The sequence below is a fragment of the Tasmannia lanceolata genome, unplaced genomic scaffold (genome assembly GCF_043159265.1).
Source record: "Tasmannia lanceolata isolate RefF3 unplaced genomic scaffold, GAP_Taslan_0.1 ptg000025l, whole genome shotgun sequence".
Taxonomy (NCBI): Eukaryota; Viridiplantae; Streptophyta; class Magnoliopsida; order Canellales; family Winteraceae; genus Tasmannia; species Tasmannia lanceolata.
In genome coordinates, this window is record NW_027518702.1 from 8912096 (window position 1) to 9163241 (window position 251146).

General features: G+C 38.8%; 10 protein-coding genes, 1 long non-coding RNA gene and 2 pseudogenes across 24 annotated transcripts; 8 read left to right on the forward strand and 5 right to left on the reverse strand.

Moving 5' to 3' along the window:
* The first annotated feature begins 10767 nt into the window (after positions 1-10767).
* Positions 10768-12776, forward strand: LOC143857954 (protein PHYTOCHROME KINASE SUBSTRATE 1-like). The gene has a single exon (XM_077368521.1). It carries the CDS (start codon positions 11318-11320, stop codon positions 12188-12190), a length of 873 nt encoding a protein of 290 aa, XP_077224636.1. The 5' UTR covers positions 10768-11317; the 3' UTR covers positions 12191-12776.
* An 8698-nt stretch (positions 12777-21474) lies between these two features.
* Positions 21475-29874, reverse strand: LOC143857895 (sphinganine C4-monooxygenase 1-like). The gene is made up of 2 exons (XM_077368429.1): positions 29120-29874; positions 21475-22332 (listed from the first exon to the last, which is right to left on the reverse strand). The coding sequence occupies exons 1-2, from the start codon at positions 29339-29341 to the stop codon at positions 21790-21792; spliced, it is 765 nt and encodes a 254-aa protein (XP_077224544.1). The 5' UTR covers positions 29342-29874; the 3' UTR covers positions 21475-21789.
* A 19641-nt stretch (positions 29875-49515) lies between these two features.
* LOC143858330 (uncharacterized) lies at positions 49516-52163 on the forward strand. Its single transcript, XR_013238913.1, has 3 exons — positions 49516-49605; positions 50431-50506; positions 51568-52163. It is a non-coding gene; the product is annotated as an uncharacterized LOC143858330 (long non-coding RNA).
* A 3399-nt stretch (positions 52164-55562) lies between these two features.
* Positions 55563-55937, reverse strand: LOC143857622 (14 kDa proline-rich protein DC2.15 pseudogene; annotated as a pseudogene).
* A 2141-nt stretch (positions 55938-58078) lies between these two features.
* Positions 58079-66173, reverse strand: LOC143858050 (origin of replication complex subunit 6-like). The gene is made up of 10 exons (XM_077368643.1): positions 65909-66173; positions 65731-65777; positions 65143-65247; positions 64975-65055; positions 62965-63076; positions 62802-62864; positions 62632-62719; positions 62359-62450; positions 58504-58600; positions 58079-58426 (listed from the first exon to the last, which is right to left on the reverse strand). Exons 1-10 carry the CDS (start codon positions 66026-66028, stop codon positions 58347-58349), a joined length of 885 nt encoding a protein of 294 aa, XP_077224758.1. The 5' UTR covers positions 66029-66173; the 3' UTR covers positions 58079-58346.
* Positions 66174-70751: 4578 nt separating this feature from the next.
* Positions 70752-81317, forward strand: LOC143857911 (NAP1-related protein 2-like). Its single transcript, XM_077368443.1, has 10 exons — positions 70752-70995; positions 75618-75740; positions 75879-75929; positions 76200-76271; positions 76395-76508; positions 76604-76665; positions 79854-79914; positions 80198-80254; positions 80364-80411; positions 80984-81317. Exons 1-10 carry the CDS (start codon positions 70876-70878, stop codon positions 81056-81058), a joined length of 783 nt encoding a protein of 260 aa, XP_077224558.1. The 5' UTR covers positions 70752-70875; the 3' UTR covers positions 81059-81317.
* Positions 81318-90250: 8933 nt separating this feature from the next.
* Positions 90251-127852, reverse strand: LOC143858006 (uncharacterized). 12 transcript variants are annotated; one of them, XM_077368589.1, is made up of 7 exons: positions 122937-123168; positions 122754-122828; positions 91360-91436; positions 91154-91213; positions 90784-90843; positions 90624-90695; positions 90251-90521 (listed from the first exon to the last, which is right to left on the reverse strand). In XM_077368589.1, exons 1-7 carry the CDS (start codon positions 123073-123075, stop codon positions 90456-90458), a joined length of 549 nt encoding a protein of 182 aa, XP_077224704.1. In that variant the 5' UTR covers positions 123076-123168; the 3' UTR covers positions 90251-90455. The 12 variants fall into 12 exon arrangements, 2 of the variants coding, with proteins under 2 accessions (XP_077224704.1, XP_077224703.1); XR_013238835.1 differs by lacking the exons at positions 122754-122828; positions 122937-123168 and adding exons at positions 90978-91053; positions 127619-127852 and having other exon boundaries at positions 90624-90843; positions 91154-91206; XR_013238831.1 differs by lacking the exons at positions 122754-122828; positions 122937-123168 and adding exons at positions 90978-91053; positions 127619-127852 and having other exon boundaries at positions 90624-90843.
* Positions 125084-126782, forward strand: LOC143857623 (protein FAR1-RELATED SEQUENCE 5-like; annotated as a pseudogene).
* A 1526-nt stretch (positions 127853-129378) lies between the features above and the next one.
* LOC143857903 (Amidase family protein) lies at positions 129379-149515 on the forward strand. Its single transcript, XM_077368437.1, has 11 exons — positions 129379-129937; positions 136732-136855; positions 138351-138662; positions 139143-139322; positions 139496-139590; positions 139702-139777; positions 140251-140328; positions 140439-140532; positions 141507-141556; positions 146686-146799; positions 149109-149515. The coding sequence occupies exons 1-11, from the start codon at positions 129474-129476 to the stop codon at positions 149199-149201; spliced, it is 1680 nt and encodes a 559-aa protein (XP_077224552.1). The 5' UTR covers positions 129379-129473; the 3' UTR covers positions 149202-149515.
* A 5484-nt stretch (positions 149516-154999) lies between these two features.
* Positions 155000-161330, forward strand: LOC143857624 (transcription elongation factor B polypeptide). The gene is made up of 11 exons (XM_077368074.1): positions 155000-155085; positions 155311-155356; positions 158307-158338; positions 158427-158580; positions 159255-159392; positions 159552-159630; positions 160292-160363; positions 160459-160534; positions 160712-160780; positions 160881-161002; positions 161100-161330. Exons 1-10 carry the CDS (start codon positions 155000-155002, stop codon positions 160969-160971), a joined length of 843 nt encoding a protein of 280 aa, XP_077224189.1. The 3' UTR covers positions 160972-161002; positions 161100-161330.
* Positions 161331-164675: 3345 nt separating this feature from the next.
* LOC143857737 (transmembrane protein (DUF616)) lies at positions 164676-183478 on the forward strand. 2 transcript variants are annotated; one of them, XM_077368197.1, is made up of 10 exons: positions 164688-164833; positions 168720-168920; positions 169045-169289; positions 169834-169896; positions 176193-176548; positions 178513-178724; positions 181798-182054; positions 182152-182330; positions 182970-183125; positions 183216-183478. In XM_077368197.1, the coding sequence occupies exons 3-9, from the start codon at positions 169100-169102 to the stop codon at positions 183042-183044; spliced, it is 1332 nt and encodes a 443-aa protein (XP_077224312.1). In that variant the 5' UTR covers positions 164688-164833; positions 168720-168920; positions 169045-169099; the 3' UTR covers positions 183045-183125; positions 183216-183478. The 2 variants fall into 2 exon arrangements, with proteins under 2 accessions (XP_077224311.1, XP_077224312.1); XM_077368196.1 differs by lacking the exon at positions 168720-168920 and having other exon boundaries at positions 164676-164833.
* A 1378-nt stretch (positions 183479-184856) lies between these two features.
* On the forward strand, positions 184857-197224 carry LOC143857739 (Haloacid dehalogenase-like hydrolase (HAD) superfamily protein). Its single transcript, XM_077368198.1, has 9 exons — positions 184857-185015; positions 185813-185926; positions 191068-191150; positions 192417-192500; positions 192920-192995; positions 193113-193185; positions 194170-194243; positions 196145-196238; positions 196949-197224. Exons 1-9 carry the CDS (start codon positions 184916-184918, stop codon positions 197028-197030), a joined length of 780 nt encoding a protein of 259 aa, XP_077224313.1. The 5' UTR covers positions 184857-184915; the 3' UTR covers positions 197031-197224.
* Positions 197225-199907: 2683 nt separating this feature from the next.
* Positions 199908-224377, reverse strand: LOC143857776 (cullin-3A-like). 2 transcript variants are annotated; one of them, XR_013238762.1, is made up of 3 exons: positions 223814-224377; positions 200200-202309; positions 199908-200132 (listed from the first exon to the last, which is right to left on the reverse strand). XR_013238762.1 is itself a non-coding variant. In XM_077368259.1 (2 exons), exons 1-2 carry the CDS (start codon positions 223972-223974, stop codon positions 200263-200265), a joined length of 2208 nt encoding a protein of 735 aa, XP_077224374.1. In that variant the 5' UTR covers positions 223975-224377; the 3' UTR covers positions 199908-200262. The 2 variants fall into 2 exon arrangements, 1 of the variants encoding a protein (XP_077224374.1); XM_077368259.1 differs by having other exon boundaries at positions 199908-202309.
* Positions 224378-251146: the final 26769 nt, after the last annotated feature.

Genomic DNA, 251146 nt, shown 5'->3' on the forward strand with positions numbered 1-251146 from the left:
GTTTCGGAGTGCGTTTAGTTTCTCACCTAAATTTTGAAATTTCTAGGGCTGAAATTTCGGAAAAATATTAAATAATAAACAAAATAATATTAAATAATGAACAAAATCCAACTTTTTTGGTGAAATTCCTTAAATTTTGGTCAAAAGAACGTAAGGTTTCGGGTATTACTGATTTCGAATTCGTTATTAACCAAAATCCGAGATTTCGAATTTCGGATTTTGGTGGAAATTTAAAACCATGGTTATGTGGTAGACTTTTAACACTTTTTTTTACGTCAATTCACGATAAAGGGGTGCTGATTATCCTACAGGTGGTGCAAATTTATCATCTCCCTTGAATTAAACAACGGTTCATTAGGGAAGTGATATATTTGTCTCCTCGTTTTCGATGGACCAGCCTCCTCTAGTGTACTTATGGCTACACTTTTATACTACAAGCGGGTGGCCCAAGTAAGAAATTGAGCCGAATATAGCATCTCCCTTTTGCGTGGGCCCGAGAATTGTAATACGCAGCGAGAGAGAGAGTGAGAGGGGTGTCACAATCAAATGAGGGGAGTGTGGAAATAACCACTCACATTTGTTTCTATTCCCCTCGTGCTGGGAGAAGGAAACAACCGCTTATATCGTTTTCATCGGAACAGAGAAAGCTTTTGTAGTACTTTCTGTGTGGGCCCCAATCGTAATTTTATGTGCGCTGATGGGTTCCGTAAATGGACGACGATAAATTCGCACCCCTGTAGGATAATTCGCACCCCTTGAACGTCAAATGGTCAAACAGCGTTAAAATCTACCACATACCCTTCTTTTTTGGGAAATGATTCGCACTCCATGTAGGATAATCCGCACCGCTGATGACGTGAATTGTGAAAACTTTAGCGCTTTTTGACGCCAATTCAGGGTACAGTGGTGCGAATTATCCGCCAGAGGCTGCGAATATATCATCTCCGTACGTAATTGAGTTCTTTAAAATTCAACGGCTGAGAATTAGGATGATGGTCCGGTTAACTAACACGTGCCTAAAGTGTAAGTTAGCGCGGTTAGCTGTCCACGTGACGGATGACCAAAATTTGAGGAATATTCTTCTGGCCAAAATACAAAGATTCTTGTTAGCCTCTAATACAAGGATTCTTGTTAGCCTTTAATACAAGGAAAAATTGCCGTTGGGGGACGAAATGGGGATTATCAAGTCTCTAAAAGAGGGTTATCAACCCTCTAAATGGAGTTATAAACTCTAAAAACGGGGTTATCAACCCCTCCTTGACAAATTTTTCATAGGTGTGTCCCCTGTCGGCAATTCTCGTATTTTGATGTCCCCCATTGGCAATTTTTCCTTAATACAAAGGAGAGAGCCTCTGTGGTTTTGAAAATGATATTTCCACCCCTAGCATTTTCATGCCCTTGGGGTGTCAATAGACCGTCTATGGACTGTGACAATACATTGGATCATCCGGATCCAAACTTTAAAGGACAAGACCCAGACATGTTACCATGATTTTAAATTTCATCCAGAAAATTTCAGTCAAGACCGAAACCGAAACGTACCAAAGTTCGGTCGAAATTTCGGAATTTTCGTCAATTTCGGCAAATTTGAAAAAAAATTATTAATTTTTTATTCCTTTCCCAATTTTCAGCTGAAATTTCAAACCATGGTTACCAGGACCCTTGGACACATTTCGGGACTCTATTATAGGATCCGAAATTACTATCAATCAGATCGAGACAACTAACAAAAGCCTGTGTACAGTCCTAGTTCCGATTTTATCGTACTATTTTAGAAAAGGGAAATGATTTCAACACAACCAAGTTTTGATATATCTACCTATCTTGTCTTCTAGTATTTAAAGAGCTTTCAAAAGGTATTATGGTTCCCAAAAAACTCTCACAAGCAAATTAAAAAAGAACAGACAAGCTAGAACGTGCCCATAATAGAATGTTGGTGTGTTAATATCATTTTCCTTTACAAAAATGTCCTCTAATTTTTTTTTTTATAACTTTAAGTGTTATTTTAAGGGGGCGAGCCTTGGCGCAACAGTAAGTTTGCTCTATTGTGACATGGTGGTCACGGGTTCAAGTCAAGGAAACAGCCTCTCTGCAAAGCAGGGGTAAGGCTGCGTACATCTAGCTCTCCCCAGGCCCCGCAATGGCGGGAGCCTTGTGCACTGGGCCGCCCTTTTTTTTTAAGTGTTATTTTAGGGGTATTTTTGTAAAAATAAATTAACGGTTCATATTTTAGAAGGTTCTCCAGTTGTTATTTAATCAGAAATTTCAGCAATCCCTCCAGTAGTTGAATTTGTATTGTTGCCCCTTCACACATCACCTGATGATGAATAGGGCTGGCAATTTCACCCGAAAAAGAGGGGATCCGCCCCGCCCCGTCCCGTTTGGGGTGGGGATTCCCCGATTTGATAGGGGAAGGGGAAGGGGAATTTAAAAATTCCCCGATGCGGGGAGGGGAAGGGGAAGGGATGTAGTTGTCCCCTCCCCGCCCTGCTCGCCCCATTAATCAATGCTATTTTTTGTATATTTTTAAGTGTTTTTTTTTTAGGAAAACTACTAGAAACTCTGTGGATCGGCTACAAGATTCTCCCAAACATAAACTTAGCTTGTCTTTTCGTTTTAATTAGCTTCTGAGAGCATTTTGGGAACTATAATAACCTTTTGACAGATGTTGAAATAATAAAGACAAGCTGAGTGTATCCCATTATCAAAAAATCGTAGTGCCAACATCGGTGGCGAAAATAAAATAATAAATTGCATTTTTATTTTGGTTAGGGACTTAGGGTTTCCTTAATTCCTTCCCACGATAGAAACATTGCTCAGGTTAGGGACACAGTTCACTTTTTGCATTTTGGTGATTCCCAAGCCTTTGAACATTGCTCAGGCATCTATTTGGGTTTATAACGCCTGTTGGTTCGACTGCTGCGAGGACACTCAAGAGTCAAGTCAGTATTTCAAGGGATTTTGCTATCTTCTGAAAAGTAAGAAATATATCTCCTTCGTCTACAAGTATGTTAGTTTATAACATTTTTATATATTGAAATTGCATCAAGTTGATTAGGGACACCCATCATCAGTGTATCAATGACTAAAGAGGGGGTGATGTTGGAGTGGGGCGGGGCGGGGATTTTGTCCCCGAAGGATGTGGGGAGGGGAAGGGGAGGGGGGAAATCCCCCCCAAAGGGGAAGGGGTAGGGGACCCCAACATCCGGCCCCGACCCGCCCCGTTGCCAGCCCTAATGATGAAGCTCCTTATAGCCCATTTTGTTGTGCAGATGTCTTGTATTTTGGCATTATTTAGTAACTTAATGCACTAATGTGTGCGGTGAACACGCATTCGTTTAATTTTTTGTTTTGCACTAAAGGGAATTTTGGTAATTTTCTTGATGTAATGATATTGATATACAGGCCACATATTAGGGTTATAGGTTGTGAGGTTTTCTTTAAGTTTTCTTGGCCGAGAAGGAGATTTTTGTAACCCTAAACCGAAATAGTAAAACTCTTCTCAAGTGGATACCAGCACATTTAAGTGTTCTTGCATTGTGTAATTGTGTTTCTCACATCTTTTCATGACGTTTGTAGCACATCGTGCTTGATCCTATTTGAGAAGATATTGCTCGTTTTTCTACACATTTAAACATACCTTCTTAAAATTGAATGTTCCTCTTCCATCCTTTCCATATCCCTTATGCACTCTCCGTGCTCCTTGAGTTGAAATCCCGGCCGTTGAGACGGGTCTCAGTTTCTCTCCCTCTCTGCTCCCCTAGCAAGATAGCAGTGCTTGCGCATGGTTGGGATATGTTGTTGCCCTCTTGGGATTGCATTCTACAAAAGGATAAACTTAGGCGTGCTATTGAACTTTGCGATGCAAATATCAATCCTCAATAGATTTCAACTACTCATTTATAATGATAATTTGGTTAAAATGTTTAATCTTCTAAAACATATTTATGATGAGTACCTAGAGCTGTTTATCTTAAAATTCATAAGAATATCTATTTAGTAGCTAAAATACCCATAATATAACTCCTACATCTTTTTTCCAAAAAATTTGTTCTTCTATTTTTTATAGGAACTTCAATAATCTTTAGAGAGTGACTAGACAAGTTTGCAAGTCACATAAGAGCTAACAATGGAAAAAAAAAAAAAGGGCCCGTATGGATGCCGAGAAGATTTTGATTTGGAATTCTCACATTTGCAGCCCTTTTTGCGTTGACATTTGGATCCCAATAAATTCCTTGAATTTCCAATTCAGCGACTGACAGTGAAAAAAATCAGATTTCCAAATAAGCTGTGGAAACAAGAAATTGGAAATCCACAGATCTGGCAGTTTCCTTCACCCTCTTTGCTCCCCAACCTCTCCCCTGCAGCAGGAATTACCCCCTTCCCTCTCTGTCTCACTCAACATGAGCTGGCAGATCTATTCATTTTGTACTGAAAACTCAATTCCAAATCCAAATACAAAATTTGAGGTATCCAAAGAGACCCTAAATGAATTACATAAATAACTTAAATCCAGTTGAGGTGGTTGTTCTCTCCTGAAAAAGAGAGGCCGTGAAATGCGATTTGTAAAAATATCTTGACACTCTGATTTTTTAATATTGAAAGCACAAAGACTAAAATTAGGGGTGCTAATCAGGTCGAGTTTTAGGAATTCGGATTGAGCTTTTACAATAAAAATGGATCGGGTTCAGACTGATTCCAATTTATTTTTTCACAAAAGAGATAAAGCCGACTCGACCAAAGTTGCACCCCTAACCAAAAGTAGGAGAAAATTACCAAAAAAACCAATAGCCTAGTTTATCATCAAGAAACCACCTAAATTTCATATAATTATTAAAAGGGATTTTTGCCCATTAGTCCTTGCTTTGCGAAATATATGTTATACAATCCTTTAAATTTTCATATTCTCCAAATAGTCATGCTTTTAGAAAGTAATTGCCACAACATCTCTAAAACAAACGTTAATTTGATATGTTAATAATTTGATATGTTAAATTTTTTTTAAACAACTACAAAGAATCAATTTTGTACTCGCAATCGGTCTGAAAAATCTTACACAAATAGGGCCTTAATTTTGAGCCCGATAATCAGTTTTGGACTCTAAATCGGAGTGACGTGGCAACATCCCCATGTTGCATACATCTCTTGGCTGCAAAGGATGAGTGCAAGTGGAAGACGACTCCTCAACGCTTGCAATTAAGGGTGATGACTCCTGCAGAAGATAGACCTTCATATCTTAATTTTTGCCAGTAGTTGAGTCCGAGTGGGTATTTGAGTTCTATTTGTGTAGGAATAGGAGTATAGGTGTTATTCTCAGCCGTAAGGATAGATCTACAGCTGAGAAGGAGTCTTGTTTAGGGTAAAATTTACATTCTATTTATACCTAAGTGCAAGGGTTGTTGCACGACTGATTTTATTTTTCTTTGAAATCTAAGGAAGAACGTGTTTTCTTCTTAGTTTATTTGTGTTCTTCGTGGATTCGAAGGCTTTATTGAACAAAGGTCGACTGCGTTCAACCCCTGTCTTGTTCTTCGCACTTCCGGCTATGCGACGGAGATTTTATATGGTGCCTGATTAGGTGCAAGAGCCACCACTCTTGATATTTGATCCAACAGCAGAGGCTGCTGTTGGATCAAATATCAAGGGCAGCTCCCCCTTACACGAGGCATCATATAATTTGCACATAGCACATGTTGCTTTCTTTGAAGAGATGCATCTGTTGACGAACATGCGTTTGATTGTCTATTTAAAGACAACTAAACAAGAGGACAAAGTGCTCCAAAAAAATATTTGTTGTCGTTGCAAGTCCCAGGATTTTTCTAACTAGGTCTCCAACTGGGGTCAATTTTAAGAATTTGGGTTGAGCTTTTACCATAAAATCGGATCAAATTTGAGTTGATTGCAATCCATTTATCAGAGAAAGCTCAAACCAACCTGGCCCAAGTTTCACCCCCTACTTCCGACCGATCATTTTAAGATCCAACATAGAGGGAGGCCTTATCCATGAACAAAAGGCCCGTGCTTGTACTTTTGCCTGTTAAACTATTTGAAAGGAAGACCATGCACACTGTATATGACAACTGATTCTAGCATTGGGGCCTCGTCTTGAAGTGTATCATCAAGGTTATTAACCGTTGTCTAGAGAACCGTTAAATAAATGTTCTTTTTTTTTTGTAAGATCGACAAACAAACAATTCTAGGTCAAGGACTGATATGTTATCCCCAAAGGGTGCCAGTGGGTCGAGCTTTAATTTTAGCTTTATAAGTTTTAATCGGGTCGGTTTGGGTCCAACAATAATCTTTCTCTTCACATGACACTCAATTCTTATGTTTCTTCACTTCTCATGTGGTCTACCCTAATTGTAAGCAAAGTACACCTTTGCTATCTTGTCTAAGAGAAGATTCTCATAGGATATGGATGTAAATCCACCGTAGAAGATGATGAATGCAGTGAGAATAAAACGCAGATCGAAACGAAGATGAGGAGAGAGCTTCGATCGATTCCAATAACTGATCAATTGGGCTACAGTGGAAGAGGGTTTTTGAAAGGGTTCTCTTCTCATATATAACTCCCTAGTGGCCTTGTCCATGTTCATCACTCGTTTCAATCCAACAACTAAAAACACATATTTACTACATAGATTAACTTATATCTTTCACCCTGCCACTGTATCACCTACTTCCATATCCTCAGGTGAGATCTACCTAACAATGTGCTCATACCAAGTTACCAACTGACATGGCGGAACATCAATATCATTCATCCCATCAATGTACATGCTCATGCATGCAGCGTATTGTTGCATAACTTCAGAAAACAAGGTAGCTGACATGGAATCCACTGAACTTACGTGTACAACAGTTGGTTTTCCATCTCTCAACGAACCCCTAATATATGTTATCAGATCTGTTGTGGCAACCAAACACTTGATCCATCAAGGTTTTTTTTTTTTGTGGGTGTGAAATGGAACTTGATCCATCAAGTATAAGTGTTGAGTTTTGAATCCCTTTATTTTGTGAGTTGTCTATTTGGGTTGGGACCAAGACCATGTGCGTTCTCCTTGTGATGTTCTACAAGATCAATTGTCTTAATTAAACGTGCATATCACTAATGCTCCCTTATTGGGGGAATGATATATGAACCCAATAAGGGGGCATTAGTGATATGCACCTCCTTTACTCCCTGGGTCACCCCCTTGTAGTGTAAAAAAAGTAATGAATATATCACTACCCCGCCCCTTATTGGCCCCAAAAATTGTCTTTTATCATTGATGTAGAACTAGAAGTGACTTCTTTTTGAGTAATCGTTATCTCTATTTTTAAATAATGATCCATTTTGGTTGTATTCAACGGCCCTATGTGTTCTTATTAGACATCGAACTCAATGAACACACGAGAGAGAGAAAGAGAGAGAGAGAGAGAGAGAGAGCAATCTTTCTCTAATATGAAGGGCCTTGGTCAGAAGGTATATTAAACTTAGAACTGGGTTTTTTTATTGCGTCCTATAAAGTAGGGGAAATGATATCAGCACAACCATGTTTTGATATTTTCACTAACACATCTTGCATGTCCTTTAATCTAAGTATTTAAAGAGCTGTCGAAAGGTTATTATATTTCCCAAAAAGCTCTCCAGCGACCCAATTAAAAAAGAAAAGACAAGCTGGGTGTGTGCAAATATTAAAACATAGTTGTGCTGATATCATTTCCCTAAAGTAGAAGAGAGGGGCATCCCTTTATATATAGTATGGATACTAGAATTTCTTGCCCATACGATGCATGTGTAAATTGGTGGGCTCCACCCCATCAAATTATGAGGTAAAAATGATGGGTCCTACCCTATGCATGTGTTTGGGTAAAGATTGTGGGACCCACCCCATCAAAACCTGAGGTGTAAAATTTTGGGCCCTATCCCATGCATGGGTTTGGGTAGAGATGGTGGGAGCCACTGTTTTGATGGTGTAAAATGGTGGACCCCACCGTATGCATGGTTTGTGTGGATATGTTGTGCTCCACCCATGCTATGCATGGTGCAAATGGTGGTTCCCACGCCATCAATACATGAGGTGTAAAATGGTGGCCCACCTGCTATGCATGAGGTGTAAAAAATTTCATGAGAAGTAATCAGTAATGTTTCCTGAAAAAAATATAAGGTCTAAGAGGTTTGCAATTTTCCTTGAAGATAGAGAAGATATTTTATTTTGAAAAATAATTTCCATGGAAAACAAGTTATATAAAATGATAGAAAATTTATTTTCTCTAAAAAAAAATTATAATAAAAATTTCCATGTTAAAAAATTTTCCATAAAATTTTTCAAGGAAAAAAAATAAACTACAACTGACATGAAGTATATATTATAGGAGGAATGTTAAACAGAAGGGCGGTCTTGCAAAAAACTAGCTACAATGGGTGCCCAATTGAGCCATCTCACCAGGTGCATAAGGTGTGCGTACTCGGTCGAGTAGATAAGCTTATCTACTCGGTCGGGTTAAAAACAGTGGGGGCCCACATTTTTGGGGTGATCCGAACCATTCATTTGAAAGGCCCTTACCTAGATAGGGTGTCCACAAAAAATCAGCCCCATAGGATCATCTTAACCCATCCAACAGTGGAGGGGAAAATTGGCAGATTTGTGGAGAAACTGTGTTTATCCATTTTTCCCCATTTTTCCCTCCACTGTTACATAGGTTAGGATGATCCTATGGGGCTGATTTTTTGTGGACACCCTATCTAGGTAAGGGCCTTTCAAATGAATGGTTTGGATCACCCCAAAAATGTGGGCCCCCACTGTTTTTAACCCGACCGAGTAGATAAGCTTATCTACTCGACCGAGTACGCACACCTTTCTCGTGCATTTATTATATTTATTTAATTTTATAATTTTCCATGGGATTATAAAAGGGACTTATGGGAGATGGTCTAATGGGGGCGCCTTTGTAGCAGGTTTTTGCAAGGGCACCCTTTCAGTTTATCATTCCTCAAATAATAGATTGATAAGACAAAAACATATACTAGTGTAAACATGCACACAGAGAGCCTGTATTGCCACATTTGGAAGTAGGATTTCTCTGTATTAATGTCTTATGAAAGTACATATTTTGGCTTTTACGGATTGTAGAGAATGTTTGATTAGTAAAGATCAATTCAGATCGCCTTGGAGATGGTTAGTGATCAATAAGTTTTGAGCTAGGAATACAATAATGGGTTAATAATGGGTCCCCTCCAACTCTATGGCTGAATTCATTCAGAGTTGGGCCTGGACTCCTTGGAAAAGGAAAGGCAGAACGCTGTGGAAGATGTGTCTCCTGGCCTCATGGTGGTTCTTGTGGAAAGAGAGGAATGCTCGTATCTTTGAAGGGAAGGCTAGATCTCCCTATTGGATTTATATTCAGTTGATAGCTGCGATCATATTCTGCGCTCGAAGCCTTCCTCTGTTTCGTTTTGTTTCAGCTTTCGACCTCTGGGAAGGATGGTCAATCATATGCTTGGAATCGGCTACCAAAGTGAAAATCCTCCCCTCCTGGATTCCTCCTCCTCCGGGGTCCCTGAAACTTAACTTTGACGGATCGTCTATCGGCAATCCAGGAATGGTAGGAGTATGGGGGTTATGTAAAAACCACAAAGGGGAAGTCCTCTGGGCCTACTCGGGGCCTATCGGAGTGGCAGACTCAAACGAGGCAGAGGTCCGAGCCGTTCATAGCGGGCTTCTCTCGATGCCTCGTCTAGAGTGCGACAAAATTATCGTCGAAGGGGATTCCTTAAATGTTATTCGCTGGCTTTCGGGTAACGCTTCTCCCCCTTGGCGATTTTTGCCTCTCTTAGAGGAAATAGAGGACAGAGCTAAGGGCTCCTCAATAGTTTTTCGCCATGTCAGGAGATCAGCCAATGCGGAAGCAGACACCCTTGCCAAGAAAGGAGTCTTTCGGGCCGCATTTGAGTGCTTTGACTATCTACCTCCTTGAATTATTGTACTGCTATCTTTGTATTATCTTTGTTCCTTCAGGACCACCTCGGTTCTGTTTATATATATATATATATATATATATATATTCTGTTGCCCTTTTCAAAAAAAAAATAATGGGTTAATAATATGTGTAGGCCCTAAGATAGGCCCATAAGGTATAAGTGGGCATATTTGAGGAACAAGAGTCCGTAATGGTTGGACTCAGGGATTTTCTTTGATCATATTTATCTCCATTGGAATACACTTGATGTCATCATAGGGGAGAGTAGAAGAACAACCTCGATCGTTCGTTCGTTCTTCGTTTTGTAGACGTAAAATTACTTATTTAATTTTCATATGCTTATGGTTTGATCACACAAAACAGTTTCAAAGATCATACCAAACGTAATAATATTTCGTTGGAGAGATTTCTGTTGTTGCAAGCAATGTTGTTGCGGGTTTACATCGGATTTCACGGGACGCAAGAAATGAATGAAAATGTTTTTCCATGGAATAATGGTTTATCAAGTGGTGGGAGAGGTTGAGAAGTGGCAGTCAATTACTCCGAAAGCTTAAGCTGTTAAAGTTGGTGTTATTTAATCATTTATATTTCAACACACCCTTCATCATTGGGATAACTAATATTCCATGGAAACCAAATCCAATGCTGCCAAACATGGGCATGGCCTTAGGGTCTAGGTTTTGAATTTTTTTTGCTGCATATGTGTAAAATATGAAATACATTTCCATCAATTTTGTGACAAAATGGGCCCCCTTTTTTAGTATCTGCCATCTACCACAAGTCTACTTATATAGAGAACTGCTTCTGAGTAAGCAAGACACTCTCACAAAGCCTCTCTTCAAAGGAAAATTTCTCCTCTCCAAATTCATCATCTCTTACGTAGATTCTCATAAGCTCCTTCAAAATCACATTTCTTCTCTTGGGTCTTCTCTAAAATCAAATATCTTCTATTGGGTCTTTATCTCTTTTCTACTCATTTCCCTCCTTTGGATGAAATCTTGCTTCCTCTTTGGGGTATTCCAGAAGCTTCCTCAAAGCAAATTTCTCTCTTGTTTTCTTTCTTTCAGGAGGAAGAGATCAGTTTCTCTTAGACAAAGCTTCTTAAAATTAATTTTCTTTTCTTGTGTCTTTTCCTTCTTTTTTCTTCAAGGTATACTTAATTCTTCTAGAGTCTGTCAGGCTACTTAAAATCAAATTTCGTCTCTTGGGTCTTTTCTTTTCTTCTAGGGACTTAAGTGAAGCTTCTTAACATCAAATTTCTTCTATTGGGTCTTTTCTTTCTTTCTCTCTTTTTTTTTCTATTTTTAGTGGTGTAGAATGAATGTACTCAGCTCATTGAAAGCTCTGGTACCAAATGACGCAGGGTAGGCCAACCTATAATACCAATTCCACCTCAGATTTTGCCTTCCAAAACAACGAAACCCTTCTCCGTGAGGCCTCATTTTCTTCCTACCTCAGCAGTGGCGAAGAAACCTTCAGATTAAAACTCGGTGAGTCAACTCGGAACTCGCCTTCTTCTCTGATTTCCACCACAGAGCCTCTCTACCAAACAAGCTTGGGAAGAAAACACTTCCAAGACGGTGAAATCAGCGTTTTCAGGGCCGAAAAATACTTCGGAATGGGCGAGGAGAAAACGCCGATTTGTGAAAAGGGCAAGAAGAAAGTCCCTAACAGAGAGGAAAAAATCAAACTAACTGCACAGAAAACCATGGGAACTCTAAGCCCAAGCACGTTGCTGAACTTAAATAAGAATGGGAAGATACATACCAAGCGATTTTTCGGCGGTTTTGGTTTTAACTGTTCTTGTTCAAGTAAGAAATCTGTTGATATTGAGGAGAAGGTTAGGAAAATTGATAAGGTTGGTGGTGGATACAAGAGAGAGGAGTGTTTTACTTTCCCTGTTTCAAACCCTCCGACAGGAAATTTGACCGTTGGAAGGCCGTTACAAGAAGAAGAGAGGAGAATGTCATTAGAGGTGTTTGGGTCTTCTATGATGGGGAAGAGAGACATGGGTTTGAATCTCGAGAGGAGATTGAAGATGATGAGTATAGATGATGGTGGCAGCCGGAGAATCAAGGATATTCCGGCGAGTTCGACAAGTGGCGGAGGGGACGATGAGGATCTTCCGAGCGATTCGAGTTCCGACTTGTTCGAGATCGGGAGCCTTTCTGGCAACACCGACCCATTTCTCGGTCGGGCACCATCAGATGGCGTGTCAAGGACCTAGTGAGGCTAGTCCAAAATCCGTACTGAAAATCCATCCTGCAGGTAATGGTACAAGCTCCCATCGCAATGACATCTTAGTTCAGGCATTTGCTCATATAATCTCACTAAGGAAGGCATCATCATTATTGTGACTGTGCCGGATGTTAAAATTAGGTTTGCTTGCTTAGGACTCGATCTTAGTACCGGTCATGGACTGATCAAAATAGAATTGCCAGCCTATTAATGAAAATGAAGCAACAACAGGTACAATAGAGAAGCGGCCACAGAAGATTGACCTGACCTTGACACGACTATTAAATTGGCCACGACCATGGCCAGGACCAAGGTCCAGTTTACTGGCACCTAGACCTCCATAATTAAGGAGGCCGAAAGGTGCAAACCCGGTTCGTTATTGGGTTCTAAACGCACCAAGACCTTGAAGGTTGTGGAGTACACTTGCTCTTGTGATATCGGGTTCTTACCGCATGCATTGTACATGTTTATAGTGTGAACTACTTCGTAAAGCAACTTTTTGTTGCTTTAAGGAAACTTCAAGTTTTCATGTATAATCATACTTAATTAGATCATGGAGAAGGTTTTGCGTTTAAGTTTTCATGTATAATCATGCTTAGATCATGGAGAGGGTTTTGCGAGGGGTCTAAGCTAACATGCAATGCTCAAAACTGGAAAAACAGGAAAAGTGTTTTAAGTTTCATATTGATTAAGTTAATTATAGTAAGCTTTTCGTGTGGGAAGCTTTCTTGTATCTTCCATACAGTTCATTGATGCGTTTGATATGATATCCACAATCTTATTTATATTTTGATTATGGCACTCCTAACACTATTAAGCTTTTCTGGATCGATGTCGATAGGGTTCTTTGGAAATTGTAAAGGAAAGTAAAAATTGAAGAGAAGAGTTTCCCATGCAAGAGTGTTCACGATTAATGAAAGTTTGCAACCATTTATATGCATCCTGTGTGTAATGTGAAAACTTGGGTGGCTCCCAACGTTATTTAAAACATTATAAATGCAAAGTTTTCTTTAAGTATTAAATATTTTATAAGAGGAATTCTAGACTGAAGGGAGCCCTTGCAAAAAAGAGGTGAAAGGGTTCTCCTATTGGCTTTTCAGCCGTTATTAATCCATGATGGTGATGTGTAGCCAATAGGAGAACCCTTTCACCTCTTTTTTGCAAGGGCTCCCTTCAGTTTAGACTTCCTCATTTTATAAATGCAATTTAATAGACATTAAATATGGGCTACTAATATCTATACGATCTTGTTTTAATAAAGGGCCGAACTCAACTTGTTTTACCCTTTTTAATTGGCTGCTGAGAGCTTTTTTTGGAACTTAAATAATTTTCGACAGCGGGTTGAACAATATAAAACGAGGTGAGTTCGCTCCATTCAAAAAGGATAGTCGTGCAGACATCAGTAGCCTAAATATATCATGACTAAATTTTGATTAGCGGCAGTGATATGCACAAATCTTTGTTTCTCTTTCACACTTTTTAAGGGAGATGAATTCACCCCCTCTATTTGCCAGGAACACTCATTTTTAGTGGCTTTATTAATTCAAGACAATGGTTTACCGCTAGGGATGTCAATCTAAAGGATCCGAACACTAGTTGGAAAAGATTTGACTGCAACTGTTGGATCCGAACCGTGTCCATTGGATCCAAACTGTTGGATCCTAAATATGTAGGGAAATGATAAACGCGCCCCTTTTTCATCACTTGGGACACCCTGCAGCAGTGTATCAATGACTGCAGAGGAGCTGATGCACTTCATGCCATAAGGATTCAACGGATTTGATTGCCACGTACATTGCAGTTGGGTGTCCCATGTGATGAAAAGGGGCGTATACAAGGTCTTTCTAGTCATGGAAAAATGGTCATTAATGTATAATTGAAATTGTGGCGCAACAAATACAGGCTGTTAGGAACATACCTAACATGGGTTTGTCTTCCTAGTTAGGCAGGACCATGGATAAAGTTCTTGAGCATGATAAAGCAAACCCTAGGCCATAACTATCTATGTCATGCAAAAGTGCAACAAAGCTCAAAAGCATCTAAAAACCCAAGTCACTAAAAGCCAATTTGCTACTGAATTCCATCTATGGGGCCAAATTAATGGTCATCCATTTCTACTTCCTGAAAACCCTATTCCTCTTTGTACCAAAGATTCAAAACTAAGTCTCAAGCATGTTTTGGAATATATATACTTGGCTTTATGTCAGTTGCTCAATGTGTTAAGCTATCCATGTCTGCCCTTAAAGCATCCAAAGCTATTATTGGCTTAAAATGCTTTCCTTCTACAGCATACTACAAGTCTACAAATCAACAGTTTTCAACAGCTTTGTGTTCCTTTATAACTAACACGATCTACCCACATTATAACTAACATGATCTAAATTGAAGGCCCACCAATGAAGTTCAGTGCATTAGAAGATGAACACACTTGGGATCCTCTGAGAGGCGCCTTGAAATATCGGTTTCATGTATGGAACCCACAAGTAAGCCATGGAGAATCTGATGCGACAAGCTTTAACATGTTCTATGCATTTGAAAGAAGCAAGACTATCTGAATCTCCTTTTATCTAGGAAAGATGATATGTAGCACAGCGGCAGTGATAGGGGCTGTCTGAAGAGAAATCAGCCTGATTGCTCTCTAAACTATCAATCATTTTTCACTTCTGAATCTCTCCATTGTTTGAAAATCCAGATGCAACCCAAAATGCAACGAAAGCAAATCCTAGTTGACTCGGTGTAGCTTCTCACTTTTGAACCCCCCCCTCAAATTGTTTCAAAACCCAAATGCGAGCCAAAATGCAACCAAAGCAAATCCTAGTTGGCTCAGCACGGCATCATCAAGTACTAGGTTGATGCGACTGAGTACTCAGTTTGGCGCGTTTATAACTCAGGAGTGTCAAAAGGAGTTTTGATTCTGTTGGACAAAATATGGACTCAGAAAAGAACGTGACCAAGATAAAATTAGGGAGTCGACTCAGGCGAGTCAACGATGACACGGGAATTTTGAAACTATGCTTCTCACTTTTTGGAAGCCAAGCAGCCGTTTGAGTATTACTAGAACCAGATGCTTTCGAACCTAGAGGACATGGCTGTTGGGTACACCCAAAAGTGAGGAGAGAAAAGGGAAGTGATATATCTGCCCCCTTTACTTCCTCGGGCCATCCCCTTCTAGTATATTTATGACTTATCTTTTTAACCTAAAAGGGTCTGGCCTAGGGGAAAAAAGGAGGCTAATCGATCATTTTCCCCTTACACTTGTCTCTGGCAAGAAAAAACACTTGCCAGGAAGTGATTCACCTTTTTGTAGACACCTGTGGAATGCATTCAGTTTCAGATTCATTAGTGACTGAGGACAGATATGGAACAAGGAATGTCTTTGGCTGGACACACACTACACAACAATCATATCTAGAGATGCCCATTCAATTCCATAACCACCTTACAACTGAGGTGGATTCTATAATATTGCATCTCTCATTCATGCCATAGAAGGGTTGGGCTGGAAATGATAAAGAGGGCATTTAATTACAAAAGAAGAGAATTTTACCCTTTACTCCATGGATGATGACAGAGAAAGCTTACTTACAGATACACCTCACAGATGAGGCCTCTGACTAGGAAAATCAAGCACCAGGTGTCTAGCTACCTTGATCCTCAGTTACAATTTTGTCCTCTTTTAAGTGTCAGCATTATTTACTGTTGGGACCCTAAAATTAAGTTATCTGCACATAATTTCATAAGTTTTTATATAGTGATACGCGAATAGAGCAAAACAAATAATGAAGCCCACATATTTAGGTATGCATGTATCCAAGCCCTCCATTCTCCAGTTTCTTAAACTCTCTTAGCAAATGAGACTTGGTCAAGGGATTCACCACGTTATCTGCTAAAACTATATTAGTAATAATGGCTACATCTCCTTTATAAATGATCTCCCATATCATATGATACTTTTGAAGAACGTGCTTTGAATTATAATGTGATCTCGGCTCCTTACCTGGTACAATGATCTATTGTTGTCATAATACAAATGTATCCATCCACAGCATATAAGAAATTACAGATGGGCAAAAGGCTGCTAGAAATTACATGTCAGCAAAAAACTTTGTGGACAGTGAATTGCAAAACACTAGTAAGTCTCTCTCTCTCTCTTTGGTGTCTTCGTTTTTCCCTCTCCTAACCCTAAGACCTAACTTTGTAAAACACTAGTAAGGCCTAAGACACTCTTATGGACAGTCCAATTCAAAAAGGATCAGACCGACAAGGGATCCGAACGGATTGTGACCCAGATATAGGTGTATCCGATCCGAAGTGGGTCTGTTGACACCTCTACGATTTACTTAGTCATGAAACCACTACAAGGGGACATTCACAGTTAAAAGAGGGGCCCTCTACCATCACCACTTTTATAAATAGTTGTTCGAGACTGTTTAATCAACAGTCAGTTATGTTTCTTTGTTTGAGTGAGTGGTGTTATTATTAAAAAAAAAAGGATTGTGGATATCATTTTTCGCTTGGATTGATTGAGAAGGAAATAGATACGAAGACTCGCTTGTGTCAGGATTCTCACAAGACATTCCGCATAATTAGAGGCTGTTATGAACATCCCTGACATGGGTATGTCTGTGAAATGACCAATTACTCCAAAAACTTCCAACGGTTGGATTGTTTGAGAGGGCAAGTTAGAATATGTAAGATCCAGCGGTTGGATTGGGTTAAAGATCTCACCGTTGGATCATCTTGGAGGTAGATTGGGTAAGTTGGCTAAATAGTGCAACTAGAATAAGATCATTGATTTGATTGGATGGTAGATTAAGGTAGGTAGGCTTGATTAGGCAAATAGATTAGATTTTGTTTATCTCTTTCCATGCCTATCATAATCTCTTTCTATGTTTATCTTCCTAAATCTTCTTGTTTCTATGTTTATCCTCAACACTCATTTGGATTTGGCTTGATTGTATTGTATTCAAGATTTAGTGAAAAAAAAAAAAGGATTGTCCATGTTGCTTCCATGTGGAGGGGAAGATTGTTGGGAGGAGGGTGCCCAATCCCCTATAAGCCCATCCACATCCACTAACATTTCCGATGTGGGATCTTTTTCTTTCACGTGGAACCCCTCCACCTCCACGTGGACAATCTCGCCCTTCAAGCAGTAGGAACGTGGGAACCACGAGATCTTCCTTAAGGGATTTTTCCATTCCAAAAGCTTAAGCTATTGGAGAGGGCGTTATTGAATCTTTTATACTTTAACAATGTCTTCCTAGTAAGGTAGATGCATGGATAAAGTTGTCGATCATGATTAAAAAAAACCTAGAGCCATAACTATCTATGCCATGCAAAAGTGCAACAAAGCTCAAAACCATCTAAAACCCAAGTCGCTAAAAGCCAATTTGCTACTGAAATTGTTAGGAATACATTTTCTTATTTAGATGCCTTCCTTATTTATGTTATTGACATCCTATATTAGGTTTCCTTATTTCCTTATTTCTATTCTGCTGGTTTATGTTTCCATATTTTGCTTTCCCTAATTTCTATATAATGTAGATGCCATATGGCTTTTGAGCAAGTAATAATAAAATCAAGTACAGTTTGCATCTTGGAGGTCGAGTTTCCTCGAATTAACTCATTAGAGGCCTGAGTTTCCTCGAATTAACTCATTATTTTCCCTTTCCCCATCATCTTCTTCCCTAATTTCTCTTCTAATAGAACGGTGTTCTATCAGAAATCCAATTGTGATGCCAAATTAACGGCCACCCATTTTTACTTCCTGAAAAACCCCTTTCCTCTTCTACTAAAGATTCAAAACTAAGTCTCTTGTTTTGGAATATATAGTTGGCATTATGTCAGTAGCTAAAGGTGTTGAGCTATCCATGTCTGCCCTTGACTTCAAATGCTTTCTTTCTACAGCACACTTACAAGTCTACAAATCAACAGTTTTTTTTTTTTTTTAAATATCTAACATGATCTAAATTGAAGGGCCACCAATGTAGTTCAATGCATTAGAAAATGAAAACACTTGGGATCTTCTCGGGAGGCGCCTCAAAACATCGGTTTCATGTAAGGAACCCACAACTGACAGATGGAGAATCCGTTGACGACAAGCTTAAACATGTTCTATTCAGCCTCACAGCGCCCATCATAGCTTGGGAAATTTGGAAAGAGCAGTGTAGCAGACGAATGGAAGGAAAATCTAATTCCACTAATAGAATCATCAGCACCATTTCAGAGGGTATCAGAAACCTGGATTGTAGCCATTCTCCTCTCAAGGAACCAAACTTGTTAGAGGTTCTTTCTCTGTCCCAGCTTGGCATTTCTCCTTGCCGTCCAAGGATTCAAAAGGATTGCTGGATTCTATGGAAAAGACCCCCTAAAGGAACTCTTAAGCTCAATATAGATGGAGCTTCGAACTTTCGAAGGGGAACCCTGTAGAAGCAGGTGGAGGAGGAGTTATTCGAAATGAAAAATCAACGGTTATCTTAGCTTTCTCTCTTTACTACGAGAAAAGCACTAACATGGTTGCGGAAACTCATGCGCTCTTGGACGGGCTCCGCTGTTGCAAGGCCTTTAATATGAGCAAGATGATCGTGGAATCAGATAGCAAAGTTCTGATCGATCTCATAGATGGGAAAGGGCAAATCCCTAGGGCAATCCAATATCTCTGGAAGGAGATTCAACCACTTCTTTGCATTTTGTCTCCCACTTGCAATCACCAATTCAGAGAGGGAAACTCAGTTGCAGATGCCCTTGCAGACTTCGGCTGCTCATCAAGATCCAATTTGTTCAATTTGTTCTATCCCTCCTGGGCCTCCATGCCTCGCCTGGCAAGAGGGGCAGCAAGATGTGATGCACTTTGCCTTCCCAACATCAGAAGCAAGATCAACTAAGGGCACTCTCCCTTATAAGCATTGATTGTTGTCTTTTTTCCTATGGCTTTAGCTTGCTATTTTGTCGAGTTAGAGGCTTCCCCTCCTCCTTACTCTCTTTCTAGGGCTACGACTTCCTGTATTGATGGCTAGGAGGTTTTCCCTCCTCTTGTATGGTCCAAACTTTTTATATATAAATTTGCCGATCCGCCCCGGGGTCGTTATCTTTCCGGGTTAAAAAAAAAAAAAAAACATGTTCTATGCGTTTGAAAGAAGAAAGATCATTCGATTCTCTTTTTATCACAAAATGATGGTGTGTAGAACAGAGGCAGTGATAGGGACTGCCTGAAGAGGAATAGGTGTGATTGCTCTCTAAACCGTTTATCAATTCTCATTTTCAACCCCTACATAAGAATTTGCTAGACCACTTCTCTCCAGTGTTTCAAAAAAGGGATACTAGCCAAAATGTGACCAAAGCAAATCCCAGTTGTCTCAGTGTAGCATGATTAGTACTAGGTTAACGCAGCTGAGTGATAGGTTTGATGGGTTCATAACTTTTTTTTGAAAATTGACAAATATATTTATACCAGATTTACATAGTATGAATTGCCGAGTATTCTCCCTGGTCGAAAAAACCCATTACTCCTTACATTACCCAATAGCCTCAATTGAATTGAATCTAGCAAAAAGTGCCATATTTATGGGATCCACCAAGTCAAGATCGTGACCTGCCAAGTCACACCGATTTCTCCACCACAATCCAGCTGGCAAATATGATTTTCCAAAATCCCGCTCGAAGTCCCAGAGCTATTGTGTGCACATAACTCACGAGTATCAAAAGGAGTTTTGATTCTATAGGGCAAAACCCGGACTCAAACAAGAATGCGGCCAATGTAAGAGGGAGTTGACTCAAGAGAGTTGATGACAAAGCAGAGTTTTGAAATTATGCTTCCCTCTTTTTTGAAGCCAAGCAATGGTTGGCAATTGAGTTTACTAGAACCAGATGCTTGGGAACTTAGAGTGCATGGCTCTTGGGTACCACCCAAAAGAGGAGAGAAAAAAGGGAAGTAATATATTTTTCCTCAGGCCAACCCCCTCTAGTGTATTTACGACTACTATTTTTACACTACAAGGGGGTGGCCTGGGAAGTAAGGAGGTGAATAAATCATTTCCCCATGACACTTGTCTCTAACAAGAAAAAACATTTGCCAGGAAGTGATTCAACTTTTTTGTAGACACCTGTGGATTGTACTCAGTTTCAGATACATCAGTGACTGAGGATTGTAGGAGTTTCAAAAAGATCTGCCCAAAGCATGCTTGGGTGTCGTTTAGACCTTTGACCACTAGACAACTTCTAGACATCATTATTGCTTTTTATCCTACGTGGCGGAGATGTTTCCCACCATGATCTTCTCCCCAAATGTCACCATTTTGGTGGAATTTGAGGAGAAGATCTCAAGAAGCTCTTGTCTTATTCTCTTTTCTCCCTTTCTCTCTCTTCCACCCTTCATTTTGGTAATGCCACCCTACATCTTCCACTAATCTTCTCACGGATTGCCGCGTAACCAAACACCACCGTACCAATCTTCCGCATTTCTTCTCCCAATCTTCCATGCTTGTCTTCTCCCTTTTGACCACTTCTTCTACTAATCTCCCACGCAACTTTAAGTAACCAAACAGAGCATTAGTGACTGAGGACAGCTATAGACCAAGGAATGTCTTCGGCTTGACACACAACACAACAATCATATCTAGAGATGCCGACCTGATAGTATGGATGGCCCCATTCAATTCCATAACCATAGAAGGGTTGGGTTGGAAATGATGCAAGTGAGCATTCAATTACAAAAGAGAAGTATTTTATCACCCTTTACTTCTAAGGATGATGACAGAGAGAGATTATAGATACAGCTCCCGGATGAGCCCCCTGACTTGGAAAAACAAGCATCAGGTATATAGATACCTTGTTCCTCTGTTACAATTTCGTCCCTAAGTGTCAGTATCTACTGTTTGTTTAGGGTCTCTTTGGAGACTAAAATTTAAGTCATTTTCACAGTGTGCAACCATCAAGCACCGTGAAAGCGGTACCACCCTTGATATTTGATCCAACAGCACCGCACTTTTTAAGAGGCTCCTGTTGGATCAAATATCAAGGGTGGTACAACACCTTTAGTATGTGTCAAATAAGTAGAGATGACACAGAAAAAGACTACATAGATAGTTACAGAGGTCGTTGTAAGGTAACTCTGCAAACCCAAGGTATTTCCAAAATACTCATGTCTAAACTTTTTTATGGCATAATTTTCAGGTATCATCAGTAGTTCCTGTAACTATTTTATTCTATAGAGAGAAATCAAGTTGGCCAAAATAAGCAAATAAAACCAACGCCAAAATATCTTTTATGACAAAATGAGCAAAAGAGAAACACAAACAATATTGATTCAGCTCTCTGATAATATAAAGTATCAAGTATAGACATCCTATACTCTTATTCATAATGGAAACAAGCACAAAAATAAAAGACATGGTACAGTATAGGCAATATTACTGAGGCACAGCAAATCTCAGTATTTATTCCCTAAACTATATATGAAAAAGAAACAAATTGTAAGAAGATATATGTACAGATGTTTTAGGAAATTCCTGCACATACAAACATTGACAGTATCCTGTCTACTCATAGTACACAAATGTAACAAATACCGGGCATCCATCGTGATCAACTCTAATCTTTTGCAGGCCGAGCTTCAAAACCACCGTCTATTCTTTTCTCAAGTGAATAAGGCATGTAGGTTCCAAGGATTTTGTCCCAAGTAACAAAGAATGGCTGCGAGAAATTGTACTTGTTGCCATAGAGTTGATGATGAATATCGTGATATGCAGAATTGTTTCTAAAGAGTACATGGAAAAGATTTCCGGGAAGCCATAACCCACAATGGTCGTCGACTGTTTTGATGGTTGCAAAGGAGAAGAAAAATATGGAGGCTCGAGGGGACATACCAGAGAGGAGGAAGGAAAGGGCACCCCCAATTGTGTCTAGGAGGAGTCCCTCTAAAGGATGGTTATATAGAGCTCCAAAAGCATAAGGCACAACGAGACGATGGTGCTGGGAATGAATGTGTCGATATAAGAACTTGTTATGGTGCATGTACCTATGCATAAAATACTGCCATGTATCCAAAATCAACATTGCAATCAAGAACTGCCTTGCTAGTACAATAAGTGAAGGTTGCAAGTTTGTGCTGGCTTCACTATCATCGCTTGTTACCTACAAACCCACAATATATTGATTAGAATCCACAAGAAAATGGTGCGGTAACAAAATCTACAGATAATTATTTCAGTGCCCAAAAGAAATTGATTAATCTAAATCGTAAAAGCTGAATTGCTGACTTAAAAGACATGGAACCCATCTAATGGCCTTCGCCTAGAATTCTCTTAGCAATCCAGACATGTGTCAACATCTGTTATAAATCTGAAAATTGGTCAATATAAGTAAGAAAATTGACCATTAAAACGTATCCTTTTATGAAATAAGTGTGGCATGGAATTCTATGGCAGTATGGCACGCTGTCTCAACCATATCTCAGCACACATGGAACAAGTGTGATTGGAGTCACTGACCTCCCTGTGGCCATATGGGTGGCCATATCAATGGCTTGCAAATGGACAGTTAAATAATTCAGCAAAAAAAGATGGGATTCAACACTTGATGGGCAAAAACATGACATCTCTTCAAACCAAGAGCCTATTGATATCATTTTCTGAGCCCTAAAGTAATTGGAAGCTTGCTAAGAGGTGTACAACCTGTTCCTAACACCAAAGCAAGTAAACTACTAAGAAACCACCTAAGTAAAAAAAAATACAAAAAAAAAAATTAAATAAACTTGCTAGAGAATTGTACAATCACACACACTATCCAATAGAACTTCACGGAAAATGTGAGAGAAAAATAGAACAAAAGTAAATTTAATCAAATGGTCAAAGAAGGATAAAACCCAAAGCCAAATAGGGACAACTCATAACTATTAGTTAATTTCAACCATTAATGACTGTTTATGAGTGTTTGAACAGCATGAGATGTCTTTAAACCTTACCAAACAAATGGGAGGGTAAAACACATCAAAACTCATTTCTTTCTAAAGCCCTACCAAAGCTTGTCGATTTTCTTGTTTAATCTTTTCCTCCATCGCATTCCATACCAAGGGACAACTCATAACTATTAGTTAATTTCAACCATTAATGCCTGTTTATGAGTGTTTGAAGAGCATGAGATGTCTTTAAACCTTACCAAACAAATGGGAGGGTAAAACACATCAAAACCCATTTCTTTCTAAAGCCCTACCAAAGCTTGTCGATTTTCTTGTTTAATCTTTTCCTCCATCACATTCCATACCAAGGGGAGGATCCTTTGCTTCCATCAAAGCGGTGATTTGAAAGAGGCATTTGCTATGATAAATTGTGAGTTTTATTGATGTTTCGCATAAAATTTGATATTAATTAGGCCTATCAAGAGCCAATTTCATGCCTAGAGTAATTGTTTTAAGTAGTAAAGTGTGTCTTTTTTGTTAATTTGGTTGATGTAATGGTTTCTTATAGTTGTATAATATCGTTCTTTTTGAAATTTTATAGGTACTTAAAAAAATTAGTAGTGTAGCACCTTTTTCTGACACTAAAACAGTTGAATTACCAGTATGTTACATTCCATTGAGCAAAAGAAAATGCACAATTAAACAGAATTAATAATAAAAGTATCTCTCTATTTGACACCATGAGAATCGGTAACCGTCAATTCACAAGTGTATCGTTGATATAGCCAATATGTATCTTGATACGCTGATTGATAACGACATTTTGAACTTTGGTTACCCCACCCACCCACATACACGCACAGGCACAATCTCTCTCCAAACATTTATATTAAGGAATGGGAAGGTGAAGATGGACGGAAGGCAAACAATTTGGGGGCAAACAATTTGGGGATTCTCATGCATGTGCAACCCTAGCCAATGAGTGATCGTAGCAGAAGGAATTGATTGGAGCTAGAGTAATCTTAAATGACGCAGCCAATGGCTCAGCCATAATTATATTTTTCCAATAATCGATTGAAGTTGTGTCCATTGAGCACCTTTACACATTGAACGATCATAATCTCACTTTTACATCCAAATCTTCAACAAGAAATTTGACTCACAAGATATATTAGTACCCATCAACTCACCTAGTAATGACATTGCCACATTGCAACTCCATGTGGCCAAATAGCTCACTACTCAGGTTGGCCTGTGTACTTCAAGATCTGGAACCTTAGAATGCCAAAATCCTCACAAGTCTATGCTTGCAGCATCAAATATAATGATATACATTGTTGAGATCATCTGAGTGATCTTATAAACTAATATGCCATAACTCCTTTCTAAGGTTCTAGAAAAGTGAGAAAGATGATGATGCTTTTTTCTCATCTTAGGTGTTTATCCTGGTATTGCCACATAGTCATCATCCCATGTCGGTTCCAAGCAGGATACAAGTGTTTGTTTGGGCAATGGTGTTGTGGAAAATAAACACGGAGGGCTGCTAAAACGAGGTTCCCTGTGGCTAGCTGGCGTATCATTTGCAAGAAGTTGTCTTCATCGGGTGAACGTCTATGAGTAGTTTGAGATGGAGTGGATTCAGTTAAACTCGGTGGGAAAGCTATAGGAAAGCATGCAATGTTGTCACGTCTAGGACCTACAAGGAGGGTATTGTGATCCATGGCCCCATCTGTTGTTTTTTGGGGCAAGAGGAAGAAGAGTAATGATCGAACATCATGGTTTTAAATTTCAACCAGAACTGACATGAAACAACCAGAACGTTTCTGTTTCCATCTTCACCGAAACACATAGAAATCAATACCGTGAGTGTATTAGTGATATACTATATCAATGTGTGTTACAGAATTATTTTTATATGAATTGCATACAAAATGTGGTGTGTGTATTTTTTTTATAAGTATTTATATGAATTATATGTGAAATGCGGTATGTACTAAATTATCTGACATGCAAGGCATGTCACGTAGGTGTTCCATGTTGTTAAAGTATTGTGGATGGTTGTTGTGCTTACGTGATGGATACTTTTCTTTTCTTTTTAATGATAAAGAATTAAATTAATCATAAAGAAAGGTGAAGGCCCTACGACCGAGATGGTAAATGTAAGATTTAGAAGAAAACAGAAAACAAGAACATCAAAGGCAACAATGGCCCCTTAAGGGGCGAGGAAATCGAAAATCTCTAAGGACTCACTCGCCACTCCTCGTCTATCAACCTCATTATTGGCCAGTCTTTTAACATGAAGAAAAGAGATGGGGGGATATCGGCCGCCGATCAGGCGAAGATATCAGCGTTGAACCTCAGGAAGCCAATGAGGTCGGTTCTGGGCTCACCCTGAATAAGCGATCCAATCTGAACAGTTCAGTCCTCGTCTCCCTCAAACAGTGGCACCACTCAGATCCTCGGCAACTCTCCTCTTACACCCCATGCCTCGTCCCTCAGGTCAGGTGTTTCGATGAGGGTGGCAACATAGCATGCGAGAGCTGCAATCTGGTCACCTAATACTTCATCCACTTTGCTGCTCCTGGGGAATTTCATCTTTAGGTGGTCGGTGGAGACAACAGCTCGGAGGCATTCATTGTCGGTAGCCTGACGATAGCGTTATATGTCGTTGGCACCTTAACGACCTGAAAGCTCACCACGGTCGTTGTCTGACGGGGGCCAGTCCCCGCGGTGACCGGTAACTCAATCGATCCTTCAACTTTTACGGCATTGACCGAGAATCCGAAGAGGGGAGAGTCTACAGGCTTGAGTTGATCTGTTCTAATCTTCATCTTCTCGGATGTCACATAATAGAGGACGCCTGTAGAGCTCCCGTTGTCGATCAGGATTCTCTTGATTTCGAAGTTTGCAATCATCGTTGTCACTACTACCATATCATCGTGTGGCGTTTGGTTGGACAGCTTCGAAGTCGTCATCGGAGAACATAATCACCTGGTCCGTTTTCGACCTTTTGCTCGGGCCATGCATAGAACCGACCTGTCTGTCTGGCATTGGCTTTTTGTCCTGGTGACGTGTTGCCACCCGCAACTAGGCCGCCCATTATGTTATGGTTTGGATGACCCCGGTGGGGTCTTGTTGCTTTCGGTGGTCTCTGCATTCTGGAGATCGTCGAAGTCGCACTTCATCCCTATGCTCAAGAGATCGTCGGGGTCGTGCTACGTGTTTTAGGACGGCTCTGTCTTTTAGGACGGCTCCGTCTTTCGACGTACTAACCGTCTCGTTGAATAAATCCATTAATTTCTTCTTTGAGGCGCCAACAGTCGTCAGTGATGTGCCCGCGGTGGCAGTGGAAGCGGCAGTATTTGCTTTTGTCCCGTCGGCCCCCGCTAGTCTTAAGCCTCTCGGGCCACCGAACGTACTCCTTGTGGCCGATGTCCATGAGGATGCTAGATTTCGAGGTGTTAAGCAGAGTGTAACTCTTGAAGCTTCGAGGAGGGCTTCGATTGCAACCTGAAGCCCTATCCTCTCGTCATGCTTGCTTCCTCAAACCGGCTCTGGACATGGGTTTCTCCCGATTTATCCGCTTATCACCAGATCAGCTTATATCTGTATCCCTCTCAGCCGATAAAGTTTCTTCAGCGTTTATGCACTTTTAGCGCTTCAATATTGAAGCTGGATATGTACTCTCTTAAGGATTCGTCCATCCTCTACATGATGGCCATTAGGGCATGCATAGTCTTCTGGCGAGGTCGGCTGTTGACAAAGTGAGCTGCGAATTCCCGGCCAAGCTGTTTGAGCCATAGTTACCAGGGTGGGAAACGGAAACGGGAAACGAAACGTGAAACGGAAACAGGAAACGCATGAAAAAAAAATTACAGGGGAAACGAGAAACAATAGAAATCGTACGAGAAACGTCTTAGGAAATGATGTGTTTTTTCCAAAATGATTTTCGTAAGTTCCACACATGTTTCCTACATGTTTCATATGCGTTTTCTATGAGTGTTGCATACGTTTATTACGCGTTTACACATTATTTACATAAGTTTTCCATATGTTTCCCATGTGTTTTAGAAAAATTTCTCCAATTTTGTATCATATTTTGTAAACGTTTCCGAAACGTGTTTCCCTCATTTTAAGGGAAACGAGTTTCCCAACAGCGAGAAATGCATTTTAGGGGAAACGGGTTTCCCACCCGCCCAAGGAGTTTCCGGCAACTATGGTTTGAGCGTACTGATGGAGCCAGGCCGGAGTTTGGAGTACCAGACGCGGGCTGCCTTCTTCAATGTGGAAAGAAGGTGCAACACATGACCGCATCTGATACTCAGTGGAAGAGCACACTGCCTTGAAGGACTGCATGTGCTCGATGGGAACCATGGTGCCGTCGTCCTAGTCGAGCTGAGGTAGTTTGAAGTTCCGAGGAATCCGTTGTCTCAAAATTTCCTAGGTGAAGGGCGGCTCATCCTCGAACTCCAGTTCGTAGGCCAAGCCCTTCTCCTTTATCATATTGCCGACCTTTCGGTTCATCTCGTGGCTTTGCTGGCGAAGATCGGTGTTCGCTGAGTCGCACTCTGTGGGGAAATTTGGCCAGAGGGACTGGCTGAGACCAGATGCCAAAACAAATCAGGTCCTCAGATTTCTTCTAGGGGAAGCCGAGTCGTGATGATAAGGATCAACCTGTCCAGTCAAGTCGTTGAATTCCTCTGCGGCCAGCCGTCGGAGGATGAGCCAAAGGTCAAACTAGGGGTGTTCATTATTCGATTATAACCGAAATAACCGACCGAACTGAACGAACCAAATTCTTTTGGTTATTTCAGTTCGGTTTCAATTGTGTTTTTTACAAACTTTGGTTATTCGGTTTCGGGTTCAATTTTGTTAAAAAATAATTCGGTGTAACCGAATAAACCGAATTTCAAGGGAGAACACACCAAATAATTTCATAATAATGATGAAATTGCATCTAGAAATTCTGTTTATTCGGTTTTTCGGTTTAAAATAGTGTTGATCAGGTATATCCTCATTTAATTCAGTTTTAACGGAAATAACCGAAATTATTATTATGTTTCGGTTATTTCGGTTTTTAGAGAGTTCAATTTCAGTTTCAGTTGCTTAAAATAGGTAACCGAAATGGGATTGGTTAGTTCGGTTATAACCGAATGAACAACCCTAGGTCGGACGTCAGCGGGCTAGCAGCTTTGTGAACTGCGTTTAGAGACATGTCTCGCCACATAAGGTGATTTCTAGGCGAGTGCGGTTACTCCTCCTCGGTGCCATAGTGCTCAAATCTATACTTTTTCTTCGTACCCCATTGACGGCGTCAATCTATTGATGCCGAAATCCAGACTCGAGCTTGGAGGTGCGGCTGGTGCTAAGCTCTGCGGCTGAAAACAAACTGCGCCCAAAAAGAAACTTGCCAGGAGACTCAGAGTTCGGACTATAGGGTACCTTCCTACGCTCGAGTCAAAACCCAGCTGACCAGTACAGATCTGAGCAGAGGATCGATGAGGTGAAGAGTGGAAAGGAGCTTTAGGGGTGGTTCAGAAAGTGCATACTTTGGAGTTTGGTCCCTTATATAGAGTTAGTCCTCGACAGTTTAGGAAACTTGCCATTCTTGGAGTCTTTCTAGTTGGCCAACTTCCCTAAGAAGTCGGTTTCTATCTTTATACTTAACACCAGCAAGGTTGCCAGTTGGGGCTCGGTTCCTAAGATTAGGGCTTCTGGAAGAGGTGCAAATTGGCCCATTTGCCCTCGGTTGCCCCCTTTGGTCACCTTGGGGCCTCGAACACTTCGGCGCCACATGTCACTCCCTAATTGGAGGACTGGTGCCCGAAAACCCGGCACCACAGACTGGATCAGGGCCTAGAGGAGGTCGGATTTTTACCCCAACAGGAATCATCATCAGGAATTTGTTGGCATAAATTTGATTATTTTCATCACAGAAACATATCAATCTTCTGTGCATAATTCCAGTAAATAAATTATTACTAACAAACGAGTATAAAAAGTGACAATTTAAAGGCAACTTACAGTGAACAAGAGAATTGCAACGAAGGCCTGAATTGCCTGTTGAAGTAGAACCCCCTTAACAACAGTTTTCTTGGAAACCAAATTCTTTGTATCTTCATCTTTCCTTGAATGAAGTCTATAATTCTCAAAGGAATCAAACAAAACATACATACCAGAATAGACCCAATACACCAAAATCGGAGCAAAAGTTCCCAAAAATTCATCTGATACAAAATTTTCCATGGCCACAAAAGAACAAAGCAAACAAACAAAAAAAAGGAAAACTCTAGTCACAGAGAATTGGATTTAGACAGATAAGTTCAGTAGAAAATCTGTAAAAGAAACCTATGATTATCCTAATAAACCCAATAATTTGACAAAAGAGGGAAAAGAAAAAAAAAACCCAATTGAAGCTTAAAAATATAGTTCTAGGGTTTCAAGTTTTCAGCTCTTTCAAAACCCTACTAAACCCTAAACAGAATACAAAACTAGGGTTTTCAATCTACCATTAGATACAGCCAAAAACTATTCTCGGAAAACAAAAATCGATCGGGTTAGGAACGTTAGGAACTCTAACCGTAACCCTAACCCTTACCCTTTTGAAATAAGGAGAGAGGCCTCAGCTTTTTTTTTTAGGGTTTGAACGAAAGATGTAAAGAAGAGTCTTAGCCGTTGGAATCGAGAGAAAGGAGAAATGGGTTTTTGTCGTTTTGGAAGAAAAATCTTCAAGCTGCTGAGAGAAGAGAGAGATGGAGAAATATCTTGTACTTTGCTTTATTTGCAAAAACATTCTTCTAGTTTAACAATTTGCAAATCAGGTTATGTGCCATCAGTGTGAGACCAAGCATATGTTTTTTTTTACTTAGAAAAAAGACCAAAAATGTCCTTATAGGTGAAAAAAATGAAAATTACCTTGTAAAAAGACCAAAATACCCTTGAAGCTCACAGATATAGTTTTATAGGATGGGTCCCATCAACTTAAATCAAACTTATTAAGGGTGCACCTTGGGTCGGGTTCAACCAGATTTTGGCTCGGGTTGGGTTGGCATTTCCTCGGGCGCTAGGTTGAGAAAATCCAACCCGATTTAATTTCGGATTGGGTTAGGATTGAGGCCATGGCAACCCGACCAGACCCGAACCCGAAGTGTGTCTTCTAATTTTATCTTGATTTTTTTTAGGTTATGTTTTTTACATGTATTTTTCTATTTGGGAACCCAACCCTATGTAACATGACCCGATTTTGGGTAGATAGGTTGGGTTAGGGTTGAGAAATTTAGTGGCGGGTTGGGTTACGGTTGACTATCCTCAACACGAACGGAGTTGGGTTGGGTTAGGGTTGAGGGAATGCTATCTTGGGTTGGACAAGGTTTGGCCTCAACTGAATCCAACCCAACATGAGTTGCACCACTAAAACTCATGCGGGCTGAATACTAGTTTTACCATTCAAAAAAAAAAAAAAAAATGCATCGGGCAGGGCCCAGTGGCCCACCATTTTACACCTCATGTTCCGATGGGGTGGGCCCATTTTTTTTTACCCATTTTATGGGCCAAGAATGCTAGTGTATATAAAAATGATATCCCCACACCCTTGAATCAAAACATATCATTGACTATCATGGGTATTTTGATCTTTTTGCAAGGTATTTTTTTGTCTTTTCACTTATAAGGTTATTTTGGTCTTTTTGTGAGTCAAAATATCTAACGTGGTTATTTTGGTCACAAATTACTAGCACTACGCAATTTGAAAATTCACTCAAATGTGATGACTCTCTTGTAAATTGGCAAACTCGACCTGCTCCTGCAAATAAAGCAAAGTCATATTCACCTTTTACTTTTTGCTCCTTTGCCGTGTAAAAAAGAGCCGTTGAGTTTGACCAGGATTGCTCCTTCGGGTGAGACCGTTCGTCTTGTGGATCCCATAATGGAGAAGTGATATATTCGCCCCCTTTTCTAGCCCTTCCACCCCTCTAGTGTATTTAAGATTACACTTTTTACACTACAAAGGGGGGATGACGGGTGGGAAGAAAAGGGGACAAATATATCATTTCCCATAGTCTTTTTTTTGTCCGTAAGTTGGGGTTAGGCAAGGACCCCTACCAGAATACACTAAATGAGGAGATAAATTACAAGCCCATATAGCTAGCAGACTCATCCTGAGTCGCTGTTTTTCTTCCTCCATTCTGTCTATATTCCACCTATATCCCACGACAATTCCTTAGGCTCCTCATATTCTTTTGACCGAAATTATTGCTTTTTTTATAGGGTATTCTCGCCATTCAACCCTTACTTTGCGCCTCAAGAACACCCAAAAGTTGCCCTCTTCAACGCTAATATGCTTCTCCCCGTGGGACATACGTCAAAACATGCATCTGCCACGTAAAACGCTTCCGTTTTCACAAACCATGACATGTGAGGAATATACTTTCTTTTTCCAAAATCAGATATCTATATACTACATAGCAGAAGAGAAAATGAGAGAATTATTTGAATTTCTCCTAAAATTCTATGAGAATTATGCATCACTTTTTTTTTACTTTTTTAAGAAAGGCACTCATTCAACCCACATATTTTCAATCCTACCCCTCCTTTATGCTTTTTAACAAAGGCACCCATTCAACCCACATATTTTCAATCATATCCCCCTCCTTTATGCTTTTTTTAATTATGGAAACCTCTATAGATTGGAGGGCTAGGATCAGCCTATGGAAATGATTTTACGAGCACAGCCTATTGATGTTTTGTTCCATCATTGCTATTTTTTTTATTTTCCCCTTCACATGATTCTATTATATTTGTTTTGAAGAAATAAAAATGAATGCATATTTCTTGAATCTAAGGAAGTGTGTTCATTCTATCTTAAAGGTAGATGATATGCACAATGAATGATTATCAGATTGAAAATACATTCTATGATTGTTGCGCAGCTTGGTTGGATTTTGTTACGTACCTAATTGGCCGTTAGACAAATAAACAAAATAAAAGAGAAATAGAGAGGGGAATTGTTGATTCGAGGCAACCGGACCTCCTAATGGCTAGATTTGAGAGGAACCATGACTCTCCTAGAACAAAGTCTCCTTTGTGCTGTAAAACTCTTCTCTTCTTTTCATTGAATTTCTACTGCATAAATACAAGCAAGAGAGAGTGCCACATCACAAGCACACTTACCCACTAACAAGATACATCATAAGTAACTAACTCCCACTATCCTAAATACATTAGCCACAACTAATGACCATTACACTAAAACACATACCCACTACTATGCACCAACTAACCCCACATACAACATAAGAAAATACACGTAACAGATGGATGCAAGAGGACGTTGAAGAGGCAATTGCATTGTGGTTAAAGCTTTCTTTTTATTCATTTTCCCTTTTTTTTTTGTTGATGGGTGGTTTTGGATTTATTGGATGCATATCAATTTAGGTTGTTGGCTTTTGCGTTTTTGGTTAAGTTTGCCTATTGATTTTGTTGTCAATAAACGCTTATGAATTGCGTTATATTTCCACAGCAACTGCCACTTTGCCTGCTGATGAGATCCATACACAGACAAAGCAAGACGACTCTTAAATTCAGATAACAGGTAATCTGTTTGTGTAACGAATGGCATCATGTGTTACTAAGCAAATTTTGACGTTGAACAGTTGGTGTTTTGGTTATCATGTGTATATGTAGATTGTATAAAAATGACTCAGTCGATGGCTTCCAAAGAGGCCTTAATCTTCCATATGCAAATAAGAGTATCAAGTTCTACCAAGTGAAACATATCTTTGCGCCTTTTTCACCTCATAATGTCAGATTGGCATATGCATGTAGCCATGTCAAGGAGGCTACAAAGCTGGGTTCAAGGGTTGGGGACGCTGGGGTGACGAGAGACGCCACTAATTGTGCTTGAATTTTGCATATATGTATCACACTGCAAGGACCTGTCCGACCTTATTGAAGAATTGAGTGTTGGACATGTTTAGGTTTGCAATTGATGTCATTGCTATATTTATCTCCACATTGTATCTATTACTATGTAATTGGTGAGGTATAATATTTTATTCTATGTAATTATTTTTAATTACAATTACTATGTAATTGTTTTTAATTTTTGTTTCTTCTTATCTGCTTTGTATCTTGACCACCTCGGTCTTTTTTCAAATAAAATCGGCTACCATTATATATATATATATTATTCTACTTTTGCATCTTAAAGAAATCACACTGATTGATACTACCATGAGATTTTTGGTATGGTTTCTTCACATGGAATTGATATTTTTAGTTAGTTTCTACTGTTTATACAAGCTCACACCTTGGATCTTGTATCGAAGGAAAGTTAAGCTGCATCCTCTTTAAAGCTTTAGATTAATTTAACGTGTCAGATTAATCATATGGCAAGTTATATTATATTAAATTAAGTAATAAATGGACAGAAGTTGATGGACCTAACCCATGTGGCCTGTTTATGGTCGCTTCATTGTGCATGTCATATTACAGTGCCACAACCTTTTATGTATTTTCTGTTAGAGAATGGTCAAATATGTGGAAGCATGAATGGTGGCAGTATCAGTTTTCTTCTATCGATATGACAAGGAAATTTATTGTGAAGAAAATAAAATGGTATCTGTGAAATCCCTTTTAATAGAGTAATGGTGTTAGTTCTTCTTAGGCTGAGATGCTTCAATTGTTAGATGGGGGCTTTGTTGTCCCTTTGAATGCTCAGTGACATATTTCCATGTTAGGCATCGCCAAGCTTTATTAAAAAAAAACCTTATTTGAAAAAAAATGTGTCTTTGAGGACTTTTGGGGGTAGATATCCTCTTATTATGCTATATTTATTTCTTGTGTACATTTCTCTCCCATTCTTAGTCTTTCTACTTCATTAGTATTGTAAAAAATTATCGTGTGTGGCCTTGATATAATGGTGATGACCTTCACAATTTTCTCCTTATCTCCTTTGTTACAAGGAGAGTTAAGCTGCAAGCTATATGCTAGCAATGAAAATTTTAATTACCATGGCCTTCTAGGATTTTTGAGAGAAGATATCCTCTTATTATGCTTCCCTTTTAATATATTGAGTTTCTTATGTTGTCATTGGTAAATATTTTTTCCCTCTGCCCCTGTATAAAGTGTTACTGGTATCTCCTTACATTATTCAAAGCTTCTCAAAATTGACTTCTCTTGGATTTTTCAGGTTATTACGGTTTTTCCTGTGGTAAACTGGGGGGATTCCAGCTTTGAGGTCCGGTCCCCTGCCTTATTCCTTCGTGCGACCTCTTTGTTTTCGATTTTGAGAACCAACGGTGAGTCCAAAACTGGTTAGTGGGCTTCAAACTGACTTCTTTTTTCTGGATTTTTCAGGTTATTGGGGTTCTTTCTCTGATACATCGAGAGGATTCCACCTTTGAGGTCCAGTGCTGTACCTTATTCTTTTAGGTAATTAATTCTTTTTTGTCCCATTTTGCTCTCTCTTACATTTTTTTATGCTTTTATGTTACTAAAACGAGTTGTTCCCTAATTTTCTTCTGGAATTTCTAAAACTATCACTATCTATATGAATTATTAATTAGAAGTGATGGATTTCTGCTATTTCCACGCACTCTTTTACGTAGAATAACTAGCACGAATTAGTGAAGAAAATTCTATATAAAGAAGAGAATCTGCTACCTACACCACTTCCCTCGGCTTTGAGAATTATTGGTTTGTGAAATACAATAAATAGAACAGGGTATAGGGAACGACTACAAGATGTGCTTATCTTTTAGATGTGTTTCTTATTGATGTGTTAATAGTATCTAATTGAGTTTCATTTTGAAAATGTCGAATGTGAGACCAAAACATTTTAGTAACAGAAATTTTCTTAGTACATTCCAAGAAAATTTTCAGATAAAATCCAAGCAGGTGCTGAATTTTTTATGCAGCTATATATCAAGTTTATCATCCACAACAGTTGGGTAATGTTTCCAGTCAGGTGAGAACAACCATTCCAATGTAATTCCAGATCTATTCAAACTGTTATTTTCTACCAGGGTTATATGCAGGGATATATCAAGTTTATCATCCTACCACAGTTGGGTAATGCTTCCGATCAGGTGATGACAACCATTCCAATGAAATTCCAGGTCTGTTCCAGCTGTTGTTCCACAACTGTTAGGACTCGCTTGGAGGTCAATCACTTGACACAGGGTGGATGTCAAGGAGTGATTTTGATTAGAGAAAACCATAAGGAATAGGCCATTGGGATGGGATGGGAGGGGATGAAATTATGATATGTTTTATCTGGTGAGATAAAATAAAGTGTTCTTTCAAAAGCAATGTGTTCAATATTTTCAATGAGCTGGATAACTGTGTGACTTTTACATTATAGAAGATTCGTGTAATCATTTCATGGAAAGGATTTCAACTTGTTTCACTAATTCACAGCCTTTTTTCCTTGCAGATGATTGTACGTCGCAATGTGGAGTAATTTGATATTTTACATTGCAGAAGGCTTCTATTATTATTATTTTTATAAGAATGGTTTTCACTATTTCAGCTCCTTCTCAGAAAATGGTTAGCCTCATATTATTTCTCTGCATCGCCAGCAGGGAAACATATGTTTTTTCATGTCTAAGATGGTTATTATATGATTTTTTTCGGGATCTTAAAATACATGCATATATGGTGAGGTTACAAAACTTCCATGGAATGGTCCTTTACTCTCAATTGGGTTCAATCAGACAAGTAGGAAATTCGCAAATGGAATTTTTTTGAAACAGACTATTTTGGAAAATCAAAGAAAGGCCTTCATAAAAGCATTATGCAGTCATTGGTGTCTTCCTTAAGTGACTGAGTCATTGGTGTCTTCCTTAAGTGACTGATGGCTGGATTTATTTGAATATGTTATTTTTCATTTTACTTGGTGGATACAATGATGGTTTTCACAAAAAAATTTATTTCTACCTTACTATACTAAACCATATTCTAAGATATACATACCTTAGTTGCACGTGGCACGTGCATTTTTTACTAGTATATATATATATATATATATATATATGAGATAAGTGTTCCTACACGGCCGTGTAGATAAGCTTATCTACTCCTCCCTTAAAAAGTACAGTGGGCCCACTCATTGTGGATGATCCAAAGCATTCATTTGATAGGTCTTATCATAGATAGGGTGTGCCCAAAAAATCAGCACCAAAGGGTCATCCTAGCCCTTCGTTTTGTTGGGCCTTGTAGAAACAGAATGGACGCACTGTGTAAGATGCGTAAGATGCGTCCATTCTGTTTCTACAAGGCCCAACAAAACGAAGGGCTAGGATGACCCTTTGGTGCTGATTTTTTGGGCACACCCTATCTATGATAAGACCTATCAAATGAATGCTTTGGATCATCCACAATGTGTGGGCCCACTGTACTTTTAAAAGGGAGGAGTAGATAAGCTTATCTACACGGCCGTGTAGGAACACTTATCTCATATATATATATATATATATATATATATATATAGAGAGAGAGAGAGAGAGAGAACGGTTCCAAAACATATGTGTAGAGAGTTCTCTACACACTAGCTTAAAATACAGTGGGGGCCCACATTGTTTGGGTGATCCAAGCCATCCATTTTAAAGGCCCTCACATAGATAGGGTGTCTACAAAAAATCAGATCCATACGATCATCCCAACCCTACGATTTGTGGAGGTAAAATGGATGTCTTTAAACCTTCACAAATTAGTCCATTTTTTGCCTCCACAGTTCGAATGGTTAGGATGATCCTATGGATCTGATTTTTTGTGGACACCCTATCTATGTGAGGGCCTTAAAATGAATGGTTTGGATCACCCAAATAATGTGGCCCCCACTGTATTTTAAGCTAGTGTGTAGATAACTTATCTACACATATGTGTAAGAATATATATGAGAAAACGGTTCTTACACATATGTGTAGATAAGTTATCTACACACTAGCTTAAAATACAGTGGGGGCCACATTATTTGGGTGATCCAAACCATTCATTTTAAGGCCCTCACATAGATAGGGTGTCCACAAAAAATCAGATCCATAGGATCATCCTAACCATTCGAACTGTGGAGGCAAAAAATGGACTAATTTGTGAAGGTTTTAAAGACATCCATTTTACCTCCACAAATCGTAGGGTTGGGATGATCCTATGGATCTGATTTTTTGTAAACACCCTATCTATCTGAGGGCCTTTAAAATGGATGGCTTGGATCACCCAAACAATGTGGGCCCCCACTGTATTTTAAGTTAGTGTGTAGAGAACTCTCTACACATATGTGTAGGAACTCTCTCTCTCTCTCTCTCTCTCTCTCTCTCTCTCTCTCTATATATATATATATATATATATATATATATATATATATATATATATATATATAGAAGGGTGCTGTTACTGTTCCATCTCAAGAATGTGCATTTACAACAGCACAGAAAAATATGAAAATGGTGTGAACAAATGTATTATTAAAAGAACAATAAATGCATTTTGTTGAGGACCAATGGGGTGCCTTGAAACTTTTTTTCGCAAGGGCACCCTTTAGTCTATCATTCCTCATATATAAATTTATATCACTCAAAGTAAGGGTGTCAATTTTGGCTCCGGCTCGGAAGCTCGCTCGAGCTCGGCTCGAATCCTTAACGAGCCGAGCCGAGCCGGCTCGCTAGGCTCGTTAAGCTTAACGAGCCGAGCCCGATTTAGACCAGGCTCGGCTCGGCTCGTTAAGACTCATTAAGAATTTAATATATTTAAATATATATATTACATATTAATATATACACTAAAAGGGTTGTCCAGGGAGTGAAAGGGGGAGGCAAAATATGTCACTTCATTTTTGAAACCCCATTTGTTACTTGGACCACCCCCATAGTGTAAAAAAAAGTAGTGAAATTACACTAGATAGGGCTGTCCAGGGAAGATGAGGGGTGTGAACTTAATATAGCCCGAGCTCGGTAAGGCTCGCGAGCCTTGCTGAGCCTGGTTCGAGCCCGAGCCGAGCTTTCGAGCTTAACGAGCCGAGCCGAGCCTGGCCAAGCTCGGCTCGTTTACACCCCTAACTCAAAGGCATTTCGCAGATGGCTGTTGCATGTGAGAGCAATCACCTCAGATGATTTAAACGGATAAGACAAAATCAACTGAAAAGTGAGTCTGTCTGGCTGCTGTCACGTTCAATAGACTACCACGAAATGCCTTCCTGCAATGTTAAGTAGAAAAATACGAAGATTTATTTATGACGTTAAATCGCTTACATTTATAACAAAAGTAGGAATTCATCAACTCCCTTATTGGACTACAACAAATACCCATGACTATGGCAGCTGAAACTGAAATTGCAATCAGGACCACTCCCTTCTTGAGCTACAACAAATACCCAAGACTATGGCAGCTAAAATTGAAATTGCAATTAGGACCTCTCCTTTTATTGTTACTCATACAGATACTATATTTTCCACTTATTGATGTGCTATATTTTCCACTTATTGATGTGCTGATGGTGGGGATTTGTAAGGCGGCTTATAGTAGGGAGTTGATGGCTTCTTTAATGGTGAGGGTTAGCTTCTAATAAGGCGTCGGCGGCAGCTTTATCGGAGAAGGATGATTCTTATAATGTTTTGGTGGCAGATGCACCTTTCGCGGTGGCTTGTACGCAGGGGTCAGTGGCTCCTCAACTGGTGTTGGGTCTGGGGATGGGTCATACATAGGGGTCGGTGGCCCTTGGACTTGGGGTGGCTCGAACACAGGGGTTGGTGGTGGTGGATCCTCCAATGGTGTTGGGTCTGGGGATGGGTAATCTGGAGATGGGTCGTACAAAGGGGTAGGTGGCTCCTCGACTGGGGGTGGTTCGTATACAGGGGTCGGTGTTGGTGGCTCGTCGACTATTGGGTCTGGGGATGGGTCGTACACTGGGGTGGATGGCTCCTCGACTGGGGGTGGCTCGTACACAGGGGTCAGGTAAATGGGTGGTTGTGGCTTCGTGTCGAGTGTCTTATCTCCATGGCTAGCATGAGAGGGATTGGTAAGAAGCACCACTCCAAGGAGAAATGTTAACAAATATGAAAGGAGAGACATGTTTGCATTGATGGTAAAAAGCTTGAGAGGGAGCTGCCCTTTTTATAGGGACTTTTGGGGCTTAGTCAGGCTTACACCACTTAATATACGTTGTCTTTATTGCTCGTAGAAAAAAAATGGGAAAATGACCAAATAGAAACAGTTTCTTCTGACTATGACATTTCAAGAGGGCTATTTTCTAAATCACCAATCAAAAGTGCATATGACTAAAATGCCCTTGACTCTCTCTCTTTCTCTCTCTCTCTTTCTCTCTCTCTCTCTCTCCCTATCAAATCACCTATTTGAAATGATTACATTTAGGGGAAAACAAATCCCAAAACCCACCTTTTTCCCTCTTCTTCTTCTTCCTCCCACCTACCCAAAAAACGTACGTATGAAAAACCCAAAAACCTCCATTTTTGAAACCCAAAAACCTCCATTGTTAGATGCGAAAAGCTCCATTCTATTGCTAAAAACCTCATATTTAGATGTGAAAGCCTTCCTAACCCTTCATTGCATTGCACAACGCCTCCATTTTCAAAAATATTGGAAAAAAACATTATTGGATTTGGAAATCTGAAAAATCTTCACTAGAAACCACCATTCCATTGCAGAAAGCTTCCATTGAATGGAAAGGTGTGTATTTTTACCCCTCTCCCTTCTCTTCCCATTATAAGGCATGTTTATAAACTTGAATGAAAGTTTTTCATGTTAAACTACTGTCTTTCATTGCAGAAAGCCTTCAATCACTATTTAATCTTATTTAAATTACTTTAAACACTTTATAATCATTGTTATTTTACTGTAATCCACTAATTTCTTAAGTTAAACCACTATTTCACTACCATAAACCAGTATTGAAGTGGGTGTTTATAAGTGGTTTATATAGGTTCTTTGGGTAAGATTCCTCCGTAGTGATTTATAATCGTAAGTAGTGGTTTATTAAGGGTTACCAGTGGTTTAGAGTGTTTATAATTGTGATTATAAATGATTTATACAGGGTAAGAAGTAGTTTATAGTGTTTATAAGGTGTTTATATAGGCTTATCAGTGGTTTAGAGTGTTTACAAGTGGTTTAGATAGGGTAAACAGTGGTTTATATAGGTTACACAGTGGTTTATATAGGTTACACAGTGGTTTATATAAGTTTATCAGTGGTTTAGACTGTTTATAAGTGGTTTATGTAGGCTTATCAGTGGTTTAGAGTGTTTATACATGGTTTATACAGGGTAAGAAGTAGTTTATAGTGTTTATAAGTGGTTTATATACGTTTATCAGTGGTTTAGAGTTTTTACAATTGGTTTATATAAGGTAAACAGTGGTTTATATAGGCCTATCAGTGGTTTATACTATTTATAAGTGGTTTATGTAGGCTTATCAGTGGTTTAGAGTGTTTATACATAGTTTATACAGGGTAAGAAGTAGTTTATAGTGTTTATAAGTGGTTTATATAGGTTTATCAGTGGTTTAGAGTTTTTACAACTGGTTTATATAAAGTAAACAGTGGTTTATATAGGCCTATCAGTGGTTTAGACTGTTTATAGGTGGTTTATGTAGGCTTATCAGTGGTTTAGAGTGTTTATACATGGTTTATACAGGGTAAGAAGTGGTTTATATAGACTTACCAGTGGTTTTAGAGTGGCTTATCAGTGGTTTATAGTGTTTATAAGTGGTTTATAGTGTTTATAAGTGGTTTATATAACCCTATCAGTGGTTTAAAGTGTTTATAAGTGGTTTATATAGACTTACCAGTGGTTTTAGAGTGTTTATAAGTTGTTTATTTAGGATTACCAATGGTTTAGAGTGTTTATAAGTGGTTTATATTGGTTTAACAGTGGTTTATAGAATTTATAAGTGGTTTATATAGGGTAAGCAGTGGTTCATATTTCCTTGTCATGACTTAGTAGTGGTCTAGAGTGTTTAAAAGTGGCCCAAATTGTCTTAGTAGTGGTTTATGTTGTTTTATGGAGATTTAGTAGTGGTTGAAGTTGTGCATAATTCTAAAATGGCAGCTTTACTTGTTAATTGGAATGATTTTTTTTTCAATTGGTTATTTTGACAATGGTTTAATTTTGTGTAAACAGAAGAACGGTAGAACAAAGAGCTTCTTTTATCTTACACGTCGACGGCTTTGTAAAGGATGCGGTATCATTTCAATACGTCGGCGGGAAGAAGTTGCCCGTAATTGTGGGTCGAAAAAAATTGTGAAAAAATTGGAAGTAATTAAGGATTTAAACCAAACTTTAGAGCTCTAAACCATACAAATCTAAGAAATTAGGGGTTCAAACAAAAATTTACGACTTTAAACCATATATTTCTAAAAAACATAACCAAACTTTAGGGCTTTAAACCATAGATTTCTAAAAAAAATTAGGGTTTTAGTTGCTGATTTTCCAAACTGAAAGAGAGAGAGTACCAACCCTAACTTATTGGTTTGAGTCTAAACTGATTTGGGAAAATTATAGAGTTTTCTAAACTGATTTTCCAAAATATACGATTTTCTCAACTAATTTGGTAAAATATAAGGTTTTCTAAACTAAATTTCTAAACCAAACTTGAAGGTTTAAACCAAAAATCTGTGAAAAATTTGGAGAAAATTAGGGGTTTAAACCAAACTTTAGGGCTTTAAACCATAGATTTCTAAAAAAATTAGGCGTTTAAACAACTGAGAGGGAGAGACTACCAACCTGTGAAAGGAGGTTCACTCAGAATAAGAGGATACCGGAGAGAGGTGCACGAACCTGCGGGGCATTGTGACCCTCTAATGAACGATTGGGATCATCCCATGAGAGAAAGAGGGCATTGTGGCCCTCTAATGGACGGTTGGGATCATCCCATGAGAGAGAGAGGGGCATTGTGACCCTCTAATAGACGGTTGTGATCATCCCATGAGAGAGAGGAGGGCATTGTGGCCCTTTAATGGACGGTTGGGATCATGCCATGAGAGATAGGGGGCATTGGGGCCCTCTAATGGACGGTTGGGATCATCCCACGAGAGAGAGAGAGAGAGAGAGAGAGAGAGAGAGAGAGAGAGAGAGAGAGAGAGAGAGAGAGAGAGGGGGGGGGCATTGTGGCCCTCTAATGGACTGTTGGGATCATCCCATGAGAGAGAAAGAGAGAGGAATTGTGGCCCTCTAAAAGACGGTTGGGATCATCCCATGAGAGAGAGGGGGCATTGTGGCCCTTTAATAGACGGTTGGGATCATCCCATGAGAGAGTGGGGGGCATTGGGGCCCTCTAATGGACGGTTGGGATCATCCCACGAGAGAGAGAGAGAGAGAGAGAGAGAGAGAGAGAGCCCTCTAATGGACTGTTGGGATCATCCCATGAGAGAGAAAGAGAGAGGAATTGTGACCCTCTAATTGATGGTTGGGATCATCCCAAGAGAGAGAGAGAGAGAGAGAGAGAGAGAGGTGACGGTATTTTAAAATGAGGGTATTTTTTACTAAGGGTATTTTTGTCACATAAGCATCCAAACCAGTCAACATCACTTCTATTTGGTGATTTAGAAAACACCACTCTTGAAATGTCATAGTCAGAAGAAACCGTTTCTATTTGGTCATTTTCCCAAAAAAAATTGATAGTCAGTTTGATTTTTCTCTTTGGCTTAAATGTTTTTGGGCCCTTTTAGTGGAAAAACTTGCAGGGAACGCGGGTTTAAGGGCTACGTGGCATCCTCGGTACTTCCCCTCTACCAAGTTTTCCATTTTGTCCGGAACCTTTTAGTACTATAGTTTTACTGGAAAGACATCCCTTATTAATAATACCTTTACTGTGGGGAATATTGAGTTTCTACATCCATAGATATATAGATATATACAGTTTCTCTCCTCCTTAAGAGAAATTATATGGTTTAAGGCCTTACAACAATAAGGTCTTTGCTCTCTTCTTATAAATCAACCTTGATATACCTTAAATCGACCCCTTCTAACGTAAAATGTTAGGGCGTGCGACTTGAACACTCCTACGGTACGCTTAACGGCATATGGCAACTTTATTCAACCCCTCGAGGTTTTATGTTTAGAAGGGGTCAATTTAAGATATATCGGGGTTGATTTATCACTGCCCTTCTTTCTTTTTGTGCCGATTGATTCAAATTCTACTGATATCCTGTTTTATTTTGTATATGTGATGATACTATGTTTTGTAGATTAACATATTTTCTTACAGACCCTCTTATTGGGTTTTTCGTTGATCTGAATTGTCCGATTTTTTATCCGATGTTCCTCAATGATCTGCTTATAGATCTCAAGTGTCTAGCCTTTGATCCAGAAGCCTCCTAAAACTCCTAATGATCTTTGATGGTTGCTCTACTAAAGCCTTGGCCCGATCAACAACGTCGATTAGATTATTGATAGTAAAAATCTCTAGAGGGAGTGGCTCTTTTTGTAAGGATCTTTAGGGCTTATTGAGGCCGATTAGATTAAGGCACCAGTTGGCATTGGTCTTGTTTATAGTCGTAGGCCTCAGAAAAACTGGATTAACTGTTCATGTGTCCTTTTGGTGGAAATAAGGGCGAGGGATGCCGTTTCTAAGGGCCAAAAGGCACCTACACAACTTTCTCGCTACGTGCCTTTTCCGACGGGAGTAAGAAGTTCTTGACGACTGATTTAATAGATGATACTTGACTGACTGACTTCGTTGGTTGCACGATCAAAGTCGACTTTACTTGAGTCTGCCTAGAATGTGACCCATATCTCTACGGAAAATGACCAAAATACCCTAACCTAATAGTCAATTAAAGTACCTCTATCTCATAAAAATGACGGAACTATCCTATCTCTGAGAAATAACAAAAATACTCTTAGGGGCCATTTGGATACACAGATTTTACGATCTTGGATTTCCTCAAAATCCAGGATGGGGACAAGAGAAGGAGGAGACTCTCCGCTATGCTTCTCTTTTGAATCCTAGATTTTGAGTAAGAAATACAGGTTTTAGAAATCTCACCCCCATCCTGAGATTTCTAAAACTTGGAAACATGGAATGATCTCCTACTCTCTTGCTGATGGAAGGAAGGGTGAGAAATCAGAAAACAATGGACAATCACTTTCTTCTTTGATCTCCTATCTGGGATTTTGAGGACATCCAAGATTCTAAAATCCGGGTATCCCCCTTATTGTTTATTTACCCCTACCTATTATAAATTAAGCGTATTTCGGTCATTTTATGAGACCATGATATCTCTTATGAAAAAGATCAAAATACCCTACGTCATGAAAAATGACTAGAATAACCCTACTTCATAAAATAACATCAAAACACCCTAACTCCTTAGTATTTTGGTCATTATCTATGAGATAGGAGCAGTTTGGTTACTTAATGAGATATGGAAATTTAGGTTATTTTAGATAATTAAGACACCACATGACTTAGGTCTTGCTTATTGTCGTAGCTAGTAAAAAATGGATGGTCAAGTTTGATTTTAATTAAGTCTAGAATCTACATGGCCCTATCTGCGGAAACAAAGGCAAGGGATGCTGTTTCTGAAAGGCTACTACTTCCCTTTTACGACTACAATAAGAAGGCCTTGTCCATAGATAGAGAGGGCGCGCGGGGGGGGGGGGGGGGGGGGGGGGGGGGCGCAGGGGTACTGCCACGTAGCTTCTTGAATATATTTCCTCCATAGCGTGTGGAAGATTCTTACACCACCAATGCCGCAAGGGGGGTGGTACTGCCACGTAGCTTCTTGAATATATTTCCTCCATAGCGTGTGGAAGAATGTCACCCCTATCTCCTAGGAAAATGACCAAAATACACTAATCTAATATAAAATAACCAAGATAACCCTATCACATAAAATGACCAAACTACTAGCAAAAGCCAGTGTGATGCACGGGCTGACAAAGAATTGTACACACCACATCATAGGTTGATCTAAACCGTCCATGTGATAGAACACAACATAAATAGGTTGTGCCCGTAAAATAATTTCCTAGGCTGATCCTAGCCCTCCAATCTATATAGGTTTCCATAATTGTTGTTCCTCTTAAGGTGCCCAGAATTCATCAGGTGTCTTGCATTCGTAATATCAAACTTTCCGTAATTTGACCCGCACATAGTGAATAAGGAAAAATAGTTTTTCGTCATCCTTAGGGGTGCAAGTTGGGTCTCAACCCGATCGAACCCGAGGAACCCATATTTTCCAACCCAACCCAATTTTCAACCCGACAGGCTTCAACCTGACCCAACCCGATTTGCAATTTCCTCAACCCGACCCAACCTGATTTCCAATTCGGGTTGGGTTGGGTCGGGTTGACCCGTTTTGAATTTTGAGAACCAATAGTGAGTCACCAATAATAAGTTTTTAACTCACAATCGGTTCTCAAAATCCAAACCCAATAGGGACTAACAATTAACAAAGGGAAATGTTATCCGCACTACTATATTTTGATGATCACATTCCTCACTTTATTAAAGTACGGTATGGCCCGCACCATAAGATTATCCAAACCGTCTATTGTGGACTATGGAGACTATTTCAATGTTGAAAAAGAAAAACACATATACAGAACTTCTTCAGATGGAACCCGACCCGATTTCCAATTCGGGTTGATTTTTCCCAACTCAACCCAACCCGATTTGCGAAAAAGCTTAACCCGACCCAACCCAAATTCGGTTTGAACCCGTCGGGTTGGGGTTGAACCCGACCCGCGTGGGAACATCCAAGTAACAACGATGGTTTCAAATTATATATAGTGCTAATGTCCTCACTACCATATTTTATAATGGCACTACTCACCATATTTTGATGATCGCACTCCTCACTTTATTAAAATGTACGGTATGGCCCGTACCATATGATGATCCAAACCGTCCATTAGATGGGCCACTTCCTACATAGGTTGTGCCCCAAAAATAATTTTCACAGGTTGATCCGAACCCTCCGATCTATAGAGGGTTACAGGTTGATCCAAATCGTCCATGTGATGGAACACAACATCAATCGGTTGTGCCCGTAAAATCATTTCCATAGGTTGATCCTAGCCCTCCAATCGATATAGGCTAATCTAGCCCTCCAATCGATAAAGGTTTCCATAATTGTTGTTCCTCTTTAGGTGCTCGAAATCCGTCAATACTTTGCAAGTGTCCTGCATGAGTAATATAAAGTAGTTCTTTCGTGATTGTCATATGTCTTTACCCCTTCTTGGTAGTTTTTTTCGTAATTGACATAGACAGGTACCCGTGTCAGTACTTTTTGTATGTAGATTACAATTTTACCCTCAAATAATTTCTCACAGAGATAGATGTTAGATATCAGCAAAGGGGTTAATGGTAAAAGAGTAATGCTGACGTGTAAATCTCAGATAAAAAGAAAAGAAATTCCTTTTTTCTCTAGCTATAGAGTAGTAGAGTAGCAAAAAACCTCGTGCGATGCACAGGCCGACAAAGAATTGTACATACCACATCATAAGTTGATCTAAACCGTGCATGTGATGGAACATAACATAAATAGGTTGTGCCTGTAAAATAATTTCCATAGGCTGATCCTAGCCCTCCAATCTATAGAGGTTTCCATAATTGTTGTTCCTCTTAAGGTGCCCAGAATTCATCAATATTTTTACAGGTGTCCTGCATTCGTAATATCAAACTTTCCGTAATTTGACCCGCACATAGTGAATAAGGGAAAGTAGTATTTTCGTCATCGTTAGGGGTGCAACTTGGGTCTCAACCCGACCCAACCCGAGGAACCCATATTTTCCAACCCAACCCGATTTCCAACCTGACTGGGTTCAACCCAACCCAACCCGATTTGCAATTTCCTCAACCCGACCCAACCCGATTTCCAATTCGGGTTGGGTTGGGTCGGGTTGACCCGATTTGATATGGTACCAATTGCTGACCACCTCAACTCAAGCCGGGTGTTTTGGATTTTGAGAACCAATAGTGAGTCACCAATAATCAGTTTTTAACTCACAATCGGTTCTCAAAATCCAAACAGGGACTAACAATTAACAAAGGGAAATGTTATTCGCACTACTATATTTTGATGATCATCACGCTCCTCACTTTATTAAAGTACGGTATGGCCCGCACCATAGGATTATCCAAACCGTCCATTGTGGACTGTGGAGACTATTTTAATGATGAAAAAGAAAAACACATACAGAACTTCAAATGGAACCCAAATTCGGGTTTCGGGTCGGGTCGGGTTGCCCGATAGCCCAACCCGACCCGATTTCCAATTCGGGTTGATTTTTCCTAACCCAACCTGATTTGTGAAAAAGCTTAACCCGACCCAACCCAAATTCGGGTTCGGGTTCGGGTTGAACCTGACCCGCGTGGTAACATCCAAGTAACAACGATGGTTTCAAAATAGATATAGTGCTAATGTCCTCACTACCATATTTTATAATGGCACTACTCACCGTATTTTGATGATCGCACTCCTCACTTTATTAAAATGTACGATATGGCCCATACCATAGGATGATCCAAACGGTCCATTAGATGGGCCACTGCCTACATGGGTTGTGCCCCAAAAATAATTTTCATAGGTTGATCCGAACCCTCCAATCTATAAAGGGTTATAGGTTGATCCAAACCGTCCATGTGATGGAACACAACAGCAATCGGTTGTGCCCGTCAAATCATTTCCATAGGTTGATCCTAGCCCTCCAATCGATAGAGGTTTCCATAATTGTTGTTCCTCTTCAGGTGCCCGGAATCCATCAATATTTTGCAAGTGTCCTTCATGAGTAATATAAAGTAGTTCTTTCGTCATTGTCATATGTCTTTACCTCTTCTTAGTAGTTTTTTTCCGTAATTGTCATAGACAGATACCCTGTGTCGGTACTTTTCGTATGTAGATTACGATTTTACCCTCGAATAATTTCTCATAGAGATAGATGTTAGATATCAACAAAGGGGTTAATGGTAAAAGAGTAATGGTGATGTGTAAATCCCAGATAAAAAGAAAAGAAATTCCTTTTTTCTCTAGCTATATATATATATATATATATATATATATATATATATATATATACATATATGAGAAAACATTTCCTACACACTTGTGTACGTAAGTTACCTACACACTAGCTTAAAATACAGTGGGGGCCCACATTGTTTGGGTGATCCAAACCATTCATTTGAATGGTCCTCACAGAGATAGGGTGTCCACAAAAAATCAGATCCATAGGATCATCCCAACCCTACGATTTGTGGAGATAAAATGGACGTGTATAAACCTTCACAAATTAGTCCATTTTTTGCGTCCATAGTTTGAATGGTTGGGATGATCCTATGGATCTGATTTTTTTTTTGACACCCTATCTCTGTGAGGACCATTCAAATGAATGGTTTGGATCACCCAAACAATGTGGGCCCCACTGTATTTTAAGCTAGTGTGTCGGTAACTTACCTACACAAGTGTGTAGGAAATGTTCTCTCTCTCTCTCTCTCTCTCTCTCTCTCTCTCTATATATATATATATATATGAGAATTTATATGATGGGTGGCCGTGAAAACACGTGAAGTCTAAAAAAGTAGGTATGGCCCACTTTTTTTAATGATCCAAACCGTTCATCTGGTTGGGCACAACGTAAATAGGTTGTGCCCCAAAAATCAGTTCCATAGGATGATCCTAGCCCTCCGATCTGAACTGATCAAAATATGGAGATTTCCAAAAATCATTTATGGAATCTTCTACAGATCGGAGGGTTAGGATCATCCTATTGAACTGATTTTTGGAGCACAACCTATTTATGTTGTGTCCAAACAGATGAACGGTTTGGATCATTAAAAAAATTGGGTTGTACCTACTTTTTTTAGACTTCATGTGTTTTCACGGCCACCCATCATATAAATTCTCTCTCTCTCTCTCTCTCTCTCTCTCTCTCTCTATATATATATATATATATATATATATATATATATATATATAGAGGAAAAGGATTGTACGCTCGACCGTACCTAAAGTTAGGTACGGTAGCGTGCCAAATTACATGGGTCCCACATTTTTGGTGGGCATCTAAACCATTCATTTGCAAGGCCCCATCATAGATAGGGTGCATACCAAAAATCAGCACCATTGAATCATCCTAACCCCTCCAAAACTGGAGGGCAAAATGGGCAGATTTGTGGACAAACACTGTCTGTCCATTTTGGCCTCCACAAATGGATGGGTTAGGATGATCCTATGGAGCTGATTTTTGGTATGCACCCTATCTATGATTGGGGCTTGCAAATGAATGGTTTAGATGCCCACCAAAAATGTGGGACCCATGTGATTTGGCACTCTACCGTACCTAACTTTAGGTACGGTCGAGCGTACAATCCTTTTCCTCATATATATATATATATATATATATATATATATATATATATATATATTCATATATGGTGTATTTTGATAGTTGGAATTGCATTTTTTTAGGGTTTTTGTGTGTCTTCGTTGAGATAGCAGCATCTACATCGCCTGTATTTCCTACAGCCCAGATTTAGGGTTTTTTCCTCAACGGAAATGTAAGGAATGAAAGATCATGTTTTCCCCCTAAATATCAAAGATATAATCTCATCAATCCCCCTAAAATCAGGCATCTCATGTTAGTGTTCGATACAATATGAACACCGGCAACGGATCTTAGCGATTCAACATTGAGAAAATCACAGATAACAATATGGAATAAATTGAAATGAGAAAAAGACATATCGGAAGCCATGAATCTTGTTTTTCTTTCTCTTAAGGTTTCTCTTATCTACACAATAGTCAGTGATGGGGACCGGTTTCCTTTCTCTTCAAGCGTGGATTCTCAAAGTTTGGAAACAAATTCGTTGTGTGCAAATAGGACCCAAGAGTTCTTTTTATAAGCGTTTGTGGGAAGAGATACGCTCCTCATCGCGCCGATCCCTCTGCCCAAACGTCTCTTTTAAAAGTTTATACCTTTTCACATAAAGTCTTTTCATTAATGACTTTTCACAAAAGTAATTAACTAACCAAATGATCTCGGCCATCGATCTTGCAAAAGCCACATCCACCGTTAGGATTATTTCCTAACATCTCGCAGAAAATGTAGGGAATGAAAGACATTGTTTTTTCCCTAAAAATCAGAGATATAATCTTATCAATCCCACTAAAATCGGGCATTTGACAATTTTTCTTCTTCTTCGATTGGGAAATCATGCTTATTTTTGTCAGTTTTACAAATTGAATGACATGATGAGGAAGCGATTTGATAGTTTTTCCTTTTTTCCTCATCTTGTCGGAATTGATTAGAGATCTTGTGGTAAATGTCACCTCTTCATTATTATCTCATGAAATTGACATTTATATTTATGTTTTGGAAACAGAGCTTCACTGATATAATGGGGGACTTGTGGAGATGGATGGTAGAGAATTTTCATCAGTCCTCCTAACTGAAAGCAGGTTGGGCTTCTTAGATTGTTTTTTCCATTCTTTTTCTGTTTTTGTCTTCATTCTTTTTTTATTTTTTACTATTTTCTATAACAATCAAATTGGGTCTTATTAACTTAATAATTTCTGATAGTTCCTGCTCTTAGAAGCTGGTATGAGTGTCGTTTCTTCTTTTATTGAAGCTGCTCCATAAATCCTTCGATAAATTGTTCCTTTGATTGGATATCATACTTGCACAAAATTTTCCTTTAATTATCTTGTCTATTGTTCACTAATTTTGTTTTGCTAATATTTGTATCCAAGAACACAAGATAATGAGTCTTTTCAAGGATAAAATAAATACATGCTTGTACCTTATGGAGAATAGACCCAATTGATCAATTGGGTTATAGGTTTTGAGTTTGAGCAGGATTGGCTTGGTTTATTTGGTCTAATGGGTGATTAGCTTTGAAGCTTAAGAATGTTAGACTGGTTTATTTGATCTGTAGTTGTAATGGGTTTTGAATTTATGAAGGTTGAATTATTATTATTGTTCTTTTTGTTCTATCACTGTGGAGAACAACCCCAATTTGATTCATTGACTTGTGAGTTTTCGATTTGAGCAAGGTTGGCTACGTTTATTATGTCTAAAGGCGAAATTTGACATGGGGGATTAAAAAATTGCTTTTGATTTTCAATTTTTTCTATAAGTTGAGTTTAAGCAAAGTTGGTTTGGTTTATTTGGTTTAATAGGGTGATTAGCTTTGAAGGTTAGGAATGTTGGACTGGTTTATTTGTATGTTTTGAAGAATATTGGAATTTAAATAAGTGCATATGTCTATATAAATCAGCTTTCAAGTATGGACTAATCCTTTTTTCCTACATTTTCTTTTCTTTTTTGCCTAAAATATCCCTTCACTCTTTGCTTTCGCCTCTTGACAATCAATCAACAAAAGTTTGTTCATGCACGGTTTCTTGTTTCTAGAAAATGAGTTTATTTGGGTATGTAAAAAAAATTTCTTTGTTTTTTTTCAAAGGTAAAAGTTTACAAAAAATTCTTTATTTTTTGTTAATGATTTTTTAAGAGTTTGCAGTTACGGGCATTGAAATGACGGCTCTATGGTAGAGGTGCATTCGACACATCATATGCAGTTGCGCGATATTTCTTTGTTTGATGAGCTAATGGAAAGTTGAGTTAGCTTTTTGCAGTCTTTTTTATCACAAATATGGTATTGTTGTATCTTGTTTGGCGTTAATAGTAATACTAACCATCCTAATTATGGATTTGCTGGGCAATTTCGCAGAAAGCCATTTCGTGGCTAACTTTTGCGTGATATAACAACCACATCTATGTAATTCAGTCATCTTCAAGGTGTATGAACGAGGCTGTAATGGAAAGTTGAGCTTCAATGACATATTAAAGGTCGTGCAAGATTTGACAGGATCATTCATGTTTGAGGAGCAAAGAGAGGTAGCTTTTTACATTCCTTTTTTTTTCTCTGGATATTATCCACCTGTTTAGGAGAAGTTTTTGCATTGGTATTCTTGGTGTTTGAAGATAGACATATGCAGCCACAGTGGGGTTCTGGCTGGACTTAACATCTTAACCTAAATTGTAGTGACTTAAAGTGCTTGTATGAGTTGGACACTTGGACATCTCCTTCGGAATTTGATTTCGGCCTATTTGGATGCGAATTTGCCTCTTGGGAATGATTGCATTGCGATAAAATCTCCACATAATAGTAATGGAAGTTAAATGTTGCCTACTGTTGAATGGGATTTTCTAATGGAGATACTACTCTCTTGTTCTCTCAATTATTGGATGAATTGACTTAAAAGTTAAAACTCAACAACATTTCCAGATATTCATTGCTATGCTTGGGTTGTTTATACTTTATGATACATAAAAACTAGAGAAGTATGCATGGGTTCTCACTATTTAGACCATGAATTTTGAATTAGCGACCATTTGTTTGGGTTTAAGTTGCATTAATTTGGGTTCGAATAACCAGTTTTGGGTTCAAGTAACTAATTTGGGTTGAATTTATTTTTGGGTTCGACTAAGCCATAGACCAGGCCCTCTTTGATCTATTATTTTCAAACAAGCTTAAGAATTGTAGTAATCCGATCATCACATTTTCCAACAAATTATGATTGACTCCTCATCAATGCACTATCTTGATGGATACTAAGTAGAAACTCCTACATTGACATTTTTTTCTTACAGACTTTTAAGACTTTGTGGGGCAGTTTGGATATGCGGATTTTAGAATCTAGGTTTCGGTTTAAAAACAGGGTAAAAGAGGGTTCATGATCAAGCTATTGCATGCTGTCCTGACAGCGTTTCTTGGATTTTAAGTAAGAAGTCCAGGTTTTAGAAATCTCTCACGTCCCAAGATTTCTAAAACCTGGAAACACAGGACGATATGCTGCTGAAATCAGAAAACGATAGCTGCACTCTTTCTTCTCTCGTCTCCCATCTACAATTTTGAAGAAATCAAGGATTCTAAAATCCGCATATCTAAACGGCCCCTAAATCTTTGATTCATAGTTTTTTCCCAATTAGTTGATGGTTATAAAATGGAAAGTTTTTATATAGCATATCCAATTTGAATTGCTGAATTTGCACTATAATTAATTAAAATATCATATTTTCTGCCTAAAAAATTCAATCTTAATTCTTTTCATATAAAGAAAGAATGAAGGCTTCACAAGAATATGGAAACAAATTTTTGGATTGAAATTATCAGTTTTTAGAGTGCTCAAAGCGTATTTTTATCCTTTGGTTCCCTGCACAATGGCAAGATAGAAAAACTAAAGGGATGAATAATGAGTCATCAACCAAGTCTTTAGCTGAGACCCATTTTTTTATTCTTTTTCTGAAGTATGACATGTTCTCTTTTGTGTCCTATTTCTCATAACTTACTTGCTTTTTCCAGTACGGTGATGTTTTTTATCATGTCCTATTTCTCAAAAACTTTCATTTCCAATACAGTGATGAATTTATCACAGTCTGATTATTATTATTAAATTCATATTCAATTGGAATAGTTCATCAAGACGCCGCACGTGCTGTGCACGTGCCTTTTTACTAGTATCAATAAAGGAAGGAGGAAGATCCTCAAGGGGAAGGTCGAAACTAGACACAGTGGTTAGTTTCCTCCAGGGGCATTGGTATCTCCCTTCGATGACCTGAAGGGCAACTTTGGAATCAAATTCGATCCATACTTCAGGGAAATTATATCACCACTACCGTAATTTGATGATCGCACTCCTCACTTTATTAAAGAGTATGGTATGGCCCGCACCATAGGATGATCCAAACTGTCCATTAGATGGGCCACAACCTAAATACGTTGTGCCCCGAAAATCATTTCCATATTTTTACAGCGGCTGAAATTAGCATTCCTCTTCTTTTTTTTTGGTACCATGAATAGTCTGGATAAGGGAGGAGGGTTGGCGTTAGGTTGGCAGCCGGCCGTAAACTTTGCCACTCTTCTATGAAATGAATCCATGAATGGTCTAGACCATGTTGACATTACATGGGTGGGTGGACCCAACCACAAGGCGTCTCTGTGGTGTCTCATATAACTGCATCTCATACCTCATGTCCACACATTTTAACGTTGGAGACTAGTCCAATTTGGCCATTTTAATAGACCTGGCAAAAAGTGACCCGGACCCGCGGGTCCACCCGGCCCACCCGTAAATTACGGGTCCGGGTCATCAATCAGTGACCCGTTTGAAATTGACTTGCGCGTACACCCGGCCAGTCAAAACTGGGCCGGGCCGGGTGGACCTTTTAGCACTTTTTTCCGTAATTGTCATAACTTTTACATTTTCTATGTATTTTTTTCCGTCATTGTCATAATCTTTGCTTTTTCTACGTATTTTTTTCCATAATTGTCATATTTTAGAACATTCTTTTGGTTTTTTTTTTCATAATTTTTCTACTATGCTTCCATTTTTCCATAATTTCTCATTTAAAACTTAGTACCCATGGTTATTATTTCTTGCTAGCCACCTTTTCACAAATCGTACTTCTGTCAATCTTTGCAGTTTGCACCACACGACAATAAGACAAATTTCTCAAACAGTCTACATAAATGGGTTGCAAAGGTGGCTATTAAATCCCTATACAAATAAAAAAAATCTTAAAAAATATGTCAAAAATCCGGGGTGGCCCGCGGGTTGACCCGGCCCGTACGGGCCGGGTGGGTGCGGATCCAAGCTTAGTGACCCGTAAAATTTTCCGGGTCATTTTACCTGGACCCGTACGGTCCGGGTCAAAACCTGCCCGGCCCGCCCGTTTGCCAGGTGCCGAGGTCTACATTTTAATACTCAGTTTTGAAATTTCTCAAATATTTGGGCTTGTTTATTAGACTTGATGGAAGTGTGAATATCAAAAGAAGGGGGTGTGACTATCATTTTTTCCTATATTATATCATTTATTTGATAGATCTTTTGAAACCTTATCACCAACAGTAGCAATCTCAAGATGCAAACAGTTCTTGGACAAGGAAATTCTCTCAACTATTAAGGCCTGTTTGGATTGATTGAAAAACCTTTCTTGAGGAAAAAAATTTCCTAAGAATTTTTTTTTTGTTTCTAAAGTTTAGGGGGAAGAGTTAAATTTTAGGGATATAATTATAAATTAAAGGTCCCAATTGTTTTTTTTTTTCCACAATTTAGAGGGAAATTTAAAATGTTATATTTTAGGGATATAGTTATAAATTAAAGGTCCCCATAAATAAAAATTCAACTTAAGTGGTCCAAGTCACATTTTTCTTGTGTAATCAAACAATGGAAAAGAATGAACGTTTCTTTTCCAAACTTCTCCACAAAAAAAAATCCTGCAATCCAAACAGGACCAAAAGAAAGAAGCAAAACAACAAATCACTAGTAACATCTGCAAAAAACATAAACATTTGGAAGCAAATCTAACCATTGCAATGGCAACAACTAATGGACACACAGCTAAAGGACCAACAACCATCAGAACAATTGCAAGCAAAATCTAACAATTGCAATGGCAACAACTAAAGGACACACAAGAAGATGAAGAGAAAGAAGTCAGAAAACCAATGTCCTAACCACACTTGAACCCAGTTGGGATCTTCTTCCCACATGAATTAACAATCAAGCTAAGTGCAACAGGCAAGTCTAAATTGATACCAAGCACATTGGCTTTAATGGCAGTGCAGAGGCAAAGAGCAACTTCGGCATCGGCGAGGCCTTCGAGCAACGCACAACACTTGCCCGACGGTGGAGTTCCAACCGCCCAGCTCACTAAACCAAGCACATTCGCACATTCAGCTAGCTTGAGAGTGTCTCTTGGGCAAAATGGGTTGGCCGGAGGCTGCTTAGGGGGAAAAGTTTTGGGCTTACATATGTTGCAAGCATTAGTAAAAGGTGCAAAGAATAGACAGAGGAAACACAAGGTTGCAAGGTTCTTGTTAGCCATGGCTTCTCTAAGTTGTATAAGTTGTCTGAGGAGAGTGGCTTTTAATGGGTGTTTCTGAGGTGGGTATTGTGAGTTTGATTGAGTGGCAGAGACATGGTGAGCAGTGTTGCAGTTTGGAGTTTTCTGGTTTGTGGAAGAAGTTTCATGCTTTTGGATGGTGGGGTATTGTCTGGTAATGTAATTTTAGAATTACTTTAATCTAAGAGGGGGTGAATGTTACCTAAGAAACTTTGTCAATCTGTAGAAAGAAAAAGAAAAACAGGCATGGTTTTTTACTTGGGTTCCAGCTTGCGATTGAATACAGAACTTTCTTTCTTGTTTCTTTGTCTTGTATGTTGTCTGACTATATGCACTCTTTCTATGGAGTATTACTAGATATTCTGATGATCTACTATGATAAGGTAAATACTATGTACACCCTTTTTGTTTGTCTTTTTCTAAAACTGACTTTAGTTCTTAGAAAAGCTTAAGAAAAGGTGAAGGAAATGCAGTCATTGTCAAGAAAACAAAAATAAAAACAGGTTGGAAATGCTGGGAAACATATCTGGTATAAGTTAAAGCATTAATTATGTGTTTTATGATATAATTTTTCCATGTAAACTTGTATGAATTAATAAAAGGAAATGATCCATGTGGGACAATAATTTGAAACTTTGTTAGTCACGAACCCTAGTGGCATAAACTTGTATGGATTAATAAAAGGATCACACACTTTGCTAGTGTGTGATCCTGGTCGAACAATGATGACAAGCACTTCACCAACAAATCTGGGAGGACGAAAAAGGAGATCGAATGGAGCAATCAGATCAAGAATAGATAGTGGCATTCTATTTTAGTGGGTAATTTACAAGCCAAGTGATCAAAAAATTAGGATCAAACTTACAAATTGGTCCCATTCTGTTGTGAAAATGGTTGATCTAGAGCTATGTCACAAATATCGTTCTCGAGAATTTATCGGCAAGTGAAAATCTCTCAATAGATTAAATTTTTTAATTTTTCAGATTTATATCGGGAAAACAATAAAAATAAAATTATTTAAAATATATAAATATATAAATTTAAGAAAAAAATATCAAATAAAAATATCAGGATAATATCATGACATTTATCACAATATTTTATGATAAAAATGAAAGTATATCTATATTTTCAAAATCTCAAGATAAACCATTTGCATCCAAGTCAGCCCACTAGATGTTTTCCCTGGATCACCAACCATTATACAGTTATATGATGCTATATGGTTCTTCATGGACATCTTTTTCTCTAATTTCATTATAGGAAAAAAAATTAAGGGCTGAAGAATGTTCAAGATTTACTTTTTGTATAACTGTAATGGATCTTTTCAGATTTTTGGCAGATTGACAATTTTATTTTTAATACCAGTTGAGGCTTCCATTGGTGAAAGGAATGGGCCCTTGTGAACTGGAATTGGGTCCTACTGTATTGGTCCCAATGCTTGCACCCACACAGAACTTGCCATTTCTACAGATTAAAATGCTAGTAATGCTAGAAATCCAATTGTTTGATTCTCACTAACTCAATCTCAAATGGGCCAGACTAAGGCCTACTTTTTTTATGGGCCAGGCTGAGGCCTACATGAACCCAGCTTAATACTAACAGGCCCATGAACAAAATTCGCAAAAAGAAGGCCAAGCTTGTTTGACCTATAGAGCAGCCCAAACCATGTGCCGTCTGTATCCCTATGTGGGAGCCACTATAATTAGCCAATGGTATGAACCTGTTGGCATTGAGCTTGAGCATTACCTATGGTCCTATGTTAACTTAGACATAGTCTGTGTACCCATTGGAAAGGAGGATGAGATTCAATATCCTAGTTGTGGGATTCAAGGATTTAATCATCCACTCTTCGACAAGTCAACCCAATATGAAATCCAACTGATTCTCACAATTTTAGTTCATTATTTACCTTTCAGCAATTTCTTGCTCACAGATACAGTTCCAAATATTTCATAGGAAGGCCTACTAAGATGCTTCATTATTTACATTTAATTGAGGTTCTCTTAACTTTGTCTTATTTTCCATCTCTTCCCAATAACAGACATCAAGACATGCTTGTCACTGCCATACTCTACACGCCTTGCTCATTTTTCCCATTATAGAATGATACTTTCAGAATCTAGAGGTAGAAGGATTTTCTTTTTTTATTCAGAAAGTGAATTTTAAGATATTTGATGTTGTAAAAAGAGATTTTAAAAAAAAAACATAGCATCCTTATCGGATAGTATAAGTTTAAATTAACAAGAAGAGCTTTCAAGGACTATTCCTAGATTATATTCTCCCATGTTAACATTAGAACAAAATGGATTTGAGCAGTTGGTTATGCATCCAATCAGCGATCCAAGTCCATCAGACTATATATCATGAATATAAGTGATATATAACCTCTTATGAAGCTTCTAGAACAATTGTCTTGGGGACTTTCTTAGTGAAGTTCAATCGAGCTTGCCTCTTTGTCTTCTCAGTAGCTGTTAAAAAGAGATTGCTGAAAATGAGTTATCCATTAAATGGTCTTTGGTAGTGAACAGAGGCTAAGATAACACACCTTTTGCCTTGTTATGTTTATTAGACGTAATGACCGACGACTTCCATTCATCATATGCAAGCTTCTCCAACTTTTTACGCCTCTTGTAGCTTGGGATCTGTAAATAAACTCATGTCCTTAGGTCAAATCACAGTACAATGATGATAATCATAATGGCAAGGATTGTGTTAAAATCTATTATGTGGGATCTGTTAAAACCTATCACACGAACATTTTTCAAGCCTTGAAACTTTGATCAAGACCTTGTATTTATTCTAGATGATCGTATAACATACACCTCAATTACATACATAACTAATATCAGGAAACATTACTTGTATATGTGCAAGTAACCAACTAGGATGTGGATCATGAAAATCATAAAATTTTCCTAGATTTGCATATAATATGATTATTATCTACATAAATGCAACGCAAAGTTCAGTTGTCGCTGTAATAAGGCATCCTCTGTTACATACTTCCATATTGGATCTACTCTCAATCATAGAAAAGAACAGGGACCAAAACATTTTTCTTATGGAAACTATTAATACCGATAAGACATCCTAAGAATTCTACTTTATTCAAATTGAAGTATTGCAGTCTAGATCAACATTTTTCACAATAGCTGGAGAATGTTGAGAGGACACTAAAGAGTATTTGGCTATATCTTACATTGACTTCTATGAAGGTATAATCTGAGAGTTTTTATTTGGCGAACATGTGTGCAGAGCTTGTGCAGCCCATTTAGTACAGCGAGGTCCACCTGAATAGATGATATAAACCCTACATTTTTTGGTCCCCTCCACAGATAAGCAGTGACCCAAAAATGGGGACCACAAATCAAAGGTTTAGGATCATCCTATAGCCCCCATTGTTCATGGCATAGCCTATCTACGGTGAGCATCATAAAATGAATGGTTTAGACCATCTATTTATGCAGACTCCACTGTACTAAATGGGCTGCATGAGCACTGCTGGTTTGTTCACCATATAAAAACTCCTAATATGATACCCATAATCTTGAAAAGAATGAGTAGAATGGTACAAACAAGCTACAAGAACTTGGATAATCCCTCCTAGATATATAATAACAAGCTAATGTTGAAAGGATGCAGTTAAGTCCAACAGCTCTTCTAAACACTTTCTAATCATATACATCTCCACACGTGTTCTTTTCTTATAACAATAGTGCTACCAGAATTGTTTCCAATTTGGTTTTCCTTGAGAACCATAATAGATTGATTATCATTTACCTCGCTTTCAAAAGTTCACCAGAAGATTCCTACTGCATAACCCGAGTATGGATCGGGATGATTGGAGCATTTGAATTTAGAAAGAGCAAGGTCTCGAAAATTATAATGATCTTGTTTTTAGGAGTAATCTTCCCAAAATTTAGCAAAACAGAGGCCTTGAATACTTTGTATGTGAAATTCAGGTTGCTATAATTTATTTATTTTTTAGTGACACTATTGAGAAATCTAGGTTTCAGGCAGGCTGCACCATGGAAGAAATCTTCGAGTTGAGATAACTGATCAGCAAACATTCAAGGATGAAACACATTATCAAAACTTGCCAAAGGCTTAGTCCTCTGCGCATGTACTAAGTGTAAAATGTTGAAGATTTCCACTAATCTTTGCTTATCTTACAATCAAGCCTAATGAGTGTTTATATAGAACACTCAAGAGGATAAACATAGAAACTAGGATCACAAGATTTATGGAAAAAGATTTGACAAAATATGAGAAGAAAATCTCAATACCTAATCTAGCCTCCCTGCATAATCTTCCCCAATTAATCCAAATCAAATCTTGGAAGATGTGATTTTTTTCTACCTAATCAAACCATAGTTGCCTAATCTAACCTATTGGTGAGATCTCACATATTCTAACATGCCCCCTCAAACGTATATGGATTGAAAATCGATATACGTTTGATTACAATGAATATCCCCAAAAAAATGTAAAAATTTGCCAATTTTGTTACACGTTGCCACAATTGATGTTTGCTTGATGTATGTTGCCAATATTGTTGAAGATGATGGATGATGACCGCCTGTTGTTGAAGAATGAGTCGCATTAAAAAGGTGAGCCGCAAAAAGCTTCAATGAACTGGATTGGACTCAAGCCTGAATGGGCGAGTCATTAGGCCGATTAGAATATCGAACCTTCTGAAAATGAGTCACAATGGACCAATGCCAGAATGGGCAAGAAATGAGTCAGAATGGACGAATGCCGGAATGGGCAAGAAATGGCTTCTATGGGCAAAAGAAAGCCTCAATGGGCAGACTTCACAGGTCAGCTTGAGATACCGATCCTTATGAAAGAGAGAAATTGCTCTCTCAGGCACGAACCTCAAAGAGAGAGGCCCCTCAATTGAGTAGAGCTCCTATTTCAGGCACACACCACAAAGAGGTACCTCAACCGAAATAGGCGAAAGACAAAAATATAAAGAGAGGAAAGAAATAAAAGAGAAAGCGACAAATAGCGGTTAGGAATGGTGGCAACAATTATCGACGAAAAATTGGACATTGGGAAAAAGTGTGCAAATATCAAATATGTGTTTTGAAAATGCAAATCATTTTTTTTTGTGAAGGTGTTGACAGCAAAATAAGGAGACCGTGTAATTGGCACAAGATGATGAGAGGGGCGCATTCAAGAAGATGAAGGGTTATTGAAGGCAACCAAGAAAGTCTTGAAAATTAGATGAGAAAAGAATGCAAGGAGATTGAGCAAGAATGCTAAGGAATTATGCTAAGGATGGAAGGAGATTGAAACTGATGAAGCTGGTAAGGAAGGCACTACTAGTGGTGTTAATTTGAGAAAGAGAATGTGGGAGGGTGGCCGGGCGAACGGCTAGATCGGTCGTCCGCCAGAGAGAGCAACTATTTGTCTTGTGGTCACTCCAAGATCGGTGGCTCTGATACCATGTAAAATGTTGAAGATTTCTACTAATCTTTGCTTATCTTACAATCAAGCCTAATGAGTGTTTATATAGAACACTCAAGAGGATAAACATAGAAACTAGTATCACAAGATTCATGGAAAGAGATTTGACAAAATATGAGAAGATAATCTCAATATCTAATCTAGCCTCCCTGCATTATCTTCCCCAATAAATCCAAATCAAATCTTGGAAGATGTGAATTATTCTACCTAATCAAACCATAGTTGCCTAATCTAACCTATTGGTGAGATCTCACATATTCTAACACTAAGAAGGAACGTTACAAAGTAAAATCATTGGTGAAATACATATTCTGGAATCACAAAGTACCAATTGCTAATAACAAACAAATTGTTTAAATTTTATCTTTATACATTTCTCTTGTGGCCTACATTTCACCTACCATTTTAGCCTTGGTATCAAAGAAGAAATTGTAATTTTGTCCTCTTCAAAGTTCTATAGTTTTTTTTTCTTGGGTATAAGCTGGGATTGAACCTCCGACCTCGAGGTTGAAGAACAAAGCCTTGACCAATTGAGCTAGAGGCTCAATATCGAGTTTCATAGTTCTTCACAATGGGTCTAAGCATCCAATGGGGATGTTCTGACAGCTTAAAATTTAGATGACTTACTTATTGCTTATTGAATTGTATGAAGCAATGCATTGGGTGAAATTCATAAGAAAATTACTTTAGATTTTCCACATGTATGCAAGTCTTTGTGCCTACTTATATTGTGTACGCATTGTTTACCATTGTACTCACATTTTAATTCCAGCATGATTGTGTGTGCAAAAGAAGGCAGGTGCACATGTGGGACAGAGAGAGAGAGAGAGACTTTCCACATGTAAGCAATTTTTTGCCAATATATCCTAAATAAATGCATCAGCCATATTTTAATAGGATAAAACAACAACAGTAAAGGCACAAGTACCTCCAGTCCATCTTCATCATCAACCGAATCGTCCTCGGATACATCACCCTCGTCTTCGAGTCTCCTTTTGCCAGGTAATGCATCTAAGAGTTCTGTTTACCAAATAGTTACCAAAGAATTGCTCAGGCTCATACTAAGAATCTATGGCTATAGCATGGCATTGAAAATTCTTAAGTCAAACAATTGTGAAGTAATAAGGATACATAGGAAGAATGAGAATTAAATGATAAACCAGATGATTGCTTCAGTAATTGTTAGTAAAACAAGGATTACCTCGGTGCCCTTTCACGGTTCTTGGGTCTTTCTTTTCCTTTGAAATTCCAAAAACATCAAAGCAGAGGTCACTCATGGAAGTAGAAATCTGCAAACCAAATTGAAAATATTACTATGCATAAACAAAGGGGCATGATAGACAATTCTAATAGTAGGAAATTGTGTCATACACTGGTAAATTCCGATTCAGAGGTGCCACAAAGCTCAATCAACTTAATCTTATCTACTTTAAGCTGCAAAACAGGTAAAAGATGAAGGATAAGCAGACAGGTTGGAGTTAAACTAAAAAAGCGAAAAAAAAAGACAGAAAAGACGACTCCCAATATGAACTACCTTGTGTTTTTTTGCACACAAATAGAATGCAACCGCTGTAAATACAGGACGATTGAAGTCAGCACCTGCCCGACGGGATGCTGGCAATGAAACAAGAAATTGGTCCTTGTATCTGAAAATGAATGTCATTCAATTAAATGCATAGAAAAGAAACATAACATAAAAGCACAGTGTTGCACGGGCAAGAAAAGGCAAAGCTTATAAAGAGAGAGAATTCTGGAGGATTTCTCATATTTGGCGAGAGGGCAACCAAGCCGTTGATCTTTTGTCAAAGAGAGATTGCCCTTGCAAGGGTTCCCAGATTCCTCTACTGCTAATTCCTTGTAATTTGCTAGACATTTTAAATTCGGACAGAGAGGGTTCTCTCTACTCCCGCATGTAAATCTCCTTTTTTATTTATTTTAATGAATTCTGGTCGGGGTCCTGCCTAACCCTAGCTTACCGATCAAGAGAGAGAGAGAGAGAGAGAGACGTTTGTTCCAATATCAAAACAATAGGAATTTCACTTTCATATACACTTGATATTGAAGAGAGAATTGTCAAACCAGGATTAAGAGCTTTCCTTGATTAACTGGCATAGTGTATAGGTTTGGCAAATGGCAAGATTATTGATAGAAGCCAGAAGGTATATATTGACACAGATTATGCCTATTTGAAAATGGGTTTGATGAAGTGAGAACCAATGTTAATAAGTTTGGAAGGTTTGTTAAACATTATGGTGATGGCTGATAGTATTTTGATTGTCATCATAAACTTGTGCAGGAGATTTGACTTGAACCCCGGGTCCCATAGAGGTGCAGAGAGTTGGCAACTTACATGAGCACATTAAGTAGACGAGATGACTCAATACCTGGAATATGCACTTGAGTTGGCAACCATCTATTGAAAGAACCATGAAGAGACTAACTACCAACTGGTAGGGCAATGACCATCTAAGCAACCAGGAGAAACACCAAAGTAGGTAGGTGATCTTACCCAATCAAAGCGCAGGACACGATTAGAACACATTAGAACACAAGCAGTGGTCGCCCAGTTGCAATCAACAAGAAAAAAATTGTTTTGTTTTAAGGATAAAAGATGCCATGGATAAGCTGATTAATAATGAGCTCAGATTGGTAGACATCAAGTCAGCTGATGAACTAAGTAAAAATGGTCATCAATGTGTTGTCAGTGTGAAATACGACTAGAGAAGTTAGGCATAAAGTGCAAATTCACATTCGGCAAGAGTATGGTTTTCATTCTTTTGCAGGTTATATCAAAGGCATCCTGTCCTGTAAGAACACAACCCCAAGAAGAACAAGAAATCTCACATTCTCACTGCATAAGTTGGGGAGGCTACCAAAATCCTTCATGTGAAATTGGCCGATGATACTACTGTGGATATAGAACACATACAGTACCATTACAGAAAAGATTATATTACCCACATATGACAAGAAGACAATGCAGCATATAGATGATACTTAATCAAACACCGTGATATCAAAGGCGCTCAGTCGTAACACAATAAAAAAATCTCTCTTCAAAATGACATAAAACAAGCAAATTGAGCCTAATTCAGGCTGATATAAGACTTCACTTACATGACAAACATGCAGACACTAGAAGATGACAAGCACAAGCAATCAACGCATTAATCCTCCTTGTAAGGACCAACATGAAGAACGACAATACCCATTGTGAAACAACCAATTACTCCAAAAGCTTAAGCTGTTAGAGTTGGTGTTTTTTACATTTTAGTCATTTATACTGCAACACCCCCCCTCAAGGGTGACCCCTCTATTGTTGGGTTGGCCGTACATGTGGATTTTTAATATCAAGTAGTTGCTGGGTTTAGAACCCAGGACCTTCCGTGAGACAATAGCTCTGATACTACGTGAAACAAACAATTACTCTATAAGCTTAAGCTGTTAGAGTTGGTGTTTTTTAATCATTTATACTTCAACACCAATCCAGAAAACTAAAATAAAAATTAAAAAATCAGGAGAGTAAAACAGAGGAAGATCTTACAGAGACAGCCCCTTCTGCACGAAAGGAATGAGTCTAACACAACCGAATTGGATCCCCAATTCTCGAACATCCAGCTTCGCTCTACAACATTGTGACAGAACTTTATCAACATGTAATTGAAAAGGTGACAAAAAAATATTAAAAAAATGAAAAAGAAAAAAAAATTACTTGACGCCGAGACCGTTCTGCAGTGCGTTGAATGACCTATTATATGCCTTCTCAGACATCCCACTCAACCTTATCCCATTTTGCCGATCGAACAAAACCTGCAACCTGTGCCAAAATGGAAAAAAACACAAAATTAAGAAGAAGAAAAAATAAGGGTTTACAAATCTCCCAAACCAAAAAAATATTAAAAAAAAAAAGAAAAAGAAAAAAAGAAAGGAATGAGATACTTGCAGCAAGTTGGTCATTTAAAGTTATTATAAGATGTACAATAATTTGTTATGAAATGATGCAAGAAGAACACTAATTTTGTTGCAATTGATTATTTTCATAGTTGCAGATAATCACAAATCGGTTGCCAATAATCTCAAACAAACAAACAGAGCCTAATTTCAGACAAGGCCCTGTTTGATTTGAATATTGAGAACCGATTATGAATATAAAACTGATTATTGGACTCAAATTTGAGTTTAATTTTGAGCCCAATAATCAGTTTTAAACTCACAATCGGTTCTCAAAATCCAAAACAAACAGGTAAAAATCTCCCAAACCAATAAAAATATTTTAAAAAAAAGGAAATGCTACAAAGACCTATTTGCAGCAATCTCCAAACAAATTATCCATTTACAAATCTCCCCCTGCATTAAAGAACTAAAACTTCATTAAACACTGTATCAATTCTAATATATCAAAATATTCAAATGAACATGAAAAAAAAAAAAAAACCTAAGAGAGAGAAAAAGGATAAGGAGAGAAGAGAATTTCTTACGATTCCGATTACGGAGGAATCGAATTGGACATCACAGAGGCGTCGGATCTCCTCGGCTTTTCGGATTAAGATTTTGGATTCTGAAAACCCTAGCTTTCTGGCTATGTCGGAAAAATCCATGTCTGAATTTTGCCGGGAAGGAGAAGAACCTGTTGGTTGTGCATTTGAGAAGAGAAGACAACTGGGTATTGGCGGGAAGAAGACAAAATTTAAATGCTTATTTTTCAAATTCGTCACGCGCCTTTGCCAAAATACAGCGGGAAAAATCAGCTGGCAAGAAGCGGAGATTTTATATGGTAAGGTCCCTTGTTTTTCAAAAGTACTGTACGGAGCACACCTTATGATGATCCAAACCGTCCATATGATGGGACATAATGTAAATAGGTTGTGCCCAAAAAATCATTTCTATTGGATGATCCTAGCCCTCTGATCTATAGAGGTTTCCATAATATACAATTCACCAATAGATGGGAAGGTTGGGTCATCCTATAGAAATGATTTTTTGGGTACAACCTATTTACGTTATGACCCATCATATGGACGGTTTGGATTATCCTAGAGTGTGGTCCGAACATTCCTTTTTAAAATCTCCAAGAAGCATCTCATTTTATTGGGAAAAATACACTTAGACACCCTGTGGTTTCTGACACATTCAACTTAGCCCTAAAAGTTTAAAAAGTTAGAAGTAGACCTCCTATGGTTTCAAAACGTGACAAGTAGACCCCTCCGTCAACTGTCCGTCAGTTTAACCTAACGGAAAGACTAAAATTAACCATGGTTAATATTTTGAGGACAGAAATACCATCATTTGCAGAGGGATTAGGGTTACGCCATATCCCACCGCAGTCGGTGGCCGGAGTCGTCGCCCCTCCGGCCACCGACTTCGTCTCCACCTTCGGCCACCGCCGCCATCGCCATCTTCGGCAACCGCCGTCACCTCCACTACAGACAATCGAACCCCACCCCATGGCTATATCAAACCCACATTTCAAGAAAAAAAAACTTTGATAAAAACAAAAAAATAAAGCCCTAAAACATTAAGGTTTTTGTACAAATCATTATAATGATGTGAATGAAGACAAATAAAACTCCTAAATTGAAGGTTTATGTTGATAAATCAACAAGAGTTTGAATCAAACCCCAATTTTTAGTTCTTAAGTATGAAAACCCTAATTTTCAGTTGGGAAAGACGAGGGCATTTTGGTATTTTCCCCCACGCCGTCAGCTCCGTCCAATTAAAAAAACCCAATGAAACCACAGGGAGTCTACTTGTAACTTTTTAAACTTTTGGGGTTAAGTTGAATGTGTCAGAAACCACTGGAGGTCTAAGTGTATTTTTCCCTATTTTTTAATGAGTTAGTTCAATTATCAAAGTATAGTAGTGCCAACATCAGTTCCGAAACAAAATAGCTTGCTTGTGAATGGCTACGTGGGTCCCACTTTTTTTTCCGATAGGTTGTAGGGAAGCGATATATTCACCCCATTATCTTTCGGCCACCCCCTCTAGTGTATTTATAAATTATGATTTATGATTACTCTTTCTGCACTGCAAGTGCAAGGGGTGTTTTGGCTAACCATTGTTTTTTAATCTTAAAGGGCACAATTTAGGAGGGTTAAGATCATTTGATGGATGTGATCTTTTAGCAACGGTTCGAAGTGGGACCTTGCCGGTGAATGGTTTGGATTCGGGATGCAAGTTTGGCGGCCCTGAGCCGCCTTGAGCCCGAACAAGGTCTGGACTGGATTTTCCAACCCTGAGGGCGGGTTAGGGTTCATTTTTTAGGCCCTGACTCAGGGTCGGGTCGGGTTCGGGGTTAAACCTCGGGTCAGCCCGACCCTAAGTTTTCTATTATAGAATCGAACCATCTGTGCATGTTTCTTTTGCTAATGCTTTCTATTATCTTGGATTGATGTTTCTTTAGATTATTATTATTAATTGTCTCTGCTGCCCGTCAAGTTGTTGAATTCATATTGTCTTATTTCGTTCACTCTCTCTATTTATTGAACATTTTGTTCTATATGATATGTGGTTTCTTTATTTTTGGCACTCTTAACATGTATTTGCACTAGGGTTAATCAGGCCAGACAAGCCCGGCCCGACCCAATCAGGGCGGGCCAGGGCCGCACTGAGCCCTGTAGGGCGAGCAATGGGTTGAGGTTTTTCGGCTCTAACTCAGGGTCAGGACGGGTCAGGGCCGAGATAATGGGGCTAGGGTTTTGAAAAACCCGACCCAACCCGACCCTGTTGCAGCCCTAGTTTGGATCATTGAACAAGCATCACACATTTTTCTTCTACCCACTAGTGCATTTCACGAGAGAATATACGTCAGTATTAGACATCCACAGTTCATTGGCTTATGACCATCATATTATATGATATTTGAGGCACTGCCCTATTGAAGAATAGGTGGGGCCCAAATAAATGAATTCTGCATATCTTGCTTTAGATCTCTTATGGCCCAAAAATCATGCCATTCAATCAATCTTGTACTATTTGAGCTGCACGACAGCTGCACGCATGAGTACTATTTAAAACCTTTGATTAAGTAGGGTGGCAACTCATTGTAATACAATGTAGCACCCAATAATTCACAGTGGATCCTACCTTTGACTGATCCATACCATCCATTTGATAGGCATGGCTTTGGATCTCTTATGGCCGAAAACCAATCATAAAGTCCAAATATCCAATGGGTGAAATGATATATTCGCTTCCTTTTCTTCCCTGGGCGCCTTGCAACGTAAAAAGGTAGTCATAAGATAGTAGATACACTAGAGTTAGACCCGGCAAATGGGCGGGTCGGGCCGGATTTGACCCGGCCCGTACGGGTCCGGGTCAAACGGGCCGGGTCAAAGTGACCCGGAAAATATTACGGGTCATTGACATTGGACCCGCACCCGGCCCGTACGGGCCGGGTCGACCCGCGGGTCACCCGGATTTTTGACGTATTTTTTAAGAGTTTTTTTATTTATTTAAGGATTTGCTAGCCACCTTCTCCTGGGCTATTTTTCGGCTTGTAGCCTCTCCTTTGCTGCAAAGATTGGGTGAAGTACGGTCTGGGCAAAGGTTGCTAGCAATAAGAGAAGTAATCATTACGGATTTTTGCAAGATTCTCAGAATTAATTAAGTTTGAAATGAAAAATTACCGCAAAAAGGACACAAGTAGAAAAATTACCTAAAAAATACCAAAATGATGTAGTAAAATATGACAATTACCAAGAAAAAAACTGCCTTTTCACTTTTCTACGGGCACCCGCGGGTCCACCCGACCCGGCCCACTTTTGAACGGCCGGGTGGACCTGCGGGTCAATTTCAAACGGGTCACCAATCGGTGACCCGGACCCGTAATTTAAGGGGCGGGCCGGGTGGACCCGCGGGTCCGGGTCACTTTTTTGCCAGGTCTAACTAGAGTGGTGGCCTGGGGAAGATATGGGGTCAGATTTATCCACTCTGGGGTTGCAGCTCGGGCTGGGTTGGGTTGAGGCCAGCCCTAGCCCAATCCGAGATACCATTCCCTCAAACCTAACCTGATCGAGGATGATCAACCCTAACCCAACCTGCCTCTAAATCCTTCAACCCTAACGTGAAACAACCAATTACTCCAAGAGCTTAAGCGGTTGGGAAGGCGATCATTTATACTTTAACACTCCCCCTCACGTGTGACCCCCTTTTTAGGTTTGGCCTACACGTGGCACATGTGGCCACTTTTTTTAGGGTTGGCTTACATGTGGCCCCTCTTTTGGGTTGCCCATCAAATGCAATTTTTTCAATATCAAGGAGTTTTAAGGGTTCGCCTACACGTGGCCTCTCTTTTGGGTTGGCCATTAAATCATTTTTTTTTTTTTTTAAATCAAGGAGTTTTGAACTCACACGTTTGCTCTAATATCATGAGAAAGAACTAATTATTCCGAAAGCTTAAGCCGTTGGAGAAGGTGTTATTTAATCTTTATACTTTAACACTTAACCCAACCCATCTAACCCCCTTTTCCAAATCAAGTTGGGTTCAGGTTAGCCGAGGGCCATAATAATAAAACAAAAAACAAAAAAATAGCATAAACCTAAGATATTGAAAGTCACAATAAAATTAGAGGACTGACCTTGCGTAGGTTTGGGATGCCTCAACCCCAGCTGGAAATTATCACGTCCACATGGTCTCGATTGGATTAATCACACATCTAATCTTAATCAAGTCTAATAAATCATTCCAATTATCTAATCATCCTATTCAGTGGCGGAGCTTGAACCATGCTATTTATGAAAGCAAGGTTATAGAATCGAGAGATGATAAATTCGCACCCTCGGTAGGATAATTCGCACCGAATTATCCTATCGGGGGTGCGAATTTTTCATCACCCTATAAATAGGGTTGCAACTTGGGCCAGGTCGGGTCGAGCTTAGTAAAAAGTGAATTGAAAGCAACCTGAACCCGACCCGACCCGACCCGAGTTGCACCCGTCCCTATAAAGTCAAGTAGTTATTGTCGTCTACCAATTGCAACAATCTCTTCCTAGGGTTGGGGTTAGGGTTGTAAATATCTTCTCCCCTTCTAAACCTTCAAAATGAGAAAACCTTAGGGCTAGGGCTAGGGCTAAGGCTAGGCTAAGGCTAGGCTAGGGTCAAGGCTAGGGTTAAGATTAGGGTTAGGTTATAGTTGTAAATATCTTCCCGCTTTCCAAGCTTACCAACTTCAACAATCTCTCCCTACTCCAAGGGCTAGGGTGAGTATTAGGGTTAGGGTTAGGGTTAGGGTTAGGGTTAGAGTTGTAAATATCTTATGCAATGGGCCCCACTAGGTGTCTTCCCCACACAAAGAGAGATCATATAAATACTGATAAAATCCATTTGCACCCGAACCCCTTCGTTTGTTACTCTCAACACTGCCGAAACCAAAATCCATTCCTCTCTCTCTCTCTCTGAAAATTAGGGTTAGGGTTTAGAAAGATCGGGAAATCTAGGGTTTTGAAAGATGATTGCAGACAAGGGAAAGAGAACGAAGGTCGGAGAGGCAGAGGATTCCGATCACGTTGACGGAGAGCTCGTTCTCTCCATTGAGAAGTTGCAAGAGATTCAAGACGAACTCGAAAAGGTAAAAATTTCCTCTTTTTCCCCCTTTTCTCGATTCTCCTGTTCTTTATTTTGCCATTTCATTTCTTTCCTTTATCTGTTCATAATCTTTTAGTGCTGCAAGTCTCATCAATAGTCTTTCTATACTGGAATATTATATATATGATAGAAAATAGAGAAGAAGATGATGGAGAAAGAGGAAAATTTTGAGTTAATTTGAGGAACCTCAGGCTTACAATGTGTTGAAACACTCCATGTGATTATTTATTTTGTCTTTGAATAGCTATACAACATCTACATTATATAAAACTTAGGAAATGTAAAGGGAGATCATATTTTCACCACCCCCCCCCACAGTACGAACAATGGGCATTTGGCAACTTTAACGATTTTTGACGTCAAATCACGTTAAAAGGGGGGCGCATGCGTACTGCAGGGGAGTGAAAATATCGTCGCCCAATGTAAAATAGGAAACATAAATCAGCAAAATAAGAAAAAGGAAATTAAGGAAACCTAATGAAGCGTGGAAATAAGGAAAAAATAATCTAAATGAAAACTTGTTCTAACAATATGAGAATTTATATGGTGGACGGCCTGCTATTGCATGTGGCCCACATTGTGTGCACAGAAAATCTTCTCCATAGGATGATCCTAACCCTCCAATCTGTAGAGGTTTTTATACTGTGCCGTCCGTTTTAAACCTTCACAAATCGATGGTTCAGTAACATCCTATGGAGAAGATTTTCTAGGCACACCTATCTACATCAGGGCCCAACCAATGAACGGTTAAGATCACCCCAAAAATGTGGGTCCCATTGTTTTCTAGGGCTGCATGTGCATGTACGGCCGTCCACCATATAATTTCTCCTAACAATATATACGTCACAATCTCACACTGTTCTTTTTCCCTTCATATTAATATACCGCATTTTTTTTTCACAAGAAAATATAAGGTCGTAGTTTTATTTTTGATGTATCTTTTATTTCTGCAATTCTCATTAGTAGTCTATTATCTATACTGAAATATTATATATACATCACAATCTCATGCTATGCTTTTTCCCTTTGTTTTAATGTATTGTATTTTTTGACTAGAACGTATATGTTTTTGTGTTCATTTTGTAGTTGTTAGAATATGTTAAGATCTTATTGAAAAAACCAGTTACTCCAAAAGCTTTTTTAAAAAAAAATAAAAAATCCTGTTGATACACACCCAAATTAGCTATTGTTTAATGGAAGTGTTACACTCCTGTCTATATCCAAATAGAATCGCTTGGGTGAATACTTTAGCCACGTGATGCGCTCTTGGAGGTTCATGGTTCTAGAATTTCAGAGCGCAAGTTTGACCTGTATTTTGAGAGGTGCATCAAGAATGTTATGGGAACTGACAGGAAACTAGGTTGCTGAATGGTAGGAAGGACTAGTTTTGCTTATTGTACGTCTCTTACATTGTACATCTTCGATTTGGTCTCGGGGATGCCCGTGCCCTTATCCATTAATATTCTGTAAAGCAGGATGGGACTCCTGGTCCCGATTGCTATCTTAATATTAATGAAACTTTGTCATTTTTCAAAAAAAAAAAAAAGATTTGTTTTTTTTATTGTGAAAAAACCACTCACGCGTGGCCCTGGTTTTTGGGTTGGCCGTACATGTAGATTTTTAATATCAAGTAGTTGGGTTGTGAGGTAATAGCTCTGATACCATGTAAATCAACCAATTACTCCAAAAGCTTAAGCTGTTAGATTTGGTGTTATTTATTCATTTATACTTCAACAGAAGAATCAAATAGTGCGTATATAGAGCAATTAGATGATAAACATAGAATTGGACAACTATGGAAAGAGATCATTCTACCATTAAAAAAATTGGAAAGAGATCATTCTAATTCAATCTAGTTGCCTAATCTATCTAAGTCACCTCATCTAACCAACTTGCCCAATCTACCTCCAAGATGATCCAACGGTAAGATCTTAATTCTTAACATATTCTAACAGTAACAAATTAGCTTTTTTTCTTTTCGTTGATGGCTTATTTTTTCTTAAATATATTACAAATTTTGTATTATCAAGTGTTTAATTGTAACATTCATGGAGTATGTTACCTTTTCTTTTCATATGTTTGAATATATTTAGCACAAAAATGTCCTTGCAGTAGAAATATTTATTCTCCCAGCGAAGAAAAAACAGCGACGTTTTTGTTTTGTTCTGTTTTTTGCTTGAGTGACGTGACTTATTTTTTTCTCTGACTACATGTAATGGAAATTTTCTTTTAATGTGTTTCTTACTTCTTTATGATATCGCACGGTCAGATCTTGGGTCGAAGTAGGTGCTTGTGGTTGGCAGATAGAGCTCTTATCATTGAAGACACCTTTCTTTTATTTGCAATTTTATTTAACTCTCTTTCCAAATGTCACTTTCATATTTCATGTTACAAAAATGCCCTTGAAGGGACTTCCTTTTTGGAATGATTAGCTGTATGTGGTGAATGTAGTTTGAATTTAGAAGGTCTCGATTACAAATTTACAAGAAGAATCGTTCCTCCCTCTCTAAGTGGTTATGGCTACGACATAACTGAGAATGATAATCTGAAATAAGGGCTGGTGAATTTTTAAGGAATTCTAATGTGAATGAAGCCCGAAAATAATACTTATTGCCAGTATTTATGTGTCAGAAACATGAATTACATATGTGTTTGCATATATATGACGGCCCAAGTCTTAAAGAAGGGTCTGGAGAGAAAAAGATTTATAGAGCTAGTGGATCTAGAGCTTCTAAGGGGGTGCTAGTAGGGAAACCTAGGTCACGGACCCACGGTGACATTTTAGTAATAAAATAATTGCTTAAGAGTAGATTTCTCAATTCCGTTCCTCTGGGTGTTCTTTTTTTTTTTCCCTTTTGGAATTGAATGTTTCAGTATTCCGCTTATTCCAGTGTTCCACTTTGGAAAGACATGAGAAATATTTTAGGAAGTTAAAAATTCGAATTTGCGACCAAAAGTATAAAAAAATTAATAAGAACAATAGCAAAAACATAATTAAAAAAAAAAACAATAGCAAAAACTAAAGCAATACATAATCACATATTCATTGATAGAAGTACCATTTATATAATTCATATAAAGGAATCCTTTTGTTATTATTCAACCCCAACGTTGATTGGAGCCAGTTTTTCAATTGAATAGGCCCATAAAGCATCTAACTTTTTTAGGAAAATGATAAAATATCCTAAGAAAGTACTGACCCGAACGAATCGGAACAATTAAAATAATTGGCATGATCAGAACTAAAGAAAGTACTGACCAGAACGAATCGGAACAAGTGAAATTATTGGAATGATCTGAACACTGGATTCTTGTCGGAAATTTCCATGTCATTTCCTTCCTGCAGCTTTGTCGTACCAGTAGTATTTTTTAAACCTGTTTCATCATGTGCCACAGAGCTCATTTTGTTTTGTCAGCCTTTTTTTTTCTGTTCTTCTGTAGCGTACCTGTTTCCGTAGGTAGTTAGTGGGCTGTGCTGGGCTACCGTCTTATTTGTCTGATAAAGCTTTTATGAGGGTTGTATGCCTTGAGAGGCAGCGGGACAGCTCACCCCTTGTATTTGCAAGTGCTTCATTCTTTATTAATAATGTATCTGCTACCGATATAGAAAGTAAATGGCTAAGGATAGTAGGTGTTTGGTGTGTCTGTGTGTGCTTTCTATTTCGGGTCGGCAACTGAGAGGTTTGATTTGGTCCCTTAAACATTGTCTTATGTCTATTTTCCATTTCATTGGTGCTGTCCTAAATTTGATTTTTATTTTTCCATCTATTTTCTTATTTCATCAGTTGATACTGTTGGGTGGCTTGAAGACCCTAATCCTATCTTAATTCTGTCTAAAATCAAAGTTCAATATAATAAGTGGTTTATCTCCATTTTGAATGAAATAGTTCTACAACACCTATCATCTTCTTCAATTTGCTCCACTAAAGGAGTCCCAGCCTTTTGAAATTTCTTATGGCGTTTATTAGGTTGAAATAAATACTTCATAGATGCTTACATTCAAGCTTTTAGTGTGATGGTAGTCGTTCATTCACTTTATTATCTTACACCCATTTCACTCAACAAACTAGGCATAGATGCAGTGTTTTTTAGTGGATTCTTTTTTCTTTAGGAACCTTTTATGCAATTTATGTAATTTTATTCCATGTTTTATGCATCCTTCTGATATCTGCTCCGAATAGGAAGGGTTTTGTTGCCACTTGAATATTCTAATTTCCTTTTTGTTGATTTGAATTGTTTTACCATTGCAGACCATGGTTTTTTTTCCCTAAAAAGTATTTTATTAATGGTAAAGTGAAAAAAGGGGTAAGAATACTGCCCGGGCATTACCCAAAAAAAAACACTACAGATTTGGCATCTCGTGCTACACAATCATATTTGAGCAAGATACTCCAGATTTGGCTAAAAGGACTTCTGACTTCCGTTATCCGACATTGGCTAGTTGTCAAGTTAATGTGTTGTTCTTTGTTATTATTTTATACACGCATTTCTTCTCTAATTTATCTCCAACATTCTGTTTCTTTTCTTTCATACTCGTGCTTTCTGTTCTGTCTACCTTCTGCAGCCCTTAGCTTGACGTTTTTTCTGTTTATTGATGTCTAATAGGTCAATGAGGAAGCTAGTGACAAAGTTTTGGAAGTGGAACAGAAGTATAATGAATTACGCAGGCCGGTTTACAATAAACGGAGTGAAATCATTCAATCAATTCCCGATTTTTGGTTAACTGCGGTTTGTTGTCCATCCTTTATCAATTGATTTACTTCCCCATTTCTTAATTTAAGACTTATAACTGCCCAGTCTCTGATAATTCTAACGGAATTGTGAGGTCCTTCTCATCAATGACTTATGGAATGCTACACTATGCAGTTTTTGAGTCATCCCGCGCTGTGTGATCTTTTGACTGAGGAAGATCAGAAGGTTTGCACTCGTTCCTATAATACATGCGCTAGCATATTGCATTGACACATCTTTCTCACCTTTTTTCCCTTGTTGAACTTTTTTTTTTGAAAGGCATTTTTCCCTTGTTGAACTTGTATTGCTATTTTCCAGTTCCTGCCAGATTTGGTTATCTCAAATTGAGTACCGAAAACCATATGATGATAATCATGAATATTACTATTTGATTAGTCACGTGTGGATAGCTGCATGAATGCTGACTACACCATTGATTTTTCTTCCTTTATGTAGATTTTCAAGTTCTTGCTTTCTCTGGATGTTGAGGATTTCAAAGATGTGAAATCCGGGTATTCTGTTACCTTTGTGAGTTTCTTCCCATTTCTTGGTTTGTTTTTCTTTTTCCTTCTTTTTGTTGTAATCTGTTTTCTGCGGCAGTTTAAGAACCATTTTAATTGTTTATTAATTATGGTGCCTCTGATATTCCAGAACTTCTCCCCTAACCCGTACTTTGAGGATACAAAGCTTACAAAGACATTTTGCTTCTACGATGAAGGAACAACAAAGATAACTGGCACAACAATCAAGTGGAAAAAGAGTATGGTAAGATTTTGATGCTTTTTCTAGTATTTCTGTATTTATTTATAACCATGCTGTTTTTGTTGTAGTCTGAAATTTGCTCCGTGTAATGTTTGAAGGATCTTGCTAACGGTGTCAGCCACGATAAAAAGGGGAACAAGCGGCCTCATGCTGAAGAAAGGTTTCTATTACAGCTCTTTCTTGTATTTTTTGAGCAATTAATAAATTGATTTTTATTTGGTTATCATTTACTAAAATTTGGGTCCCATCAATGTTTGCACAATTTAAATGGTCATTGATACATATACACTTCTCCAAATTAGGTATATTATCAGTCGTAGTATGTTTATTTTGCTATGTGACCAGGTTATGACATTTTGTATTAGATACAAGATTTCAGATTTCAGTTATAATATACATGATCAAGGTTTTAAATTTCGACCGAAATTTTGGATTTCGGTCGAAATCGAAACGTTACTTCATTTCGATCGAAATTTCGTCCGAAATTTAAGGGATCTCACCCAAAAATCTAGATTCTTGATAATTATTTAATATTATCCCGAAATTTCGGAAATTCCGGACGAAATTATGTACGAGATAAAATAGGTGTTAAACGATTTCGTCCGAAATTTCAAAATTTCGGTTTCGGTGAGTACCGAAACGCATTCCGAAACCGAAATTTAAAACCTTGGACAAGATCTCCTGTTCCAAGAGAATTTTTTTCAGCTTCTTGTTGGTGGTAGGTTATTATTTTGGCACTAAAAAATCTTTTCTCTTGAGGCTATTCTTTGACTCTGGGAGCCACCCCGGCCCACCCCCCACACGAGGATTGTTTTCCTCGAGATAGTGATCCTTTGAGGCAAGCTAGAGCCGGAAAAAACTGCACTACTTCCATTATTGAGTTTGTTTATGAGGTTTCAAAGTTCTCAATGATCAGTTTATTCTTTGGAGTTCAGAGCTGAGTGAGGGGCAGGTATGAGGAGAGCACTCAGAAACCCTTTTGATTTTAACCGAGTATGGGCATGGAGTCACATTTTCATGGTTGTTGGAGATAAATTCTCTTGGTATCATCTCTTAAGTGGAAATCTTGAATAATCCTTCCCTTGTGAACAGCAGAAGTTTTGACAGTATTTTACAAATTAGACTTGTTCATCTGATACATATTTGGGAAACCAACTCATAGGCTGGTTCTTCAGCATACCTTGGAATGGGTAGACCGTAGACCAAGTTTTTATTTGGGAGTTGATACTGTGCTATTTATCTCTTTATTTTAGGACATTTTTAATTGCCTTGTCAAAGTCACAATGCCCCGCAATACGAATCAAACAGGATGGGGAGAGGGAGGGAGGGAGGGTACAGTTCCCAAAAAAGACTCTTAGAAACCAATTAAAAAGAAAAAGACAAGATGGGCCATTGCAATTATCAAAACATGGTGGTGCTGATATCATTTCCCTAAACATATTGATCAATCTTCTAATATGAAAAGAAATGTGGCATCTGTATAGTTGCACAAATGTTCTGATTGGCTTGCGACTTCCATTCCAGATCTTGCAATTCATTGATATCATAAAATTAAATTACTTTTTTTTTTGTTGCCTCTTTGGTTCTCACTTTCTACTGCCTCTGGTAACTAAGGGGACAGGCTTCACGAGTTAGATGACACAAAGAGGATTGGGAAATACAATAAGCTACGCACCAAATATTGTTCAAACTGGATCTAGTTTGTCTGCAGGCAGATATGGACTAATTGTCTATGCTTAAGTCTATGATGGCAAGCAGTTGTAACTTGGGAGAAGGTGGAAGAGTATGAATTCTGAATTAATCAATTAATGCATTTGGAGGGATATCTGCATAAAAATTTTGGACTTATATACATAGTATATCATAATATTATCATTGGTTAAGTGGTGTGCTGCTTCTGAAATTGGTCTGAACTATTTGAAATTGGATGTCATGCTACATGCTACTAGTTGTAATTATTTTTGATTTGTGTCTCTGTTAAATTTGGTGACTGAAGAGTTTCATGGTTGTGGGTGCATTTCCTTGTTTGTTTAGATCCGTAATTGATTTAGAAGACGAACACACAACGTGCATACATTACATGCCTATGCTGTTTAGATCCGTAATTGATTTAGAAGACAAACACGCAACATGCATACAGCATATGTGTGCTGTATACATATGCATGCGCATATATCTTCAAGGGAAATTGTATAATTAATGGGCGTAGAAACACGTAGGGGCCGTTTGGATACATGGATTTTAGAATCTTGGATTTCTTCAAAATAGTAGATGGAAGATGAGAGAAGGAGACCAGCCGTCGTTTTCTGATTTCTTGCCCTTCTTTCCGCCAGCAAGAGAGTCGGAGATCATCCTATGTTTCCAGGTTTTAGAAATCTCAGGTTGGGGGAGAGATTTCTAAAACCTGGATATCTTATTTAACATCCATGATTCTAAAGAGAAGCTAAACGGACGGTCTCCTTCTCTTGTCTCCCATCCAGGATTTTGAGGAAATCCAAGATTCTAAAATCCGCGTATCCAAACGGCCCCGTGAAGGTGCGCAGAAACACCTTTGAGATTTGATAATCTTTTTGATGAGATGCAGGATTGGTTAGGATCTTCTTCGATAGAATTCCATTGCATTCGTCGATCCGCAAATGGGGTGGCTGATAGCCTTGCTAGGGAAGGTGTATCTAAATTTCATTTGGCTGTGTTTGATTCCCTTCCTCCTTGAGTCTTCTTTTATGTCTTTCTTCTCTGTGTTATTTTCTTTTTATCCGGATTCCGGATGTATTGACCACCTCAGTTTTTTTTTTCTTGGCAATAAAATTGGCTGCCATTCAAAAAAAAGAAAAAGGGAAAGAAACACGTAAAGGTGGTATGATGGAAATACCACCCTTGATATTTGATCCAACAACGGCTTTTGTTGGATCAAATATCAAGGATGGGATGATGAGTGCGAGTTTGTACGCCTACTCATAATTTCTCTATCTTCAATGATATTATACTCTTATTCTACATGCTCCGCTCACTCTAATAGTCTAATCATTGTCGTTCTCGTTTCGCTATCGCCTCGCTTGGGCTCGCTTTTTTACCGTGAGGAGTAGGTAACCCGTTCCGGAATTAGTGTTCTCGAACGATTTCTTTTAATTCTTCCCAGTATAGAATGGGTCAAGAATCAAGCTACAAGTCTCGATCTATACGAAACACAATGGGTTTTTTGTGTTTCTTTCGGTTTCATTGATAGCAGAAGAGTACACTACCTATATGATATACTTGGTATTCTCCATGCCATGAGTATCATAATGCTTATGCATCACTCCAATTATGTTTACCTGAATCTGACTTTTTTCTGTGGTGCGAGTGCAGCTTTTTCAGCTGGTTCGGTGAAACTCAGCAGAAGGATCTTTCAGAAGGGCTTCATGATGAGGTATCTTTTATAACTGTATGTTTGACCATTTCAAGATTCCTACCATTCAAATTTTGCGTCTATTTCACGTTTCTTGCCATTGGGATTATGGTGACCATTGTAATGACTGAATTAATAACCTTCAATATGCTTTGTTGTTTATCTTGCTGCTTTTTTTAAAAAGAAATTTGGTTTTTATGAATTCAAATGTTGCCAGCCACTCTGTTTGGATTTTCCTTTGGTTGTTTTTCCTCTTGCATCAAATATTCTTCTGTTAATTTGACATTAACTTCTACCCTTGCAGGTGGCTGAGATAATCAAGGAAGATCTATGGCCAAATCCTCTGAAATATTTCAACAATGTGAGTTTTGTCCTTTTCCTTTAATATACTTTATTTCCAATGATAATGTCACCTCAGTGGGGGTTCCATGTCATTTGTACTTTTTTAAGTTACGGTCTCATTGATGCAGGAGGCTGATGAAGAGGATTTCGATGAAGAAGATGATGAGGATGATGAGGTAAATACAGATGAAGAGATTCTTAATGTCTTTCCATTAAAATTGATTGCTATTGTCCACAGAATCCGAGGCCAGGATTTACATTTTTTGTAACCATTCTTCTCTGATTTGCTTCTTTGAGCTTCTTGTTGGTCACTTCTAGGTAAAATCGAATAGTTTCTTCATGTACATTTCATCCGTTACATTTCTGTTCTGGGGTTCTTAACATCAGGGCTTTTGCCTGTTTTATCCCCTTCTTCCCATGCAGATTACTTAGGCCCTGTTCGTTTAAGATCATGACAACCAAGTGTGTGCGCCAAACCAATTATTGGACACAAATTACATTGAGTCCAATAATCGATTTGCATCTCTTAAACAAACAGGGCCCTAGTTTTGCTGCCTTCAGACTTTTTTTCTTTTAGTTAAAAAGCACGGCATATAGATGGGTTACACATGGATGAGCATTGACACGTTATTTGGCTTCCACTGAAAACGAACACCACTTGCCAATCTAACACCATGCTATTCAATTCTTTCCTCATTAGTACTCTGTAAGTCCAAATAATGAGTGAGTGCCCTGTGTCCATTCTCAGGAAAATGGTGCTGATGGCTCTGAGGATGACGACGACGAGCAAGACGAGGATGGCGACGAGGAAGATGATGGCTAAGTTTATTTGGCAGGTTTTTCCATTTTATCTTTTGTGAAGGAAGAAATCCCGTGGTTGCAGTAAGGGCCCTTATAAAAGGAGATGGACTTCTAACTTGTAGGGAATGGTAGCCTTTTTCATAGCTACTCACTGCTGTCAATGTTTATTTAAGGGTTCTGTCCCTCTTTTGATTATTTTTGTGAAGTAGATCAATTTTTATGAGCTGTTTTCTTATCTATGCTGGCAATATTGATAAGAGTACTAAGATCTCTTCCATGTCTATAGTGCTTTCTTCTTCATTTTGTAGGGCATTGGGTACAGGATCTCATGGCCCAAAGACCCATTCTGAATCCCAATCCAAGATCTGATCAAGAAACCTCATTGGGGGCCATTAAAAAAAAAAGGAAAAAAATCTCATTGGGGCTGTTGACCATGGGGTTCCATGGTGAGAATTATTTTATCCTTGGATAGACTTACTATTCTCTGTTCATGTTCACATTTGTTCTTGCATATGAGTGAATAACAGACGAGATAATTTCAAGATAAACTTATCGAGCAGGGTAGCCAATCCTAGGAAGAAATTATGCAAGGATTTGTTTAGCGAAAATTGGGTTTTTATATGATCCATGATGAGCAGGTAGGAGTACAAGTGAGGCCCAATTGATCCGAACCATTTTTCTGTTTGGGCCCTGCCATGGATGGGCCATGTATCAAAATTCACTCCCTTTGGACAATTTTGACTATTTGGAGGTTTAGAATCGTCTGATGAAAATGGATTTTGCCTACATGCACGGCCAGAAATTGGAAGGTCAGAATTGCCTGATGGATTTTGATGCTTTGTCCAACCATAGCAAGGCCAAACAGATAAATGGGTTTGAATCTGAGCTCGCTGGTATTCCTAGGGCTCGTTTGGCTACTATGACTATTTTTTTCTGGAATATTAGCTTGCTCAACGGTGAGAGGATGGGATAGGGATAGATGGGACAGGGACTGAGTGAGGAGGGGGTAAGAAAAGCCTGAAAAATCAGGAAACATAAACTCTTAACTCAAAAGCTGACACTATTTTTCCTGGTTGTTAGCCACTTCTCTCTCCCGCCCTCTCAAGTCTCTCCTCCCAGTCGCCTAACCTCTTTCACCACCTGGAGAAAGTAATTTATCATGAAAAAAAATCCTGGTTGCTAGACATACCCCTACTTGCTCATTTTTTCCTTGGAAAAATAAATATGTACTTGCGTCATATAACTACCCTCAAAACCATATTGACATTTCTCTCTATATTTTTTTTTAATGAAAATTGACTATTATATTCGTACCATGGAATATACATAGGACTAGTAGTCCCACCAGGAGCTTACTCCAGGACCAAAAGAAATGTAAAAAAGCATTAGGACTTAGGAGCTATAGTAAGGCTCCGATCATCATTAAAGACTTCCTCCTACATCAACCCTTCATAGAAACCTTCTACTATAACTTCCAGAGAGTCCAACAACATAAAACACCATAGAACCCAACAATCAGCCACATAATTCATGAAAACTAAGGAGCTTATATGCCTCGAAATGCTATCAAAGATCCATGTCTTCCCCACCTTGGTAACTAAGGAAAACTCCAAACAACCACCATGGGAAGGAATGGTTATCCGGGGGAGAAAATCACCCCCGGGTGGCGAAGGAACACTGTTCCTCAAGCACACTTAGATAAACCAATATAACCCCCCATAATACTTATCAACAAAAGACTTTTACCATAGGCTTCCAACCCAACTCAAAATTCCAAGCACTTACAACATCCACGGACTTTCGTAGCCTACCACATTTCCACCAAAAATTCCAAAAACTTCCAATCATCCCAAAAAAACATTCACAAGATTATTTACACAGAAAAACCCCCCATTCATTTCCTAAAAGCTTTGAGCTTTCGGCTCCCACGTCCAGGGGTCCTACCTTTTTTCTCTCCCATGTCCCTTTTCTTAATTTCAAGAAACAATTTTTTTTCCCATCAACGTCTTCCTTGTAACCTATAACTAGAATATCCCTCATTCTAGCCATCTCCTCAAATTCATTTGAATAACCTTGCTCTTCTTCCTCCAACAGGGCCTTCTCTTTCTCTTCCTTTATAGGAACCTGGTCAGCCCTACTAAGACAATTTTTTATTTTTCCGCTGAGATCCACGTCCATCGAGTCTCTAGACATCATGGACTCCACGTCCGGGATAGCAGTGCCCACCTCCTTCTATTGATTTTCTCCATCTGAAGCCACCTCCGGGATAGCAGTAACTCCCATGATCTTTGACTCCACAGTTGCAATAAGGTTACGGTGATGAACTAGATCCTTAACTGCTTGAATCTTCTTATCCTCCCTCAGACCCCTTCCATTCCAAAACCCTAGCTTCATTGTAAACAATCTTGACCCTCCCTCCTACACCTCCACTGCCTAACACTGACCCAAACCCCCACTGAGATATTTTTCCCAGAATTGATTGACACAGGCTCCGAGTTAAGCATCAATTTGTTATCCTTCTCCCGCCAACAGTAAAACATAGAGCTTACTTCGAAAGCCCATCCATGCCTATATACATCTTCCACACTCTTCTCGGCGAGAGGCTTCCTAGTTCGGAGTTCTTTTTTATCTAGGGAAGATTTTTTACCAAGTGAGATTCGACATTTGTATTTTTTAATCCGAGGGTTATCGGGAGGGCCCTCTTGAGAGACGGGCCTTGACTTTGCATCCACACCCACCTTTGATCAATGATGGCCCATCCTTAAAAAAAACCCCAAAAAACTGTTGAATCAAGCAAGAGGTTGCTTGAAGCATTACACCCTAGGTATCTAGTTTGGAATACCTTGTTTGTTGCCTCCAGCCCCTATGTATAGAGATACACTAGGGTTAATGGACTCTAGCCCATGTAGGCCCACTACACCGATCCATTATCTTATTGGGCTTATATTAGAACATAATTAGGGTTATACTATATACCTAACAATCTCCTCCTATGTTCTATATATAGCCCAATCCAATAAATAGATAATGTAATGTCCAAACAAAATATTGAATCATCCATATCACCATATCAAAAAAGATCCGTAATCGAACTGAAAACAAGAATACTTTAAAGAATAACCAAGAGTTTTAGAAATAATCTAAACTCAAACAAAAGCAGTTTCACATGTAAGTGAACTATTTATTCAACTGAAACAAAATAATAGTTCCCACCGCTCTATAAGGATTCACTCATCAAGTCATCCTCATCAAAATCCAGATTGAGGCAAGCTCCTCCATTTTCGCCAATTCCTGTAAATTACCAAATATGAATTTCATGAAAATGAATCCAATCATTTGTGTAAAACACTAAAGTATCTAGTTCTACCAGAAGAACTTAGTACAATTTCATAATGGCTGTAAAAACAAATATCAATAAGCATCATTGTCAAGTTTCAATACAAGAACAAGACCTAAATAGTTTCTTTTGCAAAGAACCATTCCATGTTTCCATTTGGAATGTTACAATCATCTTATTCAAATTAGAGTTAAGTTGTATCATCAAGTTTGGAATGAAATAACTTTCTAAAAAAAGGACAAGTCATCAAATTTGGAATGACAGAAAACAACTGTAAATATCATTGAAACATATCAAGTGCTTATCTTGGCCAAAAGAGGGAGATTCGAAAATTCAAAATAACAAGGATGTAGGTTAATACCTATCTATACAGTCTTTAACCCCATCTCCCCCACAGTTTTGAATATTTGATATTTATTCAGTCATTTCGTGAGAGCATCGGTCATATTATCCTTTGATCGCACATCAACCAAAGTGATAATACCTTGTTCTATGAGATAATTCAATGTTGCATGTTTCAGCCTCACATGTCTCCTCTTACCATTAAAGAATGAGTTCTTTACAATCGTAATTGTAGCTTAATTATCACAGAACATACTTAAAGAATTAATCTTTAAACGGGTCAATGGAATGTCCATGATCAGATCTATAATCCAATCTGCTTCATTTCCTGCAGAAGCTAGAGCATAAAGTTCTGATTCCATAGATGACAGAGCAATACAAGTCCGTCTCTTTGACTTCCACGCAACAGCTGCTCCACCCAGTGTAAATATATAACCACTGGGAGATTTACTGTCTCCTAATTCTGAGCCCCATGATGCATCAGAATATCCTTCCAGGATAGGAGGATGGCCAGTATAACATAGAGCATAACGTAGAGTACCCTTAAGGTATCTCATCAGCCTCATAAGGGTATTCCAGTGCTCAGGCCAGGAATACCAGTGAAACAACTCAGCATGCCTACCGTAAAGGCTAAGTCTGGTCTAGTGCAACTCATCGCATACATGAGACTACCAATCAGTTTAGAATAATCCAACTGATTCACACTGGCTCCTTCATTAGGTTTCAGCTTTTTGGTATAATTAAATGGTGTCTCAATCGGTTTACACTCACTGTACCCCCATGTAGAAAGTAATTTTTCAATGTAATGGGCTTGGCTAAGAGTGATCTCTTGCCTATTAAAAGTTACTTTCATACCAAGAATTGTGTCTACCACACCAAGATCTTTCATGTCGAATTCTTTAGCCTACATTGATTTCACGGCACTCACTACAGAGATATCAGAACTAAGAATCAACATGTCATCTACATACAAGCAAATAATTGCAACCTTATTCGACACAGAACGAAAGTAAATGCATTTATCAGAGTAACTAGTCTGAAAACCAAAGTTCTTTACTGCCTTGTCGAATTTCTGATGCCACATTTTAGGTGCTTGTTTAAGACCATACAAAGATTTGTTTAACTTACAAACTTTATTTTTCAAACCTTCCATGACAAACCCTTCAGGTTGGTTCATGTAGATTTCTTCTGTAAGGTCTTCATTAAGGAAAGTTGTATTTACATCCATTTGATGCACAACATACCGCTAATAGATGCCAAAGCAAGAAGAATTCTTATCATAAACAAATGACAGACCGGTGAGTAGACATCAAAGTAGTCTATCCCACTGACTTGAGTATAGCCCTTAGCTACTAAACGTACTTTATACCGAGCTATGGATCCGTCATACTGAGCTATGGATCCGTCAGGATTAAGTTCCTTCTTTAAAATCCACTTATAGCCCACAGTTTTAGCCCCTTTTGGCAAATCGACTAGCTGCCAAGATTGATTTTGTAACAGAGAGTTTATTTCATCATCAATAGCTTCTGTCCACAACAAAGAGTCCCTAGATCTCATCGCTTCCTTATAGGTTGATGAATCATTATTTAAATGGTAGGTCAAAAAGTCCTCACCAAAGTTTTTGGGTACTCGATCTCTTGTAGATATTCTTAAAGGTTCTGATTTAGAAATCAGTGTGGGACGAGTGTCAGAAGTATTCTGTTTAACTCCACATGCGATTTTGTAACCATCTCTGTATCGTCCGGTATGGTCAAACCATGATCTCTTAGAAATTTATTCTCAAAGAATACTGCATCTCTAGATTCTATAACCATATTGGTAGATAGATCCAAAAATCGATCACCAGTAGTGTCTTTTGTACCACCCAAATACACACAAGTGTTGGTTCTAGGTCCCATTTTAAGTCTCATAGGGTCTTGTATCCTTACATAAGCAATACAACTCCAAGTCTTAAGAGTGTCATATCTATAAGGATGTTTATGCCATAACTCATAAGGAATCGATGTCAATTTAGAGTGTGACACTTTATTCAGGATGTGATTGGCAGTCAAAGCTGCTTCTCCCCAATAACAAGTAGGCATGCCAACTGTCAATAACATAGAGTTTAACCTTTCTATTAACGTCATGTTCTTACGTTCAACTATGCCATTAGATTGAAGCGAAAAAGGAGCAGTTGTTTCAAGTATTATGCCCTGAGAGGCACATAATTGCTTGAACTTTGTCATAGTGTATTCTCCTCCTCCATCACTCATAAATCTCTTAATTTTCAAGTTCAATTGATTTTCAACATAAGTCTTGAAAATTTTAAATTTATCAAAAGCTTCATCTTTCAATTTTAACAGATAAATATGACAATATCATGAAAAATCTTCTATAAAAATCATTAAATACTTCCGACCACCTCTAGTTGTGAAGCTTTTAAAATCACAGAGGTCAGAATGTATTAGCTCAAGAAGTTGTGTGCTTCTATAAACCGAACGAAAAGGTTTTCTAGAGATGTTGATTTGTGCACACACTTCACATCTATCAAATTTAATCGACGTATCTAAAGGTATATTATGAGTTTTAACAAGTTGTATTATTTTCCAATAGTTCACATGGCCCAATCTATAGTGTAACAATTTAGGATCAATAAGAGTGTAACTAACTTGACTAATTATTTCATTTGCTAAACTCAATCTATACATACAATCGATCAAGAACGTAGTTAAGAGATAAGGTTACACTACCATCCAAAAAAGAAGTGCACATACCAACACTGTCTAAAAGGCAAATGGAAATTACATTCTTTTGAAGAGAAGGAATTGCTTTAACATATTTTAAAGTTAGTAATTTACCTGAAGAAATGACCAAGTTCGCAGTTCCAGTGTGAGTCACCTCTGCTTCTGCTCTATTAGCCACTGTAAAAATCTCTTTCTCTCCAACAACATCAGTAAAGAGTTTCTTGGAGTTGCAAATATGACACTGGCTCTTGTATCTAACCACCAATCGGAAGAAGTATTGTCCTTACCGTTGCCCAACATAGCAACAAAACTACTAGGCTTAGCCTTGCCCACCATCATATGAGCTTTCTTCTGTTGTGTGTCAGATTTAGGCTTCTTAAGTAGCCTACAATTTGTTGCAAAGTGACCCAATTTCCCACAGTTGTGGCACTTGCCCTTCTTTTTCGGTTATTCGGTTATAACCGAACCGAAATAACCAAAATTTGGTAACCGAAATAATTTCGGTTACCAAATTTAAGCAACTGAAACCGAACTGAAATTTTTACAAACTAAATCGAAAAAAAAATCGGTTATTCGGTTATAACCGAATAACCGAATTGTGGGAGGAAAAGAGGGAAAAAAGCAAAATCCTGGTTTTGATCGGAAGGCTAGGATCATCCGATCGAAATGATTTTTTGAACACAACCTAATTAAGTTGTGATCAATCAAATGGACGGTTTTGATGATCCTACGGAGTGCATATATAGCACTTTTTTTTTGGAAAAAATGGGTTTTATCATAATTTCGGTTATTTCGGTTAATCGATTTTTTTTTTAGATAACTGAAACCGAATTTCCAAAAAAACTAACCGAAACAGGACCGAAATGGAAAAAACCGAACCGAACCGACGAAATCGGTTCGGTTCGGTTATTCGGTTATAATTGAATAATGCTCACCCTTTCTCTTCCACTTCTCTTCTTCTTCTTCTTCTTCTTCCTCATCTTACTCAAACAGGGGGAGATTAAGTATACTTCATCCTCTTCTTCCCGTTCGACAAAAATTACCAAATTTTGCTTTAAGACCAGTATCCTTTAATTTCCAGAAGAAGGATCTACCAGGACACCTCCTCCTTGTTGGGTCCTTAATGGGCACACCAGCCAGGTATTTTCATCATCAGGTCCACCTTAGACAACGAAGAGTCCATTTTATTTACTATAGATCCTGTCTTTACAGGAACAATATCAGGACTAGACTGATACTTATTATTCATCTTTTGATCCAATGGATCCTCTTGAATCAGAACCCTTTTTGGCTTCGTCGAGTCAGACTCAAGCTTAGAGCCTCGAGTGCATCCTGAGCTAGCCTCACTGTCCACCTTCGTAATTTGAATTTTGAAATTTGAATTCAAGTCAGGTTTTGACCCTCATGAGGTTAACGAGGAACATGACGCTTAGTTTTGGAATTTGGATTTTGACTCAGAGATTAGCTTATTTGTTTTCAGTTCATTAGGAACTGAGTAGTTTGAATAAGATGTAAAGATCATATTATTTATTTCCGCTTTGACTCTCTGGGGAGAGATGAGATTTGATTTGACTCTGATGGGTCCGCATTAATTGAACTTTGATATTTCAGTTATGAATTGCCAGGTTATTTTTTTATTGCTTTGTAGCCTGGTACTTTTGTGGGATTCGTCTTACAGGTGTACGGTGCTGCCACGTCCTATGCCCAGGGTGGGGTTTGGGGCATGACAAATACAAATTATGCAAAATTGCACCAATCGAACAATTCTAACCAATAGACTGGTGAATTGTAAAAGGACGGCTGAGATGGAGATTGCAGATAGTACTCACTGCTGCTCTTTTTGAGTGTTGTAACTTCTCGAAAATACTTATGGCCTCTATGGATGTCTCTCGAAGTTATTTGTATAATCTTATATGTATTTTTTTTTGAACTTATAGTTAGGGGTAAAATCCGCTCCTTAGATATTTGACACGTGGCATTAAGCCTAAATAAGAAACTACCCTTGCCTTCTAGAAAGGAAGCACAAGAAGGACTCTCCATCTCCAACTTAGTAACCTCTCCAAAGAGGAAAGAGTTTCAAAGGGAAAGTCCCCACCAACGAGCATGGCAATCCTCCTCTAAAGGTCGATGGATCATAATAGAAACCAATTTCCATTAGGAAACTTGGTACTTATCTCCATGGAAAGTCGACCAATTAGGTAAGACTCCAATTAAGGGAAGTCTCCTAAACCGTTGTGAACTTCTCTATAAAAAGATCCCCACGCTCAAAGGTACACATCTTAAATCATTGTCATCCTCACAATTACCATAAACTTCCTAATTCTATTCTCCTGTTGTGCCGGTGCCGATTTCTGACTTGAGCGTCGGAGTGGTCTCCCGTAGTCACAACTCCGGGACTTGGGACTCCTAACGTGTTTTGGGTGAGCGCATAACAATTGCAGATTGGAGCTCTACGGGCCATTGATCGTGGAACCAGATGTTGGCATCATCACTTACATATGATTATTTGCAAACAATGGATATAAAAGTTTTATCTATAGATAAATGATAACATAAGAAAAGATTATCTTAAAATTAAATTAGTAGCCGATAAGGACCGAATTGGGTTGGCATCCAAGAGGTCCCTTGGATATCTATTAATCTATTATTATAGTAGAGAGAGAGAGAGTAAATAGGAAACAATTCAATATTTATTTTAACGTGATAACCCATAGGAGATTTGTTACTAATTTAAGGTGAGAGAAGAGTCCAATTACTAAAATAAACCCTAACTAAGTTGCCTAATCTAATCAAACTTCTATATACAGAGATATAGTAGGGGATTTTTTCTCTAATAATTAAAACACTTTGCTTAAATACAGGGTAAAGAGGAGTGCCATGTGGCACACCCTCGTCGTTGGTTAAAGAAAAAAACATATGCTTGGAGGAATCATATGAGTGTTACAGTTGCGTAGGTAATGTAAGATACACAAGATACATTTAAAGACCGACAAAGAACGAATAGCTTGCAGGCAATCTCAATATTTGTAGTAAGCGGCGTAACGCAAAAAACTTCTTCCATGCATTGAATCAAACATCAAAATCTGACAAAAACCAAAGAAAACCCAGATCAATTAAGAAATCATAGACCAAAATCTACAAGAAATTAGTACGAGAAAGAAAATTAAAATGGGAATCCTACTTACAATTGCACCTGCTTGGAGGAGCTTCCAAACACAACAGATCTTCCCATGCATTGCAGCCAACATAAGAGGAGTCTAAGCCAAAACCAAACGAGCACAAATCACTAATCCAAGCCGCCCCCTCCCCGTGGGGAAAAAAAGACCCCAACTCAAAATTTCTCACATGTTTATGATGATTCAAGACATCTGGATGAACAGATTGATCTAAAATCATGGAAAGCACCTGCCACCAACCAAACCAAACACCACAAAACTCAAAACCTATCAACCCGAAAAAAAAAAAAAAAGAAGAAAAACTACCCAAAAGCAAAAATAGAAAAACTAAAAGGAACCCACAAAAGAAAACAAAAACCCCACCTCAATACGACAATTTGAAGAAGCAATATGAAGCGCATAGAGCCTATCATAATCCATCCATTCAAGCTATAAGAATCTTTATCTCAACATGGTGCAAAATGTTTGAAATATTTTTCATTCATCCATTCCATTCAGACTAATGTCCCAAGAGAAAAGAAATCCATATTACATTTTACCTTTCTGAACGCAGAACAAAATTTCAAAAACTGCAAGGCTGGTCCAACATTATCTGCAGGCTTCACATAACAAGTAATGAATTGCTGTTTTAAAGCGTAGAATGAGAGAATACTGCAAGCACTTATGGAGGAAGAACAGAGAAAGAAACAGGTGCAACTTGCACTAAATTAGCCAGAAAAATTGATGGAATTTTCAGAATGGGTACCTCTAATTCCTTCACTAATTTCTCAAAATGAACGATAACAAAGAATTGTAGTAGCCATCTACATTCAGCAATCCAACCTACAAGATTTGGCAAATTAACTTGGTTATGCAATATAAGAGGTATGAGTTCTAACCAAACAAAGTTAAAGGAACTCAACTTCAACTCCCCTCATCATATTCATTAAGCCAAGAGACTGGAAAATCATGGGTCGGGAAGAATCGGAGAAGGAACATGTATGCACATTTCCAATTATGTAGTCTGTTGATAGTTTATTGTGAGAAAATTAATTACAAGCTAGTGAATTGAAAAAGTATGAATAGAGAGGAATGCCATCATGAAAACAAGGGAGTGTGAAAGCCAATTCCGTGTATATATAGTGGGTTGATATTTGCACGCTTAGCTTATCGTTTATTATTTAAGCAGCTGTTAAGGTTATTACAATTCCCGAAAAGATCTCACAATCCAATTAAAAAAGAAAAGACAAGCCATGGTATGGGATATACAGATGAAGATTGTTATGCAAGAAACTACAGTCTCTACCATGGTATACATGCTTGTGACAAATAAGCCAGCCATACAGAAGCGCATGGTCTTTATCTTTTCTAAAATATGTTTGGGAAATGTATTTCATTTTCAAAAAACTAGAGGGCATGTTGGTTGAAGTGGAAGCATGCTTTAGGAGTTTTGTGCGACTGTAAAATACCTACCAAGTTGAAGGGAAAATTTTATAAGACAACTGTGAGGCCAGCCATGCTGTACGATTCAGAATGTTGGGCCACCAAGAAGCAGCATGTGCATAAGATGAGTTTATCAGAGATGTGAATGCTTAGATGGATGTGCGGCCACGCAAGGTTAGATAGAATTAGCAATAAAGACATCCATAAAAAGGTGGGGGTGACAACAATTGAGGAGAAGATGAGAGAGCACCGCTTAAGATGGTTTGGGCATATCCAACATAGGCCATTGGATGCTCCAGTGAGAAGAAGTGACTCGTGCCAAGTTGATGGAGTAAAAAGAGGTAGGGGCAGACCGAAAACAACTTGGGTAGAAATAGTGAAGAAAGACTTGATGGCTAGGAACATAACAGAGAACATGACTTTGGATAGGAGAGAATGGAAGAAAATGATCCATGTAGATGAACCCAACTAGTGTCAGGATTAGACTTAGTCACTTTGAGCCGGGTAGATTCTTTCACCTTCTTTAGGAAAATTTTCTAAAGGATTCATTAGCCGACCCCAACTAGTTTGGGACAAAGGCTTAGTTGAGTTGAATTGAGTAGAGGGCATGTAAATTAATTGACACACCATTTCATGAAAAGGCATTTATTCCTAAAATCAAAGCAGATTTTGCATTGGACAAGACAATTTTTCTCAAAACCAGGTCTATAAATAAGCCTTGTACGCCCTTTCCTTTCTCACACTGAAAAAAGAAGAGATAGAAGGCATTCCATTATCTATTCATAGAATGCTTTGCCATCATCTATTCATAGAACTATCCTCATGGGCCTCTGAGATATGAATGACAATAATTAAAACATTATTGATAGTGATCAGAAAATTCCTAATCATATCGTCTACTACTCAAAGGAGAGGACTAATACGCTTGGAAAGGGATGCCGCATTGTATTACAAGCCGACAGAGCACGAATCTAATGAGACTTGAACCAATGACAAGCCCATTTAGCAACCACATTTCAGTTTTGCTACCAGATCGATGAAGTCACATTTGAAATCTAGATTAGAATCCTGTATTACGAACGGCACATACATTAATTATGCACTTTGCTTCAGAAAATTTGTAGCACAATCAGATGCAAAATTCCTTTCAGCACTTCTAGTTCACAAAAGGCTAATGCTCGAACAGAAATAAGCAGAGTTTTTCTAGCGTGGTGATTCTGTCTTGAGAGTGAGAGAACGACAACTTGAGGATAGAGAAGAAGAAGAAAGTGAGTTTTCTTTGGGTTTTTTTTTCTTGGGTTCCTCTTGCACTTTTCTTCTTGGAGTTTTTCTTGGATATTCTCTTGGGTTTTTCTCGGGTTATCTCTTGTACGGTCTTGGTTTGAGAAGCAAGGAAAGGGTTGCGGGTTTGTGGGTTTGTGATTAATCCATTGTAATCCTTGTATTTTGTTTTTCTCATAGTGGAAGATCATGTTTCTCGCCTGTGGAGTAGGCTTGGCCAAACCACATAAAATCTTGGTGTTCATCTTGTGGCTTGATTTGTTTACTTTACTTTTCCGTTTAATTTGTGCACGATCGGATCGGTTTTGCCTGGCGGATTTTCTCAACAAAAACTATTCAGGAAAGAGATCAAAATCAACACATTTGAAAAAAAATATACAATTCATGATAATATCAAATTCCAAATCAATCACATAGCGTTTGAAATAGATGAAGAAATTTGACAAACAGAAAAATGGAACACAAAAGCTAATTTCTATACAAATGTGTAAACAAAAAAGCTAATCAATGAGAAAACTAAAACTTATGAAGCAAGAAGGTAATAATTCTCAACAGTTGCAAATAAAACCAACCTCTCATAACAAATCGATGGATTGATGTTGAGTCCTTAATCGATTTACTACGAAATAGTCGTGGACTCAAAATCAATTGGTAAAATAAAAAACAAACAGGGCGTTAGACTTTGTGTGATAAATCTGTAGTACTTTAACCAAATGGTAGCATTTACAGGTCGGACACGCCAAACATTTTCCATTATGTGAAAGAAGTTGGCCGAATTTTCTTGGCTTGTGAAATAAGTTGGACGAATTTTCTTTGCTTGCCTTTTATTAAAAGGTCAGGAACCATCTTTAGAGGGGATTTTGGGTGTTGATTCACTTATGTAATTGATGGAATATCAATTGGATTGAGCTTTGCTCTCATTTTCTTCATCTTCTCTTGGATGTGATCTTGTGCTCTTATTTTTCTTCTTGGGAGAAAATGAAATCAAGGCTTAAGGAGAAATTTCTTCTATTGGATTTTTCTCAAATTATCTTTTCTCAGTTCAACAACCTACGCCAGGAATCCAAGACTGTGTTGGACTACACCGAATAATTCTACAAACTCAAGGCTCGTACTGATATTTAAGAGGGTGAATATCAACTTGTGGCAAGGTATGTTGATGGTTAGAAGTTTTCTATTCATGATGAGGTGGAAATGCACCGATCATTGAGTGTCAATGATGCTTATCAACTAGCCTTGAAGTGGAGACTAAGCTTGCTCGTCGTAGTACTAAAAAGTATGTGGATGTTCATACTCTTTATCCTTCTTCTAAAGGCGAATCTTCACATGGTGGAGTTACGATGTCAAGGTCCGAATATTTCAACAAAAATCCTACAAAATCAGCCCCTACACATCAAGTTGGAAATCAGCCCAATCGTCCGAACAATTCAAATGCTTGTTTCAAGTGGGGTCAAGTTGGCCATCGTTTTAAAGATTGTCTAAAGAGGCAAGTTGTGGCCTTTGGTGATGAAGAAAATGATGATGATCTTGTTGATGATTCAAATCAGCCCATATATGATGAGGAAGATGACATACAACATGAAGAAATCGAACCCGAAGAAGGAGAAAGTTTGGTGATCCGAAGAGCACTTGCCAGACTGTTAGCCCAAGGGTTCCATGGGTTAAACTAATCACCTTTACCTTGTTGTTTTGATGCTAGCAAACTCAAATTGATTAGTCTTTATGTACTAATGTGTTGCCTTGTAGTGTTATACCTTAGACAGGAACTTGACATGTCATATCGCCATTAGCACAATACAACACAAAACATTGCTTGATGATCAACATGCACAAAGGAACTAAGAGAGCTTGCACACAATGGTTAAACCATCCTTGGAAGATGTCAAACTATAGAGCTCAAGTTTAGGATCCCACAAGCAAGCCTAGCATATGCCAAGAGGAGCTTGAAGTTGACCAAAGTGTTGGTAACTTTCTCATGTCTTAAAGTGAAGAATCCATTCAAGAGGGAGAGTCACATGGACCAAGCATTCAAAAGAGTTCACCTACAAGTTCAAGAGCATAAGGAAGATATTTGAAGCCAAGACAATCAAGGGAGTTAAAGCACCTTACATTTTCTAGATTGTATTGGAGATCTCATTCATATGGTTTTGCATTTCAAACTATTTTTCAAACCATCTTCAAAACCACCTTTGGACCCAATTATTTTTCATGGAAGTGACCTAAGCAATTTACTTACTTTGTTCATCATTAGGATATGCCTTTCCAAGATTAGCCTACTCGTTAGTATTAGAAGTAAATCGAGTATACATTTCCAAAATAATTTCAGTTGGGCTCATTCTAAAATTTTCATATATACTTCTAAGCACGATAATTTTAGAATCTCTAACTTGATTGATTCCTTCGTGAGTATAACCTCAAGTGTATCCCGAATTACCACTGCCGAATAAAAAAGAGCAACTCTATTAAATTCTTTCGGAGACAAAGCGCAAAATAGTGCATTTGTAGCCTAATAGCTTAGATTGGCTTGTCTCTTCTCTATAACATTTGATTCTTCAAATGGTTTGGTAGGAGCGGTATAGCCACTGTTAACAATGTGCCATAGCTCCACACCTATCGAAAGTGGATAGATGCGCATCCTAGCCTTCCAATGTCCATATTTGGACCCCTTGAAGAAGGGAGGTCTAGATGTGGAATGGCCTTCCAAAAGTACGGTTCCAATCAAGTTCATGTGTTCCATTTCATAAATAGATTAGGTTACCAAAGAACTTTCCCTTGTTAGATTTTGACTATACTTTGCCTCCTTCCCCTTAGGACCAAGGGCCTCTGAAAAATAAACTACATCGTCAACCCGCCTGAAAAAAAAAAACTTACTAATTTTAAAAAAATCTCTTTTAAGAGCCTTCAGCTCTGATGCCAATTGTATAGTCTATTTGCCCTGTAGGACGTTCCCAACCAAGCTATGGCAACCCAAGAGGACGGGAGAAATGGGTCTATCAAAATCAAAATTCCTTAAAAAATTTGAACCAATTTCAACCCAATTAAGTTAAGAAAATCAATTAAACAATAAATCCACAAGATAAATCTAAAATGGAAGCTTGTAAAGAGCAATATTTAGAAGAGTGTGCACCAAAGATTTAAGTGCTTAGGCTCTGAATCCAAGGAGGCCCCTACTCCACTCCACCAACCAATCACTTTTATGGCTTCCACTATTTTACCCTCTTAACATTGGTGAAGATCGTGTCGTTGTGGACCCCGATCCGAGAGAGGCGGCGGTGAGGGACGGGCCCCACATGCTGAGTCTCACGATCATCCACGTGAATGGAGAGCTCTACCAAGGAACTCTCGAAAGAAGAAATGCCTCTCACAGTATGAGTGGCGATATAAAAGGTGAGATACCTCTCGATTCGGGGACTAGCCCAGATTCGAGGCGTACCTTAAACAAAGAAGAGTCGCCATCCAAGGAAAAAGGCAAATGGGCCCTGGATCCCATACTATGCTCTGTTGCAACGGGTAACCAGAGATATAAAATAAGGTTCGTGCCTGGTTACGAATTCGGAAGGTCTAAAGAGCACCTCATCCGCCCAAGTGCAAACACCTGGTCTCTTATGCCATTTACTTAATAATTTTGAAGAGTTTTGGGCGAAAATCATATGAAATGGGAACCCAGATCTCCGAGAAGACGTCTATCTAATCATGCATGTCTCGGAGGAATAATAAACACACATAAAAGAAATAAAAGTGTCACCTGAGAATAACTAGGTTATGAATGTCAAACCTAAATTGGTGTCTAAGTTCTGGTGTGCAAACACATGCATGCTACAGCTAAAAGCATAAGGTCTGCGCAATAAAGTAAGAAAACACTGCAAAACATAGAAAATGACTCGATACCATACAATCCTAAGACTCTAATCTATACCTAGGCCTGAGTCTTTAGATGATCTGATGTTCATCCAAAGAAGCCTACGTATCCCCGCCTCCACGAGAATCAAGGCAACGTAGTTCTTCGCACATATTCTAAGCTATGATGCCTAAGACATCTAGACCTCTATCCTAGACTCGATCTAAAAGATCGGACTAGTTCTTAAAGCTTCTTGTGTGATTATTTAAATTCCAATGGATTGTAGATTTTAGGACACCCTATATGCCTTAACTAAATGCAGGTTAGCCCTAAGCTAATGCAGGTAGTTCCTATAATCTATGTGTAGCTAGGCTGTATATCCTAAGAAAAATAGTAGGATCTATCGCATCTTAGACCTAGTCATCAATTGGCGATGTGGATCGCCAACTGACCGGACGGAGGCGTAAAACTCCTAGCTAGGACTCACTTCTAACTCTAACACAAACAAATAAAACACACAACAAACAAACAACGAACGAGGGAGCAACTCCCGACTCAAAAACTCTCTAACTAGGACAACCTCCTAACTCTAGAGGAAGATCCTTTCGAAAAAACAATATTTTGAAAGATTTTTATAATTTCGAAAGATTTAAAATGCTTATTTTTAAATGTTTGGCTGGACTTGGGATGTGGATCCCAAGCTGCACTACGTACCCTGTTGAAAGGGATCAAGCCAACGTAGTTCGGAAAAATATTTCCTAACTACTCCTAGGGACTTAAGATTTTTGAGATTTTTGGTTTTTCAGATGTTTTTTGGAATTTTTGACACAAGAGGACAAATCCTATCATCATAAGGGGAGAACAGACTCCTGATATCCCGCAAAGGTTGGACAGCATCCTATGCTTTGCGGGGGAATGAAAAGAATAACAACTCTGCAAGGGTTGGACAGCATCCTATACCTTGCAGGAGCGGATAAAAGAACATGATCTGATGAAAGGTTGGATAAAATCCTAACCCCTATGATGATAGAATTTGATTTCTGAACAATAGGACTGACTCTCTAGACTAAGGATGGATTTCTATGCTAGTGGACTATCAAACTAAGATAAAGCTCACAAGTAATAAGGAAAAAAAAGACCTTGTGCATATTTGGCAAAGGTAAAACACCCAGCAGGGCCGGACAGCTACCTAGCCCTAGGGTGCAACTAATGTGCAACCCAATACCCATAAGGGTAGGGGTATGATTCCAAGCCGAGTAGGGTGTTCTCCCAAAACCAAAAGACGCACAAAGAGGAGGTTTAGCAAGAGAATGAAACTGGGTAAGTCTCTTAAACACAGAGGTAGGATAGAGAAAAATGCTAACAAGGAAAAAGAGACCTTGTGCATATTTGGCAAATGTAAAACACCCAGCCGGGCCGGACAGCTACCTAGCCCTAGGATGCAACAAATGTGCAACCCAATACCCATAAGGGTAGGGGTATGATGCCAAGCCGAGTAGGGTGTTCTCTCAAAACCAAACGACGCACAAAGAGGAGGTTTAGCAAGAGAATGAGACTGGGTAAGTATCTTAGACACAGAGGTAGAATAGAGAAAAATGTTAGCAAAACTGGGCAAGTCTTCTAAGCACAAGAATGGGCTCCAAGAGAGATGCTGACGAGACATGGTATTTCTCCTAAGGATGAACTCACTAATGAGACAAAGCTTGTCTCTAAAGAATATAACTTTCTCTGCCTGAGACATAGCCTGTCTCCCTGTGAGAGCTCTAGAGAACTCTTTCATTGCCCTTGCAATGAATGGGTTTCTAATGTCTAGGGGATACACACCATAAAGACTGGACAAGTCTTAAAATGAACGAGGGGAGTGCTACTTGGACTAAGCGAGTCCCCTAAGGATGGGCTTAGGCTAGCGCCTTCATCGTCCTTGCAACGAGAGGGAATTCTAATATCTAAAGAATTTTAACAGAAATCTATAAGACTGTGTTAGTCTATCAAAAAGAGAAGAAAAGGCTACCAGATAATCGCAAATTTTATTCTAAAAATAAATCAAGTGCTAAGCAAAGAAGAATATACAATCTAATAGCAATCATAAAATGATAAATAACATTAATTAGTCCAGACCAGCCGCTGGATAACCTAATAAAGTAAAAATAATATCAAACACTTCAAAACCAGCCACAAACCCCAATACGGGGACTCCAATGAAATCAGATGATGCCAAAGTAATCATCTGATATCAAATACACGTGATAATATTTCTAATCCCGCCTTGAGATCAGACAGTACTCATGTCGATAATATCGAATAGAGTAGTCATCTAATCTCCTTCTTCCTATTAACAATTTATTTAAATAAAAAGGAATGAGTATAATGAACTTTGATATAATCTCACCTGAACAATCCATTTATCTTCAGAATCTAACTCAAAATTAAATAAGAGGAAAGAAGAGGGGAGAGGGTATTATCATAATCCAATAAATCCCTCTAAGGGTGGGCTTAGGCTATCGCCTTCATCGCCCTTCTTTATGCGACAATATCAAAGATAAGCAACAAAAGAATAAGAATGATTAATAGATTAGGAATCAACCATAAACCATATGAGAATTAAGAGATTTAAGCATTATCATAAGACATTCCTACTCTCCGAGGTCAAACTATACATGACAAAACCACAAGACAAAAAATGAACTTGCCTCGGAATCTAGTGAAGAATTATATGCATACAAACACTTACTCATAACACAACACACATCAAGATCCTAAACATATTATTATTGATAGCAATGAGCTAGTTATAGACACCAATAATAGAATAATACTGATAGAACTGAAATTTGGGCAACTTGTAATGCCAATGATTAAAGAAAATGAATCACACAATTAATAACACTATAAAGGGTTTGTAAGAAAATCTAAACTATATAACAAACAGTGCAAGTCTTTCGAAAGAAAATTGAATTTACACTAGCTAGTGGTATAAATATTTCAATGGGAAACTGAACTATACAGTTAATGATGCAAGTATTTCAAAAGAAAATTGAATCTGTACAAACTGGTGATGCAAATATTTCACAAGAAAGCTGAACTATTAAATTAATAAATTGTATCAACACATGAAGCAAATTATAAATGAATAAGCTGACTTTATAAACACATAAGATAACATGGAATGAACTGTAAGTAGGTGAGCTAAATTTATTACATGGAAATCATGAACTAAAAAGCAAATGAATGAGCTGAATATCGATTTTCAAAACATGAACTGAGATAGACATAAGATAAACTAAATTTTGACACACCACATGAACTGAATTACAAGCGAATGGGTTGACTTTCAAACATACAGAGCATGAATTAAAATTACAAGAGGGTAGCTGATTTTATGACAAATAGAGCATGGACTTGGACTACAAATGAACAGGCTGAACTGCTAATACAAAGTATAGATTGAATATTTATGAAGACAAAGAGATATAGCGGATATGAAATATGATTAAGCTGGACATATAGCCAAAGGTATAGTTGAACTAGAATATGGCTAAGCTGAACATTTTCATGACTCTAGAGACATAATTAGACTAAAATGAGATGTTTATTCATGAGAATCTATCCTCTAAATCGTAGCTCTTTATCAATAAACTGAAACTCTAATCTGCCACTTCCTCTATCTTAACTTTAAACATTAAGCATCATGACAACCAAGGTTTCTACTCTCATAAGAAAGTACACATCTAAAACAGAACATGAATATGTCTACTATCATGCTTATCCTAGGGTTACAATGATTCGATTGGAATTATTCCTGTATAATCTAGTTATAAAAAAAATCAATGAACTTTTGTGGTAATTCTAATCAACAACAATTGATCATTATAAGGCTGAAATAAACTGAAGGTAATTAATCAATACAGAAGTGAAACCAATAAATATTACATAAATTTTACCTCAAATACAAAGTGCAGAAAACCGTGGGACGGCAGTGACTGAATTTTTTTTTTTCAAAGTAAAAGTCAGGTATATTTCTGGAGCTATGAAATGATCGGAGGTTCAAATAAAATCAACAGAAAGTGCTGATCTTTCAGGTCTTGTTAAATCCTTATGAAATTGCTTGATTCAAGTTAGAAAATGAGAAGGACTGAGATTTAAGAGATCAGATCTCAGCTAAGGTTCGAAAATTTTCAGATCTAAAATTATAAGAAGAGAAAACAGAGCTTGAGATGAAGCTAGCTTTGAAAATTAAGAAAAAACATGAGAATTAACAGATCCGATGATTAATCAAAAGAACACGCAAGATTTTAAAGAGATCATTGACCGGCTGGAACTTATATTTTTGCCGGAATTAAATCGGATCTCAGGCAAGATCGATCGGAGGAGAAGTAAAAGAAGAAGCTAGGGTTTAGATTAGGATCTAACAAAAAGAACTCAACAACTTAATGAAAGAAAGAGAAAGAGAATAGAAGATATGACCGGGGCTTACCGGAGCTAGGATGTTGAGGGAGGAGATCAGCCGGAGCTCGAATCCGCCGGTGGACTCACGAAAAAAGGATCGGAGTCTTGCCGGAGAAGGAGTTTGATCAGAGAAGGATCAGATGGTGGAGGATATTGCTGGAGATCCGATGGATCTGATCGGAAAATCCGATCGGAGACGAGAGAAACTTCGAATCTCTCTTTCTCCCTCTCTGCTGATTTTCTTTTCTTTTCTGATTTTTCTTCCTTCTTTTTTTTAAAAAAAAATGAAGTTAAGCAGATATTTATATCAAAAAAATAATGTGCGGATATTGGCACTACCATTGATAAGCGCACAAATGCGCGATCTTGACTAGCTAAATCACCCCCTCGTTTTGATAACTGCACTAACTCCGCTTGTCTTTTTCGAATTTTCTTGGTGGATTTTTCTGAAATTTTTCTGGGCAAACGAGTCCCGATCTCGATGAAATTCTGCAAGGGGTTAAAAGAGACCTTCATCCAGCCTAGGGTGAAGTTTGGGACCCTAATGCTGAGATTCGGATGGATTTGGCATGAGCCGGGAGGGTTTAGGGCTTAGTCAAAATGGGGTGTCTACAGATGCCCCTCTTTGGCAGAGTGTGCTTGTCGCGCGAATGTCAAAGCTGAACAGACAACACATTTTGACTGGCCCAAAATTGATTGGAGAGAAAAAAGAATGAAGGAGGTGATTTTGCGAATATTGGACTTTTGGAAGGATCAGATACCTCAGGGATTGTGATATTGAATGGATTTTTCAGGGGTTTTAGATGGAAAAGATGCCTCAGGGGTCTTCAATGGAATGGGTTTTCGGTTGCTTGCTTGATGTTTTTCAAAGAGACTTTGGCTTTTTCTACGCTCGGGGCGAACACTATCAAGGAGAAGTTAGATTTTACGTTCAGGACGAAAACTCTCAAGAGAAACTGGGTTCTACACTTGGAGCGAACTGCTTTTCAAAAAGAATTTTGGTTCTACGCTTCGAGCGAATGGTTTCAAAGAGACAAAATTGATTTTACACTTGGAGTGAATGCTTTTCAAAGAGACAAATTGATTCTACGCTTGGAGCGAATGCTTTCAAGAAAAATTTGGGTTCTACGCTTGGAGCGAACTCCTTTTCAAAGAGATGAATTGATTTTACGCTTGGAGCGAAAACTTTTCAAAGAAACAAATTGATTTTGATTTTACGCTTGGAGCGAATGCTTTTCAAAGAGACAAATTGATTCTACGCTTGGAGCGAATGATTTCAGGAAGAATTTTGATTTTACGTTTGGAGCGAATACTTTCAGAAAGAATTTTGGTTCTACGCTTGGAGCGAATGATTTCAGGAAGAATTCGGCTTCTTCACTCGGGGTGAATGCTCTCAGGGAGAAAATTTGGTATTTTCACTCGGGGTGGATGCTCTCAGGGAGAAAATGGTTTCTTCACTCGGGGTGGATGCTCTCAGGGAGAATTTGATTTCTTCACTCGAGGTGGATGCTCTCAGGGAGAATTTGATTTCTTCGAATGGTTGATTTTTTATATATATATTTTTTACAAACTTCAATTGCGAGTAGAAACTCTACCGGGGATAATGAGGTAAATTCTCAATGAAATGATGAGAAAGATTCTCAGCGGAATGATGAGACAAACCCTTAAAGGAATTGTCGAGACAGACTCTCAAAGGAATTTGATTGAGGAGCTGTATTCAAAGACTGTGTTCAAGCTCCTCTTATCTTCATTTGTTGAGAAATTGTCATCTCAATCAATACTCATTTGATATCTTTTATGACCTGATTGCTCAGGGCATAAAAGATGCCCCTAGTATTATTATACTTCCATGATAAATTCATAAGAGAGCAAAACATAGGGAAAAAGGCTGAAATGCTTTCATTTCTTGAATATTTGAGGTTACAAAGCTTTCAGGTTTATAACAGACTGCATCTGCCTAACAACCGCCTTGCATTTCTGATGATCTCTGCCATTCATATGGGCTTGAAAGCCTGCCAGATGGACTTGAGAATTTTACCATCTTCTGAACTTTGCTCTGCTGTGTATTACCTTTGAGGAGACACAACCTTATCATTTTTTTTATCACCCCAGCTTTGGGAGGGACACTAACCACTCACGACTCTAGAGTTTGACCTTGACTCATCATAGAAAAGACTTGGACAAACAGCAAATGAGGACTTCGACAGGCACAATGACTTAAACTCTAAGAGAGACTGAATCTGCTTCTTAGTCTGATAAGTATTTTATTTTATTTTTTTAAAATGGTACAGTATACCACTCTTAGATTCTTTTGAAAACCGTATTTAAAGGTATTTCATTCCTTTTTCCGGTATTTCCATCATGGTTATCATTCCTTTGGATTACTTAGTCTTAACCACCTTAGCCTTGAGAGTGCTAGAAGAATTTCTGCTGGCGTTTACTCAGACTTTGGAGTAGTGCCGCCGAAGAAATGAAAGTCTTGCTGGCTTTCAGAGGTTTGTCCTTTATGAAGTCACTGCCATGACCAAATCGCCTTTTCAGGTTTTCGATTTGGTGGACTGCATGCCTTAAATTTTGCCCGAACTGTCTACCCTTGCAGATTTTCCATCCAGCAGGCTCAGCATCCTAATTTTTGCCTAAGCCGCCCTTTCGGGTTTTCAGCTTAGCGGGTGAAATGACCCTAACTTTTGCCTAGACCGCCCTTGCGGTTTTCAGTCTAGCGGGTCTAAGACTCCATCACTTTTTTCTTTTCTTTCTGTTTCTCTACAAACCTGGGCCTAAGTACACCAGAAGGACTTTTAGGTAAGCTTGGGTTCCAACAGGTTATACATTGGTGAGTTTCCATGTATTTGACCGAATCTGGCCCTCCAGACTGCCTACGTATCCCCAAAGAAATGGGAATCAGGTCCGCGTAGTTCGCTCTTTTGGGTCTTAAGGATGGTTTGTTTTGTTCTTTCTTTCCTTCTTTTTTTTAAGGATTTGAAAAGTTTGAAGGATTTGACCGAACCTGAATTGATCAGGCTACCTACGTACCCTGTAGAGAGGGATCAGGTCATGACGTAGTTCAGGCTCAATATATTTTATGACGCAAGTCATAAAAGATGCCCCTGGTTTGAATTTATCAAAGAAGGAAAGTTTTCTTTATTTTTAGGCTCAAAGGGTTTGCAAATGGTTTTTGACTTTGAGGTTATTGGCTTTTAAGCTCTGATCGATCAAGGATGGCCTCCTGGTGTATTTAAGCATAGTACTTCTTTAGTTGGTCCAGGTTTGTAGGTTCTGTTAATTTTTCTCCATTTTCATTGAGGAGTCTTACGGCTTTTCCAGGCAGGACTTCATCAACAATGTAAGGACCAGACCAATTTGGTCTGAACTTCCCTCTGGGATCAAACACTGGTGCCCTGTAAGACTTCAAGACGAGATCTTTTGGTTTCAGGTCTCGGACCTTGACTTTCTTGTTAAAGGCTCTCTCAATTCTTCTCTGATATCCTTGGATATGATACAAGGCTCTCAGCCTCTTTTCATCAATCATCTGCAATTCCTGATGTCTAGCTCTTGCCCACTCAGACTCTGGCAGATTCGCTTCCATCATGACTCTTAAAGATGGAATTCTCATCTCAACAGGGAGGACTGCTTCCATTCCATACACTAAATAGTACGGAGTTACACCTGTAGAAGATCTGATCGATGTCCTGTAAGCCCATAGGGCAAAAGGAAGTTTGATCGACCAGTCCTTATAAGTCTCGGTCATCTTACTAATTATAACCTTGATATTCTTATTCGCTGCCTCTACAGCTCCGTTGGTCTGCGGTCTGTAAGGAGATGACTTGTGATGCTTGATTTTGAACTCTTCGCACAGGTGCACTACCTCTTTCTTGAAGTGAGATCCATTGTCAGAAATCAATTCATGAGGTACTCCATATCTGCAAATGATATTCGCACGGATGAACTTCGCAACTGTATTGGAAGTTATGGAAGCAAATGAAGCAGCTTCTATCCATTTAGTGAAATAATCAATGGCCACCAAGATGTACTCGTGTCCACTTGATGATTTAGGATAGACTTTGCCAATGATGTCAATCCCCCATACTGAGAATGGCCATGGCGAGGTCATAGAATGCATCTCTGACGGAGGCACATGAATAAGATTCGCATAGACCTGGCATTTATGACATTTCTTCACAAATGCGAAACAATCTGTTTCCATTGAGGGCCAATAGAAACCAAGTCTAAGGATTTTCCTTGATAGCATTTTACCATTCATGTGAGGACCACAAACACCTTCATGTGTTTGTTCTATGAGCTCTGCAACCTGATCTTCATCAACACACAGAAGTTGTATCCCATCAAACGACCTTCTGTACAACTCTTCACCACAGATGATGAAGTTGGCAGCGAACCTCTGAAGAGTTTTCCTCTCTTTGCTGGAAGCTTCAGGCGGATGCCCCTTGCCTGAAATGAAATTTCTGATATCTGTATACCATGGCTTTCCATCCAGACATCTGGCAGATATCTCTATGGCATTCACATGCGCAGGGAGCCCATTGCAACCTCACAGCTAAAGGCTGAACCTCCATCGTTGCAGAAATGTCCAACATTGAAGCCAGAGTGGCTAGAGCATCAGCAAAATGATTTCTTGTTCTCGACAGATGAGTAAAGGTGACATCCCTGAACTTCCCAACCAGAGATGCAAGATAAGTGTGATACGAGATCAACCTCGCCTCTTTTGTTTTCCAATCCCCATTTATTTGACAAATGATCAGGATTGAATCTCCGAACACATCGATGTCTTGAATTCGCAAAGCCAATGCTGCCTCAAGTCCTGTGATACATGCTTCATATTCAGCCATGTTGTTGGTGCATTCGAATTGCAACTTGATGGATATCGGGATGTATTCCTTCTTTGGAGATACCAAAACTGCCCCTATTCCTTGACCATGATTATTGACAGCTCCGTCAAAGTACATAAGCCACTTGGAACTCTGAGTCTCTTCTTCAATGTCCATGATCTCCTCATCAGGAAAATCAGCCTTCAGAAAAGCATTCTCCTCAACAGGAGCATCAGCCAACTGCTCAGCGATGACCCGTCCCTTAATTGATTTCTGAGTAACATAAGTGATGTCAAACTCAGACAATAATAGCAACCATCTGGCTGTTCTTCCAGTAAGAGCGGGTTTTTCGAACAAATACTTCAACGGATCCATCCGTGAGAGCAAAAATATCTTGTTCGACAGAAGATAATGTCTAAGCCTTTGAGTCGCCCAGACCAATGCTAAACACGTCTTTTCCAAGACAGTGTACTTGATTTCATACTCCAATATTTTCTTACTGATGTAGTAGATGGGCTTTTCTTTCTTAGACCCTGCCTCCTGCTGAGCAAGCATACAACCCATTGTTGTATCCGTGATGGACAAATACATCAACAACGGTTGACCAGGAATGACTGGGGATAAGACAGGAGGCAAAGACAAACACTGCTTGACCTTTTCAAATGCTTCCTGACATTCTTCATTCCATTTCTTAGAGGAATTCTTTTTCAATAACTTGAAGATGGGTTCACACGTCATAGTTAAATGAGATATGAATCTCCTCAAGTATTGCACTTTGCCAAGGAATCCACGAATCTGCTTTTCTGTCTTTGGTGGTTGCATTTCTTGGATAGCCTTGATCTTCTGAGGGTCCACTTCGATTCCTCTTTCACTGACCATGAATCCAAGCAACTTCCCTGACGTGACCCCAAATACACATTTATTTGGGTTCAAGCGAAGTTGAAACTTTCGAATTCGCTCAAAGAACTTTCTCAAAGCGACTGTATGCTCTGGCCGAGTCCTGCCTTTGACAATCATGTCATCTACATAGACCTCGACCTCCTTATGAATCATGTCATGAAGAAGAGTAGTCTCAGCCCTCTGATAGGTGGCACCAGCATTCTTGAGACCGAACGGCATCACTCTGTAGCAATATGTCCTCCACTGAGTAATAAATGCCGTCTTCATCATATCCTCAGGCGCCATTTTAATTTGGTTATACCCTGAGAATCCATCCATAAAGGATAAGAGTGCATGTCCAGTGGTATTGTCAACCAAAAGATCAATGTTCGGAAGCGGGAAATCATCTTTCGGACTTGCCTTGTTAAGATCTCTGAAATCGACACACATCCTGACTTTTCTGTCTTTCTTGGGCACCGGTACAATATTTGCAAGCCATTCAGGATATTCAACTACTTCGATGAATTTCACTTCGAGTAGTTTCTTAACCTCGTCATGAACTTTCAACTCCCATTCTGTTTTAAGTTTTCGGAGTTTTTGCTTCTTCGGCTTGATGCCTGGGATTAGAGGTAATTTATGCTGAACAATGTCCTCACTTAATCCTGGCATGTCGTCGTAAGACCAAGCAAAAACCTCCTTAAACTCTTTTAGCAAGGTGATTAATTCTTTGCGCTCCTCAGGAGATAAAATTTTGCTAATTCGTATTTCCCGAATTAAGGTTTCATCACCTATATTTACGGTTTCAATTTCCTCTTCAAGTGGTTTAGCTCGGCGATTTTCCTCTTGTTGAATCATATGTTTGATTTCAAGGGGAGTTTCGTCAGCTTCCTCATTAGAGGGGGAGTCTTGATTCTTATTATTAGTTATTTGATCAGGTTTAGAAGCAGAATCAGTAGAAGAGACAAGTACAGGAATGTAAGCAAAAGAATCTTTTATTTCATCAGAATGAATGATTACATCAGATGACTCGCCCACATCAGGCGTTACAGACTCTGAAACAGAATGAAAAAAATAAGTCGACATCAGTATCGACGCAATGGGAAATATGTACAGACAAAGAATCAATGAAGTTGTCCTCTAATTCAGACTTGATACCATCAAGGACAGACTCGTCACCCACTCCAGGAGTAGAACCGACCTCTATAGTACCTGCATCAAAAGAAAAGTTAGAAATGACAGACTCTGGGACGGACTCAGAAACTGACACAAATTTTGAAACGACTGACTCTTTTGAAGGGACTGGACTATACTGAAAGAATACTTGGGGTATAACCTGTGAGGTCCAGTTATCCAAAGGTCCCTCAGCTGGGGTAATGGAGCTTCTCGGGTTTATGAAGGGTGCGTCTCCTCCAATCATTGCCACAACCAGTGCCTCAACCTGAAACAAAGAGTCTAGGGATTCTGATTCAAAATTTTCAACCCAATCCGAGTCTTGCTTCTCTGATTCAGCTGTCTTGGCTATCTGCTCAAAGAAAAAGTTTTTCGGCAGCTCATCTGCGAAGAAGATTTCAAGACCCGGCAGCTTTTTCCCAGTCTCATCATACCAAGGCTCAGAAAAACCGTAAAACGGACAGTCAGCCCCTTCTTTTCTGAATCTACCATTCATGATCATGCTGAATGGACCCATAGGAAATTCCAAACCCTGGCGGCGACAATTAGCCCATTTCAACATGTATGCTTTCATCTCTTGGACTTATTTTCGAGTAGGCTGATACCCTAATCCGAATAATCCATTTATTGCCTTCATTAATGGCCACTCAGTCAGACCCTGCAGGTTTCTTCCCAGGCCAGCTCCCGGGATATAACCGAACCGTCGCATCATCCTGGCGACACTGACATTGGTGCTTGATAGAAACATGATTTCCTCATTCATGGCTTCCTTTATAGTTATAGTAGAGACTTCTAGTGAAAATCCTGTCAAGCTGACATCCTTGGCACTTTCATCAACTGATTCGGCAGTTATCTGCCCAATTTCAGGCTCTGGATCTCCTCGTACTGTAATCACTCTGCTATTCCGGATGAACTTCAGTTTCTGATGCAACGTTGAAGGAATAACTCCGACCTTATGCAGCCAAGGTCGGCCCAGGAGAAGAAAGAAAGAGGTCTTGATATCGAGCACTTGGAATTCGACTTCAAAAGTCTCTCCTCCAATTTCGATCTCAGTGGCCAATATCCCGATCACATCCCTTCTAGTGCCGTCGTACGCCAATATACCTTGCTCAGATGGTATGAAATCTGTTGGTTCAAACCCTAGGGTAGTGGCAGTACTTAATGGGCAAACGTTCAAAGCTGGCCCATTATCAATCAAGACTTCCGGCACTCTCTTTTTATTGCAGACTATGGTTATTCGGAGAGGGCGAACATGGTCTCTTCCTTCTGGAGGCAGGTCCTCATCGGTAAAAGACAGATCCCGGGAAGCTCTTGTCGCGGCCACTAAACTGACCAGTTCATCAGGAGTAATCTCAACTGATACTTGGGACGAATTCAGCTCACGAAGCACAACCTGTCTGTGCTTTGGGGACGCCATCAGTAAACCCCAAATGGACACATTGGCTTGTGTCTTTTTCAGCTGTTTCAGCAAATTGTCCTCCTCATCATCTAAACTTTGTTTCTGCTTTTTATTTTGATGGTCAACCCCTCTTGCAACCTCAGCGGGATTCTCGACTCTGAGCTCAGCTGGCTTGAAGACTCGTCCACCACGTGTGACGTGACGGAGTTCATCACACTGGTCATTCAAGAGCGACAAATCCTCGTCCTCTAATCTTGGAACATAAGGGACTTCTTCGCTGCTCTCTCCCTCTTCAAATTTGAGGACATATGAACATTCGGCAGATTCTGCAGATCCCCCATCTCGAGCAGACAGTACATAAGGCTTCTCATTTTCTGTATCACTGTCTCCTTCTTCCCATCTCAGAACATACGGCTCCCCAGAGATTACTGCGCAAATACGGGAATGGTCCAAAACAACTTCCTCTGTAAGGATTACATAAACATTTGGTGGGGGAGTTGCATGCGTCGGCAAAGGATTGCGAGTGACGTTTGGAGCTTCAACAGAAATTTTCTTTGCCTCGATCATGTCTTGGATCTTATGTTTCAAGGCCATACATCGATCAGTCAGATGTCCGACACCCTGATGATACTCGCAGTAGTAATCTTTCCTCCAATACCTCGGGAGAGGATTCGGAGCCTCCCTAGGTTCTAGCAACTCAATTTTCTTATCCCTCAACAGCTTCTTCAATGCCACTGACAAGGAATATGGCAAAGGGTCAAATCGTCTTGGCTCTTTTCTCTCCGGGCGACCTTCACCAAAATTTACTCTCCGTGCTGGCGGAGCAGTATTCATATTATGAACCTCCTTAGGTGCAACCATAGGTCTTTTTCCTTCTCTTGAATCAGAAGGAACTCTTGATCTCAAACCCTTAGACAATGCATCTTCTATTTGGGTTCCCGTCTTGATGAGATGATTGAAATCAAGAAAGTACTGGATGGCCATGTGATGATAGTATTGTGGAGACAAATTCTTCACAACAATTTTGATTTGCTCCTCATCTGGCAGACGATGAGTCATCTGCGCGGCTTTCCTTCTCCATCTGCGGATGAAGGAAGTGAAGGTTTCATTGTGGCCCTGCTTCAAAGCTTTGAGATCTCTTTTGGTTACGTCGATCCCCTCCTCCATGGAGAATTGTTCAACGAACCTATTAGCGATGTCTAATAGGGTTCGGATCTCTTCCGATTTTAGACTCAAGAACCATTTCTTAGCCACTCCGATCAAAGATCGGGGAAACAAGAGAGCGACCTGCTCTGGAGATAGACCGTGCTGCTGTAAAAGCGGAAGCACTGACATCAAATGGCTTCGAGGACACCCTGTCCCATCATACTTATCCATATCTGGCACTTTGAATTTAGGAGGCAGTGTGACTCCTGGATATATCATGAAATCGGCCATATTCAGCTTTTTCGGGCCTTGGAATTTGATATTCTCCATCTCCTGGGCCAGCTTGTCCAGTCTATCTGCAAACACCCTGCCTTTATCGGCTCTCTCCAGATGAGGGAGACAATTCTCTTCCGCATACTGCTCATCCTCAAGGTCATCCTCAACAGCGAACACTGCTGGTCGGCTCATCATAGGAGGCGGAGGAGGTATAACTGAAGGATGCTGGGGGGCATTCTCTCTAGAAGTAGAACTTCTATCAGCTTTCATGCGAGCAATCTCTTCATTGATGGTGCCCAATTGCGCCAGGATAACTTTCATCATTTCATTGGTGTCCATACCATTTTGCCCATTCTCTGCCATTGTTTCAGGGGTTGGTTGGACTGGTGAAAGTATTTCTTGAAAATTCAAGGAAGGTGATAGAGGGAAGTAAAAGAAAAAGGTGACAAGGATTGTCGGCTCAGCCTGGAATCAGATGTCTGACGGGACCGGGTTGGTTTTGAAACGAGGATTTTCTTAGGAGCAATGGTTGCTCAATCAAGAATCCTGATATGGAAATATAAACACTAGATTAAAATTTTGATAATCGAGATAAACTATTTTGATCAAATAATGACAAAAGAAACAAAAACACACTTTCATTAATAAGATTCAAATTGTGATTACAACGAATGAAAAATATTAATCTCTAATCACAACTGGATAAACAGACTGACAATAATGGGAAATGCAGAAATCAGAATAACAAAACACGATATGGATCTTCAAGGCTCCTCAATCCGAGCTCTCCGGCTTACAGGCTCTTCCGATATTTCTCCATGTCGGAATTTGCGAGATAAACCTAACCTCCTTTCTATATTTTTGTTTCCCCAAGCAGCTACAATGGAGCGGATGAGGTCAGGAGTGAGATCTTCACAAAGAGGAGGGACTATGATTCCGGGAGGACATGGAATTCCCGTAATCTGATGGAGAATTCGCATGGGTGCATAAAAAGAAGATTTCTCGATACCCATGAGGTAAACAAATGAATGGGGTAAGTGCTAGTAAAAACATGGAAACATGAATGACTTACCCAATAAAACTGGCTCTCCTTTACATGTTGTAACCAATTGTGCCATTCATCAATAGACTGAGGTTGATTGGCTACTGGTTTCCATGTACAGAAATTCTTCAAGATATACGGATTTTGACTTTGTCGCTGAAGAATTTGAAATTTTTCACCAAGCCAGACATACAACAACTTCACACACCCACAGAAATTGTCTTTGATTTCTCGGGAAGCAATAAGATCTAATCCCAAGAAGGTCTCTGCTAACATGGTAGGAATGGGATTCCTCCCTTTGTTAATTTGGTCTACCACGGTTAACAAGGTTAACGGAGCAACACGAGGGTTTTTCCGAATGACATATCGTGCAAAGACACTAAAAATCAAAGCATTGCGCCGACAACTCTGAAAACGAGAGTTAGTAGGATCGACGTTTTCAGAAAAAAGGGTGATGAGATTTTGAACTTGCACACACGTATCTGTTAAGCACGAAAGTGCATCAACGGTTTGATTTTTGAATAGCTTGCAAAAAATGGAATGAGAGGAGTCTATGTTCGAAGATTGTATCCAAAGTCCGTGCTGTTGGGAGCTCTAATAAAGCACACCAATCTTCGAATATAGGACAAAGCTCGAAGGATCCAAATCGGAAAACATGAAGATTAGGATCCCAGAATCCAGCGGCTGCTTGGAGAAACTTCCAATTTATATCGGATACACTCAAATGATTGAAGGTACAGATGAACCGATCAGCCATACTCCTGTCCGAAGATTCTAGCGGAAGAGCCTTAATAGTCTCGCTTATCCAGCCTTTCAACACATTATTCGCCATAATTTAACCTAAACACAAAGAATAGGATGGGATAATTAGGGAATGGAGAATAACTTGGAATAAACAAAGAATAAAGATGGACTTAACCATTAATCACAAGAAGGATATAATTGGCGACATCAAATGTTCCATTGATGATCAAAGATGATCAGAAACTCAGGGAAGAGACCACGGTCATAAAATGACAAAAGTAGATCATAGACCAGATCTAAATCTGAAAGATGGACGACAAAAATGTACGATCAAGAAGATCAACAATGATAGACTATGGTCATAGAGACAGCAGACAAGCTATCGACCATATCTGAGACAGGACGAACAATAATTTGAGTAATACAACAAAAGAATGGATAAATGAGGTTTGAATTTGAAGGATGAAAACAGGTAATATTTATCATCATTGGGTCACGGAATAAACCATAGCTATGAGTACGACAAGTAGAAGCCACTAGCTAGGTTTAGATCTGAGAGATGAATATACACGACTGATTGATTCAGGCCAGGAATCTCTACTAGAAAGTAGGTCCTGATCTTATAATCAAAAGATAATATGGACAAAATCTCAATGAATAGAGCAAAAGATAGGCCACAACCATGAGAAGGCAAGTAAAAGCCACTGGTCGGGTCTAGATCCTAAGAACGAACTGATATGATTAATTTGATTAGATGAGGAAGCCTCACTAATGAGTAGGCTCTAATCTAATAATCAAAATATAGATATATACATATATATCCTAACCAGGGGCACCAGCCATAAATATAATCCCGTAGAGTCAAGACACTTGACTCAAGACAGACATGTGAGTGTACTAGGACTGCGATGTAGTCACATAAGGTGAGCTACAATAATCTAAGGATAGAACATAGCTCCTAAATCTAGGCTCCAACATGTGTAAGCAACACATGTTCGTCCTTATATGAATACAGTATATATATAAGCACATGCAGATCCTAATTGGGTTTTACTAAATCAACAAATATATCCAAGTACATAATATATGTAAAATGAAAGTAGAGCTCCGGACTCAATATCAGGTACTATGCATATGATCTATACTTTAAGTATATAACACAAGTACACCGAGTGTTATATACAGTATGCTTCATTGCTCACCGGCTGCTGTAAACACAAGTACACCGAGTGTTTACGACTGCAGCGCTGGCGCATAGCTTGGTAATAGATACAACAGCACCATCTGGATAGTGATATCCCATGAGGTACGCATTATATCTATCCCATGGAGCCAATAATAAGCAAATCAATAAAAGAAAATAAAGAACAAAATGATGTATGCTGTGCAGTGTGTGAATCCCTTGTTTTAAACACCTATCTGGTGCCCCTGGATTCTAAGCGATTAAATTCCCATTTATAATTATTTTAGCTCAAAATTCTTCAAAATTAATAACAAATGGCATTTTAACAGAGTTAGGCAATATCTCGAAAGATTTCCCCAGCAGAGTCGCCAGCCTTTGGACCCCGATCCGAGAGAGGCGGCGGTGAGGGACAGGCCCCACATGCTGAGTCTCACGATCATCCACGTGAATGGAGAGCTCTACCAAGGAACTCTCGAAAGAAGAAATGCCTCTCACAGTATGAGTGGCGATATAAAAGGTGAGATACCTCTCGATTCGGGGACTAGCCCAGATTCGAGGCGTACCTTAAACAAAGAAGAGTCGCCATCCAAGGAAAAAGGCAAATGGGCCCTGGATCCCATACTATGCTCTGTTGCAACGGATAACCAGAGATATAAAATAAGGTTCCTGCCTGGTTACGAATTCGGAAGGTCTAAAGAGCACCTCATCCGCCCAAGTGCAAACACCTGGTCTCTTATGCCATTTACTTAATAATTTTGAAGAGTTTTGGGCGAAAATCATATGAAATGGGAACCCAGATCTCCGAGAAGACGTCTATCTAATCATGCATGTCTCGGAGGAATAATAAACACACATAAAAGAAATAAAAGTGTCACCTGAGAATAACTAGGTTATGAATGTCAAACCTAAATTGGTGTCTAAGTTCTGGTGTGCAAACACATGCATGCTACAGCTAAAAGCATAAGGTCTGCGCAATAAAGTAAGAAAACACTGCAAAACATAGAAAATGACTCGATACCATACAATCCTAAGACTCTAATCTATACCTAGGCCTGAGTCTTTAGATGATCTGATGTTCATCCAAAGAAGCCTACGTATCCCCGCCTCCACGAGAATCAAGGCAACGTAGTTCTTCGCACATATTCTAAGCTATGATGCCTAAGACATCTAGACCTCTATCCTAGACTCGATCTAAAAGACCGGACTAGTTCTTAAAGCTTCTTGTGTGATTATTTAAATTCCAATGGATTGTAGATTTTAGGACACCCTATATGCCTTAACTAAATGCAGGTTAGCCCTAAGCTAATGCAGGTAGTTCCTATAATCTATGTGTAGCTAGGCTGTATATCCTAAGAAAAATAGTAGGATCTATCGCATCTTAGACCTAGTCATCAATTGGCGATGTGGATCGCCAACTGACCGGACGGAGGCGTAAAACTCCTAGCTAGGACTCACTCCTAACTCTAACACAAACAAATAAAACACACAACAAACAAACAACGAACGAGGGAGCAACTCCCGACTCAAAAACTCTCTAACTAGGACAACCTCCTAACTCTAGAGGAAGATCCTTTCGAAAAAACAATATTTTGAAAGATTTTTATAATTTCGAAAGATTTAAAATGCTTATTTTTAAATGTTTGGCTGGACTTGGGATGTGGATCCCAAGCTGCACTACGTACCCTGTTGAAAGGGATCAAGCCAACGTAGTTCGGAAAAATATTTCCTAACTACTCCTAGGGACTTAAGATTTTTGAGATTTTTGGTTTTTCAGATGTTTTTTGGAATTTTTGACACAAGAGGACAAATCCTATCATCATAAGGGGAGAACAGACTCCTGATATCCCGCAAAGGTTGGACAGCATCCTATGCTTTGCGGGGGAATGAAAAGAATAACAACTCTGCAAGGGTTGGACAGCATCCTATACCTTGCAGGAGCGGATAAAAGAACATGATCTGATGAAAGGTTGGATAAAATCCTAACCCCTATGATGATAGAATTTGATTTCTGAACAAGAGGACTGACTCTCTAGACTAAGGATGGATTTCTATGCTAGTGGACTATCAAACTAAGATAAAGCTCACAAGTAATAAGGAAAAAAAAGACCTTGTGCATATTTGGCAAAGGTAAAACACCCAGCAGGGCCGGACAGCTACCTAGCCCTAGGGTGCAACTAATGTGCAACCCAATACCCATAAGGGTAGGGGTATGATTCCAAGCCGAGTAGGGTGTTCTCCCATGGGCAAGTCTTCTAAGCACAAGAATGGGCTCCAAGAGAGATGCTGACGAGACATGGTATTTCTCCTAAGGATGAACTCACTAATGAGACAAAGCTTGTCTCTAAAGAATATAACTTTCTCTGCCTGAGACATAGCCTGTCTCCCTGTGAGAGCTCTAGAGAACTCTTTCATTGCCCTTGCAATGAATGGGTTTCTAATGTCTAGGGGATACACACCATAAAGACTGGACAAGTCTTAAAATGAACGAGGGGAGTGCTACTTGGACTAAGCGAGTCCCCTAAGGATGGGCTTAGGCTAGCGCCTTCATCGTCCTTGCAACGAGAGGGAATTCTAATATCTAAAGAATTTTAACAGAAATCTATAAGACTGTGTTAGTCTATCAAAAAGAGAAGAAAAGGCTACCAGATAATCGCAAATTTTATTCTAAAAATAAATCAAGTGCTAAGCAAAGAAGAATATACAATCTAATAGCAATCATAAAATGATAAATAACATTAATTAGTCCAGACCAGCCGCTGGATAACCTAATAAAGTAAAAATAATATCAAACACTTCAAAACCAGCCACAAACCCCAATACGGGGACTCCAATGAAATCAGATGATGCCAAAGTATTCTAATCCCGCCTTGAGATCAGACAGTACTCATGTCGATAATATCGAATAGAGTAGTCATCTAATCTCCTTCTTCCTATTAACAATTTATTTAAATAAAAAGGAATGAGTATAATGAACTTTGATATAATCTCACCTGAACAATCCATTTATCTTCAGAATCTAACTCAAAATTAAATAAGAGGAAAGAAGAGGGGAGAGGGTATTATCATAATCCAATAAATCCCTCTAAGGGTGGGCTTAGGCTATCGCCTTCATCGCCCTTCTTTATGCGACAATATCAAAGATAAGCAACAAAAGAATAAGAATGATTAATAGATTAGGAATCAACCATAAACCATATGAGAATTAAGAGATTTAAGCATTATCATAAGACATTCCTACTCTCCGAGGTCAAACTATACATGACAAAACCACAAGACAAAAAATGAACTTGCCTCGGAATCTAGTGAAGAATTATATGCATACAAACACTTACTCATAACACAACACACATCAAGATCCTAAACATATTATTATTGATAGCAATGAGCTAGTTATAGACACCAATAATAGAATAATACTGATAGAACTGAAATTTGGGCAACTTGTAATGCCAATGATTAAAGAAAATGAATCACACAATTAATAACACTATAAAGGGTTTGTAAGAAAATCTAAACTATATAACAAACAGTGCAAGTCTTTCGAAAGAAAATTGAATTTACACTAGCTAGTGGTATAAATATTTCAATGGGAAACTGAACTATACAGTTAATGATGCAAGTATTTCAAAAGAAAATTGAATCTGTACAAACTGGTGATGCAAATATTTCACAAGAAAGCTGAACTATTAAATTAATAAATTGTATCAACACATGAAGCAAATTATAAATGAATAAGCTGACTTTATAAACACATAAGATAACATGGAATGAACTGTAAGTAGGTGAGCTAAATTTATTACATGGAAATCATGAACTAAAAAGCAAATGAATGAGCTGAATATCGATTTTCAAAACATGAACTGAGATAGACATAAGATAAACTAAATTTTGACACACCACATGAACTGAATTACAAGCGAATGGGTTGACTTTCAAACATACAGAGCATGAATTAAAATTACAAGAGGGTAGCTGATTTTATGACAAATAGAGCATGGACTTGGACTACAAATGAACAGGCTGAACTGCTAATACAAAGTATAGATTGAATATTTATGAAGACAAAGAGATATAGCGGATATGAAATATGATTAAGCTGGACATATAGCCAAAGGTATAGCTGAACTAGAATATGGCTAAGCTGAACATTTTCATGACACTAGAGACATAATTAGACTAAAATGAGATGTTTATTCATGAGAATCTATCCTCTAAATCGTAGCTCTTTATCAATAAACTGAAACTCTAATCTGCCACTTCCTCTATCTTAACTTTAAACATTAAGCATCATGACAACCAAGGTTTCTACTCTCATAAGAAAGTACACATCTAAAACAGAACATGAATATGTCTACTATCATGCTTATCCTAGGGTTACAATGATTCGATTGGAATTATTCCTGTATAATCTAGTTATAAAAAAAATCAATGAACTTTTGTGGTAATTCTAATCAACAACAATTGATCATTATAAGGCTGAAATAAACTGAAGGTAATTAATCAATACAGAAGTGAAACCAATAAATATTACATAAATTTTACCTCAAATACAAAGTGCAGAAAACCGTGGGACGGCAGTGACTGAATTTTTTTTTTTTCAAAATAAAAGTCAGGTATATTTCTGGAGCTATGAAATGATCGGAGGTTCAAATAAAATCAACAGAAAGTGCTGATCTTTCAGGTCTTGTTAAATCCTTATGAAATTGCTTGATTCAAGTTAGAAAATGAGAAGGACTGAGATTTAAGAGATCAGATCTCAGCTAGGGTTCGAAAATTTTCAGATCTAAAATTATAAGAAGAGAAAACAGAGCTTGAGATGAAGCTAGCTTTGAAAATTAAGAAAAAACATGAGAATTAACAGATCCGATGATTAATCAAAAGAACACGCAAGATTTTAAAGAGATCATTGACCGGCTGGAACTTATATTTTTGCCGGAATTAAATCGGATCTCAGGCAAGATCGATCGGAGGAGAAGTAAAAGAAGAAGCTAGGGTTTAGATTAGGATCTAACAAAAAGAACTCAACAACTTAATGAAAGAAAGAGAAAGAGAATAGAAGATATGACCGGGGCTTACCGGAGCTAGGATGTTGAGGGAGGAGATCAGCCGGAGCTCGAATCCGCCGGTGGACTCACGAAAAAAGGATCGGAGTCTTGCCGGAGAAGGAGGAGTTTGATCAGAGAAGGATCAGATGGTGGAGGATATTGCTGGAGATCCGATGGATCTGATCGGAAAATCCGATCGGAGACGAGAGAAACTTCGAATCTCTCTTTCTCCCTCTCTGCTGATTTTCTTTTCTTTTCTGATTTTTCTTCCTTTCTTTTTTTTTTTAAAAAAAAATGAAGTTAAGCAGATATTTATATCAAAAAAATAATGTGCGGATATTGGCACTACCATTGATAAGCGCACAAATGCGCGATCTTGACTAGCTAAATCACCCCCTCGTTTTGATAACTACACTAACTCCGCTTGTCTTTTTCGAATTTTCTTGGTGGATTTTTCTGAAATTTTGCCGAGACAATTCTGAGATCCTAAGGCTTCTGAAAATGTATTCATGGGTATTTGGGGTCTTTGGATAACTTGAATTTTTCCTAAAATACAAGGTTTTTAGGGTAAAATGAAAAACCTAGTGGGCCACCCCCTATTTACACTACACACACCCTCTCAACCCGATTGCTGGGCAAACGAGTCCCGATCTCGATGAAATTCTGCAAGGGGTTAAAAGAGACCTTCATCCAGCCTAGGGTGAAGTTTGGGACCCTAATGCTGAGATTCGGATGGATTTGGCATGAGCCGGGAGGGTTTAGGGCTTAGTCAAAATGGGGTGTCTACAGTCGTTTACAATCCGAACGCTTTAACCTTGGTGGAGAACTCATCCATGGAGAGAGGGCTCTGCTTCTCTGAACACTTGCCCAATTACAAGTTGATGATTGAAGAGAGAAAGAAATTTTTTTTTAAAAAAAAAAAACCCTTAAAAGGGTTAAACTTATGTTGTAGAAGATGTAGAATGTAGCTCCTATATCCAATCCTTTGCTTTGATAGTTAAATGAGGCACAATTGAGCTAAATCACTCTTTAGGATGTTCAAGTGTGTTTTTGGAGTGTTAGATATCATTTTTCAAGGCTTGGGGGACCTTTAAATAGGCTTAAAAACCTAAGCTAACCGTTTGGAGGGCATTTTGGTAAATACTGGGAAGTCTCAAGAACTAGCTGTTATAGCCTTAACAGCTAGTTTTTTACACAGGTCCAGTCGACCGGTCCAATTTTTGGACCTTTTTATTTTTGCAACAGCGTGTAAGTCTCGGTCGACCGGGAGTGGGGCAGTCGATCAGCCCTGCCAATTTTAAAATATTTAATTCTATATTAAATCTATCTTTTGGGTATTTGGTCCACTACTTTTCCCTTGTAATTGACATGTTTTTGGACCATAATTGATACCTAACCATGCCTCAAACAACCCTAAAGCTACGGATTGGACTTTCATTCTAATTTGACTTTAATCTTCACTTGATCTTCCCGTTGAACTTCGACACTTCAAGCCACTTTGATCCTTGGATCATCTAAGGGATTGGTACTCGATTGATTCACCAATTTGGTTCCTCCACCTTGATTCGAGTTTACTTCATCCCTTGCACAATGAATTGCTAAATCTACAACTTACATGAGCAAATTCATTACCAACACAAAATCACTTGTGTATAGTATCATCAAAACAAGATAGGAATTAGCCAATGTAGAACCATTGGACTTACAATCTCCCCCTTTTTGATGATGAAAACACAAGGGATTTCCAAATGAAGCAAACTATGCTACATGCAATGAATGTGCCAATTATGCAATCAAATATCTCTCCCCCTTAATAAGAGATGGGCCAATGCCCCAAAGTACCTAATTTCTCTCCCCCTTTGTCATCAAGAAAAAGGAGGGAAACCAAATACTTTAAGGGATAAAAATATGTCAAATTATAAGCCTCCCTCTTAATCAAGGAATCTAGTAACTCCCCCTTTAAAGTAAACAAATGGAAAAAAGAGGGATTTTCAAATAACAAATGCGGTTTTGAAAATAAGCAAATCAATAAGCTCCCCCTTAATTTAACCTTCCCCTATCTAAAAGACATATAGAGGGGTTTTCAAAATACAAAATTAAGTATTTTCAATTAAGCTGATGCCCCTAATATAAAGAAGGAGAAATGACAAGTCAAGTAGGTGCTTTGGGAACCCAAGTCTTCTTGGTTCCACCACTATCCCTAATCTTAGATGCACATTGGAATTGATAGTGGCCATGAAGCCCACAATAATGGCATCTAACATGAGGGTTAGCTAGACTACTCTTATCATAAAATGCATGCCTAGGTCTATGACTCGTCTTCTTTAAGATTACGTCAATAATATATCTCCATTTAAGAAACCATGAAGATATAATCTTAACCTTTCATTTTAATTTTGAAGATGACTAATTTCTTTCAAAAAATCAAGTCTTTCCATTTCAAATGATTTGTAGGAACTAGCCATATTTTGAAATTTCAAAATCTAGTTAGTTAACTCTCCTAATTTGCCCTCAAGGTCCTCATTCTCAAGTCTTAGGGTTTCCAAATCATGATCGACTTGAGTTTTGGAAGAATGAATATCTTTCAAAAAATCAAGTTCTTTTTCAAGTTGGAAATAGATTTTTTAAAATTTGGGAATGCAAAGTTTCAAATAACTCATTGCATGGCATTTTTTCACTATTACTAGATGAGCATGCACTAGAATTGTTAACGGTACTTACCTCATCTTCTTAAATGTGCGCCATGAAACAAATGTCTTTTTTCTCTCCAAAGCCCATGAAGCAAACATTTTGTTTTTGTCCACCACTTGAGCCTTGTCCTTCTAATTTTTTCTCTCCAAAGACTGTGAAGCCTTATCCTTTGCTTTGATGGTTAAATTAGGCACAATTGAGCTGAATCACTCTTTAGGATGTCCAAATGTGTTTTTTGGAGCATTAGATATCATTTTCCAAGGCTTGGGGACCTTTAAATAGGCTTGAAAACCAAAACCAGTCATTTGGAGGTCATTTTGGTAAATACTGTGAAGTACCCAAGAACTAGCCGTTATAGCCTTAACGGCTAGTTTTTTACACAGGTTCGGTCGACCGGAGCATCTCGGTTGAACGGTCCATTTTCTAGACCTGTTTATTTTTGCAACAGTGTGAATCTCTTAGTCAACCGGGGGTGTCACGTTCAACCGGCCCTGCCAATTTTAGCATATTTAATTCTATATAAAATCCATCTTTCTGATTGTTTGGTCCACTACTGATCTCTTGCAATTTATCATGTTTTGGGACCCTAATTGACACTTAACCATGCCTCAAACAACCCTAAAGATAAGGATTGGATTTACATTCTAATTTCCATAGTTTTTTCACCTCTTTTTCCAACTTTACCCTTGTCCCCTTCCTAAATAACAAAATAAACCTATACCCTAAATCGACTCTCTTTTCTTCATCTCACCTGTCGCCCTCCTAACCAGCCTTCTTTCTTCACAATCAAAACAGAGTCTTCTCGATCCCTTCTTATTCTTGAAAACTGCAAAGCAATCAAAACCCAAAATTATATCAATGAGACTAAACTCAATCAACCCCTTTTTAATTTACAAAATCTGGATATAGATGATTAAGAAAGAGGCAAATTTACCTAGAGAATCGTTCACTTGGAATCTATTTCTTTCAGCCCAGTGATTGAAATTCTCAGATGGATTTAACGCCCAACCACCTCCTCCCCAAACATAGAAATTATAAGCTTCAGTTGTCATCAAACCCATCAATATTATCATTCGGAAAAAAAAACCCAAAACGTATTAAACTCGTTTTATTTGCATAGCTTATTTCTCGCGTTTCGACTGTTTTTTTACTATTTTTTTTACCATATCACGTTTTGCTAACTATGATCGGAACCAGCCTATTAAAATAGGAGATTTTATATGATGGGTTGCAGTGAGAACCCGTGAGGTTTGTACGGAAAGGGTATCACCGTTGGATTTCCATCCAATGGTGTATAGGAAATGTTATCTTAAAAATAAAAGAAAAAGACCAAAATCCAAAATGTAAGAGGAAAAGTAGCAAAAGTCAGTACTTATTCTTCTACAAGTCAAAGGTTGTCATTTCCAACTAGGGGTGGCCAACCGGTTCGGTTCTCGGTCCTTGGTAACTTTTTTTTTTGGTTCTCGGTTCCCGGTTCCATCAACCGTAAGAATCGAACCGAACCATAGTACATAGTAGGACCGAACCAAACTGGACCGAACATAATCGGTTCGGTTCGGTCCGGTCCGGTTCTCTGGTTCTAATGGCTAATTACTAATTACTAATTATAATTTATAAAAACTTTTAATTAAAGTTATAATATAAGTTACTTTCTTATTATAAGAATAGTATTAACTATTACTTATTAATATTATAAGTAATTTATATTAATAAGTATATGTATAATAGAAATATAAAAAAATATTATATATATATATATATATATATATATATATATATATATATATATATATATATTCAAAGTTCGGTTCCAGAACCGAACCAAGAACATTAGACCTGCATTACGTTTTGCTAACTATGATCGGAACCAGCTTATTAAAATAGGAGATTTTATATGATGGGTTGCCGTGAGAACCCGTGAGGTTTGTACGGAAAGGGTATCACCGTTGGATTTCCAGGGTGTATAGGAAATGTTATCTTAAAAATTAAAGAAAAAGACCAAAATCCAAAATGTCAGAGGAAAAGTAGCAAAAGTCAGTACTTATTCTTCTACAAGTCAAAGGTTGTCATTTCCAACAAACCCTCTCTTTCCGCCGGAGATTTAGTCTGCCAGAAACGATTTTTCTCTCTCTATCGACGACGGATGTAACTTTAGGCGTGAGTGCGGGCATAGGTTTGGGCGTGGGATTTACCTCCTACTATAACAAGACATTGAAGGTAAGGTTAGGGAAATGTATATTCACCCCTTTTTCTTACTTGGGACAGCCTCTTCTAGTATAAAAGAGCAGTCATAAGTCATAACTACACTAGAGGGAGCTGTCTCAGGTAAGAAAAATGGGTGAATATATTGTTTAGCTTCTACTACTTCTTCTTCTTTTTCAATAAATGCAATCTAATCTATAGGATCCATTTGAGGGCAGTTCCTCATCTGAATCTATGAGATTCCTCCTTCTTGTGTTTTAATGACAACCCATATTATAATTTATAGATCTCATGGGACCCACTAAAATTCATTCTTGGTCCCATTGTTCATCTGATCATGGCCATTTTATCTGTGAATCTGTTGAGACATTTTTATTAAATGATAATTAGTTAATATCTGTAATTAGTTAATACTTGCTTCCCCAAATAAAAAATCAACAACATCAATCTAATGCTCTATTTGGATTGCATGAATTTTGTCGAAAAGTTTGGAAAAGAAAAATATTTTAAAAATGGGCGATAATATTTTCACCCCTTATTTACGCTTACGCTCCCCTTGTAAAGTGATTTAACGTCAAAAAGCGTTAAAGTTGCTCACTGTTCACGTCAGATCACCTTATAAGGGGAGCGTATGCATAATGCGGGGGGGGGGGGGGGGGGGTGAAAATATCATCTCCCCTTAAAAAAATTCTTACTTTCTTTACATGAAAGAAGATGACTTAACTGACCCTGTTCCATTTGATTAGATATGATACATTCTCTTGCATCATTAGTTTATATATTTTTTTTTAAATCTATATTTAGGGGATTTGTTTTTTATTTAGCATTTGGCTTGATCTATCTGATATCGTTTAACACTTGAAGTATTTTGATTAGATGATGGGGTTCAACAGTACGCAACCAAAAGTTATAATTGAAGATGCCGATTTTATCAATTTGGATACTTCTATTGGTCAACAGTTTGGCATTGGAGGAAGTAGGCCGGTGAATAGGGAATTATCTATAGAGGACCTTTATCTCGGAATGAAATTTGGTTGTTTTGAAGAAGCTTATGGATTTTATAACAATTATGCTAGGAGAAAGGGTTTTGACATCCACAAAACCCACTTGTGACAGGTCAAGAGCAGATAAGTCAATTATTTCTAGAAAGTTTTGTTGTTGTAAAGAAGGAGTCCGTGAAAAAAAATACTCATAAAGAGAGGACACAGTTGAGCGAGAGCGGGATGAAACAAGATCAGGGTGTAAGGCACACATGCTAATTAAGAGGAGGATGGAAGGAAACAATGAAATATGGGTGGTCGATAGATTTGATGAAAATCATAATCATGACTTGTTAACTCCATCAAAAGTAGGTTCTCTTCGGTCTCATAGAGTTATTAATACATTCTATGGTTCTATCATTGACAATATGGTGGCTGCAAACATAATCGGAGGAGATATATATCATTGTGTTTCAAATATGGCTGGAGGGGTACAGAATGTTACTTTTAACAATCGTGACTTGTATAATCACATCTCTACCTCACGAAAACATGCTCTTGGACCAGGAGATGTTCAAGCTGTGGTAAAATATTGTAACGATATGCATAGTATTAATCCTAATTTTTTTACTCAATTGAAGTAGATGATGAAGGCCATATTAATCATTTTTATGGGTTGATGGACGATCAATAATGGCATATAGGAATTTTGGAGATGTTGTATCCTTTGATACAACATGCAGGACAAATGTATATGATATGCCCTTTGCTATATTTGTAGGAATGAACCATCATCGACAAACTGTGATGTTTGGTGCTGCATTGCTTTGTGATGAGACATATTCCTCATTTTCTTGGTTATTTAGCACATGGCTTCGAGCAATGTCTGGAAAACCTCCTATTGTTATCTTGACAAGTCAAGATCCTGCAATGGTTAAGGCAATTTCACTGGTACTCCCAACAACCATGCATCACTTATGTAGGTGGCACATTTTGAAAAAAGTTCCAGAGAAATTGGGGCATGTTTGTAAAGAGCATAAAAATTTTGGAGGTCAGTTTAAAAAATGCCACGCAAACACCTTAACAGTTGATGGGTTTGAAATAGAATGGCGTACTCTCATTGATAAATATTCACTTCAAGACAATGCATGGTTAAAATCGTTGTATGCGATACGTCATAAATGGATTCCTGCTTACACACGAGGGTATTTTACCGGGGGAATGTCTACAACACAACGAAGTGAAAGCATAAATGCATTTTTTGGAAAGTATTTGAAAAGAAAAAGTTCTTTACAAGAATTTCTTTATAAGAATTTCTTTGTTGTTACGATTCCGCACTTGATCATAGGTACCACCAAGAGGCAGAATTTGATTCTAAGAATCTACATAGCAAACCTCCAACAAAAATGAGAATGCCCATGCCGCAACAAGTTGCACCCCTTTATACAAGAGCAAACTATTTGCTATTTGAAAATGAATTAGAACGATATTTTGATTATATAATTGATGAGATTGAAAGCGATGGGCTCACCAAGATGTATCGGTTGAAGAGTCATGCAAAGGAAAATAGTCAGTGCTACTTTGTTAAATTTTTCTGAAGTATCCAAACTAGAAGTAAAATGTTCATGTCGTGTAAATTTGAGTCTGAAGGTATCTTATGTAGACATGCATTGAAAGCAATGGGTCATAATAATGTCATAGTTCTTCCTCATAAATATATATAAGAAAGATGGACGATGAATGTAAGGACTAAGGTTGTGAATGTAAAGACCAATGTTGGCATTCCTTTAACAGATGATTGGAGAAATTCAGAAATGATAAGATATAATGAGTTAATGTCTCGAGCTTGTAAAATTGCAGAAGAAGCCACAACACCTATTGACATCTTCGAGGTAGCGTGTAATAGTATGGAGAGATGTTTAGATGAAATTGTGACTTTGAAAAATTCGGTTGCAAACGATAATCATGCTAGTGCCAATGTAGAAGGTGATGATACCGTATTAGAAAGCCAAGCAGAGACAGTTAACCATGCAACCATCATATTGAATCCTCGAATAACAAATACAAAAGGAAGTACTCGGGCATCTAACTCAAGAATTGTGGGGCATTTGGAGAAGCGGTCAAAGAAAAGTTGTAGCGTCTATCGAGGACATGATCACAATGTATGCACATGTCCTAAAGTTCAAGGAATAAGGTAAATGCAATAGAATGTGTCATCCTTGATTTCATTTTATGAGTATTTAAGTAGATCTATACATTGCCAATTGGAAAAAAGAAGAATAAGTAAAAGCTAAACAATATATTCACCCATTTTTCTTACCTGAGACAGCCCCCTCTAGTGTAGTTATGGCTACTCTTTTACACTTGAAGAGGCTGTTCCAAGTAAGAAAAAGAGGTGAATATACATGTCCCTAAACGAAGATGGGAAACTTACCTTAAATGCTTGTTATACTGGAAGGGAAATCTCACGCCCAAACCTATGCCCACGCCCACGCCTGAATTTACACCCGCCGCCGATAGAGACGGAAAAAAATCGTTTCTGGCTGACTAAATCTCCGGCTGAAAGAGAGGGCAGAGGAAGAAGAAGTGTTGCAGAGGATTTTGTGTAGAAATGAGAGAGATAGAGAGAGAGGGAGGAGGGAGAAACTCATTCCGCCTTTTTTTTTGTTTTGTTTTTTTGTTGTTGAAAATGACAACCCCCTGACTTGTAGAAGAAGTACCGACTTTTGCTACTTTTCCTCTGACGTTTTGGATTTTGGTCTTTATCTTTAATTTTTAAGATAACATTTCCTATACACCATTGGATGGAAATCCAACGGTGATACCTTTTCCGTACAAACCTCACGGGTTCTCACGGCCACCCATCATATAAAATCTCTTAAAATAGTAGTGGGTAGTTATAATCTATTCACAATACATAGAGGAATGCTAGCCTCAAGCAATGGACGCAAACTGCCTATGAATACATACAATGCAATGGACATCATGGCATAATCTTGAGAAGTTAGATACCTTGGCTGATCTATCTAACCATCTTCCATCCAACGGTTCGGATGCCAAATTATTGAGTCTTCTTAGAGTGGTCCATCTCAAGTGGGACCCACTAGACAAGCATATATTGATATATTGACCCCCTTTGTTTCCCGGGCCACCCTCTGTTTGCCATATGTTTGGTTGCGTGGCATAGACTCGGAGAGTGGCAAAATAAGTAGTCAACAATGAGGAGACAAGCATTGAATTTTCCAAGAACTTACCTCGGAGACAAGCAAAATTCCCCCTTTTTTGTGGATTTTAGCTTGGATATCATAAGGAGGGGACTAGAGTGACACATCACTAGACATGCAGTTAGCCAGAGACATCCGTGGTGTATGTTGGGATCTCAATGCTACATTGGCAACTAAACAATGGTTTTTGCTGATGTGGCACTAAAATGCCAAGCAAAACTCCTAATGCTCTGTTTGGTTGTAGGGTTTTTTTTGTTCCTGGGAGTTATGTGGGAGAGTAAGTTAAATTTTGGTCCCATCCCATGTTTGGTTGCCTTTTAGCACTAGGTTTTTTTTAATCCAACTCTTGTAATGATTACTTATGGGGTGAATTTTTTAATCCCACTTTTGTAATGATTGCCTTTTCATCCCATCCTAAGATAACCCCAAGAACAAAAATAAACTCAGGAACCAAAAATAAGCTTGAGAAGAATTTTTTTCTACCCAACAGTTCAAGCAACCAAACAAAGGTTTTTTTTTTTCTCACCATATCTCCCAGGGTATTTTTTTCTCCCACATAACCAAACATGGGATTTTTATTTTACCAGGATACTTCTAGGACTTTTTTTTTCCCACCTATCTCCCAGGGTATTTTTTTCTCCCACATAACTCCCAGGAATAAAAAAAACCCGGCAACCATACAGAGCATAAGCCATCCGGGCACCACTAAGTCATAAATACACTAAAGGGGTGGCCTGGGAAGAAAAGGGGGCGAACATATCATTTTCCTTATCTTGGTGATTCGTGACCCCACTGTGGGCCCAATTGCCGTAGGCCCATATCAAGGCTGTGCACAATTTATCATGAGCGATGATATTTTCGCCCCCAATCTGTTAATGCGCCCCCTGTTAACGTGATTTGACGTCAAAAAGCGTTAAAGTCTGCCCACAATTCACGTTTACAGTGGGGCGCATTATCCTAGAGGGCGAAAAAATCATCCCCTTTATCCTCCGTCAAAACTCAAAAACCCTTCTCTCGGATTATAAACCAGTGGAAGAATACAAACCCCCCTTAAATCCCTAAAAAATGCCATCTCCAATCCAAAATCCTCGTCTTCTCCTCACTCACTATCGCTTCCACGTCAATTTCCTTCCAAATCCCCCCCATTTCCCTTCAAATTCCTGCAATTTCCACCACTCTAGGGTTTCTCCCGCCTCTCATTTGGTCTCATCGCCTCAAACCCTAACCCTAACATCTATCTCCTCTCCCTCCTCCGAAATCCTAACCATCAGAGAATCTCTCCTATCTCGCCGGAAAACGGCAGTCGAAATCGCCGGAGAATATTTAAACCGGCTCCGGCAGACGGAACAGCAGATTCGGAGCTTCCTCCACGTGCCAGAGGAGGATGTGATAAGAGAGGCAGAAGATCTTGATAGGAAGATTGAGAAGAATGAAGAATTGGGGAAATTGGCGGGGGTTTTGGTTGGTGTGAAAGATAATATTTGTACTGCTGATATGCCCTCCACAGGCGGGTCAAGGATTCTTGATGGGTATTGTGAAACAACCAATTACTCCAAAAGTCCAAATGCTTAAACTGTTAGAGTTTGTGTGTGTGTGTTTTTTTTTAATTATTTATACTTCAACACTCTGATATGTGCATATTATTATTATGTTTATTGGTAGTTGTTGTTGAGAGGAGAAGAGATTAGAGAGAAAAGGAAGAAGTTAGGGTTTACTCCCCCTTACTTTAGTATTTATATATAAAGAGAACATACAAAGACCACTATGCCCTTAGGCTATGCAATACACCTTCTAACACTCCCCCTCAAGCTGGAATGTATATATTGTACATTCCAAGCTTGTTACATATGTCACTCAATTTTGTATAGCTTAAAGGCTCTGTGAACACATCTACTAACTGATCAGCAGATCTCGTGAAAGAAACATGAATCTCGCCTCTTTGTATCCTTTGGCGAATGAAGTGGCAATCAACCTCTATATGCTTGGTTCTCTCATGAAAGACCGGATTGATAGCTATATGAATTGCAGCTTGATTGTCACAATACAGCTGAGCTGGAGCAGATGAAGAGAAACCAATCTCTGAAAGGAGAGAACGTAACCGAATAAGCTCCCCGCTGGTATGAGACATAGCACGATACTTTGATTTGGCACTCGACTTGGAGACTATGTCCTGCTTCTTACTTTTCCACGACACTAGATTGCCACCAACAAAGGTGCAATATCCAGTGGTAGATCTCCCATCTGCTGGAGATCCTGCCCAGTTTGCATCAAAGAAGCCTTCTATCCGGGTATGACCATGCTTCTTGAATGCGAGTCCTTTCCCTGGTGCTTCTTTCAAGTAGCGAAGAATCTGAATCACTCCTGCCCAGTGAGAAGTACGGGGTGAGCTCATATGTTGGCTGACTGAGCCAACAACAAATGATATATCTGGACGAGTGACTGTAAGATATATGAGCTTACCCACCAGCCTCCTATATCTGCCAGGGTCATCTAATAAATCTCCTTCTTCTGGAAGAAGTTTCCCATTTGGGTCCATGGGAGCAGATGCAGGTTTCACTCCAAGGTGACCTGTCTCCTCAAGAAGATCTAGTACATATTTCCTCTGTGAGAGAGAGAGACCTCTAGTAGAATATGCAACCTCAATGCCAAGAAAGTATCTGAGACGACCCAAATCTTTGGTTGAAAACTCGTTCTGCAGGAAGGTTTTCAACCTACGTATCCCCTCTGAATCACTGCCTGTAATGATGATGTCATCGACATATACTATCAATAGCACACAACCAGTAGTTGAATGAGAACTGAAGACGGAGTGATCAACTGCACATTGCTTCATGCCATAGTGCATGATAGCATCACTGTATCGTCCAAACCAGGCTCTAGGAGACTGCTTGAGACCGTATATAGACTTTCGCAACCGACATACTGAGGAGGACATCGCCCCCTGAGCAACATACCCAGGAGGTTGCTCCATATACACCTCCTCAGTAAGCTCACCATGTAAAAATGCATTCTTGACATCTAACTGATGCAGAGGCCAGTCATGTGTAACTGCAAGAGATAGAAGAACACGAACAGACGGAATCTTAGTGACCGGCGAAAAAGTCTCTAAATAATCAACACCAAAGGTCTGAGTATAGCCTTTTGCCACCAACCGCGCCTTAAGGCGCTCAATAGTACCGTCAAGTAAGTGTTTGACGGCATAAACCCAGCGACAACCAACTGGTCGAGCCCCAGGAGGAAGATGAACTAACTCCCAGGTCTTATTGGCCTGGAGGGCCTCCATCTCAAGATCCATGGCCGCACGCCATCCCGAATGATCAAGTGCAGCTGGTAAAGACTGTGGCAAAGAAACAGAGGACAAAGAGGAAACAAAACTCCGAAACATCGGGGGTGAGAGAATCATATGAAATAACAGAGGAAATCGGGTGAGCAGTACTGTGAGAACGAGTACGAGAAGCAATGGGAGAATCTGAAGTAGGAGTAGGAGAGATAGGTACCTGAGATGTGGGGGGTGTGATCTCCGGCTGCAAGAACGATGGCGCAGGCGGAGGAGGATGAGTTGTAGATCTCGGTCGACGAGGATGAGCTGTAGATCTCGGCCGACGAGGATATGTCTGCGGAGGAGCGGGAGGAGGAGCCTCAGTAGCCTCAGGAGCCTGTAGTGAAGAGGAGGGATCACAAACAGGAATAGTCTCAGGAACTAATACAGGAGGGGAGAGGAGAGGAGCCTGAAGGGTGGGGAGGGGAAGAGAAAGGTCCGAGTCAGGACCTGTGGAAGGAATCTCATGAGAAGATACAAAGTAGGACTTAGACTCGAAGAATGTGACATCGGCAGACACAAAGGACCGACGCAGACGAGGACTGTAACAGTGATAACCTTTCTGGGTACGGGAGTACCCAAGAAAGATGCATCGTTCAGCCCGAGGGTCCAGCTTATCAAAGCCAGGACTAGGGGTGTAAACGAGCCGAGCCGAGCTTGGCTAGGCTCGGCTCGGCTGGTTAAGCTCAAAGGCTAGGCTCGGGCTCGGCTCGGCTCGGCCAGGCTCGCGAGCTTTATCGAGCTTGGGTTTATCGAGTTTCGCACATGGCACAGGTTGGTAGCACAAGCAAAGGTCGGTAGCAAAAGTAGAGAAAAAAAAGTAATCATGACAGAGAAAAAGTAAAATAGCTGATTTATAAAGTTTAAAATGAAAAATTACCAAGAAAAGCTAGTATTTTATGACAATTAAGAAAAAAATACCAAAAAATGTTAAAAGTTATGACAATTACGGGACAAAATTAATTTCAAACCGTTTGATTTGCGGATGATGTTGACATGACATACCTACCCTCAGTACGTTGTTTTTATTTTTGCAGATGATGTTGACTTGACGAGCTTTAACGAGCCGAGCCGAGCCTGGCCTAACTTGGGCTCGGCTCGGCTCGTTAAGGATTCGAGCCGAGCTCGAGCGAGCCTCCTAGCCCGAGCTAAAATTGACACCCTTAGCCAGGACCAAGGTGGTGAACAAAACACACACACCCAAAGACCCTAGGGGTGATAGGAAAGGGGTTATGACCAGGGTATAACACATCAAAGGGGGAAGAGCCACCAAGAACCGAGGATGGAAGCCGGTTGGCAAGGTGGCATGCAGGAAGAACAGCATCACCCCAATAGCTCTTGGGAACTCGCATCTGAATAAGAAGAGAACGAGCCCCATCAAGTAAAGAGCGCATCTTCCTTTCAGCCACACCATTCTGCTGAGAGGTGTGAGCACAGGAAGACTGGTGGAGAATACCCCGACTGGAAAGAAAATCCTGGAACCCATAGGTAGTGGAGAAATATTCTCTAGCATTATATGTGCGCAAGCATTTGAGGGTACAATCAAACTGATTTGTAACCTCAGAATGAAAAGTACGAAAAACAGAGAAAACCTCAGAACGATCGTGAAGCAATTACAGCCAAGTCATGCGAGAATAGTCATCAATGAAAACAACAAAATATCTATATCCAAAAATAGAAGGAGTTCTCAGGGGACCCCATACATCAGAGTGCACTAAAGCAAAAGGGTGCGAGGCCCGACTAACAAGCCTAGAGGGAAAAGACACACGGTGGTGTTTTCCAAGTTCACAGGCCTCGCACTGAAAAGACTGAATAGGAACAAAAACTATAGAGGTGCGCCGTAAGCGCTCAATGCATGGATGACCAAGGCGGCAGTGCCACTGGTAGGCGTCGACATAACTGTGTAAAATGGTACGGGGGGGGGGGGGGGGGGAGGGGGGGACCTCCATCCAGCCGATACAACCCATCTACCTCACGTCCTTTACCAATCGTCCTCCCAGTCGCAAGATCCTGTAATAAGCAATAAGATGGATAAAATGAGACATAGCAGTTAAGATATTTAGTGAGCTGACTGACTGAAAGTAAGTTAAAGGGAGACTGGGGAACACAAAGCACAGAGGAGAGGGTAAGACCAGGGTAGGGAGAGGTACTCCCTGTACCAGAAATGGGCGTAGTACGGCCATCAGCGAGGGTCATAGACTGAGAGGAAAGAGGGTGAAAAGACCTGAGTGATGATAGAGTACCTGTCACATGGGTCGAGGCTCCCGAATCAATGATCCAGGAGCACGAGCTACTGAGAAGAGAGGCAGGAGTGCTACCTGGCTGTGCAAAGCCAGCACTGGGAGGATGGGCGGCCAAGCGTAGGCGCTGGAGCTCATCATAGTCGGCCTGAGTGAAAGACGGTACAGCTGGGCTGGAGCTGGAGGAAGATGCTCGAGGATCAGAGTCGTCCAGAGTAGAAAGGTGCGCTGATCGCCCGAACTGAGATGGCGGCAGGGGACGACGCTCAGGATGTAGCACATAACATGTCTCATCACGGTGGCCCTCGCGCCGGTAATGTGTACAATATGGACGAGGTCGGCCACCATATCCCCTGCCACTAGAGAAATCCGTACCCATGGTCCGTCCGCCACGGCTAGAGTCACGGCCACGGCCTCGGCCAAACATCCCACCACCACGGCCGCTCCACCTAGACACTGTTGTGCCCGCTGATAGACCTCCTCGAGGGAAGGCATAGTGCCAGAACCATAAATCTGCTGGCGAAAAAACATAAACTCGGGGCCCAAGGTCTCGAGAAACTGAACAACTCAAAGCTGATCCCGCTGCCGAGCGGCGAAAGCTAAGTCTGTCGTCAAGGGCAGAAAAACGTCAAGCTGCTGACAGTGAGAGACGAACTGACCATAGTATGTAGAAAGAGGGGTGTCACCACGCCGAAGATGCATCCACTCAGAATATGTGGCACTAATACGGGAGAGGTTACCAACGCCTGAAAACATAACCGCAGTATGATCCCAAATCCTCTTTGCAGTCAGAAGCTGCATCATAGTCCCTGAAATCTGTGGGATCATACTCTGCCAGAGTAAACTACGGATATGAGCATCATCCGTTTCCCACTGCTCATAAGTGGGATCCAAAGCCGTAGGAGGGTCACGACGTATGGTGTAGATATTCTTTTTGGCAATGAGATAAACTTCCACCGCCACTTTCCAATTCATGTAATTGGAACCATCAAGCTTGACCATGGTCATCGGGAGGAAGGAGGCATCACCCGATGAAGGGGAAGTAGGGGTAGAAGAAGAAGAGGTTTGCCCGAGAGAGGGATTGTCTACAATAGAAGGATCCATAGAAGGAACGAAGGCAAAATAGACAACACACGACGTCAAAGTAAGGGACAAGAGAAATGAGAAGGCCTCTAGGGCAAAAAGAGACCACTATGTGTGGTGAGAGAATGTGACGGGACTCCGACGAAGGAGAGGAGAGAAAAAAGACATAATAGGGCCTCTAGGGCATAAATGGAGAAGGTGAAAGGTTGGAGTCGCGGAGCGAAGAAGAAAAGAGGGGCGGAAGAAATTTAGACCATAGAGAGAAAGAGGGTTAGAACTTAGGGTGGGAGGGTAAGGGATTTAAGGTTTCATGAGGGATAGGAAATGGGATTAGTAGGGAAAAATGAGGGTTTTAATGAGGGAAAGGAAGGGAAGGGTGAAAATGGGAAGAAAGAGGAAGAGATTGAGGTGGAAGAGAGAGAGAACGAGGGAGGAGGAGCAGGGGCGGAAAAAAAAAAAAAAGTTAGCTGGGGCGAGTGGGAAGGGTGGGCGAGAAGAAGGAGAAAAATGAGGACCGTGATGGACGGAGGGAGGAGAGAAGAAGGAGAAGGGGAGCTTCTCCAATGGTCCCTAGGGCACAAAAACCCCTAGGGCTCTGATACCATATTGAGAGGAGAAGAGATTAGAGAGAAAAGGAAGAAGTTAGGGTTTACTCTTCCTTACTTTAGTATTTATATATAAAGAGAACATACAAAGACCACAATGCCCTTAGGCTATGCAATACACCTTCTAACAGTTGTAATCAAGGTTTTAAATTTCAGCCGAAATTTTGAAATTTTGGATTTCGGTCAGAACCGAAACCGAAACTTTCCGAAACCGAAATTGCCAAAATTTACCAATAAAAAATTAATTCTTTAATTCTTTACAGAATTTCAGCTGAAATTACTGAAATTTCTGCCCAAAACACCGACATTTCGAGCCCTTCTACCAAACTTCGGCAGAAACTTCTGGATTTCGGCTGAAATTTCAGTTTCGGTGACGACCGAAACCGAAATTCAAAACCTTGGTTGGAATCATGGTTTTAAATTTTGACCGAAATCTGAAATTTTGAACAGATATAGGCAGTCATTCATACTATTAGATGATGCATACAATAATCCTGATCCCTTGACATACCAAACTTTTTGCTGCAAAATTGGGTATACCTGAAATGTTACAAAATTTCGACTGAAATTTCAATTTTGTTCATTGTTTAATATTTTTCACGAAATTTCGGTTTTGTATGAGATAAAATATTATTTTAATTGATTTCGTCGGATTTCGACCGAAATTTCGGTTTTGGTGAGGACTGAAACGCATTCCGAAACTGAAATTTGAAACCATGGGTTTAAACTTTTAATGTAGTTATTATGTAGCTATGGTGGGTGAGTGTTTTAGGGTTATGGCCTTATGAGTGTTAGTTATTGCTTATGTATTATGGAATTGGGTTAATGGGGTAGTGATGTGGCACTACCTTTATGCTTGTATTTAAGAAGTGTATTCTAATGAAAATGGGAGAAGAAGAGAATTTTACAACAACAAAGGAAAGTCTGTCTAGGAAAGTAATGGTTCCTCTCGAATTGAACCGTGAGGATGTCCAGTTGCCTCGAATCAACCTCTTTGATACTATGTGAAACAAACAATTACTCCGAGAGATTAAGCCATTATAGTTGGGGTTATTTAATCATTTATACTTCAACAGGTATAGGCCGGCATTTGATGCGACAGCGGTGAAGAGATTGCGTGAATGCGGAGCGATTCTTGTTGGGAAGACGAATTTGGATGAGTTTGGGATGGGGAGTAGCACTGAGTGTTCTGGATTTCAGGTTAGGATTTTTCTTTGGGAAATGATATCAGCGCCACCATGTTTTGATAATCGCACTAACTCATCTTGTCTTTTATTATTTAAAGAGCTGACAGAGGTTGTTAAAATTCCCAGAAAAATCTCACATGCCAATTAGAAAAAGAAAAGACAAGCTGAGTTTTTGCAATTATTAAAACATGGTTGTGCTGATGTCATTTCCCATTTTCTTTTCCTATTTATTGGGTTACTGTTTTGAGTGTATGTAGCTGTTTTTTTCCTTGGAATTGGTAGAAAAAGAAAATTCGAGATACATAGAGTTAAGAAGTATATGGAGGAAAAATGAAGATGAAACTGGGATTGATGAGTGGGATATCTTTTCAAATTTGTTTTTTGGAGGAAGGAAGAAATAATTTCATACTTTCATGATATGCTTCTCAGTTCTCATTTTTGTCCTTTTTAGATATTTGTTTATTTATTTATATATTCATTTTGGGGAGTGGCCTAGTTAAGGGTAGGGATGTCAATGGGCCCAGACGGTCCGATGGGCCATCTGAATCTGAACTTAAACGGATAGGATGTAGACATATTGTGAGGATCCATGGACACATTTAGGATACCTATCATAGGATCCAAAATTATTTTCGATTGGATCCATACAACTAACAAAAGCCCATAGGACAGTCCTAAATCCGAATTTATATTATAGTATTTTACATTATTACAGTATTTTACAAAAAATACCCTTTATTTCTTTATAACTATAAGTATTATTTCAGGTGTATTTTGGTAAAAATAAGCTATATGCATTTTTTCGAATGATTCCTACTTTCAGTATTTTTTCATTCATCTCTCATGTCTCGAGTCACCCTCTTCCCTTCCTTCTATAATCATTGACCCTAAGTCCCTAACCGGTGCGTCATCGTTCGTTTCGGCTCGCACTTGCCCTCACCCCCTTCTGAGAATTTTAACTGTGTACAATTTAAGTAGGACCTACTAGGACACTCCGATGGATGATCTGATTTGTAATGGATTGTGAACGAGACGCGAGAAGTAGGATCTGTAGAACACTCTGAATTTGATCCCCTCCGGCTTTCAGCAGACAATGATGCACACTCATGAATTCTTGGAAAAAGAGGGAGCGAGCCAGTGGGATAAGGGATTTGAATTGATCGTGACTAAGACATAGGTGGATCCGTTGACACCCCTAGTTAAGGCCCTGTTTGTTTTGGATTTTGAAAACCGATTGTGAGTCCAAAACTGATTATTAGACTCAAAATCAGACGTAAATTTGAGTCCAATAATCAGTTTAGAACTCACAATAGGTTCTCAAAATAAAAAACAGACAGGGCCTAAAGTGGAAATAATATGAAATTTAGTTAGGAAAAATTACAATATAAAAATGTTTCAAGTGACCGTGACTTTAACCTCCATTGAGTCTGATTCGAGTTTCAAGTTTTAAACCTTTTCAGTTGTAACTAGAGATGTTCACCATTACTTATGCATCTGCTTTTCTGTAGGTGACTGCAAATCCTTGGGACTTATCTCGGGTACCTGGAGGGTCATCGGGAGGTTCTGCTGCAGCGGTTTCTGCAAGGCAATGTGTAGTCTCTTTGGGAAGTGACACTGGCGGCAGCGTCAGGCAGCCAGCATCTTTTTGTGGTGTTGTTGGTATGAAACCAACCTATGGCCGTGTGTCTAGATTTGGTCTCATGGCATATGCGTCGTCATTGGATGTCATTGGATGTTTTGGCTCATCAGTCACTGATGCCGCTATCCTTCTTTCTGCAATTTCTGGTCATGATAGACTGGATTCTACAAGTAGTAAGCACGTAAGATTTACAAGCTCTAATTCTTTAACAACTTTATAATTGTATATGATATACATGTTTATAATGTTTATGATATACCTATTTATCTCTCTTGTTTAGATTGCATGTAAGAAGGATGTGCCATTTACTAGATAATTTTTATGTTGGGCACTCATGTTCGTTGGATACATATGGGCACACAGACATGGCTTGAAGGAGAAAACCTTCATTCATCCATTTTTTTCTTTTGCAAATTTGATATGGCTGTATTTGTTGATTTTTTTTTTTGAATGGTATGGCTGTATTTGTTGATACGCTTCAATTATAGTATATACTTTAAAACAATATTATTTGTAAAACACCCTATCTTTAATATTTGTCAAATATCATACAAAATTTTCGACTTTTTTTTTACCTTTCAAAAACATACAAACTTTTCGACTTTTCATTTCTGTTGGGAGGACTACTTTGACAGATTTTTTTTTTTTTAAAACTTTTCAGGAGGTTCCTGACTATGCATCTCAGCTTGTTTCTTCAGAATTTTTGAACTCTAAACCTTTGAAGGGCTTAAGGGTTGGATTGATTCTTGAAACTCTTGGAGATGGTGTTGACATAGGAGTGATATCCTCAATTCGAGCTGCTGCTTTGCATTTGGAAGAATTAGGATCCGTAGTGACAGAGGTGTTCTTCTCTCTATTTAATCACTTTCTCTCCATCTGCCTACAATATATGTCCAGGCTCAAACAAACAAATTTTTCTCTCTCTCTTTGTCTTCTCCTATGGCATTACATATCTAGATCTTTCCAAACTATTTCATGATGATAGATGTTGTACATTTCTTCGATGAGTTGCAGGCATCACTGCCTTCCTTTTCTCTTGGGTTACCAGCCTACTATGTTTTGGCGTCATCTGAATCATCTTCAAATTTATCACGATATGATGGTGTAAGGTGATTTTTTTTTACAGATTATTCACATTTTTTAGTACATGGTTCGCAATGATTCTTTCACTATGTTATGATTTAATCCTTCATAATTATTTATATAATTATATATCTCAGGTATGGGAGCCAAGTTACCTCTGATGAACTAAGTTCTCTTTATGGAGATTCTCGAGCTAACGGGTTTGGTCCTGAGGTGTAGAGCCACTTGAATGTCTTCTCTCTATATCAACTAATATATTTAGGGAAATGTTATCCGCACTACTGTATTTTGATGATCGCACTCCTCACTTTATTAAACGTACGGTATGTCCCGCACCATAGGATGATCCAAACCGTCCATTAGATGCGTCACAGCCTAAATAGGTTGTGCCCCAATGGAAATGATTTTTGGGGCACAACCTATTTAGGCTGTGGCGCATCTAATGGACGGTTTGGATCATCCTATGGTGCGGGACATACCGTATGTTTAATAAAGTGAGGAGTGCGATCATCAAAATACAGTAGTGCTGATAACATTTCCCTTGGCAAGCATGCTATCTCAGGATGCCACTGATGGAGATCGGCCAGCCACAGTGTTGATGTTTATGTTGGTTTGAATCAAAAGTTGAAAATAGAATGCAAGTGGGTTGGTGATACCCAAACTAATGACTAGCCCATTATTTTCAGGTGAAAATGAGAATTTTAATGGGAACATATGCTCTTTCTGCTGGATATTATGATGCATATTACAAGCGTGCTCAGCAGGTACAAGCTAGGATAGTGATATTCCATAGCTTTTGTGGTATTTAGAAGTGATTTTTATGTGATTTCTTGCAGTATTTAAGAAAGAGCTTATGATTGTAATAGTTTTCTAGGTGAGGACCTTGGTTCAGAAAAGCTTCAAGGCAGCATTTGATGAATATGACATCCTCATTTCACCTGTAGCACCGTCGGCTGCATATAAGATAGGTATGCCCCTTCTATCATATATTATATAGTACAAACTCTTTTTTTTCCTTTGGTTTTTTTTTTTTTTTTTTGAGAAGGTTACACAAATTTTATTTAATCAGTAAAACAGCGAATACAGGGGACAAGATGTCCCCAGAGGTCGAATAAGGCTAGACCACCTAACAGAACATGTTATCAATTTTTTTTTTCGAAATGGCAAGATGAATTATTTAAAAAGGAAGAGGGCCGAGGTGGACCTCAACCAAAATCACAAGAAAACAAAACAACAATAATAAAAAAATACAAAACTCAGGGAGGGAGGAAGTCAACCACTCCAACTCCAACCTCCTAACTCCACTCCTAGCCAAGGAGTCCGCCTCCCCATTAGCAGATCGCCGAACATGATTGAAAACAATAGATGAGCCCGCAATTAAATCATATTTTTCATCAAAAATAGAAGAAAATCTCCAAGGAGGCTTGAGAGAGATAGCATGGATAGCACTATTGTGGAGGGAGGCTCTTTGAATGTGAACATATTATCAATTACAATTTACTTCACACATTTTCCCCCAAAAGAACAGCGTCCCCAATGAGAGTAACATTACGATCCACGCCAGCCTTTGCCAAGCCGTCCGCCATAGAGTTCGCAGACCTCCACATGTGGGTTAATTGTGGACGGATGATACAAACCAGATCCCTAATCTCATCTATCTTGGTGGCGAGTCGCCAAGGCCCACAACTCCGATTCGCATCCCATGCAATAGTATTGGCAGAATCTCCTTCCACAATCAATGGACCCAAATTGTGTTTTTTGTACCATCTTAAACCAAAGAGTAAAGCCGTTGCCTCGGCTTCATTAGCGTCGCATACACCGGCCGGCCCAGAATAAGACATGATGATGTTGCTGTTGTGATCGCGGATTACGCCTACAAAAAAAGACCCTTTATTTCGTTGTTATTTCACAAAAATCATTTGATGCTGTTTACACATTGCAGGTGAGAAGACAAATGATCCTTTGGCAATGTATGCAGGCGACATCATGACTGTAAGCCTCTCTTGGATGCTATAATCATTAATAAATTATAGTTATTTAGTTTATTGGAATTTATCCTTTGAAAGAAGTATATGATGGTGCATGTATATCAGCTAATGACTCGTGAAAATTCATGAACACTTAATGCAGAGATCTTTAATGTGGACTTAGTGTTTGCTACATTTATTTTGACTTTGTAAAGTTATTCACAGTCACAGCGTTCCTTGTTTATAATGCTGTGTCATATGTTCATAACCACTTAATATCGCATGAAAATGTACCTGGTCCTTAATTTTATGTGATACAACGCATTTCAAAAATTCTGCCGCTGTGTCTAATTATATCGCATCACTGAGAGAGAGAAACAACACAAAAGGACCGGCGAGCTAAGGTGACGAGTTTCTTGCCCCCCCTCCTCTTTTTCTCATACTTGGCTACCAATTGGTTTATTTTATTCTTCATTTGGTCTATGAGTAATGCTGAAGCCTGCACTGTCTTAATTGTTTTCAATCATACCTATTGGAAGTGATGATTTCAATGAAGCTGAGGCTCGCGCACTACCAACTGGGGTCCTGATTTTTGTGAATGAGATGAGTGATGAGCTATGGGTGGAACGTGACTGCACAAATGCGATATCATAGGTGCTTTGTGAGTGCTTGGTCCGTGGAGATTGGTGTTTTGGGTTTACAAAATTCTAGATAATAGGGGTTTGAATGTATCTTTACTTTTTTCCATGTCTTTAAAGGGGCCATGATGCAGATATTAGGATTTATTTCCACATTATTTAGTTTCTAGTATTTTTATTTCCATGTTATTAGTTTCTAGGATTTTATTTTCCATTTTATTTTTAGGAATTCTTATTTTATAGGTTTCTATCTTTTAGGTTGTTTATTTGCCTATATATAGGCCTCTTTATAGCTTATTTTGGAACTTTGATTGATATTGAATAAAGATTCTTCTCCCTCTAATTCTGGTTTTCTTCTTCCCTCTTCTGATTTCTTCTTCTCTCCCTAAATTCGTCTATTCTTCTCTTCTTCTTCTACTTCTCCCTAAATTCGTCTCTTCTTCAGATTGTTTTCGTCTCTTCTTCCTCTATTCTTCTAATTCTATCCCCTTTCATCTATTTCTCTCCCCTTTCCTCAATTTCTTTTCACGGTGCTGCATCAATTTGGTATCAGAGCTAAAGATCCAAGGCTTTAGTGAGGCTCCTTCCTCTCGGTCCCAACTTCATTCTTAGCCGACCTAGATCTTTGAATTTACGGAAACTTTCAGCCCTCATACACCTCATATCACAGCCTTATTTCAACCAAAAGCCTTTTGATCCCAAGCCCTAAATTTTGCCCTAGAATACCCTTTAAAAAAAATTTCCGAACCCACTGCTGTCCCAAATCTACCCATAAAACCTCCTACTTATCGTGTTACCACTACCACCAAAAACCCTTTTAATTTTCAGCCTTTACCTGCCCCACAAAACCTGTAGAAGACTCCCACCAACCAGCCAAGCATATAACAAGCACCTCCATCCAGACCTTTCTCCAGGTTTTTAGGCTCTTCTTCATACACTTCCAGTTCACTATTTTCTACACCCAAGAACCCAGATTTGTCCACCTGTTAGCCCATTAAACCTAAGAAATACCCTCAACCAACAATCCTTTTCCCTACCCAATTCCCTCTCTGCTGCAGAAATTTTTAGATGTTGAATCTGCCTCTATCGTAGCATTAAGAGTCTCATGTGCCGCAAGAAACCATCCGCGAAATCTTCTCCGCCATTGTTGTTGAAGAAGTTTTGGGATTTTGGAAAGTTGCTGTGTCGAGATAAAATCGTGGCTTTATGTGAAAAGGCAGAATCGTGGTAAGCAAGGCAACTTCCATTTTGGGTTTTCCAAATACATCAACTTGCACGTTACCTTTATTGGGCAAGGGGAGACATGTGGCAAGCATGAGAGGCGTCATGTTACCTTCCCTGTTACGCTTTCTATTTTAAAGTTATCTAAAGGTAGCAGGTTACCCCTTTTTTTACCAGCTTAATAGGTAAACCATTTCTTCACTTATTTCATACTTACCCAGTGACCTGCAGTAGAAGGTAACAAAGTTTATGATAAACAAAAATATAAGCTGCTTCCGTGTTGCACTTGGAAAGGACGCTGTTGACAATTTTTGCTACAATAACTTAACAAAGTTATGTTACCGTGCAGTAACTTGACTTTTCAAAAAGCAAAAAGCTATACAGTAACTTGGTAAACAAAGTTACCGGTTCCCTTCTTTGCATTACTAAAGAAGGCCACTAATACATTCCCCCCATTCTACCCTTGGGCAACCCCTATCTGATTTTCTTTTACAAAGTAACTATAACCTAACCCCTTTTTCCCTAGGACAACCCCCTTTATAGTAATTAGTTTCGAACAGATTCTCTGTTCTGTGAAATCTGTTGCTTCACTTGAGGAAAAAAACTTTTACTATTCTCCTTCTTCCCCTTTGACACCCCTTTTTGTTTACAAAAACCAATATCACCCCCCTATTTTACCTTTAGACACCAAAAAAAAAAAAAAAAAAAGAGAAAAAGAAACTCTTTACTTTTCTCTCTTACTCTCCCCACTTTCTCTCTCTAGTTTTTCTCTCCTCACTTGAGCCGTTACCGTTCAAAATTGGATTTTGTCATCAATACGAAAGTTGTTCGTGTCAACTTTTAGAATATATCCAGTCTACTTTCAGCAGTCAACAGTGAGTGCAAGCACTAAAAAAACGAACAACTTTGGCCGTTCGTCCGTTTTGGTCCGATCACAGATCTGAGCCATCTGACAGTCCGTTTTGAGATCCGAGACAGGCATTGTGTTCCTTTTAACACGACAGATAGATCAGACGGTTGATTTCAGTTTTCGATACTGATCTTTATGGCTCCACCAATTGTTCATATTTTGATAGATATGATCATCGATATTCTTCTGCACCACAGGTTCTATATTTCTATGGTTATGATGACTGCACCTATCCCTATGGAGATGTTGAGAATGCATGTTTAGATTGGATCCAGACACTTAATGCATACCATAGGTACTGTGGTTATGATTATCAAATAACAATTCGCAAAGTCACGAATACAGTGTGCCGCGAAGCCAAGTCGAAATGGAATTTCTTCGTTAACGAGCGACGTGAGTTTTGTAAGCCTCCATTTCGTCGATGGGAGGATGTTCGTTATGAGTTTACATACCACTATCAAAATCAACAGAGATTGAAACGTGAGCGAACAGCGTATGACCAAAGATTGATGCGTGAAGAAGCCGCTCGACGAGAAGCAACAGCTCGCCATGAACAACAAGCCGCAGCACGTCGTGCACGAGACACTGAAATTGCAGCCAAAAACCGATCTTTCGAGCGTCGCATGCGTGCGTCAGATTTGCCGAGCCACTTCACTACTTCCCCCGTACCACTTGTTGATGAAATTATTGTGGAACCAGATGCTAGTATTGATGAGATCATCGATGTTGAGCCTTTGATTCCGTCAGATTCAGATTTAGAATCTGAGATGGACGATCCAGAGCCAGAGACTCCGTTGATTTCTGAAGTCGACATCATTGAGCATGACGATTCCGGAATTTCTGCCGCACCGATTGCCGAGCATCCAACGAGCCAACTTCATTCTTCTGAGGCAGATATTGTGGCAGATCCACGTGAGGCTGATCCATTGCCTGAGTCCGAGCCAAGTGACCTGACTGTTGAGCCATTACTTGAGATGGATGTTCGAAAGCATATTGTTGAGGATTGCCCCATCTTTGAGCCGATTGAGCAGATTGTCGAGATTTGTGTTGCCACAAAGGAGCATGGTAACAGTATTGAGTCAGTCGTGGATATTCAGATAGAAGATTTTAGCACACTGGACGACAGCATTGAGCCCGATACAGCTCTAGCAGATGGTTTTGTTGTTGATTTCATTGAGCCTGATGAGATACCAGCGGGTGTTGATCTTTTGGAGGATGGTCATAGCTTGATACTACCTCCTGCTATCATGCCGATCCAGGAGGAGTACGTTGCCATCTTCCCAGCTTATTTGATATTCAAAAAAGGTTCGCGTCTTTATGATTCTGCATGGATGATTTCTTCTGTATTACTACGCTCGCGTTCCATACCACTATCCCAGTCATTACGAGTGTTGTCCAGCGTTCCAGGGTTCGGAGAATTGCGACTCATGCTACTTGAGTGGGTCGTCTACGTATTTGATCGAAGCAGATTAGAACTCGAGGGCGAGTTCTTTTCAAGCGGGGGAGAATGATGCAGATATTAGGATTTATTTCTGCATAATTTAGTTTCTAGTATTTTTATTTCCATGTTATTAGTTTCTAGGATTTTATTTTCCATGTTATTTTTAGGAATTCTTATTTTAGTAGGTTTCTATCTTTTAGATTGTTTATTTGCCTATATATAGGCCTCTTTACAGCTTATTTTGGAACTTTGATTGATATTGAATAAAGATTCTTCTCACTCTAATTCTGGTTTTCTTCTTCTCTCTTCGGATTTCTTCTTCTCTCCCTAAATTCGTCTATTCTTCTCTTCTTCTTCTACTTCTCCCTAAATTCGTCTCTTCTTCAGATTGTTTTCGTCTCTTCTTCCTCTATTCTTCTAATTCTATCCCCTTTCATCTATTTCTCTCCCCTTTCCTCAATTTCTCTTCACTGTGCTGCATCAGGCCATTAATGTTGCTAACATATTAGTTAAGGAGGGGGCTCATAGGACTGCTTCAGTGTCGTGACAATCTCTGCTCCTATTGTGATTTTTGTTTTCCTCTTAATAAAATCTCGTCATCTTTCCGAAGAAAAAGAAGAAACAAGTAAGAAAAGTTTGAGACCAGAGAACTCTTCAACCTAATCCGAGCATATTCTCTTTTGGTTCTAGAACTTAGTAGTAGAATCCACCAACTTCTGGGTGTTCCTTATTTTGCTCCCATCCTTGAATCTTTAAAAACTAATTTTCATCTAGTGTGCTGCATCCATTCCCATTGGTGTGTTCGTTGTTCCCAAGTTTCCCCCAACTTGCTTGCTAATTGTTTTACTTTCTTTCAAACTGTTCTTTCATTATCCATTTCTTGCTTAGAAGTAATTGTCATTTTAATATTCAGGTTAACATAAATGATGTTATTCTCGATACAGGTTAATGTAAACTTGGCTGGGTTGCCTGCATTGGTTGTTCCATGTGGATTTGTTGAAGGTGGACCTAGAGGTCTCCCCGTTGGACTTCAAATGATTGGTGCAGCATTTGATGAGGTATCTAACTGCCATTCTTATTTATTTAAATTGGCTATTTGTTTTAGCTGAGTAATGTCATGTTCAGTGTTTTGAAATGAGAACTTGACTTGGAGATTGGTCTGCTGATTTTCTAGCTTGACCTAGCTGATTTTTTTCAGAAAACATTGTGATTTGTAGAGGTGGGTTAGGGTTATGTTTTGAGGGATGGCAAGATGGGGGAAAGGGATGGGATAAAATTAGTGCCTTTTCGGATAAGTATTGATTGATTATTGGGTGGATGGGAAGTGAGATCTCATAGGAATTTAAAATTTATTAAAATACTGCTTTAAAGTGAAGAAAAATGTCAGCAAATTAAGCGGAACTCTAAAATGTACTTTTATTTTCTGACCCAGTTGGATATATCAAAAAATTGCGAAAACTGACTGTGAATTATCACAAGGAAACCTTCCCCATTGTTTAAGCCTTCTAGGCCTGGTACTACCTATGTTGGTCTGGTGTATTCACCAAGTTGTCTCATCAAGTAGGCCATTTCTATTGTTTGATTTTTCTTGATTTGTCATTTTGTTTATGATTGTGACAATAGTTTCAAAACTCCCCCGGTCATTGACTTGCCTGAGTTGACTCCTTTTTACCTTCGCCGCATTTTTGTCGAAGTCTGCATTTTTCTCTACAAAGTCCAACAAAAGTCCTTTGACTCTCCTGAATACTCGACCGTGTTAACCAAGTATTCAGGTGCGTTAACCAATTATTTGGCCTCGTCAACTGAGTACTCAGCTGCGTCACACCGAGTCGGCTAGGATTGGCTTTAGCCACATTATGACCTGCGTCCGCATTTTGAAACATTGATTGTGAGGAATTAGCCAACGAGATTCACTGACCTGTGATCAGCTTACTTGGTGAGTCATGAGCTTAGTCATGTTTTCAGAAATCTTTTTACATGTGACCTGTTTGGCAAGAGTCTCATTCCAGCCTTTGCATGATTAACATAAAACCCTTTCAATAGATAAGGAATCATTTTGCTGCCATTTGGAATTCTCATATAACGGTGTACTTTTTTTATATATAAAAGTAATGATTTTTTTTATTGCCAAAAATTATTGCAAAAGAAAATGCACCGGTCTACATGGGAACGAGACATGCCCCTTTAGAAATTCAGAAACCCGAGATCAGAAACCCCTAGATATACAACTCTCCACCTCCTTCTACATGTAAGCTAACCATCTCCACTTCCTCTTTTCCACCCGTTTTGCCAATTTTTCAGCTTTTTCATTCAACAAAGTGTGCATACTGCTGATATTTATGAAACAGGCAGCAATTGGACAGTTTGTATTGTCTGATAGATTTGACTATTGGGGGGTTGTCCCCATGCATGGCGGCACCACCACCTGAATGGTTCCAACCACGCTAGATATGTCATGTACATATGGTGAAGATTGGGATGTTTCATCAATTCTGTTGGTCTGGCGAGCTACCAATCTATTCCGTGGCGAGCTACCAATCTATTCCGTTTTCATGATACCAAAACTTAAAAGCCTTTATTCTTCATTAAAAAAAAGCCTTTATCTTCTACTAGGAAACCCAAAGTCACTGCTTTATGTCCTGGATTTGAGAAGATACATTGAAGAGGGATGATATTAGTGAGAATGAGACAGAGATGGAGAGAAAAGCCATAATTCGATACAATAAGAGAAAAATGAGAGAGCAGGGGTGAGGAAATTATTTAGGGCCCACACTCAGAACAGCTGATGTCATGTAAATGGGTCCGCATCGCCCCATTGTCAGAGCTTTCTAGTTGCCTGATTTTTCAGTGGTCTCCCTTTTCCTTGAACCAAAAACTTCTACAGTTCTACTTGTACTTCAAAGTAGCATGGCTGTCAATGCATGTGTTTCCAAATGTGTTTTTAATGTTTCACACTGATAAAACAATTGCTGATAGATGGTAGATGTTGCTGTAGATTTTTCTCAACTTTTGTTGGGTAAATTGCTGAGATTGGGGCATATCTGATTGTGCAGTGGTCTCCTACATCTTAGGCCTTATTTCTTTTGGATTTTGAGAACGGATTGTGAGTCCGATAATCGGTTTTGTACCCACTATCAGTTCTCAAAGTCCAAAGCAATACGTTTAATTTTTTGAGTCCAATAATCAGTTTTGGTCCCAATCGATTCTCAAATTTCAAAACAGGGCCTTTATTTTCTTCAACCAAAAACTTTTACTTCAAGGTCATACATTTATTTCCAATTGTATTTTTACTCGCTATGTTTCACAATACTAAAGATATATGCTAATAGACGGTAGATGTTGCTGAAGATTTCTGCCTCTTTTGCAGGATAAATTGCTGAGAGTTGGGCACATCTTTGAGCAGACTCTTCAAGGTTGCAGTTTCATCCCACCATTACTAGGAGGTGATGGATCCTGCTAGCATTGGCTTACAAATTTTCTGAAGGGAGCAGGAAAAAATCAGTGAGCAGCAGAGGGTAATGGCTGCTTTGATTCCATCTAAACTCAAAAGGCTTTTTCATAGTTTATAGTACATATGAACTATTTATATGTACCATTAAAAAAAGAACTATTTATATGTGATCTTCCTAATGCCGCTTCAAATCATTAATCTGGTTATTTCTCTACTGGCTACTTCAAATGATTGATTCTTTGAGCTGGTGGAATCATTCTTACCTAAAACTGTAATTCTTTGAGCTGGTGGAATCATTCTTACCTAAAACTGTAATTCTTTGAGCTGGTGGAATCATTCTTACCTGAAATTGTTGTTCTTTGAGATGGGGGAATCATTTTTTCTTATCTGAAATTATAATTCTTTGTTTTCTATGGTGTGTTTGGATGAACACCCAAATTGCACTTTGGGATTTGAGGAATGTGGTTAGGCTAGTTAGTAAACTACTAGCATTCCTGGCCCATGCTATGCATGTGTAAAATGGTGGGACCTAACCAATGCATTGGTGTTTGGGTGGAGATTGTGGGACCCACCTCATCAAATGACTGATTCTTTCAGCTGCCTAATGTCAATTCAAATCATTAATCTAGGGGGTTTCTCTGCTGGCTACTTCAAATGATTGATTCTTTAAAATAATTTCTATGGAAAAAAATAAAATTCATAGGTCTAGAAGGCTTGCAGTTGTTCTTGAAGACAAGGAAAATTTTAGATTTTTGAAAAATATTTCCATTAAAAATGAATTTACAAAAGGTTGAAAATTTTATTTTTATGTAAAATAATTTCAATAAAAAAATTTCCTTGGAAAAAAGATTGATTCTTGAAAAATGGGAGTGTAGGTATCAATTCCCGTACAGTACATGGTCAAAAGTTATTGTGTCCGCATGTAGGCGCAAGTATTTTTAAAAAACATGCAGCAGGGTCCACACGGTTAGATAATCCAAATCCTTTCATTTGTTGGGCTTAGACGTAGGTAAGCAGTGCCCCAAAAATCATCTTCATAGGATGATCTGAACCCTTCGATCTGTAGAGAAATAACACATCATATAAACTTCTACAGATTGGAGCCTTGGAGGGTCAGGATCACCCACCAATCTATCGAGGTTTTATATGCCCCCTTTTCTTCCTCAGGCCACCCCTAGAAATGTAAAAAGAGCAGTCATAGATGTTCGGTGAAGAAAAGAGCAAATATATCACCTACCTTTTATTTAGTTTTTGTTAACTTACCAACTTCTCCAAAAGCTTAAGCTGCTGGAGAAAGGCGTTTTTAATCTTTAATACTTAACACTCTCCCTCACGTGTGGCCCTTCTTTCTTGGGTTGGCTTACACGTGGCACATGTGGCCCCACTTTTGGGTATGGCCATTGATTGTGGAATTTTGCTATCTGGGAGGTTTGAACTCAGGACCTTTGCTTTGATACCATGTTAACTCGAGGCCGTGCCCCAAAAATTATCTCCATAAGATGTTCTAATCCTCCAACTTTTAGAGGTTTCTAGAAGGTGCCATCCTTACATAGATCGAAGGATTAGTGTAATCCAAACCATCCATTCGTTGGGCCCTAAAATTGCCATAGGATCATCCGATATTTGGGGCACAACCTATCAAATTCGGGGCCTAACAAATAAATTGTTTGGATCATTGAACCATTTGGGTCCTAATTTTTTTTATATTACTCGGGGAGAAGATATATTCGTCCCCTTTTCTTCGTTAGGGCACCCCCTTGTTCTGTAAAAAGAAGTCTAAGGTAGAGAAAATTGGCATGAAAATATTAGGTGGATTGTTAGAAAATGAAGTATCTCTTTTTGGTATGATAAATGGTATGATGGGGGACCCTTAAACGAGGAGGTCATAAAAAAAAGTAAGTACAGCCCTTTTTTTTTTAATGATCCAAACCGTTCATCTGTTTGGGCACAATGTAAATAGGTTGTGGCCAAAAAATAATTTAACCCTCCGATCTGTAGAAGATTCCATAAATGATTTTTGGAAATCTGCATATTCATATCAGATCAGATCGGAGGGTTAGGATCATCCCATGGAAATGATTTTTCGGGCACAACCTATTTAAGTTGTGCCCAAATAGATGAACGGTTTGGATCATAAAAAAAAGTGGGCCGTACCTACTTTTTTAGACTTCACGTGTTTTCACGGTCACCCATCATATAAATTCTCCTCTTTTTGGTATGATAAATGGTATGATGGGAGACCCTTAAACGAGGAGGTCATAAATAACCATGATATTGATGGATACCTCAAACTTAATGAAATATTAGATGAAGAGGGTCATTGGAACTTGGACAAAATCTCTAATAGTTTGAATCAAAATTTAAAAGAAACCCTCAGTAACTCTAAAATTCAAATAACCTTATATTGTACCCTAATAATGATGGGACATTCTCTATCAAGTCTGCCTGGAGCTTGGTGAAGAACATTCATCCCACCCAAAGCAATTTTAAAAATTTATGGAATATTATTCCGACAAAGATTATCATCTTCATATGGAAACTTCTTAATAAAGTTGTACCGATTGATGACTGCATCTGAGGGATAAAAATATCCAGATAGCTTCCAAATGTAGCTATTGTGTGTGTGTGTGTGTGTGAGAGAGAGAGAGAGGAAATTGCGAAAGTCTAAAACACCTATTCATTGAAAGGGGTCTGGCTAGTGAGCTTTGGAATCTCTTTTCTAGCATTTTTAGGGCGTGTCCGGCAAGGCGAGAGACGGATTCATAAGAATCTTGAAAAGTGACAATTAGTCGCTCCATAGAATCCTGCCTTTTAGCTTAAAAAGAAGGCATAATTTTAGAAACGGACCTTAGTGGGTCGGATTACCGGACGAGATTTTCGAGATCTTTTCGCGCTTCTAAATTCTATTGACGACAAAAGGGAGAATGGCGTAATTAGATGGCTGCCGAACACTCCCTTAATGTCATCTTGATTCCCAACCAATCCATTAAAATTAGGATGAAATCATGGTAGTGACAAACTCAACATTTAATAAGATTGTTAAAATTGTCCTACCTTTATTGGCCAAAAGAACTAAGTGGTGGTGCGAAAACTACCTCGTAATCCAGTCTTCCAATTGATTCTAGAGGAGCTGCTAGATGCGACCAAATGTGTATTCCTTATATTCGTAAGAAATAATGTTCAATTATTTTTCTATTAGGAAGCAAGGGTTTCAGTGTTATATTTCTGTTGTATTACAGGTTAGAGACAAGGTTCTATGTCCTTCTCTTGTATCTTTTATTCCTATAATCCTATTAATAAATGGAAGTGATATTTACGCCCCTTTTGATCACTAAGGACACCCACCGTCAGTGTATCTATGGCAAAAAGGGGCTAATGTACTTTTTGTCAGAAAAATCCAGTGGCTTTGATTGCAAAGTACACTGGCAAATGGGTGTCCCCGGTGATAAAGGGGGCGTAAATATCATTTCCCTTAATAAGGTGCCCCAAGAGTCCCAAGATAAATTCCAAGTTTAAAAAAAGAGAGATGCTACTGTATCATTATCCATAGGAGGGGTGGCCTTGGGGGAAGAAAAGGGGGTGAACATATCACTTCCCAACACATGCAGGGAGTCAGAGGCATATTAATATTATCATCCCGGTGCACGTTAGCACCAGTCTCACAAAAAGAGAAGGGAATAGATTTCTTTCACGCGATGATTGATTAGAGGCTTGTTTTTTGAGCCCTTTATTTTTTATTATTTTTTACTCTCTCTCTCTCTCCATCTTCTTCACGAACAACGAGTCCAGCTTCTAGGTAACCCTAATTCCAAACAATTATTCCACTTTAATTTCCCTCTTCTTTTTTTTTACATATCGTTAGTTTTCTGATCCAATCTCATCCATGCAATTTAATCTATGAATTCATTGACACGTTTGTTATTTTCTTGATTTTCTTTATCTAATCTCATCTCTGCAATTTAATCTATGAATTCATTGACATGATTGCTATTTTTTCTTCATTTATCAAGAAATTGAAATTTATTTAGGGGTGATTTTAATTGATATGAAGCAATATGTCTTTTTTATTTTTAGTTATTTGCAAAAACTATAGATCGGTGCTAAATATCTCTAAAGATTGAATTTTGATGGTTTTTCTAGGGGTTTTTTTAGGGTTTTTTTCTTTCTTTTTGATGATTTGTAAGAGGGATTTGCTTGGCAATTTCGCGGAAAGTGGCTTTTAAATGTGAGAACATCCATCTCAGATGAATTAAATTAATAAGACAAAATGTGTGGCTGTTCTCACATGTAAAAGCCAGCTGCGAAATCGGTTGTAAGAATAATGGTTGATTTGTTAATTAAAGAGGTTGTTTCTCAGTTTTCAACTTAATAAAAAATTGGGAATTACTTGTTTTGAAAACATTGAAAGGTTACGAGGAAGGTGCTGTTTACTAGAATCCTCTTGCTATTGGAATTCTCTGAAGTTCAAGCCTTTCTCTCTTTCATTTCTTTGATATCTAATAAGGCAAGGTATTTTATTTTATTTATTTATTTGATGTGCGAGATGGGAATCAAATTCATAACTCTGATTTTGATGAAATTGTGAAATCAAATTCATAATAATCGTTAACCATTAACAGTTGTGGTGATATCTTGATGGGATTGCTCATTGAGTTTTATCTAACTGCAAGCTTTTTGGGTCCTTTTGTTGAAGGCCCTCTTAACTGATGGAGCTTGTCAAATTAAAACTAACTGACTTATGCAATCAGCCAGAAAGCGAATGAAATATCAATGACATGCACATATGGTTGAACTGTCACATGGAGAGTTACCATAATTCCCCATGTTTTCTCAGCTTTTTTTGTTGTTTCATACTTGGCATTTTAATTTCCCTTTCATTTTCATTTGGTTATTGGTGATTAACAATCCTTAACTATAAAGTGATCGAGTAGTGGTGATATCTTCATGTGATTTCTTATTGATTTCTCTATCTGCAACCTTTTGGGGTCCATTTGTTGAAGGCCCATTTAACCCATGGAGCTTGGGGTCCATTTGTTGAGGCCCTCTTAACCTATGGAGCATGTCAAAGATTGAGATTAATGTGACCAGCCAGAAAGCCAATGAAATATCATTTACATGGGCAAAGGGTTGAACTACCGCTTGGAAAATTGCTGTAGTTCCTCTTGGTTTTAATTGCATGTTCCAGACCTTGTGTGTGTGGTTGTAACATGCTTTGAACAGATTTTACTCGTCAATTGTAAAATCTCCTCTGGCAAGACTTTCCACCGCGAGTGGTAGCTTTCTCATGGATGGCTGTGGCAAAAAAAATATCAACACATGTGACAGGCTCAAAAGAAGGCAATTTTGACTTTCTAGTAGGTACATTCTTTGTAAAGAAGCAGAGGATTCATTCAATCATCTAATGGTACATTCCTTATTCTCATGGTACCTTTGATCTGCCATTCTTCATAGCTTTGGGGTTGCATGCGTTTATCCACTGTCAATTAAGGAGATTATCCTTAATTGGAGTGGGAGTTTTTTTGGAAGTACCAGGAATGTCCTTTGGGGACTTAATCCCTTCATCACGGTTTGTTGAATTTGGACAGAAAGGATCAATCAAATTTTCTAAGAAACGAGTAGGATGTTGGGACAAATCATAACGGATATAAAAATTGATCTTATTCAATGGAAATAGCAAGCAGATGTCATCTCACTCAACTCGGGAAATTCTTAGAAAGTGGAGAATTATCATTTGGGAGAAATGTTATAAAGATCGAGCATCTCCCAAGTGGGCTGTCCATCGTAGTGGTGGATCAATCTTAATTTCGATGGTAATTCCAAAGGAAAATCAGGCTGATTTGGTGGGTCCTGTTTGTGGGGGTGGGGGGCAGTTTTCCATGATTCCAATGGAAATGTACTAATGGTGCATTAAGTGACACCTGTAGTTTGTGATTCCAGCTACTTCGTGGACTAAAAATCTTTGTCTCATCTTTTAGTGGTCATCTACTCATTGAGTGAGATTCAACGAATGTGATTGCATCATTGGCAAGTAAAAAATGGGGGGGGGGGGGGGGGGGGTGGCGCATGGAGATTAGCTATTATTGTTGACCTTTGCATGAAGATTAACCCGTTGTTACAGGTTAAACTTAGATCAGCTACTGAGATCGGCTGACAAACTAGCAAAGGTAGGTGTATACAGGGAAGAGTTGTCATCGGAAATTCATTGCCATTATAGAGTGACCCATGAAATGTTTTGGTGGTCCGTGGCTTGCAATTTGGTTGGACTGAAGTGCTACAAGCTGGGCTATGTGAGGCTATATTAGCTATTGGAGACTATTTGGGAAAACTCATCTCCTTGATTCTTTTTTTCTTCCTGTTCTTCTCTGGTTCTGATTTCAGCTATAATTACTGTCATTGTCTGTAAAAGAGAAACTTAGGTTGATATTGTTGGGATTGTGCAACCCCCACATGCAGTGTCTTAGAGGATTGCTACAAAATTTGGAAGATTCTTGATCTGATAGCATGGATTTTGAACTCACCCTTTTTGAGTACTTGTGCCTTTTCTATATTTTGGTTCTATCACACACACACACACACACACACACACACACACAAACACACAAATATATATATATATATATATGAGAAAAACGTTGAGCGCACCATTTTTTGGTGCGCTTAAGTGGTTATAACACCTCCCATTCGTTTAAAAATGGTGCGCTTAAGCGCAACAACACTTCTCTCTCTCTCTCTCTCTCTCTCTCTCTCTATATATATATATATATATATATATATATATATGAGAAAATGGTTCCTACACACTAGTGTAGATAAGTTATCTACACACTAGCTTAAAATACAGTGGGGGCCCACATTGTTTGGGTGATCCAAACCATTCATTTGAAAGGCCCTCACATAGATAGGGTGTGCACAGAAAATCAGATCCATTGGATCATCTCAACCCTACGATTTGTGGAGGTATGGATTTGATTTTTTGTGCACACCCTATCTATGTGAGTGCCTTTCAAATGAATGGTTTGGATCACCCAAACAATGTGGACCCCACTATATTTTAAGCTAGTGTGTAGATAACTTATCTACACTAGTGTGTAGGAACCGTATATATATATATATATATAGGGAAAACGTTTTCTGAGCGATACCTCAGATAAGTTATCTGAGCAAGAGCTCAAAAAATCATGTGGGCCCACATTGTTTGGATGATCCAAAGCATTCATTTGGATAGTCCAAAGATAGATAGAGTGTGCACAAAAAATCTGCTCAGGATTATCCTAACCCTTCGATTTATGGAGGTTAAAGTGGATGGGTATAAACCTCCACAACTCTGTCCATTTTTAACGTCTAAAAATCGAAGGGTAAGGATGATCCTATGGAGCTGATTTTTTGGGCACACCCTATCTATCTAAGGGCCTATCAAATGAACGCTTTGGATCATCCAAACAATGTGGGCCCACATGATTTTTTGACATCTTGCTCAGATAACTTATCTAAGGTATCGCGTAGAAAACGTCCCCCCCCCCCCCCCCAACACACACACACAGATATATATATATATATATATATATATATATATATATATATATATATATATATATATATATATATACGAGTAAAGGGTTCCTGCGCTCGAGTGCAGGAAACAAGGGTGGGGCCACATTGTTCGGGTGATCCTAAGCATTCATTTGAAAGGCGCCACCATGGATGGGGTGTGTACCAAAAATCAGCTTCATTGGATCATCATAGGGTGTCCATTTGTGGGGGTGAAAATGGACAGATACTGTTTGTCCACTAATCTGCCCATTTTTTCACCCCACAAATGGACACCCTAAGATGATCCGATGGAGCTGATTTTTGGCGGACACCTTATCCATGAAAGGACCTTCCAAATGAATGCTTTGGATCCCCCCAACAATGTGGGCCCACCCCTGTTTTTGCACTCGAGCGCAAAATAAGCTTATCTGTGCTCGGGCGCAGAAACCGTTTACTCTACATTAATATTTTTAATTCTTTTAATTCATATTTTCAAATTTTATTTTTGAGAAAGTAAAAAAGATGAAAAAGACGGCGAGCCTTGGCGCAATGGTAAGGTTGCTCCGTTGTGACCTAGTTGTCATGGGTTTGAGTCACGGAAGCAGCCTCTATGCAAAGCAGGGATAAGGCTGCGTACATCTAGCCCTCCTCCCCAGACCCCGCAACGGTCGGAGCCTTGTGCACTGGGCCGCCTTAAAAAAGATGAAAAATGGATGAACATGGGACGTTCACTATTCTGTCGGGGCTGTGTCCGCAATACACAATCTGTGCCTCTGTGGCTCTCATTTTGTCAAAGTCAGCTAGAAATTGGCATCTCATGAAGTGGACATATCCTGCGCATTCACTATGCCTTCTGTAATGTTCAAGATTTCTGTGAAAACAGCGTTATCTGCCTTCCAAGTGAAGCCAATTCTCAAGTTGACCCAATGATCAAAATTGAGGGATTTCTTTTTTATGATCTAACAATGAGCCCTTAGGCCATGACCTTGGAGTACTGTGGTCTCATCCTAAAGTCTAGCTCTTGGCCACTGTACGCTTTTTTTTCCCAAGCAAACTCATTTAAGAAAGTAAGAGCAGCCCACATGAGCTGCCGAAACAACCATCGTAATTGGCAGTCTGGGGTGACCATGGATTCAGAGGTGGCCATTGTTCCATCCATCGAAACTCATCCAGTTTTATTGTATTTTTTTTTGTTACCGATTAAAGAAAGAAACTATTAATTCCTGGCCCTCTTTGAAATCAGTGAAAAGTTGAAAAATCTAAACTAGCTCTTGATCTCCTTTACTCTATTCCCATATCTACAGAAATCCCAAAACCATTCACAGTATTTGTTCTCCTGGGACATGAAGGTTGAATATATGGTTTACAAAGTGTATCCTGTCTGTTTCTCATTTTGGAAAGATCATGGCATCTTTTATATGCTCAAATCCCTCCCTATTTCGAGGAGTTTGAAGTTTATTTCTCAGTTTGGGTTCTCCTTTTCTCTTCTTGATTTTATATTCTTACATTACCGGTAGATGGTTATGCTTGTGATGTTGTCGCATAAATGCGTTCATCACTCATAAAGGTTTATGTTTGATGCAGTGGTGTTCTCTGTGGATATCTAATAAGGACTGGTCAGTGCTTCCATTATCTAGTCCCTTCGGCTTTCATTGGTGCTATATCAATTCATATTCTCCAGAAAAATATGGTGAACTTGAACAGGAAGATTCCTTCTTTGGTAGAACTCTGTGTTCGGACGACAATAGATAACATTAGGTATCTTGGGGATGTTGGGGATACCGATATAGACCTTTTGAAGGATATATTACCTCACTGTACTGTCGATCAATTAATGCTTGTTGAGAAATCTTCAGAAGTAAGTATATGGAGATCTCCAGCTTCTTGTTGCTAATATGCTTTTTGTTTCGGAAAAGTGAACGTAAGAGTTTGCATAGGGAGCTTACCTATGCAAACTCCCGGAAAACTGCTTACTGCCGGTTACCAGAAAGGTTTTCCGGTGAGTGGGTGGTACTGCTTTGTTCCTCTCCGACGGCCGGAGAGGGAGAACGAAGCTTTCAAAGTCCGAGTGACATTTCTGTAAATTTACTTGTTCAAAAAATTTACAAAAACTGCCACTCAACTTTGAAAGCTATGTTCTCCCTCTCCGACCTTCAGATCGACTTGAATCTTTAGGGGGTGACTCGTCGGTCGGAGAGGAACAAAGCAGTACCACCCACTCACCGGAAAACCTTTCTGGTCACCGGCAGTAAGGAGTTTGCATAGGTAAGCTCTCTATGCAAACTCTTAGGTTCACTTTTCCCTTTTTGTTTAGCTCTTCTTGAAATCAAGAAGTTTCTTTGCTGGTATGGTTGGTGGCTGTAAATTGACAACTAGATCATGCCAACAGACGCCAGGATTGGAAATCATTCATATATTTGAATGATGGACTTTGTTTACACGTAAGCTTCTGCTGGATGTTTCTGGTTTGAAGTCCAGAGGTTCACTTGTAAAGATGGGACCCAGTTAATTTTCTTTTCTGAATTATTGCAGGGAAGAGACTTAAGTCCAGCTACCGACAATTTGTGGAAAAAATTTTATGAACAACATTTTGGGTTGGAAAATACTAATGTTGTCATTAGGAGGATGAAACAAAAGCAAGTTGTATTTAAGTGGAGGCTACTGTATGAAGTATGTTCCTTTTATCTTTTCATTATATTAAAATTTGCCTCCTCTATATTATTGGGTTTTATGTGCTCTTCTTCAATCGGTTATATGCTGGTTTCCATATGCTTGGAGGACTCCATGGTTAGTCTGGTAACAGGAAGTTTGTGAATAATTGATTTGCAGACAAAAATGAAGGAGAGGAATTTAGCTCAGAAGAAATCAGCTGAGCTGCTGAAGAAAAAGTATGCAGAGGAGGGTGCAAGTAAGTTATTTAGTATCTTATCGTTCTGTATGAATGATTAACTTATTGTCATTCTAATCATATTTAGTTATCTTTCTGTATGATTCTGTATGAATAATTAACTATTTTTTCATGTTTGTGCAAACTGTACACTTGGACATTTTCTTTACATGGATTGGAACTGAAAACTCCATATTTTATTTTGGTTGGTCATAATGCCAGATTATTTGTATCTCTTATTTACAACACACTGGAGAAGATAGAAGATGTATTATTTTTATCTTCTAGGTTTCTTGTTTCTAGAAACACAATTGCACTAGTCCGTCATATTTTTTTCATTTTCATTCCAGTGGTTATTCATTTCTTACAAAATAACTAACTGGGTAATAACTCTTGGATTAACTATACTTTTTGAAATATGGACAAGCGATATATATATATATACACACACAGAGAGAGAGAGAGAGAGAGAGAGAGAGAGAGAGAGAGAGAGAGAGAGAGAGAGAGAGAGAGAGAGAGAGAGAGAGAGAGAGAGAGACGTAATTCGCACTTCAGATTCTGTAACTTGGGACTCATTTCAAAACGAAAGTATCTACTGCTTTACTTGAGATCGCATTATATAGGAGTTGGGCATACTTAATTTTTTTTTGCCAGATGTTGGATGACACTTTTTTATTTGCAGAAAAACAAAGTCGACAGATTCGGATATGTTCTAAGATTCCACCTTCAAGCAAAAAACGAAGCTTTCTTGGAGGTAGCGGTTTCATTCGCACTTATGGTTATTTTATCACTATTTTATGCATTTCAAGTTGCCAGTTGGGTTTATGTATTTATGATGTCCATTCACAGGAGCTGGAGCTGGTAGCAGTTTTTCCAAAGTGAAAGGCAACCTAATGAAGAAAGCAAGATTAGAATCTCTTCAAAGGTAAGGTAGTTAAATTAAATGTCATTAAATTTCTCTGGCCATTATTTTGTATTCACGAATGCAATATTTGTTGTATTGATATACAAAATTGTATATTGTAATGAAGTTGGTCTTATCAATGGTCAACTCAAAATTTGTTTTAGTCACCTCTTTCAACTTTCTTGTTTTGGAGAATAGCCATGAGGCAAAAATACATGAAGCTATGAGGAAAAATGCCTTGCAAAGGAAGTCCTTTTCAACTCCCAGGTACACCACCTCCTCATGCCTCTCCATGAATCTAGTTTGGCATGCATGCGTGGATGTATTGTATTCAATCACTTTGCTCATACCTATTTTTTTCCTATAGTGTTTCTCGGACGATGAAGCCAAGTGGTTTTCTTGGAAGCAGTTCAGCATCTAGTTCCAAACTAAGCAAACCATTTGCAAGAGCCCATTGACATTCACCGCCAGGGAAGCAAATCTTAAGTGGTATGCTCTCATACTCTTTTCTTTTAGATTCTTATCTCTAGCATCTTTTTGTGATTATCTCTTAGGAGTCTCATCTAATTTCTACCTTTATCGGCAGGGGAAGCTCCTGTTCTGCCATACAATCTGGGACTCCAGAACTCAAACAGTGATTGCATCTTGGGTTTTGGTTGGTGTTATTATCCATAGCTTACATCCTCATTTTCCACCTAAAGGAAATAAGGGAAGGTTGCTTGGAGCATGTATAATTTCCCTTTATATTATGTCATTTTCTGTTGCATTTCTTTTTGTTTGAATGGCTATATACAATCATACATGGGTGTTTATTCTCTTTTGCCCTGTTTCATGTTTGAAATGTCAATTCACCAATTCAGAATATCAGGTCATAGGCACCATCAATAGTTTTTCGACAGGGTGACCAAATATGCTTATTTTTCCTGTATCCCTCACCATGTGATGTATAAATTTGCCCGTTTCAAATTATCAACTTGACATTAACATTGCCTGTCCAAATTGGAAAGGACTTTTGTGCAATTCTTGATTGATATGACTGAATCATACCTAGATGAACTCTTTCAATACAAAATTTCATGGCTTAGATATGTTCCTTATTTTGTGTGTGTACTCTTTCAATACAAAAGACATTCTCATTAATCTCACATCTTCCAAAAACATTCCCATTCTGGACATTGTTGGCCACCTTGGTGGGCATAGACATCTAGTTGGTTTGTTACTTTGGCCCCATATTGGCTAAATATGCTGCTTCTTGAGCTTCACTAGATGTATATTATGATATGTCCAAGCTGTTGCAACATTTAACCATTCCACAGCATGAATTCAAGTTGTGTCCTGACAAAGTTCAAAATATAGGTATCATTCAGCATATTGGCCTTCGCAGAAACTATATGTATTTAAAATGTATTGACCATGTTAGGGAATATGTATCAGAGTTAATCAGGTGATGTGGATTCTCATGGTTACCTTTCAAAAAAAAAATGTGGATTCTCATGGTTTAGAAATATAATGATCCACAGTGTTTTGATTATTTTGACTATATATGTGTCAGTTTCGGCCGTGGCTGATGTGAAATCTACATGAAGGTATGCCATTACAAGACGTCGGCCCAAAAACAAATTTCATGGTTGCCAATCATGGCCTTAGGCTCTGTTCATTTGCCTTCTTGAGAAAGGAAAGGAGAAGAAAGAAAGCCAAAATTTCCCGTGATTGGACATGATTTGATATTTTCCGCCGTTCACTTATTTTCTTGGGAAAGCTGAATTACACAGGTGGAAAATATAAATAATGACGTGGAAAACCAACTCTCTTGCACTTTCCTTCTAAATATTCTCACCAAAAGGATGGGAAAATCACTTTGTTGAGAAAACCACTTTGCCTACATTCTTTCTTTTCCTTTCCTGGCCAAGTGAACAACGAAATTTTCTCACAAAAGGAATCTTCTCCCAATTTCTTTTCCTTTCTTTTCCAGTTTTCCATGTCAGATTCTTTTCCTGCAGCTAGAAAACAAATGAACAGAGCCTTAGGGAATGTTTAGCAAGCATGAAAAATAATTCGATGGAATTGTTGTTTAACCAACATGAGAAAGGGGAAGAGAGGGTGGGAGAGACAAAATTAAGATTGAAAGAGTGAGATGAAACTGGAAAACTCTGGGCTTGCAAGAGCACCACCACCACCATCATTTCTTTTGTAAGGTCATAGGGGGGTATTTTGGGAATTTTATGTTTGTAATCGAATGATAGAACCCAAGTAATTGTTACAGTTATACTAATTGAAAATTTATTTTTTATTTTATTTTATTTTTCCTTTTAAGTTGTGTCTTGAATTCTCTGTTATGTTTTTATTTTTGTTTGTGATTATTATCTTCGATCATCTCAATTTCATCATTTAACATAATAATCACTATACTCGAATATCTCTAACTATTTGATCATAGGAACCATTACTCAATTATTTTCAAACGGCGAACATCAGTAGCTTGGAGGAGGCCCGCAACGAAGATGAAGGCTTCTCGTATATAAAAAAAAAACCCTTTATTGAAAAGAACCCCTCTTCAAAAAACGTAAAACTCTCTATAAGGTGATATATTTGGATTGTAGAAAATATCTCACCATATCCCACGATTTTAGCAAAATTGTTTCTATTACTCAATATCCCACGTATATTAGCAAAATTGTTTCTATTTATTGGAGAAAAACTACGTCCCATGATTTTAGTAAAATTGTTTCTCTCTCTCAATATCCTACGTATATTGGCAAAATTTTGGCGAATTATTTATTTTTTGCCCTGTGCGATTTGTCCACTAGTTCCCTTGATAATGGTGCCCATTTGAAGCCAAAAAAGCTATGGGAAGCCAATTAAAAAAGAAAAGACAATGTGGGCGAATTAGTTCAACCAACTGAGAAATTATACGATGAAGGGCTGTATAAGTATACGGCGGTACGATAGAAGTGCCACCCTAGATATTTGATCCAACAGCAGCTGTTGGATCAAATATCAAGGATGGGATGATGAGTACGTGTTTATACGGCCCTTCATCATACAATTTCTCCAACTATCAACACATGGTAATGCAAAGGGAAGTGATACCCCTCCCCCTTTTGATTACTTGGGACACTCATCAGCCCCGTTGAATCCTTACGACGTGAAATACATCAGCCCCTCTGCAGTCATTGATACACTACTGGGTGTGCTAAGTAATCAAAAGGGGCGGATATATCACTTACCAATGTGAATTGTAATACATAAACTTTATGGTGGGTGCCTCATGGATCTTTTGCTTTAAAAATCAAAGACCTTGATTCCTTAGAGATGGGAAATATACTATTAGTGGACGATTTCTCCTCTAGCTTTCCCTGCGAATTTGCGACACCTTTTTTCAACTTTTGCCTGGGCAAGAAAATGCTCGAGGATCTTCTCTCCACTCCTACTCTTCTAGGCCAATGGAAAGCCTCCACTCTTTTAGTGTGAAAAAGAGCACTTGCTCTCTTTCTTCAAAACCAAAACAAGAGAGTGTGTGATTTTCATTCATAAGGGTATGGGAAGAGGAACCCTTGGATTAGGACTGAACAGGTGGCCCCCACTGGCACTTCCAAGGTAAAATATGGCCAGCATCAAATAAAAAGGGAAGTGATATATTAGGAAAGGAGCTCTTACAGGAAAATGATATATTTGTCCCCTTTTCTCTCCCCGCCACCCCTTCTAATGTACTTATAACTTATGCCTACTCTTTTTACAGTACAATACAAGGGGTGGCCCGGGTGAGATAAGCGGGCGAATATATCATTTCGCAGTAAAAAATATATCATTTCCCTGTAAGAGATAGCGTTAGAATCCGCCCGCATGATTCACGTTCAAGGGGTGCGAATTATCCTATAGAAGGTGCCAATTTATAATCGCCCAACATTTAACAACTCCTATTGAACAACAGGGGTGCAGATATCAATTGACTATGCCCAATCCCTTAACTTCCGGTACCTTGTATTGTATTCAGATTTCAGAGACAGAAAAACCGCCAAATTTCGAAGATTTCTCGTAGTGAAAATTTTTTCACGTTCAAGGGGTGCGAATTATCCTATGGGGTGCCAATTTATAATTGCCCAACATTTAACAACTCATATTGAACAAAAAGGGTGCAGATATCAATTGACTATGTCGAATCCCTAAACATCCGGTACCTTGTATTTGTATTCAGATTTCAGAGACAGAAAAACCGCCAAATTCGAAGATTTCTTCTAGTGAAAAATCTTCAAGTAATTTTCATTCCAATCCGATTCGAATCATATTCGATTGTCAGTAGAAATGCCAAATCTCATATTTGTAAGTTCTCATTACAAATCTCTTTGATTCAATTCAATTGATTTTCTCTCTTCGTTTTCTTTCAGATCTAACCTAACCCTATTTTCTTTATAATCCTTTCTGCCTTCCAGTTTCGATTTGTAGAAATTTAGTTCGGAGTAGTGGATTTTGATGTTTTCTCCATGGATGAATTTCAATGTCTTAATGAGAAATTTAGAAGACAAAATAAACCCTAGAACTTCCCTCTTTTGGGGGAATTCCCAAGAAAAACATTTCTGATTGAAAATTTTGCTTGGGAATTTCTTTTCTTTCCATGATTTAGAGAGCAATGATATGATTATGGCTAATTTGGACGGATATTATCATGAATTTAGATTAAATTTGAATAGTGTTTGTTCCAATTATCTTTTTCCTTGTGTAAAAAATGTAGGAAATTTTTAGCAATATTTTTCCTTTCCAAACTTTCCACAAAATTCTTGGAATCCAAACAGGGAAAACAGAATCCTGCTGTTCACTTCTGTTACATGCCCTTATAAAAGTGCCAAATTCAGTTACTAAACCTACCTGGTAAGGCCTTGTTTGTTTAAGATTATGACAACTGATTGTGAGTGCGAAACCGATTATTGGACTCAAAATTACATTTAAATTTGAGTCCAATAATCGGTGTAGCACTCACAATCGGTTGACATAATCTCAAACGAACAGGGTCTAACTGAATTACCGACTCTCACTTCTACTTCAATGTGCTAATGAACATCAAAAAACATAAACATGTTATAACTGAAACAACAACACTATCTGAAAGAAGTTAGTTGACCACCGATATGTAACATTCCCATCTTCTTGAAGCTGAACCTTGTCCTCATGGTTAGAGAAATGGGAGTCTTTCTTTGATCTGGGGCCATGTTTCCCAGTTGGCATCCTCATGGTGGGCCTGTTAGCCCATTGCAGAAGCACTTGTGTAACATCTCGATTATTCCTCTTAACCATTCTTCTCTCCAACACCGCTACCAGTTCCTGCTTGATCTCACTCTCTTCATTTTTTATCGGCAAAGTTGTTTTAGATTGAGGAGAAGATGAGAGAGCATCACTTAAGATGGTTTGGACATATACAATGTAGGCCTTTGGATGCTCCGGTGAGAAGAGGCGACTCGTGCCAAATTGATGGAGTAAAAAGAGGTAGGGGCAGACCGAAAACAACTTGGGTAGAAACAGTGAGGAAAGACATGATAGCTAGGAACATAACGAAGAACATGACCTTGGATAGGATAGAATCGAAGAAAATGATCCACGTAGAAGAACCCAACTAGAGCCAGGAGTAGAGCCGGGTAGATTCCTTCTTCATGAAATTTTTCTTTAGGATTCATTTACCCGATCCCAACTAGTTTGGGACAAAGGCTTGTTTTAGATTGGGTGTTAGATCATAGCTTACGTTTCAAACAAGAAACTTGGAAGAGAGGGTGAATATGAGAACCCTCAAGGAGCTCCATTTTGTAAGCAAACATGTCCCACTACTTGTAAAATTTTGTAGGGACCATAATATGTAGGAGCTAACTTCCTTTTTGCCCTCACAGCGACTGTGGATTACTTGTATGGTTGCAATTACAAGTAAATGAAATCTCCAATCTGAAATTCTCTTTTCAGTTCGATGTCGGTTGGCATGTTGCTTCATTATGTGTCTTGATTAATGTAAGTTTGCACGTATGACACGAATGGATCTGTCTCGTTCATTTTCATTTAGTTTCTTGTCAAATGCTGTAGCATTGGTGCCTCCTGGTGTATACATAGATACCCAAGGAGGTTTTGGTCCGTAAATAGCTGCAGAGGGAGTGATTTTAGTGGCTCAGTGGAATGAAGTGTTACACCAATATTCAGCAAATGAAATCTATCATACCTATTGTTTGGGTTTCTCTCCTACAGTCCATCATAGGTAATCTTCCAAACACCAATTTAGCACTTGAGTTTTGCTATCTGTTTGAGGATGATAAGCTGAACTCATCTTCAACTGAGTCCCTTGTAGTTTAAACAATTCTTTCCAGAATTTGCTTAAGAAAACTGGCTCTTGGTTGCTGATAATAGATACTCGCATTCCGTGAAGTTTAAAAACATGATCCACGAGGACCACGAAGGCTTGAGCTACAGTTGAGGCTATATAAGGGTGAGCCATTGGTATGAAGTGGGCATGTTTTCTGAGTATGTCCACAACCACAAAAAACACTTTTTCCATGAGAAATTGGGTAGACCATCAATGAAATCCATCGAAATTTCTGTCCAAAATCTGGCGGGGATTCGTAGTGGTTGTAGGAGGCCAGGATAGGCAACAGTGTCTTCTTTGATGCGTTGGAAAGTATCGCATTTAACAACATGTCTTCGGACGTCCCTTTTCATGCCTTGCCAATAAAAAAACCATTTGAGCTATTCTAAAGTTTTAAGCACTCCAGCTATTCTAATACAATACCCCTCACAATACATGTATTGACTAAACTACCCTACAACACTCTTCAACATTGTAGAAGCGCTATACCAAGAGCTTGGGTAACATTTTTAGGCCTTAATATTTGTACTCCAAGTCGTAACTTCTCCTTGAGGTCGCTAATGAAGCAACTCACATAAAAGAAATCATTAAGACCTTTGGTGCGTGTGGCTAACTCTTTAAACCTTTCTTGCTATAACCGGCGAGATTTGTCGATGTTTTTTCGGAGATCCAACAAAATATTCAAGAACATTGCGTCCAAAATGGGTGCATAGGGCCTCTACAGATCCACCCCAACTGATGTGTTCCTGAGCCTTCTTGAATCACTTAAACCACTGTAGTGCTCTTTTCTCCGAATGTATCATTGATATAGCTACTTTTTGTTCCTCGGGCACTCGATTGTGATAAAAAAAAACTGCCCCACCTGATACACCAAGCCTAGTGGGTCTCCCCATCAAAGCGAGGAAAATCAACCTTGCCTTGTCTAGTCTGAGCTATTCAACTAGAATTAACAGTCCTATTAGGTGTATTGTTATTTGAGTCATATTGCTCTGCAAATCATGTCGGGTTTATGGCATAGAAGTGGGGAGTTGTCCATACTTGATCATGGCTGCTAGCATCTTCTTAATCTCGTCCAACCCTTTCACCTTTGAGTCAGAATTCTTCCAGAGGAACGGATCTCTGCTTCAAGTCTCTTGGTTTCTTGTTGTCTAGTTCCCTCGGCCATGGCCACCCCAAAAACAAGCACATCAATACCGACCTACTCTGGTGCCAAAATGTTGTGTTCGGGAACTGAGAAGAAGACAAAATCAACCCAAGAATTTCCCTTTTCAGGGGAAAATTTCTCTGAATACTCTAATTTACTGATAAAATATGAAAAAACAAAATCTTGTTGTTCACATCTGTTACATGCCCATATAAAAGTGCCAAAGTCAGTTACTAAGCCTACCTCATAACTGACTCCCACTCCTACCTCAACATGCTAATAAACACCAAAACACACAGACAGGTTATAACTATAACACCAATAACTAAAGGGAAGTGATATATCCGCCCCTTTTGTTTACTTGGGACACCCAGCAGCAGTGTATCAATGACTGCAGAGGGGCTGATGTACTTCACGTCAATAGGATTCAATGGGGTTGATTGCCATGTACACTGCTGCTGGGTGTCCCAAGTAATTAAAAGGGGCGGATATATCACTTCCCATAACTAAAATAACAACACCATATAAAAGTAGGTAGTTGATTACTGGATGAAAGTAAAACTTTGCTGTATTTGTGATTTCTGCCGTTCGAGAATAACCCTTTTTGGAGAACAGTTCCAAAACCAGGCTTCATTCTGGAAAATAAAAACTATCGTGGAAAATGACCAAAGCACCCTTGTTCTAAGGTTAAATTTTCAAATAATTGCCATCCCCACTTTCACTGGCAGCCTCGCGCGACAAACGCCGACCAGGGTCTCTCCGCCTGGCAAATACAGCATCAGTGAAAAGTCCGGCCAGCGAAAGGTTATCGGCTGGCCTCCGGAAAGCCGTCCAATATCTGTATTAGATTTTAGATCTGTTTCCGGTGACCAGCGGGGACCACCTTTCACCGTCTGGACTTTCTTTCAACGCTACATTTCCAGGCTGAGGTTTTACTTCTTCCAGTGCTGTATTGGTCATTAGGTTTTACTTTGTGATTCAATTAGAGGATATATTTTTTCGATGGATTTTGATAATTGACTTGTTATTGGCATTGTTGTTTTATCATCACAGTTGTTACTTTAAGGAGGAGTTCGTTTATGATCTGTGTTATGGAAGAGATGTAGGCATGGCTCTTTACAGGTATAGTAATGATCCATTGTTGGAGAGAAGAGATCGAAATGATTATGGATTGCGGTTTCGTAGAGGAAGGAAGTTTGGCCGGGTTGCGAAACGTAGATGTTCACTTTGGATGTTTTCACTTGCGCTGCTGTTTCTGATTTATTTGTCTATCTTCGGCATGAAGTTACCATTCCATGGTGGGTTTTTGGATATTTTGGTATTCGTTTTTTTCCTCTAATGCTCGTTTCTGGTGCAACCGCCACCTGTCAGTCAGTTTACTTCAAATCCACCTGATAGTCAAACAAATTGTGATTCGATTTGTAGCCAAGTTGGTTGGTTCTTCTGTTGAAAGTGTTTTGAGTCTGCCAAAAGCCTCTCTTGAAGTTAAACGTTCCCATTGGGTCAGCTCATGCATGATTTCTTTGCCTGAGAACGGTGTTGAGTTCTCTTTTTTCTTAAGATATTTCATGATATATTTACTTAACATTTGCAAGTTTTCCAAGTTTATTTGAGTCATTGCCTTGCAGAGTTGACTCAGTCCATGGTTTGGGACTGTTCCTCTACATTTCATCCCCAAATTTTTCTCATTTTGATGGGGAAAAGTGGCCCATAAGAAGGCGATATTGTTTGATCGATTGGATGTTTTGTCTTAATTATGTAAATGACTGAATATTTTTGGTTTTCTCTTGGATTAGATTTATGTACACTGATGACTGACATTGCAAGTGGATTCTAATGCAGGTTCACACCATGAATTAGGATTGGAAGCTCTGAAGGATTCAAAACCCAAGCATCGTAGGAAATGTATGAGTGATTTACCTGTGACCCTTTGTAGTTTCTTTTGTATCATGTTGCTTTACTGAGATTCGTGATGTCAGTCCAAGTTGCATCTGTTTCTTATCCCTTACTATGCACTAAATTCGTGACCATTTATAATTCTGTCTAGGAGTTTTTTTCTCTTTTAGGAAATTCCTGTTCGTAATTATCTTTTTGTTTCTGTGTTTATTTTTTAATTTTATTAAATATTTTGTTGATGGAACAGAACATAGAACATAAATATTTTGTTTATGGGCATACATACCATGTTTTGTTTCCTGCAGATGGATACATGTTAAGCGATCTTTTCATATGGTAATTGCGGCCAATATCTGACGTGGTCATTTTCAAGAAGATATGCTATGTTGGAAACTTGTAGCAGTTACGATCCTTACCTTTTTTTCATCCATTTAGTGATATGTTCATATCATACAATAAATCGTGTAAGAAGGTGATTCACTAATCACAATCGTTGGATCATTATGGCACTGATACCATCAATTTCTGTTATTCTTTATGTTACTAGAATCCTTAAGAAGCTTTGATTATCCAAGTACCGGATAAAGATATTTGGATGGGATGTCCTTAATCAAAGTTCTAGCTTGTAGTTAAGACGATTGAAAAGCTTCAAAAGGACTTCCTCTGGGTTGGCAAATAGGAAATAAAGAAGATCAAACATCTCATCAACCGGAATGACGTGAGTAACTCTAACCAAAATGGAGGCATAGAAATGTGAGGGGGTCAATCCTCTAGCTCCACTGGTCAAGGCTTTGTTCTTCAACCTCGAGGTTTGAGTTCAATCCTAGTTTACGAACCCAAACAAAGTGAAGCATAAAGTGTAGAAATCATGCTCTGCTCAGAAAATCATATAGGATATACGGTGAGTAAATCTCGGTTCTTTGTAAATTTACTATTCCATCCAAAAATGTCAACCACAACAGTGGCTCTCTTATCACCCTAATAATGGCATGGGATCATAAGCTTAGCATGTGATCTGCTCGATTGCGGAGGAACTTGAAAAAGGGGCTACACTTGGGGGCCGTTTTGATACACGGATTTTAGAATATGGGATTTCTTCAAAATTGTAGCTAAGAGACAAGAGAAGAAGCGGACCAGCCGTCATTTTTTACTCGTTTTTTACTTCTCGCCCTTCTTTCCATCAGCAAGAGAGTAGCAGATCCTCCCATATTTCCAGGTTTTAGAAATCTTAGGATGCAGGAGAGATTTTTAGAACCTGAATTTCTCACTTAAAATCCAAGAAACGCTGTCAAGACAACATGCACCAGCTTGATCATGAACCCTCTTTTACACTGTTGTCAAACTAAAAACCTGGATTCTAAAATCCGCGTATCCAAATGGCCCCTTAGTATCTTTAAGGGCGGGGATACCTGATTTTGGAAGACATCTAGATTTACAATAACCCTCTATTGATCAGGTAACCTTCTAATGTAGTACAACATCACATTGAGGTTGTAGATATGGTGGATCAACAAATGCAATAGCCAATGTGTTGGAGCATCCAAAGGTTATAATACCTATACAAGAAGGGGAAGATGTGGAGCTGTTCGTGACCCAAGAAAGGGTGAAAAATCCCAGATCGTGAGCCCAATTTTGACATAAATGAGGCCTACTCCTTTATAGAGTTATTGGATAAAAATGGGACTCATGTTAGGTACCTTACCAATACGCCAAAAGCTCCAGAGCTGATGGAACATGTTAGGCAAGGCCCTTTAAACTTGTCCCATACCAGGCTGGGTCCCACGCAGTCCCATACCTAGGCGGGCCCCCACTTAGGACCGTAGCAACGCACTCCATTATGCCACAAGTTTAATAAATTTCAAATTTGGGTCTAGTTTGGGTCTTTGGACTGAAGTTATTTATGCTGTGTTTGAAAAGTCATAATTTTAGAGGAATGAATCAGTAGGATTGTTTCTTTCTTTCTAAAATTCTATTCCAATTAAGATGCCAGTTGGACGTCCTCATGGGGCTATAGATGTCCGCATGTGTGTGTGTGTGTGGTGATAGTTTTTCATTATTGAATAAGAAAGAGAAGAAAAGTACAGTTGGACGCAGTTTTTTTCTTGGATTCATGTTTGTTCGTAGGTTCTCAAAGGTTCTCCCATATTACAAGAAGGGGAAGACGTGGAGCTGTTCGTGACCCAAGAAAGGGTGAAAAATCCCTGATCGTGAGCCCAAGTTTGACGTAAATGAGGCCTACTCCTTTATAGGGTTATTGGATGAAAAGGGGACTCATGTTAGGCACCTTACCAATACGCCAAAAGCTCTAGAGTTGATGGAACGCTTCAGGCAAGGCCCATTAAACCTATCCCATACCAGGCTGGGTCCCACCCAGCCCCATACTTAGGCGGGCCCCCACTTAGGACTGTGACATATCACCATGCTTCCGAATCCGCCGACCTCGGCGGCCCCACTCTGTGACGACTTTCACTCTGGCCGTTTTTCCAGGTAGCCCTTTCCACAGGTTGCCCCTTCCGCGGCGGCCCACTCTGTGACAACTTCACTCTGGCGTAGGGGTGTAAACGCGCCGAGCCGAGCTGAGCCGAGCTTGGCCAGACTCGGCTCGGCTCGTTAAGCTCAAATGCTTGGCTCGGCTCGGCCAGGCTCACGAGCAGCTCGCGAGCTTTATCGAGCTTGGGTTTATCAAGCTTGCGTTATAAAGTTTCGCACAAATCGCAAATGTCGCTAGCAAAAGCAGATAAGAAAAAAAAGTAATCATTACAGACGAAAAGTAAATTAGCTGAATTTATAAAGTTTAAAATGAAAAATTACCAGAAAAAGGCAGTAAGTTATGACAATTAAGAAAAAAATACCAAAAAAGTTTCAAAGTTATGACAATTACGGGAAAAAATAAATTTTTGAATTTTCACAACCGTTTGATACCCTCAGTTTGCAGATGATGTTCACATGACATTCGGTACGTTTTTGCAGATGATGTTGACGAGCCTTAACGAGCCGAGCCGAGCCGAGCCTGGCCTAACTCGGGCTCGGCTCGTTAAGCTTAACGAGCCGGCTCGGCTCGGCTCGTTAAGGATTCGAGCCGAGCTCGAGCGAGCTTCCGAGCCCGAGCCAAAATTGACACCCTTACTCTGGCGGCTTTCACCCCGGCTTTTTACTAGGTAGCCCTTTCCAGGTAGTCCTATCCACAGGTCGCACCTTCCGTGACTCGAACACTGGACGTGGTGGCTGCTCTGATAACAAATGTTAGGTACCTTACCAATAAGCCAAAAGCTCCAGAGCTGATGGAACGCATTAGGCAAGGCCCTTTAAGCCTATCCCATACCAGGCTGGGTCACACCCAGTCCCATACCTAGGCGGGCCCCAACTTAGGACCGTAACAACTCACTCCATTATGCCACAAGTTTAATAAATTTGGGTCTAGTTTGGGTCTTTGGACTGAAGTTATTTATGTTGTGTTTGAAAAGTCATAATTTTAGAGGAATGAATCAGTAGGATTGTTTCTTTCTTTCTAAAATTCTATTCCAATTAAGATACTAGTTGGACGTCCTCATGGGGCTATAGATGTCCGCATGTGTGTGTGTGTGTGTGTGTGTGTGTGTGTGTGTGGACAGTTTTTCATTATTGAATAAGAAAGAGAAGAAAAGTAAAGTTGGACGTAGGTTTTTTCTTGGATGCTCCTGTTTGTTCGTAGGTTCTCAGAGGTTCTCCCATATCATATCTTAGATTTGCAACTCGGTGTCAGATTTTATGTCTCATTCTCGCACATTCGTCGGTCAGTTAATGCTATGGCTGACGACTTTGCGAAAGCTGGCTCGTTCAAGGACAGTCTTATAATATTTTTTACTGCTGTATTTCTGGTGGTGTTGGGGCTCACTTGGCCCCAATCCCCCTTTCTTTTATAAAAATATTTTCTTCGAAGGACAAAAAAAGGATACTTAGATGAGGATAAGGGATACGACTTGAACACTCCTGATCCTTATCCTATTTTAGTTTCCTTTTTTTTCCTGACAACTTAGATAAGGCTCAATTGATAGTAGCCATTACCAAATCCTTTAATTCTCGCATAGGATGCGACACATAAGAACCTTCTGCCTTTTAAAGAAAAACTTAAGGAATTGCATTTTTTTTTATGTTCCACTAGTGACTTAAAACACAGGCAGATAAAATCTTATTAGTTGGGCTGCAACCTTCAGGTTAAGGCAGAAACCACTATGTTTTAAAAATTCAATTAAAAACTAGTATAAATTAAATCTTATTAGTTGCGTCTTGGCGAGGCCGAGACCCACCGCCAATAACATCGACCAATCTACCATCGGCGAACACACGAAAATACCTAAGATCTTGCACAACAAGATGAAGAAAATATGTACTAACAAACCACAACCACAAAGGGAGCAAATCACAAGCAACCCTCAAATCTCTACACCTAGTATGAGGAAAAACCTTGAAAAACCCTCCAATACAATGCTTGTCTTGCAAAAAAGAAAACTCTTTAGAGAAGAACAATGGAAGAAGAAGATTAAACCTTGATAAACAAGATGAGGAGGAAACTACCCTTTTTGCTTCACCACAAAAAGCCTTCCAAGAGCCCACGAGAAAAGCCGCTGCTATCAATTGGTATTAGAGCCAACACCATGCGTTCTACTAGTTGAGTTATATCCCATTTTCACCAAGCTTCCTTCACATGCCTCATATGTGGAAAACCAAGATCTATGTGGGCACATATAGGGGTGAGCATTCAGTTTAAACCGAACCGAATTAACTGAATTGAGCAAACCGAATTTTTTTCGGTTACTTAAATTTCTAAACCGAAACCGAACTGATTTGGTGATGAACCGAACCGAACCGATTTGGTGATTTCGGTTGTTCGCCTTTTTCGGTTCAAACCGAATAGTGAGTTCTAACAGAGTCCAAACTTTTCAAAAAAATAAGGAAGAAGAAGAATAACCCATGAATAAGCAGATAAACTCTTCAGGTTGAGTAGCTTCTTTGGTGAGATTGCTATGTACCGACCTCCGGCGGGTTTTTTCCCGGCCGGTGCCGGAGAATAAGGAAAAGCGACAAGTTTGAAACTGCGATGGTTATCGTCATTTCTATGCCAGATTTCTTCAGAGCTCCAGCATCAGTAAGGACAACATTCTGTTTCGTCATCTAATAAAAACCAAAAACCCAGTTTGATTTTACTCCAATGCTTGATAAAAATCAATAGGATAGAGCTTATATAAGAGAAAAAATAATACCTTTCTTTGCTCTGTTTGTTGTAGTTTCAAATGAAAAGAAAAAACCCTGCACTTTCTAAGAAAAAACAGTTGGGAAATGGAGAAGAGAAGAAAGCTTTGGGCTTCTTCTTCTTCTTGGGTTAAGAAAACTAGGGTTATTATGATATATTCTCAATTCACCCAGTTTTTACTCGAGAAACACCCTGAGGCCCTGACAACCACCATTACTAATGAATACTCTTTTATTCTTTTTTATTCTAGTGGACCTAGTGGTGGCACTTTAAATATCATATTCATTATTCACCCCTGACAGCAACCACTTGGAATATCATATTCACGCCACCATTATTAACGACTATTCTTTTAGCCTTTTTTATTCTAGTGGACAATCCTCCCCATTCAGTTTTTCTGCTCTAACCGAATTATTTTATCAAAAACCGACACCGAAACCGAAAATCGAGATTTAATAGAAATAGAAACCGAAACCGAACTGAAATACCATTTAACCGAACCGAAATAACCGACTGAATTCGGTTCGGTCAGTTATTTCTGTTTTAACCGATTAATGCACACCCCTAGGCACATATGATGAACCCAACTTTGGTGAAAATTTTCATGAGAAAATTTTCTAAAGGATTCATTAGCCGACCCTAACTAGTTTGGGACAAAGGCTTAGTTTTGTTGAGTTGAGTATTGATTCGATTTTCTGTTGTCTTTTATTAGTTACTTGCCACCTTATATTATAATTTGATATCTTAAACTTCAAAAATGGCAATGAAAAAAATTTGTTAATTTAGTATTAGACATATAATCCAATAGATATCCTAGGCTATAAGGATCCTTACATGTATGTGGCAAAAATATATCCAGTCCTTGTCATATCTATATCCTGTGATTTTGGGGTTTGGGGAGTTCCCGTACCCAATCTCTTATCGGATACTCGTTTCCATGCCCGGGTGGCATAAATTATTCCAGGTCTAGCTAACAAATGCACTGGCTTTTGCTATTCGAGTGTTCCTTGTTTTCCTCTCTTATGGTTAAGGTCTTGCTCATACACTATTTCTTTTCATGTGCCAAACCTTTCAGATTTTCCTTGTGAGGTTCGGTTTGTGGAGTCAGCTGATGATCTTGTTGAGCCCAACAATTCCATAAAATTCACACAGTTTTCCATGAGATATATTGATAGAGAGGAGAAGCCTTATGGGCATGATATATTTGAACCCAGATTTGGTGGGCATCAAACGCTTGCAGAAAGGGAGAGCTCATTTTATGCAAGAAATCGAACACTTCATTGTGGCTTCATCAAAGGACCAGAGGGATTCCCAAGCAGTGGTTTTGATTTGTATGAAAAAGATAAGGAATATATGGATACCTGTCGCATTGTGGTATCATCTTGCATATTTGGAAGCTCTGACTTTTTGAGGAGACCAACAAGCAAAAAGGTATGCTGTACTTCGATATTACCTGTGATTTCATAATTGGTGCATTCCTATGGTTAGAAAAATCAATCTAATCACCAAGCCTTTAATGTTTAAAATGTTTATTGCATTTTGTAGTTTAACAACTACAATTCCATTATCTACTAACTTTGCCTTCAAACTAGATTTTACACTAGTATGTCTCTACATACCGCCTTTGCCTTAAAACTAGATTTTATGCTAAGGTGTCTCTACCTAATTTAGTTCAGTTATCCTTTTGCTGAACATGTGCTATATCATAAGATGCATGATTGTGGCATTAGAATATGAACTATTTGCCCTGAGTAGTAGCTATAGAGCCCTCCACTATCTCTCTCTCTTTATATATATATATATGAGGAAAAGGATTGTACGCTTGAGCGTACCAAGCTTATGGTACGCTCGAGTGCCCCAATTACATGGGCCCCACATTTTTTGTGGTGATCCAAAGCATTCATTTGCAAGGCCCTATCATAGATAGGGTGTGTACCAAAAATCAGCTCCATTGAATCATCCTAACCCCTCCAAAAGTGGAGGGCAAAAATGGGCAGATTTGTGGTATGTCCATTTTGCCCTCCACAAATGGATGGGTTAGGATGATCCTATGGAGCTGATTTTTGGTACACACCCTATCTATGATAGGGCCTTTCAAATGAATGCTTTGGATCATCCTAACAAAGTGGTCCTATATGTGATTGGGCACTCGAGCGTACCATAAGCTTGGTACGCTCGAGTGCCCCAATCACATGGGTCCCACATTTTTTGTGGTGATCCAAAGCATTCATTTGCAAGGCCCTATCATAGATAGGGTGTGTACCAAAAATCAGCTCCATTGAATCATCCTAACCCCTCCAAAAGTGGAGGGCAAAAATGGGCAGATTTGTGGTCTGTCCATTTTGCCCTCCACAAATGGATGGGTTAGGATGATCCTATGGAGCTGATTTTTTGTACACACCCTATCTATGATAGGGCCTTTCAAATGAATGCTTTGGATCATCCTAACAAAGTGGGCCCATATGTGATTGGGCACTTGAGCGTACCATAAGCTTGGTACGCTCGAGCGTACAACCCTTTTCCTCATTACTTTTACGTATTTCTTGATCAATTTTTTGTTTCTTTTTAATTTGTTTCATGATATTATGTTGTATGACTTATTAAACTTGGTAGCTCAACCCCACCTTTGGTACTTTATTCTTTATGTTCAGTTCTAATATAACGCCTTTATCCTATACTGAAATAAGTTTTACACCTACCACTTTTGGGGGGAGGGGTATTGTGGAAATCTTCCGTGTGATATATTATCATTCAAAAAAAAAAGATATATTATCCTTGAGTCTCTTCTGCATGTTAAGCCTTTCATGTCCATCAGGAGGTTAACCTGGCTGCTGATGGTTGCCGGCCAGGAGTTTCGCTTAGTAGTTTCTGTGTTCAGGACTGTAACCTTTGTTTCTTTTGGGGGGTTCCATTTTTGTTTTCATTCTCGGTAAATCTCTCCTTTTTATTAATAAAATAATTAATTTCAATGCTTTAACAACCATCAAACTATTAACCTTTTGTGTTGCCTGTTCAATTTTTTATGTGATATTTTTTCATATAATTGAAGGTATAAAGGGTCAGGATCAGAATGTCTTTTAGTATGATACAACAGTTGTGTCAAGTGTTCTGTTTGTTGTCCATGAGACTTTTCAACTTTCACAATTACCATTTCTTCTCACATAGATCATATTTTTAGGCTTTGTGTTAAATTTCGGTTGGGACCGAAATCTGAAAATTTCAAGTTCGCTTTGGATTTCGGCCGAAGTTTGGTCATTTTGACCGAAATTGTAAAAAATTTGGCCGAAATGAACGAAATTTGAAAAAAAAAAAAAAATCGGTTTCGGTTGCTTGTAGGTACGTGATTCTCATGGTTCTGATTTTTCAGTGATGTTACTAGTTTCTGCTTGTTGCAGATCAGTGAATACTCCAAGAGAAATGTTTGCTTCGTAATGTTTATGGATGGGCAAACAATGGAAAAACTATCTTCAGAAGGTCAAGTTTCTGATGATAGAGGATACATTGGTTTATGGAGAATGGTTGTTGTTAGGAACTTCCCATACACAGACATGCGAAAAACTGGAAAGGTGCCAAAATTTTTGTCACACCGCCTTTTCCCGTCTGCTAGGTAAGATGCCTGAATGATCTTCTTTACTTTATCGTTGATTGGCTTGATCCTTCTTGGAATTTAATCTTTATCATATTGTATCAAAACATAAGTTGCTTGACATTGGATTTATTAACCAAACAAAGGTGTACAAACCAAAAGTCTATGAATTTTGAGAAAGATTTGCCACCTAGGCTGGGGCCTATGACCCAAGATATTACTCTGCAGACCATGGTCTGCAATTCCAAATTGGATTCGCGGTCAAGTTACGAACCAGAAGGTGTTAGGCACCGATTTCACCTAATTCGATGAATTGGTCTCTACTTAAATTACTATTTAAATTAGTGAGTTTTTTGTATTAAATCTGGAATTATGGACTAAAAGCTCAGATACAGAATATTAGCAGTGAGCTAAACATGCATGGTAATATGAAAATTCAACATGAGGATGCCAGTCAGATTTGCTTTCTGAAACTTTATATTTTCTAGTACTTACGATCTCAAATTTGCAATCGTAACTTCATATATATCAATAAAAGCGATCACAAGTATCGAAATTCTAGATCTGAACTACCTTCATAGATCTAAGATCTGGAATTTCAATATTTTTTATTTGATGAGCTGGAAGTGCTGATTCACATCATCTATTGGTATCATGGTTTTAAATTTCCACCGAAACCAACACAAAATGACAAAAATGTTTCCGTTTGCAACCCCACCGAAACCGAAATCACCGAAATGCATACCAAAACTGAAACCAAAATCTTAAGTATAATAGTGGTATACTATATCATTAGGTATAATTCGTATGCGAAATGTGGTGCATGTATTATGTATAAATATTTATATGAATTACGTGTGATCATTGGTAAGGTTGCTCCATTGTGACCTGGTGGTCACGGGTTCGAGTCACGGAAACAGCCTCTTTGTAAAGCAGGGGTAAGGCTGCGTACATCTAGCCCTCCCCCGACCCCGCAATGATGGGAGCCTCGTGCACTGGGCCACCCTTACGTGTGATCTTTGGTATGTGCTGAATTATCAGACATACGTGACTATGCATGTCACAAGTCGACTGCCAACAGATCAGTTTTGGTATGTGCTGAATTATCGGACATACGCGACAATGCATGTCAAGTCGACTGCCAACAGATCAGTTCTCAATCGGGAACGAAAGAGATAGCATCTGTCACATCACACCACAATTTCCAACAACAAATGAAACGGACCAACAATACAGACAAGGAATAATGGGACCCCACAATCAGTTCACCCGGCATGCCTAAAAAGGCACAAATTCCACGTAACAATCATGATTTTAAATTTCAGTCGAAATCTACACCACGATCGAATTGTTGTAATTTTCATCCCCATCGAAACGATACCGAAATCAAAATGCATACCCAAAAAAAAATGTTAATGCATTAGTAGTATACTATACCAGTGTGTGTTATATAATTATATTTGGATGAATTGCATGTGGAATGTGGTGTATTATGTATAAATATTTATATGAATTAAGTGAAATGTGATATGTACTGAATTATTAGAAATGCACGACAGTGCATGCCACTAAGTGTTCGATGATATTAAACCATTATGGATGGTTGTCTTATGTTATAGTTTTAAGTTTGCATTTGTGCTTATCCTAGCATTTCTTGAAGTTTCATCTTAAAATTCTATCATTTGCATATGTTTCTATACATTTTTGTGATTTCACAGGATTTCCACAAAAATTTCCAACCAAAACCAAAACGTTTCCGTTTCCAAGGCTACCGAAATCGAAATTTAAAACCTTGCAGTCCACTCATGTGCACATCATGCCACAAGGATTGCACAAACACCACAAATTTGTGTATTTTAATTACCTTTGTAGAGAGATTATTGGTGTTAAGTAAATTCTATGTAGATCAGCCTCCTTTAATTTGCACTGAGGAAAAAGGAACTGAATTGCACTAATCATTAGGGATCACAAAGAGAGCCATGAGAGATGGGAAAGTTGAGAGGTAGAAATTATGATTAGGGTTAGAGGAAAGGGGTGGCATAGAGTCTCGAAGATGGGAATTGGGGGTTTTAGGGTTTTGAAAGTTATGAAAGGGAGATGTAGGGTTCAGGTTGAGAGATCTAAGGTGGGAGATCTAGAATAGATCTGGGGATCGATGGTGTGTAGATCAAGGGTAAGGATATCAAATCTGGGTTTCGATGGATTTGGGTGTAGATCTAGGGGTTCGAAGGGTCTTGGAGGTAGATCTATGTTTTGATGATATGGTTGAGGGTTAGATCTAGGGTTTGATTCAGATCTATGATTTCAAATAGAGTGATTCCGATACCCGGAGATGGTAGAGGCACAAAAAACGGTGCAATTGTGGAGGCAAAATAAGATCGTGTGTGTTCCCTAATAAAGGTGGAGGCAAAATTATACATTAGCTTTCTTCTTGGATGCTATTCCCAACTAAGGTGGAGGCCAAAGAAGAAACCAAAGTCAGATCTTAGGCTGCTTCTTGGATGTTATCCCCAATAAAGGTGGGGGCTAAAGAAGAAACCAAGAGATCATCGTCTTCTTCTTTATGATAACTTTCACGGTATTCGTGAGGGTTGTCACCTCCCCACCTCAGGAATTCATTATATCTATAAGATCTCACTTTATGAACATTTCAAGTATGCCAGGTTCACCCAAAGATGAAACATTATCAAATAAACCTAAACAATAACTCATTCTAATGAATATAAGAATATATAGGAAATATAATGGGCCCTATCTAAATGTCTTCAACATAACATATGGAACCAAATCAGGTATTTTATTCGGTTAAATTTTTTCCCCAACCCAATTGGCTGGATTAGCATTCTGAAGTCAAGTTTTACTCTTTAAATACTAAAAGACAAGATGGGTTAGCGAAAATACCAAAATATGGTTGTGCTGATATCATTTCCCATATTTTATTGTGCCTTATCTACCATTTACGTTTTATAGCACTTCATCTTCAGCCACATGCTAGTAGCCTCCCATGACAGTTAAAGCCTTCCGCTACAATTTTTCAAGAACCTTTTTTCTTTATTTCTATTTTAATAACCTCATTGATTCCAAATGTTTTCAGGTATTCTATTTGGATAGATAGCAAATTGCGACTTCAGACTGATCCGATGCTGATTCTAGAATACTTTTTGTGGCGAAAGAGATCAGAATATGCTATTTCAAACCATTATGACCGCCACTGTGTCTGGGAGGAGGTACTCCAAAATAAGCGTCTAAACAAATATAATCACACGGCCATTGATGAACAGTTCCAGTTTTACCAGTCTGATGGTCTTACCAAGTTTAATGCGTCGGATGAGACTACTCCTCTCCCAAGCTGTGCGTTCTAATTTACATGTTTATGGTTCAGATAGTTCTTTTTTTTTTGCTTCCACCATTTTTTCGTTTATTTGAGATTTTCTTTCATACTTTGCAGATGTCCCGGAAGGTTCTTTCATTGTGCGCGCTCATACACCTATGTCAAATTTATTTTCATGCCTTTGGTTCAATGAAGTTGATCGCTTTACCTCACGAGACCAATTGAGCTTTGCATATACTTTCTTGAAACTGAGGAGAATGAATCCTGAGAAACCATTCTTTCTAAACATGTTTAAGGTAACAAATTTCCTAATAGAAACCTGTAAATCTCTTTCTATTTGCAATTTTTGTTGATGCATATGAATTTTGAATGCTTGTGACTGATAATTTAGAAAAGAGATTGATATGCCACTGATTTAAAAATCCTATATTAGTTTGTACTTTCCAAGTGTTATAGAACAAGTTGAACAACAATCAGATATATTGCTGAGGATGCTCAGTAAAAATCTAACCTAGAAAACTGTCAAATGTCTTGCCCAATTTGCTCTGGCGCTCAACCCTCATAGAATGAGGCTAGGAATCCTGGTAGTTTGGTTTCCTGTTGGAATATATTATGACCAATCAAAAATTTTAAAAAAGAAAAGAAAATTGCAAAGGCTAAATATTGAGGAGTTGAACTCTTTATTGCAATTATTACTATTTAACTCCTATATTTTAATAAGGTCTTCTTGCATTATAGCTAGTGAATGTGGTTAGAATCCATAATCTGGTTGTAACCCACTCTTGTATCCTACTCAATCCTTCTTTCTTAGTATTACTATGTTACTGTAAAGGCTCTGTTTCTTTATTTTATGTTTAGCCAAACAAAAAATTTAAATGTATGATTTTTTCTTTGTCACTGCAAGTAATGTTTTCTTTTCCCATTGATTTGCACAGGACTGTGAGCGAAGAGCACTAGCAAAATTGTTCCATCATAGAGCAGATGGGCCACCTCCTCCTCCTGCCTTCTGAAAACTTTGAGCAATATTTTGGCATTTAATCTTTTTTGAGAAAGAGTGAGGAGGCCCCCCAAATTCCCTCTTGTTGTGTCAGGTAACTTTTCTGATTGGGAATATGGTTTCTCTTTGATCACTGAAAGTAGTAGATATATTCTATATTAACTGTGATTTGTTTTCCATGCAGTACTATAAATGAAATTCCTGATGAAATCATACTAAAAGCTACTGATATTTCGGATGGTTGATCCATCACCTCAAGGTTTCGCCGCGGAATCAATTGTATATCCAATAGTTGAGCATTTGTTATGATTATTTTACTACCAAACTTGGTGAAGTATTCCAATTCTTTCTCCAACCTATGTTCCAAATTTTGTTATTCAAAGAATTTCATGTCATTCATAGAAAAAATTTTGCGAGAAGAATGAAAAATCGATTCTTTTGATATGACATTCATTTCGTCCCATTGTTTTAGTTTGTTGTTGAAATTCAGACCCACTTGAAAGATTTCCCATCTACCTGAAAAATTGTCGTGGGAATTTGTCGGGAAGAGTCTTTTTTCAGAATATTTTATTTTTTTGTTATTTTGGGGTTTATAGTGGGAAAACGGTACGAATAATATATTTTAAAATATAAATTTAAAAAAAAAATTAGACACAAATAATATCATAAAGTATGCATATACCTCGATATTTTTTCAAAAATCATGGGATAATTTTGAAATATTTTCATTTTTAAAAATAATAATTAACTGTAGCGATACGTTAGAAAATATAGGAGACATTTGTGGCTATGCTTATAGCATTTTTCTTAAATATATAGATGCAAGGAACTTTTTCTTACATTGTATGAAATACATGTTGCTAGAGTTGAGGAATCAGGTACAATGAATCGTCCACCTTGTAAACAGGTGTATCAGTTATTTGGTGATTGGGACCGTTGATATTGGATCACCACGGATTGATCCTGACTGTTGGATCAGGCTGTGATATTTTTTTATCTTTTGGCACTCTAGATTTTCTTTATTTATTTTTTTAAATTATATTGAACTCACATCTAAAGGATTTTCTTCATGAAATTTTTCTAAAGGATTAAATCCGATCCCAACTAGTTTCGGACAAAGGCTTAGTTGAGTTGAGTATTGAAGTCACATCTAGGCCATTTTTGGCAACCATAATTTTTTTTTTTTTTTCCCCATGTAATACTAGGCAGAACTGAGGAGACCGTGATATGTGGCTGAAAATTAGGGAAAAGAAACTATACTCAAAATAGAGTTTTTTTTTCACCATTTTTCAGTCAATTCTCACTCTCTTCTCATTCATGCCTCTCGTTTCCCAGCCTCTCCAGACACTAGATAAACTAATATTCCATGGAAAAAAATTCATGGCTGCCAAACATGGCCTTAAGCAAATGATCTTAAGGTAAGACATGCCAATTGCCATGAATTTTGGGTGAGGTCTCACTTCACCCCTGTTATAGAATTTGCAAGTTGGAAACTCGCACATGCTGACATGTAAAAATGGTTTATGAGTAGAGGAGTTTCCATTATAGGTCTCAACAGGTCCACTTTGGATCGGATCCACCTATGTCTTACTCACCCTTCATTTGGATTCCTCATGTGTTGGATCCTACTTTGGAGTTTGGGTCAAGTTCTATTTCATATCGGACCGTCCATCAGAGTGTCCTGGCTCCTACTTACGTTGTACACTGCTTATGGCTTAGTACTTAGGATTTTGGGTGGGCCCCACCAACAAATGAATGGTTTGGATCTCAAACAAGGTGGGCCCCACTATAATTTTTTATTACAACAGGTGCACCTACGTATTAAAAAGAAGTCTCTCTAAACTTCAGTTTCTTCACCATAAAGTGCCATTATCTCACAGGATAATGGAGGCTTGTTTCACAAGATGCTCTCCAAGAACCCTCTTCAGGCCTTCCAATTCAAAGCTCCCAATGTCGATTTTACGCTCTATCTCTATTCAGACTGGTAAAAGAATCCTTCAAATATCCCTTCTTTTTTCCATGAAAAGGAAAACCCATGAAGAATTCAATCATTTCATTATCAATCTTCAAAAAAATCGATTTTTCTTAACGTCAGTTGGGATTTTGGGGCTCTTCTAATTTGATAACTAAAACCCATCTCACCGTTCTGGATTTTGGGAATCTTTGCAAAATGGAGTTTGTAACCATGGCACCAAGTTCGGCGCACGTTAGTATTCTCTACTAGGAAATTCTAACGTGCGCAGGGAACTTGCCATGCTTTTGTGGCTCTGCTAATTTGATTATTAGAGCCCATTTCACTGCTCTTGATTTTGGATATCTTTGCAATTTTTCCTTTGTTGCTAAAAGTTATTGGGGATTGAATCTTTTTTCATAATGGGGAGTGGAGTCTGTAACAATGGCACATGTTGTTGTTATCGGTGCAAGTTAGTATTTTCTACTAGGAAAGTCTAATGTGCGCAGGGATCTGGTGCAAGTTAATATTCTCTACTAGGAAAGTCTAATGTGCGCAGGGAGCTGGGATTTTTTTTTTTTGTAGAATTTACATTTCTCATACAAAAGTCCTTGGGGATTGAATCTTTTTTCATAATGGGGAAATGGAGTTTGTAACCATGGAACATAGGGTTGTCATTGGCGCAAGTTAGTATTTTCTACCAGGAAAGTCTAAGGTGCGCAGGGAACTGGCCATGCTTTTAACGGTTGAAGTTCCTGGCTTTGGCTTAGGGGTGCACTTTAGCAAAACATTGTAGAAGAAATCTAAGATGTACTGCATTCCTGTCTTAGTTGGATCATTGGAAAAGAAGGCTTATGATGCTTTGTTGTTGGATGCTGGAGGAACCCTTTTACAGTTAGCAGAACCTGTTGGAGAGACATATGCAACTATTGGTAGAAAATATGGTCAGTATGATGAAGTTCACATGTATAAAGTTTTGTAGATTTTGTCAAAAATGTAGTTTGTATGGATGAGTTTGTGTTGCATAAACTGTGAATTTTGAAGACTTGATTTTGTTAGCTTTCATGCTAGTAACTTTTAATTCAATTATGCAACAACAAAAAAACGAAAGAAAACTATGAAATGTTATTAGTAAACCTGTGCCTGACGATGTTAAGAGCTGGGGACTTTCCCACATGATAAATTGTTTCTTCACTGTTTTACATATACTCAGAATATCAAGACGCTCTTCTTTCTCTCATTAGGGCCTTTGTAACTTGACTCTACAGGACACGACATGCTCTGGTCCCAGGTGTCTTCCTTTGGTCTTCTAGCGTTAGAAGAAGTCGTGTCCATCCTGGACATCTGCAACGTCCTACCACACCCTTTTTTTTCCGGGAAGGAGGATAGGGTTGTCCTCCTTTATGATATTCCGCACGCGGAAAGAACCTGGTCGGGATCATTTTGACACAAACCTCACTATTGGTGACACACACACACACACACACATGCATGTATATATTTTTATGGCGTCCAAGCGGACATGCTCGTGTTCAAGGTACCACCCTTGGTATTTGATCTGACAGTAGCACAGTTTTTAAGAGGCTGCTGTTAGTTCAAATATCAAGGGCGGTACTTCCGTCGTACCTTGAACATGAGCATGTCCACTCTGACACCATATAATTCCGCACGCACGCACATGTTTATATATATTGGCGAAGTTGCCTTGTTTCCTACATGGTACATTTCCTTTTGTGATTGGAAACCAAAACAGAAAGTGTCTTTTTATTAGGGTTTTGGGAAAACGTTGATATAAGAGACATATCTCACTCGACCAAGGGTTTGTGGGAGGCTAGAACGTGAGGTGTGTTGGCTACCTCGTGGAGAGAGAGAAAACGAGAAGGGAAGAGAAAGAGAAAGAAAAGAGAGAAGGGAGAGAGAAAGAGAAGAGGAGGATTTCTTCTCAGGTTTTCCTTTTTGGGTTTTTCTCTTCGGTTTTTTCTCGGCTTACTCTCTTGTATGATCTTGGGTAAAAGAAGCAAGGAAAGGGTTGTGGGTTTTGGGTTTAATACATTTTAATCCTTGTATATTGTTTTTCTCATAGTGGAAGATCGTGTTCTCGCCTGTGGATGTGGGCTTGGTTGAACCACGTTAAATTTCAGTGTTCATCTTGTGGCTTGTGTTTATTTTTACTTCTACAATAATTTGTGCACAATCGGATCAGATTCGCCTGGCGGATTTTCTCAACAAGTGGTATCAGAGTTGTGGTTGGAGCGATCGTCGAGGCCGGTTGGAGCGATCATGAGTGTTGTGGTTGGATCGCGACTAGAGCGATCTTTGGGAGTAGAAAGATTGTCCAAGAAAAGTTCTCATTTGAGGTGGAGATATACATCTAGAACTGCGGAGTAATCTGAGATGGCGGTAAAATCAAATTCTACCCAATTCAACATCGACAAGTTTGATGGAAATGGCAGTTTCACCCTATGGCAGATGAAGGTGAAGGGCATCCTAGTTCAACATGAATTAACTAAGGCATTGAAGGGAAAGAATGGGAAGAAGGAGAAGATGACGGATGCTGAGTTGGAAGATATTGAGTCGAAGGCAGTCAACACGATTCGGCTATATCTGGCAGATAATGTTATGTTTAACATTATGGAAGAAGCTGAAATGCCTAAGTTATGGGAGAAGTTGGAAGAGCTTTACATGTCAAAAAGCTTGGCCAACCGGTTGTATTTGAAGCGGCAATTGTACAAGTTGAAGACTCAGGGAGGCGAGAATCTTCTGGAACACATTACGGTATTCAACGGGCTTGTGGATCAACTCCACAAGGTTGATGAAAAGATGATGGAAGAAGACAAGGCCCTATTATTTCTTACTTCACTTCCTGATTCGTATGACAATATAGTGATGACTTTATTGTGTGGTACGGATATGGTGAAGTTAGAGGAAGTCATAGCGTCGCTCTTGTCGAATGAGATGCGAAAGAAACATATTCTTGATGGGAGCCAAGAGCATGGGTTGATTGTTCATGGTGGGAATCAAAGAGGAAGGTCGTCTGAAAGGGGATCAAGAAAAGGCAGGTCAAGATCCAGAGTTTGCGGAAAGGACGTGCAATATTACCGTTACAAGGAATATGGCCAAGCAGGATTGTTCAAAGAGAGTTGACCAATTGGACAATAGTGCTACGAATACTATGGTGGCAATAACGGATGAGTAGAGCGAAGAGGTTGGAGATGTTCTCATAGTCTCCACAAGTAATCTAACTTCTCATGATGAATGGATGTTAGATTCAGGATACTCTGTTCATGTATGCTCATGGAGGGGATATGTTGATATATTCCAGGAGACAATTGCAAGTGTAATCCCCTTGGGTGATAGATCTACTTGTGACATCACGGGAGTTGGAATATTGAAGATCAAGATGTTCGATGGAGTGGTTCGTACTTTGGGTGGTGTGGCTTATGTCCCAAAGATACGAAGGAATCTAGTATCGCTTGGCTTGTTGGACTCCAGGGGTTACATGTTTTCAACTGCAGGTGCAGCCATGAAAATCACACGTGGTTGTATGGGTCTGATGAAATGAGAGAAGTGTAGCGGATTATATCGTCTGGTCGGGGACACTGTGACTAGTGTTGCTAAGATGTCAATGGCTAGTTAGAAACGGAGTGGTAGCGCGTGCATGCGTATGGTCTCTTTCCAATTGGTGCAAAGATAGGTTTCCAGGTTGCAGACGATGGTGAGAAGGTGACAATACCTGTGTTGGGGAGGATAGATTGAGATCCCTCTTCAAGGCTGGCTAGGTGAGTCAACGGGTTGGCAGCTACACATGTGCATTGGCCGTGTTGATCGAATCAGGAGGAGTCATAACCGGGGTGATTCGAGGATGTGTAGTTGGTACTTCAGAAGACCAATGGTGGTTTGCGGTGACCGGGGACCAGTGGTGACATCAACGGAAAATCTTTGGGTGGCTAGGAAACAAGCCAAGGTGGAGGTTGTTGGGAAAGTTCTTGTTTCCTACATGGTACGTTTCCTTTTGAGTTGGAAATGAAAACAGAAAGTGTCTTTTTATTAGGGTTTTAGGAAAATGTTGATATAAGAGACATATCTCACACGACCAAGGGTTTGTGGGCGACTAGAACATGAGGTGTGTCAGCTACCTCTTGGAGAGGGAGAAAAAGAGAAGGGAAGAGAAAGAGACATCGAGAGAAATAAGAGGAGGGTTTTTTTGTGTGTTTCTTCTCAGGTTCCTCTCAGGTTTTCTTTTTTTGGTTTTCTCTGGGGTTACTCTCTTGTACAATCTTGGTTAAGAGAAGCAATGAAAGGGTTGTTGGTTTTGGGTTTAATCCATTGTAATCCTTGTATTTCATTGCTGGTTGTGGGTTTAATCCATTGTAATCCTTGTATATTGTTTTTCTCATAGTGGAAGATCATGTTCTCGCCTGTGGATATAGGCTTGGCCGAACCACGTAAAATCTCGTTGTTCATCTTGTGGCTTGTGTTTATTTTTACTTTTACGATAATTTGTGCACGATCGGATCGGATTTGCCCAGCAGATTTTCTCAACAATATATATTTTCCTGTGTTTTGTTTTTTCTATTTTACATTGTCTTATCTTTGGGATCATTTTCTTTGAAACATTTAAATTTCTTCTAAGGGCATCTTGAATGTTGGAGGTTGACGTAGCTGCCCCCATTTCTTTTTCTCTTTACACATGGTATTGGTGGAAGGCCCCAATTGGTAGAAAGTGAAATTTAATCTTTGTATCACTTTACCTCTTCGTTAATTTTAGCAAGCATCACAAAACATATGTGCAAACTGCTATATAGTCATCACTTCCACATGGAAAATCATGTATCGTTTCTTAAAATGAATAGGACTTGCCTCATCCTGAATTTTTACAAACGTCACAAAACTGATGTGCAAACTGCGATATAGTAATCACATTCACATGTAAAATCTTAGAAGCAGGAACCTCCTCTCGGGGTGCCGCTCCCACCTCGGAACCTCGATTCCGCGCTCCTTAGGAAGGAGCTTCCAGGGAGCGCGACCTCAGAGAGACAGGAACTGCTCTAATGACGCTCACAACTTGCTTCTATTACTCTATAAGTCCCACGATCACCAACTTCCTTATATCAAACTCCTCCAACTCTTCAAAGTAATTCGTTGGAGAAAGCACAAAGGCTTGTGCATCTTCAGAAGGCACGAGGAACGAGTGCACACAAATGAAGATGGTGAAGATGGTTAGAAATTAGCTTTTAGATGTACTTAAATTTTGAAAGATACATATGAAAATGGTTAGAAACTATTATTTTTTGATGTGCTTGAATTTTGAAAGATATATAAAGAAAATATTACATACACGCTCCCATGGCGCTCCCAAACTTAGACTTTTCTAGAACCCACGCTTCCCCGCCCCCGCTCCCGCCTCCGCTCCCGCCCCCGCCCCCGCTTCGTGCTTCTAAGTGTAAAATCATGTATTATTTCGTAAAAAGTAATCACATATCATATGAGATTGATATAATCATTCAAAAAAAATCATGTAAGATTGATGTGTGTGTGTGTATATATATATATTTGATTACTACATACGTATCCAGTTGTATTCTACTTCCTTCTCCATACGATAACATTATGAGCAGTTTGAATTCTTTACTCAATATCATATGTTTCTTCCATGAGAAGATGGCTCTTTGTGAAATGAGCTCTCATGTTCACTAAATTTCTTATAACTTAATTAGGGAAAAAAGTGGTTGTGAATATTAACATCATACAGTGGAATTAGGATTTATTGGATTATTCCTTGACTCTAAAATTTGTTGGTTGGATAAATGGGACTTTTAACAGATAGAAAGTTCAGTGATAGTGAAAGATAGACCTCTGTTGATGATCTGTATTTAATTTCAGGAGTATAATCTCGTATTGCTGTATTCCTTTTCGTAGCATGATTTTAGCTATCTTGTAATATTTAATCTGTTAACCTATCCTTCAGTTGTTTTGACCTTTTTCTATACAAACTTGGGAATCTGTGTCCTTGTTCATGTTCCAGTTGTTGAAAAGTTTCTTTGTCGTAACCTTGCCCTTTTTTTGTTTTTCAAATTGTTTACAGGGTTGAATGCAACTGTCGGGGAGATAAAACAAGGTTTTAAGAGAGCCTTTTCCACTCCATGGCCTGAAAAGCTTCGTTACCAGGTGTTTCTTCCTTCTAGCATATGTTCTTTCTCCTATTTATTTGTCTGAAATATCATTCATTTCAGTTATAAAAAATATTCAATTTTTTCGGCAAAGTATCTAAAATTAAGTGCTGCTTTCATTTATCCATGCCCAAGCTACCTTCTCTGTTGCTTTGATCCTTTGAAAGTAGTAAGATTGTTATTTTCCCATACTAACCGGGTTTAGGATATCCAAATGAAGTTGACATTTGGATGGAATTCCCTGTATTTTGAAACAGCCTAGTCACGAATAACTCGGGCGGGTGACAGGTGCTAAATACAACTCGGCAAATTCTTGTGTTTCTTTATTTTGTCCAGTTTCTGCAAAAATCTTGGTCAAGTTTTTTACCTGTCTCAAATAAAACTTATCAACTTAAAAAAAATCATTATTGTGAATCGCTCAGGGCATTATCCAGTGCCAAATAATACCCTTTGCTTGTTTATTTTACATAAGGAAAAGTAAAAAGAAAGTTTATGAAAGACTACATTCCCCTCTACTACAGTTTCCAGCTTTGCATTTGCAAGGCAGTTTTCCATGCTTTCAATGCTTGTACCCCATTTAAAAATGGAAATCATCTTTGTAGATGCACCGGCATTTCCAAATTGTTTTGACAAGTTGTATGCAATTTGCCATTGCATTTGCAAGGCAGTTTTCCATGCTTTTAATGCTTGTACCCCATTTTAAAATGGAAATCCTCTTTGTAGATGCACCGGCATTTCCAAATTGTTTTGATAAGTTGTATGCAATTTGCCATTTTGACCGAGAGTGACATTCATTTTTCTGAACTTTGGGTTAAATAATGTAAATTAGAAGAAACTAAGATAATTTTCCTTGATGACGAGAACCGTTTATTGTGAATCGGCATGAAGACTCCAAATATTTTTTGGTACCTATATTCTATTTCGTACAACGACAAATAGAAAAAATCAAAGCTACTTTAGCGTTCAGAAAGCTGGCTCTTTACTTTCAATTAAGTTGAAGCAAATAGATTTAATTTGAAGAAAAAAAAATTATGCTATCATGGAATTAAAATAGCCCAATTTACTGTGCATAATAAGAGAACCATTCTACCTAACTTTAGATAACGTATATTCCCATGGTTTTGTTACTGTATTGTTATGTCCATTTGGTAGAAAGCCATAGTTGAAATATTATTCCACTTATCATTTTAATAATTAAAAAGTAAAGGAAAAAAACTAAACTGAACCAACATTCTGTAAACTCTAATATTTGCTGTGTTGGCAGGGAGACGGGCGTGCGTTTTGGAGACTCATTGTTTCTGAAGCCACTGGTTGTGCCAATAATGACTATTTTGAAGAAGTATATGAGGTGAAGTTCATAGTAACCATTTGCAATTGGTGTTCCTCTGTTCAAACAGGCATTCTCAACACATTTTACAGATAATAGCTTGGCTAAGAAAAGTTCACTGCTGTCTTAGTTTAGAAAATATAAGCCCTTCTCATGTGTTTATCACGCTCAATCTAATCTCAGAGTCTTACTTTTCTAGTCGTCTAATGTTACTTCGTATAGTATTTTCACTTTCATGCATTCATATAATTATGGGACAGCTAAATCTGTATTTCTAATTAAATCATCTTTTATTCATGAGAATTATGCAGGGGACAATTATCTTTTAGTTTCTCGTATATGTAGCTGAACGAGTTTTTGAATTTTGCAGTCAAGTAAGATCTAATAAAAAAATGAATGTAATGTTGGCTACTGATGTCTCAAATGGTCGCTTCTGTCAGCACTTTGCTAATGGTGAAGCGTGGAGTCTTCCAAATGGAGCTTATGAAACAATGGTCCAACTGAAAGATGCTGGAGGTCATATTCACCAAGTATTTTCCTTCTTTCTGTATGGATAATCATGATTGTATATGATCCTCATGACCAAATATTTTCATTTTCTCATTATCTCACTGATTGAATTGTCCTGTACAGTTAAGTTGGCCGTTGTCTCCAATTTTGATACACGCTTGCGGAAGCTATTGATGGATCTCAATGTTCATGAGTTGTAAGTGCCGGTTTCTTCGATCCCAAACATGGTTTTAAATTTCCATCCTCACGGAAATGCATACTGACATAGAAAGGCATACCGAAACCAAAACTGTTAGTGTATCAGTGGTATAATATGCCAGTATGTATCATCTAATTATATTTATATGGATTTTTTTTTGAATGGTATTATATTTATATGAATTGCATGTGAAATTTGTTGTATGTATTATGTACACATATTTACATGGATTACATGTGGAATGTGGAATGCATTATTAGATATGTGAGACAATGCATGTCCCTGGGTGTTAAACTATAATGGGTAGTTTTTATTTATGTGAATTATATTTGAAAGATGATATGTATTAAATGATTAGACATGTGCGGCAACGCATGTCACTGGGTGTTCGATGTTGTTAAACCATTATGGGTGGGTTTTTTTACTGATGTGATGGTTTAAATGTCCCATCATTTGCATATGCTTCCATAATTTTACATGATTTCTACTGAAATTTTCATATGAAACTGTGACATGTTTCCATTTCCTTCGATACTGGAATGCATTCTGAAACATGAAATGTTGCTCCCAAATTAATTAGCATTTATTCTCATTCTAAACTTATTACAGTTTTTATAGCATTTCTGGATTACTGATCCTTGCAAGGTTTGTCATAACCATCCATCATTGCCCTTCTAGTGATGAGTTACTTCCTAATCAAAGCCGTGAAGAATAGAAAGTTGCACGGAAAAACAATAATTTAAGTACAGATGTTGCAATTGTTTTGTAATTAGTTTCCACAGCCTATAATATGAATACATTTAAAGAATTATCATGTGAGGCTTATCTACCTGGGACTGTTGTTCAGTGCCGTCCTTGTACCAGATCAAACCCTGTTTATTTTGAACCATTTCACTGTAAGATACACATGCTTTCCAAGATTTTTCATGATTTTCTTATACTCTATGATGGAGATGAATTTTAAGTTGTGGCTTCTTTTAGGTTCAATGCCATTATCATATCTGCAGAGGTTGGATATGAAAAGCCAGACCCAGAGATTTTCAAAGCTGCTCTAGGTATGGACCGCCAAGTGATAATCTTTAGACATTTCAATTTGTAATTTTCAATTGAATGTATTTGCTAAACTTGAAATCAAGGTTCGGCTATCCTGTCTTCTTTATTTGTCCTTGTATTTATCCAGAAAAATGGAAACATATTGTGGATTTTAGGTTTTAATTCCTAAAGATATCATCTGTTTTACTTATACGAGTGATGAATATTACTAAATTTTTCTTTTAATGATTTATTGGTCAATTGTACTTAAGAATGGGTGTGTTTTACTTTCTGGGCTTCATTTGGAGAAGTAGCCATCTCCAAGCAGTTGACTAGAGACATCCATATTGGATCTGTTTCTTCAAACTACCTTTCTCATCCTGAATTTCATACCTTAATATAGGAGCTTATAAGGTAAAGTTAGGATTCTGTTGGGTACTCAATTGATTCTCCGGTATGCAAGTTATTTATGGTTTAAAGAAGACCAATGTACATTCTCAACCTATGATACACTGACTCTATAGGCCATATGTATCATGTCGACAAAATAGGACACTGATACCCAGTTCCAGATGCTATGTGAACTATCATGCTTCTAATATATGCCACTCTAGTCAAATTAACTATCGTGCTTCTTGTTTGTTCTTGTTGTACATTATTTTCAATTGGCAACAAATAACCAAGTTTCGATATTATTTTCAAAATACGTAAATGTAATTCTTGTAAGTTTTATAGAGCATCTTCATTGATGTATAAAATCGTGGATTCTGGAAGCATCTCAAGGGTGGCGTAAAATCTCCATCGTTTAGGATTTGCTTACCTAGTAATCAAACAATCTGCATTTAATCACAAGTTCCTCCTTTTTCTCAGCCCAATGTGTTAGCAGTAGGGGGAAGCAGGGCCAACGCTAGGCTTTTCATGCCATTGCTATTCAAACCACATGTCACATGTTTGCTGTTAGTTGGCTCACTTTACTCCCAGTCAAAGGGAGCTGTTCCTTTCTCTCCAATAATGCTTCTAGCCATTTTTTTGGGATTTGAAATTTGAATATCTCTTCATATGTTCTTTCTAAAGTTGCTGATTTTACAAGTGATTTTAGTTGTTAAAACAGAAAGCCATATTTAATTAGATTTTCTTTCTGATACTTAAATTGGCAAGCTTTCTGAGGAGTCTTTAGTTTCTAATTTTAGAAGGCTGGATAGAAATAAGAAAGACAGAATAGGGACTATATCTTTTGGGCAGATTGATCTGGTGCAATTTCTGGACTTGTCCGAACGACACAGGAGATGGAATTATTGGGCTCTTTTCCAAGTTTTCAGTTACAGCTTCACACTAATATCAGATAACCGGCATGCCTATTTAACTTAGACTATTGCGGGGCAGACATTCTCCTGCGTCCTTAACTTACACTATTGCTGGGCAGACATTCTCCTGCGTCCTTTTCCCTGGTGGTTATTTGTTACTTTTGAGAATTTTTTTTAAATATATGTGCATAAAAGGTTATCTACTTGCAAAAATAATGGCCTATATGCATATTTCTTGAACCTATATATAGAGACATCCTGGAAGTATGAGTATCATTTTTTTTTTTGTGGCATATCAAACGGTGCATATGTAGTACTGGTACCCTGCGTTGGTTGTGAACTCCTTGGAATGTTGATATGAAATGATATTTTCACCCCCTCTCCTAGCATTTCCACCATCTTTTTTTCTTTTCCTCAAAAGGAGTGGAAATCCCGAATTTTTTAGTAAAAGCCAAACAAAAGGGGGTGGAAATATCATTTCCCTTTGGAAAATTTCCCATAAACATCTATTTCAAAACTGGCATGTCTCTGTCTATCTACAATTTCTACTTTGAGGTGTCAAAAATCCCACCTATCTTTCTTCATTTTGCCATAACTGAGAATGTTTGGGAATTTTGTAGATCAAATTGGTGTGGAGGCTGAAAAGGTAGTACATGTTGGGGATGATCATAAGGCTGATAAGATGGGGGCCAATGCTGTTGGAATAGATTGCTGGTTAGTATTCTTTACTAATTTAATGTTCATATCTATGATGACAAAAGACTCATGTATTGGTTCCTTCTCTGAGTTTCAAATAACTTGTGGCTTTTAGGTCCTGTTTGTTTTGGATTTTGAGAACCGATTGTGAGCCTTAAATTAATTATTGGACTCAAATTTACGTTTAATTTTGAGTCCAATACTCAGTTTTGTACTCACAATCGGTTTTCAAAATCCAAAACAAACGGGGCCTAAGAGACAAGCAATTCTCACAAAGTAGTTGATGAGAGGCATTTTCTGGTGAATTAGGAGGCTTACTGGTACTTGCATGGTTTTGTACTGGGTTTGAGTTTATTCAATTTGAGGTTGTCATGGTTAGGCCAATAGTGGTAGAAAAAACTACCCAATCTGTCATTTCTAACTTCTGTATTATAAGTGAGAAAGGGTCATGCATCTTTATTTTAATTTCCGTAGATTAAATTTTATGATTTTGGTTCAAAAAATATTTTTGGTTACTGATATTTGAACTGCCATGTTTTGATAGTGACACAAACAAACCACGTCTTTTCCTTTTTAACTACCTGTCAAAAGCTGTTACGTTTCCCAAAAAGCTCTCTCAACAGCCAAATAAAAAGCAAAAGACAAGGTGAGTTTGTGTCACTATCAAACATGGTAGTGCAAATATCAGTAGCCAGTTTTTTCGTCGTAAAACAAATGTTGAGTTGCAGGTTGTGGGGATCGGATGTTAAGACATTCGCTGAGATTCGGAACCGCATTCTCATATTGGATCCAACTGTGGGAAGGAAATGATAAGGTTTGCAATGTTTGAGTTCATTTGTTCGATTCGAGCTTTACTTATAGGAAAGAAAATTGTCTCTAAATTTGATCTGTTCTTGTGTATGAACCAACATGAGGAAATCTGTCATAGTTTAAATTCCTAGAAGGGAGTGATATTGGCACTACCATATTTTCATAATGACACTACTCACTTTGTTTTAATGTTTTACACTGTTTTAATTAGCTTTTTACTGCTGTTACAATACAATCAGACATATAAAAGGAAGTGAGTAGTGCTATTGTCAAAATATTAGGTGGTATTATGATTCTGTCCCTGTTGGAATGAATTTTTTCTGAATTGAATATTTTATTTGATTTTTTAGAACTAATTTTGTGTTTTCCCAAATGGACCCTCTCTGGTCCCTTGAGCCTAAAATCTCTGTACGTGCACTTAATTGGAGACCAGGATCCAAAGAAAATAGAACAATTAAGGCCATGTTTGCCAGCCATGAATTTCTTTCCATGGAATATTAGTTTACCAAATGGTGAGAAATTACTTAGAGAAGGATAGGCGTTAGAGGGGCTGAGTGGGGAGAGGGTGAGAAAAAAGACTGAAAACAAGGGGAAACAATTTCCCTGAAAATACGATTTACATTTTTCCCAATTTATCAGCCACATGTCACCACTCTCTCCACACTCCTCCCCTCTCAAGGGGTGCAACTTGGGTCGTTTTCAACCTGAAAAAAGGTTGGGTTGGGGTCGAGTTGGGGTCGGGTTGAGGGCTTGGGCAACCCGACCCCAGTAAACCGACTTTATTTATCATTTTTTATTTTAGTAAGCTTAAAAAGTCGGGTGGGTCGGGTTCGGGTCCGACCTGAATTGCATTCCTACTCCAGGCTCCCCGTCTCCTGGCCTCCCTGCCTATCTCTCATCACTTGATAAACTAATATTCCAAGGAAAAAAGATTTCATGGATGCCAAACATGGCCTAAAGAGTAGAGGAAGCTGATAATGGAACAACCCATATAGAAGAGAAGGAGAATGAGGGGTGCCCTTGCAAAAATTAGTTCAAGGGCACCCCTATTGGTTGATTTATCCAAAGTCAACATGCTTTCCACTTTTTTAGGCGCATTTCTACTTTTTGAGGGGTGCAATTTGCATAAATCAAGCAATAGAGATGCCCTTAGAGCTGATTTTTGCAAGGGCGCCCTTCATTCCATCATTGCTCTAAAGAAACAGACTAGAATTAGCAGCTTGTTTTTATTATCTCAGACATGGATGAATGGCGGATATTGATTCCAGCACTGGGACATTGTTGAACAATGCTCAGTCATAGCTGCAAGAACACATTTTGTCGCCTTAACTGTTGGAATAAAGGTAATCCTTTTTATAAATATTGACGCATAGGCTCTCACATTTCTTTTCTTTGCAACTATGCAAACGATGAAGTTTGTGACATATATCATATGCCGCTACCCTGCCCCATAGTAACAGAGAGATCACAAACAAAATCCAACAATGTGAAGGTTGTAACTTAGGTTGGGTTTAATATCTATTGAAATTAAGGTTGCGACATAGGTCGGGATTTACCCAACCAAAATCCAACAATGTGAAGGTTGTAACTTAGGTTGGGTTTAATATCTATTGAAATTAAGGTTGCGACATAGGTCGGGTTTTACCCAACCTGCATCGACTCGACACAACGCAAAAATAACATGGGTCGGGTTTAGAAGTCATGGGTCTTAGGTTGGGTCAGGTTTCATGTTGAAAAACCCAACCCAATCTCGGGTCTGGTTGGGTTTGAAGGAAAAAAAAAAACCCAAATCCTGACCCGACTTGGGTTTAAAGGGAAAAAAAAGACCAAAACCCGACCCGGCTCTAATAGGTGTGCTAGGATTTTCTTTTCTGGTGCTACTACAGTCCAAGAGTGGAACCTAACAAATGGAGAGTAATGGGTAATAGTCTCCTGATAGAGTAGTGATGATCCTGATAGTGTTCTGTTGTCAAGCGTGGGTTAGCAGTTTCCTAGTACTCTGCTTGGAGGGTCCGTTTGGTTGATGACACATCTTCCATTTCCTGGTTGCCATTTACTATTCTTCAAGTCATTTCTACTGTAAATTTTCAAGTGCAAAGCCCTGTATTTCACTTGCCTCTCAAATCAAGAGAGAAGTAAAGAAAAGAGACATAAATCACACAACTCTGCTACCCAAAAACCATCTTTTTAGAACTACTTTAGTAGAATCAAAAGATGTCACCTCCACCCTGTGGGTAACCAGTCTTTTGGAGTTTTGGCTCCATTTTGCAAGTAAATGCCAGTCTTTTGGAGTTTTGGCTCCATTTTGCAAGTAAATGCCAATCTTTTGGAATTTTGGCTCCTTTTTGCAAGCAAATACCACATGACACCAGACTTAAAGTCCTTCATATTGTACAACCAAATTGGCCTAGGGGTGTCTTGATCTCTGGCAAATATTGATGGAAAAATATTTGTGAAAATACTATTCCAAGAATAAAATACATGGTGTAGATTTTCAATTATCCATGAAAACAGGGAAGTTTTTTGAATTTTGGAAAACAACTCTATGGCAAATAAGTTCTACCAAACACAAGAAAATTCATTTTGCATGGAAAATACTTCCATACATCCAAACAGCCCTTAGGGCATGTTTGGCAACCATGAAAAATTGTCATGGAATATATTTGTGGGGCCAATTGTGAGAGATGGGTGGGAGAATGAGAGACTTGAGAGGGTGGCTTTAAAGGGAGCATGAAAAGCCTAAAAAAGAGTGAAAAACCAAATTTTTTAAGTAGTATACTTTTTTCACCATTTTTTAGGGGAATTTCTCATCCTGTTTCCATCAAATAATAACAAAGAACCAATGATCTAAAACAGGCTTTTTAGAGGCAAGTAGAGTAATGATAATTCATCTTCTATAGAAATTGGAGATTTAGCAATTGAAGGAGAGCAATACAAATGCAGAAAGAAGCTAGCAAAATGGAAGGATTAAGGGGTATTAGAAGTTTAAGGGGAAGCCATAAAATCTAACAGGAAATTCAGAGACAATTTTGCTTACCAACCTGGGATACAATTTTCCCGGAAAAGCCAAAGGGAACATCACAACCGTCCGCCACACTTCAGGCAAGATACCGATACAATTTTCCCGGAAAAGCCAAAGGGAACATCACAACCGTCCACCACACTTCAGGCAAGATACCGATACAATTTTCCCGGAAAAGCCAAAGGGAACATCACAACCGTCCGCCACACTTCAGGCAAGATACCGATACAATTTCCGGTCAACTTTGTCCCTCTCTAAGAACTCCCGCTCGATCAGAGACTCCATCCTTTTCTTTATCACAACAGGGTTGGGCAGAAAACGCGACTGTAACTGCTTTGTAACTTCAGCCACAATGTTGTTATGATCCAAGACGCGCCTCGATTTCATTATCCTAACGATGGCGGCTTCAATCTGAGGCTTTCTATCTTCTTCCACCCTCTGGCGGGTCTCCTGTTTTTCGGGCTCCGACTCTTTCTGAGCCACAACAGTCCCTATCTTTACCCTATGAAGCTTGCTCGTAAACTTGTCGTTAAAGAAGAACAAGTCATCCTCACCAATGTCTTTGCTCATGGGTTCTTTGCGAAGAACGTTCTTTCCCTTCACACAGGCAAGAGACTGCAAGCATCTCTTCAAATCAGAGGCCGGAATTTCGGTTGCCTGTTCAATTTCTTTGTAACCCAAGCAATCAGATGAATTGAACAGCATTAGAATGCACATTTGATGAGTTGATACATTCAGGTCGTGCTTTTGACCCTTCCCAAAAGTTGCCTTTAAATCTGCCGTGCCCATATTAGTTTGCCATGATAATCTCCGACCGGTGTGAGTGCCGAGATAGTATGTTCGAAACTTTTCACACACGCCTAGAATTTCAGCCGGAAGGTTACAAGTTGCACTGGCCTGAGTCGGCCAAGATCCCGTCGTGAGAACTTGGACGGTTAGATTAGGACTATCTTTATCTTTAGGCTCCATGGATTGACTAGTCATAAACCCTTGCATTGTATCCTGAGAGGTTTTCATATCTGTGAACATCCCTTCAAGTTTGGATGTAAACTGATAACCACATTCTGTTTTTAGCTTAACTATCAGACTTCTCTCTGCGTCTTCCGAGAGAGATTTGCCCGACAAAAGCCGTTTAGCGAGATGTTGCTTGTAGTATTTCTCAAATACATCCTTTTCTTGCAGGTATCGGAATAGCATCATCACTTTGTCAAGGACAATCTCCACTTCATCTTCGCTAACCCCTTTTAGACCCTTACGGAGTTTCTCATCAACAAATAAGGAAATAAACTCGGGAGATCTGGGATTCAAATTGATGAAGAATTCGAACGAAGAATTTAAAGCATTTTGGAAAGTCTTGTCATTGGTAAACGCCAAGCTAATGATCTTATCATGTTTATCTTTTTCATCCAAAAGACGCTGCACAAAGTCCACGGGGTCTTTAAGTCTCTCTGGATCAGTAACCAACTGTTTTCCAGTTTCTCGAAGATGAGAAGTCATCACATCTTTTATTGTTGGGAGTCCATCAGGGACTCGACGGAACAAGGTGTACATTCTTCCCAAGTCCTCGTATTTGTCATCCACAAGCATATTTACCAAGCCAGAGTTCTCCATGTGGACTAATCTCTGCATGTGATTTGCAATCATTTCCTTCTCTACTACATTTGTAATTTTTGTTTCGCTTTTGGCATCTAAGTAGTGAGAAACTCTCTCTATCTCTTCGTTAAGCCGCCTCTCAGCTTTCTTGAGGTACTCACCGCAATCGCAGGATTCGATGAACTGTTGAGACTCAACACTGTAGAAATTGGCAGAGACCTCAAGAAATGGTTTCTCAAAATCTTCTTGGTAAACGGAAGGTCCCAAATCCATTAGCATTTTTATTATATTTCTCATCAACCCTCGATTTATAACTTCACCAGTCCGCTCTCTATGTACAAGCTCGAGGAGTGTGTTGAGTAACCTTGTCTGGATTTTGTAAGAATGGATAATATTATCCCTCCACAGATTAAGTCCAAGCTCGTGAACAGGAGTCTTGTGAGAAGTGGGCACAAAAGTTCTATCCATGTACATTAATATGTCTCGGATCATCTGCAATGCCTTGTTGTGGTCGCCCCACTTCCGATTAAGCTCCTCTAGAAACAAACCTCCCTTAGCGGCCTCTATTGATTTTGATATTTCTTTCAGATGCCCTGTCATTGTGTTGACAAGTCCAGAGTAAAGTTTCTCTCCGTATTTGTGCAGCACCATATTGTAAGCATTCCTGGATTCACAACAAAAGCTTCAACATTACATATACCTTCTTCTTCTTTTTTCATTTGAATATTAATATTACATATAACCTAACTCTTAAAGTGGGTATCGGTGATGATTCACGATGAATTGACAACAGACTTAATACAAAGCAGACTTCGGAAATATTAGAACATGACGAGCATAGTAGAAGCAACCAAAGCATCGAGTAAATTTTGCACAAGATACATGTCAAGAACTGAAAATGTTTTTTTCAGGTTGACCATCATACACATAAAAGAAAGCAGTGTAATTAACCTTGCTATGGAATGGCAATAAAATATACGAAAAAATGGAAGATGGCAGCCAACTTTGTCGGGCTTCTGAACATCAGTAAAATGCAACAAACGGAATAACACTCTAAAAGAATAAAGAACAGGATACGTTGGTAAGCAACCACTTATTTGCTAGACCAGAAAAGTACCATGCTGTGGAACAGCGAAAAATATAAGAAAAATGAGTTTGTCAAGCTATTGAACAGCAGCAAAATGCCAAAAAGAGGAAAAACAATCTACGAAGACAACAGAACAGGAAAATATATTAATAAACAACGCTCATTAGCTATACCAAAAAAGTAGAATTTACTTTGCTATGGATATGAAAGTACTAAAAAGGCAATTAAAAAAGCACTGAAAAGTGGAAGAAAAGACAATAATGTTGAAAACTTTCACAAAAGCAGTGGCCAGCTTCCATGTTGGAGCAAAGAATCCAAAAGTCCATCCTTCTCTCGTGTCAAAACCACCTCCCTCACTACTGAAACTGGCTACTACCACCATGGATAAATTTATATCACTTCATCCATTTGCAGGTTACATTACTTTTATAATTTATATTGTTAGAAATATAAGGTTTTATTAGCAGCCACTAAAGTTAACAAATACCCTCTGACCAGTCAAGTTCAGGATGTTTTCCTATGTTCTAAAAACTTGACAGAACCAGTTGCCCCAACCAGTTCAACCTGAAACAACCATTTTCCTGTCCTGTTGATCCAGTTCAACCTGAAACAGCCATTTTTCCTGTCCTGTTGATCAAGCAGGCATGCGTTTCCAAAATTAAAAAATTGAACAGCCCAGTTTTTAAATTATATCATGTGAACCGTTTAAAGCGAGGTTTTTAAAATATTCCAAAATTTAATTATTAATGGCATCATGGTTCAACCAGGGTTGAATCGCTTGGACCAGTTTGGAACCGAGCCCTTTTTTGGTTCAATCACCCGGGTCTGATTTTCATAACATGATATTTTGAGACAAATTTACAAGCCTCTGGAATCTACAAAAATTCACAACCCACTCGCTTCCAAACTGGCTTTCTCACTCCGGCATCCAGTTACCACCCCCACGGCTACAATAACTCCCAATCACTTTATACTGTTGTTAGAAATGTAAGGTGTTATAAATATATGACAACAAACTAAGTCAAATTTAATTCATTTCCTCTGATCATCAAAGTTCACACTTTTTTCAGACTATTTAGCAATTCCACTGAGTGTTGCAAACCTCCAGCCAATTTCATAGACGCCTCTTAGCAATTTCAGAATGATTTAAATATATTTAATGATCTTTTAAGATCATTCAAACATGTTCTCAACTGGTGAATGCCCCTTCTCCTCCAGAGTCCAGATAGAAACCAACACGTCAGTCCCTTGCCTTCCCATATAAAACAAAACTGACCTTACACCTGCCAACTAAATGCGGCAGAATGGGTGTTGGGGAATTTAGAAACTCATATGCATTGTTAGATGTTTAAATCATCACGTTCAGAAATGTTTCGGGGTCTCTGTGTTTTCTTCAACGTGATTCGCCCTTCTGTAATATTGTTCATGGGGTTCATAAAATTGGCTCCCTTATGAGCTTTTGGGAATTGTCCCTTCCATGCTACACAGCATGCAACTAATAGAATTTTGAGTTTGGTCTTTGTACATCTTGAAATTCCTCTCCCACGTTGGTGAGAGGTCTGTGTGTTTTCTTCAACTTGATTTGCCCATCTGTGATATTGTTCATGGGGTTCTTATCTTAGACTGGATGTATGTGTCGCCATTTATTAAGATGAAGGTGGAAAATAAAAGGTATTTAATACGTGTTAGAATCATGCCTTTTGTAGAAGTCATTAATGGAGGTCATGTGTATGAAAATGATGAGAGTAATCAGGGGGTCAATCTGAATCCAGTTGAAAGCGTGGTGCCTGACACTGGTACTCTGGCACCGAAGGAGAGGGCTGCCATTGATGAGGTTAGCAAAGATAAAAATCATCTGCACCAGGTCAAGGGCAAAGGACCGTTGCACCCCAGATTCAAATTTGAATTAGGTTCTAACGAGGCTGAATCCTCATTGGCCGGTTTCCTGAGAGCACGGCATCCTGCGGCAGAAGGTCGGCCTCCTGAGATGACCAAGCGTAGGGCGTTAAATGACCCTACTCGTGGCATGGTGAGAATGGAGAGCCAAAAAAGAAGGGAGTTGAAACAATGTATTAATCTTCGCCGGGTCCCGAGGCAGGATAAGGGTGTCAATTCACCTGCTACTGAAAAAGATAACCATCATTTGGATCTTCGAAAAGGTAATCACAGATTTATTGCCTCACATCCCGATTCTAGAAGTCGTTGCAAATAAACTAAAAGTATACGAAAAGATTTCATGCTAACCCCTCATCCAACATGCATTGTAGTTATGGAAATGAGAATAATAATTACTCAAGGCACTCAAGAGTCGGTCCTCTCCCATATAAAAAGTGGGAAGGTAGGCGTTATGGCAGACACTGACTAGAATTTTTTTTTTTAAAAAAAAAGGAAAATTTGTCTCTACGCTCCTTGACCATTTAGAATCCTTTAATATGGACGGGAATTCCAGCTCCTCCACCGAAGAAAGGAGATTTGACCGCACAGGTAAAAAAAAGTTGGCGAGGAAGGACTAGCTGGGAAGAAAAAATTTCCTTCAAAAGATATGGTCAAGGTAAAAGGACGAAGCGGCAACAATCAGCCTCACGAGGGAAAATCGAGCAGGCATTCTTAGAGGAATTTGGAACTTCAGTGGAAGAAACTCCTAGAGGAGGCAAAAGATAAGGAAGTGGAGGTAGAAGCTTTTACAGGCAAGAAATCTATGGAAAAGGTTTGTGTTCCTCTTAATGAGCTCCCCCATTTCAAAACAGCTCTAGTGGAAGAGAAGAAAGCCTTGGAAGAGGTATCGGACTTAGAAGAGGATTGGGAGGATGAAATCAGTGAGGGGCCGTCTCGAGAGACTGGTCAGTCTAGAGATTCCATGGATGCAGATCTCGGCAGGAAGATTAAAGGTTGTCTCGAAAGGGCTGAACAGGCCTCGGTGGGAGAAAATGTGGAGTTGCTAAACAAGGAGAAGCAGGCATTCTTAGAGGAATTTGACGAGAAGCTAGGCAGTGGTTTTGAGAAAAATGTAGAGAAGACGAAGGAGATGCTTCTTGACATAGAGAAGCGAGATGCGGTCAAAAGGGGGAAGACGCCAGGTAAGGGTACCAGGGAGCTCAAGGCTCTGAAGAAGTGAGGAGTTTTTCTTACGGTGTAAATAGTTTTTGGTGGACTTTTGTGGGTTGTCTTCGAGGAAATTATTTTTGGAAGGGTTTGGAAAGGTTTGTTGGGTTGGATGTTGTTGGAAAACGGAAGGTGGGAAGTTGTTATTGCTCCGGTTATTGAACTCTCTACCCTGATTGAGAAATTTGGATGGTAATGATGTGCGCTTGAGGGACTGTGGTCCTTCACTGCTCGAGGAATTATCCTCTGATAATCTTAACATGCTAGGGTGAATGGGTATTTGATTCGTTTTATGAATGATTAAGTGTGGATAAAGTAGGTGATGCAAATATTAGGCCTAAATAAGTGGCATATTTGCCAATTAGTATTTTATTAGGGGTATTTTAGTCATTTGGTTATTTAGAGTTCTTATTTTAGTAGGCTTCTTTAAGAGTTGATGTTTTAGTAGGTTACTATTTCCTAGGTTGTTGTTTGCATATTTATAGGCCTCTTTACAGCTTATTTTGTAGCTTTGATTGATATTGAATAAAGATTCTTCTCCCTCTAATTCTGGTTTTCTTCTTCCCTCTTCTGATTTCTTCTCTTCTCTCCCTAAATTCGTCTATTCTTCTCTTCTTCTTCTACTTCTCCCTAAATTCGTCTCTTCTTCAGGTTATTTTCGTCTCTTCTTCCCATATTCTTCTAATTCTATCCCCTTTCATCAAATTTCCCTTCATAGTCCTACATCAATTTGGTATCAGTGCAAAAGATCCAAGAAAAGAACCCCATTACTTTGGTATCATCTTCTTCAACATCTTCCAAAAGTAGCCTCTTCCACTAAAATCCAATCCCTTTGTTGTCCACATCTTTCCCAACCATCAACATTCAACAGTAAAGAGAGGGGCCTTTGAGGCTTTTCATCAAACACCATAAGCACATAAATTCGTAACCTTCGTCACCCCTTTCTTTCTCAACCCTAAAACCAGCCCAACACCTCATAACCTTCAGCCCTGCAGTCTTTCCCCCGAAATACCACATCTGAACATCACAAACAGCCCCCACCTTGCTGCCCAGAAATTCATCCAAACAGCCCTTGAGCAACTTTGTTCCAACTTGTATTCTGCCTCTAATAAACTTGCGAAAAAACCCAGTAGCAACATCCCCATCCGAACCCTGTTATTTCAGCCTTTTCACCTTCCTTTCAGTCCCCATTTTCACCCTCAAACTCCCATCCGAACCAGCCAAAGAAGGTCCTTGTGTTCTCGAAGTTTCAGCCGTGAAGCCCCACCTTATTTCTCAGCCCATTGCCTATTACCCTCTCTGTTTCAGCCCCATTTCCATAGTAAACCAGTCCCAGTTTTCATAGTTTATGTGATCCCAAAACTTGCAGATAATCACCCCGCAAGATCCAACCGGAAGAAATATCCAGTGATTATTCCCAGCTGCCACACTGCAGTTGTGGTTTCGTTGGGGGAAAGAAACCCTAGCAACTTTCTAATTTCCAGAGGCGTACCGTTGAAGGACAGCTAGTGGTGAATAACCTCTTTTTGGTAAAGGCACTCTAATATTGGAAAGCTTCCAGTAACGTGTCATTCACAAGAAGGGAATAAATAAGGTAAGTTACCTTTTATGAGAGAGAGATTAGAAGTTGGTACCTGCGATAGCAAGTTACCCCTTTTATTAGTGACCTACTGTTACCAGTCACAAAAGTTAGAAAAAGGCAGATACATGTCATTCAAGAAGGCGAGTTATCGATTACTTGTCATTTGGTCAATCAGTTTCAACTTCCATATTTATCTGGTAAGTGGTAACTTGCAAGAGAAGCTAGAATAAAAAAAAAAAAAAGGCAAGTTATCTTCACCTTTATTTTCTCCATTCGTGTCAGTGGTGGTCACATGACCAGTTGCAAGATAAAGTAATTCCAACCCCTTTTTTTTCCTTGGACCACCCACTTCTATAGCCCACCCCTCATATTCATCTTGGACACCCCTTCTTTAATTGATTTGATCCCTCCTTTTCCTTTAGTGCACCCCCCACCTTTTACTTATATTAAATACCCCATATTACCTTGGGCACCCCCAAGAAAAAAAAATCAGAAAAAAAAAGAGATAGAATTTTCTTTTCCCCCCTCTCTCTCCTAGTTTCTCTCTCCTCTCCCACAATTGTTTTCTCTCTCTTCCTTTGGGCTACTTTCGCTTAAAATTGGGCTTCATTGTCAGCACGAAAGTTGTTCGTAACAACTTTTAGTGCATATCTAGCACACTTTCAGCAATCAGTAGCGCGCGCAAGCATTACTTCGTGCAACTTCGGCCACCCATCTGATATGATCTGAACGTTGATCCAAGCTATCCAGGAGTTCGATTTCAGATCCGCGACAGACAGTGTGTTTCTTTCGACATGCCATATAGATCAGACGGTTGATTTCACTTTTCATCATCAATCTCTATGACTCCACCATTTATTCCTTTTTTTTATGGGTACGATGAAAGCTATTGGAATTGTCGCACTCACTTTCGCTATTATGAGGAAGCATGTTTACATTGGATTGATACTCTAGACGCATATCATGAATACAATGGCCATGATCACCGCCAGATTATCTACTGGGCTAAAGAAACTGTGCGACGACAAGCCCGATGCTCATGGAGCCACATTGAAACGAACCGTCGTAGAAGACGTGAGCAGCCAATCTGTCGTTGGGAGAATGTTCGTGATGCATTTATGAATATTTATGCGCTTGACTATTTAAATCAACAGAGATTGAATCGTGAGCGAGAATACAGAGTGTTGTGTAGTGTTGAAAGTAAAGTCGAAGCCCTCCTTGAATGACTAAAAGAAGACCGTCATTATATATGCGAAGCTAAAATTGTAGCTGAAAATTCAATGCGTCGTATACGTGAGTCAGATTTGCAGAGACAGCTTCATAGTTCTAAGGCAGATATTGTGGCAGATCCACGTGAGGCTTTTCCTTTGACAAAGTTGATTAAGCATCTCCTGAGTCAGAGCCGAGTGACATGACTGTTGAGCCATTACCTGAGACAGATGATTGCGAGCATATTACAGAGAATTGCCCTATATTTGCCCCGATTGATCAGATTGCCGAGATTTGTGCTGACACAGATGATCTTGTTCCGCAGATTGATCATGAGGTCCATCAGCCTGACATTACTGCCCCAGCTTCAGTCCTAGACGCTGATTTTATCATTGATTCTACTGAGCCAGATGAGATACCAGCGGCTGACTTTCATGTTGATTTTCCTGCGCCTACTGCGCTACCAGTTGATGTTGATTATGTGGGATGTTCTCCGATTGGTACCACCCATAGCTGTTTTGCCGATCACACCGATCCAGGACGAGTACGTTGCCATCTTCCTAGCTTCGCTGATTCTCACGGAAGGCTTGTATTTTGATGATTTTGCATGGATGCTTTCTTTCATATTCCGCTGCCAGCCTTTCATATCACTTTTATTGTTGTCTCGAGCATTAGCCATCCGGATTGCTTAAGATGGATTGCGCCTCATTCTGCTTCTTGGATTATTTTCATATTTGACCCAAGCGGACTAGAACTCGAGGGCGAGTTCTTTTCAACTAGGGAAGAATGATGCAAATATTAGGCCTAAATAAGTGGCATATTTGCCAATTAGTATTTTATTAGGGGTATTTTAGTAATTTGGTTATTTAGAGTTCTTATTTTAGTAGGCTTCTTTAAGAGTTGATGTTTTAGTAGGTTACTATTTGCTAGGTTGTTGTTTGCCTATTTATAGGCCTCTTTACAGCTTATTTTGTAACTTTGATTGATATTGAATAAAGATTCTTCTCCCTCTAATTCTGGTTTTCTTCTTCCCTCTTCTGATTTCTTCTCCTCTCCCTAAATTCGTCTATTCTTCTCTTCTTCTACTTCTCCCTAAATTCGTCTCTTCTTCATGTTATTTTCGTCTCTTCTTCTCCTATTATTCTAATTCTATCCCCTTTTGTCTATTTCTCTCCCCTTTCATCAAATTTCCCTTCTACATCAGTAGGTCTTTGATGAAGTTTTAGCTGTTTTATTGATATGAAATGTCTTTTTGCAAACACAGTAGGTCTCTAAAACCTCTTATCTTGGCATAAGAATCAGTTCTATGGGGGACTCTTGGTCCCTTCTGCTTATAATGATCTCAGTATATGAATATATTGTCAATTTTCAAAAAAAAAAAAAACGAAAGAAAACCCTTAAGGTTTAAACTTATAAAAGCTTAAGGGGCCGATGATCCTTGAGGAGATCGTTTGTGAAGAAACCAAGAAAAGCAAACAACATCATCTCGGAGGATTGAAAGCTCTGTTATCATCTCGGAGGATTGAAAACAACAACATGATCTCAGTAATAGAGAATTCACCTAACAAGTAAGATTGTTATCCACAACCCATTCCTTTTTTGGAATGTCATTTGTTAGAAGAACCAATGTCTAAATATTCATATTCGGTTGGAGGCATGGGGAATGGGGCAACACAGCACATGAGTAGTTCGCTCCAGGACCCCACCCCCTCGAGAGCAGGATGCCGGCTGAGATGGAGCTGGGAGCCAACCTATACTTTCCTTGGGCTCGCCTTGCCCCAACATCTAAATAAAGGGCAGGCACCAAAAAGGAACCAGCCCAGCCTCTTCAAGAAAGCTTTGCTCGGTAAGCGCTGAGTAGTGCCACCTAGAAAACAGAAAAGCCCCGGCCCAGCCCAATCTAGCCTCTTTCACGGTATGTGAAACAAAAACAGGGCCTCCTCCCCTATTAAGTAGTTCTGAGGAGCTACCTAAATGTGGAGAACATTTGTTCTTTCTCCCCTTCCGCTTTGAACTAGTGTGGCTTCAAGTCCCTAAAAAGAAGGAAAGTCTGGAGCCATGATGGAAAGAAGCTGGAGTTCAAGGGTTGACGGATGTTGTGATAAGTTGTAAGCTCCAGCACGTTAAGAGTTAGCTCAAGATTTGGAATCATGACAACTTTCGGAAAGATGAAAGGAAATCTTGGGTGCTTCACCAGACATAGGAGATTAGCCGGGCGGAAGAAAGTGGAGCAGTTAGGGCTAAACATGTGGTGGAGATGGGAATTCTCAAGGAGGAATACAATGGGTTGATTATGTGGGATGAAATTTATTGGAGACAACAATATAGATCGAGATGTCTGCAACTTGAAAGAAATGGACAAAAACACAACTTACTGCAATGGGATTGCGAGTACTAGAAGACGAGGAAACCATATCACGTCCCTCCAAATAGAAGATATCATATGTGAGGATAAGGAAACCATATGTCAGGAGATTGTAGATTTCTATAAGAAAATATATGCTACACAGTTAGGGCAAGGCACCCTAGACCAGATAGTGTGGAATTCAATAGGATCTATGACATTGATAGAGCCTTCTTAGAGAAGCCCTTTGAAGAGGATCCCCAAAAGGTTTCTTCAAGTCCTCTCACGACCTCAGACAAGGAGATCCCATATCCCCTTTTTGTTTTTTATAGTGGCATAAACCTTAAGCTAACCCCAACTAGTTTGGGACAACAAAAGCTTAGTTGAGTTGTGTTGATATAGTGGCAAAAACCATAGGAGGGCGAGCCTTGGCGCAACGGTAAGGTTGCCCCATTGTGATCTAGTGGTCATGGGTTCAAGTCACAGAAACAGCCTCTCTGCAAAGCAGGGGTAAGGCTGCGTACATCTAGCCCTCCCCAGACCCCACAATGGCAGGAGACTCGTGCAGTGGGCCGCCCTTTTTTATAGTGGCATAACCTTGAAAAGAATTATTGACCAGCGTAGAAAGTGTGGTCTTATTGAGGGTTTTGACATTGATTCCCCAGGGATGGAAGCCTCTCGCTTGTGGTTTGCTGACGACGCTATGGATTTTAGTGAGACTTACGTAGACAAAGTGATTAAATTACAAGATGTGCTTAGGTGCTAAGAAGTTGCAACAGTGCAAAGATCTAATTTCCAAAAGTCGAAATTGTTGGGTATTCATATATAAGCGGGGGAGGGACAGACCGGTGGCTTTGCTTGGGTGTTCAGTGGAGCAGTTCCCAACCAAATAAATGTGCCCCCATTTGCATAGGAAGGCCTAAGCAGAGGGTGTGGGATCTTATCAGAGAGTGGAGAAAAGGCTTTGATCTTGGAAGTAGAATCCCATGTCATTAGGGGGCAATATCACATTGATTAAGGCAGTGCCAGCTAATATTTCAATTTACTTCTCTCTATTAAGGCTCAAGGGAGGGGGGATCAAGCGCATCAAGCAAAACCAGAGAAATTTCCTTCGAGGTGATTCCGAGGAAGCCGATCAAAGGAGGTCTAGGCATCAGAAACCTAAGAGACAATAAAAACATATTACTTGGAGAATGGTTGTGGAGGTTTGGGGGGTGAAGCACCAGCTATAAGTCAAAGGTGTGGGGTTTGTCAGGGCAATTGGATATCCAAAGACAAATATAGAGGCAACGGTGTGACTGTGTGGTAGAATATCGTGAGGCACGACTTCCAATTATGAAGCTTGGCTAAGCGATCCTACTCACATTGGACCCAATGCCAAGGTGGTTTGCCCAATAGTGGGTCGAAAAATATTGAATGGTGATGTGGGGGGTGGTTTCCAAGGATGGAATATGAATAATAAGTAGTAATACCATGGCACTTCGAGTTCGATACGAGCAAATTATTGGTTCTTTTTTCCATAACATGAGATATTAGTATGAAACAAAGGTTATTTTCCGATTTGATCTTATGTATCGGGGAGAATATCATGAGGCAGAAGCACACTTTCCTAGAAGGTGTCAGATACATAGCGAGCAGATTAGTTTCTGGAGGAATAGATGGTATTCATAAGTGGCATCCATGGAGAACTTTCACTATCTTTTCGGAGTGGCGAATGATAAAGATGCTTTGGTCCAAGACTGTAGAATTGATAGAGGGGTAGATATCCCAGAAGGTCAACTTTAGGCAATAGTTCTTTGGCAGAGATTTGGACGTGGTTGCTTTGTTCCTGGAGGCTCTAGATTCTGTCTGTGTTAAAAAGTCAGGCAAAGACAAGAAGGTTTGGATTTGGGACTCGTCCGGATCCTTCAACGTCAAATCCTATCGTCACATTGCTCCTAGCTCTCCAACTTCGCACCATGGTTTTAAATTTCGGCCGAAATATTTTGATTTCGGCTACTGTCGAAACGAAATCCATTGGTTTCGGAAAAATCCAAATTTTGCCCGAAATGTCAGGATTTCGTCCGAAACATGCAACTTTCTAGATAAAAAAAAGTAAAATTTCTGTCGAAATGTTGATAGAATCCTTGACAAAAATCAACTCCACTCGTAGAAAAGAGAACAATGAGATTCCTTTAGGTTATTTCTAAAACAGCAAAAAGTAAAAAAGAAAAACCAGAGGTGAAGAATTTTACATGGATTTTGGCCATGATTTTTTACCAAAATGTTTCAGTAATTTTAATAGATTATGGGCGTAATTTCACACTGAAACCGAAATGTTCTCGTTTCGCTAATGACCAAAACCGAAACCAAAATTAAAACCTTGTTTCACACTTGCATAAGTTTTGGAACATTTCAACACCGACTAGAGTCTGTGCATTCAGATGGAGTGTGTACCGAGATAAGATCCTAACAATTGATCACTTGAAGAAAGGTGAACATTTGTGCACCATTGTGCTCTTTGCATCTGAGGCAAGGGAATTAGTTGATCATATGTTCCTTCACTGTAGGGTCGCCGGAGACATCAGGAATCGTATTTTAAAGAGATTCGGGATGGCTTAGGTGGTTCTTTCCCAGCTCTTTGATCTTCTTGATAGCCTGTTCTTTAAGCCTTGGCCTAGAAGAGGGCCCTATCGATAATGGTGTTGTTGGCCACTATATGGGTTCTATGGAAGGAGAGAAATGCCCGAACCTTTAAAAATTCCGTCAAGGCCCTTCATTTTTATGTACACGAAGATTATTGTGTTAGTCGTTTCCTGGGCAAAGACCTCTCCTTGCTTTAAGTTGATCTCTCTCACGGATCTTAGATGCTGTTAGAGGGGAGATTTGCCATAGTATGGAGAAGGGGGTGACGCCTCTACCTTGCTGGAGCCCTCCTGATTATGGAAATGTGACACTTACACTTTGATGGATCGAGTGAACCCCGGGCAGACTAGAATTGGGGGCCTTCTTAGGGATGAGAACGGCAGCACTATGTGGGCTTTCTCTAGTCGATCGGGAACAAAGACTAACGAGAGAAGGTAGGGGATTCTGATTATGGAAATGTGACACTTACACTTTGATGGATCGAGTGAACCCCGGGCAGACTAGAATTGGGGGCCTTCTTAGGGATGAGAACGGCAGCACTATGTGGGCTTTCTCTAGTCGATCGGGAACAAAGACTAACGAGAGAAGGTAGGGGCCGCTGCAAGGCATAAGGCTTAACGAGAGATGATTTGGCTTAACAAGAGATGATTTTGAAAGCATGATAGTAGAAGGGGATTCTCTCACCATTCCAAAAAAAAGAAAAAAGAAGGGGATTCTCTTAATGTGATACGGTGGTTTGAGGGGCGAAGCCCCTATCCTTGAAGTATTTGCAGACTTTATCAAGGAGATAAAGGATTTGCTAGAAGGGTGAAACCTCCATTTAACTTTTTTTATGAAGAAAATAACAGATTTATTAAATAAGAAAAAGAAATTAAATAGGTAAATCATCGAGTGAAGGTTGACTAATGTATAAAACCAATCCTTTAACACTACTTTTGGAAAGCCTACCAGCCAACTCATTAACACTCCTACGTACAAGAAATCTCTTTATATCTACACCTCTCAACTATCTCGTTGATGTGACCGGGCCACTTCTGTCAAGAGACTTATATTGAGTGGAGAGACTTTTATATTGATTATTTTCTTTAATTTTGTTTTATTTTTTATTTTTTTCTTGTGTTGAGGACCTTCTCTATTAGCATATTATATTTCTATAGTCTAGATGTGGGTGATGTCCACATCATCTAGGACCCACGCCACGCACACCATGTCACGCATGCTTTTCCATAGTCCCTTTTTATCCCTTATGTTAGTAGCATCTCTTTATTGTAAGTGATGGTAGTCGGGTCATTTACCATAACTTAAATGATTAAATTACTTTGTCAAAAAGAACCCCATTGGATGTTATGGAGGGCCCACTACAACTCTCACTTAGGTCATTAATAAAAGGAGTAAAGAGAGAGAGAAATAAGCCGTAAATTTTTTGGGTGATTTTCGTGCAACTCATCCCCACAAGCAGCCACAAGAGGAGAGAACTCCTCCCCACTCAGCCGCAAGGGAGACAACTCCCCCTTGGCCATAGGTAGGGCTTCCCCCCTCTTCTTCCTCTATTTTCCCTTCTCCCATCCCCCCCTTTCCCCTCTAGTTTCTCCACTCTATTCTCCTCTCCTCCTTCTCTTCTCCTTTCCCCTTTTTTTCCTTTCCCTCTCCTCTCCCACTCGATTTTCACCTTCTAGGCCTTTTCTTGACTGGTTGCAGTCCACAACTGCACAACCAGTCTCCTTCCCTTCTTCTCCATCTTCTTTTCTCCCCTTTTCCCCCAATTTCCCTGTCCCTTCTTTCTTTCTTTCCTTCCCCTTTTCTCTCTAGTTTCTTCCCTTGCTTTCTTTCCTTTCTTCTTGCTGCCCTATGCAGTTTAGGGGAATGTTACAAGGCCTTCGAGTAGTTCCCTCTTCTCCAACAACCCCTCCTCTCATCCTTCCTTCTTTATTCTCCACTTTCTTATGCCCCTTTCCAATACCCGGCTGATAACTGTGTTAGTTACAGGCACTTCCTCGCTGTCCATTACAGATTCTCATAGCCAACTTGCTGCTCGGGCTGTGCAGGAAGATACTTTTCCACTCTAGTTAGGTATATTTCTAATAGCGGCTGTCATTGGACGGATAGGTGCTTCCGGGCTTCACCCCACTCTCTTGGGACTCCTACACGGGAGATCCGGACCGAGGTGTTGACTTCTACCGGGTGTGATCGCTGCCATTATTATGTCAGCCCTTTTAGACCCCATTTTGAATCCTCTACCCTTTGATTCCCTTACCTACATTAGTTTGTGCCTGATTTCTATATTCCATTTAGCGATGTTATTGTTTGATTTTTAGTTTGTAATCAGACCTCCTTTGTTTATGGCCATATTTGCTCCTTGTTTATTTGATGTGAATCGTCATGATTAATACATGCTTGAAACTGTTTCAGCCCGCATGAATTTTCTTGACAACTAACACTAAAGTAGAGCATACTTGGCTGTTTTGAAATTTCTGGTTGTTAAATCCGATTTCAGGGAATGGTTTGAACTATTTTATAGCACGGGTTACCTGTCAAGCTCCTACGAGTTCTCCATAATTAAACGCAAACCTCCGAGTTAGCATCACTCGTCAATGTATGAGCCTAACCTCCATGGGTCATTGTTATTCTTTTTTTCTTTTTTTTTAAATGGATCATTGTTATTCTACTTAGCCCATGCGAAGATGTTACACTTCCACAATAAGGTCACCCACCCCTGTCCCCCTCCAAATTGTAAATCGAAAAATACTCAAGACCACAAGCAACACATGCACCTCCACCTCATTTGAGCTGTTTCTCCCAATCTAGACCAAAAGAAGAGAGGATAATGCCATTCTATCATTCATATCCCACAATAAGCCCACGCCTGATGAACAGAAGTTACCTATGTAACATCCATCCAAGTTAAGCTTTGTATCCATCTCGCGATAGTATTCATTCTCGGGATCTTGCACCAAATGATTCCTTCCACTCTCTTAAGACGCCTATATATATCTGCCCCAAAAATCCTTGTTGCTTCGAGCCCATTCGATCAACCGCATCTTAATCTTCATTAGTATGTAGGATTGGAAGGAAATGAATCACAGCTAAAACAATTATGGGTGTAACAAGTTGTATCTTCTCTCATTTTCCTTTTTCTTTCTTTTGCTTTGTATCTTGGCCATCTCGGTCGTTTCTTTTAATATATTTGGCTACCATTTAAAAAAAAAAAAAACAAGATGTAGGGGAGTTATTAGACAGGGATGGTGGCTTCATCCTTAGCTACGTATGATCGAGCTTGCATCCTAATACGATAGTAGAAATATTGACAAACCATTGTGGGGTGATACTTCTCAAAGAGTCAAACAATTCCATCCATACCAACACCTTGATCAACAAATATTTGATATCATGTGACTCCCAATTCATAGCTAATGCAATCAAGAAGAATTTCTTCTTTCACACACCCAAAATATTAGCATAAGAATTTTCCCCCATATCCAAGATATCAGGTGGCTAATCCCTCACTTATATGTGTACCCAATTGGTTGCCAAGTGAATCAGTACATTGGATCTTGCTCATCTTGGATATTCAGCATGTTCCAAGAAGATTTGGCATAGTCAAATATCATCCTACTTGATTCTATTGGTTGATTAGTGATTTAGGATACTCTGCATGTTCCAATATCTCTCATGTGATCGTCTCTCTTGTCCCCAAAGAGAGTTGCATATTTCTTTATATAATTGTGTTTAGAATAAATTTCTTCCTTAGCAGTATATATGCACATAAATATATAATATGGAATTTTAATGCTCCTCGGGTTTTGTAGACGGTAGGAAAACAAAGGAAATTTCGTGCCCAATATTCCCCCGAGCTTCTATCTTTTCCCAGGGAAGAATCAACACCTAGAAATAACACAAGGGTATTTATCACTGTTCCAAAACTCCGAGTCAAATCATTGACTCACCCGAATCGACTCAATCTTACCATGGTCAAGTTCTTGGCTGAAATTGAGTTGTGCTATAGAAGTCAATCAAGAACTCGTCTGACCCGTCGATGTTAATGACAAGTTGAATGTGTCAATTGTTGACTCACCCGAGTCGAGTCCTTTTTACCATGGTCGAGTTCTCGTACAAGTCCAAGTTTTCAATATTAGTATTTATATCATTTTAATTTTTCTTCATCATCTCGTTATCTTTCTTCCCCTTACGCCCACCCCACCTCACATACCCACACCCAAGAAGATATGTCTCCGCAAATTATCTGCACCCTTAGATACACCTTTAAAGACTCTTGTTTCTTTCCTACCAGAGTGTCCATGAAATGGAAGCAAAGAAACGACTCCATAAAATCTTACATCAGTGAGGTCATGGGACAACAGCCATGACTATACACGGCCGACAATGTGACCAAGTAGAACCCAACAAACTCCAAAAAAGAAACACAAATAGCCAAAAGCTCACGAGTGTAAGCGCAGTGAATCATCAAATGATCGACAGACTCAGTGTTGGTAAGATAAAAGGCACAACATTTGACAAGAATTTTACGAAGAATCCACAGATGATTGATAGTGAGAATTTTATTAAGGCAACCAGACCAACACAACACGTCAACACATTTACTCACAATGGGGCATGGATACTCCAAACAGGCCTAGCAGGATTTGGGGAGGCTGAGAGGACCATGCTTTTGAAGAAAGATCTAACAGTGAAAGATCCGATGGGTGATCATTCCGATTCTTTTGCCATTACCTTGTTTTTTAATATAGGTCGAGTTGATTCTGGCAAAGAGAAAGGCAACATAGTTGTCAACCAGGGACTCGACTCATGACTCGATTTCTTAATTTTTATGACTCACGACTCGACTCGAGTCGTGCTCGTAAGAGTTTTTGACAAACAGAAATTTAGTTGAAAAAATATAATTAAATATCAAAAGTTGAAGCATGTAAAAAAAAATAACCCAGTAGCACATAGATAAAGCACTAAGCCAAAAATATAAATAACTATATGCTTGTAACTATGTGGGGTGGTTCCGGGGATTCTGTGGGTATTCCCCTAGTAAAATGGGAGGAGGTCTGCTTTCCTTTCAAAAATGGGGGGTTGGGGATTCGAAAAATTAAAGAATTCAACCCGGCTCTTCTGGGCAAATGGCTTTGGCGGTTTGGAATCGAGAAAGATCAGTTCTGGGTTAAAGTGATTAGCAGTAAGTACGGTGCTAAGGTTGGTAAGTGGGATTCGGGGGATTCGGGGGATTTGTTTTCTTCTAAAGGGTTAACTGTGTGGCGGGACATTCTGAAAATTTGGCCTAAATTTGTCAAGGGTACCAGATTCAAGATTTACTCTGGGGATCGAGTTAGATTTTGGTTGGACGCCTGGTGTGCGTCTGAGCCTTTGAGTTCTCTGTTTCCGGATTTATGCAGGGTTGCTCTTAATAAGGAGGTCCTGGTCAAAGATTGCTTCGTGCGGGAGAATGGGAGAGTGTTGTGGATGCCAGCCTTCCGCAGAAATTTCTTCGAGAGAGAATTGGAGACTCTGACTCATCTATTCCAAATCATAGAGTCGTGTTATTTAAAGAGATCTGGGGCTAATATGAGAATTTGGATATGGGATAAGTCCGGTTTTTTTTCTGTTAGGTCCTTTTATTCTCACCTCCTTATTTGCCCTAATCCTTCTATCTTGGCCAAGGCTAGGATATCTCTTTGTCCTCCTAGGGTTTGTTTTTTTGGATGGGCGGTTTGTAGAGATAGGATTCAAACCATTAACTTCCTTAGGCGAATGGGGGATGATGCTGATTGATCATTGCCCTTTATGCCTTTTGGACGGGGAATCGGCTAGTCACCTTTTTATGCATTGCAGTTTTGCTCGATCGGTATGGAGTCTGATTTTGGCTAGATTCGGTTTGAGTTGGGTATTTCCCTTCTCAATTTTGGATTTGCTTGAAGCCTGGGAAGGAGTTCCGTGGAAGAAAAAAGGGAGAATTTTATGGCATTTGTGTTTGTTTTCTACGTTTTGGGAGATCTGGAAGGAAAGGAATGCTAGAGTTTTTGAAGGGGTTCACAAGCCTGCTCATCGAGTTTATGTTAATATTATTGCCGCTGTTATAGCTAGGGTAAGGTGTTTACCCTCTTTTCAGTTTGTGTCTGCTTATGATTTATGGGAAGGCTGGAGTATCATCTGTTTGGAGAAGGTATCTTGTCACAAGGTGGTGCAAAAGTGGATCCCGCCTCCATCTGGTTGTCTGAAAGTTAACTTTGATGGGTCTAACTTCGGTAATCTAGGTCCAGCGGGTATTGGTGGCCTGTGCCGCAATTCTTTCGGTACATCTCTTTGGGCTTTTTCAGGTCCACTTGGGGTCTGCAATTCTAGTGAAGCTGAGGTTAGAGCCGCTTATGAGGGTATCAAGCCTTTGGATAGGGGGGTCCTGGATACATCCATTGTGGAGGGAGATTTTTTAAACGTTATTAGATGGCTTCGAGGATTTGCTAAGCCCCCTTGGAGATTTTGGTCTCTGTTCGATGAGATAGATGACTTAGTTGGTGGGTCATCCATTGCCTTTCAGCAAGTGCGCAGATCAGCAAACGGGGAAGCGGATTGTTTTGCTAGGGAAGGTGTAGTGAGGGAGGAGCTGGAAATCTTTGATTTCCTCCCTCCTTGAGGGTGCTTGTATTTTTTCTTTTGCTTTTTGTTTGCTTTTCTGTTGTTTTTTCTGTTCTCCTTGGTCCTCTCTTTGGGTGACCTTCTTGGTCCTCCCTTTTAATATATTTGATGGCCTTTCAAAAAACTATATGCTTGTAACTTGCATGCACAAAAATAATTAAGTTCTAAGTTCCAACTTCCAAGTTTTCAAAACAAGAAAGCCCAGGCCCGGAGTCGGCGACTCGACTCGTAAGAGTTATTTTTTCGAGTCGACTCCCAGCGACCTATTAGAGTCACCAAACGACTCGGATGAGTCTTCAACAAAGGTGAGTCACTAATGCAACTCGCCTTGAAAGCCCAGCAACTCGACTCGGGAGTTGACTCGTACAAGTCGTAAGATTTGGACAACTATGAGCGGCAACATTCTATTTCCCTATCCCCAATGGCCCAATCCAATTTCCAGTTGGTTCTATGTAAATTGAATGCTACCCTATCTCTTTAAAAGAAGCCACACTAAAAAATACAGGGAAATCCCCTTTTAGAGTTCTCTTGCCCTTGCCGCATCAATTATCAAGCTAGAATCTGATTTTCTCTCCCTCTCCCACTTTAAACCAGATCCCTTTCCGCATTGTTGTCCCCTTGTGTATGTATCCATCCAACGAATCTCATCCCCCGAAGCCGGATCCATAATTGGTGCCTATAGTGATTTTCCAACAGTGCTTTCTGTCTTCTCCGTATTTTCACAGCCATTTTCCCAACAATGCTCCATTCATCGAACTCAACTTCCTCAAGCCAAGGCCTTGCTCTTTGATGGGTTTGCAAACTCCGTCCAAATTTACTAGGTAGTATTTAATATTATCTGTTTTATCATTCCATAGAAAATTCTTTTGAAGTTGTTCCATTCTCTGTATCACTGATATCTGAGAAAGAAATAGGCATACAAAATAGAGAGGGAGATTCGCAAGAACAGCCTTGATCAACGTGATTCTACAACCAAGAGAAAGCAGGGATTTTTTCCAGGGAGTTAGCTTTCTTTCCATTCTCTCAATGACTGAGTCCCATAAGCTTTTTGACGATCTTTCTATACAAAGGAGGAGGCCAATGAACGAGTTCAGAATTTCTCCTTTTTTGCAACCCGGGATTTCGGTGTACACCACAATTTCTAGATCTTCCAGCCTCACCCCCATTGCGAGGGATTTAGAGAGTTTTACCCTTTGCCTTGGCATGTAAGAGTAAGCCCCTCCTGATAATAGCCCCAAAAGAACAGAACAAAGATGAGCACCCCCAATCCAAAGTTCTAACACCATTTGTCAAAAGAAAAACTGACTCATCAACCATTCCATATCTTAAACATAATACTTCGCCTACGATTGTTGAACCTACGTTCTAGGGAGTGCACATAACTGTGAGAGCAACCTTTCACTACTACCAAGGAGTAAAAACTAAAAAGTGTGCAAGAGACCTCGCCAATAGGCCATAAACGTAAGTGCTAATGATTCTCCACCCCCAATAGCATAAAAAGGCCAAGTTATCCCTCTGTATCTTGGTCCCCAAACAACCATTCATATTAGGCCTGCACATGACATTTTCAAACAAGCACGCAAACTTTCTTCTCCATGCAATCTCACAACATATAATTGGGTTTATTTCCAATTGAGCTATGATAAATGTTGGGAATCCGGTAGATAAAAAATGGGAAAAAAAACTACAAAAGAAAGTATACCAAATGTACATAAGTAGATATCATTCCATGTGCTCAAGTGAGACTCGAAAGGTGAAATAATCCACAATAGGATCTCAAAATTCCCCACAAGAAGCCTCAAATATTTACAGAAATCTTTGGCAGCTAATGCCCCAATGATCTGGATGCCACTACCTACACATCTATAAGCTCTGCAGCATTTTAGAAAATGTTGGAATCCCTCTTGAAACTGCATACTGGACTACTCCTTATGTTGATATGTCAGACCAAATTGAGGAGAGTAAGATGCAACGATGCTGGTCTAATCCTAGTTGACCTCTTCAAATATCAAATTACATAACCTTTCTTAGGATTAAAGTTCAACACCGACTTGCACCTAGCCAGAAAACCTTTCCAACTGACAAAGGAGAAAGCCAATAATTTCATGCAGAGTTAGATGAAAAGGCAGCACTTGTATTTGAGAAAAATGCAAGCACCAAAGCAGCATGATTGCCCAAAAATCTCCCAAATTTCCTTACAAATTTGAAAAATGTCCAGAAAACCTTGATTCTTTGGATAAAAACTCCAATCACATCTCCCTGCACCCCACAACTGCCTCAAGGGATTGGAGAAGCCATCCTCTTAAGTACACCAACATATGGAGGAGCCATTGAGTTGAAATTCATCCAAAGTCTATACAAAACCAACCCATTGTTTGAAAACTGCGAATCAGACTAAGCATAACTAAAGAAACAGCGATGACAATAGGATCAATATAACAGAGAAACCATAAAATACGCAAAATTATAAAAACCCAGAGAAGGAGCGAACGGGCTAAACCGAATTGGATCCCTGAGATCAACCAAATGCTACAAAAACAAATATAATTATCGCATTCCTATCTTCCAGTGGTTGGACATAATAAAATTCACCCAAATGTGAAATTCTATCTAGATACATGAATTTCCTACAAATATCCATAGCTACAAGGACGATCACAAAAGAAGTATCCACAGAACAGAAGCTTAATCCACACAAAAATGAACAGTTCATGATGATAAACCAAGGGAAATGATATCAGCACAACCATGATTTAATAATTGCACAAACTTCACTTGTCTTAATTGGCTTGTGAAAGCTTTTTGGGAACTGTAATAACCTTTGACAGTTCTTTAAATAATAAAAGACAAGATTGGTTAGTGCAAATATCAAAACATGGTTGTGCTGATATCATTTCACTAAACCAAATGCCACAAAATCAAATAAAGTTATCGTGTTCCTAACTTGCAGTGGTTGGGCATAAAATTCAATTGTGCAATTCTATCTGGATGCATGACTTTCCTACAAATATCCAAAACCTCAAGTAAAATCACAAAAGAAGTATCCACATCACATAAGCTTAATCCATACAAAAAAAAAAATGAACAGTTCATAACACAATAACCAGGATAAACCCTAAAATGAAAACCAAAACACGAAAAATCGAAAATACCTAATACTTGTCTGAAACAACAACATCATCATCAACAAACAATAAATCAAGATAGAAACCATGATATCAGCCCAACCATGTTTTAATAATTGCACAAACTTAGCTTGTCTTTTCTATTTTAGTCGGCTTGTGAAAGCTTTTTAAGAACTGTAATAAAAGACAAGATGGGTTAGTCCAAATACAAAAACATGGTTGTGCTGATATCATTTCCCTAAACCAAACGCTACAAAAACAAATACGGTTACATAAAATTCATCCAATTGTACATTTCTATCCAGATACATGACTTTCAGAGAAGTACCCACAAAACAGAGGCTTAATTAATCCTAGAAAAATGAAACCCAAAACATGAAAAATAAAAAATAACTAATACTTGTATGAAACAAAATCATCATCAAGAAAAAAAAAACAATAAATCAAGATAGAAGCCAAACCTATAAAGCTCTTCGAAGCTAAGCCCACTCGCGTTGTGACTATAAATCTCGTGAATCGCGTGCTCTAACAACTTCCATGTCTTCTCTGCGTATTTTGGATCTAACTCAACCCTATGCTTAAACGCCTCTATTTTGAAATTCCTCTTCCTCTGACCACTCATTTTTTTTTACCCTAAAAATACAAACCCTAGAATAAAATCCAAATCCTCGTAATCAGAGTACTAAAACAGCCTTTTACAATGAAATTATATCATAATCAGAGATCAAGCAAAGAACCCATTTGCGTTCTGAAGAGAAATCAAGAAAAATCGGAACTGTTTGGTAGAAAAAATCAAGGGTCTCTGCTTCAAATTAGATGATATAAAAGGCTAAAATCGAGTAGAAAAATGAGAAATTCGAGATTGGAACGTGGATTTGGTGAAAGAGAGATGAGATTGAAGAGAGGAAAAGAAAAGCCCAAAATCTGAAATGGAAACCCTCGGAACTGCGCGTTTTAAAGGTTTTATAAGAGGATGAGAGAGAGACACACAGAGAGAGAAAAATGAGGAACCTTTTTGCCAACCCTTATTTTTGGATTTTTCCGCCCTATTGTGGAGTACAGAGCTTTTATATGATGTGAGCCCGTATGGTCCAGTATTTTTTTTAAAGTATTGTACGGACTACTCTATAGGATGATCCGAACCGTCCATTTGATGGGGCACAGAGTAAATAGTCTGTGTTTAAAAAATCATTTCTATAGGATGATCTCAGCTCTCCGATCTATAGAGGTTTCCATAATATGCGGTTTTGGATTGATCGCAGGGCTGGAATCAACCTATGGAAATGATTTTTTGGGCACAACTTATTTACATTGTAGCCTATCGAATGGACGGTTTGGATCATCTTATGTTGTATGCCGTACGGTCTTACACTTACGATTTCCTTGGGTGGATGGCAATACTGTTTTTTAGTAAGAAAAATATGATGTCAGGCCTGTTTGGTTTGGATGTGGGGAAAAATTTTACTGAAAGTTTTTTTTATTTTCTGGGAAATGAATCATCCAACGTTTGATTATCCTTTTTTTGGGAATTTGTTTTTCCAAAGTAAAAAAATTTCCTTGCATCAATGGAAATACCAAACCTACTAGACCATTGAATTATATTTTCTGTGAAATATTTTATTCGGGTGCATGTTGATAAGAGTGATAGCTCTTGGACTATAGGTGCAGCTTGGGTTGGGTTTAGCATTTGCTAAAAAAATGACTTGCAAACAACCCGAACCGACAAAATTTTATGATAAAAGCTCAACCTGAATTCCCAAAAATTTATCGGAGTTGCACCCCAATATGGGATTGAGCCTGTAGCTCAAATATGGTTAAGGCTTTCCTCTTCAACCATGAGGTCCGAGGTTCAATCCCGCTTATCTACCAAAAAGAGGAGTGATAGCTCTCCATGGAAAGGACTTTTTATGTGGAAAGCACGGCGACATTTCTTACTTACGGAAATGAGGAATTTAAAAATAAAGAGTGGGGTGCCAACGCGCATGAGATGTGGAAGACCCTCAAGGTCGACAGACCGCCGACTCAAACCAGGCAACAAAACAAGCACAAACCAAACGCTAGCCAGTGATAAAACGAACAGATTAAAAGAAAAAGACTCACCGAAGAAGAAAGATGAATCTATTGCTTCCTTAATCCGAATACAACTACGGAAAAGTAAATGGTACAGACACTGGAAAAGTAAAGATAAAATGCTAATACATATTTGGATTTGGTTCTGGGACCCCTTCCTTTTAGACAGATGCCTCTTTATATAGTATTATTTGGGTAGGCGCACCACATTACCCCACGTTCTTCTTGAAGGGGAACTTTTTGGTAACTACCCATGATGGGTCAGCTTATTTTCACGTCCTCCATATTCAATGTAATAACCGGTAAAATATATATATATATATATACAAATAAATAAAAATGGCCTCATAGGTGGGTAATCATCGGCCATTACTCATTTTTCCCCGAGTTAATCGGGCATGAGGACATCTAGCATAATGAGGCCTACGCGATTCGAACCCAACGCTGAGCGAGGATTGAACGGCTTCCTACCACTAAACCACCGCCCCAGATGTCAACTAAAAATGAGTAGATACTTACACATATTAAAAATTATCAATAGTCACTATTCATAATTACTATTCACAATAGTCACTATGCAGAAATACTATGCAAGTTCACTATTGAGATAAACTATTCAAAATTACTATTCACAGTAGGACCCACCGAGTACTATTCACAAGCGGGTCCCACCAACAGTGGGTCCCACATCAGCGGGCCCCACACAGCGGGTCCTACCACCAGTGGGACCCACAACAAGCAGGACCCACAAATAGCGGAACCCAACGCCAGCGGGACCCATCACTAGTGGGAACCACTACCAGAAGGACACACCGCAACCACTTTCATTAACTCATTGGTTAAGCGGGTCACTCCACAACCACTATCATTAATGAGTAGTTGCGCTTCACCGACGAAAATAATAATTAAATAATATTAATCATCCTGTTACTATTCAAGCAGCCTTTACTATTCATTTATTTATACCTTTACTATTCCTATATTTTTGTGAAAGCATTTAAGAGAGTAGTTGTGAATTTAAGACTGTAGTTGAAAAAAATACCTATAAATAGAGGAAGAGAAGAAGAAGAAAAATAAAGAAAAAGAGAGAGAGAGAGAAAAGAGAACGAGAGAGAAGAAAGAGTAAGAGAGAGAGGAGAAGGAAAAGAAAATTCACTTCATCACTACCAAGGTAAGTCTTTCATATAGATAGTTAAAGTATTTATTATGGGTAATATGGTTGGTTCTACCACCTATATAAATATTAGGATAAAGCATGCATAAGAGGCGATAACTCGCTATAGATTATGCAAGTTTTATCATCTTATTTGAACGGTGAAATGCTAGCATAGTAACCGTAAAAATAAACTTTAATCAAAGAAAGACGAACTGCTGAGCATAGTAGCCCATCTTATTTGAACGGTGAAATGCTAGCATAGTAATCGTAAAGTACACTGTAATCAAAGAAAGGCGAACTGCTGAGCATAGTAGCCAAGAAATAAACTAAAGAATGGTGAACTGCTGAGCATAGTAACCTGTGGGGTCCACATGAATAGTAACATGTGGGGTCCATATGAATAGTGCATGCTGGGCCCCGTGATCTTAAAAATTTATTAGAAAGAACACTGAACACAGGAAACATTATTTTGGACATAGATGGACATTACCTGGACAGAAAGGACACTGCCTTAAAACATGAATTTGATAAAATTAGAATATATTTACAGGTTATCCACTCCAAGGTGTAAGCTCAAACAAACCTGTGACCGGAAAACTATATGTAAAGGTTTTCTTCCATTGATTCTCTTTTGCTATATGTAAGGATTTTCTTCCATTGATTCTCTTTTGCTATATGTAAGGGTTTTCTTTCATTGATTCTCTTTTGCTATATGTAAGGGTTTTCTTCCATTGATTCTCTTTTGCTATATGTAAGAGTTTTCTCCATTGATTCTCTTTTGATATATTGGATGTGAATATTTCATATTCTTTTATTCTCTTTATACGCAATTATTATAAGAGTTTCTATCCTTCTAAGATCCACAACTGATGAGAATCCAAGGGGGATCCTTTCTTTCAGACCCCATTCCTTTCAGATAAATGATTTTACTGATAAAGCCATAATTCTATTTTGTATCCTCGAAACTTGTTTCCGTGAGATATGTTTATGTTTAGAGTTTATCTTGTGATACCCTAATTCTGAATATGGACTGAGTTATGATATGATGACGGGTGGACGCGTTATAGTCCTCCATGTGCACGTGGGTAAAGTCGACTCTAGAGAGTGTAAATCTAGAGGATTATGAGCCGAGGTATGGCTACGAATGGGCCGAGATATGGCTATGAATGAAAGCATCTATGCTTAATGAAGTATATATATATATATATATATATATATAATTCTATATATAATTCTTAATATAAAGTTCTGTAAGTTTTCTCTATACGTTTGGAAAGTATGTTGTGCTTATTCTTTCTTTCCATGTTTATAATGTGAGATGTCCTATCTACAAAATAGCATGTTCTTATGAGCTTGACAATTCTACATCACTTGTTGTTTATACCCTACTGGGCTATTTGAGCTCACCCCTTTTTCCTTGTTTTATTGTTCCAACCCTCATGTGAAGTATAGATGAAAGATGAGGAATGCTAGAGTTGAATCCAAAACTGTTCTAAAGGACAAATATATTTTAAATATGTATCAACTATGTCTTGAATTAAGATGTAATAAGTTAGACCTAATTCCTGTAAACCCTCTAAACGTAGTTGTTGTATTTGAGATCTTGGGAATAATGAAAGTTTTTTAGAAAGATGATGTAATATTCTTTTACGCACCGAATTAGTATTTCCAAAAAAATCCGGGGCGTTACATTCAAGGTGGCTATCTTGCACCTTTCCATGACCGGCAACGTACAAATATACCATAACCTTGAGTCATTCAAATAGATAGTATCGTGTTGATTCGATCACATTTGACCGATCCTCTCTTTTAGGATGAACGTGATCTAATGGGTAACTGCCCACTTATATCATTTTGGTCATGCACATTCTAATATATGTCAATTAGGTGCTAGCATGGCACATGATTCTATTGACTCTGTCCACACGAACGGTCAATTGTTGGTTTGGTCATCGTGACCGATAAAAACCCAAAATGTGTGTAGACAAGAGTTATGCTAAGAAAGGTTACCGTGCCATTCAAAAAAGAAAAACAAAAGCTAAACCATCAATTTTTGTAGTCTATAATTTTACATATGAGATGTATGTTCGGGATGAGACTAATGGGTCGCCTCCTATGTCCTACAAGATCAATGATCTTAATCTTACATAGATTGTTAAATTAACATCACTAGAATCAATCTCTCAGGTCTCGAGCATTTAAATCAAAGAAAAGCTTGAATTATAACAAGAGGGTTAAATATTATGTTCACACACAGTAGATTAGATAACCATTGGTTATTCTAATTCAAACTTTATAGTTGTCGGGACACCTGGAGTTCTGCATAAGGATATTTTGGCAAAAAGTATTGAATCATAGAGGAATGTCAAATATACACCATGCTATGCCTTGTGGTTATGGAATTTCTACCTTGTTGGTCATCACTCTTCAAAAACTCACCGTATCTAGTTTCTATGATACATATACTTTTACCAAGACAAGCAAACTTAAAATCCTTAGACCTCTAAGAATAACCAATGAAATAGCAACTAATAGTTTCTGGGTCCAATTTTCTTATTTGGGGATTATAAACTTTAGCCTCAGCCAATCATCATCATATGTGTAAAAATACCCTAATCTCGGCTTCCCACCGACCTACACATAATGGTCCAATGATCACATGCTCCTCTTCATTCTCATCTATATTCGGTCAACGAGAGACCTTCCTTGGACATGATTACACTCTTACAATAGATGGAAAGCAATAGAGTGGGAAAGAAGGACCCATATATATAAGTGAAGAGAGCTCCCACTAAGCTTTCCCAACTTGGCAATTTTCGTTTGGCATCTTGGGCCCAAGAATAACATGTTGGTAGTGCAAAATTGGAGCCCAAGAGTCTTCCAAAACTTAGTTAATTAGCTGTCAATGAAAGGATTGCCTTAATGCAAAAGGCAACACACAAGGTTAGTAATTTCTATGAATAGAAATTTCTAACATGCATGCCAGATATGCACCCGCTAGGACTCAAAAATTTTCTTTTGTAGTAGGTCGTAAAAGTGACTAGTAGAATCATGGTTTTAGGTAGAAACAAAACCAAACAAGCCCACATCACATGCTGGGTTAACCACTCGTCAACACCGTTTAAGGTCCAGTTTGTTTTGGATTTTGAGAATTGTCTTTGTTCAAATCTGATTAGCGGATTCAAATTTGTGTTTAATTTTGAGTCTGATAGTTAGATATGGACTCAAAATTCAAACAAATGGTGCCCATGGTTGCATTTGATGACTCAAAATTCAAACAAAAGGCAAGATGCTTTTTGGTAACTTCAATTTTTTTAGGGAAATTATAGCACCTCAAGGTTGAAATACACAGCCTCAACAGTTGAGCTACAGGCAGGGGCGGAGCCAGGAATTTACGGTTGGGGGGGCCAAATTAATTTACACTTGTCTGCATTTGTCATTGGGGGGGGCCATGGCCACTAAACTAGCTTGGCATGCATGTGTAGCCATGCACCATATAAAGGAATTTTGCAAGTCATGGGGGGCATGGCCCCCCTCAAGCTATATGTGCCTCCGCCCCTGGCTACAGGCACATCCCTACCAACTTGAATCTTACAAACTTAGTTCTTATATTTCACACTCACAAGTACAAAATAATGGATAAAAATGAGATTTTCCAAAGCTACTTGGCGTCCGTTGGATGGATTTGATGTTGTACTTTAGTCCATCCATGGCAGGATGTGAATGGTCTAGATCATTTAGTTGCACTGTTAATGAGAATATTTTTAGGGAAATTATAGAACCCTTGTTTGATAATGCACGATCACCTTTTCATTTATGAAAGCTCACTATAATTTGGGAAATGGTATATTCACCCCCTTTTCTCCCACGGGCCACCCCATCTAGCAAGGTTGCAACTCGGGTCGGGCTGTTCGGATCCAATTTTTTACGGGTAAACCCGAGATTCAAAAACCCAACTCTCTCGGGTCGGGTTTTATTGTTTCGCATAGGATAGTGACTAATTTCAAAGGCTTAAGAAAACAACATATCGCCATTTTATTCAAGAGAAATTTAAGAAAGTCATAATACACCTTTAAGTGTCGATCCGCTTTCAAGTTATTTTTTTAAACCCAATCAATTTTAGGGAAATGTTATCATCACTACTGTAATTTGATGATCGCACACCTCACTTTATTTAAAGAACGGTATGGCCTGCACCATAGGATGATCGAAACCGTCTATTAGATTGGCCACACCCTAAATAGGTTGTGTCCCAAAAATCATTTCCATAGGTTGATCCTAACCGTCCGATTTGCAGAGGTACTGAATGATCCTAACCCTCTAAAGATCGGAGGGTTAGGTTAAACCTATGGAAATAATTTTTTGGGGCACAACCTATTTAGGATTTGGCCATCTAATGGACGGTTTGGATCATCCTATAGTGCGGCCCATACGGTACTTTTAATAAAGCGAGGAGTGTGATCATCAATATACAGTAGTGCTGATAGCATTAACCTCTACCCTCAATTGTATTTTGAGCGGTGATAGATGCTGTCATTGGTTCCACATCATTAATTATAACAAAAAATAGGATGGAGATTCGAATAAAATAACTTTGATATATATTAATTTACGCTCACTAGATCTACAACAAATCAAAGTGGCGCAGCGGAAGCGTGGTGGGCCCATAACCCACAGGTCCCAGGATCGAAACCTGGCTTTGATATTGTCACTCTCAATCTAAACTTTTATTAGGGTTTTTGCCTTATTTGATTTTGGACATTTTTCCATTAATTCATGGGTATTTATTTTCTAATTATAATTACTCTGTTACTTTGAATAGAAGTTATGTGATTCTGTCTGTGGAGAGTGATTTTAATTATTTAAAATTTCTGCTTTTTTTGTTTATTTTGACTGCATAGACAATGTTGGCCAATTGAACTTTCTGTTGATTTACTTACTGGGTTTGGTTTGTTGGCATATCATTGATTTTCATTATGTTTGTTACTGTCACCATTCTCAATGTCAAGCTTATTTAATATGCATGAAATAGCTCATTCAATTTAACAAAATACCTTGAAAGTATTTGAAAATTTTCTATCAGAAAGATGCAATAAGTAGCCACTACTTTGCAAATCATGAGCTCTGAAGCATTGAGAGAACCTGGGTTTTGACACATTATTTTTACTTTGTAACATATGATGTGCTTATTAAATATCAGCAGTTTCAGTATTTTAATTGAAGTTTATCTCCATTGAAACATAGAAACTGATGTTATTCCAACATGTAGACTTCTTCTTTTTTTAACTCATGTGGAAGGGCCATTCTGGAGCTTCATATTACGTTTTATCATATTTACTTTGATATAATCTTCTCTGACAGGTGGTAGCAGCGGTCAGGTCCCCATATTGGATTTATATACAGGTGGTAGCAGCGGTCATCTCCTGGGCCCGTTCCCTTCCTCTTTTTCGGTTTGTTTCTGCGTATGCCCTTTGGGAAGGGTGGTCAACCATATGCATGGAATCGGTTACCAAAGTGAAATCTCGACCCTCCTGGTCCCCCCCGCCACCGGGGTCTCTGAAGCTCAATTTTGACGGTTCCTCTATCGGTAACCCAGGAGCGGCTGGAGTGGGGGGGTTATGTCGGAACCATAAAGGGGAAGTCATTTGGGCCTATTCGGGGCCTCTTGGATTTGCCGACTCGTCTGAGGCGGAGGTTCGAGCCGTTCACAGTGGGATTCTTTCCATGCCTCGCTTGGAGTGTGACAGTCTGATAGTCGAAGGCGATTCCGTAAATGTTATTCGCTGGCTTTCGGGAGACGCTTCTCCCCCTTGGAGATTTGTGCATTTCTTTGAGGAGATAGAGGATAGAGGAAAGGGCTACTCCATGGTCTTTCAGCATGTCCGGAGATCGGCCAATGTGGCAGCCGACTCTCTGGCTAAGAGTGGTGTTTCCCGGGCCGAATTGGAGTGTTTTGACTATCTCCCCCCTTGAGTCATTGTCTTGCTATTTTATTTGCTCATTGTTCCGACAGGATCATCTCGGTTCTGCTTATTCATATATATAAATATATATTCTGTTGCTTTCTTCAAAAAAAAAAAAATCTTCTCTGACACTCATCAACCATCTTCATAAATCCAGTATTATCCCAACCAAAACCTTTTCGGTTAAGAATAGACCTTTAGAAAGCCATTTTCAAACGTGGGAGAGAATTAGAGTATGTGGTAGACTTCTCTCTCTCTCTCTCTCGTATATTATATATAAGGTACTAATAATTATGCCACTAGTAAGTGAAAAAACGAAAAATTACACTTATATCTTGTAAAGTAACCCCAGTAAACCCCTATATCTCAACACTCTCCCTCAAGTTAATGCAAAGATATCACTCATACGAACAAGTTGCCAAATATATGAGACAACTGATTTGAAGCAATAGCTTTCATAAGGATGTCAGCAAGTTGTGCTTGTGTAGGAATGTAAAGGGTATAAATCAGCCGTTGCTTGAGCTTTTCTTGTATCAGGTTACAATCAACCTCGATATGTTTTGTTCGGTCATGTTGAATAGGATTATGCTCGATAATAATGGCATCCCTATTATCACAATACAAGTTAATATAGTAGGACCAGATGTACAAAGTCATAACTCGGATAACAGTCTCTGAAACAACATCTGCTCACACATTCCATGAGCCATAGATTTGTATTCAACTTCTGCACTAGATTTGGCAACTGCTAGCTGTTTTCTACTGTGTTAAATAAGATTTTACCATCCAAGAAAGTGTTGCAATTTGCCTACATCTTTAATCTCAAATTCGGACATTAAATTTGATTTCAACTTGTAAATGTCCTCCCAATCATCACAGTTATCACAATATCACATAGACGATTAGAACAATCGTGCCTCGAGTTGTTTGTTTGACGAACAGGTATGATCGCTTGGCATTGTGAATATCCCGGCTTCTTTATATCATTATAAAACCTCACAAACCAAGCCCTTGGGAATTGTTTGAGACCATAAATAGCTTTCTTTAACTGCATAGCTTTCTCTGTGCACCCGGAAACTGAAAATTTAGTGGAATCTGCATATAAAACTCTTCCTCTAGGTCTCCAAGAAGAAAGGCTTTTTTGACATCCTACTGATGAAGAGACCAATCCAGGTTTTTGTAATAGAAAATAGCACTCTGACGGAAATCATTTTGGAAATTGGGGCATATGTTCTTTGGTAATCAATACCAAGAATCTGTGTACCATTTGGCAAAAAGCCGACCCTTGAATCTGTGCACGTCTTGCTTGTATTTTCCGATATACTCCCACTTACAACCCACTGGTCTTTGTCCTCTAAGAAGATCAACTAATCCCCAAGTATGATTCCTTTCTAGAGCTTTCATCTCCTCCCTCATAGCATCCCTCTATTTAGAATGAGATAAAGCATCTGCAGCACTGGAAGGAAAAGATATCTACGACAAGTTTGCTAGAAAGAAATGGTAAGAGACAGTAATTGATATGAAACAAGATTAGATATAGGATGTTGCATACATATACACTTTTACAGACAACAATGGAAAGGACGAGATCAATAGGAGATACACCAACAGAAACAAGGTTAGTAAGATCAAGAAGAGAAGAAGGACTAGGATCAATCATACCCGCATCGAAGGGTAGATTCTCAGGAGCTAACCGATCCTCTTTTGACTTCCTCTTCATATATATATATATATATATATATATATTCAACTCCTCCCTAGGCTCACTTCCTGCAAATTAGCATCGTCCCTTATGGCCTTGTGTCCCTTGTGTCCAATGAAGAGGGCAACACAAGAATATGAAAAAAAGATGGGTCCATCTCTTCACCGATACTAGTAGCACTCTTCCCCTGAAAAGAGAACCCCTTGGGTATAAAAACCAGAACAGATTCACAGAAAGTGACATCCATAGACACGAGTTGACGATGGGAGAGAGGATGATAACACTGATACCTTTTCTGTGATATGTAAGCCAGAAAAACAAACTTGAGGGCTTTAGGGTAAGTTTAGTACACGATACCGTATGAATATGAACAAAGAGACACAATTGAGTATAGACCATTATATGAACGAAATTTTTTTAGCTCTGTGTCAAATTGAGTATAGACCATCCTGTGAAAATTTTTAAAGACTGCAAAAACCTCGTCTTTACCGATACCCATACAATGATGTAGTGGGGGAAGACCCTGAAATTCAGAGTGAACAAGTTCAAAAGGGTTAGCAATGATACTATAACTTATTGGAAAAGAAGTATGACAGTGTTTATCAAGTTCATCCACTTCACAATTAAATTGCAAATGGTCCGAATCAAATAACTACGGAAATAACCATCTCAGGTGTTGAAAAGACAAATGCCCAAGTCTAACACAGTAATATGCCACTCCATTAACACATCTTTGTGATATTTAGGACTAGTACTAAATACTGATTATGCTAAAATGGTGAGCTACAGGAAGCTGAGATGAGGTCTCGAGTAGGTAAAGCCGATAGAAACTTTTTTCAAAGTAATGGCTAGTTATTGCATCTTTCCAACTGAAAATTTTCAAACACATTCAACATATGAGGTACAATCATGAAAGACTCCATTTATTGTGTTAAATGTCAGGGAGAAGATGGCACTTGCCTTAAAATTCAAAAAGGTCGTTGAGAGCTATATTGTGCATATATAATAAGCTCAATAGTGGCCCCTTCACAGGAGGAAAAAAACTGCCCAAATCTTGTAATAGCATAAGGTGCCGACATTGTTCACTTAATGCTTCAGAGCTCATTATTTGCAAAGTAATGGATAGTTATTGCATGTTTGTTTATTAAAAATTTCCAAATACATTCAACATATCAGGTAGAATCATAAAATAAGTCATCTATTGTGTTGAATGGGAGAGATAAAATGGCACTAGCCTTAAAATTCAATAAGATCTTTGGGAGCTACATTATGAACTATAAATCAGGGGCGGAGGCACATATAGCATGAGGGGGGCCATGCCCCCCCAATGACTTGCAAAATCCCTTTTATGTGCATATGGCTGTACATGCATAAATGGCTAGTTTAGTGGGCATGGCCCCCCAATGACCAAGGCTTAGCAAGTGTAAATTAGTCCGGCCCCCCTATAAATTGTTGTCATTTATATAGAATGATTGAATATATACATACTGTAACTTATTTTCACCCGAAGTAAATCCAGATTTAAGACATTGTCGAAGAAAGCCTCTGTGAAACTATTATGAGTTGTCCATCATTATTGAAAATGATCAAGTCGATGGAAGCAAATCCAGAATGCGTAAATAAGCAGTGACTGATAATAACATTGCAAGATTGGACGATGTGACCCCGCTTATGGATGATAACTTTGAACCTAGGGTTGATTATATGTACGAATCTAGTTCAGAAAAATAGCAACCCCAAATATTTCAGACTCATTGGCGGCTCAAATGCCAGACAATTAAATTGATAGCCTAAAAAAGGCGAGACTTCACAAGCGAATTTTCCATAGATAAATAAAAGAAACATAAGATCTCGTATGAGAAAATTAAGAAGGTCCCAAACATCAATGGCAACATCCCTGTAAAGGTGCTTTACTTATTATGCGACATTGAGAACCAAGAAAACATATTATTGATGCTCGATGTGGGTGATAGATGCGGGTGGCCAAAGCTTCAGTTTGTTGGCTAAAGAATGTGTTCTTGTCAAATATTGAAGTACCCACATTCTTTTTTCAATCTCTTAGTTAATGTTTTAGATTTTAGAATTTCTACAGTGATGCGAAAATTCAATGATTCCTTGTACGTATATTGTATAACTTGCATTTGGTTCTTGGTGTGTTGGGTGGTTTTTGCTTTGATATACACATACAAGTTGACTTCCTATCACCTTTTACAAGCATGATGATTTTTCGTTCACACATGCTTTTAAAGCTAATTCCATCCACGAAAGCTTTCTCATCTCATACAATTTCCATATACTTATACAAGCATGATCTGATAAGTTATAGCTAGTCTCTATTGGTGGTTGTTCTACTTTTTATTTTGCTATTCTCCTTCTTTGTAATCTGTGATTGCTATGAGATTTTTCTTCTTTGGATTGCTTAGATGGGCTGGTTTTAGGGGGATAGAAAATGAATTTGCTTTTGGGTCCTCTCTCTGGCTCCAAATGCCCACAAATTTTTATTTATTTGCAAAGTTTTTCAGGAATTCTAAGAGGATTATAGAGTGAATGGAACTACACTATATGCATTCTCTAAACCCATTAAAACCTTGATCATGAGATCATTTGGATTAATGCTTTTGTTGCTATTTTTTGAGGAGTCTATGGACTGTGTTTTGCAGTCCATACCACACGCCGTGAATCTGTTTGTGTACCCAGATCTCATTGGAATTATCATAATCTGATCTTCATTTTCTTTTCTTTTTTCCTTTATCAAATTGATTGGATGCTAGATCCTTTCCTATCATGTTTGTGTAGGAAAGTCTCACGACAAACAGATGGTGTGCAAAGTACTACCAATTGTTGTGGGAAACAAGAATTCAGATACCAGTATTTGCTGATGGGTGATCAATAGTAGTAAATGACCTCTCATTTGAAGGCCTTTCTTGACCAACATCAACCTTACTGCAAAACTTCAATGAAGTTGAGGATGATATCACAAGAAGACCTTGTATGTGGAATTTTTAATATATTGGTTGTGCTGTGTCTGCTATTGGCAGATTTGTCAATTAAAGATTGTCTGATCCTAACACATATATTCCTCACAAACAATGGTTCTATAAGCATGTCTGTACTTGCTATCAAAATGCTACTAGGACTACAAATGCTAGGAAAATGAACACTCGGATTGTAAACTCATAAGAAATAGTTTGTGGCTTAAGGGTTTTTCAGTACCTTACTGTGGATACCTTCATTTTGACCATGAGATCAGTTTACGAAGTAGTCAAACAGATTTCAATCATTAGTGGATTTGCTTCTCTGTATGCCTATGAATAATAAACTAAGCATTTGGACTCTTACGGATATCTACCTCGTGCCCTTGTTCTCCACTCTATGTTCGTATCCAGAACCTGTTTTTGACAATTTAACTTGCGAAAGCAGAGACCTAAACTTCAAAAAGTAAAGACAATGATCAAATCCAATAAGGGCCCGTTTGGAGGCCCCTCAAATTCGGATTTGGATTTGTATTTGGGTTCCCAAATCCAAATCCGGCATTCCGCACTTGTTTCTAATGTCTAGATTTGGTTTTGGGCCAAATCCACATTAAATCTAAATAAATGGAGTTAGTAGAAAATTTGGGATTTATAAATTCGTCTTATAAGTTGTTATTTATGAATCTAAATCTACTCTAAAAATCGAGATCGCATTCTCGACGCAAGTTTTCAATTCCCTTTCATGAGGAGATTAATATTTGGTTTTGTTGCTGCTGGTGTACCCCCTAGAAAACTTCCAACTGATAATTCAAATGGAAACAAACGTGAAAGAAATATAGAAAGAGGATTTTCATTCATTAAAATTTCAGCAAAATAAAAAAGAAAAAATAAAGGAGATGCCATTCAAATTCAAAGGAAAGGAAAGAAAAGAGAAGGATTTTTTCACCTCCTTCTCTGAGCACATTCCTTTTATGAAATTTTCCTCCTTCAACAGTCAACATAACAATCCCAATTATATTTTTTAGACTATATATAATTAAGTTTCTGTGATGCTATCACTAGGAAGCTACTCTACATACAAGGAAGAGACAAATCATAAGTAGGTGATGAGAGAAATGCATGAACTCTGTCACCCATAGCTAGGTGTATTTTTTTTGTCTAAAACTAATAAGTGCCCCAAGACTGATAAAGAATGGATAAAGCAAATTTTAGGGATTGGATGGGAGTCAAAAGTCAAGAATCACCCACTCAAGCTCTTGTAGTTTTTAAACCAGTTCAAAACCTATTTCCAATGAGATCAGCCATTGTTTTGGTATTTCAAGTCTCAATTTTAGTTAAAGTTTCTGAGCTTCTCAATTTTAGTTATAGTTTCTGAACTTTGTGATAAGCTCCAACAAAGTAGAAGCTAGTGGAGAAATTGGAAACCAACCTTCTTGAAGATAATCATTGTGCAATTGGAAAAGCAAGAAGTTGGATATGAACAAGAATAATGCTAATGATATTTATATTTGTTTCCCATTTATCCTATGATTCAGGGTTTCTTTTATGTCGGAACTCTTTCATAAACATTTCTTCCAAATTGAAGGTTGCGCTTTGGAATTCCTAGAACATCTAATCAATTTCATTGCTGCTTCTGTTTCCAATTGTTGCATATCCTCTTAAGAAAGGCATATCTGCATAATGTTATTTGATACCTTCAACAGTACTATGTTTTAAGGATATTTTAGGTTGTACTGTTTTTCAAGATGCTTCCAATGAGTTCCTAGTACCTTTTTCCTACAGGAACCAAGTAGCTTCTCTCCATCCTAATAGAAGCCCCAAAGGTCTCAGGGAAACCCAACAAAAGGAAATAGAAAATCATGCTATCTTATATATTCCAAGTGATTCAGTATTACTGTATTTTTTTTATTTTTTTTTGATGACGAAGGGTGTCCCCACCTCCTTCGGGGGTAGGACTATTCCGTACGGATGCGTGCAGGCACCCTTAGACCACGCGCATATTAATGTTACAGGAACAAAAAATCACGCCATACACTGGTGTGTTGGGATCCCTTGTTTATGGAATTAAATACATAAGACCATTATATCTTTCCAAAAAAAATAAAAAATACATAAGACAATTGTGAACTTCCATTAAAAAATCATGATAGATAGGGAACTGGAATTCCTTCTGGATTTAAATCTATTAACACGGTTGCGATTAAGTCGGTGGGAAACTGACCACTTAGGCAATTAAGGATGCATTCTTTTCTCTTTCAACTTCTGATTTTATGTAGGAAATTTGGAGTGAAAGAAAGAGAAGAATCTTTGAAAACAACTGTAAGTTGGTGGAGTAAAATATTATGGATGTCAGCAGCATTTTGATTAGGTGGGTTATAGTGAGGAAATAGATTTGATGGCTGGTGATCCAAGACCTTATAAAACTTGGATTGTCCTTATCCATGATCTGGACCCAAGGGAGAGCCATAGCACTATTTGGAGATCACCACCTAACACCATTTTTTTGGACCTTAATTTTAGTGAATCTGGGCTCTATGTGGGTTAGCGTGATTTTCAAAGATGACATATATGAAAATTGTTAAGGTTTTTCCTGTCTGATTATCATCACGGACTTGGACAGAGCTAAAGTGAAAAAAATGATTACCAGTCTTAGCATCTTTCATAATCAGTTTGGTGGTACATCTCTGGGTTTAGTATGATTCATGTAATATGATTTGCTTTGTTGTAGCTCAGGCCCTTGGAGATTAGCCCACATTATCAGTAAAAATTTAGATATTTTTAATGGGGGCTGATATCTTTTTTTAATGATTATTTTGGCTGATATCTTCTATCTCGATGTGAATTTAATGGGGCTGATTTCTTCTTGAATAAATCATTTGCTATATTTTCAAATTATTTGTATATTATATTCCAATAGTAACAAGACTACATGTCATTTTCCTTCACAAGTTAAACATGGAGGTAGAGAGTCATATACACCCTTTTCTGAAGATTGCCAGTATAAATGCAGTCTGTCATGAAGAAAGTAGATATTTCTTCAAGTGTAAAATTTGTGATTTTGTAGCATTAAATTGAAAAGTTGAGGGGGTTTCAAAAATAGAGTATAAATACACTTGCAACTAGAAACATATTCATCTTTTACCATGCCGGGTTTTTTTTGTTCCTGGGAGTTTTGTGGGAGAGTAAGTTAAATTTTGGTCCCATCCCATGTTTGGTTGCCTTTTAGCACTAGGTTTTTTTTAATCCCACTCTTGTAATGATTGCTTGTGGGGTGAATTTTTTAATCCCACTTTTGTAATGATTGCCTTTTCATCCCATCCCAAGATAACTCCAAGAACAAAAATAAACTCAGGAACCAAAAATAAGCTTGAGAAGAATTTTTTTCTACCCAACAGTTCAAGCAACCAAACAAGGTTTTTTTTTTCCACTATAATCCGGTCAACCAAACATGGGATTTTTATTTTACCAGGATACTTCTAGGACTTTTTTTTCCCATCTATCTCCCAGGGTATTTTTTTCTCCCACATAACTCCCAGGAACAAAAAAAACCCGGCAACCAAACAGAGTTAGATAGTAAAGTTTTCATGTTTACCATGCGCTTTAATGTAAATGTACGACTACATACTACAGGGAGCATCCTGACTATACTCATCGACATTTAAATAGGCATCCTGTTCCCTTCTGCTTCAGCATAGTAGACCTATTCTCCGAGAAGGAAGACCCTGTCCAGAGAGAATGGAAAGACATTGGGTTTACAGATGCAGAGAAGACTCACAAATAAATGCAACTCTCAAAGGAGCTACTTCGCGTCGGTACTTCCATGGCACTATCTATCTATTCTGCTCCGGTGCCTATCCACTTTCTTTTCTTCTACCGCAGCTCTCCTTTGATTGAAAGAGACTGTCACCTAGTGATCCGGCATCCAAGGAAGTAGTCCCATCCCACAGTCAGATTCTCTCCTTGCATTTGATCACCAATTTTCTATGCGAATGCTCGATCTCTTGCTTGTGTTGACAACATCTCTTATCTTCCCCGTTGACAGAGTAGAATCCATTGGGAAAGAAAAAGGAGAAAGATGAATCCTTCACTTGGTGGCTTGGAAGATAGGCGAACAGCCCCCCCTTATAGTCGTATGGGGTGGGGTGCTTGTGGGAAGCTTTATGGATATGAGGAATTCCTCAAACTAAAAAAAGGCAACCATCCGTGGAGATTGATGTTTCAAAACCCCTTCCCTCGCAGAACTGCGAAGTTTCAGCCCTGTTGAATGGCTTATCACATTGGATTTGACACCGAGTTTAGGAAGCGTATTCCAAAAGCACCTTTTGTACAAGTTGGAGTGTATGTCTTTGCCTTATCTATGTTGCATGATGGAGTCTTTTTTAAGTATTCCAATTGTGGATGTGAGAATCTTCCTCAAATTGGATGAACGGATCGTCCAGAATGCATAGGTCATTAGAAGGAGTTCCAATAACAGGATACCATTTCTGTGCATTCAATGTACTCTATGGATAGAGGAATACATAGAGTTGAACATAGTAGTGACTGCCCAGGTCAAAGGTCTCCCCTATCCCTTATCTTTTTCAAATCCTGAAAGTAGGAGCTCTGGGTGCCCCTTGTTTGTGCCCCCCCCCCAAAAAAAAAAAAAAAAAAAAAAAAACACATACACACACACGCGAGAGCCAGCCTCTTTTTTTTTTTTGAAAGCTGGTGGCCCTTTGGGCGTGTGAATTCTTTCTAGGGGTGGCCTGATTTGACATCCTGATAGTGGTTTTTTAAAGCTTAATTTCGACGGGTCAAGTTTGGGCAACCCGGGTCTGACAGGGATTGGGGTGTTTAAAGATATGAGGGTGGTTCAGTTAGGTGGCTTTCTCGGCCCCTATTGGTCTGGCGGATTCCAATGAGGTGGACAACGCCAAGGGATTAAGCTTTTGTGGGTCAAGATTTAGACAAAGTGGTGTTGGAAGGCGACTCCCTCAGTGTGATTCGATGGTTGTTCGGGTCTCATCTCCCCCCTTGGAGATTCGCCAACTTTTTTAATGAGATTAATGACATCGTTGCCTCATCGAGTATTTCTTTCCGCCACATCAGGAGATCGGCAGATGGGGTGGCGGATAGGCTTGCTAGGGATGGGGCTTGTAGGGAGGCTTTTGTGCAGTTTGATCATCTTCCCCCTTGACCTTTTTTTTGTCTTTTCTATTTTTTCTTATTGTTTCTTGTAGATTCCTTGCCTGTGTCTTGTATTTTTTACCATCTCGGTCGTTCTTAATGAAGTTTTCTACCATTCAGGAAAAAAATTAGAGTTTGCATGCTGATGTGATTGAGTAAGCATTTTCTAGCAATGCAACTGTTTTGAAATGGGTCTCCTACTGAATGTTGTATTGTATGGATACTATGTCTGTAATGTTCTCATTTCAGTTCTTTTGATTGGGTCTCTGTATGGGTGCTCTTTATATCTCTCAGTGCATGTGTCTGTTTTATTGGGAGAAGTGTAGCAGCTCTGGCTTTTGTATCATCTATTTTCACAGTTAGCAGCTATAACTCAGGTGTTTTCTCCTTCTGTTCAAATGCTGTGTCTTATAATTTCATTAGAAATCTTTGTAATAGGTTTGTCCACTTTGTTTTGAATACAAAATTGCAGATGGAAATGAAAAATTAAATTTCAATGTTTCTGACCATTGAGAAAGTAACAAAATGCTAAAAAGACCGATCACTGTTAGGAAAATTTCATAGATGTCTCGTGAAACATCCTTTAAACTGATCCTTTGGGAGCGTAGGGACTAAACAAAGGATCCCAATAATGTGGCTCACATGCATTCCCTTTGAAAAACAAATATAGAAGAGAGTATAAGGGCTGAATGAATAGAATAGTTTTATGATCTGAGCCACGTGAAACACAATTTCACCCTTTAGACTGATAATTTGGGAGTGTAGGGACTAAACAAAGGATCCCAATAATGTGGCTCACTTCCATTCCCTTTGAAAAACAAACATAGAAGAGAGTTTAAGGGCTTAATGAATAGAATAGTTTTATCGATCTGAGCCAGGCTACACATATGAGGAATAAAATCCTTGTCATTTTCATTTGTCTAAGAAACCCAAGATGGAACTTAAATGCCTTTCAATGCTTAGTCTCCCTCTTTTTTCTTATTAACTTAATGATATAATTAAAAATTTTGCAATCCTAAATTCAGGGGCAGAGACTATTTTTTCTTCTTTTTTTTTGGTCTGATCAATAGCAAGTGACTGGGAAGGCATGTCCACATGCTGTGTCGGCCCATCTCTATCAAGCCTACGTTGTTTGTAAGCTCCTCATTGGTGATGGTTGTAGACTTTTATTTCTAATGAAATTACTCATCTTTCTTATCTTGGGATGTATGCTTTTCTTATATTTGAACTTCCTTTCATAAGGTAGAGATTAGGGGGTAAAGATTACCCCCAAATTCTTATTTGCAGGTTCTCTCTTGATTTGTAGCTATTCATTGACCCCACCACTCTATTTCCCTTCTAAATTTTAAGAGTAAACATGTTAGTGTGTTATGTAAATATCTATGGTGCGATGAACTTGAAATGTTTCTTAACATCTCAATGTATGTGCTACTCATTTCAATATGACTTATGTTGAATTTCTGTGGTGTTGAATTGCAGTTTGATTACTGAGAGGAGTACTATGATGAGGAAAAAAGGATAAACATTGTGGGAAGAGGGATTGGCATGCATCTTGAGGGCTTGTAAATCAATTTTTTCTGCATTTTGAAAAAAAATATTTTCTGCCTTTCATTCCTTGGAAACTACTAGATGGGTTGTAGAGTCACTTTAGCTGTTGATTTTAAATCAAATTTTTGGCAATGTATTTTTCCATACAATATGTGACTCAAGTTTGTATTTTATGATTTACATGCAATGTTTTTTTTTTTAAATAGCTTTCCTGCATAGTTATTACTGGAGTTCTATGGTTAGGAAAGCTTCTCTGCATTGTTATTAAATGGGCTGTGATTTCACAGATTTGATTCTGTAGCAACAGATCTGATATATGCCTACCTGATTTATGAGGCAAGCAAATTTTGGGCAAATCTTTGCACCATTGAGAAATTATGACAGTTGTACATGCAGAGAAAAAGTGCAATGGGACCTGTCTATTTAGATGACATAAACCATTGATTATGTGTCCACAACAGTACATGCATAGAAAAAGTTGAAAATTTTTAATGACAGAAGAAAATACAGTGGAAGCTTAAATTCAGATTTGAATTTGTTTTTTTTTTTTTACAGGTTGTTGATATCCATCCATCTCCTTGAAATTAAATCTAAATCCAAACCAAAGTGCATCTAATCAAGTGATTTGAAAAATATAGGATTTGAAATTCAAATCCTTATAGGCTATCTAAACAGAATATTTACAAATTTGCAGATATGAAAATTCTGGATTTCAAATCCACAAATTTCAAAATCTCAAATCCAAATCCGAATTTGAGGGTCTTCCAAACGAGCCTTGAAGGGCCCTATTCGATAGCCCTTGGATTTGGATTTGAAATTCTAAATCCAAATATGGCATTCGGCACTGATTTTTAACGCCTAGAGTTTGGATTTGAGCCAAATCCACGTTATTTAAAATATATTTTTAAACCCAGTATTCATAAATCCAATTCACAACTGCTAGACCTCTCATCTCCATCCTCGCTGAAACATCTCTCTCTCTCTCTCTCTCTCTCTCTCTCTCTCTCTATATATATATATATATATATATATATATATATATATATATATATATATATATATATATATATATATATACTAGTAAAAAAGCCCGTGCACCAACAAAGAACTGTACGGACCACATCATAGGCTGATCCAAACCGTCCATGTGATGGAACACAACATCAATACGTGGTGCCCGTAAAATCATTTTCATAGGCTGATCCTAGCCCTCCAATCTATAGAGGTTCCATAATATGCTGTTCCTCTTAAGGTGCCTGGAATTTGTAAATATTTTTAAAGGTTTGTTGAATTCGTAATATCCTCAAAAAATTACTAAGGAAAAGTAGTTTTTTCGTAATTGTCATATTTCGATACCTCTTCTTTGAAGTTTTTTCCCATAATTGTCATATACAGGTACCCGTTGTCCGTAATTTCCCTCCAGAACTATACTACGTAATGATTATTATTGCTAGCTCCTTTCGGTACCTATTATCAAGGTTTAAAATTTTGGTTTCGGTACCGGTTTCAGACCGTGAAATTTCAAAATTTCGGTCGAAATCTGGTACTTGACCCGAAACTAATATTTTATTCAATATTAAATTTCGGTGAAATATTAAATTAATATTAAAAAAAACCTATTTTTTGGGTCAAAATTTGGGAAAAACCGAAATTTCGACCGAAATAAATGACCATTTCGGGTTTACTCGATTTCGGTGTCTGTCACCACCGAAATCCGAAATTTCGGATTTCGGTCGAAATTTGAAACCAAGCTTGTTATTGCTAGCCACCTTTCAAGAAATAGTATTTCCGTGCAGTTTTTCACCACGTCTAATAAGACAAATCTATGAACACATACAATTGCAAAGGATGGGCGAGATGTAGCCTTTGGAGAACGTGGCTAGCAAATCATGATTTGCTTTTTCAAATAATTCCAAAAAGGGGTAGGAATGAAATTATGGGGCTTTAATGGGTGCCTTTGTTAAAAAGCATAAAGGAAGGGGTAGGATTGAAAATATGTGGTTTGAATGGGTTCCTTTGTTAAAAAAAGTAAAAAAAAGTGATGTGTAATTCTCATAGAATTTTGGGAGAAATTCAAACAATTCTCTCATTTTCTCTTCTGCTATATAGTATATATATATATATATATATATATATATATATATATATATATATATATATATATATATATATAGAGAGAGAGAGAGAGAGAGAGAATTTATATGATGGGTGGCTGTGAAAACACGTGAAGTCTAAAAAGGTAGGTACGGCCCACTCCATATGATGATCCAAACCGTTCATCTGTTTGGGCACAACGTAAATAGCCTATGCCCCAAAAATCATTTCCATAGGATGATCCTAACCCTCCGATCTAAACTGATCTGAATATGGAGTGCCTCAAAAATCATTTATGGAATCTTCTACAGATCAGAGGGTTAGGATCATCCTATGGAAATGATTTTTGGGGCACAACCTATTTACGTTGTGCCCAAACAGATGAACGGTTTGGATCATCAGATGGAGTGGGCCGTACCTACGTTTTTAGACCTCACGTGTTTTCACGGCCACCCATCATATAAACTCTCTCTCTCTCTCTCTATATATATATATATATATATATATATGAGAAAAGTGTAGCTACACATACGACGGCTTAAAATACAGTGGGCCCCACATTGTTTGGGTGATCCAAACCATTCATTTGATAGGCCCTTAGATAGATAGGGTGTGCCAAAAAAATCAGCTCCATTGGATGATCCCAACCCTTCAAACTGTGGAGGCAAAAATCAGCTCCATTGTTAAGGTTTTTACACGTCCATTTTTGCCTCCACAAATCGTAGAGTTGGGTTTGATCCTATGGGTGATGCAAACCATTCATTTGATGGGCCCTCTTGACAATCATGAGTTTTGCAAACCATCTTGACAGCCATGAGTTTTGTGACAGATGTGCCTTGATGGTGAATCTCACTGCAACATAGCTGTCAAGATGCTTTAACCAAGGCCAAAAGTAAGACCTATAATGGCAAAAGATGGCATATACCCTCGAGGCATAATTTGGTAATGCAATATTTAAGTGAGAGAACGATAGCACTCAATCTTGTTAAGTCGGAGAAGAATTTCGCAGATCCTCTGACAAAGTGACAGGTAAATAAAGTGGTTTATGAGGCATCACAAGGAATTAGGTTGAAGCTCGTAGCACAAGTCATTTGTGATGGACACCAAACCTATGTAAAAAAGATCCCTAGAATTATGTTCAATGGGTACTAACAAGTCGCTGGATGGTTTGTTAATACTATACATTACCCCTATTCCTAGATGAAAAAAGATAGAAGATAGTGCTCACTGCAAATGCGTGAGGATGAGTTTTTAAACTCTTAATCAGTTTATAACCAGAAATAGGTGGTATGTTACTTGGAGTGCATACTTGATAACCGACTTAAGTGAATGTAAAGATGAGGCCGCTTCCTATGAGAATTTGTGAGTGATTATCTAGAACATTCATAAGAACCAAGATGGGGACAAGGCCAAAATGTTCAAAAAATATGAAAGAATCACTAAGGAATCGAAGGTAGAGTATGAGTGACAGGTTAGTCGGTTATATCTACGAGGAAAGGTTGAAGGAGTCTGACTCCACTCATACTCGGTAACGTAATATGTTTATCCTAAATATCGCCTGAAGTCCATAAGACACAGGTATGAATTCATTCTATTGTGCTCAGATACTTCCGTTTTTAATTGTAACTGTATTTCGAATCTTGTGGAGGATTGTTAGAATATTTGAACTCAAAGTGTGAAATTTGAACCAAAATTTTGGAGGGAAGATTCAAATAAAGAATCTCCCTCTTGTTTTTAAAACCACTTGTCTTTTACGTTGCCTTGAGACTTGAACCCAAAACCTATTATGGTGCGTGAGTGGGTTTGAACTCCAATGCCATTTTTTAAGTCCCACATTGGAGAGTCAAGGAGACTGAGGAAAGGCTTGGGCCTTTCAAGGAGCATTGAAATTTGTTGGGTGACCCAGTTTTACATGAACCAGAGTTCATATAACACACACATGTGCATTGGACCGTGGCTATGATCATGGTCCGTGGTCTAAGGTCAGGTTCCGACTCCTGGTTTGGATTTGGGTAAATAAAAATATCTTTTTAGTAAAAAATAGTTTTGGTTTTCTTTAGTACTAGTTATTTGTTTTAAGAGAAAATATCTTGGGTCTATTTCCTAAGTACGGTTTTTGTAATTGTGCCCATTAAATTATGTTACAGTTTTGAACTGTCTCATCTTCTCCAGCATCCACAATAAATGACTATTGGAAAGATATGTTTCTCTCCTCTTAGTGGGCGTTTTCCCCCTCAAAGGAGTAGTGTTTTGTGTATAGAAAATAGAACTATTCTTCGCCCAAAATATAGAGAAGAGCACACTGTTTGTTACAGAAAACCTACTAGTCTACAGAGACAGAATCTTTTTTACTCATTTTCACTCTCTATTACTCCGTTCCACTTCGTGTCTGAGCATAATTTTAAGGTTATTCGAAGTTGACAGGTAATCGAGAGCATGTCTACTGGAGCCCGTTATGTCTCTTTTATCTTGAAGCGTCGATTCACATATCCCGGTTATACCATAGAGGGAAAATATGATTCTTAAAGAGAATGACCACGAGGCACGTCTCAATTTGTTCTTCCTTCTTCATCAACAGTCTGGTTTTTTGCAAAGGAATTTTCGTCAAAATCGAGAACTGCAATATGATTTCTTCATTTTATTTTCATTCTGAATTTTACTATTGTACTAAAATTTTGAGTCCAAGTAACATCAAATTTGGGTTCGAGTTGTACCAAGTTGGGTTCGAGTAAGCCAAAGATCAGTCCCTTTATTGTATTATGCCCAACGGTTCATTTTGTTACTTTTAATCATCTTTAAGTGCCATTATAAGTAATTACATGAGGGGCTAGATTTTACGAACTAGACAAGACTTGACTTGATTATTCAATTGTGATCTTCTTCAAGTTTGGAGCTCTCATCTCCATGGATCATCTTCTTCCTTTTGCTCCGACAATGTAATACCCCAAAATTTTAACCCAAAATACCCTTATTGCAATTTCCGTCCACCAACTTACGTGGAGGGGCATTTTTGTCTTGAGCAATTAGAATTTGATTAGGGCTCTCTTTAGTGGCCTATAAATACAACTCTTTGGAGATTAGGGAAACTAAAAGCAACCCTGATCTTTTCTGCAGCTTTAGAGAAAGAGATTCAAGATAGAAGAAGAAGGAGATCGAGGTTTGGATTTGGGAAAACGCGAATGAAGGTAAGATCTATGTTTTATAGGGATTTGTACATGTTTAAGGACCCTAAAGTAAGAACTTGTGAATTTTGGAGTTGTGAATCGAAGCGTGATTTTGTTTAAATCAAATCCTATGATCGATCTTAGTTTTCTTGGGGTTTTGTGTTGTTCTTTGATCCCCAACGAACCCGAGATCGAATCATTGTGTTTTTGGAAAGTTAGGTTTGAAAACTATGCCCTAAAAGATTAGATTAATTTTGATAATTAGATCTGAGGGTTTTCGAGTGTGAAATTGGGTTAGATGGATTCCTCTCATCGATACGAGTCCAACGGACCCAACCACGCGCGATTTAGATGTCAAACGTATGAATTATGACTGTTTTAGTGTTAAAAAGGTGAAAAAATTGCGTTTCGGGGAAAACTGGGTCCGCACAGGGGCGGACAACAGGTAAAAATGCGGACGTCGGACTGTCTGCAGTAGGGCAAACTGAAAGATTCCCGGACGTCCGGCAAAGTTCCCGGACGTCCGTCGTGGCAGTTTTTCCCCAGCAGCTTAAACTTCGGAATTCATAACTTCTTCGTTTCTCTTCCGTTTTCGACGCTCTTGTACTCTACGGACATGCCGGAAACGCGTTCTTTCCGTTAAAAATAGTTTCAAGAAGTTTTAAAAACTTTATAACTATGATAATTCCAAAATACTAAAAATAGCCCTAAGATGGTTTACCAATTTTTTTTCCAAATGAGTACCAAAGGGTGTCTTGTGTCAGTGAAAGGATATATATGCCTTATAAGACTGATATTAATGACGGAACTCATGGGAATATTCATATTATTGATTGTAGGTAAGCAAGGTGTACTGTGAAAATGATTTCAAATTTCAATCGAGGTGAGTAATAAGGGACTATACTGATGGGTTATCCCAAACCCTTTTTGACAATATTCTTTTGTTCACATGCTTTACTGTTTGAAAACCAATTCAGATTATTGATTATTGCACTCTATTGAATATTGAAAACTATGATACCTTATAAATTGAGACTGTACACCCATTATGAATCTTTTTGAACCACATGCTATTGAATACCTAACCCTTCTGAATATCGAATCAGTTTTTCTTGAGATACTAGTTTATTTGTGGACCCTTAGCCAATGGGGGAATGCATAATACCTTTGGCACTTAGATACCACTGGCCAGGTAGACATATATCGAATCAATAAACATAGCACTATCGATGTCTTAAGAAACTTTAACCTATCAAATTTTACACCCATATCGAATATTGAAATTGAATGATGCCTTATTTCTGAAATTGATTCCCATTGAACTACCAATTACCGTTATCATTGAATGCCTTACTGTCTTGGATTGCTTTTGCTTTTGATGCCATATCTGTTAGTGTAGTTTCTTATTACATCACATGAGCACGTTTAGCTCATGCTTATTTACCACATTCAGATCTCGGGGCGTGATTCCAACTTGACGTTGGAGCAGCGACGGAGATTATTTAAAGATTCAGTTATTTACTTTGTTTAGTTTTACTAGTGAGTATTAGCTAATTATGGATTTGCTTTATTTCTTTAGTATTGGATTGAGAGGGGTTGAATAATGATTGTAATGGATTTATTTTATGATTGAAATGTTTAATTGGATTTAGTTATTGTGAGTATGGTTTTGTATATTGCTAGCCTTGCATGCTTGTGAAGATAACTTTACAGGTATGTGGCGCTGTTGTGTTCCAAGCCACAACAGGTGGTTTGGGGCGTGACAGATAATCTTCAAGTTAGTCCATGCGTTGGATACATGCATCTCCTCTAGTTCCAATGATCTTTGTTAAAGTATAAAAGATATATAACGCCTTTCTATAACAGCTTAAGCTTTTGGAGAAGTTGGTAAGTTAACATGGTATCAGAGCCAAAGGTCTCGAGTTCAAACCTCCCGGATAGCAAAAATCCACATGCGAT

Excerpts from the sequence above, each read along its gene's own strand:
- LOC143857776 (XM_077368259.1), bottom strand. The coding sequence starts at position 223,974 with ATGAGTGGTCAGAGGAAGAGGAATTTCAAAATAGAGGCGTTTAAGCAT. Across the intron at positions 202,310-223,813 it reads AGCTTCGAAGAGCTTTATAG|GAATGCTTACAATATGGTGC; the intron begins GTTTGGCTTCTA and ends TTGTGAATCCAG.
- LOC143858050 (XM_077368643.1), bottom strand. The coding sequence starts at position 66,028 with ATGGATTTTTCCGACATAGCCAGAAAGCTAGGGTTTTCAGAATCCAAA. Across the intron at positions 62,720-62,801 it reads CTGAATCGGAATTTACCAGT|ATTTCTACTTCCATGAGTGA; the intron begins GTATGACACAAT and ends TTTGGTTTGCAG. Across the intron at positions 58,601-62,358 it reads ATGATGAAGATGGACTGGAG|ATCCCAAGCTACAAGAGGCG; the intron begins GTACTTGTGCCT and ends GTTTATTTACAG.
- LOC143857954 (XM_077368521.1), top strand. The coding sequence starts at position 11,318 with ATGACGCAGGGTAGGCCAACCTATAATACCAATTCCACCTCAGATTTT.
- LOC143857895 (XM_077368429.1), bottom strand. The coding sequence starts at position 29,341 with ATGGAAAATTTTGTATCAGATGAATTTTTGGGAACTTTTGCTCCGATT. Across the intron at positions 22,333-29,119 it reads TTGCAATTCTCTTGTTCACT|GTAACAAGCGATGATAGTGA; the intron begins GTAAGTTGCCTT and ends GTGGGTTTGTAG.
- LOC143858006 (XM_077368588.1), bottom strand. The coding sequence starts at position 123,075 with ATGATAATATTGATGGGTTTGATGACAACTGAAGCTTATAATTTCTAT. Across the intron at positions 122,829-122,936 it reads CCAAGTGAACGATTCTCTAG|TTTTCAAGAATAAGAAGGGA; the intron begins GTAAATTTGCCT and ends ATTGCTTTGCAG. Across the intron at positions 91,437-122,753 it reads GCTGGTTAGGAGGGCGACAG|GTTGGATTGCTGAATGTAGA; the intron begins GTGAGATGAAGA and ends CAAATCTTGTAG.
- LOC143857737 (XM_077368196.1), top strand. The coding sequence starts at position 169,100 with ATGGCTCTTTACAGGTATAGTAATGATCCATTGTTGGAGAGAAGAGAT. Across the intron at positions 169,897-176,192 it reads ACCCAAGCATCGTAGGAAAT|ATTTTCCTTGTGAGGTTCGG; the intron begins GTATGAGTGATT and ends CAAACCTTTCAG. Across the intron at positions 176,549-178,512 it reads GGAGACCAACAAGCAAAAAG|ATCAGTGAATACTCCAAGAG; the intron begins GTATGCTGTACT and ends TGCTTGTTGCAG.
- LOC143857624 (XM_077368074.1), top strand. The coding sequence starts at position 155,000 with ATGGTAATTCCAAAGGAAAATCAGGCTGATTTGGTGGGTCCTGTTTGT. Across the intron at positions 155,086-155,310 it reads TCCATGATTCCAATGGAAAT|GTTAAACTTAGATCAGCTAC; the intron begins GTACTAATGGTG and ends CCGTTGTTACAG. Across the intron at positions 155,357-158,306 it reads CGGCTGACAAACTAGCAAAG|TGGTGTTCTCTGTGGATATC; the intron begins GTAGGTGTATAC and ends TGTTTGATGCAG.
- LOC143857739 (XM_077368198.1), top strand. The coding sequence starts at position 184,916 with ATGGAGGCTTGTTTCACAAGATGCTCTCCAAGAACCCTCTTCAGGCCT. Across the intron at positions 192,501-192,919 it reads ATTTTGAAGAAGTATATGAG|CACTTTGCTAATGGTGAAGC; the intron begins GTGAAGTTCATA and ends CGCTTCTGTCAG. Across the intron at positions 196,239-196,948 it reads GCTGTTGGAATAGATTGCTG|GTTGTGGGGATCGGATGTTA; the intron begins GTTAGTATTCTT and ends GTTGAGTTGCAG.
- LOC143857903 (XM_077368437.1), top strand. The coding sequence starts at position 129,474 with ATGCCATCTCCAATCCAAAATCCTCGTCTTCTCCTCACTCACTATCGC. Across the intron at positions 139,591-139,701 it reads TCACGATATGATGGTGTAAG|GTATGGGAGCCAAGTTACCT; the intron begins GTGATTTTTTTT and ends TATATATCTCAG. Across the intron at positions 146,800-149,108 it reads TTGGTGCAGCATTTGATGAG|GATAAATTGCTGAGAGTTGG; the intron begins GTATCTAACTGC and ends CCTCTTTTGCAG.
- LOC143857911 (XM_077368443.1), top strand. The coding sequence starts at position 70,876 with ATGATTGCAGACAAGGGAAAGAGAACGAAGGTCGGAGAGGCAGAGGAT. Across the intron at positions 79,915-80,197 it reads CAGAAGGGCTTCATGATGAG|GTGGCTGAGATAATCAAGGA; the intron begins GTATCTTTTATA and ends CTACCCTTGCAG. Across the intron at positions 80,255-80,363 it reads CTCTGAAATATTTCAACAAT|GAGGCTGATGAAGAGGATTT; the intron begins GTGAGTTTTGTC and ends TCATTGATGCAG.